Below are 243,793 nucleotides of genomic sequence, written 5' to 3'. Positions count from 1 at the left end.
CACAGGTGTCGGGCAATTTCCCCTGAGCCGCCAGTAATCAGAAGTCGTATAGACATACAGTGCGAAACCAGGCCCTTGCCCAACCTCCTCCTACAGCTAATACCCTCCAATCCAGGCAACATCATGGTAAACCACTTCTGCACTTTTTCAAATCCTCCACATCCTTCCCGATTCAAGACTCCGGACAAACTTGATTGTTTTCTCTGGAGCCTGGAAGGTTGAGCGGAGGCCTCATACAAGTATATAATATTATGAGAGGCATAGATAGGGTAGACAGTCAGAAGCTTTTCCCCAAAGTTTTTGGCCTTCCATCACAGCAATGTGATGGATGTTTATGTAAATTATGTTGTGTCTTGGGTCTATTTGTTTGTAATGTATGGCTGCAGAAACGGCATTTCGTTTGGACCTCAAGGGGTCCAAATGACAATAAATTGAATTGTATTGTATAATTGTATTGTATTGGATGGAAATGCTAGAGAGAACAACCTTAAGGTCGAAGGAGAGGGACAAAGTTTAAAGGAGATGTGAGGGGTAAGTTTTCTTACACAGAGACTGGTGGGTGCCTGGAAAGCACTGCCAGGGTTGGTAGTGGAGGCAGATACAGAAGTGGTGTTTAACAGGCTTTTAGATAGGCACATGGAAATGGAGGCTATGGAGGTGATATGGATCACATGGAGGATGAAGAGATTATCCAACTAGGCCACATGCCTGGCACAGATCCTGTGGGCCGAAGGGCTTGTTGCTGTGGATTGTTCTATGCTGTAACAGTAGGGTATGCTTCTGGTTCCACGGGGACTGTTCCACAGCGGCTGCAGTGTGGGCTGCCCTACATTCTGTCGAACCAGAGGCACTGGGAGCCATTTTAGGATTAGCCCAGCACACAAGCATGTATCGCCATGGGAACGACTTCATCAGGAGTGATCACTGGCTCTGAGGACTACTCCGCGTAAAATCGAAGTTCACACAGCAAGTGTCCGAAGCAAGAGGCCTGTACTTCTGCAAGCAAGTTCAGCTGATGCCAGGTACAAACTAACACAAAAGCACAAGCAATCTTCTCATGGTTTTATTTTGAGCCACACCATGGTTTAGGATTGTTCAAAACAAGAATAGAAATCATTAAAAAAATTAAAAGACATTGGAAATTCACTAACCCATTATTTAGGGGTGATTAAAATACAAAGATTTGTTTTGGATCGACATATTTGGAATCATAGACACCCTCCAATGTCTCAATTGCAGGCAAATGGATTAAATGATTCTTCAGGATTGTTACTGAAGTCATAGGTAAACTCAGAGCCCAGTCACACACACAGAGCATAGTGATCCTCAAAGGTTCGAAGGGGACTACAGAGTGTGGTAGACACGACCTGGTCCATCACAGGTGCTGATCTCTCCACAATCAAAGGGATTTACTGGAAGGCAGTGCCGCATAAAGGCAGCCAATATCATCAAAGACCCACACACCACCTAGGCCACGCTCTCATCTCACCACTACCATCGGGAAGAAGGTACAGGAGCCTGAAAACCGTGACCTCCAGGCTCAAGAACAGCTTCTTCTCAGCAACCATCAGGTTGTTGACCACTGCACAACACTCAGAAACTATGATCTTCTGTGGACTGTCATCGGTTGCACTACAGACTTCGGATTTGCACCATTAAGGTTGCCAAATATTACGGTTCTTAATTTTTTTGTATTATTGATCATTTCATATTTATCTGCGCGGAATTGCTTTGACGGGCCTGTTAAGCTGGTGCAAGTAAGAGTTTCATTGTTCCATTGCCGGTACATATGACATTAAACGCTCTTCACCCTTGCGGCTGTGGGATCGTCCAGGAGCAGTTCAGCCCAAACTCCCATTGGGTTTGAACGGAGGCAGATTTGGAGGGGTCTCGGAGATAACTACGGGGGTATCAGCACCAGGCTCACTCTGCCCACCCAACCCCACTGCGTTGCACAGTCAACAAAGCCTTTTCCAACCAGAGAAGATTAGATGGGCGTATTTTTGATCAAACACTGCTGGGATTTGCCACTGAGTGACCTTCTGGATCAATGGAGATTTACTACATTTGCCTAAATGGATTACAGACCACCTACATAATCCCACTGACCCTACATCACAGAATAGCCACTGCTAATACAGCCTCACATGTGCCAAGGCAGGAACGATATCACTTTGTTCCGTCTCCACGGGACAAACATAACAAGTATATCCATCTCCTGAATGCCTATTTACACGTACAAAATATATCACTATTCCGACCTCCATCGCCGCGACCGTACCTAAAACCCACGCCAGCTCCAATCAAAGATGAACAGAGACAACCCTTCTTCCCAGAGACCTGAGACACAATAAATAGAGCAGATGCTTAAAGAAGCTACACTGGGAGTGGGTGAGGAACGCTCTTCATGTGGAATTCATCTTCCTTAAGATGTTTGAGATAGTCCACTTTTGTCCGCTGCATTTCTGGAGTAAAAGCTGGTATCCATAGACACTTTCACTATTCTCCTCAATCTCCAAGCACTTCTTTGATATTCGATTCCGCACTGAGCCGCCCTGAAAGAGATAATGGGAAATTCTAAACATCAATGGACGGAAATTCCGTGGTATTAAATCAGGTCTGAGCATCTGAGACAACAACTGAGACACATGGAACTGCAGGTGCTGGTTGTGCAAAACATACAGAGTGCTGGAGGAACTTTGAGGGTGACGCAGTGGCGCAGCCATTGGAGCTGATGACCTGGCAAATTATACTGTACATGAGCACAATCAGGCCGCACACAAGTACATCAGGTAGTGCGAGGAGAAGAATACTACAGCCCAGAACACCCTCGTAAATCTTTTCTGCCTCTTTCCAGCTTATTGGCATCATTGCTACAGCAACGTGACCAAAACTGAACACCATGCTCGAAACGCAGCCTCACCAACGTCTTGTACATCTGTAACTTAATGTCCCAACGTAAATACTCAATACCCTGACTGTACCAAAAGCCTCATGACCATCCTACCTACCTGTGATATCACTTTCAGCAAACTATGTACCTGTATTCAATGTGAAGGTTTAGTTTAGAGATATAGCGCGGAAACAGGCTCTTCGGCCCACCGGGTCTGCGCCGTCCAGCGATCCCCCCACATTAACACTATCCTACACCCACTGGGGACAGGTCCTGCCCTGGTTTGACTTCCCAAAATACAACACCTCGCACTTATCTGCTTTAAACTCCATTTCACATTCCTCGTTCCACTTGCCCAGCTGATCCAAGATCTGGCTGCAAATCTTGATAATCACCGTCTCCGACACCACCGAATATGCACAAAGATGGGGCTGATTACGTGTAATTGGGCTAGCCCAGGCAAAAAGGGCAGAAGGGCGTCCTTCTACCCTGTACACGCCTGTGATTCAGGGCGAGTTAGCCGAAAGTGCTGAGAGTGCTGGTTGTGGGTGTGTCTCTGCCCCTGTGGGTGGTGCGTGGGGAGGTCCCGCTGAGGTACTGACCTGCGTGAACTGCCAATGCAGCCGCATCTGGTTGCTCTCGGCGTAGCCGCACTCGATCAGCCGAGGCCGGCCGTTCACCTCCACCAGGCACCTGTTGTCCACGGCATCCAGGGTGGGGCTCAGCACCCCCACGTGTAGCTGCTGGCTGCTCGTGTAGTACACTGCCTGGAGGAGGAAGGTCGACAGTGGTCATTCCACATGGACATACAAAGAGGGGCCCGGCTTGGGGGGGGGGGGGGGGGACGCCAAGAACAGAGGGGGACCCGGCATGGGGTGGGGGGCCTCCGAGAACAAAGAGGGGCCATCGTGGACTAATGAATACTTGGTGTATGTGTAAATAGTCCCTAGTGTGTATAGGATAGTGTTAATGTGTGGGGATCGCTGGTCAGCTCGGGCTTGGTGGGCCGAAGGGCCTGTTTCAGCGCTGTAACTTTAACTAAACTAAACCTTTCCGCAGGGTTGTGAATCGAGAACTAGATTCAAGATTCAAGATCAAGAGGGCATACGTTTAAGGTGAGAGGGGAAAGTGTTACATAGAGGGTGATGAACCTGTGGAATTTCCTCTCCCTTTGTGATTGATGGGCCTCTGCACCAGGGAATCAAGGAGACGGGGTTGGGGTGGAAAAGAGGCATGGGATCAGCCATGATAGAGCAGGCTCGAGGGCTTCCCTGGCTCCAGTTCCTGATGCTCATTTATGTTTATGTTCCCAAGATCCCACCGTGGTCAGTGCACATGCCGAGACCCGGAACGCCGACATACCTGTGGTGTCATCCCGTGACACATGTACACGATGGGAATGTTGTCCGACTGCGGACCCTGGTCGAGGCACAGGTCACTCCTCAGAGCGTTCCTCAGCTGTAACACACAGGTAGACAAGCGATGTGGATCAGGTAACTCCTTCCTCATCCACCCCCGGACTGCCAGCCCAGCTCCCGCTCACCCGGGGAAGGATCACGTCCATCACCCTGAATCACAAGGCCATTTCCTCCCTCGCTGCTTTCTTTCTCTCTCCTGTACCTCACTCGTCTCTTCACTTCTGAAGGCTAGAGCCCTGCAGAGTGTTGTAGAACAGAGAGATCTGGGGGCACAGGTGCACGGTTCCTGAAAGAGGTGGGTCGGGTGAACAGTGTGGGGCAAAGCAGCGTTTGCCACTCCTGCCTTCATTGGGAAGGGTATTGAGGTACAAACGTTGGGACATCATGATGCAGCTGTACAAGTTGTTGGTGAGACCACACTTGGAGTATTGTGTGTAGTTCTGGTCACACCGGCTATAGGATGGATGTCATTAAGTTGGAAAGGGTGCAGAAGAGATTCACCGGGATGTTAGCTGGGCTTGCAGGCTTGAGTTATAGGGAGGCTGAGTCGGAAGCTGAGGGATGGACCAAGTGAATGCTCACAGTCATTTCCCCAGGGTAGAGGATTCCAAAACAAGAGGGCATAGGATTAACTTGAGAGGGGAGAAATTTAAGGAGGACCTCAGGGGCTACTTTTTCACTCTCTGCCTGTGCCTACCATGCCGTAGGCCAACGTGTCCGTGTACTTCTTCATCTGCGTGTAGACGTTGTTCAGGTACCATCTGAAGCTCCTGCACTGCAACCTGTGTCTCAGCGCCTTGCGCTCCGAAATGTCTCCAATGTCAATCCCGGAGTTCTGGGGAGTCGGGGAAGAGGGAAAACAGTGCTCGTGAAGTGTAGAGACGTTGATGTCGGCTCTAAACGCCACAGAGAACACAATCGCAGGTACGGTGCAACCGCGGGTCATCAGGGGGACCTCAGTCCCCTGCTCTACCCTCTCTGTACCCATCACTGTGTAGCCAGGCACAGCTACAATGCCATCTATACATTTGCTGACCACATCACCGCTGTTGGATCAATAATGTCCCACAGCTTTACAACAAAGCTGGAGAGGACTGGGAGTGTCTGGCCAAGACTGTTGTCAATACACACGTGTGGTCTCACCAACCATCTATATTGTTTGAGCAATACTGAGGCCCATAAACTCATGGAGCACAGCAACGGGCCCTTCTGCCCAACTCGCCCAAGTTAACCAATATCCCCTATCTAAGCTAGTCCCGTTTACCCACTTTTGGTGTCTAAACCTCCAAACCTGCCATCTGCGTGCCTGCCCAAATGTCTTTTAGATGCTGTTATTACACCTGCCTTAACAATTTCATCCAGTAGCTCATTCCACATACCCACTACCCACAAGGTTGCTGTTCAGTTTCCTATTAAATCTTCCCCCCCTCACCTTAAATCTATGCTCTCTGGTTCTTGATACCCCTATCGTGGGAAAAGGACTCTGTGCCTTTAACCAATTTATTCCCCTTAGGACTTTAAATCACTCTTCAGCCTCCTGCTCTCCAAGGAATAACCTGGCCAACCTCACCCTATAGCTCAGGCCCTCGAATCCTGTCAACATCCTTGTAAATCCGCTCTGCATCCTTTCCCGCTTAATGGCACCGTTCCTATAGTAGGATGGCTAAAACTGAACACAATGCTCCAAGTGCAGCCTAGTCAACATCTTGTACAACTGTAGCATAACGTCCCAACTTCCCGGACTGACGGCCAGCGTACCGAAGGCCGCCTTCTTCACCCCATCCACCTGTCGGGGAAGGTTGCTTCTCCTCCCTGTTTCTATTCCGTGTCCTTTCATTGTCGTGCCTCTCTGCTGTCACACCAGGCTGAGGGTGACTCCACACCAGAGGCCTCCGCCTCGTTCCCCCTGCTCACCTCTCTGGGGATGTTCCAGGCCATGTAGACGTGATCTTTGAACTCGTCCATCCAGACCTCGGCCACCCTGAGTGCGTTCCTGCGGACGTGTGCGGTCAGGTCCTCCGTGTAGGGTTTGTGAGCCCTCTCGATGTGGGCCAGCCTGGAGCAGGGCAGGACCTCCACACTACCTCCACACTGCCAGACCTGGGGAGACAACGCTGGCATCAAATCTTGCATGTCTGCAAACTTACCAACCAACCCATCTACATACACCTCCAAGTCGTTTATATATATATTTTGCAAACAACTGATCCCTGTAGAACTCCACTGGTCACAGATCTCCAGTCAGAAGAACACCCTTCCGCCTCAACCCTCTTTTTAGTTTAGAGATACAATGCAGAAACAGGCCCTTCGGATCACCGGGTTCGCGCTAACCAGTGATCACCCCCACGCTAACACTATCCTACACACTAGGGACAATTTACAATCCTTACTGAAGACAATTGAACAACAAACCTGTCGGCTTTGGAGTGTGGGAGGAAACCCGGAGCACCCGGAGAAAACCCACGCGGTTATGGGGGGAACGGACAAACTCTGTACAGACATCACCTGTGGTCAGGATTAAACCCAGGTCTCTGGCACTGTAAGGCAGGAACTCTATTGCTGCGCCACCATGCCGTCCTCTGTCTTCTATGGGTCAGCCAGTTATAAATCACAACAACCAAGTCACCACTAATCCCATGCATCGTAATCTTCTGGACCAACCTACCTTGAGGGACTTCCCACAATCCATGTAGATAACATTCACTGCCCCACCCTCATCAATGACCTTCATCACCTCCTCAAAAGACTCAACCATGTTTGCAAGACATGACCTACCCTGCACTAAACTATACTCACTGACTCTAATTAGCCCATTCTCTTCCAAATGCGAGCAAATCCAACCCTTGTGAATCCTCTCCAATAGCTTCTCTGCAACTGTTGTGAGGCCCACCAGCCTCTAACTACCTAGATATTCTCTACTTCCCTTCTTAAACAAAGGAACAATGTTGGCTACTCTCCAGCCTTCTGGGACCTTGCCTGTGGCTAGAGAAGATGCCAGATCTTCATTCTATTTATTTATTTATTTATTTATTTATTTATTTATTCCGAACAAGTAAAGACATTAAAGACATTAATAGTAACAAAATCGAAATTATCAAACAATTGGACATTACAATCAATATTTACAAAGCAATGAAAAGAACAAAAGCAAAGTTCCAATGTCCAACTCTGTCTGTACAAGCTCGAAAAGGAGTGAGAAGAATAACTTATTAAATCTCACCCCTTTTCCCCAACACTTCTACCATATTTAAAAATCAATTAATTAATAATAATAATACTACCCTAGGCAATTTCCCATAATACCTACAGACATATATATACATACAACTATTATGCACATACAAACTTCATATCTGAAGTACCCAAACATAAGTAAACAATAGTAAAGCAATAGATAAACATCAACCACCACTTGTCAACCATCCCCTCCATCCCTGTACCCCTTGAAAATTATTTTTTTATATATCATTTTAAAATGATTCATGTTTGTGCATTGCTTTAATTCCCCGTTCAATTTATTCCACACTCCTACTCCACACACCGAAATACAAAAGGTTTTTCTAGTCGTACGGACTCTTTGTTTCTTAAAGTTATTATTTCTTAAATTTCTTAAACTTAAAGTTCATCAAGGCAAGATCACCTTTCTTGTCTCTCTCAATAATCTGGGATAGATCCCATCACGTCCTAGTAATTTATCCACTTTAATGCACTTCAAGAACCACAATACCACCGCCTATTTAATTTCAAACTGCCCTAGTATTCTCCACACTGATCTCACTGTCCTCCATGTCCTTTTCATTGATGAATACTGGTACAAAGTTCTAATTTAGTGCCTTGCGTACATCCCTAGATTCCAAGTATAAATTCTCTCCTTTATCCTTGAGCAGTCCTTCGTTCTCCCAAGTTAGAGTCATAGAGTGATGATAAGTGTGGAAATAGGCCCTTCGGCCCAATTTACCCACACCGGCCAACATGTCCCAGCTATACTGGTTCCATGTGGCCCGTATCCCTCCAAACCTGTCCTATCCATGTAAACACAATGTTACACAATGCCACACGATCACTCGCCCAGGCTACTCCAACAGCACCTCCCAAACCCACCGCCTCAGCGACCCAGAAGGGGATCTCATTGAAACATATAAGATTGTTAAGGGCTTGGACACACTAGAGGCAGGAAACATGTTCCCAATGTTGGGGGAGTCTAGAACCAGGGGCCACAGTTTAAGAATAAGGGGTAAACCATTGAGAACGGAGACGAGGAAACACTTTTTCTCACAGAGAGTTGTGAGTCTGTGGAATTCTCTGCCTCAGAGGGCGGTGGAGGCAGGTTCTCTGGATGCTTTTAAGAGAGAGCTAGATAGGGCTCTTAAAAATAGCAGTCAGGGGATATGGGGAGAAGGCAGGAACGGGGTACTGATTGGGGATGATCAGCCATGATCACATTGAATGGCGGTGCTGGCTCGAAGGGCCGAATGGCCTACTCCTGCACCTATTGTCTATTGTCTATTGACAGGGGCAACAGGCACAGGGGAACTCCATCACCCACCGATTCCACATCCAAGTCGTGCACTGGTCCGGCCCACCCCTTTTTCTTCCCCCAACCCCATCCCCTTCCACCCATATCCCTTCCTCCAGCTTTACATTTCACTCCCCTTGTCTCCTTCTCCGACTCCCTTTTGTCTCTTTTTCATCTCTAGCCTTTGTCTTCACCCACCAACCATTCAAACCCCCCCCCCCCCCCCCCCCCCCCCTTCACACATATCCACCCCTCATTTGCCAGACTTTGTCCCATCCCCACCTCTCCACAAGCTTCCTCCCTGCTACTCCATCAGTCTGAGGAAGGGTCCCAACCAGAATGGTCATCTGTCCATTCCTTCCACACAAGCTGCCTGACCCGTTGTGATTTGCTTGGAAATGTATCGCCATTGGATCTAAATCCCAAGAACTCCCTCCCCACCTTCAACAGAAGAAGGGCAGTGGTTCATGAGGCAGGCTCACCCCCCCACCTTCCGAAGGGCAATTAGGGATTAAGGATAAATGCTGGCCTTGTCCATGACAGCCTCATGCTGAGAATATTTTATGGCAGGCTTCACATCAAGTACTAAATCTCCCCGATTTTATTGGCTGCATAAATACTTGGTTACCATGGTGATCTATTATCCTTGCGAGGGAAAGGCTTCCCTGGCCTTGCTATTGATTACTGGCTGGAGAATCCTGTAAAAACGAACGTCCGCTGCCTGCCTCAAGAAAGTGGCGTTGGAGGAATTCACACGTTTAAAACTCTCCTTCCACCGGGCAACCTACTGCAGCCCCGTTGACATTTCTCACATATTTATTGCAAAAATAATGCCACCCAATTTAAAGAAAGCCCCACTCCACAAGAAAGTCTGGAGGGCTAAGTCAGTGCTTAAGGTCCTTGCTTATAAACTAGGAGCTGTGGAAAGCCTGAATCTGAATTACTCCGTTTGAGAGGACACAGTCCCCTCAAGAAAGTGGCAGAATGTGTGTGTGTATCCATGAGTGTGTGTACCTGTCCGTGGGGGCATTTGTGCGTGCGTCTATATGAGTGTGTGAGGGAGAAGAGAGACAGGCAGAGAAAGAGAAAGAGAGAGAGAGAGAGAGAGAGAGAGAGAGAGACAAGAGAGGTACAGACAGAGAGATAGAAAGAGCGACAGAGAGAGACAGAAAGAGAGACAGAGGCAGAGAGAGAGGCAGAGAGAGAGGCAGAGAGAGGCAGAGAGAGAGCAGAGACAGACACAGACACAGACACAGAGACAGTCATACAACGTGGAAACAGGCCCTACAGCCCAATATGTACATGCCGACCAACATGCCCCATCTACACTACTCCCATTTGCCTGTGTTTGACACATATCCCTCTAAACCTATCCGATCCATTTATCTGTCTAAATGTTTTTTAAAAATTGTGTTAACAGCTGCCACAACTACCTCCTCTGGCAGCTCATTCCCTATGCCTACCATCCTTTGTGTGAAAGAGTTGCCCCTCAGGATGTCTACCCAAGTTAGTCCGGTTTTCCTGCATTGGCCCATATCCCTCAAGTACCTGCCCAAATGTTGTTTAAACATTGTGATTTTACCCACCTCTCAACTTCCTCTGGTCGCTTGTTCCATTTACACACCGGCGTCTGTGTGAAAACGTTGCCCTATGGGTCCCGTCACTGGAGAGTTCACCGCACAAACCAAACCCAACCTTTGACATAACTGGAGCAGGAATGGGGCAGGACTGGGGATAGGGGAGAGGGGGCAATGTGTGCGCCACTTACCCGGATACTCAGCTCCACATTCTCGCCTCCGTACACCTCCATTCCCTCATCCAGCAACCCAATCTCTTCAAAGAACTGGCGGTCCACCACAAAGCAGCCAATCAGAGAAGGACTTCTGCAAACCAACATAGAAAAATACTTCAGCGAAGGTTCCTGAGATTCCAGAAGCGATTCGGATATTAGATTAGTTCTGTGACCAGTTCAACTTAACCCAGAATTTTTTTGAAGTTGAAGCAGACTCTGGATTTCATTTCCCTCATGGTTTGTCCATTCCCTCCACAGATGCTGCCTGACTGGCTGAGTTCACCCAGCAGTTTGTGTTTTGCTCACGATTCCAGCATCTGCAGTTTGTGAGTTTCCAGTTCTCTGTCTTTCATGGGCGATCTCTAAGGTTTAGACAGCGACCACTAGTTGCAGACTCTCCCACAAGAGGAACACCTAACCCGTCACGAGCCTCAGCATCTTCCAGCAAAGTCATCTCTTGTTGCACTCCGTTGTTCTACGCCAGGCTACCTTGAGCACTGGTCCACACACAAGGAATGCCACAAGGAAATTAGGCCCTTCAGCCCATTGAGACGGTGCCGTTCCATTCCAGTATTAGCTGTGAGGAGGATGCTAGGAGGCTGCAAGGTGACTTGGATAGGCTGGGTGAGTGGGCAAATGCATGGCAGATGCAGTATAATGTGGATAAATGTGAGGTTATCCACTTTGATGGCAAAAACAGGAAAGTAGACTATTATCTGAATGGCGGTCGATTAGGAAAAGGGGAGATGCAACGAGACCTGGGTGTCATGGTACACCAGTCATTGAAAGTAGGCATGCAGGTGCAGCAGGCAGTGAAGAAAGCGAATGGTATGTTAGCATTCATAGCAAAAGGATGCAGGAAGCATGATGTGAAAAGGGTGAGGTGAGATGGCCAGATGTGGACACAAGGTAAAGTGAATGACCAGATGTGCTCACAGGGTAACATGAGATGCCCAGAGGTGGACAGGGGGAGATGAGATGGTCAAACGTGAACAACAGGGAGACATGAGATGGCCAGATGTGGATGACAGTGTGAAATGAGGTGGCCAGAGGTGGACACAGGCGAGGTAAGATAGCCAGATGTGGACAACAAAGTGAGGCCAGTCTCCCATGTGGAACTTGTCAAAGGTCTTCCAGAAGAGGGATCGAGGAGTAGAAGTACGCAGTTCCCCGAAATTGGTGTCGCGGATAGACAGGATGGTGAAGAAGGCCTCTTGCGACTAGTCTTCATCAGTCAGCGAATTGGGTACAGAAATTGGGACATTGTGTTACAGTTGGACGTGACATTGGAGAGGCCACACTTGGAGTATTATGTTGAGTTTGGGTCACCCTGCTGTTGGAAAGATGACATTAAGCTGATGTGGGCACGGGGTGAGGTGAGATGGCCAGACATGAGCAGCTGAGCGACAGTGAGATGAGGGGGGGGGGGGGGGCAACTCGTGTTGGTTACCTGATTGGGGCAGTTGCATTTTCCAAAGCCCACCATTCCCTGGGAGGGTTGAGGTAACGACACCACAGTTCCCAGTCAAACCCTTGGGCTGAAAGGGAATACTCCTGGACCTCAAAGTTGTCGTACTTGATGTTGTCAAAGGATGGAGATATGATGCGCCTTCGGTCTTCCTTTATCCGCGACAGGATTGGCTCCACCCTGGAGAGGAATGGACAGACATTCAGTGGGTAGGCCCAAAATGCTGGAGTAACTCAGCGGGTCAGGCAGCAGCATCTCTGGAGAGAAGGAATGGGAGACCCTTGGGTCTCGACCCGAAACGTCGCCCATTCCTTCCCTCCAGAGATGCTGCCTGACCCGCTGAGTTACTCCAGCATTTTGTGTCTACCTTCGATTTAAACCAGTTCTTTCTTAGACATTCAGTGGGTCTGAGGCAGCGGGACCCCAGACTGACTGAGGGCAGTTGCTCCCACGAACACACAATCGCCACAGTGTCATTACAACTGTGTTGTTCTATCTTCTCCCTGGCTTTCCCTTCCCCACTCTTCATCTCACCATCCCATCACCAACAGCACACAGACCCTTTTCTCTCCAAGTCCCATTATCTCTCTTTCTCTCAGTGACGGAGCTGCACAACACAAAAACAGGCCCCTTCGGCCCACCTTGTCCATGCCAACCAAGATGGCGTACTGGGCCAGTCCCATTTGCCTGAATTTGGCTCTATCCTTCTAAACCCTTCCCAACCATACATCTGACCAAATGTCTTTTAAAAGTCATTATTGTGTCCACTTCTGTCTCATCATCTGACTGACAGCTCATTCCCCTGACTGACTTCTGAGTGAAAAAGTTGCCTCTGAGGTCTCTCTTAAATGTCTCCTCTCTCACCTTAAGTCTGTGCCCTCTAATTTTAGAATCCTCCACCCTGGGAAAAAGACTGTGAGTGTCCACATTATGCATGCCACCTCCTGATCTTGTACACCGTGATAAGATCACCTCTCAGCCTTCTACGATCCAAAGCAAAAATAAAATGGCCTCTTACTTGCCTCTGTATGTCTCTGATTCTTTCTGCCTCCCACTATCCTCTCCAACATGCACACACATGGACTCTGGCTCCCCTGATGGGTGTGGATAAACGTTTAGAAGCAGAGTACACAATGCAGAGGGCTTATACACTACATTGTGTACAGTTTTAGTCTTCTAATTTGAGGAAGGACATCCTTGTTATTGAAGCAGTGCAGCGTAGGTTCACGAGATTGATCCCTGGGATGGCGGGACTGTCATATGAGGAAAGATTGAAAAGACTAGGCTTGTACTGGAGTTTAGAAGGATGAGGGGTTTTCTTTTTTTTTTTTTTTTTTGTCTAACTGTAGTCTTGTAGGTCTGTGTCCAAGATGGCTGCCGTGAAGGGAGAGTGGACGCTGGCACGAATTGGTTGCCGCTGCTCTCTCTTCACACTGTGTTTTTGATTTTCTGTTTTTGGATTGAATTCTGTTTTTAATTTGTGTCATTGTGATGTCTTTAATTACTTGTTTTACTCCGATTATATGTTTTTATTCCGATTACTATGTAAGGTGTCCTTGAGATTTTGTATGAAAGACGCCCATTAAATATAAAATTTATTATTTATTATTATAGAAACATATAAAATTATAAAAGGACTGGACAAGCTAGATGCAGGAAATATGTTCCCAATGTTAGGCGAGTCCAGAACCAGGGGCCACAGTCTTAGAATAAAGGGGAGATCATTTAAGACTGAGGAGAAAACACTTTTTCACCCAGAGCGTTGTGAATTTATGGAATTCCCTGCCCCAGTGGAGGCCAAGTCACTGGATGAATTTTAGAGAGAGTTAGATAGAGCTCTGTGGGCTAGTGGAGTCAAGGGATATGGGGAGAAGGCAGGCACGGGTTATTGATAGGGGATGATCAGCCATGATCACAATGAATGGCGATGCTGGCTCGAAGGGCTGAATGGCCTCCTCCTGCACCTATTTTCTATGTTTCTATGTTTCTATTGGAGTGAAATACTGCGGTCACGCTGCACACTGACAGTCAACAAATGTAAAAGGTTGTATTATCAAAAACATTCCAAAAATTCAGTGGATTCTTGAAACGTGTAAAGAACTTCCAAGGAATTAGAGTCACATGGCAGGGAAACAAGACCTTCAGTGCAAGTCGCCCATTCCAATCAAGGTGCCCCATCTTAGCTAGTCCCATTTGCCTGCGTTTGGGCCATATCCCTCAAAATTCTCCTTATCCGTGAACCCATCCAAATGTCTTTTAAATGTTGTTATTTACCTACCTCAACTACTTCCTCTGGCAGCTCATTCCATATCCCACCACCCTCTGTGCAGAAAACGTTGCCCGTCAGGGTCATATTCTCACTTTCCATTCTCATCTTAAACCTTGTTCTTGACTCCGCTATCCTGGGAAAAAGACTCTGTGCATTCACCCTATTTATTCCCCTCGTGTTTTTATACCACTCTATAAGGTCATCCCTCAGGCTCCTGCGTTCCAAGGACTAAGGTCCCCCAGTCTTTCCAACCTCTCACTGTAGCTCAGGTTATGGAGTCTTGGCAACAGCCGAGTAAAAATCTTCTCTGCATTCTTTCCAGCTTAATGTCATCTTTCCTATAGCTAGAGTGACCAAAGCTGAACACAATGCTCCAAGCTGCGCCTCGCCAGCATGTCGTACAATTGAATTGGTGGAAAGAAGAATAACATATGAGTGTCAAGCACTAAGTAATGCAAACAGATTGTAAAGCTTCTGAAGATACCTGACAGTAAATGTGGGTCTCTCAGCGGCAGTGACAGGAAAATTATAAACCAAGACAAAAATAGCAGGAAAAATAAGTACATGCTTTCTATCATCTGTCATCACACTAAAAGACAGTAAAATCTTTGGGAATCAACGGTGTGGGGGGGGGGGTGTGGAACGATCTGTTCACATTAAAAAGCATTTAGAAATCACAGACTCAAGGAACTGCAGATACTGGAATCTTAAGCAAAAAACAAACCACACCACCAGGGTCAGGAATAGCTACTTTCCTGCAACCATCAGTTCTGGAACCGACCTGTACAACCTCAATCCAGCCTAGGCAACAGACCTTCAGGTCGAGACCTTCGTGGGTCTGAAGAAGGGTCTCGACCCGAAACCTCATCTGTTCCTTTCCTCCCCAGGTGCTGCCCGACCCGCTGAGTTTTCTGGCTATCTTCGGTGTAAACCACCATCTGCAGTTCCTTCTTACACACTGCAGATCGCCTCTTGCTCGACCATAGACCTGTTTTCTAATTGTGTTTTGCACTTTAGTTTATGTTTTTGCACCTTTTCTTATCACCCTCTTCTAGGGCCGAAAGGGCCTGTTTCCACGTTGCATCTCTGAACAAAACAACATAACAGACCCATAACAGATAGCGTGGGACGGCGGTGCATGGATAGCGTTGTTGCCTTACAGCGCCGGAGACCCGGGTTCGATCCCAACTACGGGTGCTGTCTGTACGAAGTTTGTACGTTCTCCCCTTGACCGAGTGGATTTTCTCCGAGATCTTCGGTTTCCTCCCACACTACAAAGACGTACAGGTATGTGGCTAAATTGGCTTGGTGTAAAATGTTAAATTGTCCCTGGTGTGTGTTGGGTAGTGTTAATGTGTGTGGGGATCGCTGGTCGGTGCGGACTCAGTGGGCCTGAGGCCCCGTTTCCTCTCTGTAAACTAAACCTGTAAACACAATACATAGATAATATATAATAAATACAAATTCAATATTCTTGGAGAAGGAGGGTGGGGGTGGGGGTGGGGGAGTGAGCGATTGAACCTACCACTGATCACTGAACTCAACATGTGCGTCGAACAGGGCAACGACGGGGGCAGAGGCCGCTCTCCAGCCGCTGATTCGGGAGCGGATCAGCCCCTCCTGTTTGGTGTGGCGGACTACCTGAATGAAGCCCGGCTGCTGGGCGTTCACCTCCTGCACGTACGCTCCCAGCTCCTGCCGCAGCTCATCTGCAATCGAGGACACGGCTGCCGTTAGAAACAGCACCTACCTCAAAGGAGACCATCATTGACCAGACTTTATCTTGCACTAAACGTTATTCACATTATCCCCCTCACCCTGTATCTGTACACTGTGGATGGCTCGATTGGAATCATGCATTGTCTTTCCACTGCCTGGTTAGCACGCAGCAGGGGATGACTTAATCCAGCAAAGAGTGTGAGGAAGGGTCTCGATGCAAAAGTCACCTATCCATGTTCTTCAGTGATGCTGCCTGACCCGCTGAGTTACTCCAACACTTTGTGACCTTTTGAGTAAACCAGCATCTGCAGTTCCTTGTTTCTACAGAGGTGGGGCAAGAGACAAAGCATGGCGAGTGATAGGTGGATACATGAGACTGGCTGGTGGGCAGACAAAGGCGAGAGATGAAAAGGATGTGAGATACAGAGTGAAGTGGAGTGAAATATACAGCCAGACAGAATGATATCAACGAAAGGGGAAGGAGGGATGGAGGGAAGGAGGGAGGGAGGGAAGGAGGGGTGGGGAAGGGGACTGGATAGTGGTAGAAATGGATGCACATCAGGGTGGAGGGGCACCAGAAAGAGAGGGAGGAAGGGGAGAGTGTTTTCTGAAATTGGAAAATTCAATGGTCATACTGTAGCGTTGTAAGCTACTCAAGCCGAATGTGAAGTGCTGTTCCCCCAGTTTGCATGTGGCCTCACTCTGGCAGTGGAGGAGGCCCAGGACAGGAAAGCCAATGTGGGAATGGGAAGGGGAGTTAAAGTGGTGAGCGATCGGGAGATCGAACAGGCGTTGGCGGACCGAGCGCAGGCGATCAGTGGAATATTCTCCTCGTCTCGCCAATGTAGAGAGGGCCACATCATGTACACTGAATGCTGCAGATGAACTTAAAGGAGGTGCATGGGAACCTCTGCCTCAAAGGGAAAGGCTGCAGACAGGTCCATGGATGGATATGAGGGATGAGGTATATATACGAGCTGTATACAGAGGTGTAGTCAACGACTTTGTTGAGTGGTGTGGGCTGAATCACCTGCAGCTCAACACTGACAAGACTAAGGAAATGGTGGTGGACCTTAGGAGGAGAGGAACCCCCCTGCTCTAAAATCGCCACTCAGCCTACTGCCCTCCAAGGAAGTACTAGTCTGCCTAACCTAGTCTTCACATTGTGTTTTTTTTAATTTTTTTAATTTTTTTATTTTGTGTCTTTGGAGCGATTTCTATCTTTAATTTGTGTATTGATGATGTCATTATTTATTTTTCTCCGACTATATGTTTTTTTTTTCTCTTCCTTTTAATCTTTGTAAGGTGACCTTGAGATTTGAAAGGCGCCCGAAAATAAAATGTATTATTATTATTATTAACATTTCCTTATCGCTTAGGCCCTCGAGTCCCAGTAATATTCTCTGCACTCTTTCCAGCTTCATGGCATCTTTCCTGTAGCAGGTTGAACAAAACTGAACACAATCCCTCATGCACGGCCTCACCAAACAAACCAAGCCGTTCCATAATGCAGTTGGAGAAACTCGCTGAACGGTCAAGGTACACTCACCACATGCACACGTGCTCACACGCACATGAACACACATGCATGCATCTTACGCAGAGATACACAAGCACATACATACACAAGTACTCACTCATGCGTACACACACACACACACACAAGTACTCACTCATGCACACACACACGTCCAAACACACACAAGTACTCACTCATGCGTACACACACACACACACACACAAGTACTCACTCATGCAGACACACATCCAAACGCACACGCACGCACACATGCAGGCTGTGTTCGGCAGAATGTTCGCAACCTTGTAAAACTGAGTGCACTGTAATCGGGCAAATGATGCATCGCTCAGTAATTCCGTTTGGAACATTACGAGGGAAGACTGGAACAGGGATTCAGAGTTGAGCAGGTGAGTTTTGCAGGCAGGCGTGCATAGAGGGAAGAGGAATTGTCCAACTCTCCGCGCAGGGTACAAGGTTACAAGGTACAACCGATGTTACAGAGATGCTGCACACCCCAGAGACGCGCCAACTTGCCCACCATTGTTGCTGTTGTCATCGATCAGCACGATCTCCTTGAGCAGGTGGGCCGGGGTTTTGGACATCACCGAGTGCATCGAGCGCAGGATGACCGAGGAGGCCTCGTTCATGAAGATGAAGACCACACTGATCTGGGGCAGGTTGGTTGGGTAGCTGAGGTTCCTGCAGCTGCAGTAAGACAAGCAGAAACAGCAACGTGACTTCACCACTCGATCCCTGGATGGGGGCTTCAGGGGCCATGCCTGAAACACCTTCCCTCAGAGGTTTGAGGAAGTTCGTTGAATACTCTATCAAACCTCTACAGGTGCATGGTAAAGAGCACACTGACTGGTTGCATCACGGCCAGGTTTGGCAACTCAAACACTCAGGAACAAAGACTGCTAGACACTGCCCGGCCCTCACAGGTAGGGGGCAGCACAGTGGTGCAGCAGTAGAGTTGCTGCCTCACAGCGCCAGAGACTCGGGTTCGATCCTGACTACGGGTGCTGTCTGTACGGAGGTTGTACGTTTTCCCTGTGACTACATGGGGTCTCTCCGGGTGCTCGGACTTCCTCCCACACTCCAAAATATGTGCAATCGTACGTTAATTTGCTTCGGTGAAGTTGTAAATTGTCCCAAGTGTGCAGGATACTGTTAGTGTATGGGGTGATCTTGGTCGGCATGGACTTGGTGGGCTGAAGGGCCTGTTTCCACGCTGTATCTCTAAAGACTAAAGGCGCTTCAGTTCAAAGAAGGGTCCAGACTTGAAATGTCGTCTGTCCATTCCCTCCACAGATGCCACCTGACCCGCTGAGTTCCTCAAGCACTTTTCTCATTCCTACCCATGTACCGGTTGTGTAAGTGTTGTAACTGTACTCCCTCGACCACTCCCTCGGGCAGCTCATTCATTCCCAGTCCTCTGTTTAAAGCAGCACAAAAAAAGGAAACATGAAACTTTGAGATCAATTGATCATCGTCGGAGAGAATGGCTTCAGAAACACAAAGGATGGATTAGTGTTTCTATCGCATCTTTCCCCTTGTCAGAGGCTGGCCCCCCGGTGAAATACGGCTTCTGCTTTAGAACAATCAACCTCGTGTTCAACTCCCTCGGCACTCCCACCCCTCTGGAGCTCAGTAACACCGTCCACTCCCTATAACCCCCTCCACTGCCGTAACCCCCTCCACTCCTGTAACCCCCTCTGGTCCCTACACCTCTCCCTTCCTCTGTAACCTCCCCGCAGCCTATTCATCTCTCTCTATGTACCCCCCACGCCAGCCCCTATACACTTCTCTAACTCTATAACCCTCTCCGTAACCCACATTGGCCATTATATCCTTCCCTGTCTCTGTGACCCCCCCTCCAGCTCCTACACCAACCCCTAACCCCCTCAACAACTTCCCTACACAACTCGCTGCAACACCCCCTACCTCTCAAACCCCCTTTGGCCCCTAAATCCTCTCCCCCCCCCCCCCCTCCCAGTCTCTGTATACGCATGCAGCCCCGACATCCTTGTCTCTATAGTCCCCTCCAGACCTTACTGCCTTCCGCATCTCCATGCCCCCCTCCAGTCCCTACACCCCTCTCTATCTCTATATCCCCCTCCAGCCACCTATATTTGGGTTTCGGCCTGAAACGTTGCCTATTTCCTTCGCTCCATAGAAGCTGCCGCACCCGCTGAGTTTCTCCAGCAATTCAGTCTACCTATATTTCTCCCTGTGTAGCCAGATATCGTATCAACTTTTCTGAGGCATTTAACCAGATTCATGAACAGGCTTGGGATCGAGGGATATGGATGCAATCAAGACAAGGACTCTATGGAGAAGAGAGAGAAGGTGATAATGTGTCAGGGGGGATGGACGCTGTGTCAGACAGGGCTTCGTGAGGAGACGCTAGTTTCCATTTGCTTGCACGTGGACCATCTTTCTCTGAACCCTTTCTATCCATACAACAATCCATCCAAACAATAAAATATACCTGCTAGCACCAGTGGGTCAAGCAATTCTGCATCTTAACGAATCTATGACTTGAAGGTACCAGATCAGAGTGATGCAAGTGACAAAACTAATGAACCTCACACCAAAGCCATCTATATTTAGACGACTGGAAGAATTAAAGGTTCCACTCAGCAACACTGCCAGTTAATTGAGAATAAATTCTTCGCTGTGTTTGAGTCCATTTAAGCTTCAGAAAGCTACTGAAAATATCAAAAGTAATTAATTTCCAAATCTGCAGTCATGAGAGTCACTGAGACATCCACACCGAATGGGTCGAGGTGAATAAGCCACACTCACAACCCCAGGCAGGGGGAGCTGCAGGCTGTTTATGGTCACTAATTAATGGCGACGTTGATTGCCTGGACAACTGCCTTTACCGTTAGGATCATGGACTCCTTTAACACCTCGTCTGGCCCTCGGGTGGGTGGGAGTGGCCTGGACCATGGGACTCAGTGTTCAAAGTGACACTCAGTCAAGGAGATATTGATGTTGTACTGCACAGAAACAGGCCCTTCGGCCCATCTGGTCCATTCTGGCCCACAAGTTGAATGTGGTTGTGAGCGCTTCAGCCCTTTCTTTTGTGCTCACAGGCTGGGTCCCGCTGTCTTTGTGAATGGGCAGGATTTGAGTATAGGAGCAGGGAGGTTCTACTGCAGTTGTACAGGGTCTTGGTGAGACCACACCTGGAGTATTGCGTACAGATTTGGTCTCCTAATCTGAGAAAAGACATTCTTGCCATAGAGGGAATACAGAGAGGGTTCACCAGACTGATTCCTGGGATGTCAGGACTTTCATATGAAGAAAGACTGGATAGACTCGGCTTGTACTCGCTAGAATTTAGAAGACTGAGGGGGGATCTTATAGAAACTTACAAAATTCTTAAGGGGTTGGACAGGCTAGATGCAGTAAGATTGTTCCCTGATGTTGGGGAAGTCCAGAACAAGGGGTCACAGTTTAGGATAAGGGGGAAATCTTTTAGGACCGAGATGAGGAAAACATTTTTCACACAGAGAGTGGTGAATCTGTGGAATTCTCAGCCACAGAAGGTAGTTGAGGCCAGTTCATTGGCTATATTTAAGAGGGAGTTAGATGTAGCCCTTGTGGCTAAAGGGATCAGGGGGTATGGAGAGAAGGCAGGTACAGGATACTGAGTTGGATGATCAGCCATGATCATATTGAATGGTGGTGCAGGCTCGAAGGGCTGAATGGCCTACTCCTGCACCTAATTTCTATGTCTATGTTTCTATGTTTAGTTTAGTGTAGTTGAGTTTAGAGATACAGCCCCTTCAGCCCACCGAGTCTGCACCGACCAGCGATCCCTGTACACTAACGCTATCCTACACACCAGGGACAATTTACAATTTTTACCAAAGCCAATTAACCTGCAAACCGGTACATCTTCGGAGTGCGGGAGAAAACCGAAGCACCCGGATGGAGAAAGCCCGCGGTTATGAGGAAAATGTGGAAACCCCTTACAGACAGCACCCGTAATCAGGATCGAACCCGGGTCTCTCGCGCTGTAAGGCAGTGGCTCCACAGCTGCAACTCCGTGCCGTTCTTGGGGGGAATGTGAGGGGAAAGTTTTCCCCACACACACAGAGAGCTGTTGTGGAGAAGGTGGTGGAATCAGGCACAATCACTGCATTTAAGTTGAATTTCAACAGGAAGGGCTCAGCAGATCAGGTAACAATTGCTTTGTGTTCCGGATCCCAGCATCCGCAGGCCCGTTTGCCTTCACATTTTAGTGACATTTAGACACACACTTAAACAGCCAAGGCACAGAATAAATATGATCCTAATAGGAGCAAATGGGGCAACTATTTCACGCAGAGAGTAGACTTGGGAATTGCTCTGCCAAGGACAAGAAGGCTCTGCAGAGAGTAGTGCGTTAGGCCGAACGCACTATGGGAACTTCACTCGCCCCCCTGCAGGAACTATACAACAGGAGGTGCAACTCCAGAGCAAAAAAATCATGGGAGACCCCTTCCACCCCTGTAACGGACTGTTCCAGTTGCTACGGTCAGGCAAACGCCTCCGTTGCCATGCGGTGAGAACGGAGAGGTTGAGAAGGAGTTTCTTCCCAGAGGCCATTCGGACTGTAAATGCCTATCTCACCAGGGACTAACTCTACTGAACGTTCTTCCCTTCATTATTTATTATGTAAAAGAATATGTGTGTTATGATTGTGTCTATAATTTGTTTGGTTGTTTGGTTGTTTGTCTTTTGCACAAAAGTCCGCGAGCATTTCCGCTTTCATTTCACTGCACATCTCGTATGTGTATGTGACAAATAAACTTGACTTGACTTGACTTGACTTGACTGTATCTGGAATGAGCTGCCAGAGGAAGCTATAGAAGCGGAAACAATTACAACTTTTAAAATACATTTGGACAGGTATATAGATTTGAAGGGTTTAGAGGGGCAATGGACCAAATGCAGGTGTGTGGGACCAGCCCAAAGTGCCACCTTGGTCAGGGGCATGGACAAGGGCCCCAAAGGGCCTGTTTCTGTGCTGTACAGCTTTATGATTCCAGTGTAGATGGCAAAATGAGCAGCATGGACATGGTGGGCTGAAGGGCCTGTTTCCGTGATGTACAACTCAAGACTCTGGACGAGTCCTCTCACAAATACATGTCCCGAAGTCAGGGACATTGCCAGCATCCCAGCTCCTTCCTCACTCTGTCTGCTGAGCTTCCAACCTACCCGTCGGGCCTGAAGTCAGGAATGGGCCTGTCGAGAGGGAGCTGGTCGCTGAGGTAGCTGTTGTAGCCGTAGTACTGGAACTTCTTCCACGCAATCCGCCGCGTGTCGGGGGGCAGGTCGTGCCCCCAGTGCGCGAAGAGCGGGGAGTCCGAGACCGCCTCGCCTTCCTCATCATCCTCCTGCCTCGGTGGAGACTCTGAAGCACAAACAGAGAGAGTACGTCAATAACCAAACACAGGGTGGCACTCTCACATAGGACACTGCAGCCTCGCTGACCCTCTCCATCGCCCGCTTAGTGTCCTTGCATAAGATGGAACACAAAAGTGCTGGAGTATCTCAGTGGGTCAGGCAGCACTGGAGAAAAAGAATAGGTGACGTTTCGGGTTGGAAGTCTGAGGAAAGGTTTTTTGTTGAGTTACTCCTGCTGAGTTTTGGGGTGGTTAACGCACCAATGCAAGATCTTTGTAAAATCTTCCAAGGAAGTACAAACAATCAAAAAAACGTACGCCTTCTTCCCGGCCTAGTATCAAGGCCAGAGTTATACTAATTTAGCTCTGCTGATCTGACTAATACATTTGCATAGACACCAAATGTTGGAGTAACTCAGCAGTTCAGGCAGCGTCTCTGGAGAAAAAGAATGCCTGACCTTTCAGGTCAGAGGAAAGGTTCTGGCTCGAAACGTCACCTATTCTTTTTCTCCAGAGAGGCTGCCTGACCTGCTGAGTTACTCCAGCATTTTGTGTCTATCCTCTGTATAACTCAGCATCTGCAGTTCCTTCCTCCATGCAGTGTCCTTGTGTGTTTGACTCTGGGTCGAAGTTGCTACTGCAGGGACAATAGGTTCATGCAGCTGAACTGATCCTGACTTGTAATGTGCGATGTACAGAACAGGCTCTTCATCCCACCTCCTCCATGCCAACCAAGTTGGACTGTATTGGGCTGCTGCCATTTGCCTGCATGCGGCACATACCCCTCTGAACACATTGGCTCCATTATCTGTCCAAATGTCTTTTAACATTCGCGATTGTATCTGCTTTTGTAGCTTCCTCTGGCAGCATGTTACAGATTTTTGACCCGATGGCCTTTATCGGTCAGGGCACGGAGCACAGAAGTTGGGACATAATGTTATAGTTCTTCAAGACGTTTGTAAAGCTGCATTTGGAGTATTCTGTTCTATTTCGGTCAGTCACCAAGTGAGGACAGATGCCATTAAGTTGAAGAGAGCGCAGAGAAGATTTACAATGCTGCTGCCAGGACCCGAGAGCCTGAGCTCTAGACAGAGGTTGGGCAGCTCGGACATTATTCCTTGGAGCACAGGAGGCTGAGGGGCAATCTTATAGAGGTGTATAAGAGCAGTCTGATAGCCACCACTGTGGTATGTAAGGTGTCCTTGAGATGTCTGAAAGGCGCCCATTAAATAAAATTTATTATTATTATTATTACCTCAGTCAATGAAACAGCAGCAAATACTGCATGATAGGAATTTCAGTACAGTTCAGAAACAGGCGCTCCCTCAGTACTGCCCCTCCCACAGTGCGGCGCTCCCTCAGTACTCCCCCTCCCACAGGTCCCATGCAACCCGTTTCTCTCGCGGTTCACAGACTCGCCAACCGCCTGCCACTTTTGCGGGCTGGAAGAGTCTGTGTTCCACATGTATGTGGAGTGTGTGAGGCTGCAGCCCATGTTCCAATACCTAAAGGGGCTGCTCCTTGCCTTCTGGCTGCACTTCACACCCACCATCCTCATCTTTGGACATCCTGTGCGTGGGGGAGAGGGTAGGGGTGAAGATGTCCTGGTTGGATTGCTCCTGGGCCTGGCCAAGCTGGCCATCCGTGAGTCACGGCGCCAGGTGGAAGAGGGCTCTTCCCAAGCCGGCTGCCTGCTCCTTTTCCGGGGTTACGTCCGCGCCCGGGTGCTACTAGAGAGGGACTACACGCTGTCCACGGGCACCCTGGGGGATTTCCGGGAACGCTGGGCACCGCGGGAGGTGGAAATGCATCCTCAATAAGGATGGTGATAGAGTTGTACAGTAGTCTATTTGGTATATTTGTTTGATGTATTATACTGGTGGGTTCTGATTTAACTTATTTCGTACAGTAAATATTATTGTAAATAATTGATTCAATTATTTCTGGTTAAAAACAAAACAGTGCAGCGCTCCCTCAGTACTGCCCCTCCCACAGTGATGCACCTCCCACCCTTCTGGGAATGTTCTGAATTCACATCGAGTAGAAACTTCAACAAGTAACATTGAGATCACCAGTGGAACTCTGCTTCCAAAGGGAGCCTGTAGATGGGCGGAGTTGCTGAAGCCTTGGGGAGGCTGCGTGGGAGAATTCCTGGAAATTCCCCGGAACAAGGCGGGAGGATTTTGGGAATGCTCTCCCCGTTGAAGGCTGGTGGAGTGCGGAACGGTAAATAGGGATCCAAGATCACGAGATAATTGACAGCGATCGGTACACAGAGGATGCAAATTTAAGATAACTCTCAACATAGCTGGAAGGGAACAATGTCTCTCTGCATGGTCTGATGATAGAAGCAGATTCAACAGGAGCTCCCTGACAGAGTGCAGTACCTTGCTGAAAGGAATGAACAGTGCAGGGATGTGGGGGTTGGGACTGATGGATAATCCTTTCAACGTGATGAATCGCTGCCTGTGCATCACTGATTCTCCAAGCCCGCTCTCTGCCATCTGAGTGCCCACCCCCTGGGTTCCAGACATCTCCTATTGTTGGGAGAAAGATGCATAGTTCTGCTCCGTGTCCCCGCCATGCATTATCTCTGGGGAATGTGCTCAAGGAGAAAGAGAGACAGAGAGAGAGAGGCACAAGCTGGTCAGATGGCGTGGCTGAGGGTCAGGGCAAGTCTACAAGCGGCTGACCGATCTTGCCTGTCTCCGCTGATGTAAAGGATTGCCACTGATAACGAGGTGGTGTGTCCAACACAACACAGCAGTTACTAAGTGTAGGAAGGAACTGCAGATGCTGGTTTAAACTGAATACAGACACAAAAAAGCTGGGCTAACTCAGTGGGTCAGGTAGTACCTCTGGAGAAAAGGAATATGGAGCGAAGGAAATAGGCAACGTTTCGGGCCGAAACCCTTCTTCAGACCAGCAGTCTGAATGTTGATTTCTCTAATTTTAAGTAACCCCTGTATTCCCTCTCTCCCTTCCCCCCACCCCCACCCCCACCCCCCTACCGTTATTGTCCTACTAGTTCCACTGTTCACGTCCCTATCTCCATTATCACCTTTTCCCCAGCCAACAATGGGCCATTGTGGGCTCCACCCTTCCTTGGTCCCTGCTTTGTTCTGGCCTTTTCCTACTTCCGTTTCCCTCCCCTCTACTTTCAGTCTGAAGAAGGGTTCCGACCCAAAACGTCACCCATCCTTTATCTCCACAGATGCAGATTCTGATTGGAAGCAGACTGGCCTCCTTTTGCAAAGGTAAATAAGGAATCTAAATTAGATCTATCACGGGACAACAAATTGTCTGATCCCTGTGACTTAAGTGGAATCTTCAAACTCCACAGAGAGGCACATGGATAGTGTAAGAAAGAACTGCAGATGCTGGTTTAAAGCGAAGATAGACACAAAAAGCAGGAGTAACTCAGCGGGACGGGCATCATCTCTGGAGAGAAGGAATGGGTGACGTTTTGGGTCGAGTTACCCCAGCTTTAAGTAATTAAGTAAGTAAGTAAGTTTATTGGCCAAGTATTGACATACAAGGAATTTGCCTTGGTGCTCCGCCCACAAGTAACAACATGACATACAGTGATAGTTACGAATGACAGTGACAGTTACGAACGTTTCAGGACCAAACGCAGTCAAGTTGGGACTAGTGTAGGTGGGACATGTTGGCCGGTGTGGGCAAGTTGGGCCGATAGGCCTGTTTCCACACTATGACCCTAAGAGCCTGATTAATTATGCTTTATCACTTTCTTAATCTGCATTGACCATGTGGCATTAAAGTCAGAGTCATACAGTCCAGAAACAGGCCCTTTTGTGTACCATGTCCATGCTGACCAGCAAATTCTGCAGTAATTTCCCACTACTCATTTCTTCTCCCTTTTCTAATTGCTCTCTCTCTCTCTCTCTCTCTCTCTCTCTCTCTCTCTCTCAACCCCCGCTCCTCTATTACTGTCCGAGCAAAACAATGTTCACAACTAAAAGACTTTTGATAGATATTTGGACCGAAATACAGATAGGAGTGGTTGAGAGGAATATGGGCCAGATGCAGGCAAATGGGACTAACACAGTATGTCAACTTGGTCAGTATGGATAAGGGCCAAAGGGTCTCTTTCTGTGCTAAGACTAATTTTCCCACACATCTCCTTTAAACTTTCCACCTCTGATTTTAACATTTCCAGCAAGCTTTGAATACCATTTAATTTATTGAAAACTCTTGCACGTAAACTTAAGGAAAGCCTCTTTCTTCACTCCCTAAACACGACAAGCAATGGTTCTGGGTCAGGAACTGCAGGATTGTAGAGGAGGGAGGTCAGGCCAGCTGTGCCGCACAGCTGTCTCTGGGCTTTATTGTTTTGTTGCAAGATGTGGAGAGAAGGCTCACAGCCTGTCGATGAAAGAGCCTCCTGAGCCAGGGCTGATGAAACATTGACCATTTTATCCCCAGTCTGTCGCTAGCCCAGTCTCTCTGGGTTACACCAGGGCAATGAGAGGCAAGAAATGCTGCAGGAATGGGATGATTCAGCTGGATGGGGTTCTGGAAAGATTGACGAGGAGTGGAAGGCATAAGTTGCAAGGAGAGATCGGAGAGGCTGGATTTGTGTTCTCTTGAGCGTAGAAGGCTGAGAGTTGCTGAGATACGAGGGCCACATCTAGGGTAGGTAGCCAGGGGTTGGATCAAGAAGCACATGGGGAACATGGCAAAGGAACCTCAAGAGTCAAGAGTGTTTTATTGTCATATGTTACAAAACGGAGATTCTAACTTGCAGCAACACACAGATGTAAACATAGAGGCAGCACGGTGGTGCAGCGGCAGAGTTGCTGCCTTACAGCACCAGAGAAACGGCTTCAATCCTGACTACAGTTGCTGTCTGAACGGAGTTTGTGTGTTCTCCTTGTGACCGCGTGTACTTTCCCCGGAAGCTGGAGAAGTGCTTAGAAATGTGACTTTTAAAAGGCATTTGGTCAAATATATGGATATGAAGGGTTTTGAGGGCTGTGGGCCAAATGCTTGGACTAACCTAACATGCCAATGTGGTTGGCATGGACAAGACGTAGAGCATGGAAACAACAAGGACTTGTTTCCAGGCTGCGTAGCTCTGAGGCTCTGTGGCTCTGTGGCTCTGTGGCTCTGTGACTCTGTGACTCGAAGAAAGCAGCCCACCCAGCCCTTCTCAAGGGTGATGAAGGGTGGTTAGTAATGGGTGGGCTCTCCAGCATTGCCCAGAGTGTGGGAATAAAATGAATATGGAGCATTGAACAGCACAGCACAGAACAGGCCCTTCGGCCCATAATGTCTGTGCTGAACCTAATTCCAAGACTGGAAGCTCAGAGGGTTTAATGTGGTTTCTGGATACACCTTCAGCCACGTTGCAGAAACAGGAAACCTCAATCCCCAGCCCACTTGTCTTTCACCCTGCAATGTGCTGCAGTTGAAAACAAGAAAATGTTTCCTCAGACATGCATACAATGACTGACACCAACCCCAAAAAAAAAACGCCTCACCCCCTTCTCCAGTTGTCCATAAGACCCCAGAGTATCGAGAGTGTTTAATTGTTATAAATACCAGTAACAGAATAATAAAATTCTTACTTGCTGCAGCTTAACGGGCCCTTAAATGCGATAACACACAGATAAATATATAATAATTAATACGTTAACTTAATAACAGTAATACCAAGTAACTGCAAAAGTGCAAAGCCGGAATCCGTAGAGTAACTAGAAACACAGAACATTGAAGTGTCTGATTTCAGGTACAATACAAGAAAAGCAGGTGCTGGAATCTGGAGCAAGGAACAGACTGTTGGAGGAAATACTGTCAGGCATAACTTTGGAAGTAAATGTGCGAGGTCTAGAAGGTACTGGTTGAAGAAGGGTCCTGACCCAAAATGTCATTTGTCCATTCCCTCCACAGATGCTGTCTGACCCACTGAGTTCCTCCAGCACTTTGTGTTTTTGTGGGTCGAGCTGAGTGGAAGATCAACAGTCGAGATGAACACTTGGCATCAGTGAGCCGACCTTTGGCACTGGTTCAGGTTGGTGTTGAACTGCTCCGGTCTTTCCCAGCCTCTGTGTTCTGTGAGATTCTCGGGGGTGGTGGGAAGTGGTGGGGGTGTGACGATTTCTGGCTGGACGTCAGAAACAACAGACTCTCCACAACCAAGCAGTTTGCTCATTCACACACGGGGGGGGGGGGGGGGGGGGGGGGGGATAGATGTTTCTGAGAATCTCGTCCCCAGGGTCAGCTCTGTAGAGGAATCCTGTCTGTGGACCTGCCCCCTCTTCCCCCGCCCTCACTAGCTCTCTTGTCCCAGCCAGGGGTGTGGACCTTCGAACCAGCCCATAAAAACTCCTCACCGCCCTCCCCCCCCCTGCCCTAAACCTCATGGACCTGATCACTCAAATTTAGTTTATTGTCATGTGTACCGGGGTACAGTGAAAATTAAATTTTAAATTAAATTTCTTTATTTATATAGCACATTTTTAGTCAACTTGCATTGACCCCAAAGTGCTTCACACAATTACAACCACACAGACAGGCAAAGGTGGGTGAAGTGTCTTGCCCAAGGACACAACGACAGTATGCACTCCAAGCGGGATTCGAACCAGCTGCCTTCCGGTTGCCAGCCAAACACTTAGCCCATTGCGCCACCTGTCGTCCACTGTGGTGGGGGTATGACGATTTCTGGCTGGACGTCAGAAACAACAGACTCTCCACAACCAAGCAGTTTGCTCATTCACAAACTAAAAAAGATTTAGTTGCATGCTAACCCCAGTCAGCGGAAAGACCATACATGAGTACAATCGAGCCATCCATGCTGCACGGATACACGATGAAGAGAATAACATGAATAATGTTTAGTGCAAGCTAAAGTCCAGTAAAGACCGACCGAAGATAGTCCGAGGGTCTCCAATGAGATGGATCGCAGCTCAGGTCTGCTCTCTGGTTCTTGGGAACGACTCACTCCACACTCCTCCGGTACATCCAGCGTGGCAAGCCTGGGTGAACGCATCTCTCCGGAGCTTGGGCGAGGTAACCGCACAGATGCCAGCCCAGGGCCATTTGGCCCGTCAGCTCTGTGATGCTGTTCCTGGCCCCGCAAGCCGCTCCCACCTCTCCGTGCTTGGCCGGTCGGCCACTCCCTTTCTCAACCATGAACCACAAAGCCCACAACATTGTTCGCGTGGCTGTGCCAGTACCCAGGGAGATCTCAATCCAGCGCTGGGCCACAGGCTTGCAACACTGATGTAGCTCGAGAGTCAGAGCAGGGACGCAGTGATGCATGTACTGTGGGTTTGGACATGAACCAACAGTTTGAAGGTCAAGTTCACCGATGAGCAACTGAGAGCGAATGAGTCTTCTCTGTAGTTACAGTGTATCACCCCACGCTCCGCAGTACCCTCACCCGCATTCCCCTCCCCTCCCCTCATCCTGCTGTCCTCTCCCCTACACTCCTCACCTCCCCTGAGCTCCCATCTCCCCTGCTTTCCCCCCCTCCCCGCACTCCCTTTCTCCAGGCTCTCCCCTCCCCCGCCCTGCCCCCCCCTTGCACTACACCCTCCCCCGCGCTTACACACCCTGCACTCCACTCCCCATTTACCCCCCAAAACCACTCACCTCCAACTCCCCTCCCTCCAAACCCCCTACACTCCCCTCCCCTCTGTACTCTGCCCCGCATGCCCCTCCCATGCTCTCCCTTCCCCCCAACATTCCCCTCCCCCTCCTCCACACTCCCCTCCCCCAACCTGCATTCCCCTCCCCCAACCATGAACGCACCACTCACTGATCCTCACAACTTATTAACTTGGGCTCAGGTTCTGTGGGCAGTCTCGAGAGTCCAGTTCAAAGCACAGCGAGTCGAACCTGCTCCTAGCATCGAGCTCTGGTTCCTCTTCCTCTCCCTCTCTACCTATAAATAAGCTCACACGCGCACACACATATGAATATCTCTCTATCTATCTATCTATATCTCTCCCCCTCTGAAACCATCTGAGCTAAGCAGTGCCAGAAATGGAGAATTGTTGTCACATCACACGCTGCTCCTTCAATTCCTCAAATCCAAGCCTTCAGCTAAAGCAACTCCGTCAACTCCGTCAAAGAGTGGCATTGCAGGTAGACACAAGGAACTGCAGATGCTAGTTTACACAAAAGTACACAAAAAGTGCTGGAATAACTCAGCGGGCCGGGCAGCATCTCTGGAGAAAATGGATAGGTGATGTTTCGTGTCAGGACCATTGTGGGCAGACAGGGTGGTGAAGGCGGCTGTTGGCATACAGGGTGGGTATATGGAACAAGCTGCCAGTTGAGGCAGGTGAACAACAGCGTTTGAAGACATTTAGACAGTACATGGATATGAAAGGTTTGGAGGGAAATGGGGAAAACATGGGTACGTTGGACTAGCTTAAATGGGGCATCTTGGTCGGCGTGGATGAGTTGGACTTTGGTGTTTGGTTTCTGCATCACACCAAGAGGCAGGATCCACAACCAATGAATACTTCGACAAAAGGAAACACAATTGGCAACAAATTCAGACTGATGGGGTAGGGGGTTAAAATTAGTAGATAGAGGTGAGGGGAAGGGGTGAGACAACTGCCGGCACCCGTCATAGGTCGTTGCAGGTTGCCGAAAATTTTCAACATGTTGAAAATTCAGCAGTGACCAGAAAGACGCTACGACTCTTTGGGCGACTGAGGAGACGACACGAGCATACAGGCGCCACCCTGGCGACATGTCGCTGGGTGAAGCCTGTATGGTCGTGAGTAGTCGCCCATAGGGTAATACCTTGTTCTAGTCACCGCTGGATTTGTTGAACATTTTCGGCGACCTGCTGCGATTATGATGGGTGCCGGCAAGTCGCCGAAAAAAAATCGCGTAAGTGGGACAGGCCCTTAAGTGTGCAGGGATCACTGGTCGGCACGGACTCAGTGGGCCGAAGGGCCTGTTTCACCGCACTGCATTTCTAACCGCAAAAGAGCTGGCAAGTGCTAGATGGATCCAGGTGAGGAGGTGGTTGATTGGTGGATGGGTCAGGTGAGGGATAAAAGGGTGGAGAGAGTAACTGGGGCTGCGGGTGATAAGTGGAGAAGACAAAAGGGTTCAACTGATGAAACGCGGTGCTGCCCCGAAGGGCCGAATGGCCTCCTCCTGCACCTATTTTCTATGGAACCTGATAAGAGAGAAAAGCAGGAGAGTGAAATGTAGATTCAGAGGGAGGGATTGTGGGTGGAAGGGAACCGGAGGGGGGGGGGGGGGGTTACAAAGGGTGGACCCAGAGTCGGGAGGAGTGGGAGATGAGCGGATAGAGGAAGTGTATGGTATGAGTAGGAAAACCTATGATGAGTGTTTGTCGGCACTGGGCCTGTACTCGCTGGAGTTTAGAAGAATGAGGGGGAACCTCATTGAAACAATACAGAACAGTGAGAGGCTTGTGTAGAGTGGATGCGGAGAGGATGTTTGAATTGAATTGTCAGCCATGATTGAATGGCGGAGTAGACTTGATGGGCCAAATGGCCTGATTCTACTCCTATCACTTATAACCTTAAGTGGCAAAGGGAAAAGTAACAGGGTAACAAGGGCAGGGGGAGTGGAACGAAGTGTGTGTGTGTGTGTGTGTAGGGAGGGGAACTGGATACACCTGAAATTGGAGAATTCAATGTTCATACTGTTGGGTTGTAAGGTGTGGTGTCGTACTTCCAGCTTGAGTGCCTCGCTTTGGCAGTGGAGGAAGCCAAGGATGGACAGGTCGGTACGGGAATGGGTAGGGGAGATAGAATGGCCAGCAACTTGGAGTTCCAGCTTCAGAAGCTCAGTCGGTTTGGTGGCGTCGACCAGCGCCGAACATGTGGCCACGTTTGCCCAGATGTGAAGCTTGTGACTCCAGATGTGAAGGCAATTACTCACGATGGACACTAACCAGACGCCCTACTTCAAAAGCAACAAGTGCAGGAACTCATTAAGGACAGGCAGGTTAACCTAAAACATGCCGTGTTTCACCTGTTCTTGCAGCAATCAGTTGCAGCATTATAAGCACAGTTTGGCTGTTTTCTACATCTGAATGAACTCTAGTCGTTCAATTTAACAGAACGTGATTCCTGCGTGGTCTTGATTCCACAGAAACTTGAACAGCAACTATAACCGTGACTAGTGGTGTGCCTCAGGATTCGGTGCTAGGCCCGTTACTGTTTGTCATCTACATCAATGATTTGGATGAGAACGTACAGGGCAAGATTAGCAAGTTTGCTGATGATACAAAAGTGGGTGGTTTTGCAGATAGTGAAGATGTCTGTGAAAAATTGCAGCAGGATCTTGATCGATCGGCCAGGTGGGCTGAGGAATGGTTGATGGAATTTAATACAGAGAAATGTGAGGTGTTGCATTTTAGGAAGTCTAACATTGGCAGGACCTACACAGTAAATGGTAGGCCTCTGGGGAGTGTTGCAGAGCAGAGGGATCTAGAAGTGCAAGTGCATGGTTCCTTGTAGGTGGAGTCGCAGGTAGACAGGGTGGTCAAAAAGGCACATTGGCACATTGGTCTTCATCAGTCAGAGTATTGAGTATAGAAGTTGGGAGATCATAAGTATAGACGTTGTATATGCAGTTGTATAAGACGTTGGTGAGGCTACATTTAGCGTATTGTGTTCAGTTCTGGGTACCATGTTATAGGAAAGATGTTATTCAGCTGGAAAGGGTACAGAAAAGATTTATGAGAATATTGCCAGGACTAGAAGGTCTGAGCTATAGGGAGAGGTTGAGTAAGCTGAGACTCTATTCCTTGGAGCGCAGGAGGATGAGGAGTGATCTAATAGAGGTGTATAAAATCATCAGAGGAATAGATCAGGTAGATGCACAGAGTCTCTTGCCTAGTGTAGGTCAATCAGGAACCAGAGTACATAGGTTGAAATGAAGGGGAAAAGATTTAATAGGAATCTGAGGGGTAACCTTTTCACACAAAGGGTGGTGGGTGTATCGAACAAGCTGTGAGAGGATGTCGTTGAGGCTGGGACTATCCCAACATTTAAGAAACAGACGGGTACATGGATAGGACAGATTTGGAAGGATATGGACCAAACGTGGGTAGGTGGGTCTAGTGTAGCTACGACATGATGGCCGGTGTGGGCAAGTTGGGCCGAAGGGCCTGTTTCAACACTCTTAGACTCTCTCTGACTCTAACAATCTTTCACTTCGCAATCCAAGAGATTTTCATTCATCTCGCTGGCCAACAAGGAATCAGCAGGAGTGTGGCAGTATTTACAGGGGAAGCCGAGGATTGTGTTCGCATTTACAGGCGGTCTCAGGGAGTAGATCAGCGTTTACTGAGGGTGGCTGGGGGTGTTTCAGTATTCACAGGGGTTCACCGGGAACGTGTGAGTATTTACAGGGGGTCCAGAGGATTATATTCGTATATAGGGGGTCCTGGGGATCTGTGTCATTATTCATTATTCATAATGGGTCTATGAGACTGTGGCGGCATTTGTAGTGGGTTCCTGGGAGTGTGCCTGTATGTACAGGGAATCCTGGAGAGTGTGCCTGTATGTACAGGGAATCCTGGAGAGTGTGTCTGTATTTACAGTGGTCCCTGCGTGTGTGTTGATATTTACAGGGTCCTGGCATTTTCAGGAGGTTAGATGATTAGGAGCATTCACACCTGCATTACGCCTTATGGCCATGCCTTGCAATACTATTAATGACCATTACTGTAGCTGGTGTCGAGATTGTAGCAACAAAAAACATATAGAAATACAACTTTTAGAAAAAAAATGTCCCTGCATTGGAATTGAATTTACAGCGTCAGGTTTATGCCAGTATTTACAAGGGGTCCCGTGGAGTGTGTCTGTATTAACATGGGCCCCGGGGAATGCGTCAGTATTTAATCGGGAATTAAGTCATTATTTACAAGGTTTCCTGGGAAGTGGATAAACAATCTCAGGCGATACCCAGTTATGTCTTAACAGCTGCATCACTGTGCATCTCTCTGCACGAACTACTGCATTACTGTGCATCTCTCTGATTTAACAGCTGCATCACTGCACAAACAGCTGCAACACTGTGCGTCACTGCACTAACGGCTGCATTGCTGCGCCTCTCTCTGCACTAACTCTGCACTAAACTGCTACATCACTGTACGACCACATCTGATAGAAAGTCCACCTTTCTTGTCATGCACCACCTGATGCCCTGGTGGTTTATGAAATCATTTCAAGGATGCATTTTTGTACATGTATGTATGTACAATTTTTTTGTGGCCATACATGAACAAGCAGATCATACACCAGTAAATGACAATAAATGACCAGTAAAAGAGTCTGCAGAAGGGTCCCGTCCCGAAACGTCACCCATTCCTTCTCGCCAGAGATGCTGCCTGTCCCATTGAGTTACTCCAGCATTTTGTGTCTATCAAGTAAATGACATGTGGCCACATATTTCTACGTGCACAGTCGTGCTCACACGCATACTCTAGCATTGCCAGTAAATCATGCATACATGGAGTGTGTCGTGTGTGAGTTTGCAGCCTCTGTTCCAATATCTAAAGGAGCTGCTCCTTGCCTTCTGGCTGCACTTCACACCCACCATCCTCATCTTTGGACACCCTGTGCATAGGGGAGAGGGTAGAGCCGAGGATGTCCTGGTTGGGTTATTCCTAGACCTGGCCAAGCTGGCCATCCACGAGTCACGGTGCCAGGTGGAAGAGGGCTCTGCCTGAGCTGGTTGTCTGCGCCCGGGTGGTTTTAGAGAGGGTCTACGCGGTGTCCATGGCACCCTGGGGGGGGGGGGGTCTTGGAACGCTGGGCACTCCGGGGGGGGGGGGGGGGGGGGGGGGGGGTGGGAGGGGTGGGGGTGGAATGTATCCTTAACAAGGATATAACTATCTAATGTGTAGGAAGGAACTGGAGATGCTGGTTTAAATCGAAGATGGACACAAAAAGCTGGAGTAACTCAGCGGGACAGGCAGCATCTTTGGAGGAAGGACTCGATCCAAAATGTCACCCATTCCTTCTCTCCAGAGATGCTACCTGTCCCGCTGAGTTACTCCAACTTTTTGTGTCTATCTATAGTTATCTAATATTCCGTTTTTCAGAATATTTGGTTTACTCTGAATGATGGTGTTGGGTTTGTTTGTATTTTTTTGTATTGTACATATTATTGTTTTGTTTAGTTTAGTGTAGTTTAGAGATACCGCGCGGAAACAGGCCCTTCGGCCCACCGTGTCCGCGCCGACCAGCGATCCCTGCATATCACCGCTATCCTACACCCACTAGGGACAACTTTTCATTTACCAAGCCAATTAACCTACAAACCTGCACGTCTTTGGAGTGTGGGAGGAAACTAAAGATCTCGGAGAAAACCCACGCAGGTCACGGGCAGAACGTACAAACTCCGTACAGACAGCACCCGTAGTCGGGATCGAACCCGGGTCTCCGGCGTCTGCATTCGCTGTAAGGCAGCAACTCTACCGCTGTGCCACCGTACCAATTATTGTAAATAATTGATCAAATTTATTTTTGTAAAATAAAACCATGTAAAGCTAAGCTAGGCCGCGGACATTTGCTAGTCTGATGCACGGCTCCTCAGCGACCCAGGATGACAGCAGGAACCCTGCGGCAGCACTAATGTGGGGGTAATCAGGGCCACATTCCACAGGCTCAGCCTTCTCCCTGCGTATCCCTGCACAACCTGGCAGAGAGCTGGCTCGCATTCCTCGCCGATACACTGAAAAGAAGGAGCAACAGAGCTTTTAATCCTCTAATGAATGAGAAGAGCAGGCTGTGTGAACATGTCGAGGCACACCAGACTTCAGAGCAGTTGGCCGACATTTTGTTTTGCAATTCTGAATGAAAGAACCAGAGGTCAAATATCTTTAGGGAAATGAAAGGACATTATAGTCATAAAGTCATGGAGCACGGAAACAGGCCCTTCGGCCCAACTTGTCCATGCCAACCAAGGTGTCCCATCTGGGCTTGTCCTATTTACCTGCATTTGGCTCATTTCCCTCTAAACCTTTCCTCTCCATCTACCCTTTCAAATGTCTAATGGTAGGTGAGGCCACTACTGAATTCAAAAGCATTTCATGGTTAGACTCTGCAATGAGTCTTGCATGGATTTTGTTTTGTTAGTATTTTGCATTCTGAATAAAGTTTAATTTTGAATTACTATATACAAAATATTTTAAATGTTGTCATTGCACCTGCCTCAACTACCTCATCTAGCTGCTCGTTCCTTACACCCACCCCCACCCGAGTGAAAAGGTTCCTCCTCGGGTTCCTATTAAATCTTTTCTCTTTCACTTTAAACCCATGCCACGGAGTTCTTGATTCCCCTATCCAGCATTCACTCTGTCTGTCACCATCATGATTTTCTACACCTCTGTAAGATCACCCCTTCGTTTCTGGAGCTCCAACAAATAAAGTCCTAACCAGCCCAACCGAAAGCTGAGAACCTAGAGTTCTGGCAACATTCCTCATAAATCCTCTTTGCATGCTTTTCAAACTTCATCGCGCCTATACTGGAGCAAGGTGACTAAAATGGAACACAATACTCCAGGCGTGGCCCCATCTATGACTTGTACCACTGTCACACACATCCAAATGCTATGTTCAGTTCCCAGACTGATGAATAGCAGCAGGCCAGACACCATCTTCACCACCCCTTCTACCTGTGATTGTACTTGTACTCCCTAGGTGCCACTGTTCTACCATGCTCCCCAGGATCTTATGCCCCTGTCCCACTTAGGAAACCTGAACGGAAACATCTGGAGACTTTGCGCCCCACCCAAGATTTCCGTGCGGTTCCCGGAGGTTGCAGGTGGTTGCCGGAGGTTGCAGGTAGTGGAAGCAGATAGGGAGACTGACAAAAACCTCCGGGAACCGCACAGAAACCTTGAGTGGGGCGCAAAGTCTCCAGAGGTTTCCGTTCAAGTTTCCTAAGTGGGACAGGGGCCTTACTGTTCACTGTGAATTTCCTGCTTAGTTTTACTTCCCGGACTGAAACATCGCACTACCCTGACATCTCGATGTAGCAGATTAAACCTGATCATGATGACGTCGGCCGCAATGACAGTAACTCACTCTGTATAAAATGTAGCAACTCCAAACGCAAAATGATTTCCCTTCATCAAAACCCAGCAAACTCAATGTCATTCGAGAGTACAAGAGATTGGAGATGTTGGCATCGTGAGCAAACAACAAACTCTGGAAGGACTCAGCGGGTCAGGCACCATCTGCGAAGGGAAAGGACAGGTGACGTTTCGGGTCGGGACCCTTTCTTCGGACTGACGGAGTAGGGGGCAGAATGCTGGAAAGAAGGTTTTAATCCCTGGTATTTCTATCATGAACTTTACTCAACCCCTCTCTTCCCCCTACCTGACCCCTTCCCAATGCAACGCACGTCTCCCACCATCTTCCAGAACCTCAGCCAACCCGTTCCTTCCTTCTCCATTCTACATGCACCTCCTGTCCCCAAGTCCTTCAATTCCCTTTTATCCCCCTCTTTCTCCGCTTCACTCTCCCCTTCCACCCACACACCTCCGCCCGGCTTTACATTTCACTTCTCCTCCTCATCATCTGACACTCTTTCCCCCCTTTTTCACCTTTAGCCTTTCTCACTGGCCACACCCATCAGCCTATCACCCACCCTCCGCCCCCACACCTCACCTGTATCCACCTATCACTCGCCAGGCTTTGTCCCATCATCTCCTCTCTTTTCTAGCTTTCTCCCCTAAAGAGCCTAAAGAGGTGATCCAATCCAAAACACCACCTGTCCACAGATGCTGCCTGACCTTGCTGAGATCTTCCACCACATTGTATTTTGCTCATGTTAACTTCATGCTCGTGGCAAAGATACAAAAGGGGGTTAAGGAAAGGACGAAGGCAACAGGCAGGCTCGACACCAACACACAGCCAACGGCAATACCTTACCCAGCCCTTCCTGGGTTACATTGGTGTGGTGGGCTTGCAGAATCGGAGGACCACCTCTCTGTATCTTCACGCCTCCGGCAAGCGTGAACCACTGCAAGACCAAACGCGCTTCACCCCGCGTTCCTCCCAGCAGCACGAGCAGCAGACACACCCTCAGCACCTGCCTTTCATCTCCATCCACAAGCGGAAACATGACCTGCTGCCCCTCCTCCTGCATTTCCACCCTATATGTTACAACCCGTTCAGGAACGCTGGGGGGAATCCAGGCCGGCACGGTGGAGCAAGGGTGGAACCGCTGCCTCACAACCTCCAGCTTCGATCCCGACCTCCAGATCTTTCTTTTTTTTAATATAATTTTATTTATTAGAAGTACAGTACATTACAATAGTACAAGCCAAATACATCTTGTTACATTTATTGTGCCACTTCATTTTTTAAGCTTTAAAAAGAGAGAGAAATAAAGAAAGCAAAGAAAGTGAGAGAAAGTCGTGATATTGTGAAAGAGTGATCAAAAAGAAAGACCCATTGAGCAAAGAGTTAGGGAAAAAATTTAAGAAATAGGCCATAGAAAAGAAGAAAAAGAAAAAGGAACAAAAGCTCTATTATGAAGACCGCGCATAAAGGGATATACCAACTTCGTATTTTTCATCCCCCCTTACCAGATCCTGACACCATTTATTTTTAAAGTACTGTTGCACCTTATACTTGTCCAGATCTTTCTGAAGAGTATAAAATCATGAAGGGAATAGATAGGGTAGAAGATGCACAGAGTCTGTTTCCCAGGGCAGGGGAAACCAGACATAAGATTTAATATGAAGCCAAGGGGCAACATTTGGGTACATGGATCGATCTGTCAGAGGCATGGTGACACTAGAAATGGGACCTGCTTGGTCAGCATGGACAAGTTGGGCCAAAGGGCCTGTTGGCATAAAGTGTGACTATGATTCTAATTCCCAGCTGTGCGTCGTGAATTCTAGATCAATGGGATCTGCTGGTTACAATCATAATAAAAGTGTTTTATGCAGCAATTGAGAGGTTCCAGGGACTCTCCCTCACCACCCATCGCCCCACACCCTGCATCACGTTCGGAAGGCTGGTGAAACATTCCGGCATTAATTAATTCTCTTCACATTCCTCCAGGTTTTCATAAATCCCAAGAGAATTTATTTCAGCCAAGATGTTAGAGATTGCAACGTTGATAGTCTCCATCCTGATTTATGCCTGGGGAGCTACAGCCATCTGTGTAGACCCTGTGTGAGTGTTTCCCTGCTCGACAAAGCTCCACTGTGAAGCGGAGCGCGTACAACTGCAACAGGGAGGGAAACACTCAATAGTTTGAATAAAGACCTTACTCAACGGCGCACCTGGATCACACGCTCTCCCATTGCCCACGTCCCCATCGCTCCTGCAGTTTGCAGAGCTGATGGGCCAAATTGTCCTGATCCTGCTGAGAGCCACAGTGGTTTAACATAGGAGGAGGTCGCTCAGCCCACAAAGCCCATCCTAGCTCTGTGAAAGAGAACTCTCCAAACCACCCCACTCCCTGCCTCTCTCCCTACAGGCCCGACCATTTTTACCTTCGGGGACTGATGCCAACAGAAGCAGCTTAGAGAGGGCTGGAAGCCAAGACATGTGGGTTCAGCTCACCAGGAAGGCTTGTGCTTGTCCCCAAATGTGGGAGAGGACCTGAATAAAACAAATATCATTCTGAACGGCGTTGAGTGAATGGACGGGGAAAGAGGATGTTTCCTAAAGTGAGAGGATCTAGAACTAGGGTCACTGCTAAAAAAATAAGGAGTTTGACTTTCGAGATACAGTGCTGAAACAGTCCCTTTGGCTCACTGAGTCCTTACTGACCAGCAATCACAGCCCGTACACATACTGACCAGCAATCACAGCCCGTACACATACTGACCAGCAATCACAGCCCGTACACAAGCACTATTCTACACACTCAGGACAATTTACAATTTTTACCAAAGCCAATTAACCTAAACCTGTACGTCTTCGGAGTGTGGGAGGTATCTGGAGTACCCGGAAAAAACCCACGTGGTCACAGGGAGATAGGCTCAAACCCGCGTCTCTGGTGCTACACGGCACAACTCTACCGTTGCACTACTGTGCCGCCCCAGTTATCCATCTAGATTCAGAACGTGAGACAATGCTGGGAGCTGATAGATTCCCCTTCATAGCACCTCGCTTTGTTGGACAATATTCTAACTTCCTCTGGTCACTTTGTCCCCCTTGCTGACAAGATTAAAACATTCTGAAATATTTGTCAGGGAAAATAGTTAAGAGCTTCACCTTCCTGGCAGTAAATATCACCAATGATCCATCCTGGACCAACCACATCTAAGCTATAGCGAAGAAAGTGGACCGACATCTCTACTTCCTCAGAAGACAAATGAAGTTCGACATGACTCCAACAACTATTACCATCTCCTACAGATACACCATGGCAAGCATTATTTCGGGATGCATGACAGTATGATTTGGGAACAGCTCTGCCAAAGACTCTAAGAAATTGCAGAGAGTTGTGGACATAGCCCAGCTCATCACACAGACCAGACTCCTCGCCATCGACTCCACCTACACTTCACACTGTCTTGGCAAAGCAGCCAACATAATCAACGACCACTCACAACCCGGTTATTTTCCCTTTGGGCAGAAGATACAAAAGCATGTCAGTATGTATTACCAGATTCAGTAACAGCCTCTTCCCCGCTGCTATCAGACGACTGAATGGTCCTCTCATAAGCTAGTGTGTACTCCTGATACACCAACCTACCTCATTGTGGCTTTTGCACTTTTTTTTATCTGCACTTTCTCTGTAACCAGAATATCGTAATGCTGTAACACTATATTCTGCACTCTAGTATTTTACTCTTTGCACTGTCTGTTGTACTTGCGCATGGATTAATTGTACCCGTGTTTGGTACAATTTGACCGGGCAGCATGCAACATTTTTCGCTGTGTCCTGGTAAACGTGACAATGATAAACCAATACCAATATCAGCGGGGAACATGGAGAGCTCTGGGCTGTAGATTCATCGTGTGGGAGTGAGAACTCTAGGGAGACACACAGCAGATAAACAGGCTCTTGGGCACACCAGTGTCTGGCAACCGTCAATTATTCACACAATGACCACTTTTAATCTCCCCACACTCCCATCAACCTCTCTAAGATTCTGCCCAACCCCCACATGGTAGGGGCACCCTACAGTGGACAATTACCCCACCGACCGGCGCATCTATAGAAGAAACTGTAGCACCTGGGGGGAAACTCACGCGATCACAGGGAGAACGTGCAAACTCCACACAAGCAGCGCCGGGGGATTGGGAGCAGTGAGGCGGTGCTGCCGCCGGCATTAGTGGCTGCACCAGAACCTGGGCCACGTCCACGAGTCAACGAGTCGGGTGGAGGGAACAGGTTTAACAGGGACAATGGGCTAGCAGGAACTAGGGCGGATGAACGGCTAGCGCCATAGAGCTGCACAGCATTATGTACATACTTTGTCCAGGTCAAACAGTTGGCATCCTAGGCTAATCCCAATTGCCTGCATTAAGCCCATATCCCTCTAATCCCTTCTTAATCCATATACCTAGCCAAATGTATTTTAAAACAATGTATCCAGTTCTATAGATTCCTCTGGCAGCTCATTCCAGATACAGCCTACTCTCTGAATGAAAAAGATGACCTGAGGTCCCTCTGAAATCTCACCCCTCTCATCTTAATCCTGTGCTCTCTAGTTTTAGAGTCCTCTGCCCTGGGGGAAAAGATAGTGAGTGTTCACTTTATCCATGCCCCTCGTGGTCTGTACACTTCAACAAGGTCAACACGCAGCCTCCCAGGCTGAAAAGAAAACAGTCTCAGGAAAAAGTCCACTGGACCTTATTCACGTCATTCCCTTGATCATGTATCTCTACACTGTGGAGATGGCTCGATTGTAATCATGTTTTGTCTTTCCACTGACCGGTTAACACACATCAAAAGCTTTTCACCATACCATGGTACACGTGACTACATACTAAACTCACCTCAACTCTCCCTGTAAGTCAAGCCCATACATCCCAGTACTCAGAGGCAAATAGATCTCCCCCACCCCATCACCCTGCTACATTTGGGAACATAAGATAGTGCAGTCACAACACTGTAATATGGAGCACCCCATAACATGATAAAGTGGGGCGGAATAGAGTTAAGGATTCCTCAAAGCCTCCTTGAATAAAATACGACATTCTCACTGACTGCTGGCAATTCACTGGACCAGAATGTTTGATTGTCATACCTACCGACAACAGGACCATGAAATTCTTAATTGCTGCAGCTCAACAAGCTCATAAATGCAATAACACGCACCGATAATACATAATAATCAATTATATCATAAATTAATAACAGTTTAACGAGGTAACTATAATAGTGCAAAACCCAATCCCTGCTCCATGACCGCTCAATGTGGAGACAGAGCACGAGAGATGGAATTGAGAAGCTTGAGTCACAAGCCTATAAGTAGGAGAACATAGAACACAGAACAGGACTGAAGAGAGTCTTGGACAACAGACAAAAGGTGCAGGAGTGGGCCATTCAGCCCTTCGAGCCAGCACCGCCATTCAATATGATCATGGCTGATCATCCACAATCAGTACCCCGTTCCTGCCTTCTTGCCATTTCCCCGACTCCGCTATCTTTAAGAGATCTAAATAACTTAAGAAGGATCCCAACCGGGAACGTCATCTATCCATTTTTTCCAGAAGCTGGCTGGCCCGCTGATTTACTCCGGAATTTTGTGTCTATCTTTGGTATAAACCAGCATCTGCGGTTCATTTTTATTACATTATAAAACAGGAACAGGCTCTTTGGCTCACAGTGCCTGTGTCAAGCATGATGCCAAGTTCACCAGATCATTTCTGCCGACACGTGATCCATATCCCTCCTTTTGTTGCATATTCATGAGCCTATCTAAAAGCCTCTGAAACACTACCGTATTTGCCTACAACCACCGTAACCGACAGCACATTCCAGGCACCCACCATGTGGAAAACTTACCCCGCACATCTCCTTTAAACTTAGCCCTCTCACTTTAAATCTGTCCTCTCTAGTCCTTTAGATTCCCAACCTGGGAAAAAGGCTCAGATCGCCTATCCCATCTATGTCTCCCGTTATTGTACATAGTTCTATCAAGTCTCCCATCAACCTTTGACTTCCACAGAAAACAATCCAAGTTGTGAGCACTCAGAGGCCCATATGTAACAGAGCATGTCCCCTAACAACCACTCACCATCCATCCCTGTACTCTCTGCTTCCCTTCAGCCAACATTATAGTCACAGATACTGCACAGATCCAAGTCCACGTCAACCATTCTCCCCAATCCTACTTTCCTTTTATTTACTGTGTCCCAGACCATCGCAACTCCCACCTCTTCCCTCTGGCTCATTGCCCACCCCCTTCATTCCTCTTGTACAGATATACAGCACAGAGAGAGAGACCCTTCAGCCCAACTCATCCATGCCTAGCACAGTGCCATCCTCAGTTAGTTCCATTTACCTGCATTTGGCCCATATCCATCTAAACCTTTCCTATCCAAGTACCTGTCCAAATGTCTTTTAAATGTTGTTATTGTACCTGCCTCAATTACTTACTCTGGCAGTTTGTTCTATATAATCATCACCTTCTGCATGAAATAGTTGCCACAAAGATAGTGGAGTCGGGGAAATGGGGAGAAGGCAGGAACGGGGCACTGATTGGGGATGATCAGCAATGATCACATTGAATAGCGGTGCTGGCTCAAAGGGCCGAATGGCCTACTTCTGCACCTATTGTCTAATCTTATTAAAACGTTCCCCTCTCTCCTTAAATCTAGAAATCCTCTAGTTCTTGATCCCCCAGTTTTGGGAAAAATATGGTGATCATCCACTTTACCTACACCCTACATTATTTTATAAATATCCATAAGGTCATCCCTCAGCCTCCTGTGGTCCAGGGAAAACAACCCCAACATATCCAACCTCTCCTCATAACTTGAACCCTCCAGTCCTGGGAAATATTCTCACTCACTCCATACATATCCTCCCTGGGTTTATGCAGGGCTTACTTTAGAGTGTCTGAAGTTGCAGAGAGACCTGAAAGATCCATATAAAATTAAGTGAGGCATAGATAGGGGAGGCAGTCAGAACCATTTTTTTTTTCAACACACGATTGCTACGTTTAGGATCACATTCACAATGTTACTGTCACAATAAATGTCAATTCTAGGGTCAAGGGGTTACTGGGGGCTTTAGTGTTAAGGGGGTATTACGGTCAGAGAGATGGGGTATTAGGAGAGTTGGATTAACACTGCTTTCCATCATCGGGGCAAAAGATGACCTGTCCCTAATCTGAGGTCTGGTACCAGAGGTTGAAGACTCACTTCTCTTTGGGGCTAAAGGTGACCCATCTGTAGTCTGAGGTTTGGGATGAGAGGTTGAAGACTCACATCTCATTGGGGCAAAAGGTGACCTGTCCGTAGTCCGAGGTCTGGCCCCAGAGTCAGAGACTCACATCTCTGGGGCAAAAGGTGACCCGCCTCTGGTCCGAGGTCAGGAGCCCCAGATCTTACCTTCCAAGTGGTGCCTGACGAGAGTCTCCAGACGCTCTAGCCTCTGCTCCAGCCGGCGGCTGTCCGGCTCTGGGGGTAGCTCGGCCGGCGGGGGCTGCACCTTGAGGTAGTTGACCAGCCAGGCGATGTAGAGCAGGGTGAGGAGGTTGACGGCGGCGCCGAGGATCAGACAGGAGCCCTTCCTGCAGCGGTGCAGCATGCCGGCCGGATCGGATCACATCGGCTCGCCGCGCTCCCCCTCCAGCGCTCCCGGGCATGGAGCCGAGCCGTGCCGGCACCGGGCTCAGTCCGCGGCAGCGGCCGGTTAACGGGCTCCATCTGCGGGCGGAATCAGCTACTTCCCCGGCCGCAGCAGCGTTTGCACAGCGCCCGTCCCGTCCCGTCCCCCTGGCGTAGCTGGAGAGGGAGCGCCGCAATATTGGGGGGGGGTGGCAGTACTGAGGGAGCGCCGCACTGTGGGAGGGGCAGTACTGAGGGAGCGCCGCACTGTGGGAGGGGCAGTACTGAGGGAGCGCCGCACTGTGGGAGGGGCATGACTGAGGGAGCGCCGCACTGTGGGGGGGGGGGGGGGGCAGTACTGAGGGAGCGCCGCACTGTGGGAGGGGCATGCCTGAGGGAGCGCCGCACTGTGTGGGGGGGGGGGGGGGGGGCAGTACTGAGGGAGCGCCGCACTGTGGGAGGGGCAGGTCTGAGGGAGCGCCGCATTGTGGGAGGGGCAGTACTGAGGGAGCGCCGCAGACAGGCAGGATGCACTAATGAGGCAACCTGCTTCTGTGCTGTGGGGCTTCAGGAAGTTTTATGGATCTACTTTGAGCACCAACACTAAATATCACACGAAGACTATGTTTTGTTCCAAGTTTTTCCCCTTTAAATTAAAATGTAACTCTGGCCAATTAGGTAAAAACATCTGGGTGCTTGTGGACAGTTTAAGAGTGGTTTTCAATCTATGCTGTGGAGTTCCAGAAATGTTTGACCATCATAATTATCACTCTCACATGTTAATTCACAACAGGTCCACCCCGAGAGAGACCAACAATATTCTGAGCCACCATCTGATTCAGAACCTGGTTTCAGAGGTTGGACCAATTGTCATGTTGCTTCATGTTTGCATCGTGGCTGGTACAGTAATTCCAACGCACAGGAATACGAGAGGCTGCAGAGAGTGGTGGGCTCAGCCCAGACCATCATGGGCACAACCTTACCCATCATCTAAAGCATCTACATGAGGCTGTCTCGGGCAGATGGCATCTTTCATCAAGAATCCTGGCCATATGGCCAAGCCCTCTTCTCGTTGCTACCATCAGGCAGGAGGAAGTACAGAAGCCTGAAGTCCCACACCAACAGGTTCAGGAACAGCTAGCTACCTCACTACAACCATCAGGTTCTTGAACCGACCTGCACAACCCTAATCCCAGCTCGGCAACAGAACACTACAGGCCACATCTTGCACAAGCATGGACTTGTTTTTTTTTTCTAGTTATGTCAATGTACAAATGTCCTTAGGGATGGCGTTTTCGGGGTGAGACCCTTCCTCGGTCTGTCTGTCTGTTCCCTCCACAAACCTGCTGAGTTAGTCCAGCACTTTGTTTCTCGCTCAGATTCCAGCATTTGTCTCCAGTAGGTACGAGTGGTTGGATGTCAAAATGTTTCTGCTCATGGGGAAGATTAAAACTGTCATCAAAATGAATCTAAAAAGTATTGCTTCGGAGACCGGAATAACTTCTTTCTTGTAACGGAACGAATCTCTGGTGCATGTTGAGGTTCCCAATGCAGGAAGGACGTGGTACGGCTGTGAAGAGGGTTAAGAAGAGGTTCAGTAGAATGGTGTCTGGATTAGAGGATATTAACCATAAGGAGAGGTTGGACAAACTAATGTGTAGGGAAGGAACTGCAGATGCTGGTTTAAATCGAAGACGGGCACAAAAGGCTGGGGTAACTTAGTGGGTCAGGCAGCAGCTCTGGAGAAAAGGAATAGGTGACATTTCAGGTCGAGACCCTTCTTCAGACTGAGAATCATAACTAGGGTGAGAGAGGGAGAGAGGATGCAAGAGAGAGAGAGAGGAGGCACGGTGGCGCAGCGGTAGAGTTGCTGCCTTGCGCCGGAGACCCGGGTTCGATCCCGATGACGGGTGCTGTCAGTTTTACGTTCTCCCCGTGAGGTTTTTTCCGAGATCTTCGGTTTCCTCCCACACGCCAAAGTCGAACAGGTATGTAGATTAATTGGCTTTGGTAAGAAATCTAAATTGTATCCTAGTGTGTAGGATGGCGTTAATCGCTGGTCGGCGCGGACTCGGTGGGCCGAAAGGCCTGTTTCTGCGCAGTAAACTAAACTAAACTAATCCTGCTCCAAACCTGTAACCCGGTGAATTGCATTTGTGCAAGTTTCATTGAGTGGGCTAATCAGTGCAGGATTGACTCACCACGGGCCGCCAGGAAGTTTGCTAGTAACTGCTCTGCAAGACACGGGATCAGTAGGACATGTCTCACTCTCCCGCGACTGTATGTTGGACATGGGTCCCAGTCCAGGTGTGTTGGGAGGAACTGTAGGTGTTGGTTTAAACAGAAACTGTAGTATCTCAGCGGGTCAAGCAGCATCTCTGGAGAAAAGGAATAGGCGACGTTTCGGGTCCGAAGAAGTCACCTATTCCTTTACTCCAGAGATGCTGCCGGACCCGCTGAGTTACTCCAGCATTTTGTGTCTGTCCCAGCCCAGTGCGAGACTCAGGCCTGCAGCGCCATCTACTGCTGTTTCCTCCATCGACATTAGCAACTTTCTTTTGTACAGCACCCACAATGTTTTCAAAATCTGATCAAATAAAACAGCCCAGGTGTCATAAAGCTCGGTCAAAGAGGGAGCTTTAAAGGGAATTCCAGGGGTCAGGGCCCAAGTGCAACAATTATGATTCAGAGTTTACCAAACCTTCAGCACTCAACAGCCCGAAACATCAAACACTGATTTGCTGCTCCATATGCCTTCATTCCTATAATAACTCGAAATCTACTGAGCTTTGAACATCAATGACTGCAGATGCTGTAAATGTGAAAGTGGCATCGCCAGCTGACAGGGTGATGGCAAAAACCTTTAGCTCGCTGGTCTTCATCAGCCAGGGAATAGAGTACAGAAGATAGACACAAAATGCTGGAGTAACTCAGCAGGTCAGGCAGCATCTCAGGGGAGAAAGAATAGGTGACGTTTCAGTTCGGAGCCCTTCTTCAGACTGAAAGATAGAGAAGGCCCGATCAAAACATGGTTGGCAACAGATGACATCAGGAAGGGTGGAGTCCAATAATGGTCCAATGTTGGTTGGGGAAGATGTGACAGGGATACAAGTGTGAGATATATGGTTTGTGCTCACAATCACTACTCAGAGACTAAATCGTGGAAACAAGAAATGCTTTATTTGCGAGTCTGCAGAATCGGGTGCCTCTCCAAGTTGAGACACACCGAGCAAAGGAAAAACGTCTATTTTTATACAATTCAGTATACAGTCTTTATTGATCGGACGCCTCCCCTTCTGACCCCTTCCAATCAGGGTACCGAGGTTCACAATCATCCAACCCTCCCCTCCGTGCGTCATCAATCATTCCCTCTCCTCCCACATCATACATCGCATGCACATTTAAATTAGGTTCTTTGTCATGAGGGGCGTAAAGTTAATATTCATTTATGTTATTAAGCATGCTCAGTAGCTGTTGGCCTAACCTACTTAATTGCCTTTGACCTAAAGAATAGCTTCTGTGTTGTCAGCTACATTCCTTACCTCATCTTGTTATTCTACAATGTTATCAACAGCTCTGAAGGTCTGACTGTTTGTTCGAATCACAAGGTTGGTGATTCCAACTTCTCGGCCCATCACAAGGTCGGTGACTACAATCACTCGGCCCCTCACAATGATGGTGGTTTAATCATCTTATCCCTCACAATCCTCCCTTTTTCTTTTGCTACGCATCCTGTATTAAACCCCATTCCTAGACTTCCTGCTGTTCCAAAGCTAATAACATTTTTTTATCTCTCTTTCCTCTGGGTCCTCTCTCGGCCTCATTATCATTATCTTCTGGACGCCCCCTTTCTCCCCCATGGGGACTACAACTGCCTGCATTTGGCTTATACTTCTAGTTATAAGAACCCTGAGACATGGTATACAACAGGGGATAATGATCAATGCAGCTAATGCCCATAAAATCACCAGTCCCACCACTTTCCACCAGGCTCCTCCTAAGATGTAATCCCACCATCCTGCTCCCATGATTGTGTTCCATCTCTGTACCGGGACATGTGCTATTTTTCTGATTCCTTCTGATATATCCATTACTGCTTGCCCGTTGTCATCTATGTTTAGGCAGCAATTAGAGAGGTTGAATTTTCCGCATACTCCTCCCTCTCCGGCTAGTAAGTAGTCTAAGGCCAAACGGTTTTGGTATATCGCTGTTCTCATCTGTGTCTGCTGCTTCGCCAACATCTCTAGTGCAGATGCAGTCTGGTTAGTAATTACTTCCAGCACTGCCTGTAGTCTTATGATCCGATTTAACATATACACTGGGGTCCGGTAGCCCCAGGATCCGTCCTGTGCCCAAGTGGCTGGTCCATAATATGAGATGATTCTTGCAGGTGGCCACTCATCATTTTCCCATTTTCCGATGTCCATTCTTCTCTTCGTTCCGTGTAGATCGTCAAAGATGGGTGTTCCTATCGACCGCCCCTCCTCAGTGGTCAACAAAAAAAACCCTGGTTGTACCAGTCCAATTAAACAAGTACCACTCCATTTTTCTGGCAATACCGAGTATGCCTTGTGTCCGCATATCTATAGCAGTCCTTCATCCAGATAGTACAGTTTCCTTCATCCTTTACAGTGGGATACCATTGAGGTTCCTCTGGCCACCACACTCGGGATTGATTTGGCCACTGGGTGATGATGCGCTGGCAGGGGCTGCTGCCTACTAGGATGGCATCCTTTGCCCAGGGCCTGGCGATACACTCAGTTCCAACCGGGGTGTGTGTCAGGACCCATTCCTGGGGACTTTGATCTCTTCCCACCGTCAAATTCCACTTTATCAGGTTCCATACCTCAATGATAGATCCTCTCCATGGCCAGCGTGAGCTCATCAGCGGTCCTCCACAAACCCAACAGTTAGTCACATTCAGGGTTCTGGCTATCCGGAGGGCCAAGTCCACAAACAGGTTTCTCCCCACTTCCGGGATCTCAATCTGCTGCTTTATTTCATCATACATAGTCTGGTGCAGTTGAGGCTGGGAAGGTGGGGGAGGTTTGTTGACTACTGCTTCTGCTAACTTCCCTATCACTACCTCCTTAATTTTGTCTAATGTTTCCTCCCTGGCTCGGGAAGGGATGCCTAACTGTCCTCTCTTGGTCATGCAGACCCATTTCTCCCCTTTTGGGCAGGTAATGTGCCCAAAACTTCCTACATGTCCCTTATTTTCTACTACATAATACCCCCTCCCCCGTCCTGACAAACAGCTCTAGTCCTTAGGTCGTAGCAATCATCACTTACATGGGAATGATAGGTAAATGATCTGGTTGTTCGCCCTCCATATCTGATAGGATGGTAGCACTTATCACAGTTATTAACACTTCTTATAATGGTTACATACATAGTTAGTAATACTACAACTGCTCCTTTCATGCTGTTAGTTTCATACACTTATTTCTTACTGAAAGTTAATGCCAGGGGCTTATTCCCTGGTTTTACCGTCCACTGATCGTCTTTCTCAGGAACTGACGGCAGGTCAACGGGTCCTTTAACCCAGGTCGCAAGTGTCCACCCTTTTTCTTTTATTCGTACTGCTGTCTCCGTTGTCAGCAATGCCAGGTATGGGCCAGTCCACCGGGGCTGCAGTTTCTCCTCCTTCCAACTTTTAATCAGTACCCAGTCACCGGCCTTTATAGCGTGTATTGGAAAGTCGAGTGGTGGACTTTGTGCCAACAGTCCTTTTATTTTTAATTCTGCAAGGGAACGAGACACTGCCAGTAAATAGTTCCTCAGGAACACATCGCTGCCTTCGAAGGTCGGTGTGCCCTCTACCTTTCCAAGATAGGGCAGCCCAAACAACATTTCGTAGGGAGACACCGCAATATCTTTACGGGGTGCCGTTCGTATTCTTAATAATGCAATTGGTAAACACTTAGTCCAGGGTAGTCTGGTTTCCTCCATTAACTTAGTTATCTGTGTTTTAAGGGTTGCATTCATCCTTTCCACTCGCCCAGAACTCTGGGGGTGCCAGGGTGTATGCAATTTCCAATTTATTCCCAAGGTACTGCAAACCAACAGGTGAACCTTAGAGGCAAAATGTGTTCCTCGGTCGGAATCTATGGATTTGATGACCCCGTATCGGGGAATGATTTGTTCTAATAATATCCGGGTTACTGCCTGAGCGGTGGCATTTATCGTGGGAAATGCTTCCACCCACCTGGTGAAATGGTCTACAACTACTAGGAGGTACTTCCACCTTTGTATTCTTGGAAGTTCTGTAAAATCTACCTGTATTCTCTGGAAGGGTCTTATAGCTAATTGTTGTCCTCCACCAGGGACAGCTCTCATTACCTTCTTGTTAACCCTCTGACATAACACACAACCGGAGACTGTCTGCTTAGCCAAAGTATAGATACCTCGGCAAGCGTAGGTCCGTAGTAGTGTGTCACACAGGGCCTGCGCTCCCCAATGTGACTGGGAGTGCAGTTGTGTCATCAAATCCCGAGTTAATCCTTTGGTTAACATTTGTTTCCTATCCGGCGTCCACCACCTCCCGTCAGTGGAACGCCGAGCCCCTAACTCATTCATTTTATCCTCCTCCTCCTGTGAGAATACAGGTATCTTTCCTACTCCTTCCCTTAATGGTATTAAAGACAACATCCTCACTGTTCCTTCTGTCGCTGCTTTTTTGGCGGCTCCGTCTGCCGCTTCATTTCCCCTTGCTTCTAATGAGTTCCCCTTTTGGTGTCCCGCCACATGGACCACCGCTATCCTTTCTGGCAAATGTAATGCTTCCAGCACCTTCTCAATTAATTGCTCATGTGCCAATTCCTTTCCTCTTGCTGTAATCATCCCCCTTTCTTTCCATATTCTCCCAAACGTGTGCACTACTCCAAATGCATATTTGGAGTCGGTGTACACCGTTCCTTCCTTCCCCTCCAACAATTCTAACGCCCGTATTAAGGCATACAATTCACATGACTGAGCCGACCAACTACCTGGCAACCTGCCTGCCTCCACTCCTTCAAATCCTTCTCCTCCTATTATGGCATACCCACTATATCTTTTTCCATTTATACAGCGGGAAGAACCGTCTATAAACTACCTTTCTCCCTCTACCAGAGGCTGCTCCTCCAAATCCTCCCTGCTCTTGGTCTGTAGTTCTATAATTTCGCTACAGTAGTGTTCTGGTCTCTGCCCTTCCTGCTCATCGTCCGCCGAGTATAAAAACTGGGAAGGGTTTAAATTCTTATTGGTCAGAATGGTCAAATCGTCTTTTTCCATAAGTATCACTTCGTACTTTAGGATCCTGGAGTCAGTCAACCACCGGTTGGACTTCTGAGTTAGTATTGTCTGGACCGTGTGGGGAGTAGATACTACCAGGTCACCTCCAAATGTCAATTTTCTACTTTCTTCCACTAATATTGCTGTTGCTGCGACCGCTTGAATACATACAGGCCACCCTCGTGATACCGGATCCAAGAGTTTAGAAAGGTATGCGACTGGCTGTCGCTTCCCTCCTCTCTTTTGTGTCAGTACCCCCAACGCAATTCCATTCTCCGCATTAACAAAGAGATGGAATGGTTGATCGATGGACGGGAGGGTCAGTACCGGTGCGGTGATCAGGCTATTCTTTATTTCTCCAAATCTCTGTTCGTCCTCAGAATCCCATTGTACTTTATCAGTCTCCTCACACAATTTATCATACAAGAACTTGACTTGTCGGGTGTAATTGTCTATCCATAATCTACAGTATCCAATTAACCCGAGAAACTTCCTGATTTCTTTTTTGTTCCTTGGCATCGGCAGCCCGGTGATCCCAGCTATTCTTTCGGGGTTTATTCTCCTTTTCCCGTCACTAATCAGGTGTCCTAGATATTTAACCTCCTGTTCTACAAATTGTAGTTTATTTTTGGACACTCTCAATCCCTTTTCCCCTAAAATGTTTAAGAGGGTTATGGTTGCATCCCTTACTGGCTCTTCTTCTCCGCCTGAGCGTAACAAATCATCTACGTACTGCAATAATTGTGTCCCATAGGTCCTGGGAACATCCTCTAATACTTGTTCTAATATTTGCCCAAACAGGTTCGGGGATTCAGTAAATCCCTGATGGAGCACAGTCCATCGATACTGTTGCTTCCTCAGTGTGTCTGGGTTTTCCCACTCGAATGCAAAGAGGTCTCTACTTTCCTCAGCCAGGGGGCAGCTCCAAAAGGCGTCTTTCAGATCTACCACACTGAACCACCCGTGGTTAGGGGGTATACGTCCCATTATGGTATAAGGATTTGGGACTACCGGGTGTCGAGCCCTAACTACCCTATTCAATTCTCTTAGGTCCTGGACCAGTCGGAACGTTCCGTCAGTCTTTCTTACAGGGAGTATTGGCGTGTTGTAGGGGGACATACAACTCTCCAATACTCCATCCTTCAGTAAGTTTTCTATAATTGGCTGCAGCCCTTTCCTTCCTTCAATTGAAATCGGATACTGTCTTACTTGTACTACTTCACTTCCTTCTCGCAAGGCTATCCTCAGAGGTGGTATTCTTAGCCCTCCCCTATTTCCCTCTCTTGCCCACACCTGTGAGACTATTCTTTCTTCATCTTCGGTCGTCAATTTATATAGTTGTACTATAATCTGTCCACCTACGGGAGCTGTGCCCATTCCTAATTGAACTTGTAAGTCCCTTCCCATCAGATTTATTCCTGCCTGGGGCACCAGGATTAAGTCTTCCATGGCCTCTCGATTTTCATATCTTACCATTACTCCTTCTATCTCGGGAGCTGTCATTACCTTTCCCCCTACTCCAGAGAGTTTGACTTGCTTTTCCCCTAATCCCATTCCCTCCGGTATCCTGGTTACACTTGATCTTTCCGCCCCTGAGTCCACCATAAATACCGTGTCTTCTCCTTGGGGACCTAATTTTAAGTTTACCAAGGGTTCCCGTGTACGTCCTACACACCCCAAGGAGGGGAACCCCTGACCCCCCTATTCCTCCATCAGTGTGTACGATTGTACTTCATGCCTTATCTTTGGACATTCTCTTTTAAAGTGTCCTTCTTTGTGACAATGATAACACCGGGATGGCCCGGTGCGCCATCCCCCTGATCCTTGTTCTTTATTTCCCGGGGGACCCCAACCTTGGTCCCTCCATTCACCCCTTTCTCTTCCTCGTCCTCTACCTCTACCTCGTTCTTGGTCACCATAAGTGCCCAGCCTTCTGTCACCTTTGTTGTTCTTTCTTATTTACGAATATTTTCAAGGCCTGTTTTACCCAATCCTCATTGGATCCCAACCTTGGCCACCACACCGAACTCCCTTTTATGGGTTCCTTTGGCCATTCAAAGTAACAATACTTTATCATGACTTTCTTACTTTTACCCTGAGTCCCCCCCTCACCCCATCCGTGCAACATCCGCCCCAATGGACTATCAGGCGGAATGTGCGGCTCTTCACCAGTTTGAGCCTTTTTCCCCGGGCCCTTACTTTGCCCGTTCCGGTTACCCATCCCTGTCAGACTTTTTCCCGTCCAACAGAACCCAATCGCCCGAGTAATACTTAATAGTCAATATTCTTACCCGAGTCCTGTGCACAGGAATTGCTCGATTGATTGATCCCTTTCACCGGATTCCCTCTTGTTTCCAGAGTCTCTTGTCCGAATATCACTCGCTCAAACCACTGACGGCAAGCAAGGAGATCAGAGACTGCTGAAATCAGCAGGGTGCACCTTCCCTTCCTTTCGTGCCTCCGTCAAGCGGCTGGAGTGGCGATCGCGGACGAGCCCCCAACTTGTGAGATATATGGTTTGTGCTCACAATCACTACTCAGAGACTAAATCGTGGAAACAAGAAATGCTTTATTTGCCAGTCTGCAGAATCGGGTGCCTCTCCAAGTTGAGACACACCGAGCAAAGGAAAAACGTCTATTTTTATACAATTCAGTATACAGTCTTTATTGGTCGGACGCCTCCCCTTCTGACCCCTTCCAATCAGGGTACCGAGGTTCACAATCATCCAACCCTCCCCTCCGTGCGTCATCAATCATTCCCTCTCCTCCCACATCATACATCGCATGTACATTTAAATTAGGTTCTTTGTCATGAGGGGCGTAAAGTTAATATTCATTTATGTTATTAAGCATGCTCAGTAGCTGTTGGCCTAACCTACTTAATTGCCTTTGACCTAAAGAATAGCTTCTGTGTTGTCAGCTACATTCCTTACCTCATCTTGTTATTCTACAATGTTATCAACAGCTCTGAAGGTCTGACTGTTTGTTCGAATCACAAGGTTGGTGATTCCAACTTCTCGGCCCATCACAAGGTCGGTGACTTCAATCACTCGGCCCCTCACAATGATGGTGGTTTAATCATCTTATCCCTCACACAAGGATGCGAGTGGAACTAGTAGGATGCTTAGGGTGGGGGAGGGAGAGAGAGAGAGGGGAGGGGGGAGAGAGAGAGAGAGGAGAGCGAGAGAGAGGGGAGAGAGAGGGGGGGGGGAGAGAGAGAAGGGGGAGAGAGAGAGGGGGAGAATGGGGGAGGGGGAGGAGCGAGAGGGGGGGAGGGAGAGGGGGAAAGAGGGTGGGCGGAGGGAGAGAGGGTGGGGGAGGGAGAGAGGATGGGGAGGGAGAGGTGGTGGGGGGAGGGAGAGGGGGGGTGGGGGAGAGAGAGGGGGTGCGGGGATTGCAGGAGCCTATCCATCTTTAGTATAAACTGGCATCTGCAGTTCCTTCCTACACAACAGGGTATAGAAGTTGGGATTTTACCTTGCAGTTTAGAGATACAGTGCGCGGAAACAGGCCCTTCGGCCAACTGAGTTCACTCTGACCAGGGTTCCCCGCACACTAATACTATCCTACACTAGGGACAATTTACACACTTATACCAAGCCAATTAACCTACAAACCTGTAAGCCTTTGGAGTGTGGGAGAAAACCAAGGATCTCGGGGAGAGCGTACAAACTCCGGACAGACAGCGCCCATAGTCAGGATCGAACCCGGATCTCTGGCGCTGCAAGCTCTGTAAGGTACCAGCTCTATCGCTGCGCCACTGTGTAGCAAGTTCTACAAGACATTGGTGAAACCACACTGGAATAATTTAAGAAAGAGCTGCAGATGCTGGAAAAATCGAAGGTAGACAAAAATGCTGGAGAAACTCAGCGTGTCGGGGCAGCATCTATGGAGCGAAGGAATAGGTGACGTTTCGTGTCTCCATAGATGCTGCCTCACCCGCTGAGTTTCTCCAGCATTTTTGTCTAACTTGGAATAATTTGTTCAGTTTTGGTTACCCTGGTTTAGGAAAGGTGTCATTACGCTGGAAAAAGTGCATAGAAGATTTACAAGGATATTATCTGGACTTAAGGGTCTGAGCTGTAGGGAGAGGTTATGCAGGCTAGGACGTTATTCCATGGAAGGCAGGAGGCTAAGGGATGATCCGTACAGAGGAGTATTAAATTATGTGCGGAATAGAAAGGGTGAATGCACAGATACTTTTTCAAGGGTTGAGGAATCAAGAACTAGAGGGTATAGATAGAACCTTTTCCACAGAGAGTGGTGGGTAAATGGAGTGAGCTGCCAGAGGAAATGGTTGAAGCAGGTACAATAACATCGAGAAGATATTTGGACAGGTAAATGTAGAGGAAAGATGGATGGATATGGGCCAAACACAGGCTTATGGGACTAGCTTGGATGGAACATCCTGTGGGAGAGATACATATTTAACAATATAGCTCATCTTTTTTTTTAAGTGGGGAGTCTAGAACTGAACCCAATTCACCAGCTATGCTCCTTGTATAGCTGAAGTCAAATATCTTTAAACTTCTGGAGATATAAGAGAATAAGAGATGCAGGAATTTTGAGCAAAATACAATTTGCCTGGATTTCCTCCATTTCTGCCAGTCTTCTCGTGATAACAAAAATAACATACAGTTAGTTACAGGCTCAGCCATGCTCTGGTGGCCTGGTAGTATGGGTTGAAGGGGCTGAATAGCCTGTGGAATGGGCTGCAGAACCTGAATGTCCTGACGGGATGGACTGGAGGGGTTGAATGACCTGGCGGGACAGGCTGGAGGGGCTGAATGGACTAGAGGGGCTGGATGGAGGGGCTGAATGGCCTTGCACAATGGGCTAGGGGGCTGAGGGCCTGATGGGATGGTCTAGGGTGGTTGAATAGCCTGGCGGGATAGGCTGGATGGCCTGGAGGGTCGGAATGGGCTAGAGAAACTGAATGGCCTGGCAGGTTGGGCTTGAGAGTCTGACGGGCGGGGGGAGGGGGGGGGGGGTTCGTGGAGGGACGGAATGGCCTGGCTGGATGCACTGGAGGGGCTGACTGGCGTGGTACCGGTAGAGGGGCTGAATGGCTGGCGGGACGGTCTAGAGGGGCTGAATGGCCTGGGGGACGATCCAGCGTGGCTGAATGGCCTACGGGACAGACTAGAGGGATTGTATCATACAATGTATGCATGTGGAATGGGCTAGAGGGGTTGAATGGCCTGGAGGGATGATCCAGAGGGGCTGAATGGCCTGAGGGACGATCTAGAGGGGCTGAATGGCCTGGAAGGACGGTCTCGAGGGGTTGAGTGGCCTGGCGGGACAGTCTAGAGGGATTGAATGCATGTGGGACGGGCTAAATGGTCTGGAGAGGCTCGGCTAGACGGGCTGAGCGGCCTGTGGGGGGCGGTGGCGGAGGTTGGCGCTTTGACGGCGCTGGGCGGAGGCGGAAAGGGGCGGCGCGGCCGGCTGGGCGGGCGGTGAGTTGAGTTGAGTTGAGTAGCGGCGCGATGCTGAGGGCCGCAATGATGGCGCTGGCGCGGTTCAGGCCCGCAGCTGCAGCGGGCAACCGCCGGGGGATCCACCGCAGTCCCCGCCGGCACAGCACCGGACCCGAGACCGCCGGGCCCGCACCAGCGCCAGACCCCGAGCTCCTGGCCTACCTGGTCTGCCCGCTCTCCCGGCGGCGCCTGAGGTCGGTGCGGCTGCGGGGAGGCTGCGGCCACCGGCGGGTTAGGTTAAGGTCAAGAGGGAGGAGAGGGGCAGAGTGTGGGCTCAGCACAAGGCCATGGTTATTGGGGTGAATGATGAAGGCCATGGATATTGGGATCCGTGGTGAATGTCGTTGTTATTGTGGTCCCTCGTGAAGGTCATAGTTATTGGGGTCACAGGCCAGTTTGAGGTCAATAGTGAAGACCATGGTTATAGGGAGGCTGCACGTAAGGTCATCAGGGGAGGAACTGCAGATGCTGGAAAATTGAAGGTAGACAAAAATGCTGGAGAAACTCAATGGGTGAGGCAGCATCTATGGAGCGAAGGAAATAGGTAACTTGTCGGGTCAAGACCCTTCTTCAGGGAGGAGGTCTTTTGGCCCAACTTGTCCAGGCCAACCTAGATACCTTACCTGAGCTGGTCCCATTTACATAGATACATAGAAAATAGTTGCAGGAGTAGGCCATTTGGCCCTTCGAGCCTGCACCGCCATTCAATATGATCATGGCTGATCATCCAACTCAGTATCCCTCCCGTACCTGCCTTCTCTCCATACCCCCTGATCCCTTGAGCCACAAAGGCTACATCTAACTCCCTCTTAAATATAGCCAATGAACTGGCCTCAACTACCTTCTGTGGCAGAAAGTTCCAGAGATTCACCCCCTTTTCCATTTGCCTGCATGTTGCCCATATCCCTATATCTATGTCTTTTAAATGCTGTTATTGTACCTGCCTCAACTACTTTATCTGACAGCTCATTCCATACCCACCACCCTCTGGAAAAACCTTCCCCTCTGGTCCCCTTTAAATCTCATAAATCTGTGCCCTTCCAATCTTGGCTCCCCCTACCCTGTGGAATATCCTTAGAAAAGATTGACCATGTGATCCATGCCCCTCGTCATATTATAAACCTCCTTCAGTATACCTCACACCCCCCCCCTATGCTCCAGGGCAAAGTGTACTAAGTTTACCTGCCTCTCATAACTCAAGCACTCGAGTCCCAGTCACATTCTTGTGGATAATTTCTGCACCCTTTCCATCTTAATCACACCCTTCCTATCGCTGGACAACCAGAACTGCACACAGTACTCTGTGTAGTCTCACCAATAACTTGTACAATGGTTTATTTTACACTCAAAAGATTGAAGCATTTCTATCTGTTCCAACTCAGCTCTTTACTCTTCAAACCTGCGTCTGTGCATCTGTAGGTACGAGGAATCCACCAACCAGCTGATCAACGACGAGCTTGGAATAGCCTATCCGATCATCGACGGTATTCCCAACATGATCCCGCAGGAGGCCCAACGAATCCAGAAAAGTGAAGAGGGCAGCAAGGAGGAAGAAAGCTCCCAGCAGTGAGGGGGGTGGCTCCTGGGATACGGGAGGGGTTCGTAGAGACGGAGATTTGTGTGTTTGAACCACTCCGCCAGCTGTACCATGATGTCAGTGCACCTCTCGACTCTCACAGTGCTGGTTCCTCTGCTGTCTCTCGGCGGCTTGCTGTATTCGGCGATGTTCGACAAGGATTTCCCCCGGGGCTGCACCAGTGCCGCCAGTGTGTGCTTCTACAGCCTCTTGCTCCCCATCACCATCCCCGTCTACGTGTTCTTCCACCTGTGGAACTGGATGGGAATCAAACTCTTCAGGCACAACTAGTCCCGTCTTAAAAACACTCATCTGTTCCAGGGCGGCAGCCCTGAGTTTACGGTCAAGAACTTTACCATTGGTTAGTCGTGTTTAACCCCTTGTGTGCGTGTTCCTGGTGGTGGGGATCGAAGATGTCCTTGAGACAAGGACCTGCAGATGGGCTGGAACCTTGAGTGCTGGAGTAACTCAGTGGGTCAGGCAGCATCCGTGGAGGGAATGGACAGATGATGTTTCAGGTTGAGACCATTCTTCAGACAGACTGAGACATTGCTCATTCCCTCAGATGCTGCGTGTCCTGCCGAGTTCCTCAAGCACGTTGTGCTTTAACGATGTCCTTGGTTGACTCGGTTCTCGATGTTGTGCGGTGTTTGTTTTCCGTCTTTCCCCATGTTCCCTAGTATTGTTGTCAGTCGAAGTCAGGGCATCTCATGGCCCTGTAAATCTTACTCTTGGTCAGATGACCATGTGTTGGACCCCGCAACCCTAGTCTGCGTTTCCACTTGCCCTCTGCTCAATGACGATTCGTATTCAGCCTGAATCAAAAGATTGTGGATTCTTGCCCCTTAATTTCAGCTGCCACTTCTAGTCCATAACCGAGGGGGTACTCAGTGATTTTGTCTGAAATCTCTGCGTCCTCTTACAGTAGAGAGATGCGAAGCCCCCTACTTTGAAGAGCAGCAGAGTTGTTGCCGCCCTGCCCCCAGGTCGAATATTTAACACTCAACAAAAACATCACCAGAACTTACGATCAGATTTCTATTGCGTTACATTTTGTGGGATCCTGCTCTGCACTGTTGCCAGCCAGGTCTTCATTTCGGTGCCAGTAGAGCAGGTTGGCATGTCCGGAGGGGCAATCCCTGGGGAGGTTCCCTCACTGTGGGCATGCGAAGGGACATTGATCGTCGTGGGAGGCCTTGGGCTCATTTCCTTGCAGCAGATTGTCACAAAAACCATCAAGCAGTCAACCATTCTAATATTCCTGTAGACATCACAATCACACTTGTTCCTGCTTGCAGTGTTCACCGTTAAATAAAAAGCAGTTTGACGCAATAATCTCTGAATTTATTTCAAAGGTTTGACTGTTTTATGATTGTTCTTTCCATGGGAGAGGGCTGGGGTGTGGAGATAACATCTGAGGTTTTATGCTGTACGCTTATACTGGAGATAAAAATGCTCCTGATTTGACGAAGAGCCAAGCTGCTGAGCGAGGGTAGCCAGGACAACGAGAGACTCTGCAGATTTTGGGGAGAGAGTTCCTCTGGCATCACGTGGGGGATATCCGAGAGGCACCATAAATATTTAGCTAAGTTGGGAGATAGTTTAGAGATACAGCGAGGAAACAGGCCCTTCAGCCCACCGAGTCTGCGCCGACCAGCGATCATCCCATAGACTAGCACTGGGGACAATTAACAATTTTTACTGAAGCCAATTAACCTACAAACCTATACGTCTTTGGAGTGTGGGAGGAAACCAGAGCATCCAGAGAAAACCCACACAGTCATGGGAGAAATACAAACTCTGTATAGACAGCAGCCGTAGTCAGGATTGAACCCGAGTCTCTGGCTTGCAAGGCAGCTTCTCTACAGCTGTGCCACCATGTCACCCCTCAAGGCCTCTAAATTTCAATCATCCTTTTTCAGAAGTACTTTCTTCCTATACCCAAACGATGTTTGAAAGTCCGTGCCTCATTCCCCGATAGTATTGGTTTATTGTTGCCACATGTACTGAGACAATACTAAAATCTTTGTGTGCTATCCAGTCCGGTTATACTATGCATGAATACATCAAGTAGTGCAAAGACAAAATATTCAGTGTACAGAATATAGTGTTGCAGCTATAGAGAAAGCACAAATAAAAAATAAAATGTAAGGGCCGCTGTGATGTAGATATGGACATCGGGAATTCAATCTTAGCTTATGAGAGGGTACACAAAATTGCTGGGGAAACTCAGCGGGTGCAGCAGCATCTATGGAGCGAAGGAAATAGGCGACGTTTCGGGCCGAAACCCTTCTTCAGACTCAAGCTTATGAGAGGTCTGCTCAAAAGTCTGATAACAGAGGGGAAGAAGCGGTACCTGAATCTGGTGGTAAGTGCTTCCTAGACTTTCAGGGGAGTGGGACCAACGGACTAACCAGCTAACGCTAGCCTTTGCATCCATGTCATTCTCTGACATTACTGTCACCAGTTGCTTTTTCCCAGCTCCATCCCTTTCTGCCTTCCGCAGAGGGTGCTCTCTCCACAACTCCTTGGTTCACTCATTCCATCTCACCCGAACCACCTCCTCCATGGGTACTTTCCCCTGCAACCGCAGGAGATGTAACACCTGTCCCAATACCTCCTCCCTTGCCTCAATCCAGGGACCCCAGCAGTCCTTCCAGGTGAGAGATGTTTACGTACAGCTCCTCTAACCTCGTCTACTGCATCTGGTGTTCCCAAAGTGAGCTTTACTTTGGCGAGGCCAAGCATTGATTCAGCGACTGTTTCGCTGAACACGTGCATTCGGTCCACTAAGGCTGTTTGGATCTCCCAGTTGCTAACCACTTTAACTTATTCCAATTCCAACACTGACCTTTCTGTCCAGGGCCTCCTCCGTTGCTGGAGTAAGGCCAAATGCAAACTGGAGGTACAGCACATCAAATTCCGCTTGGGCAGCATAAAACCCAACAGTATGAACATGGAATTTTTCGATTTCCTCCAACTAATCCCCCCACACTCCCCCACCCCCACCACCTATCTCTCCTGCCCCCGTTCGCCATCTGGACTCCCATCTGCATCACCTTTCCCCCTGCTACTTGCCTTCATCTGGCTTCCCAATGCCCAAATATTCAACCCCATCGCACACCCCTGCTTTTATCTTTGCCCTTTGTTCCAACCATCTGCCTAGCAAACGCCCTCCTTGCCTGCGTCCATCTACCTGTTCCCTGCCACGCTTTGTTCTGCCTCTCCCCTCTGAATCAGTCTGAAGAAGGTCACCACCTGAAACATCACCTGAACGAAGCGAACCTTTGAGTTACTTTCGTATTTTGTATCCTTTTGTGTATTAACCACCATCTGCACAGCACCTTGTTTCAAACAAAGGTGATTCTGCACACTGAAATGGCGTGGCCCCACACCTACACTCTACAAAGGGTCACCGCCATCCTCTCACAGTCAACGGGGTGGGTAGTGAGTGGTGCCTCTGCACCGACACTCCCCGCCAGCCCCATCCCAAGTGTAAACCGCCTCAAAGCTGATTTTGACCTTTGTGAGCAGCCAAGTTTTGTTCTTTACATACCTCAACATCTTGCTTTAGAACCCACTGTGTCAGGTTGAGGAGGAGGCTCAGTGGGAGCGCTCTCATCCGTTCGAGGTTCGAATCCCGCTCCCAGGATGTGGGTCAACATTCCTGCTGCAGTACTGGGAGAACCTCCCACAGCGGGTGCTTGCTTGCACGTCCCATCCTGGACCAGATTCCACATGCAGTCACACATACCTGGGCTCAGGGCCTGGCAGACATTGATGCAGAGACGACAACCTGGCTGCTCAACACCCAGCTTGAGATCTAACTATTTCTTTGGTTTGTCTTTCATTCACAAGAAGAAGGGCCCGATCCAGCTGTGCTGCATCTGCAAACTGGCCACAATCCATCTGTGCTCCGTCAACACACCTAGCCCAGAGCCAGCTGTGCCCGATCCTTATCCCCGTACCCGAACCAGCTGTGCTCCATCTTCAATCTATCTCCGATCCAGCTGTGCTCTACCCGCACACTGGGCCCAATCCAGCAGTGTTATGTTTGCACACTTGGCCCCAATCCCAGCTGTGCTCAATCCATAAGCCTATTCCTGCTCTGCTGCGTACCAGACTCCAGCTCCCAATCCCAGCCTAGCATCTGTCACCAATCCTATCGTATTCCGACAATTTGGGATGAACACCATGAATCCGAGCATTGGGAGCACCCGGTGGGGACCAGGGAAGGAGCTCCCTCAACTCCTGGTCCAACTATTTTCCAACACCTCAGCCCTGTCTAACAAAGAGTCTGTGGACCCAACATCGGCCTTGTCAGATCCCAGAGAACCGTGGTAGAGGCAAGTCACCGCTGATCCCAAGGGAATACCAGAGAACTGTAAGCATATCATTACGTTGGAAAGAGTGCTGAAGAGATTCACCAGGATTCAGTCTGAAGAAGGGTTTCGGCCCGAAACGTCGCCTATTTCCTTCGCTCCATAGATGCTGCTGCACCCGCTGAGTTTCCCCAGCAATTTTGTGTACCCTCGATATTCCAGCATCTGCAGTTCCCTTTTGAACACTTCACCAGGATGTTACCTGGATGTGCGGGGTTGAGTTATGGGGAGAGGTTGGACTTCTTTCTTTGGAGCGTAGGAAGCTAAGGGGTGACCTTATTGAGATGTACAAGATCGTGAGGAGCATGGATAAAATGTACACTCATGGTCTCGTTTCCATAGGGTAGGGGATTCTAAAACTAGAAGGCATAGTCTTCTTGTGAGAGGACATGAGATTTAAGAGGGACTTCAGGGGAAACTCTCAGTCTGTATCTGGAAAAATGCTGCCAGCGGAAGCTACATAACTGGATACATTATGACTTTTAAAAGACATTCGGACAGATGTGGAGAGAGAGGAAGAGTTTAAAGTGATATGGGCCAAATGCAGGCAATTAGGACTAACCCAATATTCCAACTTTGATGGGCCAAATGGCCTGTTTTCATGCTGTACCGCTCTGAGACAAAAGAGCAGAATGTGGATAGTGTGCTCCAGTGCTGGAGAGTCCAAGCAAGGTGTTAAGATGCTGCACGGTTGCTTTTGATGCACAGGTTCTTCATGGTGTGCTGAAGTCATGAAATAGTTTCATAAATGTAAGCCTTTAAATGTGGAGACATTTAGCTGCTTAATCTGCCCTCGGCAGTAGCAGATTAAAGACCAAAGTTATTTTTACAGTTCAGCTTCATTATCAACTGTTGTACACGAGAGGTGATTGAATGGCCAGTTGATTGGGGAGCTGATGACGTTATTGGCAAGATCACATTACGTTTCAGGTTTCCTACTCACTGAAATTATCTGCACGCATTTAGAATCCAGTCAGTTTGTGGTATCGTGACTGGCAGAAATACTTAATGAGTGAAACACTTTTATATTTAACTTGTTGGAGCCATAGTCATACATCACGGAAACAGGGCGTTCAGCCCAACTTTCCCATGCCAACTAAGTTGCCTCATCTACGCTAGTCCCATGTGCCTGCATTTGGCTCATACTCCTCCAAATCTTTCCCATCCATGTATCTGTCCAAATGTCTTTTAAATGTTGTTATACTGTGGCACTGCCTCAATGATCTCCTCCATATTCCCACCACCCTCTGTGCAAAAGAGCTAACCCCCAGGTTCCTATTAAATGTTTCCCATCACCCTAAACTTATGAACTCTCATTCTTGATTCTCATACTCCGAGTACAAGACTGCATTCGCCCTATTTATTCCTCTCATGAAGCCCCTCTATAAGATCTCCCATCAGCCTCCTCTCGACCCAAAAAATATTTTTTACCGTACCTTAGTACATGTGACAAATCAACTACCATTTAAACATTGTCAAAAACACGGAGATAGGCTCTTTGGCCCAACTTGTCCATGCCGATCACGTTGCCTAATTGACTTCGTCCCTCTTGCCTTTATTTGGCCCGTATCTCTGCAAATCTTCCCTCTCCAATGTACTTGTCCAGGTACTTTTCTATCCTTTACAATTTGCTGCCGGTGAAGGATTTCCAGGATTTAGACCCCGTGATGATGAAGGAATGGCGATGCATTTCTAATTCAGGATGGCGCGTGACTTAGAGGGCAACCTGTACGTGGTGGAGTTCCCCTGCGCCTGCTGCCCTCGAACGTCCTGATGGTAAAGTTAATCGGTTTGGGAGTGCTGTCAGAATACCCTGGGCGGGGAACCGCTGTGCATTTTGCAGAAGGTGCACAGTGCAGACACTGCTCGACCCAGGCTCTGAGCTGTACTGGTCATCTCTCAGTGCCAAAATTTGGAGCCAGCCACAATGAGGGAATGACAATATTTGTGATGATGTGTGCCCCGGAGGGGAACCTCAGTCTGAAGATGGACCTGACCCGAAATGTAATTTATCCATTCCCTCCAAAGATGCTGCCTGCCTGAGTTCCACCAGCACTTTGTGTTTTGCTTAAGATTCCAGTTTCTGCGGTTTCTTGTGCCTCAAAGTTTCCCTGAGTCTGCTGCTCTTGTTGTGAGTCTTGCTCTGAGTCTGCTATTTAAGGCCACGGGTTTAGATACTACAGTGACAGAAGCTTGGTGTTTTGAAGTTGATCTTTTAAACGTTTCACACTGCAGCGATAGTGTGCCTGATCAAGCAAGCTGCTTTGTTTTGAGGAAAAAAGACACAAAATGCTGGAGTAATAATAATAATAATAATGGATGGGATTTATATAGCACCTTTCTAATACTCAAGGCGCTTTACATCGCATTATTCATTCACTCCTCAGTCACACTCGGTGGTGGTAAGCTACTTCTGTAGCCACAGCTGCCCTGGGGCAGACTGACGGAAGCGTGGCTGCCAATCTGCGCCTACGGCCCCTCTGACCGCCACCAATCACTCACACACATTCACACACAGGCAAAGGTGGGTGAAGTGTCTTGCCCAAGGACACAACGACAGTATGCACTCCAAGCGGGATTCGAACCGGCTACCTTCCGGTTGCCAGCCGAACACTTAGCCCATTGTGCCATCTGTCGTCCCGGAGTAACTCAGCGGATCAGGCAGCATCGCTGGAGAAAAGGAATGTAATGTTTTGGGTCAAGACCCTTCTTCAGACTGAGAATCGGGGAGAGGGGTAGTAGAGGTATGAAAAGATACAAAGAGCAAATTAATAAAATATATGCAAAAGGACAAATCAAAGCCGGTGACGACGATCAAGCTGGAGCCCACAATGGTCCATTGTTGCCTGAGGAGAAGGTGATGACGAGTGAAACTAAACAGGACGACAGTGAAACTAGAAGGACAACTAGGATGGGGGAGGGATGGAGAAAGAGGGGATGCATGGGTTACTTGAAGTTAGAGAAATCAATACTCATACCGTTGGGCTGTAAGCTGCCCAAGCGAAATAGCAGGTGCTGTTCCTCCAATTTACGCTTGGCTTCACTGACAGTGGTGGTGGCCTAGGGCAGAAGGGTCAGTCTGTGTTGAGTTTTGAGAGTTGTTGGAGCTGCCTTCACCCAGGCAAGAGCAGGAAGTTTCATTGCTGTCTATGCGGTATGATTCCTGACATGATGGTGGAATGGCTATGGGGGGTCGGAAGGCGAGTCACTCACTGCACGATCCCCAGCCTGTGTTGTGATGTGCCTGAGATCAGAGACTGGAGATGCTGTGAGACTTCAATGGGAGAGGAATTCCAAAAGGTCACGGAACAGAGACCAAATTCACTCCTGCTGTTTCCTGAATTCTTTCATCAAACGGCCTTTTAGACGATCACATCAGTGAATCTTGGGGAGGAGTTCAGGGTGCAAGAGTGGTCATTGTTCCAGTGGTGTGACTGACTTTGTAGCATTGTAAATGACAGGGTGCAGAGAAGAGTGCGGTGGAACAGAGGGAACTTGGGGTATAAAGACATGGTTCCCTGGGTACAGGGCAGACAAGGTGGTGAAGAACTACTTGCATCGGTAGGGCGGACTTCAAAATGATGAATGCTTGCCTTCATTGGATGGAACGTGGAGTACAGATGTTGGATGTCATGTTACAGCCGTATAGGATATTGGTTGGACTATATATGAAATATTGTGTGCAGTACTCGTTGTATTACTATAGGAAGGAAGTCATTAAACTAGAGAGGGTGCAGAAAACCGGAGTCACCTTATTGATGCATATTGTTGTAACTGGGGCCACCCTACAGATGAAAGTTGTTGTCGTAACCCAGGCCGCCCTTCAGTTGCAAGTTGTTGTAGCATGTTGTTGTTCAGACTGCAGAAGGGTCTCGACCTGCAACGTCAGCCATTCCTTCTCTCCACAGATGCTGCCAGTCCCGCTAAATTACTCCAGCATTTTGTGCCTATCTTTGGTTAACACTCCAGTAGATATCTTTAAAGGGAGAGAGGGGGGAGGGAGTCACAGTCATAGAATTGTATAGCACGGTTTGTTCGCTCGTGTGTCAGACACCGCATTGCTCGCTATTAGCTTCCGTCGTCGTCAAACATGTTGACAGAATTGGTCGCTCGATGCGTCACTGAGTGCATCGTGTCGTCGTTTCCGGGGATCACCATGAGGAGGCTTCTGTCATGATCCCCTACAGCATGGTAATAGGCTCTTTGCCCACCTGACCAAGTTAGCCTGCATTGGGTTCATAGCTCCCTAAACCATGATATTCATATACCCGCCCAAATGGAAGCTCATTCCAGATATGGACTACCCTCCTTGTGAAAATAAATGCTCATGAGATCCCTCTAAATCCTCTCCCATGTCAGCTTAGCCTATGTCCTCTAGTTTTAGAATCCTCTACCCTGGAAAAAAAGACTGAGCGTTCACTTTATCCATCCCTCTCATGATCACCCCTCAGCTGCCTATGCTTCAAAGAAAAAGAGTCCCAGCCTATCCAATCTCTCCCCATAATAAAACACAAAGTGCTGGAGAAACATAGAGGGCCCGGCAGCATCTTTGGAGGGAATGGAGAGACGACGTATCAGATCCAGACCCTTCAGACTGATTGTAGTAGTGAGGGAGAAAGGTGGAAAAGAGAGCTGGGGGTGAAACAAAGCCTGGCAAGTAATAGGTGGAAGGTAGACACAAAATGCTGGAGTAACTCAGTGGGACAGGCAGCATCTCTGGAGAGAAGGAATGTAATCTAAGTATATAAGATAAGTATGTAATATAAGAATATAAGTAATAGGTGGATACAGGTGAGGGGAGGGGGTGATTGACCGATGGGTAGAGTAAGTGACAAAGACTAGAGATGAAAAGGAGACTTGAACCCATAACCTTCTGATTCAGAACATACTAAGCTGAAAATACACAGAATGGAAACAGTCCCAAAATGTTAATGACAACCATCAACACCCACATATCTACTTAGACTAACCCTAGCTCAATCCCACATTCTCGTCCATTCTGCCTGCCCACCTAGATTCTACCACTCAGCAATTTACGGTGGCCAATTATCCTATGAGCCTGCACGTTTTGGGGATTTGGGTGAGGAAACTGGAGCATCTGAATGAAAGGATGTGCGAACTCCACACAGGCACCACCCAAGGTTGTTATTTATCCTCGTCTCTAGCGTTGTGAGACAGCAGCTCTACCAGCTGCACCACTGTGCGTAGCTATTGTATTACTTGATCATCTTATATATTTGAACATAGTAAAGATAAAGAAGGGGTTAAATTAGGAAATAAATAAACTAAGTGTCGATGTGGTGGTCAATGGTGAGTAGCTTAGATGGGACATCTTGGTCTGCGTGGATAGGTTGTGCCAAATGGCTGTATAACTCTATAATAGATGAGATGTTAAAAATGTATTTTGGGGTTGAATGTACTTCACCAAATGTCACAAACAATGTCCCTGTGGTCAGCACGTAAACTTTATTTCCCAAACATAAAACTAGGAAAAGATTCCCTGCTGGTGAAGTGGACATCTTGGTGATTTCCAAATCGGTTTCATCGGAGAACCGGCTGCAACTAACACATCTTCTCGCAAATCTGTAAATTCCTGTAAACATTGACCACAGTCAGGAGCTACATTGTTGGTCTGTCAGATCAAGGTTACGCGTCACTCTGGGCGACACTGTGCACTTCACTGTTTCATTTTGAAACCTGAGGGAAAGCTGATAATGTGGATGTCATCTGTGATTTACTGGGCCACCCTTGTGCTTCTGAATCAGAATAGAATATGCCTATATCAGGAGGGGTGTGTGGCTTGGTGTGGAGCCTGCAGGTGGTGGTATATCCATGCACCCTCTCTGTCTCTCTTCATTTTGTGCAAGAGGTCATAAGTTTGGGAGGTGCTATCGCAGTAGCCTAATCATGCAACATCAGTGCCATAAGCAGATTGTGCCTTTTTATTTTGACTTTTTTGCAGTATCACAGTCCAGTTGCTCTGCAAAAACTGATAATTTATTGTATATTTATTGTTATTTTGCCTGTAAAACACATTAAATGAGAATTTAAACATTCTGCTTCATATCCAGTACATGTGACAAATAAGAACTTTGGACACTGCAGCCACTGCATGCTGGTGTTGGATGGAGTGAAGGAAGATGCATTGCAATGGTTCATGAGTGCTGGGAACAGAATTAGGCCATTCGGCCCATCTAGTCTACTCCACAGTTCAATCATGGCTGATCTATCTTTCCTTCTCAACCCCATTCTTCTGCCTTCTCCCCATCTCTGACACCCTTACTAATTAAGTGGTGCTAAGCTGTATGAGTGCTGTATGAGCAGCGTTCATCTAGATATTGGAGTGTGTTCCATTACACTCTTGACTTGTGCCTTGTAGAGGGTGGAAAGGTTTTGGGGTGATGGAAGGGAGGAACTCACTATTGGACTCTCAGCCTCCCGGCAAGACAATGTATCGATGTGGCTGATCCAGTGTTGGTATGAACATTGATGGAGGGGGACGCATGATCATGCTGTCATAGAGCAAGACGGCATGGAAAAAAGCCCTTCGGCCCATCTTGTCAATGTCGACCAAGTTGTCATTCTGGGCGAGCCATTTGCCTGCATTTGGCCCATATCCCTCTACATCCTTCCTATCCATATATCTGTCCAAATATCTCGTAATAGTCAGAATTGTATATGCATGCTATCCTCTGGCAGCTTTCCAAATATGGACTACCCTCTGAGTGTAAATGGTCCAAATTAAACCTCTCCAGTTTCACTATGTACACCTCACTAAGTTATCCCTCAGCCTCCTACGCCCCAAAGAAAAAAGGTACCGGCATCTCCAACATCTCCCAATAACTCAAGTCCAGGTAACATCCTGGTTAATCTCTTTTGCACTCTTTCCAGCTTATTCATAATGCCATTGAATATCAAATGTAGGTATTTTGATATTTTTGTAGGAAATGATTGCTGCCAGACATGTTCCACTGATCAGACATCAATTGAATATTATCAGTCTGGTCTCAACCCACTGTCCCACTGAGTTCCTTCAACACTTTGCATTTTGCTCAGCATTCCAGATTCTGCAATTTCTTGTATCTCCGAATGTTATCTATGATTTGCTGCATGGACTGCCTTGTCTGATGGGCAAGGGCTGATTATGGATAGTCAGCATGATTTTGTCTGTGGGAGATTGTGTTTCATAAATCTGATTGAGTTTTTTGAAGATGTGTCCAAAAAGGTGGATGAGGGCAGAGATGAAGATGTACAGTGTTCAAAAGGGAACTGCAGATGCTGGAATATCGAAGGTACACAAAATTGCTGGGGAAACTCAGCGGGTGCAGCAGCATCTATGGAGCGAAGGAAATAGGCGACGTTTCGGGCCGAAACCCTTCTTCAGACTGATGGGGGGTGGGGGGGGAGAAAGAAGGAAAAGGGGAGGAGGAGGAGGAGCCCAAGGGCGGGCGGATGGGAGGGTGGGAGGAGACAGCTAGAGGGTTAAGGAAGGGGAGGAGACAGCAAGGGCTAGCAAAATTGGGAGAATTCAATGTTAATGCCATACGGACGCAAGGTCCCCAGACGGAATATGAGGTGCTGTTCCTCCAATTTCCGCTGTTGCTCACTCTGGCAATGGAGGGGACCCAGGACAGAGAGGTCGGATTGGGAATGGGAGGGGGAGTTGAAGTGCTGAGCCACCGGGAGTTCAGGTAGGTTATTGCGGACTGAGCGGAGGTGTTCGGCGAAACGATCGCCCAACCTACGTTTGGTCTCCCCGATGTAAATCAGCTGACATCTAGAGCAGCGGATGCAGTAGATGAGGTTGGAGGAGATACAGGTGAACCTTTGTCGCACCTGGAACGACTGCTTGGGTCCTTGAATGGAGTCGAGGGGGGAGGTGAAGGGACAGGTGTTGCATTTCTTGCGGTTGCAACGGAAAGTGCCCGGGGAGGGGGTGGTGCGGGAGGGAAGGGAAGAATTGACGAGGGAGTTGCGGAGGGAGCGGTCTTTGCGGAAGGCAGACATGGGGGGAGATGGGAAGATGTGGCGAGTGGTGGGGTCACGTTGGAGGTGGCGGAAATGGCGGAGGATTATGTGTTGTATTTGCCGGCTGGTGGGGTGAAAGGTGAGGACCAGAGGGACTCTGCCCTTGTTGCGAGTGCGGGGATGGGGAGAGAGAGCAGTGTTACGGGGTGTGGATGAGACCCTGGTGTGAGCCTCATTTATGGTGGCGGAGGGGAATCCCCGTTCCCTGAAGAACGAGGACATTTCCGATGCCCTGGTATGGAATGTACATATGGATTTCAGCAAGACATTTGACAAGGTTCCGCATGGTAGGTTGCTCTGGAAGGTTAGATCACCTGGGATCCAATGAGAGTTAGCTTAATGGAAGGAAGCAGAGGGTGATGGAGGTAGGTTGATTTCTGGACTGGAGACCTGTGAATGGCAGTGTGCCTCAAGGTTCACTGATGAAACCATTGCTGTTTGTCATCTATATCAATGATTTAGATGAAAATGGGACTGAACCCTCCTATCACCAATTAGAGAGTGGTCCTGTCCACTTTTTTTCTCATTTATTAAATTGATTACAGTGTACGTTTACATATTCTGTCGTACACAAAGAGACTTTGACTCTTGACCTACCATCTAATTCATCGGAGACCCTCGGACTATTGTTAATTGACCTTTTCTGAACTTCATCTTGCACTAAATATTATTCTCTTCATCCTGTATCTGTACACTGTGGGCGACTTGATCGTAATCATGTATAGCCTTTCCGCTGACTGGATAGCACGCAACAAAAAAAGCTTTTCAATGTACCTCAGTACAGTAAACTATACCAAACTAAACACAGTTTGCAAATGACACTAAAGTGGGTGGTATTGTAGATAGTTTAAATGGTTGTCAAAAATTGGAGCAGGGTCTTGATCGATTGGGCAGGTGGGCTGAGGGATGTTTGATGGCGTTTAATACAGAGAGGTGCGAGATGTTGCACTTTGGGAAGCCTATCTGTGGCAGGACCTACAGAGTGAATGACAGGGATCTGGCTCGTGTTACAGAGCAGATGGATCTAAGATTGCTGGTACATAGTTCCTTGCAAGTGGCATCACAAGTAGATAGGGTGGTTAAGAAGGCTTTTGGCACATTGACCTTCATCGTTGAGTATTGAGTGTAGAAGTTGGGAGGTCGTGTTACAGTTGTACAGGATATTGGTGAGGCCACATTTGAAGGATTGTGTTCAGTTTTGGTCACCCATTATAAGAAAGATGTTGTTGAGCTGGAAAGGGTGTAGAGCAGATTTACACGAATGTTGCCAGCACTCGCGGGCCTGAGCTATAGGGAGAGTTTGAGCAGGCTAGGACTTTATTCCTTGAAGCACAGGAGGATGAGGGCTGATCTTATAGAGGTGTATAAGATCATGAGAAGATTAGATAGGGTAAATAAAGACTCTTTTACTCGGAATAGGAGAATCAAGAACCAGAGGACAAAGGTTTAAAGTGAGGGGGAAAAGATGTTAGGAATCTGAGGGGCAATCTTTTTACACAAAGTGTGGCAGGCATATGAACGGGCTCCCAGAGGAGGAAGTTGAGGCAAATACTATCACACCGTTTAAGAAATATTAGGACAAGTGCATGGATAGGAAAGGTTAGAAGGGATTATGGGACAAACCCAGCTAGGTACTAGTGTAGATTGGACATGTGGTGGCAAGTTGGGCCGAAGGGTCTGTTTCCATGTTGTATGATGTTTTCCAGAGAGAATTAGATATAGCTCTTAAGGCTAATGGAATCAAGGGATATGGGGAGAAAGCAGGAATGGGGTACTGATTTAGGATGATCAGCCATGGTCACATTGAATAGCAGTGTTGGCTCAAAGAATCGAATGGCCTACTCCTGCATCTATTTTTTAATGTTTCTATGACTATGAGATTCAACAATGTGCTCTGGTCCCCATGACCTTATAATGAAAGGAAGGTCATTGTTGAAGCAGCTGAAGATGGTTGTATCTAGGACGTTGCCTTGGAGATATGCAGGGGCTGGGATGAGATGAGAGTCCTCCAACACCTATTTTCCTTTGCACAAGTTGGGACGACTGCTTTTCATTCCTTTTCCCCAAGTTGTACCTTGTACCTTGAGGCCGAACATGCGCAATGGGGTGACCACGACAGTTCTCTTGCGTAGGAGGGCGGGGCGCAACGCGGTGACGTCGGCGATGCCCCCGCGGATGACGCAGCGCGCCACCGCGGGGGCCGCCATTTTGGTTGTTGCCCAGGCGCCCGGACCGAGTGGTCGTCCCATCAGCGGCGCCGGCTTATCTTTGTTTTGATTCTCTTTTGAGTTTATTTCGGCCTCGGGGTACATCGTCTGGAACATGTGTCAGCCCTGAGAAGTTCGCCGCCTCAGTACCCGGACTGGCGTTCCGCCCCGACCCCCGAGACATGGTGCCCAGTGAAGAGAACCAGCTGCTACCCCGGGAGGTGAGGCCGCTAGTGGGCGGAGAGGGGGATATGGGGAGAGGGGCGGGTCGAGGGACACGAGGGGGATAGAGGAACATGAGAGGGGCGGGTAGAGGAAAGGAGGGGGGAGAGGGACAAGGGGGGGGGGTTGAGGCACATGAGGGGGGGGGGGGGGGCTGGGAGAGAGGTATAGGTGGATGAAGGAAGGGGGCAGGAAGGGTATAAGGGCGGGTAGGTATAGTGGTAGGACTGGAGTTATAAGAGAGGGGTTCAGGAGGATGAGGGGACAGGAGGGGGTGAGGGGTGCCAGAGGTTGGAGGGTATAGGTAGGGAAGGAGAAGTGCAGAGTGTACAAGAGGAGGAGAAGTGGGTGTAGCAGTGCAGTAAGATGGGCATTGTTGTGGGAAGAGAAAGGGGTGGAGGAAGATGGGTGATGTGAGTTGAAGAGGAACAGATATAGGGGACGGTATGGTGTAGTCTATGTGGGGGAAGTATATGGAGTATACAGAAGATGGGGGAGAGGGCAAAGGGGGAACTTGGTATATGCGTGTTGGTTTGAGTGGACAAATGGGGAAGGAGGTGGCAGAGCTGAGAGATGGGGAAGTGAGTTAGATGTCAAAAGCCAAAAATTGGATGTGCTAGGGAAGAAGTGGTTTTGTGGGTCTTGGTATAGGAATGCTGTGACATTATCCCTCTTTCCCACTACTTCCCAGCTTGAAGACTAACTTTAAGATATTGGGATTAATTTTTTGTTTTTCATGTTGTCCTTGATTAAATGAGGGGAGCTATGCTGTTCCTTTCTGGGATGGGGAGGTTGTGAGCTGTGCTGCTCTGATTTAAGGTGTGATTTTAGTGATCTTCCTCTGTACCCAGAACTTGAGGATTATTACAAATGTGGCCATGTCTATTTATCTTTGGACCTATTTATGTTGGGGTATATGTTAAAAAAAAGAACACAGTCCAGAGCTTGTAGTTGATTGATTGCGTGAGCTGTGTTGCTGGCACGCCCTTTGCTCTGCACTTTGTTCTTTGAGGTGGTGGGGAGGCACAGGCTCTGTCATGCGGAGAAGCCCTTGGGTCGGATACAGTTTCATTCTGCCAGGAGTCATCAACATGTCTGCCTGAAATGTGTCTTGTTTTTATCAATGTATTGGATTATTGTCACATGCACTGAAATAGAGTGGAGAAACTTTATTTTGCATGCTATCTAGGCAACTCATACACATCATGAGTACATGCGACAATGTAAAAAGAGAAAATAAACAGAGTTCAGGATATGATGTTACAGTCACAAGGAAAAGCAGATTAAAACATGCCGAGGCCTGTCGCGAGAGGCAGGGAGATAGGGAATTAATCGTTACCGTACCAGTGGCCCATTCAAGAGTCTGATAACAGCGGTGAAGAAATTGTTCCAGATTTTTCTGCTACGTGGTTTCAAGCTTGAGACTAGTTTGTGTGGTGGACTGGACTGTGTTCATTTCTTGAAGTCTTGGGCAGAGTGGTTGCCTGCCGAGTTAAGAGTTTATTGTCAGATGTGCAATTATGGTGAGGTACAGGCAAAATGAAAAACTTACTGCATGACACAAAAATGGATTACATGTAAATTATACATAAATTACACAAATTCTACAAGGCAGTGAAAAAAAACATTTGTGCAAAGTAATTAGAAAATAAGTTCATGGTAGTGCAAAAGGTGGTCTACTTTTCTGTAGTCATGTTCTGTTGCTGAGGTAGGATTGGGGTTGTATTGTCCAAGATCCCATTGATTAGTATGGGTGTCAAGGGTTCAAGTCAAGTCAGATTTATTCGTCACGTGCACATAAAATGCAGTGAAATGAACTTGTCAGCAGCGGTACAATTAAAAAAAAGAACACACAATACACAATAAAAAATTTAACACAAACGTCCACCACAGCATTCATCACTGTGGTGGAAGGCACAAAATTTGGTCAGTCCTCCTCCATTTTCCCCTGTGGTCGGAACCACAACCCTCCGCAGTCGCAACTGCGGGCCGCCAGATGTTCAGACAAGGTACGTCCTGAATCGGTGCTTCCCTACCGTGGCTTCAAGATGGTGTAGGGCGCAGGCTGGCGGTCGAAGATCTAAAGTCCCCTCCGCGCCTCAGGGCCGGAGGTCACAGCTGTTCTCCAGGGATCCCCGGCGAGGGATCCCGCTCCGGGTGGTAAGTCCCCGTCGCGCCCGCAGTTAGAAGCAGGCCGCGGGCCGGCGGTCGGAGCTCTTCCCCGGGGTCCCCAACGAGGGATCCCAGGCTCCGTACGCCTGCCAGCTGGAAGCAACGCAGTCTGCGGCTTCTAGATGATGTAGTCCGCGGACCGGTGGTCGGAGCTCTTCTTCTCCGGGGTCCCGAACGAGGGATCCCAGGCTCCAGACGCCGCGCCAGCTGTAGCTCCGCAGACTGCGGCTTCAGGCTGCCGCGGGCCTGCGAACGGAGTGCTCCCTTACGGCGACCCCCGGCGAGGGCTCGCCCGCTCCGCGGTGAAAGAGGCTCCGCGGTGAAAGAGGCTGAAGCCCCGGGCGCGTCTCCGGGAAAGACTGCACCAATCCTTAGTGTTAGGCCGCGAGGGAGGCGACATGGAAAAAGTCGCCTCTCCATGGAGGAGGCGACCGAAGCGGTTTCCCCCTTACCCCCCTACAATGCCCCCACACAAGATACACAGAGAAACATTAAAAACACACATTGGGACATACTAAAAAAAACAAAACAAGTAGAAAAAACTCTTATCTATATCTCTTATGAAAGCTGGCACGTTGTCTTCTCGCATCCCCTTTCTGTAACCAGCAGTTAGATCCCTGGGTTCTGGGGAGAAGGCAGGAGAATGGGGTTAGATCAGCCATGATTGAATGTCGGAGTAGACTTGATGGGCCGAGTGGCCTAATTCTGCTCCTATCACATGAACATACGAACTAATCTGTAGGAAAGTAGCTGTTTCTGAACCTAATGATGTGCGACTTCAGGCTTTTATACCTCCTGCTTGGTGGAAACAGTGAGAGGAGGACATGACCTGGATCATGCCACCTCGAGGCACTGCGTTATGTAGATGCTCTCGGTGATGATAAGGGCTGTACTCCGATGGCTGAGTCCACCACTCTACACCCCCCTTGCATTCCTGTGTGTTGCAATCGCCATGCCAGGCCATGATGCCACCTGATATGACACTCTGTACATTGCTTGTATAGAAGTTTATTAGAGTATTCTGGGACACGCTGATTCTCTTTAAACTTCGAAGAAAGTCGAGGCACTGAAATGTTGCCTTTGTTAATAGAGCTATGCGGTGGGCCCAGGCTAAGTCATTCGATATATAAGTCCAGGAATTTGAACTGCAAATTCTCTCCACTACCAATGAAAGCTGGCACATTGACTTCTTGCATCCCCTTTCTGAAATCAGCAATTAGATCCCTGGCTTGTTGTCGTTGAGTGAGATTGTTATTGCGGCACAACTTAACCTGGTATCCTGTCTCTCTCCAGTTCACTGACTTGGCCAACAACAGTGGTGTCGTCATCTAATTTATAGACGGTAGTGGAGCTGTGCGGGATGTATGTGCTCTTGTCATTGAGATGGTCCAGATCAGAGCAGGGAGCCAGTGAGATAGGTTCTGCTGTTGACCTGTTGCGGCGATAGGCGAATTGAAGCGATCCAGGTCATTTCTGAAGCAGCAGTTAATTTGCTCCACAACACACCTCTCAAAACATTTTGTTGTTATGGCTGTAAGTGTTGCCGTATGATAGTCATTGAGGCAAGTTGCCATGCTTTTCTTGGGAGCAGTGGTACAATAGATGTCCTTTTGAAGCAGACAGGAACATCAAACAGCAGAAGTGAAAGTTTGAAGATATCCTTGCATACTCCAGCCCATGGTGTGTACAGGTCTTTAGCATTCGGCCATGTACGTTGTCTGGCTGGATGCTTTACACAGAACACTCTGACGTTGGCCTCAGAGACTGAGAGCACTGGGTAGTTGTGGGCTGTTCTGGCCCATATAGGCATGTCATCATTCATCCTTTCAAAGCATGCATAAAAGGCATTGAGCCGGAAGTGATGCATTGTTGCCACTGAAGACCATGCTCATAAGACATAGGAGCAAAATCCGGCCATTCAGCCCATCGAATCTGCTCCGTCAATAGATAATGTCTGATCTATTTCACACAAACTCTTTCTCCTGCCTTCTCCCCGTAACCTTTGAAGCCCTTACTAATCAAGAACCAATCTTTGCTTTAAAAATACGCAAAGACTTGGCCTGTTCCATTGTCTGTGGCAATTAATTTCACAGATTCACCACCCTCTGGCTAAAGAAATTTCCCCATATCCCCATTCTGAAGTGCGTCCTGTTATTCTGAGGCTGTGCTGTCTGGTCCCAGACTCTTTCACAACTGAAAATATCACTCTATCCAGGCCTTGTGCTACCAGGTTTCGTCTTGTACAAGGTGAAGGCATGCAAGCTGCACTACAGCTATAAAGCATTTGGATAGGATACTTTCTATAGGTTATCTTCAGAAATTGGTAGGAGTCACTGGAGACACGCTTATTCCCTCAGCCTTCTGAAGAAGTAGAGGCATTAGAAGTAGAGTACTTTCTTAGTCGTAGCCAGTGTGGTTGGACCAGAACAAATTGTCAGTAATATTTACACCCAGGTACTTGAAGCTCTTGACCATCTCCACTTCAGCACCGTAGATACAGATGCAGCAGAGCGTGCACATACTGAAGTTTTGATGACTTTGAGGAGAGATCGTTGTCATGACACCATGTTATTAAGCTCTTCATCTTCGTCCTGTACTGTCTTGTCATTGTTTGAGATTTGGTCTTTTACGGTGGTGTCATGTGCAAACTTGTAAATTGATTTCGAGCAGAATTTGCCCACACAGTCATGAGTGTATGGGGAATATAGTAAGGGGCTAAAAATGTGTATTAGAGAGGATATTTTGTCTGTCTTTACTTTCTGTTCAAAACAAACACAGAATGCATTGAGCTCATTGTACAGGGATGTGTTAGTGCCAGTGATTCTGGCCAACTTATCTTTGTAACCTGTTACAGTATGCAAGCCTTGCCACAATTGATTGATGTCTATGCGGTTAGTCTGGGACGCTAGCTTGGTCTGAAATTGCTTGTGGAAGTCGTAAATAGATTTCCTGTACAGGTGGGGATCACCCAACTTGAACACCTCAGACTTTGATCTCTACTGCAGAGTGGATTCTCACAGTTCATCCATAATTTCTGGTTGAGGAATGCTCTGATTTACTTTAATACACAAACCTCTACATACTTACTGATGAAGTTTGTGATTCATTTAGGCTGGCCGCTGAGTCCTTGAATTTGGACCAGTCCCCAGACTCAAAGCAATCTTGTCTGTTTCCACGGGTCAACACGGTATGGCTTTCTGTACCGATCCTCACACTTCAGTTTCTGCTAGTAAGTAGGGTGTAGGAGTGCAACCAGATGGCCAGATTTTCAAAATAAGGGCAGGGGATATAGTGGTAGACATCTTTGATTGTGTGGTTAAGGTGTTTGGGTCTCTGGAGGGATGGGGGAAGTGCTGATGTGTTTTGGTAACATGCTCTTGAGGTTAGCCTGGTTGAAGCTATGATGAACAAGACCATGGGTTATTGGTAGCGGTGTAAAATGCACCCAGTGTAACTTTCACATCCGCATGGGGTGGGATGTGAACTGCAGTTAGATAGCCAAAGGGAATTCCCTTGGCAGATAGTAGGGAACGCACTTCTCTGTTAGATGTTCCAGGTCCTAGGAGCAGGCGCTCGCTAGGACCACTACGTCTAACCACCATGAGGAGTTGATTTGGAAGCAGACACCTCTTCACCTAACCTTGGCCTAGGATGCCATAATATCGATCTGATGAAGTAAAAGGCCCTCAGATTGTATGCACCGTTAGGTGAAGCTGGGGTGAACCATGTCTCTGTAAAGCAGAGCAAACAGCAGTCCTCATGATTAGGTGTCCAAGTTCATCAGCTGGATGTTTTCCAGCAATATGGTGGAACTTGAAACCATGCTGTTTCAGTCTTGTGTGCAGCCCAGTGTGTCTCCTTGCTTCCTGGGTAAGTGGCAGGAAGTCAGTGTGTGGAATTGGCCATTCCAGGAGATAGGTGGGTGGCTGGTCTGAGTTGGCTCATGGTGTTTGGTGCTCTGCGAGGTCACATTCTTAGCCTGGGTCAAGTTGTGAGGTCGGCCCCTCTCGATGATCAGAGTGCTTGTCTAGGTTGGTCTTTCAAAAGGTCAGTAGGTTGCCCACACCTGCAGTGCTGTTCCAGGATCAGCAATCAGGTCTTATTGGTACCCGGTTGGGAGGCTGGGCCTCTGTCAGGTCCAGTGATCTGAATGAGATGTCTACTGCTTTGTGTGGCATATTCTCTTTCTGAGTGGACACGTTGGGCCGGTAGGCTGCAGGACTCGTTGGTTGGAGTGGGCCTTTTTCTTAGTTTTGCCAATTGGATACGGGTGTTGGCTTGGGGAGTCAGTTGTTCCTTGTGGACGGAAGGTCACAGGACCCAAAAATAGTTTGTGTGTCTGTGCGCATTTAGCATTGTAATGGATTAATTGCCTCTTTGGACCAGCTACAAATCCATGGTGATTTACTTTACTTTTCCAGGGTGCGTTGAAACCAGGAATTAATTGTGTACAATGACCGCATTTTTGAATTCAGTGTTTTTATTCTGACGTTGACTATGTTTTCTTATGTTTTCTTCCCACTTCTACCACAGCTGTCTGTTCCTTAAGTTAAAGCTCCATATTTGAGGCTTGATGATCGGATGCCCATCCTAGATAATGTCCAAAAGACAATCCAACACACTATTCACTGTATCTCAGATAAACCATGAAAATAGAGGCTGGTTTTCATAGAACCAAGTAAATCCATGTGATCTTAACAAAGTACCTGAGTTTGGCACTTAATTTTCCTTTAAAATGTTGTTGGTGTGTAAAACTATTTTGCTGTTTCAGTAGAGTATGTGGAATATGTACATCACTGAATTTTATATCTGCTTTTAAATACTGAATTTGGTTAGTCTGTTTGCACATATCACACTTATTGTATTTTCTCCACATCTGGGAACGCTGCATCATTTGGTTTGTTGTTAACTAAGCTAACCAGGTTTCCTTTATATTTTGAATGCCGTTCATTCTCTTGTATTTAAAATCATACAAGATCTAACTTATGAGAGAAAGGTTTAGACTGATAAAATTTGAGGGACGTGGTAGGGGGTTGAGATTTAGTGTATCCAAAAATTTATAATAGGATGAAACTTGCACTGTCATAATTTGTGTGTCTTTGTAAGTAGATAAACACTATACTTTTCTTTTCAACTCGTGTTTTTCAACCTGCGCAGAAGCCACGACTTCGTGTTACTGACTGCTTTTCAGGATTACCATCCATGACATGAGGGTCAGCTATTGTAGCAATATTGTACCAGCATATAGAATTGTACAGCATGTATAAAAAGTTGAGGGGAGCAGAGCAAGAACTAGCCAGCAATAAGTGGATCCAAGTGAGAAATGGTGGATTGGTAAATGGGACCGGGTGGAGGAGGGAGGGGTGGAGATAGTGATATTTCACTTCCCATCCCCATTCCCACAATGACTCATTCACTCTTTCAGGCTAGAGGAAGGGTCTCAACATAAAACATTGATTGCCCATTTTTGCTTCACAAATGCTGCCTGCCATGTTGTGTTCCTCCAGTAATTTTTTTGCACTTGATGTATTGGGACTGTGAACGAAGCATTAAAGTGGTACAAATACTCTTTGCAGAGTTGTGAAAAGATGGTCATTGAAATGTACCATGATAAAATGAGGTGCGAAAATATTGTCTTGTGTAACTGAAAGTGTTGTAGATTTTAAAAGTAAGACAGCATATGTTACTTTGGAAGTTTTGTTGCAAAGAGTGATAGAAAAGAGCTGGAAGTGGAATGTCCTTGTACACTGATATTCTTGTTTTAATGTGTGATGTACTAAAATAACAACTGTACGAAATTAGTTTTGTTTACAAGGCATTTTTGTCTGTCTTCTATAATTATCAAATTACAGACAGTCCCCAGTTATAATAGTTCTGTTCCTGAGAACTGTTTGTGACAATAAACACATTCAGTGCAGCACAGCAGGGTGGTGTTTGATTGCAGTGCAAAATCCGAGTATTGTAAAAGAATATTAAAGTAGAATAATGGAATCACTGAATGAGGTAGAGTTAAGAGTGGGAGTACGTGGCAGCACCTCTAGAGTTGGATAGCAGTGGGGAAGAGGCTGTTCTTAAGTCTGGCTTCCGGGCTTTCAAACCCTTATCTTCTCCCAGAAGGGAGAAATGATAAAAGGGCTTAGGAAGGAACTGCAGATGCTGGTTTAAGCCGAAGAAAGACACAAAAAGCTGGAGTAACTCAGCGGGTCAGACAACATCTCTGGAGAAAAGGAATAGGTGACATTTCAACATGTTCAAGGACAGGATCAAACACGGATCTCTGGCGTGTGAGGCAGCAAGTCTACCAGCTGTGCCACTATATTTTGTTTGCCTACACTATACTATTTTTGCTTAAGTCCAAGTCAAGAGTCAAGAGTTTTATTGTCATATGTCCCAGATATGACAATGAAATTATTGCTTGCTGCAGCACAACAGAATATGTAAACATAATACAGAACAGGGGATAAAGGTTCAGTGTGTCTATATACCATAGACCATATATATACACAATAAATAAACAGAAAAAGTGCAATATGCTGTTATTGTTCAGAGTTTGGAGTTTGGTGGTGGACCATCCACCTCCTCCAGTTTAAATTCCATCTGGAATATTTTTGGAGGACCAGGAAACCAAGAAGCAAGAGTTACTCCAGAGAGTTTCTCCAGCTCCGGGGAATGATTCTGTGTTGGGTTTCAGCGTTTGTGGCGAGGTGGCGACTGGCCAGCAATGGCGGCCAGATATTCCACAATGCAAAGGGAGGGAGAAAGTGCCCGGCGCCGACCAGTTGCCATGGCAGTGCGCATGTGTGGGGCGGCCGATGATGTGCTGGCCGTGGTTGTGCGCATGTGCAGGGGGGGGTATGTGCAGGTTGTGGCAGTGCGCATGTGCAAGGCGGCTGGCCGTGCCGGCGGATAAGGAGCGGCCAGAGAGCGGAGACCTAGCGGCCCGGAGGCCGGAACACGGATGGCGGGCGGAGACGGAGAGAGATAGAGAGGGGGGCCCGCTCAGAGTTGAACGGCAGGTGTCCCGGGTGCTTGCTAAGCCGGACAAAATGGCACGTCTTTTAGGTTGCCCGACTGGACTTTAGGTGGTCATTGGCACCCGGGCAACCGTTAATTTCGAGCCCTGTAGAGAGATACTGGCCGGGTTGACAGGCATCCGGGGCGATACTTCCAGCTGCCGTAATGCAACATATATGAAGATGACTGGATAGAAGGAAGTAACAAACCTATGTTGGACTGGGCTGTGTTCAACACCCTGCAAGTTCAGAGCATTTGCCATAACAGAATGAGATGCATCTCATCAAAATACTTTGCAGAGCATCTGTAGAAGGTCGAGAGAATCCTCATGGATGTGCCTGAGAAAGTAATAAAACTGACACACTTTGTTTGATCACCACGTCAGTATGGAGGGACTGAGTTAGTTTGCTAGTGAAATGGATGCCGGAGAACTTGAATCTACCTCTGCAGCAGTTCTGTTGATGACGACAGTGGTAACATCTGTGAACATGAAGATTGAGTTGGCATTGGGCCGCACAATCACGAGCATACATGGAGTAGAGCAAGGGATTGAGCACACGACTCGGAGAAGCACCAGGGTGGAGGAAGTGTTATGACCAATTCTAAATGACTGACGTCTGCCGATCTAGAGTCCAGAAACCAGTTTTACAGGTGGAGATCTGAAGGCCAAGGTTGAGAAGTATAGGCATGAGCTTATTCAGTATTATGGTGTTGAAGACAGCTATAGTTAATGAAAGCATTCTGATTTGGATGATCTTGTTGCCATGGTGATCTAATTGCCAAGATGATGAATGTAATTAGTTTTTCACAAACAATTTAATATTTTTGAAGTATTTTTTATTTTGACTGCAATAGTGTTGCGGTTAAGCCACTCTTGGTTTATTGTGTGGAGTTTTGGTCACCAAGGAAATGATAGCAGTGGGTACAATTATAATGTTTAAAAGACATTTAGACAGGTACATGGATAGGTAAGGTTTGTAGGGATATAGGCCAAACACACAAAAGGGACTATCTCAGGTGAACACTTTGGTCGGCATGGATGAGCTGGGCCAAAGAACCAGTTTCTGTGCTGTTTAAGAGGGAACAGCAGATGCTGGAAAATCGAAGGTAGACAAAAATGCTGGATAAACTCAGAGGGTGAGGCAGCATCTGTGCTGTATAACTCAAACTCTAAAATACTGGTGCTGAACTAAGTCATTTATCCCTTCAATGACGGAAACATATTCCACAATAGTTTAAATAGTGTGCAGCAGAAATGTCTCTGTTCCAGCTAATATTTAACTGTTCCTTTAAAAAGAGATTATCTGGTCATCACCACATTGTTTATGGGAGCTTGTTGAGTACAAGTTGTCTACCTCTTTTCCCATATTACGGGATGTAAATGGGGGAAATGCATAAAGCTGCAAAAGAAGAGAACTGATGGGGTGATGGACAGATTGGTCAACCAGATGTGTTTTGAAATGCTGCTTTAATAATGACAAGCAGAATTTGCCTCTAATTCAGAGGAGACCACAGTGTAAACAGCGGATGTTGCGCAGAAAGTTGGAAGAAGTGTTGGTGAATCACAGCAAGAGCTGGAAGAACTTGGATTGTGAGAATGGAAGCGGTGAAAGGACAGGTGTTATACCTTCTATTTGACAGTCTCTCATGACAGTTTCCAATATATTAAAGCAAGAGCAATCAATGTTGATTCAATATGTTGGAACTATTTCCACTGATCCAAGGCAATTAAATGTATAGGGCTTTGGTGATAATCTCTTTTTAAAGGAAGATAGATTTATTTTCTTTTAGGACTAAGGAGGATGGAGAGGAGCATTCCAGTTTAACACTGACTCTACTTAAAAGAAATCACTGTAGATCCTGGAAATGGTAAATGAATAAATGACATTTTGGACATTTTACTGTATTGAGAGAGGAACAGTGTGCTTTTAGCTTTTGTGAGATCCATATTTATGATATGCTAAACATGCATGTTCATCACCTTTCTGCCAACTCCACACTGTCCATGACTGCGGTTCCATTTCATTCTTCACATCTGATGCCTTGAAGTGATTTGTGAATTCTGTATTGGTGAGTTTCTGTAACCTGAACAATCACACTGCGGGGAGTGCTTGTGGTTACTACCGGTAATTGTGAAGGTTGTTCCTGCCGTAGAATAGTGGTGGTGGCGCATGTTAACTTTCCCTTAAATATGGTGTCCAATATTTTATGTTGCTACCATATGACAAATTACAGTATAAGCTACTGCAAAAAAATACCCATAATGATTTATCTGATAATTGTTGCAATTTTTCTTTACTTCATATTCTGGGTTTTAGAGATTGATCCTTCCTTTTCTTTGTGGATTGTTTTATTCCAACATCTCTTTCGGATTCAGTATTTTGTAATGTTTTGATGTAACTGCCAAGATAGTAATTCATTACTGAGGATTATTTCTCAAAGTCAGGAATTCTCTCCACAATCACATTAATGCAGTCTCACTAATTGAAGTTCTGATCTAGATTTTCTCAGTTTCACCAACATTCTGCATAGTGTGCAAATTGTACTGACCACGCACTGGTCCTGTGTGTCTCAGTTGCTGTGTAGATCCTTTTCAGTGGGGTCAGAGTACTTGTTTTGCTAATATGCAAGCTTTTCGGGTAGAAAGAAAGAACTCTTTACTGTTTATAAGAGTTGTTAATTTCCCCTTGTGTCTTGACCAATGATTAACTTGCCTAACAACAAAACTTTATTGTTATCTTGTTTCTGAAGATCTTCAACATGGCCAAAACACTACATTAATAAATGTATTTTCCAAGTGTTTTCTTGGTACCTCGTTTACCTGTTGAAGATGCACATTCCTGAATGGTATTATGGACAAAATGAGGTTAAGATCTGAAGAAGGGTCTCGATCAAAAACATCACCTATTCCTTCTATCCAGAGATGCTACCTGACCTACTAATTTACTCCAGCATTTTCTATCTATCTTTGGTGTAAACCAGCATCTGCAGTTCCTTCCTACCTATCTTTGGTCTAAACCAGCATCTGCAGTTCCTTCCTACACAACTTTCTTGCCAAGTTCACTGCAGTTTTTAACAATGAGTGAAGTGATTAAAGGTTTGGACAGTTCACTGGGAAGGCCACCTGCTAGTAGCTATCAACATTTTTAACAGTTGTGAAGAATTCTACTTATTGGACGTGGTGTACATGTAAGTTAAAAATAGTCCCATAGAGTGTTAATTATGTTAAGGTTAATGAGTGGTAGTGTTAATTAGATTAAAGTTTAAGATTAGCTTAAAATTCAATCTTTTAGTCAGAAAAAGAGTGGGCAAATATTTTATGTATGACCTAGATTTCTCAATCATCTTTAATAATTAACCTGACTATTGATATCATACTTTTTCAACCTGTAGTTAAGCTCTTTGAATTTTTGACTGATGTTTTTTGGCATGATTCCTTGTCGTCTCCACTGTTTACCTAAATCATCCTGGCATTTTGACAGTGGACCTCTACGATTGGAGCATGCAGTAATTGTCAAAAATGTCAGTAGACAATAGGTACAGGAGTAGGCTATTCGGCCTTTAGAGCCAGTGCCGCCATTCACTGATCATGGCTGATTATCCACAATCAGTACCCCGTTCCTGAATTCTCCCCATATCCCCTGACTCTGCAATCGTTAAGAGATCTATCTAACTCTCTTGAAAGCCTCCAGAGAATTGGCCTTCACTGCCTTCTGAGGCAGAGAATTCCACAGATTCACAACTCTCTGTGTGGAAACGTTTTTCCTCATCTCCATTCTAAATGGCTTGCCCCTTATTCTTAAACTGTGGCCCCTGGTTCTGGACTCGCCCAACATGGGGAACATGTTTCCTGCCTCTAGCGTGTCCAAGCCCTTAATAATATTATGTTTCAATAAGATGCCCTCTCATCCTAAATTCCAGAGTAGACAAGCCCAGCCGCTCCATTCTATCAACATATGACAGTCCCGCCATCCCGGGAATTAACCTCGCAAACCTACGCTGCACTCCCTCAATAGCAAGAATGTCCTTCCTCAAATTAGGGGACAAAACTGCACACAATACTCCAGGTGTGGTCTCACTAAGGCTCTGTATAACTGCAGAAGGACCTCTTTGCTCCAATATTTGATTCCTCTTGTTATAAAGGCCAACATGCCATTCGCTTTCTTCACTGCCTACTGTACCTGCATGCTTACTTTCATAGACTGATGAACAAGGACCCCCAGATCCCGTTGTACTTCCCCTTTTCCCAACTTGACACCATTTATATAATAATCTGCTTTCCTGTTTTTGCTACCAAAGTGGATAACCTCACATTTATCCGCATTATACTTCATCTGCCATGCATCTGCCCACTCCCCCAACCTGTCCAAGTCACCCTGCATTCTCATAGCATCCTCCTCACAGTTCACACTGCCACCCAGCTTTGTGCCATCTGCAAATTTGCTAATGTTACTTTGAATCTCTTCATCCAAATCATTGATGTATAATTGTAAATAGCTGCGGTCCTAGCACAGAGCCTTGCGGTACCCCACTAGTCACTGCCTGCCATTCTGAAAGGGACCCGTTAATCCCTACTCTATTTCCTGTCTGCCAACCACTTCTCTATCCATGTCAGCACTCTATCCCCAATACCATGTGCCCTAATTTTGCCCACTAATCTCCTATGTGGAACCTTATCAAATGCTTTCTGAAAGGGGCCCCATCACTCCAGCCTCGCTAGCCAGCGCGCTGACAATGTTGTTAGCAAGAGAGCTAAGAGAGTTGTTGCCCGCCTCAAATCGTGCATAAAAAGAGTTCAGCTCATTAGCTAAAGAGGTGCCGGCACTCCCGGTTGAGGGGGGGGGGGTTGCTCTGGTAATTAGTTATAGTCCCTAGCCCCTGCCATAGGCGTCTGGTGTCACGCTGCTCCAACTGTGACTCCATCCTGTCCCTGTACCTCATAGTCTATAGGACTCTGCCTTGTGGTCATCCATGTTGCCGGATGCCAGGCCGGAGTTGTAAGCAGCAGTGCGAGCATTCAAAGCAATGCGAATGGACCTGTCCACCCAGGGTTTTTGATTAGGAAAGACGCTAACCCTAAACGTGGGGGCGATGTTGTCGGCTATTGTTGCTATGAAGCCCGTGACAGCTTCTGCAAGCTCACTGACGTCTCTGGAACTTGATTGGAACATATTCCAGTCGACATCATTCAGTGCATCCTGTAGCATGGCCTCTGAATGGTCAGACCACTGCTTTACGTCCCTCGCCACTGCCGCTTCCCATACTATCCGTTGTTTATACTCCGGCAGCAGGAAAATGGTGGCATGTTCAAATTTTCCAAAGATGTTTTACAGTGTTACAGATGTTGAATAAATGCAAGTCAGTGCAAATCACTTCTATAGAAGTTATATTCTATAACTTTTGCTGTGTAATTTGGCATTCCTTTTATTGCCGTGGTGTGATGATGTTGCTTTTACAAGCACTTGTACATCTATTTTAAATTAAGTCCTATTTCTAAAATATTTTGCAAATATTTTCTGATACAATATTTTGCATGAGTCCATATTTCATCTATCTGATACATTATGTTACATATTTTGTCCTTTCTGTCTAGTTTAAATCTAAAATTTATCACCACCCCTCTTCCTCAACTTTGTGCGTCAGCTAGAGCTCACTGAGGAACATTGCAGAGTTGTGAATTCAAATCTGTCTCTAGAAAGTCCCAAAACATTACAAGTGTCTACACCATTAAAGCTGCTCATCTGTTTCAGGTGAGTGGTTCAGCCAAGACCTTATTTGCACACAGGAGCAGAATTAGGCCATTTGGCCCATTGTGTCTACTCTGCCATTCAATCATCGCTGATCTATTTTTCCTTCTCAACCTCACTCTCCTCCCTTCTCCACATAACCTTTGATGTCCTTACTAATCAAGTATCGAATATTATCACCTTGCCGTTTGCAGGAGCTTGGTGAGAACATATTGACTGAAATTTCCTGCACAGGATCATTGTTTATTCTCCCTTGGGATGACTTGTCCAAAATGTTGGAACTCATGGGATTTGGGCAAATTAACAAATGCCATATATTACCTTTGCAGTTTGTTTTATGCATCAACTAATTGGTTCTGCATGAGCGAGGTATGATTAGCAAGTTTAAGGATGACTAAAAGTTGATGTTACTGGACTATTAAACATTATTGATGACTTGATAAGATGGTTAGAGTAATAGAAGATGGAATTTATTCCTGTAAAAGTGTGGGAGTGTATTTTTAGAGAACAAATAAGAGAGGGATCTTTAAATATCTGCACCTCAGTACTTCCTATGATCCTATCATTCAAGGATCCCTGAAATGGCATCGCAAGTGAATAAGGTGGTTAGGATGACATAGGGTTTATATCCCTCATTGGCAGGGGAATGGGATACAAGAGCAGGGGCACAACTGTATTGGTGAACAACATAGGAGCAGTATGCGTTTCTTGTTCCACATTGCAGGAATCTGCACTAAAGAGGTTACAGAGGAGATTCATCAGGAGGTTTGTTGCCTGAGATTCAGCATTTCAATAAAGTGTCATTGGAGAGTTGGGGTTGTTTTTAGAACGGAGCAGAGTAGGTTGAGAAGTTACCTGATAGGGGCTAAGATAAAATAGATAATGTGCTTCCCTATAGCACAGTTGTCTATAACCAGATGGGGCATTGGTTTCTTGTTAATGGTGGGAGAAAGGAAGAAATTGTGTCATTTGGTTGAAATCTAGAACTCACTGCCTGAAGGCATGTTTGGGGAAGGTACTCCCATTTAAGTATCTAGTTGCCAAGGCATAGATGAACTAATTGCATTAAGCCCTGAGTTTGGCAAGAGTGAAAACATTGTGTATTAGGTCAGCAGTTAGGTGCTGATTCCAAATTTTTTTGCCATCTTTATTTTATCTTCCCTCTTAAAACCAGGCCCTTGTATTAGTTAATAAATTATATTGGTGCAGTATGACATAATTTCCAATTTTTGTGATCATGTTTATGTAATATTTCTTTCTATCAAGCCCTTTGTTTAGGAATGATTCATAAAATACCAACTTCTGATAAATAGGCTAATTATTAACCTAAATAACAATATAGTAACAATAGTTTTTAATGAAATAAAAGAGTGGGTCATTGAGGGAAATGTAGTTGATTTGATGCATAAGGACATTCAAAGGGCATGCGATATGGTACTACATAATAAACAAGATTAAAGCGCATGGAAAGAAAACATTAGTAGCATTGATAGAAAATTAAAGCAATGGGAAACAAAATAGTCGAGAGCTTGTTACGTTGGAGAAACTAAACACTGGGTGGTCATTTTGTGGAGCATTTGCCTCCAACATGCAGGAGGGAACTTTAGCTTCCTTTCATTCCACTCCCAGTCTGACCACAGTGCTCTGTGACACTGGACCTCATGGTAACAATGGGAATTGTCATCTTTGTGTCTTTCATCTGGCATGTTGCAACCTCCTGGACTCAATATTAACTTCTCCAACTTTGGGTAGGTCGCTCTTTTTGCCTGTATCAGAGCTGGTAATTTTTGTCTGTCACCATTCAATTTTATTTACTCTTAATACAGTCCTGCCTGTTCAGTATGTTGCACAGTATGTTGCTATTTGTTTACTATTGTCTCGTCTATCAAGATATTATCATAGATACATAGACAATAGGTGCAGGAGTAGACCATTTGGCCCTTCGAGCCAGCACCACCATTCAATGTGATCATGGCTGATCATCCACAATCAGTACCCCGTTGCTGCCTTCTCCCAATACCCCTTGATTCCACGTTGTTGAAAAGCGTTGTTTTGCATACCGTCGAGGGGGATCATACCGTAAACAAGAACATCAGTGCAAAAAGAAAACAATCAGTGCAGAGAGAGAGTGCAGATAATACAAGGGCTGCAACAAGGTAGATTGGAAGGTTGGGAATTCATCTCCAGCATATGGGAGAGATCTATCATGTCCCCATCTATAACATATTTCAGTGCTGGTCTGGTCTCTATTCTGTTAGTTATTCTGTTCTATCGACCTCTTCACATTCTCCGACTCCTAAAACTAAAGTATAGTGCTTTCCTAGATCTGTTGAAGGGTCCCTGACCTGAAATATTAACTGTTTCTCAGATTGAGTGTTTCGAGCATTTTCTATCTTTATTTTTATTCCAAGGGCGATGATTCAAAAGTAATTCATTGACTATGAACGTTGACAGAGAATCCGATTCTCTTCCCCTACATTTGGTAGGATGAAAACTTTTGAGTCAAGTGTACTGGTGCGATGGTATTAGTATAATCATTAGGTATTGTGCTTGTGTCCTTTCGAAGGGAAGTCCAATTGGTGCAACATTTATCCCTTTCTGTATTTACTCATTTCCCTTTTTGATAGTTCCCATTGAAATTTCTGCCATTGTACTTTTGGGGAGATTAGAAGTGGCTGTGTATGAAGACATTTAGAACATAGACCATAGAATAGCGCGGCACAAGAACAAGTTCTTTAACCCATGATGTTTTACTGGCCATGATTCTAAAATAAATTAATCCCATCCACCTGCACATGATCTATGTTCTTCCATCCCCAGCCTATTCAAGTGACTGTCTAAAGGGCTCTTAAATGGTGTTATCATCTGTTTCCACTACTTTCCCTGACCATCTTGCCTCAAATCTCCTTTAAGCTTTCCTCTTCTCACCTTAAAGCTATGCCCTGTAGTAATTGACATTTCTAACCCATGACATAGGCTCTGGTTATCTAATCTTATCAGTTCCTCTTTTGTATAATTTTATATGGTTCTAAGAGGTTGCCCTTCACCTCCAAAGCTCCAGAGAAAACAATCCAAGTTTGTCAACCTCTCCTTGTAGCTAATACTCTTTAATCTTGGCAATATCTTGGTGAAACTTATCTGCACCCTTTCCCAAGCCTGCAAATCCATCCTGTAATGCTGCAACCAGAACTGGGCTCAGTGCTCCAAACGGCAGCCCAACATTTCAAGCAGCTACCACATGATTTGCTAACTATTGTGCATGACAGTTCTTCATATTCATTGATGCAGCAGGAGCCTCGAGCAAGTCAGATGGGTATTTACTGAATGACAAATTTTGTATCTCCACATTCTAGTCCAGAGTTTGAACATCTGCTGACCTTGGTTTTAAAATAGTTGTGATGTTCCCCAAAAGTTTGTGTTTAAAGTATGAGGTTTCATGCTGTAGTCTGTTTCAAGCCTCTAGTCTAAGCTTAATTGCTATTCTTTGTGTAGAGTGAATTACAAGTATGTATATCCGTAACAGCCATTGCACATACTATTACTAAAAGTCTCATCTTGACCACTTCCGGCCTACGTTGTAAATACATTTTAGCAAAAACGCTACCCTATATTGCTATGATTTTTTTGTCATCTTACTCACCGTCCTCCTCTCCTCCATGCGCCTCAAGATTTTTTCTGATCGGTGAAATAATAGAAAAGTTATGAATGTTTTAAAAATCGTGAGATCAGCAGATTGGTCTTCTTGCCTGTCAGTCACCATGATGAAGGTAACGCCCCTTCCAGGGGCCAGGAAAATAAAGCCCCGGAGGCCGGACGCGAGTCAGTCACCCCAGAAGAGTGAAAGTTGAGTGTAGAACTGTGAGTCTACGCCATGAGTGAACTTAACTTGAGTCTGCGCCGTGCTGATTGAACTGAACTGTGAGTCTGCGCCGTGCTGAGTCCAGAAGCCGCACACAGACCGGAAGTCCCGCTCAGTCCGGAAGTCCCGCTCAGTCCGGAAGTCCCGCTCAGTCCGGAAGTCCCGCTCAGTCCGGAAGTCCCGCTCAGTCCGGAAGTCCCGCTCAGTCCGGAAGTCCCGCTCAGTCCGGAAGTCCCGCTCAGTCCGGAAGTCCCGCTCAGTCCGGAAGTCCCGCTCAGTCCGGAAGTCCCGCTCAGTCCGGAAGTCCCGCTCAGTCCGGAAGTCCCGCTCAGTCCGGAAGTCCCGCTCAGTCCGGAAGTCCCGCTCAGTCCGGAAGTCCCGCTCAGTCCGGAAGTCCCGCTCAGTCCGGAAGTCCCGCTCAGTCCGGAAGTCCCGCTCAGTCCGGAAGTCCCGCTCAGTCCGGAAGCCCCGCTCAGTCCGGAAGCCCCGCTCAGTCCGGAAGCCCCGCTCAGTCCGGAAGCCCCGCTCAGTCCGGAAGCCCCGCTCAGTCCGGAAGTCCCGCTCAGTCCGGGAGGCCGCACTCAGTCGCGTGAGTAAATTCAAAAGAGTTTTACTGTCATGTATATGTTGTGTGTGATGGTGAGTGTGAATGTGTGATGGAGGGTTTGTGTGTGTGTGATATGGAGGTTGTGTGTGTGCGTGATGGAGGGTTTGTGTGTGTGAGATGGAAGGTGTGGGTGTGTGTGCGTGTGAGATGGAGGGTGTGAGAGATGGGTGAGTGTGGGTGTGAGCGTGTGTGTGATGGAGTGTGTGTGTGTGGGTGTGAGTGTGATGGAGTGTGTGGGTGTGAGTGTGAGATGGGGGTGTGAGTGTGTGTGATGGAGGGTGTGTCTGTGTGTGATGGAGGGTGTGTGTGTGAGCCCACCAGCCGTGAGTGAGTGAACTGCCAGCCCAGCAGCCGTGAGTGAGTGAACTGCCAGCCCACCAGCCGTGAGTGACTGAACAGCCAGCCAACAAGCCATGAGTGAGTGAACTGCCAGCCCCCCAGCCGTGACTGACTGAACTGTGAGTCCAAGAATCCATTCGGCCCACAATGTCCATACTATCCCTCTGGAAACCAGTCCTTTCGGCCCACAACACCCATACTAGTGCCCCAGAAAGCACCCCCCCCCCCCCTCCCCCCACTGGCCACCAATATTGGAACTGGTGGAGAGGTGGAATATTGCATTGGGGAGACCAGCCCTCCCGTGTGAACATGGTTCCCACTTGGTCAAGTAGCCAATAAATCTGTCCTTCTCCATATTTTAGCAACTGTAAAAGAATCCTGGCATTTCTTGTCTTCATTGTCTTCTCTCCCGCCCTCACCATCTTCACACACAAATTATACGGGGGAAACGCAGTGCCCTGTTATTTAGGACACACTTATGTTTTCTAAAATGTGTCCTTGACAGGATGAAGGTCAGTGCACTCTAGTCAGCTGATTTGTGATGACATCCTCATGGAAACATGACGTTGGTAATGTGACCATTATTTGCATTGTGTTTCAGGATAGACTTAATGCTATATATTTATTCTGCACCAGAAATTGGATGCAGTGCTAACAAGTGCACAAATAATGTAGTGATTGCATTGTAAAAGATTTTAATTCGTTATATTTGAAATTAGAATGAATAGAAGGAAAACAGCGTATTCAGCAGGTTTCATGCCTTTGATGTCCTAAAACATCACAGTCAATGAAAGATTCAAGTGTAGCCACCCACTGTTATACAGCCAAACACATCATGCATGTTTTCAGAACGATCTTATGGTAACACGACATATAAGTTTTAAGAATGCTGAATGAGCATTCAGTTAGATTGTGGTTACTTAAGCGACTCTTCTCCTTGAACCATTCCCCTCGATGCCCGAACCTGATGGGAATCTAGCCATCCAACTCTTCTCCGTTCCATTTGTCCAATCAGCTGGAATCTTTTGGGCAAAACTGATTTCAAATTTTCACTTTCTGTCAAGAAAGTGGATCCTAATTTCCCTTTCAACCAGCCTAACTAATGTTAGAAATCATTCGTTTTGCTTAGAATCATACCAAGGGAACTTTGGTTCATCTGACCAGGCGGACAGCCATGGTTCACTATCTCATCATTTAGAATTGCCATGTCGTGTCTGCCAATATTATCTGATGCTGGTATAAGAGTGCAATTACTGACCTTTGTTGTTATCACACACCCTGTATGTGTTTTACTCTGCAACCAAAGTTGTTGCTTATTTCCGTGTTTCACAAATAACAGTTTAACTGCAGCGAGCCAACGCTAATACTGAAGGAACTGAGGTTTCCATTTGATTGGTGATATGCAAATAAAAGAAAATTCTATTGGCCTGTGAGGCAGGAAGTGGCCAGAAAAAAACAATCTGGTTTGAAACAAGGAAGTAGCACTGTGTATTTAATTTCGTAAGGTGAACCAGTCCTGGCAGCTGCTTCAACTTTCTGTTTTATTTTCTTAGAAATCTCTAGTATTGCTTCATTTAATGATCCTGCTGAAGGAATATGAATGTAAATAAGGTTTCGTGAAATGTTTATCCATTTTTTTTGTTAATGCTGTTGCTGAAACCTGCTACAGATGCCATCCAACCGTGGAGACTATTGTGACCTTCAACTTAATTCAAGCCTCTATTGCACAATAGACTTCGTGGTCATAATTTCTCTTGAATTGGAAAGCTGGGAATCCAAACGGAATCTCGCTCTGTGGACTACAGATGTTCAAGATTTTTGGGGATGTTTTATTGTCGTTCAAAATCAAAGGAAAGAAAGGTCGTGTAGTGGAATCTGTGGTAAGTCTATGGGTTGGGAAAATTGAAGTGCAAGTTGCTGAGTTGGTCTTGTTTCCCAGTTTTTTGTCAGTTTCATTTTCTGTTAATACTCTCCGTAGGAAAAGATAAAACCTCTTTTGGCCACTTGGAAACTTCTAGACCTAGTTGGATTTGTAAACTTCTACGAGATTCCTTGCAAATATGATTGGAATTATGAAATGTTAATTAAGATAGAACGAGAATTTTCACAGATCTGAACTGGGTATTGGTTTTCTATTGCCATGCAGTGAACAATTTGTTTTGTAGGCTGCTTGTGAAAGTAGAGCAAAAGAAAAGATAAAAGAATATGGTAAAAAAAGATTTAAAAAAATGCAAAAGCCCCAATGAGGATGATTGGGAAATCGGGAATGTAGCCTTGCAATATGAGAGGTCCACTCAAAAGTCTGATAACAGTAGGAATGAAACTGTTCTTGAATCGGTGGTACATGATTTCAAGCTTGTGTATCTTTTGCCTGAGGGGATAAGAGAGAAAGAGGAAAGTGAGTGTTCCTTGGTTATGTTGACTGCTTCCCCAAGGCATCGTGAAGTGTAGTTACGGCGCGATGGACTGCGCTTCGTCCACAACTCTGTAATTTCTTGGGGCCTTTGGCAGAGCAATTGCAAAACCAAGCTTTCCTTCCCATTCTATGAAAGTTATGGTTAAAGAATACACGTGTGGAGATATCTTCCGATGGAAGGCAAGAATGTTGCAGTATTTGCCATGATGTTTCTTAAACCCTCCAACTTATCTTCCTAAATAATACTGAATGGGTTGTGGACCACTGAAAATTTCAATACTCTTTAGTAGATTTTTTTTTGTCACGCCAGGTTAAATGATTGATTCAAAATGTAAAGTGGATTTGAAATGCATATCAGGCTTGTTCGAATTGAATGGCAGAATAGGCTGGAGGAGTTGAATGACTTCCTGGTTGTGCTCCTGATTGTAGACCATGCCACTGCTGTACTTGCAATAGGGGTAATTGAACTTGTTTTAAGATGTTATTTGAGATATTTTCCACACGGATGAAGAGATAATAGTGTTAGGAATTTATCACTATGAAATGCAGTGTTTTGCAAAATCATTAAATTAAGTTGTCCTAAAAAGTCAACTAATTTATTCTCCCCATGGATGCTGCCTCACCTTCAAGTACAACATTCTCCACATTGCATTGATGCTATGGTTAACTATGCTTGCTCTCACAATACAGTTCTACTTTCATTCAGTGTAGTGAGTTCCTTTTCGAGTTGCAAATTGCAATAAAGGGTAGTTCCCTTTTCACCAGGCTTCAAGTGCTTCCTTAATTTGCACCGGTCCATGGATAGAAAAGGTTTAGAAGAATATGCATTCCTGTGCATTGGAATTGCCGTATCAGCCCATGGTGCAACCAGTTAGGATACTTTGAAATCTTTTAAACTTTTCAAAATGAAGGCTCTGACATGCCTCTCATAATTGGATCTGTGCTGAACCCAGGACAGGTCATCTGAGATGTTAATGCTAACTTTCTTCATCACTGACCCACTAATAATAAGAGTGGTTCCCTGATTTCTCCTTTCTGAAATCCTTGGTTTTGTAATGGTAAGCGAGAGGTGGTTGTTGTGGCACCACTCAACCAGGTGTTCGATCTTCCTCGTATACACTAACTTGTTTCACGTTGATTGCTTTATTTTATTGAAAGGTTATTGACCTAATCAATTAATGACACAACGTGCCATTAACTCAGCAATTCAAGCAGTATTTCTGGAGAACATAGGTACTGTTTCAGGTTGGGGCCTTTCTTCAGACCGGGTCAGGCAGCTTTTCCAAAGATGCCTGACCTACTGAATTGTTCCAGCACTCTGTGTCTTTTTTTTTGTAAGCAGCATCTGCAGTTCCATGTTTCTACATTCAATCAAATCAATTAACCGTTTCTCTGTCCATAGATGCTGCATTGTAATTCCACTGTTTTCTGTTTCTATTTAATCTTTTTTGTATTTGTAATATCTTCTGACTTTCTGTGCCTCTCTTCTGAAGTCCTACTCTCACTTGAGTCTTATCTATGTATTCTAGCAATGGCATCCATCTCCAACTTTCAATTCCTCTTTGGATTGCCTTTGGCCACCACATCTACCCATGTCTACAAACACATGATCAGCTTGGATGTACTAAGCCGTTTCTCCTTGTTGACAAGACCTACCATACTTCAAAATGTAACATTTCCTTAGTCTTGTTACCTCATCAATGCTAGCTCTGACTTTTTGTTTCCTTGGACTTAATCTCTGGAAATTCCTCCCTAAATTGGTCCCCATTCCATGTCCTTTAAAATCGTATATGTGAGCTCTGATAAAGTATTTGGTTAATCTTCAATTCTGAAGAATCAGTTTTGTGATTGTATTTGGTTAGTGATCAGTCCAAATCAGAGCTAGCATGTTAGAGTCACTCAGCGGGTCAGGCAGCATCTCTGTAGAAAACGTATAGGCGAACGTTCGGGTCGGGACCCTTCTTCAGACTGATTATAGCTCTCTGCACTGTTCTCACTTTTACTGAAATCCCAGGAAGGCACTTTGGATACATTTATGTGTTTGCTCCCACTCACGAACAATGATAACTGTCCACTTTGGATGTACAGCCTCGGTCATCTTCATGGTTTGGTCCTAATACAAGACCTGAAAGCAGAATTTATAGGTGCAATTTGAGTTCTAAAAATAATTCTTGCTTCTGTTTTGCCAATTATTTTACCCCTCTATTCGTTCTTTATTTGACACTTATGAAATTAGAAATGCCTTTTCTTAATTTGAACACCGCTTGAAATGTATTTCTTTAAGGAGATCAATACCAGCTTCTGTTTCAGGCATTGTTACATTTTTGGAGATGCAAGAAACCGCACGCTGTGGAGAAGCTCAGAAGATCAGACTGAAGAAGGGTCTTGATGCCAAATGTGGCCTGTCCATTTCCCTTCACAGATGCTGCCTGACCCATTGAGTTCCTCCAGAATTTTGTGCATTGTTACTTTTTTTTATTGGGTGAGAGTAAATAACTAAGATGGATGGTGACCAAATATCCCTTGTTTTACTTTTAACCACCATAACAACTTGTTCTACTACTTTCAGAGTCATGCTGGTTGGAAACAGTAAACAACAACTTTTGAAATGGAAAAAAATAATGAAATGCTGGTATATGTTATTAATTGTCAACGGTGTGAATGTGGTTAGGATGAGCAGAACAAAATTCTGCACTCATTCAGCTTTGCATCATGTTATTTATTATATAAACATTTTAGTTTAGGTAATCACGGTCTGATCCTACGGCTTAATTATGGAAATTCTGATGATTTTGAGCTAGTCACAATGAAGGTTGTTAGTGCTTGGGATATGTAATACGTCCACCTGTATACTAAGTAACATACAATACAATACAATACAATACAATACAATTCAATTTATTGTCATTTGGACCCCTTGAGGTCCAAACGAAATGCTGTTTCTGCAGCCATACATTACAAACAAATAGACCCAAGACACAACATAATTTACATAAACATCCATCACATTGCTGTGATGGAAGGCCAAAAAAACTTTTCTCTCCCCTCCACACCCCCCCCCCCCCCGAGGTCAGAGTCAAAGTCAAAGCCCCCGGCGGGCGATGGCGAATTGTCCCGTGGTCATTAAAGCCACGCCGGGTGATGCAAGGTCGCACACCGGGTCTTGGTGTTAGAGCCCCCGGCGCGCGCTCGCAATCCCGCGACCATTCCAAGCCGCGCGGGGCGGTGCTGTAAGGCCCCGCTCCAGGAGCTCTTCAACCCCGCAACTCGGGCGGGAGAAGTCGCCGTCGCGGGAGCCCGGAAAAGCGGTCTCCCTCCAGGGACCCGCGGGCTCCCGGTGTCACTGTCCGCCAAACCCGCAGTTGCAGCCACCGAATCTCCGGGGGTCGGGTCGCAGCAGCGTCCACCACAGCTCCACCCGCTCTGGACTCGGCCAGCTCCGCGACGGTGAGGTGAGTAGTCGGCACCACAGCCCCCGGTCTTCCTGTTGGAGGCCGCTCCTCGTTGCAGCCCCAACGACAACGGAGACCCGACAAAGAAAAGGTCGGGTCTCCCGTGCAGGGAGAGATTTAAAAGTTACCCCCTCCCCCCCCCCCCACACCCCCACACACATACCCCAACAAAAAATAACAAAAACTACATAAAAACATAGACATAAAATAATAAAAACGCAGACGGACTGCAGAGGCCGCTGCTGACGAGAGTCGCGCCGCCTACCGGAATCACACTCCTGTGCTAATGGAGGTCAGGAATGTATCTTGTGGATGAAGACAAACTTGGTTACTGCTGAAGGATATATGAAAAGTTGCTGTTTTCGTATATTTGGTGAAGGTACTGTTGAAGAGTTTTAATCATTGATGCAAAAGAACGGGTTAATTTATTTTTTTTAAATAAAAAAATTCCAAAGTCAAGTGCAACTCTGAGTGTGATTGGTTAATGGGACCTTTTTGCAAGTCGGGATATTGACAGCAAGATATTTAAATCAACAGGGTGGAAGATTAATCAGGAGATCATAGTAACATCTGGGAAATGATATCCAAATGGCCAATAGTTTTATTTGTATATAGCAAATGCATCAGTGATGGTTTTGGATATGATATAGCTATATCATTTTCTGCTGTATGGCACGTTTTAAATTAGGTTTAACAGCTCACCAAACCTCATTGATTTCATTTGAGAAGACATTTTGCTTTGGATTTGTTGGCCAATCACTTGGTTTAATTATGTTCCCAAGCTTTCCACCTTTTTCAAAAAAAGCCAATTCTTTATTTCATGGCCTATGCTTACTGCTCTTGACTTTACTGACTCTTGCTTTTCCTTTATCTCTGTCCACTCATAGTCAGTATAATTAATCAGTGAGGACAGAGACAGGTCTTTTGGCCTACCTTGTCCATGTTGACCCAGTTGACATTCAGTCCATCCATCTTCTCCCCATAACACAAGTCTGCAATTCCAGATAGCATCTTGGTGCTGCACACTTTCCAACTTAATGAAGTCCTTACAATAGCGGGGTGACTAGAACTGTATGCACTACTCCAAGTGTCATCTTACCAATCACTTGCACAGCTGCACGTAATGAGAGCATGAAGGCCAATCCCTTTAAAAATATGGATGAAAGGATTTAATAAAAAGGAATAATGTGGAGAACTTAATTTTTTTTGTGTTTTATTAGTATTTGTCAATTTTAGTTGTTAAACGTATTTAGCGGAGTTTATGTTATGTTAGGAATCTTTACAACCAGCATTACTAGAAAGAAGGGGTTGTCACCTATCCTTTTTTTCTCCAGAGATGCTGCATGACCTCTTGTTTCTCAGTCTCATAATGGCTTCTTTGACTTTAATTGGCACAACTTTGGTCCTCATGTTGATAGACAGCTATACAAGTTTCCAAAGGTGATGGAAAGACTAGGCGCTGGGAGCTCTCTTATACCTGCATTAAGGAGGCAATTAAACACACCTGAGCAATTACAATTGCCTGTGAAGCCATGTGTTCCAAACATTATGGTGCCCTGAAATGGGGGGACTGTATAAACACTGCTGTAATTTCTACATGGTGAAACTAAAATGTATAAAATGGCCTTTAATAAAATCTAACAATGCGATTTTTTTGCTATCACAAATCTCAAATTGTGGAGTACCGAGGCAAATAAATAAATGACGGATCTTTGTCCCAAACATTATGGAGGGCACTGTATTTATATTTGGTACAAACCAGCATCTGCAGTTCTTCGTTTCTACATCTTTACAGTCTAGTTCAGCTTTCGCATTGTTTGGCAGGTTACTTTTCACATCATACCTTTTTCACCCATACTCTGAGGTTTTAACAGCATCAGTGCAACCCTTGGCCAAAAGTGATCAGTCATAAATCTAAATGCATGTTTTGAAAGCCATTTGCGGCATTTAGAAAGTTAAGTGTAAAATGTGAATTTTATCAACGGGTAAAACATTTCGATGGAGACATTTAGGATGTTTTATCTCCTTTTTTAAGTTAAAACTGAAAAATTCATAGTCTGACATACTGCTTCAAATTTGACGGTAAATTGGCCCTGCTTTTCAGGATTAAAGCATGCTGCCCAGTAATTGTACTTCAACTTGAGAATTAATACACTCAATTCTGTACCTTGTATGTACTTTCATGGTAGATGTACAAATATTGTTCACATCATTTGGCTAACTTTGGTTCATCAAAGTTGTTGCTGTTGAAGATGTGAAGGACATTGGGAACGTCTACTAAACCCGAGACGGACATCGTCCATTCAGCCCAACAAATCTCAGCTGCACGTTGTGCTCCATGTGAGGCTCCTATTTTATCTCATCTCGGCCTCTGCATTCCCCCACCCCCATTTAAATTTAAATCCCTTTTGAAAGCATCAGCACAAATTAACTATTTTCTTTGTGGTGCAAATTCCAAACTACACTGAGTATTAAATAACTATTCAAGTTGATATATGTAAAGGATATCTCCTGTCAGGATCAGTATGTGGTCAACTGAAGTGAGCTGGTGTTAATTCGTAGCAGTAATGGGAAATAATGCCTCGGATTTTCGTGATTGAATTCTGGCAGTTTTATGTACACTAGATAAAACATGGGATTTTGCGCATGTGTGCAATAGCATGCCATCTAAACTTTTGAAGTAGTTGGTAATGTTTTTCACTAAACTTTGTCATTGGAGCCCATGGCAAAATGTCAACTTCCTCCAATTCCTTAGCAGCTCTGCCAGAAAGTTTGCCTGCCTTCTGAACTTGCAGTTGGAGCAGTTATATTCATAGAATTGTCACATCATAGAGATGGTTGTTGACCCATGAAGATAGTTATGAATAGTTAAGCAAATCCATCAACCCAACTCCTCCTCATTCCAGTGGAAGGGAATGGCTGAGAAAGAAGAAATAGCTTCACATCCTTTACAAATATTTGATTAGAATTAATTTAAAAGTATTGTTTCTTACTATTTTAATATTCAATGTTCTGTATTTTTATTTGTGTTCTTTAATAGTGTAATTGCTTTTTAATTATATGCAAGTTATAGCACCCATTGAGTCTGTTGATAGGTTCTTGTGGATTTTATGATCAAGATCTTTTATTTGTTGCAGGGCTTTGCTGATCAGGTTGTAGTAATTTCACTGAAGTAGCTGAAACACTTATTGGAGATTTCTTGTGTCTATGATCCCTTCCTTTGGATACACCATTTCTGTGTGAAGGTAGAAATTGCAGAAGGTAGCGGGCTATTTTGCCAGTTGGTTAGTGAATGAGTGACATTTAAAGAGACTCGGACAAATTAAACTGCTGAGTCAAAGAATGGGAGATTAGTGCAAACGCACCACAAGTAATCTTCATGATATGAGAGTAAGCTTTCTTTCTGAGCAGAGGTGGAAAAGATTTAAATGTGATTAATCACTGAAAATGACTGAAGGTTAAATATTATCTTTTCCCAGCAGTTGTGTGGTACAAATGTTACTTGCCACCAAGCAGCTCAGGTTGGATATAGTCCAGGCCTTCTTGCATTTTCATGTTGGCTTATTATTATGATGTGTATCAAGATACAGTGGAAAAACTGTGCGACCCAGTCGGGTCCTGACCCGAAACATCTCGCATTCCTTTTCTCCAGAAATGCTGCCTGACCCATTAAGTTACTCCAGCTTTTTGTGTCTATATTCGGTGTAAATCAACATCTGCACTTCCTTCCTACACAAATTGTACCATACCTCAGCACCGGTAACAATGGAGCAGAAGCATTTGGATGTTGGCTGCTTCATTTTCAGAGTTGCAAATGGTCTTTAGCATTGTACAGTTATCATAGAAAAGTCGTATTTCTGACCGTGTGATTGGAAGGTTGTTGAAACAGCAGTGGGTAGTTGGGCCCTACGACACTACCCTAATAATGGTATAATTATATTTCCGCAATTGGAAGTGCATTTAAGAATTTATCCTGGAGGTTAGAATTCCTGTCAGCAAACAGATAATTTATGTTGTGTCCACTTCAGTAATACATAACCATTATCTCTTGTTTAAAAATATACCTAAGCTGATAATACAGCTAGATTCCCATGGAGCGCATTAAAGCTCAAAGCTGAAATATTGTGTATAATACTTCATTATTTTTAGAACGTTCTCTGCCCAATATCTCAGACGGTTCACACTTTTTTTGTTTGGTAATGTTTCAGTGAATTTCTTTGCTATTTTAAAGATGCTAAAGGTTATAACCACCAGTTGTGCTCTTTTATTTTTCTGCAGGTCATGAAGGGTTTAATCCATGTTATTAGTGTTTTCCCCCCCTGATTGAGCTAGAAAAAAAATTCAAAATTAGTTATCCACTTTCCTTCGGGCAGTTGAACGGCGAAACCTTCAGATGTCGGTAAGAGATTGGGAAGGGCAAGAGCACGGAGGGATTGTAAAGCAAGGAAGATAACCTTCTTAGTTTAGTTTAGAGATACAGGATGGAAACAGGCCTTCGGCCCACCGAGTTCGCACCAACCAGTTTTTTTTACAAAGATAGAAGGGTTCTTTGCCAGTTGGATAGTGTATGAGTGATGAGTGACATTCAAAGAGACTCGGACAATTTAAATGGTTGAGTCAAAGAATGGGAGATTAGTACAAATGCATGACAAGTAATTTCATGAGATGTAAGTAATCTTTGTTGCTGACAAAGGTGGAAAACATTTAATTTAAATGTTAAATATTCACTGAAAATTTAGGAGGTTTGAATCTGTCAACAACATGCTGAATGTGTACTGGCATGTGTTCTGAAGATATATAATTAGAAGTTTGAAGCAGGTTGTACATTGATCGGACCAATGTAAAGCACAGTATAGTTTTGCTGTCTGAGTAACAAACCTCTTATGCATCAGAACGGAACAAAAATGATTTATTCTGATTGGATAAATTATATGAATTGCTCAACTTTTTGCAAGAGATGTAGATAAAATGTGGTCAGTTGGCTATTCAACTTGTCTGATGGAATTAACAAACAAACAATGAACTGCAAATGCTGGTTTTCAAAAAAGACAAAATGCTGGAGTAACTGTGCTGGGTGACTCAGTGGATCATGCAGCATCTCTAGAAAATATGATATTTTGCCTGTTTAGGGGTAAGAATCAATATTTAATTGTCATATGTACTAGTAATGAAACAATGAAATTCTTATTTGTAGCAGCTGAGCAGGCCTCTAAACCCAATAGCATGCAGATAAATATATAATACCCAATAGTACAATAATTTAATAACCATAACACTCGGCAACCATGTGCAAAACCAAAGTCCACAATGCAGCCAAAGATACCGTAGAAGATCGTATTTGCTGAGGTTAGTGTTGTGCATTGCTGCAGCTGTGTCAGGCTGTGCAAAGAATAGAGCAGGGGACTGCTTGGACAGCACCGTATTACGCGATGTTGCCTCAAAATCAAGGAAATCTTAATTCTTGAAATAAATTACACCACATGGATAATCAATATTTCACAGGGATGTTCTGGGTCCTGTAAAGGTATGTTTGATTGATAAAAAAGGACATTTTTGAAGAACCCGATTTCTCATCCACTCAAAAATAAAGGTCCGCAAAATGGTGTTTGATGCAAGTGGGGGTGTGGAGTAAGAACCGTGTGGCATCATTTTGTTGCCTGTAAAAAGAACGCAATTACCAATGATACTTGTGTAAAGATCGCAGCTACTGGCCAACTGAAGCTTTGTCTTTGTTACATACACCTTGTAGATCGTATCAATTCTGTCTACAAATCGATAAGCAGCTTGTAGTGTATATATTTATCAAAGAGAGCTTGAAAATTAATTGCATTGCATATTTCATTTACCCTATGTAATTGGGCCCTCGGTTTCCACATCGCAGATCACAATCAGTCTAATTTGGTGATATCTCAATAACGTTGCACACAGGAGCACCTCAGCAATGTGCTCAGTCTCCTGCTCTTTAACAAAACGCCTGGGTAAGCCACCAAACTGAATACTCCATTGGAGAAAGTATCCCTTTATCATCCTGTGCTACTTAGTGCTTAAACATTTTATTGTGGCACAGTGAACCCTTTTTCACCTGCACCATTGCTATGTTTAATGGTCAGTCTGTGCTGGGAAATATTTGGATATGAAAAGTCTGGGTTATATTCGCATACAAAAGGATTTGGAGATGGCAATGATGTGAAGAGCACTTGTATTGAATACTTCTTCAGGAAAGCAGCTTGGTTGGGTTCTTTTTCATGCGTGGTTTTGCTGGTGGAGCGCCTGTATGCCAGAATCAGCAGTTTTTATAGCCATCTGTGTGGTTACAAGGACAAACATTCTCCTGTGATTTAAAGTGTTGTCCCGTTGAAGCCTGAGTGGCAACGATTTCCTTCTCTTTCAATTTCCTATCTTTAGAAATTTACAATTTTCTTTTGAATTGTACGTAACCATCTGGTCTCTGTCCACTCTTAAGCATCTTGATTCCTATATTCTAATGCTACCCTGTTTGGTTATTTTTCATCAGATTAAAATGTACAATTTTATTTTTGTATATCTTAGGGGATGTTTTGGAGTTGCAGACAAAGTATCTTTGATGAAATGAAGAAGAAATTCTCTCAGGTAGCATTGGTGTTGCATTGATTGGAAAATATTAACCGCCTGTGAACAATTGATTGGCATGTGACTCAGATGGTTTGACAATAACAAAGCTTGGCCTGGTTTGACATTTGCTGCAGTAATCGTAAGCAGGACTAACAAAATGGCAAATGTAGTTGGAGTGTCAGGAGGACAAAGGAGCTAGTTATCAATTTCAGGAAACGTGCTAGAGTGTATGCCCCAATCGGCATCAACGTTGCCAAAGTGGAAATAGTTGAGGATTGCACGTCTTTCCCCCATTATGGCTCTGGATCTGGTGCAGTGAAGTGGTGAGAACTATATTCTGCACTCTGTATCTTTCCATTTAATCTTCCTATTGTGCTTGGGTTGGGGTGATTATATTTATGTATAGTATTATCTGATTTGATTGGAGGGCATGCAAAACACAACATTTTACTATATCTAGGTGTATATGTTGCAATAACAAACCTAAACCTTGTCTTTCCTGTTAAAGTTGTGTTATCTGCCATATTGTGGTTATGTTTTCAGTTAATTTGTAACTAAGAATCTCTGTGCTCATCATTTAAAAGAAAAGAATAGTGGCTAGTGACAACTCTTGCTCCTGTCTTGTAGAATTACTTGCTATGAATTTTGCGCATCTACACAATAACACCTGGTGCTCCTCCACTTGTGGACCATTCTCTTCTCAGCATGTTGATACTTAGCTCTCTAGTGGTAGATGTTTGTGCTATATCTTAAAAAGAAACTTGCAGTGCTCTTAATTTTCTCTCTCTCACTATTACGTGGTGGCTTTTGTGGTTTTGAATACTCTGTTTGCTTTCTCATCTCTTCGATATTGCGGGAGCCATTTTGAACATGCAGTAGAACCTTTATTTAAATATATTCTATCCTTATCCAGGACAAGAAAACCCCCCAGAGCCAGTTAGAATGTGGTGTTGGGATGCTGTAGTTCTTAAATGCACATGCTGTGCATGCTGTGCATTTCAGATACATCAAGATGAATTTCCAACATCTACACGTTGCCCATCAACAAGTCACTACACTAAGCAGATTCATACATCTTGCATGCAAGTTGATGTTCCCTACAGCATTTACCTTTTAGGATGAGGTAACAGAGAATTTAAGCATGATGTATCTTGGTCGAATAAACTGAATTACTTTTGTTAGAAGCAGTGGAAGTTTTTAGAGACTTGTGGAATTTTGGGGGCTGTGATCTTTGCATGTAACCCATTAAAATTCCATGGTAAGGATAAACAATTAAACCAGATTAAAAGTGGAAAGAAAATGCTAGAAATACTCATCAGGTTAGGTAGCATCTGAGGTAGAAACGAAACAGTTAGATTTTGGTTGAAGACTTTCAACTTGACTTCAACCTGAAGCATTAACTTTGTTTATCTTTCCACAAGTGCTGCATTACGTGTTGTGTTTACTGTAGTTTAGATTTCCACACCAAGGCAAGAGATCGTACAAGATTGCAACGTGAAACAGCTGGGTAAAGCCATGATTTAGATCTTGAAAGGAATACAGAAAGCAGATCTGGGTGCCCCACCTCAGGATGGATATACTGGCCTTGGTGGGAATGAAGTGTGATTTTACCACCGTATTGGCTCCACCATTGGGACACAAACTACATACTTTGTATCAGAATCTAGCTGTTCTGACATTTGTTTGCTGGTACATCAATCAGCCAATGAAGTGGCTATGCAGGAGTTTAATTTCTTTAGTATGGATGCCAGGAGATATTGGTGGTTGATTAAATATCTTCAAAGCTGTTTGGTAACTACATTGGAGGTTAATGGATGAACAGTGCAAAGGATCTGTCCCTGCACCTATTGAGGATATTGAGTTCAGTTTAATGCTATGAACTACTTATTTCATGGCCGCTTCCTGATTTTGTGTCCAGCTCGAATTTCCAAGCACACTGTTATTTAAAACAATACATTTCCCTCATACACCCAAATAAAATTACCTGAAAGAATATGTTGCAATGTACTGGTCAAAATATCTTGCCTCCCTTGATTGTAACTAGTCGATAAGCTAGTCCTTTATAGACAATAGACAATAGGTGCAGGAGTAGGCCATTTGGCCCTTTGAGCCAGTACCGCCATTCAATGTGAGCATGGCTGATCATCCCCAATCAGTACCCCGTTCCTGCCTTCTCCCCATATCCCCTTTACTATTGTGTTGTCAGCTGCATATAACATTTTCAGCATATGGATTTGATAGTTCCTTTTAAAATATACAGCACAGCATCAGGCTCTTTTGGCCCTATTTGTCAATGTTCTCTATATGCCAACGACTCCCACTTTTCTCTCCTTTTTGATATAGTCCTATCTTGCAATTATGAAGTTTCCTCTTTAATGCTCCTCTGCTTTGCATCTCAATTATCTCAAATCCTGACTAGTGACTACCTTTGTGCTAGTAGAATATGTTCTACGATGAATCTGGGTGTCTAGTGATGTGTTGACGTGCTTGGTGTTTAGACCTTTGGTTTGAGTGTTATTTTCAGGTTTGGGAACCTCATGCTTGCTATTCCTAAAATATGGGTATATTGTGTGATGGAGAGAAAGTATTTTTTGTCATCTGCAACTCAGAGTAATGGGCAGAGTGTAATTCCAAATACTTGAAGCTGGTAAATTATCATTTATTACATTTGTCAGTTAGTGGAAATTGAATTTGAACTTGTTTTATTGAATGTGCTTTTACCATAGCACAAAAGTATGTGGATACTCATTGTTTCTTGAAATATTGAAAAATATATTTCCCAACTGGCATACACAAAGGAGCAGGTTGTACGTACACAGGGGCCTTGCCTTTCATATATATAATCTGTGTTTGGAAGCCTAGTCTGTTGTGCACACAAGTGGCAGCCAATGTACACAGAGGAGCCTCCCATAAACAGCAATGACATGGGTGTTCTTTGTGATGGTGGTAGAAGGCAGTGGCACGAATGGTGTGAAGCCTTCATGCATCTCTTCAGATCATATGGGACTGTTGACATCCACCTGAACAGGAATGCTGTTTTACATTTCCCAAGCTTTTCAGACGTGCAGCTGTCCAACATGATCAAAGATGATGTGATGTAGCTTGAACTTGTTTTGACATAAACAAGCACGAGGCCATCAAACCCAGTTGGCTGAAGTAAAAATAAATCATCTTGCATTCCTAGGCTAGGTTGGCTGCTTTCTTTTTCCTATTTTGTGTCAGTTTTGTTGCACTACCTATTCTTCAAAAACAGCACTGCATGAGTCATCTGGAGTTGCATGCTTGGACAGAAATTTTGACAGCACCTGCTTCACTGTCACTTGATTCACTGTTGACCAGTGTTATTTAACAAATATATTCATGTTTTACAGTGTTTTTCATGGTTTAACAAGCTGGCTGTTTGACTAGCTAAACTAAATGGATTCATGCCAATTAAATGGGTATTACTTGCCTTCATAAATTGTATATTTTCCCAGTGTAAAAAGGGGATGTACACTGTAGTAATTACTTTCAGAGCAGATTTCAAGTGAACTATAGGTGTCAGTAATATTTATTTTACGAGAACAATTCAATTTACTGGTAAATATGTTGGCAAGGTCATAAGTGATAGGAGCAGAATTAGGCTATTCAGTCCAACGCTGTGAAGAATGTCTGGCATGTTGGAAAGACGACCTGTGTCTTGATTCAGGGTGGGAATACTTGGACCATGGATATAACCCAATATCTTCACAACCCTGTGTGGCATACTCTTAAGTTTGCACTCAGCATTATCCAGGGTAGCCAGGTTCTTGTGCTTTTGCAATACTGCATTCAGAATAAAATAATTACAATTCCGAGATATTGTGTTAAATCTTTCTCTTTTTCCCCAGTAGTAACAAAGCTTTTCACGGTATCTCATGACACGTAATAAACCCAATATCACTCACAATATTTTAGAGATGTATCCATGGTAAAAATGTTTGAAGCTTCACTCACTTATTGTCCGGTTAGGAGAATATTCAAAAAGAGTAATGGGTGGTACAGCGGTATAGTTGCTGATGTATGATGCCATAGGCCCAGGTTCGATCCTGACTATGGGTGCTGTCTGTATGGAGTTTGTACTTTCTCCCTTTGATCACGCGGGTTTTCTCCGGGTGCTTCAGTTTCCTCCCACATTCCAAAGACGTGGGTTTGTAGGTTTTTGCTTCTGTAAATTGTCCCTAGTGTATAGGATAAGGTATGGGTGATCATTGGTCAGCATGGACTCGGTGGGCCGAAGGGCCTGTTTCCACGCTGTATATAAATTAAAGTAATGTTATTTGGATGCTCTAGTTAATTTTAGATTATTTTGAATAAAACCATGTCCATTTATTACTTAGTATGGAATGATTGTTGTATTAGATGTGAATAATGAACTAGGTACAGACAAGCTATTCTACAAAGCCAAGAATTTAGTAGCTGCAATGGAGTTATTCACTTTGATAGATTGAATACATTGAAGAGGATATGTGGAAGTGCATTTGGTGCAAATTCTGCTGGTTAGGCCTGGCCAGTTTCCAGGGTTGCCTAGACTAGTCCTTAATCTCCATATGGAGCTGTGCTTTCTGTCAGGGTTCAGCTATAAACGAACCCATCTGACTGCTGCAGCTGTTCAGTTTTCCATGCCAATAATATGAGAGAGTGCCAATGTGACTGTTACGTTCTCATTGAAAATAGACTGTGACACAGAACATGAGAGTGGGAGATATGGTGGGGGGGGGGGGAGTAAAGGAAAAGTTGCCATATTTTGTGGTGGAAGGGGAACTGCTCTCAAGTTGTGGGTTAATATGTTGAATTGTTTAGGAAGGGTTGAAAGAGAAAGATGTGTTGTGGCACTGAAGTGAAAATGGGGGCTTGCATAGTGAACGGGGAAGAAAGAATGAGCTTAATGTGCTGGGTGAGGACATGAAATAGTTTGCACAATTATGGCTAATAACCATTCTTAGGCACTCCGGGTCAAGGGTGACTTCAAACATGCTTTGGGATCACTGTCAATGTGGGAAGTGCAGACTCTTCCACCGATGGGTTAGTACAGGCCTTGCACGGCAGGCTGATGCATAGCGTGAGAGGTGTTGTACGTCAGTCGTTTACATTTAGACCCTTTGTGCTCTCAGTGCATTGGCTCAAGGCTCACAATTCCATCCTAAATGCTTCTGCAGTTTATGCCATCATGTTTCAGAGCTTGTCAGGAATCGGCCGGGATGTTGCAGTTCATCAAGGAAGCTTTAAGCACATCCTTGAATCCCATCACCTGTTTCCCTGGTAATGACTTCCTGCTCCAGAGCTCTGAATAGAGTGTCTGCCTGTTTCAGGACACACTGTGTCAGACACACAAATGATGCAGCCCGCCTAACATAGTCAGCGGAATGTCAATGCTGGGAATGTTGGGCTGGAGAGTGTTGTAGAAACAGCAATGGACCCTGTGATTACGTGACTATTTAAAAAAACAAATCATTGTTCGCTCATGATAATCTCTGATCCATTAAAACCTTTTTTAAAGTGTAGAGTGTAACTCCATCTGAATTGTATTTCAAAACAATTGTTATATAACTTCAAGTGAAAATCCTTCACATTCTTGTACAATTTTATTTCTTGTCTTTGTGTTATTTAATCTTACCATTGATTTTCCCATATCACTGTCCTGTGAATTCTTCAGTCTGAATGGCTGGGCAACCTGTTGGACACTCCAGAAGATTTCAAAGTGAAACTCGTATTGCCACGAAGCAAAGGCGTGATGTTGGAGCCACTAAATCCTTTTCAGTCTGCCACTGACCTAAAGATCCGAGCCACAATGTTGAGGTTTTTTCTGAAGGATTTATTTCTCTCCCAATTATGCACTTTAGACAGGAAAAAAACACCCTGTGGCAAGGAATTAGAGACCATATGAATTTCAAATAATGTGTGGTAAATGTGGTGACAGAAGGATAAATCATCAGTGTTATAAGATGGGTTGAAAGGCTTGCATGACATGATCTTCTCGTCCTCCCTACCAAATTTAAGACCATGTTTCTCAACATTAAATTTATTTTGCTACCTCTGAGTCCATTCCTCCAGCTTGTCTAAAAGCAGTGATCCTCGTACCAACCCTGTAACTCCACTGCAGATGTTCCTTCAGTATGTGGAGCTGGCCTTCCACATTCTGGTAATGTGGACTCCATGGATTTAAAGATCTGCATCTTTTACACAGTTTCTGATGTGGGCAAATGATTTCCGTTAACCTCTGTTGTTTGTTCTGGATTTCTGTTTCTATTCTCGTCAGTAACAGTCTTGGGCGACAAATACAAGTTATGTTATTTCTGCTTTATTATAACTGGTGGAGTAACTGGCAGAGGCACAAGTCTGGTGCAGTCATATTGAATGCGTGGTGAACTTTTGTTCTATTATCGCTGCTGCTCAATTAAAACAAAAACCCGTATCTTTGCAGTCAGAGACGGCAGCGGATGAACCACGGGTGCTGTGTATCATACAGGACACCACTAATGCCAAGGTGGTCACTCAGCGGCTCACTCTTAACCTTCCTGCATCAACTCCACTCAAACAGCTGTTCGAGGACGTCTCGGCTAAAGCAGGCTACATCAATGCCACCTTCGAGTTAGTCTGGAGTAATGGTCTGAACAACCCTGACCAGGTAATTTTAAGAATTAACACTTCCTCCTTGGAGACTCATCGCGTGCTTAGTTTGACTTCCAGCAACAACAATCAAGGAAATGAGAAGGAAATAAAGTGCAAATGGAATCTCCCTGCAAGCTAATAGCCAAGCCGCAGAATCGATACTTTCTTAGCTTTACAAGGTTTCTAATTGTGGGGTGGTGGTGGAGGCACATATAATATTGGCATTGAAGAGGCTTTTAGATAGGCACATGGATATGCAGGGGGTGGAGGAATATGGAGCACGTGTTGGTGGAGGAGATTATTTAACTTGGCATCATGTTTGGCAACCCACTGCAGGCCACGGTCTGCCTGGGTCATGTTCAGCCTCGGGGGTGGGGGGGTCTGTGGGTCTTGAACATCCCGGTTTTTAAGGTCCCATACTACCTTCCTGATGGTAATAGTGAAATGACAGCATGGCTAGGGTGCTGAGGGTCTTTGATATTGGCTGCCTCTGCAAGGCAGTGCCTCCTCTGGGGAAGTCAGTACTTGTGATGGACCGGGCAATGTCTAACTTTCAATGTAGTCTCTTTGTTCCTGTGCTCTTTTAAAAATATATACTATTTTAGTTTGTGTTGTGTAAATGTAAATCTTTCTGTTCCAGGGCCCCCTGGATTACACCAGTGAAAAATCTCTCACTGAATCTGGATTTGAACCAGGAAAGAAAAACTTCCTTCAACTTACAGATAAAGATGGAGAGCAGCCCCAATTTGCATCGGTAGGTGGCCTTGCCCTCGACAAGGGGTTGATTGTCATCGTAGCTGAATAATATTTAGAATTGATTCGCTTTCTGGTTCGTGTAGGTCCCACTTCAGTGAATTTTGAGACTCCTCTGCAAATATGAACAAGTAAGCTTTACAGCCACTTCAGAATGTTTGTTGTGTGTGTGTGACACATTGGGTGCTGGAGAGATCTTGAGGTAATAGGCAAAATGCTTAGCAGGTCATTCAGCATCTGCAACACTGATGTTGCTAATATCAATCAAACCAAGGGGATTTTTTTTGAGGTAGGTCAAGAATATCATTAAAGTTCGAGTGTGGCGGCAGGAAAGATGGAAAAATAGAAAATAGTTTTGTTTTTTTACGTTGTGCATCCATGTCCTAGGGGGAATAAACCCACCACACAAAAATCATGGCTCTTAGCCTGAGGCACTCCATTAATAAGCAGCAGTTTATCCAATTGATTGATCAATTAATATTAGTACTGACTGGAAGATCAGAGACGTAAGATAGGAACCACTGAATTACGGCATTCTCGAGTAATAGAAATTTTTTGATTGCAAAAAAATGACCTCATCAAATTTTCAATTATGGTCCTAGTTTATTAATAGTACTTTAGTTATTTTCTAAGGCCCCCTTCAAACATCTCTAATCATCTGTAGGCCAGGAGGATGTGACACTTGTGTTTGCAATATCTTCACAGGATGAATCTGGTACAGCAGAAAGCAGTGGACAGGAGGACAGCACGCAGAAGAGGATCATTGGCCCTCAGCTGAGGGAAAGCTCTGTGGGCTGTGGAGATTACAGTAATCACAGCTACTCGTACTCTCCCATCCTGGGGAAGTCAGAAACCGGTGAGTGAGCAGTGCACAGTCGATGTCTTCTGCCCCAGAGCCATACCTTTGTAATATGTCTTCATTTCATTCACTGCTGTGCATTTTGAGAAGTTATTTTGTACATGTGTATGATATGATTTAATTGGATAGCTTGTAATGATAAACTTTTTAGTGTATCTTGGTACACTTGACAATAATGCACCAATACCATTAACATGGTTTACCATTTAACACCAGAGTTTAATACCATTCATTAAAGTTAGGGCTATTCATAATACCCGCTATTCATAATATCCCTGCACTAATTCCATACTTTATTTCCTTAATATCTAAAAGTTTATCAATCTCAAACTTGTATGTATCCTGACTAAGTTGCTACAGCCCATGTGATGAATTCCAGCGAATTGCTGCCCCCTAAGTGGAGAAATTTCTCCTCATCTATGTCCTGACTGGCTGACCCCTTATTGTTAATACTGTGGACCCTGGTTCTAGACACCCGAGCAAATGGGAACATCAGCTCTACAAGCAAAGACCAGTAAGAATTTTGTTCGTTTTATGAAATCACGTTGCGTTTGTCTTAAATTGGGAGTATAGGCTGAGTCTACTCAATCTCGCTTGATAAACAAGCTCCATCTCAGAAATCTGGAAAGTCTTTGCATTGGCCCTATCTATTCCCGTCCTGATTTTATAAACATCTGAGATCGTCCCTCCACCTCCTGCACTACAAATAATTAATTCCTGGCCTGCCCAGACGCTCCATAAATAGAATTCCATTGGAATTATAAAGGAATCCTTCACTGATTTGAAAATATTTATGAATCCAATTTAAATATGACCGGGTTAGCACCTGTCCCGGCTATTAATGGATGATGCATCATATGAATTTCTATTTTGTTTTAGTCCAAGAACTCAAAGGTCCGAGTAGCTGACCTCCCCTTGCAACACTGTCTAAAATTAAACACTCATAAAAACCTCCACGCAGTACTGGCACTATTTTTAATTATTAACTTATTATTTTTAACTTATTATTATAAAGTGAGAGCATCATCTGGTGGTGGCAATGGTTTTATAACATATTTTAAATAAGTATAGATCTTGAATATCAGCTATTTTAGCTTTAGAGATACAGCGTGAAAATGTGCCCTTCGGCCCACCACAAAGGCTTAAGGAAAATGTTTGAAACTGATGAGAGGCAACTTTTTCACACAAAAGGTAGTGTGTACATGGAACAACCTGCCTCTGGAACTAGCAAAGAGAGTTTGAGATCTGTACAGCACAGAAGTTGGCATGCTGCGCTCGTACCATTTGGCCCACATTTCTCTGAATCCTTCCTATTCATATATCTGTACAGATGTCTTTAAAAGTTGTAATTTTATGCACTTCGATAACTTCCTATGACAACTCATTCAAGATCTTGACGACCCTCTGGGTACAAAAAGTTGTCCCTGAGGTCCATCTTAAATCCTCACCTTAAAATTCTATGCCATATGAGTTTTAAAATTCACTACCCCGCGGAAAAGACTGACACTCTGAATTTCCAGGAATGAGCAAAGACGGCACTTTTCACAACCACTGGATAATACATTAAGATGTTTTGAGGAGTAATCACCATTGCAATATAGAATATACCTCATCCATTTATTATAGGTTTCCACAAGCCATGACAAATAACTGCTTGATTAAACAAAAGCTTATTTTGCATAGCTTAGTAAGCTTGTTCTTGTCTGAAACAAAATATTTTAAAGTTTTCTTCTTCCTGCAGGATATGTGGGATTGGTAAATCAAGCCATGACCTGCTATCTGAACAGCTTGCTGCAGACGCTCTTCATGACTCCAGAGTTTAGGAATGCACTATACAGGTAATGTCCAATTTAAAGTTAGTATTTCCAAAATGAAATATCGGACATGTTGAAACGAGCGTGCTGTTTTGGTGGAAAACAAAAATTAAAACGCCCATCTGTAATTCAAGCTTCATTTAAATTTGCTCCTGCATTTTCATTGAAATAGTCCTGAAACTTTCATGATCCCAGGCCCTTTGGGCACGTGCTATGGATTCTCAGGAACTCCATGCATTGTTGTTAAATTAGTCTCTGCAGTGTTCATCACAAGTGCAGTACCAGTTATGATCTATAAGATTTATCCATGGAGTCAAGAATCTGTCCTTTAAACTTCCAGTTCTACAGAGCTCCACATGACAATAGAATAGGTTACTTTGGCCTTCTAGGTGATCATATTTATAGATTCTGGGGTAAAGATAGAACGTGGAACATTCCAGCACAGGAACAGGCACTTTGGCCCACTGTGTCCGTGCCAAACATTATACCAAATTTAATTAATCTCCTCTTCCTGCATGTGACCAATCTCCATCCATTCCCTGTCCCTCATCCATGTCCCTCATCCATAGCCATGTCCCTCATCCAAAGGCTCTTGAATGCCTCCAACATATCTGCCTCCACCACCAGCCACTCTTGGCAGCGTGTTCCAGATACCCACCCACCATCTTTTGTGTTTTTTGAAAAGAAAACCTGCACTGCACATCTCCTTTGAACTTTGCCTCTGTCACTTTACAGTTATGCTGTTTAATCTGATATATTGCTAGCTGGGCATTAAGGTTCTGTCTACCCTGTCTATGTTTCTCATAATTTTTATATACTTTTATCATGTCTCTTTTGATGCTGCAGAGAAAATAATCCAAGATTATCCAACCTCTCCTGACTAATACCCTCTAATCCAGGCATCATTCTAGTAAACCTTTTTTGTACCCTCTGCATACCATCTATGTCCTTCCTGTAATTAGAGGGAGGAGGGAAGGAAGGTGGGAGGGGACCAGAACTGCACACAATATTCCTAATGTGGCCGAACCAAAGTCTTACAAAGCTGCAATTTGCATGGAGGCGTGTGGAGCCACAGTGCTTCATCAACTGCGGTTTGAATATCTAGCTTGAGCACTTGTGTCCGGGAGCGGAATAATATGAAGAAAGCCAATTGGGAAAACATCAGTCTTCACTCACTTTCATTCTGCTATTTGCTGAGCATAAATAAGAATGAAATTTTAACATTGCAAGCCGACAACATGTAATTATTATTTTTTTTAATTAAAAATTAAAAAGTTTTTGAGGGTAGTAAGCTCTGTATTACCTCCAGTGCCTCATGATAGTAAGAGAAGAGTGAAAAAAAGAAGAATGCATGGCTGAGGAGCTGGTGCAGGGATCCATGATTTAGGGTCTAGGCTAAAGATGACCTGTATAAGATGGGTGGGCTGCACCTGAACTGGAGGGAGAATCAATATCCTGTCCGGGGGATGTGTTAGAACTACACAGGTGAGTTTACATTCGTCTTGCAGGGGGTGACCCAAAGCAGTAGTGAGGCAGATGAGAAGGTTGAGGCAATTAATGAAGTTTAGAGAACAAGTTCAGTGGACAGGGAGGGACATAGCAGGGATTGAGTGCAGCCTGCAGTGGCACAGAACTGCCGAGCAACAGTGAAGACATTGACGGATCACCAGGCCAGGCCAACCCCTGTAACCCAGTGCTGTCTCCAGGGCAATGGCCTTTTAAGGCCAAGATAAGTGTACCTTAAAAATCTTTAAAACTTGAAGGGCCCAGGATGACCCTTGAAAAGTGGCAACTCTCTGTGTACTGCTTCAGTGGTCTACTATTCTTATACTACAATCGTTACACTCTTGTGCTTATGTTTGTTTATGCTTTTAAAAATAATCAAAAACTAATAGAATTACGATGATTGCTCCCAAAGTGCTCCCCCACTAACACTTCAGTAACCTTATCCTGCCTTATTTCCCACGAGGAGGCTGAGCTTTGCTCCTCTCAAAGGGCCATCGACATATTGATTAAGAAAACGTTCATGAACACACTTAAATTCTACCCGATCGAAAATCATAGCACTGTGATAGTCCCAGTCAATATTTGGAAAGTTATAGTCCCCCACTATTCCAACGCATTATTCTTCATTTTATTATCCAAATATAGTGAAACTCTGTAATTGACTAGCCTGACTATAATGTTGTAAACTTGTTATTTGTATCATCGAATTAAGAATAAAATGTTTTATTAATCAGCATTTATCTTTAGTCAATAATCCAGTATGTGATACAATGAAGGATGATGTCTTCCCAGACTGTAACTTCCTCTTGGGAGTTGTTTAGCCATTCTCTCATTTGCTGTCAAACTCTGAGCTCTGAATCTTGTGACCTAATGTTTTTTAACGGTTACTGGCAATAATTTTATGGGGCTGGTATATCTTCAACTAATTTAGGCTCATGTGGATGTGTTCACAGGTGGGAGTTTGAAGAATGTGAGGAAGATCCGGTGACCAACATTCCGTACCAACTCCAAAGACTCTTTGTTTTGTTGCAAACGAGTAAAAAAAGAGCAGTGGAAACAACAGATGTGACCCGGAGCTTTGGTTGGGATAGCAGTGAAGGTTAGCTACACACTGTGAGCAGTATGGGGGAATGTGTTCCCAATGTTTTAATGGTTTGTTCTTCAGGTGCTTTATTAAGGCCTAATTAAGATCATATTCCTCTTGTTAGCCTGGCAGCAGCATGACGTTCAAGAACTGTGCAGAGTCATGTTTGATGCACTCGAGCAAAAATGGAAGCAAACGGAACAGGTAATTAATATTACAGTCTCATTGCTCGGATGAAAATGATATCCCTCCTGCCTTTCATCATATACCACTCTACAGATATCAGTATATTGCTGCCTTGGAGAGGAACCTATTATGTGGCTTTTTGACATCCAAGTATACAACATTCTTTGTACCTTTTCATACCTCAAGTTTCCCTCTCCCCTGGCCCTCAGTCTGAAGGTCTCGACCTGAAACGTCACCTATTTTCTCCAGAGATGTTGTCTGACCCACTGAGTTACTCCAGCATTTTATATCTACAGTGTAAACCAGCAACTGAAGTTCCTTCCAACACATTAATTAGTTCCCCCTTTGTCCATGTTAGTTATATCCCACTTATTCAAGAAATACAGTAAATCCTCGTTATAACGGACCACAGTGGGTGTGGGTGGGAATGGTTTCCTTTGTTGGGGGGGGGGGGGGGGGGACTAGTTGCACAGCTAGAGAAAAACACCAGAGTACAGAATATAGTGTTGCAGCTTTGTCGTGTTGTGGTTACAGAGAAAGAGGTTGCATTGAGGTAGGTTGGGAGGACTCAGTAGTCTGACAACTGAAGAAGTTGTTCCTGAATCTGGTGGTATGTGTTTTCAAGCTTTTGTACCTTTTGTTGAAGGGCCAGAGCTGATGATTATCCTGAAGCAAAGTGTCATCTTAAGATCAAAATTTGATTTAAAACACTCATTGTTGGGTTCAATGGACGACGTGTTACATGCATCTTTGCTTTGTAATTTGGTGTGGTGGTATTGGTCATACTGCGTACTGCTTTGTTGCTCATTTGAATGAATCTATTACCTGTTCTTTCAGGCTGACCTCATTAACCAGCTGTACCAAGGAAAATTGAAGGATTACGTCAGGTGTCTTGAGTGTTGCTACGAGAGCTGGAGAATCGATACGTACCTCGATATCCCACTGGTGATCAGACCTTATGGTTCTAGCCTGGCGTTTAACAGTGTGGTAGGTATTCATCACTAAAGGTCATGCAATATAGGTGGACAGTGGAAATTATTTGGATTTGCTAATGCTATTTTGATCGCAAGCATAACTTCACTGAAGTAACTTGTTGATCATTATGACACAAGGTCATTCAGATAATTGAGTCCACGATTGCTTCCAGCGCAGCAATCTCATCATTCTCCTCTCTTTACTTCTTTGCCTCCTTCCAACATATTCTCTCTTGCATGCCCCTCAGTCCTTTGATTCTTTTGCCATTTATCTACACTAGAGACCAATTTACTGCAGCAAGTTATTTTAGGCTATATGAGGGGATGGGAGCACCTTTACCTTGTTACTGGGAAAACCCTGCCCAAATAACGGCTGATGTCAGGATTGAACTCTAGTTCCCTGGAACTCTGAGGCAGCAGCGCTAACTGCTATGCTGCGCTGATATTTTTAGTCCTCACTATTGTTGGTGTTTGACAAGGGTCAGAGACAAACACATGGCAAGATCCTGAACAGCATCGCGTTAAAGATCTGAATTATTATGGCAATGTTAGTTGATGGGTAAATGTTAGCTGGATGTCATGAGATCGCTCCTCTTCAAATAATACGTAATCCAAGGCAAAATATGTCATGCGCATCTTTGGGTTAGAATTTACTGTCAAGTTGCTGAACAACCAGACATATCCTTGGATCCAAAGAAAGAGGCAATTCAGAGAAGGCAGTGTTTCAACAGTTCGGTACTGTAGTGACTGCTTAGCTCATATTTTATTGCAGTCAAGCCGGAGCTGCAATCATTTAATTACACACTTGTTATCTGAGCCAAGATGACAATTTTGTGGTTAATAGTTCGCTTGAAGCAGGGTTAGAGATTCTGCAGTTATCCTGCCAAGAATCAAAATTCAGCATACATGCTAATCTTTCATGTCTGGTACTGTGGATTGATCTAGCTGAACAATTAGATGTGTGAAGCCGATCTTCTGCTTCATCCAACCTGAAGTTCTTGATGTGTTAGCATATATATACACACCACTCCATCTCAACCAAAAGCAGGCGACCAAAACTGACCCAAGATATTCCTGACCCTGAAGTACATAGCTTTTGTAACAGTGGGCAGCACAGTGGCACAGCGGTAGAGTTGCTGCCTTACACTGCTTGCAGCGCTAGAGACCCGGGTTCGATCCCGACTACGGGTGCTATCTTTACGGAGCTTGTATGTTCTCCCGAGACAGCTTAGGTTTTCTCCAAGATATTTGGTTTCCTCCCACATTCCAAAGACTTGCAGGTCTGCAGGTTACTTGGCTTGGTTTAAGTGTAAAATTGTCCCTAGTCTGTATAGGATAGTGTTAAGTAGTGCAGGGATCGTTGGTCGGTGCGGACTCGGTGGGCAGAAGGCCTGTTTCCACGCAGTAGCTCCAAACAAAACTAAGTTGATGTCTATCCTCGTCAGAAAGGTCGTGGATCTGAGTCTGTGGCATGGGATGACAGCCTGTTGCTGAGAGATCCACCATGGCCAAGAGTTGAGCAGTCCTGGCATTGTAACCACCTGACTCCAAATAAATTACAACTGGAGCAGCTGCTTCTGAATAATATAATTGAAACCTTGCATTACATTCATTTCCGTTCCTCATAATCCTATAAATCTAAAGTTGTTGTGTGAAAGGATGTGTGATTGGAGTACTGTTGGTGTGCAGAGGTGTTATTTTGTTCTTGTTCCCACACCCAGGAAGAAGCTTTGCAAGCATTTGTCCAGCCTGAGACTCTGCATGGACCCAACCAATATTTCTGTGAACGCTGCAAGAAAAAATGTGATGCACGCAAGGTAAATTGTTCAGGGTGATGGAAATTTGTTGGTGTTTTTAATTGTACAAAATCTGAATTGTTTTGTTTTTGATTCTTTGTAGGGACTGAAGTTCCTGCATTTCCCATACCTACTGACACTGCAACTTAAGCGGTTTGATTTTGACTACACCACCATGCACCGAATAAAGCTGAATGATCGGATGACGTTTCCTGCCGAGCTGGACATGAGTCCTTTCATGGATGTGGAAGATGAAGTAAGCTCAATTCTGCTTAAGATCCACATGAGCTATACTTTAGATCCACTTAATCCACGAATGAGGCAGAACTGATTTCCAGTTCTTGGTTCAGCTACCAGTTGCAGAAGTGGCAGGAGAGTTAGAATAAAGGCAGTAAAGATAAACGGGGCTTTTATTTATTTTAAATATCCAAGCTGCATGATATCTGGGAGCAATTTGTTATACGACACATCAACGAGGCTACACTTAGAGCTCAGTTTTTTTTCCCACCCTGCTATAGGAAAGATGTCATGAAGCTGGAAAGAGTGCAAAGAAGATTTGCAAGGATGTTGCCAGATCTTGAGAGCCTAAGATATAGGGAAAGGTTGAGCGGCCTAGAACTTTATTCCTTGGAGCCCAGGAGGCTATGATCTTATAGAGGTGTGTAAATCATGAGGTGAATAGAAAGGGTGAATGCACAGTCTTTATCCCCAGGGTAGGGGAAGCAAAAACTCAAGGTTTAAGGTGAGAGTGGAAAGATTTTATAAGAACCTGAGGGGCAACTTTTTCATAATGTGCTGGTATGTGGAACGAGCAGCCTGAGTAAGTGTCTGAAGAAGGGTCTCGACCCAAAACGTCACCCATTCCTTCTATCCAAAGATGCTGCCTGTCCCGTCAGATACTTCTTCAGTCGACACCTGCACAACAAGTTCACACAAACATAATGCGACAGTCACTGGATGTTGGATGAATAATTTAAAGCTTCTATAAAATATAAATGGAGCATTTAGATCCCTAATCTTGTAATCATTCAGACCATTACGAGAAATGTGTTATGATGCTAAATGTTGTGTCGTCCTTTAACCCATCCAAAGGCTTTTGAAAAGAAGTGCAACAGTGGTGCACATAATAGAGCTGTTGCCTCATGGCTCCGGTTACCTGGGGTTGAACCTGACCTCGGTACTGTCTGTGCAGTGTGCATGTTCACCCTGTGACCGTGTGGGTGTTAATTTGGATGCCCTTCCACCTCCAACCTCCCAAAGATCTGGAGATAATTGGGCAGAGGTAAATTGTCTCCTGTGTATAGATGATTGGTAGAATCTGAAAGGTGTTGAAGGATATATGATAGAAGATAAAATGGGTTAGGTCGGATTAATGTAAAAGTGGATGCTCGATGGGCTGCCCTCTTTACTCTATCTACTCTAATGCATTTCGTTGTCTCTGTACTGTACACTGACAATGACAATTAAAATTGAATCTGAATCTGAATCTGAATCTATCTCTCTCTAACACTGCAAGCACAGAGGATGGTGTTTGCATCTACTTTGGAATTGAGATAAGCCAAAAGGCAAAAACAAATAAACTCAAGCTAAATTGAGTTCATAAATGGATCGCGTCTAGATGTTAGATATATGATAGGTGTTGGATTTCTTCTTCTTCAACAAAATTGTAAGACATGCCACCAAATGTAAGCTTCTAGAAGCAAACAGCATGGATTCATTTAGAGACAGTTATAAAGCACAGAAACACCTCCTATGGCCCAACTCGTCATTGTCGAAGTAGATGTTTATCTGAGCTAGTCCCATCTTCCTGAGTTTTGTCCAAATCCCTCTCTATTACCCATGTACCTGTTTAAATGTATTTTAAACATTGTAATTGTACTGCCTCAACTACTTCCTCTGACAGCTTGTTCCATATATCAACCCCTCTGTGGAAAAGGAATCCTCTCAGCTCTGAGTTATAGAGACTCGTGGCTTTCTTTTAAATCTTTTCTCTCTTACAAATCTGTGCCCTCTAGTTTTAGCCTTCCCTGCCCTGGGAAAATGATTATGACCATTTGTCTTATCTATGATTTTATTTAGTTCCAAAGGCCACTCCTCAGCCTTCAGAAATTTCCTTCAGTTTAAAAAAAGACACAACCTATTGTTGTAACTCCCAACTTTCTGCCCAGTATCATCCTTATTAATCTTTTCTGCACCATTTCCTGTTTAATAATACCCTTCATCCATTTAGCTGACCAGAAATATGCACTGTGTTCCCAAGTGTGGACTTGCCAACAAATTGTAAGTTACAACATAATATCCCAACTCTGGCAAGCCAAATGCTGCCTTCACTTCCATGTACACCTGAGTTGGCTACTTTGATGGAACTGTGTACCAACACCCCAAGTATTAATAAGCTAGAGCTTAAGCGAGAAAGGAATGAAAGATAAATCAAAACGCTGCAGGTGCTGTAAATCTGAAAAAGAAGCAATCTGCTGGAAACTTTCAGCATGCCAGGCAGAATGTGTGGAGTTGGGATGTTACGTTGCAACTGTACAATCCTTTAAGTCCACACTTGGAGTACAGTGCACATATCTGTTCGCCCAACTGTAGGAAGGATGTTATTAAACGGAAAAAGGTGCAGAAAAAATGAACAAAGATGATATCAGGATGGAAGGTGTGAGTTACGACAGGCTGGGTCTTTTTTACATGAAGGATTGGAGGTTGAGGGGTGGCATTTGGAGCTCTATAAAATCACAGGTAAGGGGGATGGTCACAATCACAACTTCATTCCCACCTCCTTGCGTATAAGCTATTCGAACCCCTCCAATCTGGCTTTCGCCCCCTCCATAGCACAGAAACTGCTCCCCTCAAAGTCCTTAACGACCTCCTCACCTCTGCTGACACTGGTTCCCTCAACATCCTCATCCTCCTCGACCTGAGTGCAGCCTTCGATACAGTGAACCATAACATCCTGCTTACCAGACTTGGGGACCTTGGCATTGATGGTTCTGCACTCAGCTGGCTCTGTTCCTACCTTTCCAACAGATCCCACTTCATCTCTCTCCATAACCACACCTCTGCTACAGCCACAGTCACTCAAGGCATTCCCCAAGGCTCCGTACTCGGCCCCCTCCTCTTCATCATCTACATCCTCCCCCTTGGTCAGATACTCCGCCACTTCAACCTGGACTTCCACTTTTACGCCGATGACACCCAGATCTACCTCGGCACCAAATCCCCCCACAACCCCCCCCCCCCCCCCCCCCTCCCATATCAACTCCTGTTTGTCAGCTATAAAAACCTGGATGCAACATAACTTCCTCAAACTCAACAGCGATAAAACAGAATTCCTCCTCATAGGCTCCAAATCCACACTCAGCAAAATCAATAACCCCACTCTCACCATCGACGGCACCACTGTCTCCCCATCTCCCCAGGCCCGCAACCTTGGCGTGATCTTTGATTCCACCCTCTCCCTTGAGCCTCACATCCGCCATGTCATTAAAACCTTCTTTCACCTCCGCAACATCGCCAAAATCAGTCCCTCTCTCACACCTCCCACTGCTGAAAGACTCATCCATGCCTTCATCTCCTCCCGACTGGACTACTGCAACTCACTTCTCCTTGGCATCAGCTCCACCTACATCAACCGACTCCAACTGGTCCAGAACGCAGCCGCCCGACTCATCACCCACACCAAATCCTGGCATCACATCACTCCAGTCCTCAAACAACTTCACTGGCTTCCCATCTCCCACCGGATCACCTACAAAATCCTGGTCCTCACCTACAAAGCCATCCACCATCTGGCCCCCCCATATCTCACTGACCTCCTTTCCCCCTACCAACCCTCACGGTCCCTCAGATCCATATCAGCCGGTCTCCTCTCCATCCACAAATCCAACCTCCGCAGTTTTGGGGACAGAGCCTTCTCCAGGGCAGCTCCCAGGCTCTGGAACTCCCTCCCCCAACTGATCTGCAATTCCGTGTCCCTCACCATCTTCCAGTCCCACCTCAAGACCCATCTCTTCACCTCTGCCTATCCTTAGCCCCACGTCCCCCTCCCTTTTCATCTGTGCTTGAATTGCCTCATATTGTGTTTTGAATTGAATTCTGTCTTTACTTTGTGTACTAGTCATGTCTCTACTATTTATTTCATTCCACTTACATGTTTTTCCTCTACTTGCTAAATTTTTGTAAGGTGTCCTTGAGACTCTTGAAAGGCATCCAAAAATAAAATTTATTATTATTATTAATCTTTTTCCAAGGGTAGGAAAACCTGAAACTAGAGTGCACAGAGTTGTGAGATAGGAAAGATTTAAAAGAGAGCTGAGGGATTATATTTTAGGTTCAGATCAGGTGAAAGATGAGTCTTTGATGTGAAAGTTTTGACTGATATGCTGTGTATTTGTACTGTTTCTGTAAGGAACTGAAAAAAATTGTTGATGGTGTGATAAGGCGAATGGGAGAAGTTCTAAGAGGAGCAATAGCACCAAGGTGGACATCTCAGTTGATTTTGTGTTTACAATTCTATGTATTGAATGCACAAAAATATTGCCCTTTTTCTGGCACATAACTGGAAATTAGCAAATTCCCAGGACTCTCCAAACTTCTCGCGTTCAGCAACAATCAACTTTGGCTGAGGGGGTTATATTTGAAGATCTGATCATTTCCAACTATTGCACATCCCTGCAGAGAATAGCTGCGCAACCAGTGTTAAGGGACCTGCCACCACAACTGGTGCTGAAACACTCAGCAGGCCAGAAATCATCTTGAAGAGAGAGAGTTAATGCCTCAGATTGATGTCCTTCAATCAGAATTATTGTTGGTCCGAAACGTTAGCTCTGATTCACTCTGCGCTTGGTCTTGCTGCTTTTCGATGGTGATTTGATGTTTTCTTTTGCCTGAGGATCTAGTTTAATTCTACTGCACTTAATGTTTTGAGAAAATTGTGTAAATGAGAGAACAGAGCCAGCCCAATTAAATTGGAATAATGGAAGTGCTTTAAAATGTATTTCAGCTAGTCTAGGTAAATTTCATGAAAGGGAATGGTGGGGAAATTAATGCCACATCTCTGCGGGTAAATAATAGTGAGATTCTTTCCTGGACTCAAAGGAAGTTTCCTGTGGAGAGTCCCAGAAATTGGTATTAAGACTACTGTTTTAATATGCACCAGTAATTTAGTTGTGGATATGCAGAGCACAATTTCACAACCCACAGATGACTTCCTTGTATCCTTAGTGAATTGATGTAATAATGGGTGTAAAGATGATAATGGCGATGGAGTGGGAAGATAGGGTGCAGTTGTGTTCTGAGAAACATAGTGGGATGTTATGATGACAAGAGTGGGAAGTGATTGTAGAAAATAGAGGGGGAAGAAGAACAGTTGGTAGCGCTCGTTGAGAAATTGATTACAAACAAACATGTGGATCCTAAACCCCATAAATATTAATTGAATACAAGGCCTCATAAATGGCCAGAAAATACAAAAGCACAGGAGCTGCGATGAATCATTTTGTAAATGCTGGATAGGCCACAAGCGGACGATTGTGTTCAGTTCTGGGTGTTGGACTTTAGGAAATCTTTAGAGGGTGTAGATAAAAATTTCCAATGCTTTCAGGGATGTGTACTTGGGCAATGTAGTAAATGAGGGAATCTGATATTCTTTTTGAAACAAAGGGGGGTTAGAAGAAGACTTGATAGAGGTCAGAAGGGTGGCACATTGGTGCAGCTGTAGAGTGGCTGCCTTACAGTGCCAGAGACCCAGATTCGATCCTGACTACGAGTGCTGTCTGCACGGAGTTTGTACGTTCTCCCTGTGGCCACATGGGTTTTCTCCAGGTTCTCTGGTTTCCTCTTACATTCGAAAGATGTACAGGATTGTAGGTTAATTGGCTTTTGTAAAAATTGTCCCTCGTGTGTAGGATGGAACCAGTGTATGGGTGATTGCTGGTCAGCATGGACTTGGTGGGCCAAAGAGCCTGTTTCCTCGCTTTCAACAGGTATTTAAAATCACGAAGGGTATAGACAAAGAAATTGTCAAAGAGATCAAGAAATACGGAAAGTAGAATGAAAGAGAGTGTCAAAAGAGCCACGTGAAATTGCATATTAAATCAAGATGTATAGACTGACAAACAATGGGCAGTAGGAGTTAAGGATAGGTGAAGAGGGGATTTCTAGACCACACACCTAAGAGAGGAAGCGAATTGAAGGGAAAGTTGGAAGGAGGGAGTGGGGATGATGTACATATTATCATCAGGCCTATTCTGATCATATCTGTATTGATAATTTATACTTTGGGCAAGGATGGCCAGCACTTCCTTTACCTACGTCAGGCGAATTCTGTGATTGACCCAGGACATTTTTGGTTTTACAGAAATCTCCTCAGACCGAGAGCTGCACGGACAGCGGTGCTGAAAATGAAGGGAGCTGTCACAGTGACCAGTTGAGCAATGACTTCTCAAACGATGATGTTGTGGATGAAGGGATCTGCCTGGACAGCAACAGTACCAGTGATAAGACATCAAAGGCAGGGAACGTAAAGGTACATGGTATGATCAGCAACATTGCTCTGGGGTTTATTACAATGGGAATTAAATATTGGTTCTTTCTAAATATGTTTGTGCAATGGGCTGAGAAACAGCAGATGGAGTTTATTCAAGATACAGTGCCCTCCATAATGTTTAGGACAAAGACCCATCATTTATTTATTTGCCTCTACTCCACAATTTGAGATTTGTAATAGAAACAAATCACATGTGGTTAAAGTGCGCATTGTCAGATTTTAATAAAGACCATTTTTATACATTTTGTTTTCACCATGTAGAAATTACAGCAGTGTTTATACATAGTCACCGCATTTCAGGGCACCATAATATTTGGGACACAGCAATGTCATGTAAATGAAAGTAGTCATGTTTAGTATTTTGTTGCATATCCTTTGAATGCAATGACTACTTGATGACTGCAATTCATGGACATCACCAGTTGCCGGGTGTCTTCTCTGGTGATGCTCTGCCAGGCCTGTATTGCAGCCATCTTTAGCTTATGCTTGTTTTGGGGGATAGTACCCTTCAGTTTTCTCTTCAGCATATAAAAGGCATGCTCAATTGGGTTCAGAGCGGGTGATTGACTCGGCCACTCAAGAATTTACCATTTTTTAGCTTTGAAAAACTCCTTTGTTGCTTCAGCAGTATGTTTAGGATCATTGTCTTGCTGCAGAATGAACCACCGGCCAATGGGTTTTGAGGCATTTGTTTGAACTTGAGCAGATAGGATGTGTCTATACACTTCAGAATTCATTATGCTACTGCCATCAGCAGTTGTATCATCAATGAAGATAAGTGAGCCAGTACCTTCAGCAGCCATACATACCCAGGCCATAACACCCCCACCACTGTGTTTCACAGATGAGGTGGTATGCTTTGGATCTTGGGCAGTTCCTTCTCACCTCCATACTTTGCTCTTTCCATCACTGATATAAGTTAATCTTTGTCTCATCTGTCCACAAGATCTTTTTTCCAGAACTGTGGTTACTCTTTTAAGTACTTCTTGGCAAACTGTAACCCAGCCATCCTATTTTTGCGGCTAACCAGTGGTTTGCAGCGTAGCCTCTGTATTTCTGTTCATGAAGTCTTTTGCAGACAGTGGTCATTGACAAATCCACACCTGACTCCTGAAGAATGTTTCTGATCTGTCGGACCAGGTGTTTGCGGATTTTTCTTTATTATAGAGAGAATTATTCTGTCATCAGCCGTGGAGGTCTTCCTTGGCCTGCCAGTCCCTGTTTTCATCTGCATTGTTTGCGATTCCTTTATTGGCAGATTTGGATAAGCGTCTTTCCATTTCTTCTCCAAATATTCAGAATTATTACCAGGGTGCAAAGAAATGTTCACAGGGACATCTGAGCAAACAGTATGCAAACAGCAATGATAAATACGGCAATAAATACAATGACGTGCAAAACAGCGAATGATGCAAGATTATAGTGCAATCTGAGGTAGTGCAAAACAATAAAATCAATGTACAATAACAGGATAACTGAAAGGGGTAAAGTTAAGTATGAAACTGCACCTCTGCGATGATGGTGTAAGACAGGTGATTAGTTCAGAAGTCTCATAGCAGTGTGGAAGAACCTATTGAGTCTGGCCATCTGAGCTTTCAAGATCCTTATCTTCTCCCAGAAAGTAGAAGAGAAAAGGGAGCAGTCAGGTTGGCAGGCATCTTTGACTATATATCAGGCATTCCTGATACAACGCTCCAAAGATGGAATAAAATGACGAGCCTGTGATGGACTGAGCTGTGTTCACCACTTTGCAGATTCAGGCAGACAATTGCACTGCATCACTGTGAAGGCAACAACTTTGGGTTGCCAGTGATGTCGATGCATTAAAGTGCATCTGTAGAGTAAGGTGGAACTGGTATTAGTTTCAGAAAAGTTTGGTAACTAGGAGAGAGATTTTAGCTGTTTGGTGATAGTACCAGAGGGTGGGGAGAATTCTGCTGGGTACTGCGATTTAGAATGTGTTGCCTGAAGGTGACATGGGGTTAATGCCTGCCTCGTGCTGTTGTCTCACTCCTTAATTCTGTGAAAGGCAATTATATTGCCAAATTAGTTATTTAAGATAATTCCCTGCTCTATTTTTTGCCATTGTTATACTTTCAGAATGGTTGGATCTACGAACTCTTCTCGGTAATGGTTCATTCAGGGAGCGCTGCTGGTGGACATTACTACGCCTGTATAAAATCTTTCGGTGACGGACAGTGGTATAGTTTCAATGATCAACATGTGAGCAGGGTAAGCAACTCATTGTGTTGTTTTGGACTGCCTTACATATTGTTCCAATTATGCACAAATTAAGCATTGCTCCTCGGTCTGATTTCCAAGTCCCTCTTGCTTTTACTGACTGCATTGCTGATCTTTCACTCCGACACCATTTGCACTAACCCTTCAAGGTCTGACTGTCTATTGAAATAACGTTGAACAAAAATTTCAATGGATTTCTGAAAAACAAACCATGCGCAGTGCCCTCCGTAATGTTTGGGACAAAGACTCGACATTTATTTATTTGAATCTGTACACCACAATTTGAGATTTGTGATGGAAAAAATCACATGTGGCTAAAGTGCACATTGTCAGATTGTAATAAAGGCCATTTTAATATATTTTGGTTTCACCATGTAGAAATTACAGCAGTGTTTATACATAGTCCCCCATTTCAGGGCACCATAATGTTTGGGACACATGGCATCACAGGTTTTTGTAATTACTCTTTTTTTAATTGCCTCTTAAATGCAGATATAAGAGAGCTCTCAGCACCTAATCTTTCCTCCAGTCTTTCCATCATCTTTGGAAAATTTTATTGTTGTTTATCAACATGTTTATCAAAGTTGTGCCAATGAAAGTCAAAGAAGCCATTATGAGACTGAGGAACAAGAATAAAATTGTTAGAGACATCAGTCAAACCTTAGGCTCACCAAAATCAACTTACATCATCATTAAGAAGAAAGAGTGCACTGATGAGCTTACTAATGGCAAAGGGACTGGCAGGCCAAGGAAGACCTCCACAGCTGATGACAGAAGAATTATCTCTATAATAAAGAAAACACCCAAACACCTGTCAAACAGATCAGAAACACTCTTCAGGAGTCAGGTGTGGATTTGTCAATGTCCACTGTCCGCAAAAGACTTCATGAACAGAAATACAGAGGCTACACTGCAAGATGTAAACCACTGGTTAGCCGCAAAAATAGGATGGCCAGGTTACAGTTTGCCAAGAAGTACTTAAAAGAGTAACCACAGTTCTGGAAAAAAGATCTTGTGGACAGATGAGGCTATGTATAAACACTGCTGTAAATTTTACATGTGTATAAGAATGGCCTTTATTAAAATCTGACAATGTGCACTTTTAACCACATGCAATTTTTCTCTATTACAAATCTCAAATTGTGGAATACAGAGGCAAATAAATAAATGATAGGTCTTTGTCCCAAACATTATGGAGAGCACTGTATAAAAAAAGTTCCCAAATTCAAGCAACTTCCAGATGCGACAATTCGCCTTGGATAGCCAGATTTTCTGGTTACTTTAATTGATTGTAATAACGAAACTTGTTATCTTTCAGATTACTCAAGATGATATTCGGAAAACCTACGGCGGCTCTCCAGTGGCCAGAGGCTATTACTCCAGTGCCTTTGCTAGGTGACTATATGGCATACACTAAACATGATTCACTGATGACCTTTGGGACTGTTGGATGCAAATATTAACATTGGCAGATTCTGTTGTGGTAAATTATTGCCCTGGTTTCTGTTTTCAAGAACCGTAAGATCAACAGGAATTTCTGAACACCATTTAGCCGTGATTATTTATATCCTTCCCGATCAATACTTAGACTCAGCATTTTCAGTTCCTCCCTGCCTTTTGGGAAACAATTTTTAAATTCAATCTGCCTCTTTCACTGCCTTTCCTCAATATTTAGAAAACAATACAAATTCACCATGGTTTCATTGTTTCACTTTTTCCTTGTCAGTAATACAAACCTACAATGTGAATCTGAAGCTCTTTCAGTTCCAGCCCTCGACCATTCCTGAATATTATCAGGCCATCATCGGCAGCCATGCCATTAACCACCTTAGCTTTAGCGTCCGGAGTTTCCTCCCTCAGCCTTGTTGCCGACTTTCCCATTTATTAAAACTGTTTTCGCCCCGTGCCCCATGTTTTTACGCACTCAGTACCAAACTTTGAAATGTGTGGGGCTGTAGAGGTTGTAATTTTGATTTGGTTCCAATCCTGATTTCCAGGTCTTGACCCAAGATATCAACCTCTGCCTCCACAGATGCTGCTTGATCTGCTGAGTTTCACCAGCAGTCTTTTTTTTTTTTTTTTACCTCATTGTCAAATCGTGTTTGGCACTTCTTTGGGCTGTGTTAATTGTGCTACCTGCACACACTGCTGTTGTAATAGAAACATCAAAGTGAAGATTTTGAGGTTTAATTTAAAAATCAAGTTATTTATTAGAAAACTCAATATTTTAGTCTTTAGACTTTTGTTTAGACATTGATCATTTTGTTAGAATGAATGTTTTTACTCTTGTGCCATCTTCTACCGAGCTGTATTCATTGCATGTGAACAGAGATGCATTTTCTTAAGCAGAGATTTTCTCTTCCTTGTTTTTATTTTAGATTTCTGAGTGCATTTGTAAGGAATTCAAAATGTGCCGAAAGCAAATGTGCATCTAATGTGCGTGCACAGACATTTAGTAAGGGATAAAGCTGGAACGATATCTGCTAGTGAATGTGGGAAATTCTGAGCTAGGAATAAATTGTGCTAACAGCTGACTTTCTCTCTCACCAGCTCAACCAACGCGTACATGTTAATTTACAGACAAAAGGAGTCGACGAAGAATGCAAGTGAGTGAGTTTATTTTATGCAGGTGAAAAGTTAATGCAGCCCAGAGTCACTTTTGGTGTTTACAACAAGGATGTTCTTAAGTATTTTCCCATTGTTTGTTGGAAGGTTTAATCTCTGCACACGGATGGTTCCCCATGTTTGCACTGACCTTGATGAGAGAAGCACAATTCCTAGCCTCCTTCATTCAGTCATCAGTCAATCTCAGAGAATGGAAATGTAAATTATTGGACAGCCTGAACTATTGGAGTAATAAAGCCAAACAGAACAGCAACGGGCCCTTCAGCACACCTTGGCCATACCGACCAAGTTGACATTCTGGGCTCGTCCATCTGCTTGCATTTGGCTCAGAGCCCTCTAAATCTTCCCTATCCCCTCTATAACCTGTACCCTGGGGGGAAAAGACTGTTCACTTTATCCATGTACTTTATGATCTGGTATACCTCAGTAAGGTCAGTCCAGAGTCGACTATGCTCCAAAGGAGAACAGTCCCAGCCTATCCAACCTTTCCCTATGAATTCAAGTCTGCAAACCTCAGGTAACATCCTGGTGAATCTCTTCTGAACCGTTTCCAATTTAATGACATTCCTAGCAGGGCAACCGGAATATGCACTCAAAGTATGATCTCGCCGACAACTTGTACAGCTGCATCATGATGTTCCAACCTTTGTACTTAATGTTCTTCCCAAAAAAGGCAAGCGTGGCTGAACTGGCCAGATATCTGATTGAATTATGCTGCGAGGGAAGCTATTTCAAATGCGGTAGTAAACTGAGGCCTGCCTTTTTCGTGGGCACAAATGATCCCATACAATTATTTTGAGTCGTGCAGGGGAATAGTTTGGTGTTGGAACATAGAACAGCACAGCACAGAAACGGGCCCACAATGTCTCTGTCAAACACGGTACCAAGACCAACTCCCATCTGCCTGAACATACTCCTCCATTCCTTGGGTATCCACGTGCCTATCCAAAAGTCTCTTAAATGCCACTGTCGTGTTTGCTTCCACTGCCACTCCTGGCAGTGTGTTCCTGGCACTCACCACCCTCTGTTTAAAAAAAAAAAAAAAACCTGCCCAGCACATTTCCGTTTAAATTTACCTCTCTCGACAAAGCAGCACCCTCTAATATTTGATATTTCCACCCTGCGGGGGAAAAGGTTCTGACTATCTATTGTATCCAGCATCGCATAATAAAATAAAACGTTTATCAGGTCTTCCCTCAAGCTCTGGTGTTGCAGAGAAAATAAATGAAGTTTGTCCCACCTCTCCTTGCAGCTGATACCTGCTAGTCCAGGCATCATTCTGGTAAACCTCCTCTGCAACCTTTCCAAAGCATCCACATCCTTCCTATAATGAGACAACCGGAACTGCATGCAGTACTCCAAATGCAGCCTAACCAAAGTCCGATGGAGCTGCATCATGACTGCCTGACTCTTTACTCAATGCCCTGACTCATGAAGGCAGACATACCATTAGACAGCTTGACCACTCTCCCTACTTGTATTACCACTTTCTGGGAGTTATGGATTGGATCCCAAGATCCCTCTGTACATCAATGCTGTTTAGGGTCTTGCCATTAATTGTATATTTTCCCCTTGCATTTGACCTCCCATAATTCAGACTAATATTTGTCATTGACCAAGTGCAAACGTGGTGATCACTAACAGAGCTTGCTGTTTGCAGATAATCACTAACAGAACTTCCTGCTTTACAAACAGTCATTGCATTTTCAGAAGGTGCATTTCAGAGGTTGGTTAGGCTGGGATATTTTCCATGGCACCATTAGAGGGTGCGAGGTTACCTTATTGAAGTGTGCAGAATTATGAGGTGCGTGGATAAAGTGAAAGCTCAGTCTTTTTCTCAGGGTAGACCATTCTTAAAACTAAAGGGCATTAGCTTAAAATGAAAGTGGAGAGAAATGAAAGAGACACTAAATAATATAGATATTTTGAAGTACAAGGGCTGCTACAAGGTAGTTTGGAAATTTGGGGATATATCGAGGGATTGAGTTTCCCGTTCAGCGAGACATCGCAAGGCCCACTTCGTGCTGCTCTACATTCCCTTGTTTGCTGCAAATAATCTTTTAAAAACTTAATTTTTGTTGCAAGGTGACTAGTACATCTTGAATGTTTAGCCATTGTTGTGTTTGGGATGTAGAGATTAATTTTTCTCTCTGGTAGAGTTCTTGGAGGTGCATGATTTTCCAAAGCATATTCATCACCTGGTCCAAAAGGAGAAGGAATCAGAAGAGCAAGAAAAAAGGCAGAAAGAAATTGAACGCAATACATGCAAGGTATTATACAAGTCACATTAAACTTAACATCTTGGCTGTTTCAACTTAAAGAAATCATTTTTTTGCTAATCTTTCAATTAAGGCAGATGACCTCAGGACATTGATTTAGGTACATGGGACTGAGATATTATAGCTAATACAGAAACATGGTGGAGGGCTGAGTCCAACTGGCAGCTCAATGCTCTGTTGTATGGGTGCTACAAGCATGTTAGGGCTGAAGGTAAGAGTGCAGGGAGTGTTGTGTTATTGATTGGAGAGAATATCACAGCAGTACATAATATATTGCTTGTGGGAAGCACTGATGCAAGTGTGGTTTTAAAAATATCAAACTACGCAAAAAACTTCAGTAAATAACCAAAAGACCGATCATAAGTAGATTTTAATATGATGGAGGCGCAAGGGGGGAGCTCTGTACAGTGCAGGCAGCAGAAGATATGGATGCAGGTGGGGGAATGGAAGGAAGTGAGGGGCAACCTTTTCACACAGATGGTAGTGTGTACATGGAAGGAACTGCCAGAGGAAATGGTGGAGACGAGTACAATTAATGGGTACATGTGTGGGAAAGGTTTGGAGCAATGATGGATCATGCAAGACAAGTGAGACTAGTTTGGTTAGGTCACTTGGACCTCATGGATGAGTATGGGCTAAAGGACCTGCTTCAGTGCTGTATACCTCCATGACTATAACTGTTGATTGTACAAGCAATTTGAAACAGGAGATCTCAAGAAGGTCATAGGATGGAGGAAGTTTAAGCTTTGGCAATACCAATCACAGCAAACATTACTGAATCCCCTGTTCCATGTGCACTGTATTCCAGTTTAAATACTTCTACGTTGACTCTAGAGTCAAAGAACTATACTGCACGGAAACGGGCCATTTGCCCCACCTTGTCCCTGTCAACTATGTTGGCATTCTGGGCTCGTCCCATTTCCCTGCATTTCGCCCATAGCCTTCCCTATCATTATTTGTGCAAATATCTTTAAAAAGTCATTATTGTATTTGTTTTTATAGCTTGCTTTGGCAGCTCATTCAAGGTATAGACGACCTTCCGAGTGCAAACGTTGCCTCTGATGTCCCTCTTAAATCTTTCCCCTCTCACCTCCAGCCTAGGCCCTCAAGTTTAACAATCCTCTCCCATGGGGGAAAAACACTGAGCATTAATTTTATCCATGCCCCTTGTGATCTTATACACCTCAATAGGGTCATCCCTTGGCCTCCTACGTGCCAAAGAAAACCTCCCAACCTGTCTAACCTCACCTAACCTATAACCTAAGCCAATCCCTTGCAGTCAATAACTATAACCAGCCTCTTTATAATGCCTCCACTTCATCCCTGTTCTTAAATGTGTAACTGCAGTTTTCTAAATATTTGATTACTGGTTGCAGGTGTTGCTGACAAAACTGTTTTTTTGCCCATCCGATTTGGCTTTGCTTTTGTACACCTGAGTAGCTATTTAAACACGCTGATGAATAATTGAAAGTGAAACCGTGCTAGTGTGAATCTAGAGGCTCAGGTGGCTACACTATCCTGTTGGTGCTGAACAGTGTTTCAGTAATTAAGACCTTCATATTTGGTATTGGTGTTGTTTTACTACTGTCACATGTACCGAGAAGCGCAAAGAAAATCATCTTACTGTTATCCAGTCAAATCATATCACATGAGTTCAATCAAGCCCTGCACAATAGACAATAGGTGCAGGAGTAGGCCATTCGGCCCTTCGAGCCAGCACCGCCATTCAATGTGATCATGGCTGATCATCCCCAATCAGTACCCCGTTCCTGCCTTCTCCCCATATCCCCTGACTCCGCTATCTTTAAGAGCCCTATCTAGACTCTCCTGAAAGTATCCAGAGAACCGGCCTCCACTGCCTTCTTCTTGCGTATGGCGTGCACAGCCTAAAGTTGTAGGACAACTTGCTCTATTTGATCTTACTTGATTGTGCACGCCAGATTGATTGCATTCGTCGAAACAGGGCGGACCACGTGATGGTTGCAATCTCCCACCCCCACCGCCCTCTGAGGCAGAGAATTCACAGACTCACAACTCTCTGTGAGAAAAAGTGTTTCCTCGTCTCCGTTCTAAATGGCTCACCCCTTATTCTTAAACTGTGGCCCCTGGTTCTGAACTCCCCCACCATCGGGAATATGTTTCCTGCCTCTAGCGTGTCCAAACCCTTAACAATCAATAAGATACCCTCTCATCCTTCTAAACTCCAGAGTGTACAAGCCCAGCCGCTCCATTCTCTCAGCATATGACAGTCCTGCCATCCCGGGAATTAACCTTGTAAACCTACGCTGCACTCCCTCAATAGCAAGAATGTTCTTCTCAAATCACTTCCTCACAAGTGCAACATATTGTGCCAAAAGAAAATGCCAGTGGGCAAAATAGAGCGAGAGATACGGCATTGTAGCATTACAGTTAGAGTGAAAAAGTTCAACATTGAATAGGAGATAGATTAGCAGATCAGGACTGCATCCGAGCTTATGGATGTTATTTGTCATTAGTGTTGAGTTGTACATAATGAAATATAAGCTTGTCACAGAGATGATTAGTAACTGAATTTTCACCCTGAGTGACAAAATATTTGGGCTGTTGACTAAAAGCTAGGACAAAGGGCGAGATGTTAAGTGCCTTTGAGGAACGCGAGGTAGGGAAGGAATTTGAGCTTGCGTCGAATGCTAAAAACATAGCCATGAGTGGCCTGGATTCATTTAAGATAATCAGGAGGCCAGAACTGGAAGAATGCATGGTTTTGCAGGACAAGGGGATTGGAGGAGTTGGGAGTGGAATGACAGAGCTGGCAAGTAGTACGGATTTTCCGTTTTTTTGTACGGAAATGCAATTAGAATACTGATGTACGATTTTGTGTTATGGAATACGTATTTAAAATACGGCGTTCAGTTCAGTCTGAAGAAGGGTCTCGACCAGAAACGTTACCCATTCCTTCTCTCCAGTCGCTGCCTGTCCCGCTCTAGGTTTAAACAGAGCGCTGTCAGTTTAGCGCATGGGAATTTAAATGAAGCGCTGTGGGTTCTAAATATATTGCTACCGGCTGGAATGCTATGGGCTTTAAACATAGCGCTTTGGGCATTACACAATGCGCTATGGCCACAGCACTATGGGTCACAGACGGCTCAGGAAATTTCTCGTATAACAATGAGTCTTTGGAATTCTTTCTCAGTGGAAGTTGAGCCTTTGATTATTTTTCAGGCAGTGGTAGAATTCTGGTTAAGCCTACTGGTGAAAGGTTACCAGTGGGATTGCAGTTACATTGGGATTGGCCTTGATTTTACAGAACAGTGGGTGGGCTCAAGGGGGAGAGAGGGAGAGAAAGGGAGAATAAGAGAGGGAGGCAGGGAATAAAAGAGAGAGGAAAAGTGGGAAAGTTGGAAGGAAAGGGGGAGGAAGAGAAAGGGGGAGGGATGGAGGGAGGGATGGGAGGGGAGGGGGAGATGGAATGGAGAGAGGAAGGAGGGAGATAGAGAGAGGGAGAGGGAGGCTTCCAAAATGGCTTCTACATCATCATCTGGTGCTAAAAGCTGGAAGCAGCCGTTCAAACAGCAGTATACAAAGAGATGGCAATGAATGCACTGTCAAGTAAGGTGCGTAGAAGACATGCCAATTGGTAGCAACGTTATGTATTCTTGTACTCTTACATGGGTATGACTGCACATAAAAAAACATTTTTTTTCAACAATATGGCACCGTGTAAAAATACTGATTTCCTCAGCAAAATACTGATTTTCAGGTACTAGAATACTGAAATGCTCTAACAAAAATAATGTATAATAAAGGGGACTTTCAAATTTGTGGTGTTGGGAGCCTGTGGTATGAGATGAGTTTACATAATATAAATCCCATCCATTATTATTATTATTATAAATGGAAACCTGTGAAGAATGTTCCCCTGCAGTACTTGAGTAGGGTTTTTGAGAAGGTCGGGACCCATCTGAAGAAGCGTCCTGACCTGAAAGGTCATCTGTCCATTCCCTCCCTTGATACTGTTTGACCTACGTTACTCCAGCACTTACTGTTTTTCTTTTAATAGCAGCCTCATCTTACATTAAGCAGCATTTTCTGTTGGCCAATGCTGATCTAAGATCCTCAAAAACACAGAACATTTGTCAATCCTCTCATGGTTCATGTAATTTTTCTGTTACAGATCAAGATTTTCTGCATTCACCCCATGAGACAGACAATGATGGAGAACAAACTGGAGGTCCACAAGGACAAAACGTTACGGGAAGCTGTGGAGATAGCGTACAAGGTATGAAGATGAGGAAAGAGCTTAAACTAACCAGCCAGAGCTAATAACTAAATTCATTTTCCGTTTGGGGAAACTTTCTCTATTTCTTACCTCAAACACCGCTGGGCTGTTCAGGAATCAAGAGTAACCGGGGTATTGCCTCCAGCACCTTCCAGATCGGCTGCAGGAGGCACCCCAAAGGTGAGGAGAGGGATGTCAGTTTGCCAGTCAAGGGCGACAGAAGAGGCCCTGCAACAGCCTGGGACTTACCTGGGTCGGGACCCGGACCAGACTTTGGACTTGCAAATGGCGCTAAAATATGGTGACGTGTGTGATGTATGCAAAAATAATTTAATTGCATTTGACAATAAAGCACCATTGAACCATGAATTAGATATGTGCCTGGAGCAGAACAATTACATTCTTACTTGTGGTGCCTTTACAGGTACATTAATGCAGCAACACAACAAATACTTTATTGTATCATTCTTTATTGTATATTTATCAGTAATATTCAGTAAACTGACCATAATGAAGTCGAAGTAGTGCTACCTAAACAAAGTCCATAGTAATTTAGAGCAGAGATAGGCTTGTACAGTGTGGTTCAAGAGCTTAATGGTTGATGGGAAGAAGCTGTTCTTGAACCTGGGGGTAATGGTTTTCAAGCTCCTGTACCTTCTTCCCAATGGGAGCAGTGAGTTGAGACCGTAGCCAGTATGGTCTTTGACGTTAGCTGCCGCCTTGAGGCAAAACTTCCTCTAAATCCCTTTATAGTGAGGAGGTCAGGGTATTGTCCACCACTCTCTGCAGCCTCCTTCATTCTTGGGTGTTTGAATTACAAAACCAGACTGTGATGCAACCAGTCAGTGTGCTTTCCACTGTATACCCGTAGAGGTTTAATGCAGTATTTGGTGATGTGCATGAAGAAGGTTACACCATAGTTAATAGTGCATTAACAGTGAATAACAACTTCTGTTCCTCTGCCTTTTCTTGAAGCTGATGGAACTAGAAGGTGTGCTTCCGCTCGACTGCTGCCGGCTGGTCAAGTACGACGAATTTCACGATTACCTGGAGCGTTCATACGAGGGAGAAGAGGAGACCCCCATGGGGATGCTGCTGGGTGGAGTCAAGTCATCGTACATGTTTGACTTGCTGCTGGAGACGAGGCGACAGGAGCAGAACTTTCAACCATACAAGTCGGGAGGTACGTTTCTTGTGTTGGCTTTATGAAAGTGAAAACAATGTTATCATTTCAAAATACTTGTAGAAAAATAACGTATTAAAATTCAATTTTAATTTTAGCATGACCTGCTGATAAATTGCTTAGAAATGTAGCTTCTGCAGTAGATAAGCACTCGAGTCCAGGCCTGAAGTAACGGCCTATCCAAAACACCTTGTGAAGGTTTCTCACCAACATTGGAGGCGATTCAACAATAACTTTCAAAGTCCTTTTCAACCAGTGGATCCAGGTCGTCACCTGTAATATTTTTCTTATGCTGCCTCTGTTTTTTGCCAGGCATCTTAATCCATTCTACATAGAACAGTACAGCACAGGAACGGGCCCACGATATATTTGTGCCGAATATGATGCCCAGCTGAACTACTCTCATCTGCCTGAAAGTGATTCATATCCCTCCATTCCCTGAAAATCCAGATGCCTAACTAAAAGCTTCTTAAACACCACTATCATATCTGCCTCCAAGACCACCCCTGGCAATGCGTTCCAGGTCCCCACCACCCTTTGTTTAAAAATAAACTTGCCCCGCACATCTCGATTATATTTTTCTCCTCTCACCATGTAGCTCTGCCCTCTAGTGTTGGACTCTTCCACCCTGGGGAGAAAAAAAAAACTGACTGTCCTATCTAGCTCTCTCATCATTTTATAAACTTCCAGCAAGTCTCCCCTCAACCTCCGATGTTACAGAGAAAGCAATCCAAGTCTATCCAACCACTCCCTGTAGCTGAAACCCTCTACTCCAGGCAGCATTCTGGTAAACCACCTCTGCACCATCTCTAAATCTTCCACATCTTTCCTATAATGGAATGACCAGAACTGCGCACAATTCTCCAAATACAGCCAAACCAAAGTTCTATATAGATGCATCAAGACTTCCTGATTCTCAGATTCAATGTCCCTAGCAATGAATCCAAGCATGCCATATGCCTTCTTTACCACCCTATCTGCTTGTGCTGCCACCTGTAGTGAGCTATGAACCTGGGCTCCAAGATTGCTCTGCACATCAATGCTGTTAAGTTTCCCCTCAAACCATGCACTTGTATATTGCTAGTCTTTCACCACTGTCTAAATTCCAGATGTTAATCCCCCACAGCACTGTGTGAACGCTTTCACCAAAAGAACTGCAGAGAACTGTTCCTACCTCAGTCTCAAAGGCAAATATGGGATGTATGATTATGTTGGATTCACCAAGATCCCAAACAGTTTTCTTGAACAAATTTAAAAAAAAATTAAGTTCGGTACAATAGGTTATATAGATTGCATTCAGTAGGTCTGAAATCTTATCCAGATCTTGGATAAACATCACCGGGGCAACTTCTGGTTCTCCAAAAGATGATCTAAAACCGGAAATGGAAAAAAAAAAGCTGCTTGATTTATCACACGTTACGTTTAGAGGGTTAAGGGCCAAATGCAGAGCGTGTCACTTAGTTCATGTGCAATCAATCTTTGCTTGGACATTGACGTGAGCTGAGACTTTATTCTGCAGACGATTGAGCCCGTATCAGGCAAATGTGCTGAGATTGGAATCTTTTGTTGTATACCATGAGAAAATCGGAGGGTGACCTTGCTTGAAAAATACTGGTCAGAGTGGTATGGCATGTTTCCAGGTCATCTGGTTTCAATGTAATTCCATCCACTTCATGAAAATCATTGTGTACATTCCTTGCATCCCTGAGCATTCCTTGCATCCCTGAGCATTCCTTGCATCCAGAAACCTGATGTCCCAACACCTCACCGTATCGACATGGTCTGTCAGAAATAAGTTGCCAATCAAAGTTAGAAGGAAAGTTTTACCTGGTTCTTAGTTGGGCCCAGTTTGAAGTAGAGATTCTTATTGATATCCAGAAACTGATACTTCAGAGGTCATGGAGTCATAGAACTGGACAGCATGGAAATTAATGCTTCAACCCACTTAGTTCATACTGATCAAGTTAGCATATTCGGCTAGTCCTATTTTCCTGCATTTGGCCCGTAACCCTTTAAACGCTTCCTATCCATACATCTGTCCATATGTCTTAAAAGTCACAATTGTATCCGCTTTTATAGCTTTATTTGCAGCTTGTTCCTGATATGGACGATGCTCTGAGTCGAAGAGTTGCCCCTGAGATCTTTCCCCTCTCACTGTAAGCCTATACGCTTGAGTTTTAGAATCCTCTACCATGGGGAAAAAGGACTGAGCATTCACTTTATCCATGGCCTCGTGATCTTGTGCCCCCCCACAATGTCGCCCCTCAGAATGCTGTGCTCCAAAGAAACCAATCCCAGCCTATCCCACTTCTCACAATAACTCATGCCTGCAAGCCAGGTACATCCGGATGAAATCCATCCTGAAAGTTTTTTAAAAAATGCCTGTGCTTTTTTAGAGGCTCGAGTTTGTAAATGTATTGTATGTTATAAGTACCGGTAACTGAAGGAAGCAGAGCAAAAATAATGCCCCATGTTACCTTGCGCCATGTGTCACTTAGTGACTTATAGTTAAGCAGTTTCAGAGCACAATGTCTTTGAGGTAAAGTGACACTCAAACATTCTGGCAGTGAGTAATGTTTCACCCTTTCCTGTGGCTTCCTTGCTATGTTTATCTATTCTTCCTGTGACTGCAAGCACCGTAATCACAATGCCGTAAACAGCAGAGACTGCACGAGGAAGCCTTGGGGTTGGTTGTAGTAAAACTATTTTCCACGCTCCAGCTCTCAGCTCGGGATCTCACACTCGTGTAAGAGTAAATGTTTTGGTGTGGAGTTGCTTATTTTTTTGCAAATAAGGGGAACAAATAGGATTTGGAATCCTACAGATCTCCATACGTACCTCATGTTGCTGTGTCCATTTAGACAGGTGGAGACTGTGTAATCCCTGAGCAGCAGTGGTGGAAGTTTAAGATATGTACCTGTCATTTAAAATGGACATGCATCAGTTGAATTTCTCTGGGTAATTCCAAAAAATATTGCTCGCTTGTCTTTGAAGTTAAAATTGCAGATTACAAGGTGGAAAGACCAGCACAATTCTAGCCTTGTGAATGCTGATGAAGTTGTGTGTTTTAGAGGCATTGTATATTCAGCAGTCTGCATAAGTTAAGGATATTTATCAAAAAATATTGAACTTTTGCCACTGAAGATATCATTTTGTTTTGCTTGATTTTGTAGCTAAAACATAGCCATTAGAGGCCATAAAATGGTATTAGCAAAGGCCAGTGGCAGAACAAACATGTCATTGTCATCTTTGCCCATCTCATGTTCACCCATTACTGTTTTGTTCAGAAGTGATGGTGAAGGTGCACGTGGTTGACCTGAAGACAGAAACCCTGGCTCCACCCGTCAATGTTCGGGCCTACCTCAACCAAACTGTGGCCGAGTTCAAACAGATCATTTCCCAGGTAAGAGTTGTGTCCCGTTTGGTTCTGCAGTTTGTTTTTCTATTTGTATTGGATCTACAGAGTCCCACAACACATTGTTGTCACGCTAGACTGAATGTCAACCTGCAAGCAATGTTTGCTCAAGGCACAAAACAGAGAATATGTTTCTATATGATTAGCAGTAGACAGATGTGTTTCAAATGTGACCCAGCACTCAGTGTTAACAATGAGTACATTGATCATACTCGTGTATAAATATGATTTCGATGGATAGCATGCAAATAAAGTTTTTCACTCTGTACAAGTGACAATAATAAACCAACACCAAATACCATTTAGTTGCCATCTGACCTATGTAGCTCTAACAGAAAAAGATAGGTATGAGATATTTATTGTCAGGCATTGTAGAGGTAATAAGGATTTTTAAGGGAGAAGGGCAAGCAGTAAGTATAAAATAGTCAAACAAGGAACTGCGGATCTAGAATCTTGAGCAAAACACACAATATTGGAGTAAATGGATAGATGATGTTTCGGGGCACGATCCTAGTCCAAAGTCAAAGTCGATTTTATTCGTCACATGCACCCGAAGGTGCAGTGAAATGAATTTGTCAGCAGCAATACACTGAATAAGAACACACAATACACAATAAGATTTAACACAAACATCCACCACATCTTCACTGTGGTGGAAGGCAAGAAAGTTCAGCCAGTCCTCCTTTGTTCACCCGTGGTCGCCAATACGGACGGCCCAATGTACAGACCCACTTGTTGGGATGATCAAAACTCTGATGTCAGGACGGTCAAACACACTCCGCGGTTTGGAGACCCTGAATCGGCACTTTCCTACCGGAGACCGCGGCTTCAGGATGTTTTAGGCTGCACGCCGGCGGTCGGAGCTCTTCTCTAGCGATCCCCGGCAAGGGATCCCAGACTCCAGATGGTAAGTCCACGCCACGCCCGCGGCTAGAAGCTCCGCAGACCACAGCCCCATGATGCCAAAGTCACCAGAACAGCGATCGGAGCATTCCTCTCTGGCGACCCCCGGCAAGTCCGGGCTGCATCTGCTGTTGATGCTCCGGGCCCGATTCCGGGAAAGGCCGCTCCAATCCATGCTGTTAGGCCGCGAGGGAGGCAACATGGAAAAAGTCGACTCTCCGTCGAGGAGACAACCGAAAGCGGTTCCCCCCCCTTTCCCTCCCAATCCCCCCCCCCCCCCCCACCCTCCACATAAGAGACACCTAAACTAACATTAGACACACCAAAAAAAAATCAAAAAAGTCGAAATAACGAACAAGTTGCTGGCAGGGCAGCCGACTCGCCGCACCCACACCGACCAAATTTGCACTCGAGAAGGGTCCTGACCTGAAAAAACGCCTGTCCAGGTCCTCAAGATGCTGTCCAACTCGCTGAGTTACTCCAGCTTTTTTGCTCAAGTATGAAATGATATTGATACTCATTTATTGTTGTCATGTGTACAGAGATACAATGAAAAGCTTTTGTTTGCGTGCTATCCAATTAAATCAGATAAGACCATACGTGACTACAAATCAAACCACGCACATGTAGAGCAAAGAGAAAATAATGGCAGAGTGCAGAATATGGTTTTCAGCATTGTAGTGATACAGTTGTGGAGAAAAAGTCCAATGTCTGCAGAGAGGCAGGTTGGAAGTTTGGGACTACACTCTTAAGGGAAAAGTGGCAGGGCAATTATAAAATATTAATTTGATTGGTTGAGGAAGAGACACAGCTGGCAACTAAAGGAAGGGAAGGTGCACAAATGTTGGGAGATTTTTTTTATCTTCAAAAATTGAGGAGAGAGTTGGTGAGACGTTTTTGAGAGAAAACATTTTTGAAATATCAACGGGACAGTTAAATGAAAAGCAGGTATTCATTAAAAATAAGCTTTTTTTCGAGGGAATGCAGGACATTTAAAAAGCAGGTATTTGGCTGAGGAACCGATACACAACCGATAAAAAGAAAGGGACTATTAGCGGAATGGCCTGTTGGGAGAAATTCTGTGTGGAGGTGGTGGTGTGTTGAGGGTAAGTGCAGCACTGAGGTGGACAAATCCCCAGGATCTGATGGGATTTATGAGGGTAGGGTCGACATGGAATTTAGTAAGGCATTTGTTAGTCCCTCATGGTGGGCAGATGCAAAAGATTAAAATGCATGGGATTAACAGTGACTTGGTCGTATAGGTTCAGAACTGGCTTACTGATAGAAGACTGATGGATGAAGAAGTTTGTGGTGAACAATATTCAGGCTGGAGGTCTGTGACAATTGTAGTTGCGCAGCAACCTGTGCTGGGACCTCTGCTGTCGGTGATATATATAAATGACTTGGACGTAAATGGGTCAAGTTGGTTAATACGTTTGCTGACGACACCAACATCTCTGGGGTTGCAGGTTGAGGAAGGGATCTAGATCTGCTGCAGAAATGGGTGGCGAAATGGCAGATGTAGTTTAATCTGAGCAAGTGTGAGGTGTTGCACTTTGGGCGGTCAATTGTAAGGGGAAAATATACAATTCATGCATGACTCTCAACAGCATTGATGTACAGGTGGATCATAGAGTTCAAGTTCATAACTCCCTGAACGTGGCAATACAGGTAGGTAGAGTGGTAAAGAAGGCATATGGTATGCTTAGTTTCATGTGTTGGGGCATTGAGCATGAGAGTCAAGGAAGTCATGATGCAACTTTATACGACTTTGGTTAGGTTGTATTGGGAGTATAGGCTGCAGTTTTGTTCACCAGGATGGATGTGGAGGCTTTGGAAAAGGTGCAGAGGAGGTTTACCAGAATAAAGCCTGGATTAGGGAGTGTTAGCTACAGGAAGAGGTTGAACAGACGTGGATTGTCTTTTCTGGAATTCCGGAGGTTGCGGGGAGACCTAATGGAAATGTGTAAAAGTATGAGGGGTAGATAGGATAGACAATCAGAACCTTTTTCCCAGGATAGAAAATTAAAAAAAACTAGAGAGCATAGCTTTAAGGTATCAGAGGCAAATGTTAAGGATGATGTGCGTGGCAATTCATTTTACATGGAGGGTGGTATGTGCATAGAATGTGCTGCCGTGATGATAATTGCAGTTAAGAGTCTTTTGGATAGGCATATGGATTTGAAAGGATAGAGATAATGTGGTTCTTTGTACCCCCACCCATATCTAGTTGACCATTTACACCCTAAAACCCCATGATTTCCCTTTCAATCATTCATTTTGACTTTTCTTTAATCCTGTTGACATTTTCCAAGAGTCCTGTAATCGCAAACTTTACGCTATATATTAATGTTTGAATTGAAAGGTAATACAAATTACCTTGTTTCAATGATATTCAAAACTAGCTGGAAAAGAGCTCTACAGAGGATGTTAAGAGTTTGCGATTGATTGTAAACAGGTGAATGGTGGAGAAGACAGATGGAGGACTTTGTGGGAAAATATGTGTTTATGGTTTGGTACAAAGAATAGGAAAAAGAAATGGTGAGAAACTAGTGTTTTGTGTACAGAATCTTCGTAAGTACTGGTTCATGAGACATAGAAAATAAACATGCAGGCAAGCAATCAATTAGGATGGCAATTGTTTATTGTGAGGTGTTTGGAGTGATGTGAACAAAATAACATTGTACTCTGCTACAGTATTGTGACTAGCTTGGGTATCTGAACTGAAAGGGCATTTAAAAGACATTTGGACACCTCTGACCTCTGACTCGAACGACATACTTGGATTCAGTGCAGTGTAGATTGACTCGATTAATTTCTGCCGTGAAAGTGTTGTCTTCAGGAGAAACTTGAAAATTGACGAGATCTGTTTCTTGTGCAATCTGTAATCATAAATACTGGAAATGGGCAATGCTGTTCGGAAAGACGGTAAGACTTCTGGAAAGAAAACACAAGAAAAACCTGCAGACGTTGGAAATCTGAAATGGAAATCAAAAAAATACTGGAACTGCAGGTCAGGTCAGGCAGCATCCGACGAAAGAATCTTGTCAAAACTTCATCTGAAACAGCAGCTAAATTTCTGTAACCTTGTCTGGAAATAGAGTATTTGATCACCGGTGTCCATGGATTAAATGTGTGTGGAGTTGTTCAACAGAGAAGAAAACCTAATTAATTGGCGACACCACACAAATGATCAATAGGATAAAATGGGTTGCAGAAATCCCCACTTGAGAGAATAAAGGAACCTAAATTTTGGTTCAGGAGCCCGGAAAAGATCCAAGTGCTGCAAACTTGACAGACGTCAGGGAAGATTAATATTGGGCCATTTACGCTGACCAATGATGACAGTTTTGTAATTCCAATGCCCCTTCATGCTATGCATGTGTGTGAGTTGATTTCATCTGTTTTCAGTTCTGACCGAGGTGGATGATTGCAATGTTACTGTCTTTCCCTTACGTAGCTGCTGAGTGAGTGATTTGTAAATCAAGGGACCTGAAATTAAGACACAAAGTTATAAGCATTAGACTAGTTGCTGGAGTAACTCAGCGGTTCAGGCAGCGTCTGTGGAAGAAATGGACAGGCGACATTTCGGTTTGGAACCCTTCGTCAGACAGATTCATAGGCAGTACTCGATCGGCACATGTATTTTAAGCACAAGTTTGCTTTTATGCTCACCTCTTCCTTCCCCCCCCCCCCCCCCTCCCATTAATAGTTAGTACCACATAGAACTTATCAAGTTTCTGAATTAATCACAATGGAGGTAAAACTGAGCTGCAGATATGGTTGCCGCACTGGTGACAGGAGATTCACCAGGATGCTACCTGGGATTCAAAACACAAAAGTGCTTGGGGAATTGTGCAGGTCTGGCAGCATCTTTGAAGGGAAATTGATGGACAGCAATGAACAAAATGGAATTGAGGTCATGATTGGACCAGCGGGACAGATTCTGTTTCGTAAGGTCTTGTGCCCCGACCAAGTGTCAACTACACATGACCCATACATAACGCTTCTCTTCACACCACCCACCCACAATCATATACGGCCAGCTACAGCTAAATTTCTCCCACCTTTGTCTTGCTCTCTATTCCCACCCACTCTTCAATCCAGTTACCCTCACGATCATGTGTAGGAAGAAAGAAGGGTCTCGACCCGAAATGTCGCCCATTCCCTTTCTCTCGAGCTGCTGCCGGTCCCGCTGTGTTGCTCAAGCAATTTGTGTCTGCCCTTACTATCGCTGTCTACATGCTGTGCCAGATCCTATCTCCCAGTGAAAAATGCAAAAGACTTGTTCTATTTCCAGATAATCTCTCTCCCAGGTTTCTGCCACACCTTGTTGCCTCTTAGTTATCAAATTTCACGGCAAACTTTCATGTGTTGGTTCCTTTCGATTTGTTTATATGTATGTGAGAGTGTTATTTGGCCACTCGGAGCAGTATTCACCAGTGCTAACTTCATGTTGAATCCGTGTTTGTCCACAGTGTGGAGCTCTCGGCTCTAACATCAATAAATGCATCATTCAGTGCTTTAGTGGTCATGTGCTTGGACACTTTGGCGTGTCCCACATGTTGCTGCAACTGATAAAGATTATCGAGGCAAGCTAACTCATAAATCTGCAGTTTATCTATCTTATACTTATTAGTGTTGTAATGTTATTCTGAGAACATGTCGAAAATTTTTCAGAAGCAGGAATGTTTAGTCTCCTGGTAGCACTTTCTGGCAGTAAACATTTCTGAGAACATTTGGGCTGAACTTACTGATTGTGACAGTGCGCAAGGGCGGCACAATGGCGCAGCGGTAGAGCTGCTGCCTTACAGTGCCAGTGACCCTGGTTCAAACCTGACCTTAGGTGCTGTCTGTACAGTGTTTGCGTGGGGTTTCTCCGGGTGCTCTGGCTTCGACCCATATTCCAAAGACCTTGCAGGTTTGCAGGTTAATAGGCTTCTGTAAATAGTATGTAGGATAGAACTAGTGTACGGGTGATCGTTGGTTGTTGAGGACTCGGTGAGCCCAAGTGTCTGTTTCCAAGCTGTATCTCTAAACTAAACTAAATCTTGTCCATACCGACCAAGTTGGCCCACTGAGCTCATCCCATTTCCTTGCATTTGGCCCATATCCCTCTAAATCCTTCGTATACATTTACCTGTCCAAATGTCCTAAACATCATAATTGTATCCGTTTCACCAACTTTCTCTAGCAGCTCATTCAAGATGCGTACTGCCCTCAAAATGAAAAAGGTGCTCATTAGATCCCTCTATAATCTCTCCTCATCTTAAGCCTATGCTCGCTAGATTTGGAATCCTCTATCCTCTGAAAAAGACTGAGCGTTCACTTTTCCGTAGGCTATAGCATTAATCCTATATGAATCCTGTTTTTATAGTTTCACATTCTCAACACCCCCAGAACCTACCACTGCCTAACAACATCGGCTGCAGGTATCTGAGATGGGAGGGGCGGTCAGTACCTGTGATAGACCGGGCACTATCTCCCACTCGCTGTGATCGTCTTTGTTCCTGGGTGTTCGAGTTGCAACATATGAACAAATGAGCTGAGGAAAGGGCTCAGTCAAATGTTGTCGGGAAGGTGGAAATAAACAAACAAAAAAAACTACTTAAGATCAAATAGGATGCCAAATGCAGTGGTTCAGTTTAGATAGAGAGAATGAATTGAGGAGAGGGGTTGTGGCTCTTTAGTAAAGATGTTTATTTTTAAATAGCGTTTACATTGAATTGCTTGTTTTTGAAAAGCTGTTCCCTAATGGACACCATTTGCCACTTTTTTTGAATTGCAGGCAACAGGACTCTCTGCTGAACACATGCGCATCGTACTGGAGCGCTGTTGCAATGATCTGCGGCTGCTCCATGTGCCCAGCAAAACACTGAAGGCTGAAGGATTCTTCAGGAGTAACAAGGTGAGCGTACAAGATTAATTTTATAAAAGGATTACATTATATTTTTAGAGAAGACCCGAGGGAACTGAATGGCTGGTGATGTATGATTTAATAACAGTGAAGCAAGTAGTGTTAAAACCTTTTGGTGTTAAAAAGCTATATGAGCTGATTAAATACAGATTATAAGATACCATTTTGTTGAAGGGAAATTATTGTCCTTATGATTCAGGCCACTTCACCCATTGAGTCAATGCTGGCTCTCAGAGCAATAACCCAATTATTTCTCAGTAACCTGTTCTCCCATGTGCTCATTAATTCCTGTTGATATTTTGGCCTATGCTAAAGACAATTTAAAGTAACCAACCAACCCAGCTCTTTGGGACATGGGATGAAACAAGGGCATCCAGGGGAAGGCCAGGCAGTCAATGGAAGAACGCACAAACTCCCTCACTGGAGCTGTACTATACTTGCATAGATAGATAGACAATAGGTGCAGGAGTAGGCTATTCAGCCCTTCGAGCCATTTAATGTGATCATGGTTGATCATCCACAATCAGTACCCCATTCCTGCCTTCTCCCCATACCCCTTGATTCCACTAGCCCAAAGAGCTCTATCTAACTCTCTTTTGAATGCATCCAGTGAATCGGCCTAAACTGCCTTCTGAGGCAGAGAATTCCACCAATTCACAATTCTCTGTGGAAAAAGTCTTTCCTCATCTCAGTTGTGTAGCTAATTGTGAGATCAAAGAACTCCAGATGCAGGAATCTTGCGCAAAATTTGCTGGAAGCTCTCAGTGGTCAGGCCGCAACTGTGGAGGGAATGGACAGGTGATGTTTTGGTTTGGGTTCAGTCTGAAGAAGGGTCCCGGCATGAAAAGTCACCTGTCCATTCCTTCCACCGATGCTGCCTGACCCGCTGAAATCCTCTAATAATTGTGAGATTAATTGGGTATTATATATGAAGGACACTTGCTTGTGTGTGTGTGTGTGTGTGTGTGCGCTTGCTTGAATGTGCGTGCACTCGTGTGTAAGTGACGTGCATATAAGAACATGTTCCCAGTAGAATGTACGGCATTATTCTTTAGTCCGTGTAATATGATATTGCAGTTTAAATAATTAATTTCCTTTGGGGAACCAATTGATTAAGCCTTTATACTTCAAATAACCTGTGTATTTTGATGTATTTTGAAGATCAAGAAATCATTAATTCCAAATCATTAATGCATTCAGAATTTTACTACATGCAATGATCCAAATCATTAATAATAGGCAACGACAGATTTGCAATCCTACTGAGATTTGATAATAGCAAGAAGCTTTTCAGACAATGTAATTATTTTGAATTAACAGATGTGGCACATAATTTGTGCACTGCAAACTGGCTTCGGCAACGTTTTAAATTGGCCCTAGTGTGTAGGATAGTGGACAGTGGGCCAAAGGGCCTGTTTCGTGCTGTACCTCAAAAGTCTAAAGTAATATTCATGCCATAAGTGTGCACCCCATCCATCCCCATCAAGCTGTTTCTACAGGATGCTCCACCTGCAAAATAAATTGCACGATTATTTGACTGTTATTATCGGCTCGCAAACCTGTAATCTCTTATCACCAACACAGCAGGTCATGGGAACACCACTTTTTCGTAGATTCTACTCCAAGTTGCACACTGTCCTGACTTGGAAATGTATCTCAATTCATTCATTGTTGTTGGATCATCTTGGAGTACCTTCCTCAACAGCTTTGGGAGAGTACCATCATCCGACTATCTGGGGTGATTCAAGAAAGCCGGAGACAGCAAAGTGCTGAAACTTTGAAATAACAAAATGCTGAAATTGCTCAGCAGACTGGGCAGCATCTGTGGAGCGAAATCTGCTGTCAACAACTGCAAAATTAGCTGTGTTTCTCTCTCTACCGATAATGGTTCGTGATAAAATTATCAAAAAAAATAGCATTGCTACCAGTATTCCTTTAGTGAATTCGTGAAAAACCCATAACTATAGATTCGTGAGAGTGCTCAACGCACCTTACAGAGCCAGAGACCTGGATTCAATCCTGACTACGGGTGCTGTCTAGTTTCTGGCCTAAATCATAAGGAGTTTGTGTGTTCTCCCCATGAGCACGTGGGTTTACTCCGGGTGCTCCGGTTTCCACACTCCAAAGACTTAGAGATTTTAGATTAATTGGCTGTTAAATTTGTAAATAGTGCATGCTTGCGTCTGTCTGTGTGTGTGTCTGTGTCTGGTTGGCATGAACTCGGTGGGCCGAAGGGCCAGTTTCTGTGCTGTATCTCTAAATTAACTAAACTAAACCAACCTGGGTCATCTTATGTTCCAGATATTTGTTGAAAGCTTGGACATGCAGGATAATCAGGCACCGTTCACCGAATCACAGCTCTGGCATCTACTGGACCAGCATGCCAACACCATTCGGCTTTACGTGTCGTTGCCAGAACAATCACCAGGGTCCCAAGGGCTGCATCAAAAAGCTGCCGGAGACCCAGTCAATCAAGAAGGCAGCTGTGAGTCTGCAGGAACGTCTTCTGCTTGCAGGAAGCCCGTGGAAGCCATTTTGGAGGAGAGCACAGAGAGACTGAAGAACCTTTCACTGTTGCAGCACCAGCAACAGTTGTCCTGCACTTTGGGAGGGAATGGTGATGGGATGAAAAGTGCTGAAGGCAGTGACTTTGAGACCATCGAGTCCCCGTCGCAAGAGACTGAATTGTCGGCCTCTGTGGACAACAGGGAATTGGAAAACCGGATTCCCTCCTCCGATGCCGAGGTCCCGCTGCAGTCTGAGGAGAGGTCCGACTCGGACGTAAACAACGACAGGAGCACCAGCTCCGTGGATAGCGATATCCTCAGCTCCAGCCACAGCAGCGACACTTTGTGCAACGCAGACACGGCCCCCGTTTCCCTGAGCAACGGCCTGGACTCTCACAGCATCACGTACAGCCGCCGCTCGAAGGCTAGCGAAGGGAAGAAGGAGACCTGGGACACGGCGGAGGAGGACTCGGGAACGGACAGCGAGTACGACGAGAATGGGAAGTGCCGAGGATTAGCGCGGTACATTTACTTCAGAGCAGAGCACTTCACATCTGAAGATGGATCAGGTGATGGACAGAAAAGTATGTTGCATCCTGTGTTAAGTGCTTATAAAAGGAACTTTTATGTTGTCTGCTGGTAGAATTATGTGTCCTCTAACGCCACCAACCTGCTAAATAATCAATAATTTAAATCCAAAATGCAGTGAAACTCCTCCCTTCCCTTGTAGCATTGTGCTATTACTTGTTCCAGAAAGAAAATTTGTATTTGCATTTTTATGATTATTACCTCTCATCACATTCACTTCTTGAGACATAGGTGTTACTGAGCTAGTATTTATCGCCGTCCAAATTGTGCTTGGTAGTGAGCCGCCTGAAACCTAAGAGTACTTTTTGAAGAAAGTCTGACAATAGTATTAAGAAGAGTCATAGAGCTGTACAGCATGGAAATAGGCCCTTCAGCTCACATTGTCTATGTTAACCATTCTGGGTTTGTCACACTTGGCCCTCATTTGGTTCATAACCTTCTAAACCCTTCCTATCCATATACCGGTTCAAAAGCCTTTTGAATTTTGTAATTGTCTCTGCTTGTACAGCTTCCTCTTGCACCAAAATGCAGAGCCTGTGGTATCTCTTAAATCTCTCCCTCACCTTGAGTCTATGTCCTCCTGTTTTAGAATCCTCTAGTGAGTGTTCTTTTTATCCATGTTCCTCATGATCTTGTACACTTCAATAAGTCAACACTCGGTCTCCTCCCCTCCAAATGTCCCATCCTCTCCCCACAACTCAAGCCCACAAGCCTAGGTAACATCCTGGTAAATCCCTTCTGCACTCATCTCAATTTAATGACATAATTCCTATAGCTGGGCAATCAGAACTGCACACGGTACTCTGAATGTGGTCTTTGCCAACTTTTACGATTTAGACCCAGCAATGATAAAAAGACTGGCATCGTTGTAGGTGGCAAAGGAGGGAACGTACAGGTGGTGGTGCTGTACGTCCCTGGTGCCCTTCAAAATAAGGAAATGGTCCGAGGCACTTTATGACCCCAGACATTTCACAGCAGTGATAGTTAGCAAGCAAAATTTGACCCTGCACCATATAAGGAGATATTAGAGCAGTCAAACTTAATGAAAGTTGAAATATTTAAGCTTCTTAAAAGAGGAGAAAGGCAGAAAACAGTTTGAAGAGGTTGATTGCAGATGTGCTAACATTGAATTAACGGAGTGGAGTGAACTGGGATTATTGCAGGAAAGTGACACCAGGCTGTAAGATTGGCTGTGATGGCTTTGATTAGTACGGGTGTCAGGGGTTATGGGGAGAAGGCAGGGGAATGGAGTTGGGAGGGAGAGATAGATCAGCCATGATTGAATGGTGAAGCAGACGATGGGCCAAATGGCCTAATTCTGCTCCTATCTTATGATATTAACAATGGGGCAGATCTCAAGGGGCCAAATAGGCTGCCTTTCCTCCCTATCTTGTAACAATAGGAACTGGCCCTTCAGCTCACTGTGTCAATCATGATGCAGATCTATTTAATCCCATCTGCCTGCACGTGGTCCGTATCTCTCCATTGCCTGTCTGATTATAAACCCGTCTAAACGTCCCATAAACATTGCTATCATAACTGCTTCTACCACATCACCCTTTAGCAAATTGCTTGCAGCTGCTCCTTCATCTGCTGCTCCCTGCTCACTCCATCCTCCTCCACAAAGTTGCCTCTTTATACCCCTCCCCCGCCCCGCAGCATTATTTACTCCCATTATTATGTAGTTCAGACAAGGAAATTGGAAACCCACTAATATTGGAGCTAAGATTATGTTTAAAGCCTGTTCTTTCTGATGTCAGTATAAGCAATCATTCTGCTCTTCGTAATGTGGATGCTAAAAAAATGAATGAAAAATGGTAATTTCCTGTAGCTTTTTGATGTTGGCACGGATACTTAAAGCAGTTGCTAACCTGTGGAGAAAATTCTCCTGACAGAACAAATGAACCTCATATGTACATCTTAGCAACGGACAACCGATCACCCACATTACACATCTTGGCAGTAGAATAATAAAATTGTACATTTGGTAATCCTGCTTACGTAAAATTTGCCATGAGTAATGCCACAGGAATTGTGCTGGTTTATTTAAAAATGCCAGAATTACTGAGTAAGTGGATTAAGAAGGATGCTGTATTCAATTCTGCCGTTACTGTGCTGTTTAAATGGTTCTACTGTTTAAAAATTGAAGTCCAAAGACTTTTTCCTAAAGATAATCTGCTCACTCAGTAGAGATGTGATAACTGCCAACAATCTTTACGCCACTGTCTTCCCTCCTGACCTTCAAGTTAGAGCTGCAATTGGTTTTGGTTTATTATTGTCACATGTACTGAGATACAGAGGCAGTACTGAGATACAGTGGCAAAACGTTGTTTGTGTGCTATCCAGGCAAATCATGCCATTACATGAGTGCTATCATCCCTTACTTGAGTACAATGGGTAGTGCCAAAAGAGAAAATAAACAGAACGCAGAATGTGGTGTTGCAGCTATAAAGTCCAGATATTAATTGGCCATAAACTCTTCCCATATGAAGTGTCCATTCAAGAGTCTGATAACAACAGAGAAACAGTTCTTTAGTCTGGTGGGATGTGGTTCAAGCTTTTTCTTTTTTCTGCCTGATGGGAGAGGGGAGAAAACCAAGGTGGCTGATCCTTGATAATGTTGGCTGTTTTCATCAGTCAGCGTGAAGTGTAGATGGAGAGAGGCTGATTTGCACGATGGACTGGGCTGTGTTCACTACTCTGCAATTTTTTTTGTGCTCCTGGGCAGAGCTGTAACAAACTGCGGTGCGTCCTGTTTGGATTTTTTTTAATGGTCATCTGTAGAAATCTGTAGGAGTCACTGTAGAATTTCATGAGCCTTCCGAGGAAGCAGAGGCTTTGGTGTGGTTTCATGGCTATACCGTCAATGTGGTTGGACCAGGACAAATAGCTGGTAATGCTTTCACCCAGGAACCTGAACCATTTCCACCATTGGTACAGACTGTGGTGTGCACCCCAACCCTGCTTCCTGAAGTTAATGACCAGTTCCTTTGTCTTGCTGACATTGGGAGAGACGTTATGTTGAAAACGTGTTACTAAGTACTCTATCTCTTTCCTGTACTCCGTCTTGTCATTGTTCAAGATCCGGTGGTGACGTCTGCAAAGTTGTAAATAGAGTTAGAACAGAATTTGGCCGCACAGTTGTGAGTGTGTGGGGGATGTAGTAAGAGGCTGAGAATGCAACCTTGGACGGCTAAAAAATATCCAGGAGGATTCTTGGTTGCCTTTCCTTAGTGACTGCAGTCTATATGGCAGGATATCAGGTATCCAGTTGCAGAGAGGTGTGCTGAGTCCTGCATCCAGGAGTTTAGTTGGAGTTATTGTGTTGATGGCAGAACTGGAGCCAAGAAATTACAAATGTGACCGTGGTGTTTTTGCTACCCAGATGATACTCGGTTCTTGTGTGGTTGGTGATGAGAATATTGAAGTTAGAAGTGATCCTGTAGGGTAATATGTGGTTGGAGAGCCAAGGCAACAACTGAAGGCATATTGTTTGCGACAGATATAGGCTGACGCTGGAGTATGATTTTGGGATGATAGGTGTGGTTGCAGCAAGTTCAGAGGCAGGTGGCAATCCCACAGTTTCTTCAATACCAATGAGGGAAATTCAGACTCAAAACGCTGTAAATGGGCAGTACAGTGGCACAGCTGGTAAAGCTGCCTTCTCTCAGCACCAGAGACCCAGGTTCGGTCCTGACTTTGTAGTGTTTACACTTTCTTCCTGTGACCGCCTGGGTTTTCTCCAGGTGTTTCGGTTTCCTACCGCATCCCAAAGACGTGTGGGTTTGTAGGTTAACTGGTCTCTTTAAAATTGCCCCTAATGTGTAGGTTAAGTGGGACAACATAGAATCAGTGTGAACGGGAAATCAATGGTTGGCGTGGACTCGGTGAGTGATGGTCCTGTGTATCTACTTGTAAGCGCCTTGAGTATTAGAAAGGCGCTATATAAATCCCATCCATTATTATTATTATTATTATCCATTATTATTATTATTATTTACACTGAAATAAAGATATTTACCGTGGAATGCAGGTATAAAAACTATAAAAATATCAGTATCACAACAGATCAGGCAGCACCCGTGGATAGAAAAACAGTTTTTATATTTTATTTTATATTCATGCCATTTAATTTTTTTTTTAAACCTCAAAACTGTTTTTGTTCTTCAAAGCATCAATAGTTATTATGGAAATCGTTCAAAATACTTTTGATGCATTAAACAAACTGTGTGGGCCACAGACGTTTAGACTGCAAGGGACAAATACGCCTTCACTTCTTAGAATTTGCTTTTGTGGTCAGACTGCTTTAAGGTGCTGTCCAAGCATAATCACTCCCTGAATTGCACTTCAGCATCAGCAGGTATTCATTTTTATGGCTGGCTTGGACACAAATAGGTTATTGAGAATCAAGCTTTCAAAGTAATTTAATTAATTACCTCCACTTTTCTGCATTAGTTATTTTTCTAAGAGACTGTTCTATAAGCTGAATCCGCACACAGTATTTATAACAGAAATGCCTTCAACTGGTTAGGCACTAATTCTGGAATTCTCCCACCTTAACAATGTTCTTGACATTTTTGCTGACTAATCCTTGTGTGTCAATTTACATTTAATAACCACCTCTGAAGCTTTGGAAAAGACCACTTAGGGGTTTGAAGAAAGGTCTTTGGCCAGAATTGTTATTTGTTCTTCTTCCCTCAGATTCTGCCTGACCAGCTGAATATTTCCAACATTTTCTGTTTTTACTTCAGGCAATGTAACTCATTGTGCTTTTGCAGAATTTATCACCAACCTTAGACATTTCTCCACGTAATTGCCTTTACCCTAAATCCCTTAATAACATTTTGTTAATTTCAGCTTCAGAATTAATAATTAGCCCAGCATTTTCAGCAATTTGCAGAGGAGAATTCTAGATTTCTCCCAATTTGTGTAGAAGTGTTTCCTGCCATCAAGTGTCAGACTGTGTCCATCATACCCTAGATAGACACAAAATGCTGGAGTAACTCAGGTTGCATCACTGGATAAAATGAATGGGTGACGTTTCGGGTTGTGACCCTTCTTCAGATTCGGGAGAGGGAGACACAGAGATAAAGAAGTATCCGACTCTACTCCATACGCTACTCTGCCAGCAAAATCAGTTTCTGTCACTCTATCAGTTCTCCTTGATGTCTTGAATGCTTTGATCACATCACACTTTCATCTTCTAACTCGGTCTTTGTATTTTAATCTTTGGGTTGAGCAACATTCTGAAAGATATGCACTGCTTTCCATCCTGGGTCAGTATACCCTTCCTAAAATGTGTTGCCCACGACTAAAAACAAATGTTAAGGAGGTGTTATCTAATCCTAACGCCACAACATTGTGTTCTGATTGTGTCCAGCATTCTTTAAGCCTTTTTAATAGTTCCTGCACCTATCTGTGACATATTAGTGATCCACGTACAATTAAGACTTTCTGAATGTCAACACTTTTTAGTTTCTCATGATTTGAAAATTATTCTAGACTGCTATATTTTTTCCATGATAAATGACCTCAAACTTATCTGTCTAAGTGACTAAATGTGTCAGAAGGAATTGCAGATACTGCTTTAAACCGAAGATAGACTCAAAATGCTGGAGTGACTCAGCAGGACAGGCAGCATCTCTGGAGAGAAGGAATGGGTGAAGTTTCGGGCTGAGACCCTTCTTCAGACTGAAGAAAGGTTTCGACCCGAAACCCAACCCATTCCTTCCCTCCAGAGATGTTGCCAGTTGCCAGACAGCATTTTGTGTCTTCTGTGTATGTGACTGATCTTGTAAGGACTGGCAAAGACATGATGGGCCAAATGGTGTCCTGTACTGTAACAGTTCGTTATGTCCATTTGTCATAATTATGACCATTCAGAGTTCCATAGGGTATAGGACAGTACAGAAACAGTCCCTTCGGCCACTGGGTCCACGCTGACCACAATGCCAGTTTAAACTCATCCCACCTGCCTGCACATGGTCTGTATCGCTGCATTCCCTCATGTGCCTGTATAAATGCCTTTTAAATATCACTTGACGGTATGTTTCCAGTACCTACCACTCTCAGTGCTCATAAATCGTTCAACCTTTCCTCTCTATCTTTAAAGCTATGCCTGTAGTAGTTGCAAAGAGATGTGGCAGTTACTGCAGTCTCGCTTTGCGTCATACATAAATAAATGACTTCTGATGCCATCATCCAACTAGTTTTTTTTTTTAAAAGACGCTTGAGCATATACTCTACTTTGACCCCCTTTGAACCAGATTAATAAAACTTTTGTTCTCCAAGCACAAACTTCAGCTGATGCTCTCTAATGAGATGTGATATTATGCCTTCTCCAATTCTTATCAATAATGTCAGTTAGAGATTCCTCTGTTCATTACTGTGGTCAACTTAAATTAAATATATATGGTTCGGAATAACAATCTGTGCGCAAATTCATGCAGACTCCCCCTGTCCACTCAAAATACAATACAATACAATACAATACAATACCATTTATTTGTCATTTGAACCTCACATGAGGTTCAAACGAAATTTGGTTTCTGCAGTCATACAAGAAAAGAACCAAGACACACACCAACACAATTTACACAAACATCCATCACAGTGAATCTCCTCCTCACTGTGATGGAAGGCAAAGTCTTGTCTCTCCCCTGCTCTCCATTCTTCTCCCGATGTCAAAATCAAAGCCAAAGCCAAAAGTATTCATTCTTCCTGAATTACAGACGCATGTACTTTTATGTCTACATGATACTCGTCTATAGTTGCTGAGCTTTTTCATTGACCCAATACTCCTCTAAGTAGAGTAGTGTTAGCGGCACTTACTATACTAAAGGAACAGTTATTGGATCAAAGGGATACAGGGAGGTTCCAACCTTTCATGGTCTGGGTTGGAACAGTCTGATCTTTGTTATTTGTTCATTCTACACTCCATTTTGGAACAGAATCTATCAGAATAAAATTATTTTATAAAGTAAAGAGGATTAAATGTCATTGAAATGTCATGGAAAGGTGTCGAGCATTTCTTAAAGGCTAGTGGAATGCTGGCATTTCTTAAAGGCTAGTGGAATGCTGGCTTTTAGAGAACTCTCATACACTGAGTTATGGGCCTGTCCCACAGAGGTGATTTTTCAGGCGACTGTCACGCACACACAGATGCACACACAGACACACACACAGACACACCCACAGACACACCCACAGATACACACAGATATCGCTTCCTTCACCAGCCCGTTATTCAGGCGGCGGACAGGGCAAGCGGGGGGAGCGCTGTCTGAGTGAAATTCACACAGTGCAAAGCCAATGTGATACAGATACACACTGCGATGAACAGAAAGGTTGGCGCTGTAATTAAGACGGTGAAAGCACAGTGTACGGGAAGGTGAACGTAAGTCCTTTAAAGGGGGGGGAGAAGGAGTGGAGGCAACTTTTAAGAAGCCAGAGATACACGGTTGTGAAGCTCGGCGAACATTAACATTACCTGTCGGTTATCCTTGGTTCTGAAAACTACTGCTTATGTTTTTTTCTCCCAATGAGCCAATGAAATTCACCGGTCAGCACCGGCTACAATCTACGAGAACCTACGACAACCTTCGACCTCCTTGCGACACACCTACTGCACGGGAATTCTCGCTACTCTCCATGGCGGCTTAATTCTGGTCGCCGCTAATTATTCAACACGTTGAAAAATTTGCGGCGACCATAATGAGGCAGCAACTAGTTCCCAGAATGCAGGAACTCGTCACGACCATGAAGGCGACTCCCCAGCAACCACCCGCGAACATGTGGCGGCCATGTGGTGACCGCATAGTCTCTTGCAGTCGCCTAAGTGGGACAGGCCCATTAGACTGCAGCTGTACAAAGTTGTGGTTAGACAATAGCTGGAGACTTGAGAGGACTTCTGAGCTCCACATGATCGATTTTCTGGGAAACGTGCAAACTCCAAATTAGATTATGGGAAGAAATTACGCAAACTGTAAATTACTAAGTAATGTGATTAAAGGTTTTAAGATAGCAGGGGAAACTGAATAGGGATCTCTTTCATCATGAAAGAGGAATCCAGATTGGAGCCAGCTTTCTCTAGAGACAGTGGTGGAAATCTTGAAGTACAGTACTTCAATAGATAAATGTTGATTCGCGGTGAACCAGTTTAAAATCAGCGGATTCTGGATATTGCTCTGCTCCTGTTTTAGTGTTTTTAATGTTTTTTTTTAATTGTTTTTACTCTCTCTTTTAATGTTTTTATTATCGTGTAATAATTTTTTGTCCATGATTAGTCATGTACAGCACTTTGTTGCAACAGTGGTTGTTTTTAAAGTGCTCTATAAATAAAGTTATTATTATTATTAAGAGGGCTGATCCGTGGGTGGATGCTGCTGGGACGCAAGTCGGGGCTTGATCAACCCCGGCTGGGTCGCCTACGCGAGGGTGTCTTATGTTGTGGGACCCGAAACACCCGATGACCCCAGGTCACATCACAGGATGCATCCCAGCGCATCTAGAAGATGTATCTTTCACACTGCTCAACACAATTCCTCCTACAATAAGTTTGCATACAAAATAAATATTTAGTCTGTTCCATCTAATCCTTTTTTAAATTTAAATCGTCATGTCCATGTGTTTGTTTTCTATCTCCTAGGATCTGTGCAATTATTCGTACTGCATTTTATTTCAGTGTAATATTGCCAGTTACAGAGTCAGCAGACCATGGATATTTCAGTTAGGCACATTGCATTCTTGAACTTTTGACAATCTCTGTGCTCCTCCCCCTCCTCTATCATTCTGCGAAGTCATTCTTTTTAAACGCTTTAAGTCACTGCTTTATTTTCCAGGTCAAAACACTGGTGTGAATTAATTCTTATTATTTAATGTCGGCTTGGAGGTGTTTTATCACTGCAATGGCTTGAAGTGCAGTTCATCACTTGTACTAAACACTGTGATAGACGCCCATTATATGCCCACTTTATTGTGCTTATTTTCAATCTAATGTATCATTGCTTTTAACTAGGTCTTTGAGCTTGTGGATCTTTGTCAGGAAGTAAAAGATAACATTGATTGATAAGTAAATGATGAGATAAGTCCTCATTACATGGGTAAATGTTGATTGGCAGCTGTACTATGTTTTATCTTTAAGGACTATAATAATCAGTCGGCATTTCCCAATAATACTCCCTGTTGATTCTAGCTATTTCCAAATGTTTTCAACACAATCCAAGTTTATTTAGATTTTTCTAACACTCAATTGAAAATTCGCCATAATTCCTGGCTAGAACATTATAATTCAGCTGCCTGAACATACTAATCTCTGCCAACACGAGATCCACATCCCTTTATTCCCTGCATATCCATATGCCTATCAAAAAGCCTCTTAAATGCTACTATCGTATCGGCCCCCACCACCACCACCCTTGGCAGTGCACTCCAGGCACCCACCACTCTGTGTACATTTTTTAATGCTCCACGTGTGTCTCTGTTAAACTTTCTCCTCTGACCATAAAGCTATGTCCTCTAGTCTTTGATATTTCTACTCTGGAGGAAAAGGTCCTGACTGTGTACCCTATCTATGTCTCTCATACTTTTATACACTTCTATCAGATCTTCCCTCAACCTCTGATACAGTAGACGAGGTTCACCGGCCACACACATTGCATAAGGATCTGCCCTCTAAGAATTCTGCTATGAAACTAACATTGTAGAATCACAGATGCTGCAAACTATTCTGAATGAATACAATTGAAAAATATTTTAAGAATCCCGGGTTCTGGATGTTAATCACTCTAAACCTGTTGCAAATAAAAACATAATAAATACTGTCCAGTGAAATAGAACAATCATTAGACAAGAAGCATTTAACAGGAAACAAACCAGGGTAAAATTGGAAGACTATTTCCTGATTGCTCATCCATAGAAAATCACATGGATATTCTATCCCTCATTCCTGGACCTGGTATTTGCTGGCACTACTACTTTTCTGCCCTTTCTCCAAGCACTCGGAAGTCTTTTCCTATTTGAAACTTGTTGAGGAATCTACTCCTAACGCTCTTTCGGGCTTTCAAGGCCATGACTATAACAAAATAACTGCCCTCATCTTTGACGTTTGCTAAATGGCCATTAATCTGCATCCTCTGATTACCAATCCTCCTGTTGCTGGAGATTTCACCAAAGCTGTACAATATCCTCCTTTAACCATCTCTGTCATAAGGAGATTAATATCAATATCTACATTTTTTCTTGAATGGAACCATTTCAAAATCACTTTGCAAAGGCCCTGGTATCCACCCCTGAGTGTTGTCCAGAATTATTTAAGGTAGTTTTCTTGCCTTTATATTATATCCATTCTAAGAAGGCCAAGTGCCACACTGTATTTTAAAAATCTCTATAATACTATGGACGCACAGTGGCGCAGCAGTAGAGTTATTGCCTTACCCGCCAGAGACCCGGGTTCAATCCTGACTACGGGTGCTGTCTGGAGTTTGTTCATTCTCCCCATGACCGTGTGGGTTTTCTCCGGGTGCCTGTGTTTTCTCCCACACTCCAAAGGCGTACAGATTTGTAGGTTAATTGACTTTGGTAAAAATTACTCCTCGTGTGTAGGATAGTGCTAGTGTGTGGGGATTGCTGATCGGCCTGGACTCGGTGGGCTGAAGGATCTGTTTCCACGCTGAAAAATATTACTATGCTGAGCAATTCGTCAGACTCCCTCACATACAATGTTGTCTTTATCTTAAAAAGGGATGATTGTAAGTGGCAGTTCAAAAGAAGCTTTAAATTACTTTATGGTTTTTAAATCTGAATTATTTTCTGACCATGGAGTCTTGAGCTGAACCCAATGTCACACATTTCTGGTCGCTGACCAAATGTACAGTAAACAATTCCAGTCACAGCAATGAAAGCTCCCTTTCATCTCCAGTGCGGCTGCCAGCCCTTAATTACATCTGGAGTTTATTACACCATACTGTGGAAACCTTGAAGTAAAATAACAAGTCCATTGTTCGAGGATGCTAACTTGGAGCTGGACCTGTCAGACATGAACCCACACAAGGCAGCTGACCACAACCAGAAGCCATAAATATAAGCGTAACATAAATATAAATACAGCAAGGGAAAGCCTCTCTTTCTTGTGAACGGTAAACACGTGGTTGAGGCGAATAGCAGAGATGGATTTAAGCAGATGTCTGGAAGAGTGGACAGGGAAGGAGAGGGTGTGGTGATAGCTCGGAGGAAGCTTGTGTAGTATGTAAACAGAAGCACATTTTGGGCTGAATGGCCTGTGACAAAATCCATAAATTTCATTCCTGTCTTGTGTATTTATTGGCCATGTTACCCACTTTGCCAGATTGAATTAATGAGAGGTGTGGTTAGTGATCTTAGAGATGAAAATGTTCATTGCTTTATTATTGTATGTTAGAAGTATAATACTAGAATGTTTTTTTCTCTGGGTTGCACATTTTCACCATATCCACATTTAACACACCAATAGAATGTGAAAGTTTAAAATAAACTGATGGATTAACACTCTTAACTTCCTTACAGTCTAATTAAATGGAATAAGTCCATGGGAGAAATACCAATCAAAACATTGTCTTGTTGCTTCTGGCAGATTTTCAGAATGACTTCTCCCTACATTTTGGCTCAGTTCATTTTGTGACTGTTAGTCTCCCAAGTCAAGCATTAAGAAAAAAACTCAGCAGGGTGTGTGCTGGAGAGAAGTTAGTGAACTTGCTTCAACCTCAAGCTACTTACAAAACTGCCTATCCCTGTGATAGAATCTCACTGCAGATGATGTGCATTGGAGACGGGACTTGAGTCAGTTACATCACCCTTAATGTGGTCAACAATTAATCAAGATGATGGCTGTTTTTGTTTTTACCCCCTCCATTCTTGCACTATTCCTCTATCCTTAGATAGTCACATTTCTGGTAATTAAGGAAATCTGTTTCAGAACAAAACTCAATGACTGAGCCTCTCTGGTTATCTGGTATACACCTTCCAAAGATAGAAACAAAATGCTGGAGTAACTCAGCGGGTCAGGCAGCATCTCTGGACAAAAGGAATAGGTGACATTTTGAGTCGAGACCCTTCAGATTGAAAGTCAGGGGATTCAACCACATTCCTCTAGGGTAGAGAGTTCTAACCATTCACCACCCTCTTAGGGTAGAATTCTCACCTCGGTCCTGAAATTATTCAGATTGGATACCTCAGATGGGAATCATGCTGCATTTGTTTTGCAAAGTCTGAAAAGAATTTTGTAATTTCAGTGAGCTCTGTCTCTCTCTGCACGTTTTGAACTTCTTTTCTAACTGATTTATTTCATCCAAGCTTTCCACCATCATTAATTCTCCTTCATCAAGATGATGGTGTAGGAAGGAACTGCAGATGCTGGTTTCAATCGAAGATAGACACAAAATGCTGGAGTAATTCAGCAGGACAGGCAGCATCTCTGGAGATAAGGGATGGTGACGTTTTGGGTCGAGACCCTTCCTCAGACTGATCAGTCTGAAGAAGGGTTTTGACCCGAAACGTCACCCATTCCTTCTCTCCAGAGATGCTGCCTGACCCGCTGAGTTACTCCAGCATTTTGTGATAGTCCATTGGTCTGGATAATGCTTTTTTTGGGATGGTATACACCAATGGCTGCATCTCTAAAAAGTTATAAACCAGATTTTTAGAATTCGTATACTATTACAAAAAATATTCCTAACGTTTTTAAAGAATTTATATTAATTTAGGTGGTCAGGCTCTTAAGCAGGTTAAGCAGCTTTGTCGGCCGATGATCCGCCATAGACAGTAGCAGCAAGGAATGATATGTGTACAGTTCACCATTTTGTCTGTAAAAAAAGCTCTGGATGGAGATCTTCACAGAACCAGATGCCTGACACCCCTGCACCATAATCAGCACGGTGCAGACCAAAGCATTTTCATGTTGAAGGGTGAGGGATGCATTCTGCCCAACCCTGATCACCAAATCTGAGTCGATCGGTTCTTTTAATCAGTATTTTCCAATTTAACATTTGTCTCAGTGTTGACACGACTTAGTGAAGTCAGTAGATAGAGCAATACAACAGGCTTTAAAATCCTTCATGATGAAGGACGATGGCAGTGAGCATCTAATATTCTGTTCTGCGACTTCTTGTCGCTTGTACAGAAAAGCTCAATGTGCAAATGAACGCAGAAGTTTCAATCTAATGAGTGTAAATAGAATTACTGTTTGGATGTCACGTTTTTTAATACTGATTTTCTTCTTGCAGATTTGTTGGTGTTTGTTGACAAGCGTATCACACTGGCTGCATTCAAGCAACAGTTAGAACCGTACATTGGAGTTCCATCATCCCAGTTTAAGATATTCCGAGTCTATGCTAATAGCCAGGAGTTTGAAAGTGTCCGATTAAATGAAACACTTTCGTCATTCTCCGACGACAACAAGGTGAGAAATTGAATTAATTTTGATTTCTGTGGAGCCAAGATTTTTTGAGTTGTTGCATTTAGCTGTTTTACCTCTGACAAATTAAGTCATCACAAAGAGATGTTCCAAGACTTTCAGGTAGACAAAAATGCTGGAAAAACTCAGCAGGTGAGGCAGCATCTATGGAGCAAAGGAAATAGGCAACGTTTCGGATCGAGACCCTTCTTCAGACTTCGAGATCCTTCCAAGACTCTCGAGTGACTTGTCCTCTAGTGTTGCATCCATCTTGTTTAGAAGCAGCGTATGCTGTGTGACAGTGAGGGAAAGAAGAACAACTACTGGCAACATTTGTGGAGAGATAATTAATGCTTAGAGTTGGTTGCTGACCTTGCATCGAAACTGGAGCTCTTAAAAGTTTTAAGATCCCAGCTTTATAAACATTTGCAGCACCGGCCCATTATTTCCAAACCATTTCGATTCCCAGCTTTTTGTCTGTGCTCATTCGAGTAACCCAGACCATAAAAATAGATGAAATGGACGTGGTAACAGGGTGCTAAAGCCTCTTGAAATTTCCCTGTCATTCACAGAGTTAGTTACACAGCAGGGAAGAGGGGCCTTCATCCCAACATGTCCATGACCAAGTTGACGACTTGAGTTTGTTCCATTCACCTGCATTTAGACTATATATCCCTATAGACTATTTCTGTCCATTAACAATGTGTGCACCCCCGACAGAAGTACAGCCCATACATAGGAGTGATGTTTGGGAGACGGCTGGGATGAATTTGCTGGCTGCCGTGAGAACTGCAGGCATCTTCTGCATATGGGTACTCTGCTCACGGCCACGTATCTGACCTGTAAACTGTTCAGGTTACAAACAGTTCTCGGGAACGGAACTCAGTTGTAACATGGGAATGATCTGAGTCATCCCCAGGTTACAGCCTGTATAAATGTATTTTTTATATGTTGTAATTGCTCTCGTCTTTGCTATTTTTCTGGCAACTTGTTGCATGTACCCACCTTGAAACTGTACGAATAATTTCCCTTCATGTCCCCCCTAAAGTCTTAAACCTATGCCCTCTACTTTTATACTCCCCTGCCCTGGGGAAAAAACTGTGGCTATACCTTATCCATGCTCCTCATGATCTTATACATCTGTCTAAGGTCACCACCCCCTTGGTCTCTTGCGCTCTAGGGAAAAAAATTATTCCGGCTATCCAGTCTTTCCTGATAACTAAAACCTTCCAGACAGGACTAGCTATAAGAACCAGAAGCTGGATATTCTTTTCTTCCACGGCCTTTTGAGGAAGAGCATTCCAAAGATCCAAGTAAAAAAAACAATTGCCTCTGTCTTAAATAGGTCAGGCCTTGCCTTTCCCCTTGCCGGGATGAGTGGAGCTATGGTAGAGCTGATCCTGCTGAATATCATCCAGGTTAAAGCAGCTGCTAATTGGTAACCAAGCCCCCTCCCGTAATGTTCCATCACACTGCACTGTGATTGTAATGTGCATTGGATGTGGCCTATTCCAACTGCACTTTCCAAATTCTCAACCTGTACCACAGGAAGGTCAAAGACAGCTGATGCATGGAGGCTCACTGCCCGCAGGTTCCCCTCCAAGTTGCACATTGTCCTGATGCAATGTTGGTGTGGGAGCAGGAGCGCCTTCCTCATATGTTAACTAAGGTGACACAGCACAGCTTTCTAAAGGCCATTTAATTCTGTCCTTGCAAATGGACATTTCTGTCCTTTTTACACAGAGAGTGGTGAATCTGTGGAATTCTCTGCCACAGAAGGTAGTTGAGGCCAGTTCATTGGCTATATTTAAGAGGGAGTTAGATGTGGCCCTTGTGGCTAAAGGGATCAGGGGGTATGGAGAGAAGGCAGGGATGGGATATTGAGTTGGATGATCAGCCATGATCATATCGAATGGCGGTGCAGGCTCGAAGGGCCGAATGGCCTACTCCTGCACCTATTTTCTATGTTTCTATGTGGCACCAGTATCCTATGAATTAATTAAAGGCACATTCATTCAGACTATGGATTCCAGAACCCCATGGGCTTCCAATTATTGTCAGCCAATTTATGCTGAAGTTGGAGATGCAAGAAAGTGTTGATGCGGGAATCTTGAGCTAAGCATAATACTGGAGGAACTCAACATCTTCACCCTGACGAAAGTTCCTAACTAAAAATATCATCTGTCCATTCCCCCCACAGATGCAGTCTAACCTGTTGAGTTCCTCCAGCACTTTGCGGAATGCAGACATTGGTAGCGTCTAATTTTAAATTATGGTGTAAAAATCCATTTTTTTGTTTCAAACAAACCTACAGATAACCATTCGACTTGGGCGAGCTCTACGGAAAGGAGAATATCGTGTTAAAGTGTTCCAACTCCTGGTGAATGAACCGGAGGTAAGGCCTGCTCCTTCTCCTGCCTCTAACCTCGGTCACAAGCCTGAGCAAACCCCTGAATTACCAGAATCCAATTTCATGCTCGAGTCTCTGATGTTGCCACAGAACAAGAAAGGGGGGGGGGGCAGCTTGGTACTGAACATTACTAACACTGTAATTAAATTTGGCTGGATTAATTTTCTGTACATATGCTGAAGCAGATTTAATTACTTCTGCTACGATCTTAATTGACCATATAAAATTTGAAAAGGTTGTGATTTCTGGGTTATGTCTTGGTACTTTTGGCTGTACTTGGTGGTCTTATAAGCACCTCATAAACTATGTTTTGAAACGCACTGATATTTAACTTGTGGGACCTATTACATCTGTGTGTCAGAAGCTTGTGAATGCAACCTTGGCCGGTTCATTTTAAAATTCCCTCGGGGGTAGTTAAAATTGAGTCAAGGTAAATTTCTGTGCAAATACATAAAGTATTTTCCCTGGAAGGAGTGGGAGAGTTTTTCACAAGTTTATTTTTCAATGACCATTTGGGAGCCGCACTGTCCCAGGTTAAATCACAATCCAGTGTCACTGGCGAGTGCTGTCAAATATTGTCCGTTCAAGATGCAACTTGTGACTGCACTGGAAACCTTGCGGATCATGGCTGTCCTCGAGAGCTCCATCTATCTCACCAGGCACTGATGGGCGTTGGTTGTTGGCATGCAGTCGGGCGGGGAGTGGAAGAGCTGCGAGAGTAACAAAGGGGGCAAACTACCCCAGCCTCGCTACGGGTAATTCACTGAACAATCTGTATGCAGGCGAGAGAACCTGTGTGCAAGTGAATGATGCCGCCCCACGACAGCTACTCAATAATTTTGGTCTTGAATGAGCAGCAAGTTTGAATCCCCGAGTAAACCAAGCATATTGTGAAATGATAAACAGCATTTGGATAGTTGCATTTTCTATAAAAGCCTTGGGTTCACTAATGTAAAGGGGATCTTTGGCTATACAGTGGCTTGCAAAAGTATTCATACCCCTTGAACTTTTCCACATTTTGTCACGTTACAACCACAAACGTAAATTTATTTTATTGGGATTTTATGTGATAGACCAACACAAAGTGGCGCATAATTGTGAAGTGGAAGGAAAATGATGCATGGTTTTCAAATTTTTTTACAAATTAAAAACTGAAAAGTGTGGCGTGCAAAAGTATTCAGCCCCCCTGAGTCAATACTTTGTAGAACCACCTTTCGCTGCAATTACAGCTGCAAGTCTTTTGGGGTATGTCTCTACCAGCTTTGCACATCTAGAGACTGAAATTTTTGCCCATTCTTCTTTGCAAAATAGCTCAAGCTCAGTCAGATTGGATGGAGAGCGTCTGTGAACAGCGATTTTCAAGTCTTGCCAGAGATTCTCAATTGGATTTAGGTCTGGACTTTGACTGGGCCATTCTAACACATGAATATGCTTTGATCTAAACCATTCCATTGTAGCTCTGGCTGTATGTTTAGGGTCGTTGTCCTGCTGGAAGGTGAACCTCCACCCCAGTCTCAAGTCTTTTGCAGACTCTAACAGGTTTTCTTCCAAGATTGCCCTGTATTTGGCTCCATCCATCTTCCCATCAACTCTGACCAGCTTCCCTGTCCCTGCTGAAGAAAAGCATCCCCACAGCATGATGCTGCCACCACCATGTTTCACAGTGGGGATGGTGTGTTCAGGGTGATGTGCAGTGTTAGTTTTCCGCCACATATAGCGTTTTGCATTTAGGCCAAAAACTTCAATTTTGTTCTCATCTGACCAGAGCACCTTCCTCCACATGTTTGCTGTGTCCCCCACATGGCTTGTGGCAAACTGCAAACGGGACTTCTTATGGCTTTTTTTCAACAATGGCTTTCTTCTTGCCACTCTTCCATAAAGGCTCGATTTGTGGAGTGCACTACTAATAGTTGTCCTGTGTACAGATTCTCCCACCTGAGCTGTGGATCTCTGCAGCTCCTCCAGAGTTACCATGGGCCTCTTGGCTGCTTCTCTGATCAATGCTCTCCTTGCCTGGCCTGTCAGTTTAGGTGGACGGCCATGTCTTAATAGGTTTGCAGTTGTGCCATACTCTTTCCATTTTCGGATGATGGATTGAACAGTGCTCCGTGAGATGTTCAAAGCTTGGGATATTTTTTTATAACCTAACCCTGCTTTAAACTTCTCCACAACTTTATCCCTGACCTGTCTGGTGTGTTCCTTGGGCTTCATGATGCTGTTTGTTCACTAATGTTCTCTAACAAACCTCTGAGGCCTTCACAGAACAGCTGTATTTATACTGAGATTAGATCACACACAAGTGGACTCTATTTACTAATTAGGTGACTTCTGAAGGCAATTGGTTGCACTGGATTTTATTTAGGGGTATCAGAGTAAAGGGGGCTGAATACTTTTGCACGCCACACTTTTCAGTTTTTTATTTGTAAAAAAAATTGAAAACCATGTATCATTTTCCTTCCACTTCACAATTATGCGCCACTTTGTGTTGGTCTATCACATAAAATCCCAATAAAATACATTTACGTTTGTGGTTGTAACGTGACAAAATGTGGAAAAGTTCAAGGGGTATGAATACTTTTGCAAGCCACTGTATTTACCTTCCATTCTACTTTGTGAAGTAACACCTCTGGACAACATGGGATGGGCAGCACATACTTGCACTCCTTTCTGCTTGAACAAATACACTTCAAAGATCTGATTCCTCTGGACATTGGGACAGTACTTGGATGTATGTACCTCCATGATGTCAAGAATCAAGGGTGTTTCATTGTCATATGTACTGGCAACAGAACAATTAAATTCTTACTTGCTGCAGCTTAAGCAGCTCAGTGACACAATTGAACAGATAAATAAACAATGTTCAATTGAAGAAGGGTCCCGACCTGAAATGTCACCCATTCCTTCTATCCAGAGATGCTGCCTGTCCCGCTGAGTTACTCCAACATTTTGTATCTATCTTCGGTGTAAATCAGCATCTGCAGTTCCTTCCTACACAATAAATTAATAACCGTAATACAAGGTAAACACCATAACAAGGCAAAACTGAAATTTGTAATGCAAGCAAAGATGCATTCCATAGAGATCACTGTTCCTGAGATTAATGTTGTATTCTATTCAAGAGCCTGATGGTCCCAGTTGCTTTGTAAATATTTCTTGATAACCTAAAGTTTAGTCTGGAAATGCATGTTTGAATGTTCTTTGGTCGTTATTGAACTTAACACCAGAATCATACTTGTGTAAAAGATTGTTGTGCCTATACTGTACTCTGCTCTTGTATTGCAGCCTTGTAAATTTCTCCTCGATGCTGTGTTTGCTAAAGGCATGACAGTGCGTCAGTCAAAGGAGGAGCTGCTGCCCCAGCTGAGAGAGCAATGTGGGCTGGATCTCAGCATAGACAGGTACGGTTGGCATGAAACACATTAAAGCAGCGTGCCAATTTCTAAACCATTTAGCACATTGTCATCTGGTCCATTTTGTTTTCTCCCGTCTGTAATTCTTTTGCTAATCTGCCAGATTTACATCCATATCCCCGACTTAGAATTTTGCAATGAGTGATATGACAAGACCGTCATTGGCGAGACAACACTTGGAATACTGTGTGAAGTTCTGGTTGCCCATCTCGAGGAGGAATGTCATTAAGTTGGGAAGGATGCAAAAGACGTTCACCAGGATGTTACCTGGGTGTGGGTTTGAGTTATAGGAAGAGGTCGGATAGGCTGGGAATTTTTCCTTTGCCATGTAGGAGGCTGAGGGGTGACCTCAACACTGCACAAGGAGTGCAATCTGGAAACTATGCCAGCGGACCTGAACACAATGTGCCAACACAAGACATCACGTACTTCATGTGAACCAGAGCCACAATCTTGCCCCAATGAACGATTGCAACGTGGTCATGTCATTGTCTGAAAAGGACTGTATCCCAGTGCTAGTAAGTCTAGTTCAGGAGTCGTTGGATGAATAGAGAGTGTAGACCTGAAGAGATTGCAGCACAATGTAATTAATCTGATTAATTACAATTAATTATTAAGTGGACTTATTACTGTCCTGCATCATCCCTGAGTACACTGGCTGACCATCTATCATCATATGTTTGACAGGTTTAGACTGAGGAAGAAAACCTGGAAGAATCCTGGAACAATCTTTCTGGACTATCACGTCTATGAGAACGACATCAACATCTCCAGCAACTGGGAAGTTTTCCTTGAAGCACTTAATGGTGAGCTTGCTTGGGGAAGGAGATTCCAGGTTTGAGCTCTGAGGCAGCTGAAGGCTGGTCCTCCATACAGGGGGCCGTGGACAAGAAGCTGCAGAATTGGAGAGTTGTTGGGAAGAGTTTCAGGCCGGGGAGTTGTGAGACTAAGGATTTTAATTTGACACGTGAGGGGCATGAAGGTCTGTGTGGAGAAACATGACAACGCAGGGTAGGAAACTTGGGCAGTAATTCTGTGGGCCATTGACTCTCTGCTAAAGTGTGTGTAGAATCAAGTATTTCTGCCAAAGTATTTGTAGAATCAAGTATGTTCAATGGCCCTTTGGTATTATGTTTGCCTTACACTTGGTATAGAGTGGAATAACTCTACATCGCTACAGAAAATATGCCATTAAGCTGGAACGAGTGCAGCGAAGATCCCTTGTGCAGGAGGCTGAGGGGTGATCTTATAGAGGTGTGTAAAGTAGGAACCCGAAAGGAAACTTTTTACACAGACGGTGGTGGGTATATGGAATGAGCTGCCAGAAGTAGTAATTTAGGCAGGTACAATAATGTTTAAAACATATTTGCACACGCACATGGATAGGAAAGGTTTAGAGGAAGAGGAACAAATGGGACTAGCCTAGGTGGGGCATTTTGGTCAGCAGGGATGTGTTGGGCCGAAAGGCCTGTTTCCCGGAAGAATCACGTGGCCTTCTCTTACCGTCCTATATGGCAGCGGCTGTAGGACAGAGGCGACAGTAAGCCAGTAACACAGGTGAGAATGGGGTGGATCAGTAAACTGAAGGGAAGCTTGCCCTCACTTCACCAGTGAGTGACCACAAATGCAGCACCACTGAGCGGTTTCTACACCGCAGGAAATAATTGCCACTTCACTATTTGTTCTAACTCTGTCGGTCTTCCTCGCAGAAGCTGAGAAGATGAAATCCCTGTCCCAGCTGGCAGTGCTGACCAGACGATGGAAGCCGTCGCAGATGAAGCTCGACCCTTTCCAAGAGGTTGTCCTGGAAAGCAGCAGCGTTGAGGAGCTGAAGGAGAAGGTCGGTCACTTGCTTTTACATCCCTGACGCTGCATTCTGGTAAATCTTTCACTGCGCAGCCCCTGCGATTGGGTGAACCACTCTGTTGTTCTAACAACCAAGAGTAGGGAACTCAAGAAGCAGAGGCCATCGTTTTAAGGTGTGAGGGGAAAGATTTAGCAGGAATCTGGGACAATTTCTTCACAGAGGGGTAGTGAGTATATGGAACGACCTGCCAGCGAAAGTGGTTGAGGCAGATACTATAACAATGGATTAAGGGGAGAAGGTAGGAGAATTGGGTTGAGAGGGAAAGATAGACCAGCCACGACTGAATGGCAGAGTAGACTTGTTGGGTCAAATGGCCTAATTCTGCTCCTATAAATGATGAACATGAGCAACAATTAAAAGGACAGGTACATGGATGGGACAGGTTTAGAGGGTTATGAGCCAAATGGAACTAGCTTAAAACAGGGCATTTTGGTCAGCATGGACGTTTGTGTCCAGCGGGTTTGTTTCCGTGCTGTATGACTACGTAATGTGTAGACAGGACTTTAAGCTCCGCTTGATGTTGTGGCCCACGAGTGTTCAGCATCCACAGGTCGGTCTATGCTACTTCACACTGGTCATCTCAGATTCACACAATTGGCATCTCACTTGGCTCACTATTTTTTGGATTTGGATATTAATTTACAGATGAAGCTGGAGCTTAAAATGATCACTGTTGGATCTTACAACCCACTGCCTATTGGGGTGATGGGAAAAAGTAATCACTTTCAGAAGAGAATTGGATTGGCACTGGGAAGAATAACTAGAGGACTTGAGGAAAATTGTCTATTGCCTATTGGCATATATGAGACATGGCATAAATGTAATATGGCATAGAAGGTGGTCATTCAACCCGTTGGGTGTATGCCAGCTTCCTACAGAGCAATGCCATAAATCACTTTCACTGCTTCCTTATTTTCCTTTCGTTTGCAACACATTCCCTCTCATCACCGAGCAATTCACCTATTGGCTGTTTAGATGCAGGTAAATGGGATATGCCCAAGATGCCAACTTGGTTGGCATGGACAAGGTGGGCCGAAGGGCCTTTTCTCATGCTGTGTAGCCCTATGACTGTGACTCTGAGGGGCTCACTGCAGAATAATCAAGGTAGGTGGTTAAAGCAGAGTAGTCTCGTGCATGGTGTGGTTCTGATGTAATGTGCCCGGTTCTGCTTGAATGATGATCCATTTGTTCTGTCTCCCACAGTTACACGCAATAAGTGAGATTCCCATGGAAAATATAGAATTTGCCAAGGTGAGTGTTCTTTAAAACATATCAAAAGTGCTGGAAAACCTAATTAAAAGCATGCTGAAAATACACAGCATTTCAGGTTATCTCTGTTAATGCTTTTATATTAAATCAAACATTAACCAAGGCAGAAACCGTGATCTTCTACGGACTTTGATTTTGCAATATTATGGTTGCCCAGTGTTAAGTTTACTCATTTATTGTACTATTGAATATTATACATTTATCTGTGTTACTGCGTTTGTGGGCTTGTTAAGCTGCTGCAATTAAGAATTTCATTGTTTCATTTGCTGGCACATATGACAAACACGCTTGACTTGGCACGGTGGTGCAGCGGTAGAGTTGCTGCCTCACAGCGCCAGAGACCCTGCTTCGATCCTGACCACAGGTGCTGTCTACACACAGCTTGTATCTTCTCCCTGTGACCTGCTTGGGTTTTCTCCGGGTGCTCCGGTTTCCTCCCACGCTCCAAAGATGTACAGGTTTGTAGGCTAATTGGTTTGGTAAAATTGTAAATTGTCCCTAGTGTGTGTAGGATGGTGTTAGTGTTCAGGGATCACTGGTCAGCGTGGACTCGGTGGGCCGAAGGGCCTGCTTCTGCACTGGTTCTCTAAACTAAATGAAGACTAAAATTGTTTGATTTTTGTTTTTGGTAATTGTGGGATATGATGTCACCATTGAATTGCACAAGAAACTGAAGAGGTGCACAACCATGGTAAATGCTAAATTACCTGTAGGAATTATCTACTCCAACTCCCTCTGCTGCAGATTCATCCACAGCAGGCTTCTCTCATGAATAGGCAGCGAGTTGTTGTGAAGCGATGTGTTTAATTAAATTAATTAACAGGCATTGTTGATAATTATTAATGGTGCTCTATCTTGTGTTGCGCAGGGCAGGGGAACATTTCCCTGTGACATTTCAGTGCTGGAGGTTCACCAGGATTTGGACTGGAATCCCAAAGTGACGACCCTGAATGTCTGGCCACTTTACATCTGTGACGACGGAGCAGTCATCTTCTACAGGTACCTGGGTTCAGTGAGTGGTGCAGGATGATGCAGCACCCCACACTGTTACATCTATCCTCTCAACACCTCTTGCCCACAATATACAATGAACACTGTCGGTGCTGGACAGCAGGCACCTCTCTGTAAGAGCCTGACTTTGTCCAATAGCTTTCTATGTTTTCTCAAGCTCACTTGATACGACTATACTGTAGTGAGTGTACCTCCCTCCACCACCCCTCCAGGCAGTGTTGGTGATCTGGACCGAACCCCAATGTTGATGTGCCACCCAGTTTCACATCTTGATTTCGCTGATGCCAAGTTGAAAGGTTTTTTAGTTTATAGAGTGAGCACATGGGAACAAATCACTGTAAAAACTATGTGCAAAGTATTAATAAAAATGTATTTCAGTTTGCAAGGTTATTACACAACAGCAGTTTGTATCTGCATTTGCTGTCAGGCTAGTTTCTTCTTCTCAGGCAGTGTCTCGGGATCGAGGGTGACTTGCATCCGGTCTGGTTCTGTGGGTTGGGAGATGAGGCCAGTGTGGAGACTGCAGACTCTTCCACAGGCAGAGCAGGGGGTGGCTGAAGGGTGGAAAGCCCCCCTACATTGCAATTCTTCACGGAAGCCCTTGAACTTTATCTGCCTGGTGATCATTTCATACTACAGAACTCAGACTGGAGAGTATTTCAGGTGTGACAATGCAGGTTTTGAGAGTAAGTGGGAACAAAGGTAACTGGTAACAAGAGCAGTGTTTGACACTGGTTTGTAAGACCATGCGTTCAACTGCTTAATTAAAAGAGGTAGTTTTAATTAAAGAGAAGTCATCTTGGTCAACATAAACAAGTCCTAACTTTTCCCTGTTGTGTTTCAAAGCGTGCTCTCCACACCTCTGACTATCCCCTGTCCCTCCCCAGGGACAAGACGGAGCAGCTGATGGACCTGACAGAAGAGCAACGCAGCGGGCTACTGAAGAAAGAGAGCAGCCGCCTGCAGAAGTTGGGCCACCGGGTCAACTACTCTCCCCGCAAGGAGAAAGCACTGAAGATCTATTTGGACAGCGGCCCCAGTAAAGACTCCAGCCAGGACTGACGCCCTGCCTGGCTTGGCCCAGCTCAGCCCTGCTGATCAAACGGAACCGATTCACCACTGCTGCGTAGAACTTCTGTGGCTGCCCCCTTCTTTATTAGGTCTACCTAATGACACCAGCACTGAATGGCACAATGCCCATCAATCACAAGCCCAATGGGGAAGACTGGCGCTGAATCATGTTGTGCACTATACTGGGCTGTAAACTTCAAAAGGGTATGCAAACCACAAGGAAGAGATTGAATATAACCTGGGCTATGCACACACTCGCTGGAAAAGCTAGACCCCCTTCGCAAAAGGGATTTTGTAGCTGAATAAAAGCTGTGCAGTCCGAAGAATTTGTCATTTATTTTATTCACGTCTGAGCACGTTTCTCATTGATGAATTATAAAATAAGACGTACTATATATGGGATAGGGAGGGAGTGTCATTAGAACTGGAGGCAAGAGCATGGTTCGGAACCAAATGAATGAGTGTTCTCCGCGACTTTTGCTTGGCTTGGAGTTCCGTACTTGTGGTTTTTAAGAACCTGTGCCCTTGTGTGCTGTCAGAGACGTGATTGTAACTTATTTCATTGGTCCCCGGTTTTGGTTTTGAGGATCCGGCACTGGGTATCGCCTGGCCGATGTTGAGTTGCAGCTTGGCGGATAAGGTCAGGGTGGAGATGTCCCACCCTGTCTGCCTCAGGTACACACACCATGCTACACCCCGCCTGTGGTGCACTCCTACAGGGCTGCTCACTACTGTGTTTTTTCGGGTTTTCTTTCTTGTCTGTTTGGTTGATATTTGGACACTGATGACTTTTCTGCCTTTGTTAATTACCTTGGTTTTAATCGTCTCCTAAATCCACTTTGGGTTTCAATTATGTATGCTGAACCTCTTGTGACCCAGCGTCAAATGGTTTCATTGGTTTGTGAATCTTATTCCACGAGGAAACGTAGATTGATTATAATTTTATGCTGTATTTAATTCACTTGACAGAATAGGGAAGTTCGTTCTCTTTAAGTGTGAATTTATTTCAATCAGCTCAAAGAAAAGGAAGCAGTTGAAACAATGCTCATGTTGAAAGGTTGGAATCGGGTCAAACACTCTTCAGGGAAGTGGAACCTCCACCCATGCAAACCCTCCACCGCTGTTTTCCTTTGAACTTCGCAGGAGTTCCCAGTTTTTAATGAGGCAAATGGATCATCAAAAATGCATTTTGGTGAATATTTTTTCATACCCGATGCTGTTCATAAATGAGTAACATGCCAATAAAACATTTATTCATTCTATTTTCATTCTCAAGTTTGCATTTTATGGCCATAGAATCAAGCTGTGTGGTGATATTAATAGCTGGTATTGCCTGTTGTGAAAAGCCACGGTCGTCTATTCAAGTCTATATTTTATGTGTAAACTTCCACGTTGTGAGGTTATCGAGTCATAGAGGGACACCACATTGAAACAGGCCCTTCGGCCCAACTCGTCTATGCCTACAAAGTTGCCGAAGTTTAAAATATAATTGTACTCTCTTCCATCACTTCCTCTGCCAGCTCGTTCCACATACCAACCACTCTTGTGTGGAATAAAACTATCCTCTCAGCTTAAACATATGGCCTCTGGATTTAGACTGCGACTGTGGGGAAAAGACCTGTTATTCATCTTTTCCATGCCCCTTATGATTTTATAAATCTCCATAACGTCACCCCTCTGCCTCTTATGCTCCAGGGATAAATAACTCAACACATCCAACCTCTTGTAACTCAACCTCCAGACCCACTAACATCAATCTTTTTTTTTTGCCCCCCTCCAGTTTAATAACATCCTACCGAGAGCAGGCACAGAACTGTACTCCGATTGTGACATGTCCAATATATAGTACGGCTGTAATATTAAAGTCCGAACTCCCTCACCTGTATTCCCCTACTGGATTTTGTCCTGCCCCCAACTCTTTTCCAGTTTTCTCCCTCCTACTCCAACCAGTCTGAAGAAGGATACTGGCTTGAAACATTGTCTGGCCATTCCCTGCACAAATGCTGCCTGACCAACTGAGTTCCTCCAGGACTTTGTGTTTTGTCCCAACTCCTATACTCAATATCCTGATGCAGAAGACCAGCATCATGGTTCCACTTGACAAATGAAACATTTTAGTGGGTTAGAATTGTTTGTGCCTTAATTCAGCACCATAATGGTGTCCGATTCTGGGTCTGTGCTGTGGGGATAATTGTCAGTACTTTGGAATGGAGGAGATTTACAGGTGAGAGACCAGAAAGGTTCATTGAAGCTTATATTTTCTCATCTGATCCTGTGTCCAGTATTTTGTAGTGCTGGGAAGTTGTCTATGGTCATGATGTATTTTTTCTGAGTGGTTTTTAGACCATAGTCTCCATTCAAACCCAGAATCAAACAAGAAGTGTCTGGAGACACAATAAACTGCAGATGCTGGAAACTACTGAACCAAGCTGCAAACTTCAGACAGAAGGGTCCTGACCTGAAATATCATCTGTCCATTTCCCTCCACAGATGCTGCCTAAACTACTGAATTCCCCAGCAGATTTTACTCATAATGAATGTGGATTTGGTTTACATTTCAGACTGAGTGAGAGCAGATTAGTTCTGGAGAACGCTAATGTTTAATGTTCATACTGGAAAATGTGTGCATTGAATGTGCAGGGGCCAGGAATGACAGTGACTGGAGTAACATTGAGTTCAGCCCCGACAATGGTTGGGTACTGGAGTAGTTGGAAGGTGCCCCTTGGGGATAGATTGCACTGGGTACAGCAGGACATTCACTCCTAGTGCTAAACACCCAGAACCACAATGATGCCTGGCACTACAGTACACCGCAGGTGTGGCTGTTACTGTGCTTTATAGCATGTTCCAGTTCAAATCAGGCAAGGCAGCAGCAGACTTTGAAGGATTTGAATGCCATTTTATCGGCCACAGTGAGAAAGCAAGTTTAGTATTGGCCTCTTTTTGTATGGGGATGGAGAAAGGTTAACACTAGCTTTAGTTTAGTGTGCTGTGAGACAATAAAATTCTGCATATGTTGTGCACAGAACAGTACAGCATGGGGATAGACCCTTTGGCCCATCATGTCCATGCTATCTTCAACTGCACATCTCCCTTCCCATGGTCAAACCCCTCCATTCTGTGCATGATTATCTAAATGCCTTGTAAATGTTGCTATCTTATCTGCTTGCACTGCCTCTCTGGCAGCTTGTTCTGGGCATCCACCATTGTAAAACAAACTCCTTGTAAATCTCCTTTAAACTTTCCCTCTCTCACCTTTGCGTAGACCATCTTGGATCACTAACTGAGCTCTCTCTGTAATTCAGGAAGAGCAACTCCTGGGGAGATTGGCTGTGGGAGAAATAGCAGGAATTTAGACTTTCACCGAGACAGGCCCTTCGGCCCACCGAGTCCGCGGCAACCAGCGATCGACCCGCACACTAGTACTATCCTACACAAGGGACAATTTACAATCTTTATCAAAGCCAATTAACCTACAGCCTGTAGTCTTTGGACTGTTGGAAGAAACTGGAGCACCCGGAGAAAACCCACGCAGTCAACGTGCAAAGAGAACCCGTAGTCAGGATCAAACCTGGGTCTCTGGTGCTGTAAGTCTGCAGCTTTACCACTGTGTCACCCTAAGGAGTGGACTAAAGGTGGAAAAACACATAGAATAGAGGAATAGGTGGTAGTGTTGTTGCCTTGGCCCTTGGGACCTCCTTTGATCTTATCCTGATGCTTCCCCTTGTTTTCTCCAAGACCAGGTGCTCCACATCCCAAAGATGCGCTGGGAAATGAGGAGCGTGCCGGGCACTCGTAGCATTGCTCTCCTGGGAGTAGAGAAAAATAACGGGACAAATGGCTGCTTCTGGTGTCCCTGAGAAGTTAATAAGCAGCAGCTGAGATAATGGGCTGAGCACCCCATTCTGGGCTGTATAGTTTGCAGAAGTATGAATGACGCAAGGTCTCACTGCGACCTCCGGATGATGTTCTTTTTATTGATGACAGATATGTTACACAAAATATGTTTTAGAAAAAGCAACAGGCTGCTGCCAATGGGCTAAGCACATACTTGGAGCCCATTGAAGTAGACTGTGTGGTTAGAGCAGATGAAGCAGCATATTGCTCCCTATGTCTCACTGGAATGCAGCAAGAATCAAACAGCCCGCTTTTGATGCTCCAAATCCATCACCAGCGACCCAATCTTATGTCAAAGAATTTGAACTGGTGCCGAATTTAGTGGCTGTTACCAGAGCACTAACCGACTAAAGATGTTCCTAAAAATAACAAGGAATCTACATGTTTTTCAAGCGATTGCTAAAGTAACAGCTTCTCTGTGGAACACAGCCTCTATGTGCTTCTTGCTTTCTCTACTGTGCAGCAAGGGTTCAAAGAGCCAGTTTGGACGGAAGGGCAAGTTTAGCTGTGACTATCAGCTCCTGTTTCCCTCACCTCCGCTAGCTCTGTCACCTGTTCAACTTCATATTCTTCACTTCCTTCTGGATTCTCCCACTCGTGGCGTTCCCTGATAGAACCCAACATGGCACTCACTGCAGTCCTGAGCTCGGCTTCCTCGTCTTTATCTGCCGCCGTGTGGTGATGTTCTCTGTCATTGGGGTCCTCCCGTGCTGAGAGACGGAGGTCTTCCATTTCCGCCTTGTCGGAGAGATCTTTAGTGACCGCTGCTTGCTTGCGGTCCTTGCACACGGACATCAAGGTGTCCCTGAGAATGAGGGGTAGGAAAAGATTTCAGCAATTGCCGTTTAATACAATAGACACTAGGTGCAGGAGTAGGCCATTCGGCCCTTCGAGCCAGCGCTGCCATTTACTGTGATCATGGCTGATTATCCACAATCAGTACCCCGTTCCTGCCTTCTCACCATATCCCCTGACTCCGCTATCTTTAAGAGCTTTATCTAACTCTCTTGAAAGCATCTAGAAAATGGGCAGAGAATTCCACAGATTCACACCTCTCTGGGTAAAAATGTGTTTCCTCATCTCTGTTCTTAATGGCCTACCCCTTATTCTTCATCTGTGGCCCCTGGTTCTGGACTCCCCCAACATCTAGAACATGTTTCCTTCCTCTAGTGTGTCCAATCCCTTAATAATCTTATGTTTCAATAAAACCCCCTCACATACTTCTAAATTCCAGAGTATACAAGCCCAGCCGCTCCATTCTATCAACATATGACAGTCCCGCCATCCCTAATTAACCTAGTGAACCTACGCTGCACTCCCTCAATAGCAAGAACGTCCTTCCTCAAATTTGGTGACCAAAACTGCACACAATACTCCAGGTATGGTCTCACTAAGGCCCTGTATAATTGCAGAAGAACCTCTTTGCTCATATACTCAACTCCTCCTGTTATGAAGGCCAACATGCCACTAGCTTTCTTGGCTGCCTGCCGTACCTGCATGCTTACTTTCAGTGAATGATGAACAAGGACCCCCCAGATCTCTGTGTACTTCCCCTTTTCCCAACTTGACACCATTCAGATAATAATATGCCTTCCTGTTTTTCCCACCAAAGTGGATAACCTCACATTTATCCACGGACTGTCTTCACAAAAATAAAGCACATCACTGCTGCTCAGCCCTTACACCCGCAAGCAAGGTGAGGGGAGAGATTCAAGAGGGACCTCGGGCAACTTTTACATTCAGAAGGTAGTTGTATTCTGAATGAGATGCCAGAGGAAGTTGTAGATGTGGACACAGCTACAATGTTTAAAAGGCATTTGGAACAATATGGTTTTGAGGGATCTGGGTCAAATGCAGGCAAATGGGACTAGCCTAGAATGCTTGAATGTGATTGAGTCTGAAGGGTCCTGATCTGAAATGTCACCCATCCATTTTCTCCACAGATGCTGCTAGACCCACTGAGTTACTCCAGCATGTTGTCTATCCCAGAATGCCATCTTGGTTGGACAAGTTGGGCTGAAGGGCCTGTTTCTGTGTGTAGGAAAGAACTGCAGATGCTGGTTTAAATCAAAGGTAGACACAATGCTGTAGTAACTTTGCGGGACAGGCAGCATCTCTGGAGAGAAGGAACGGGTGACCTTTTTGGGTCGAGACCCTTCTTCAGACTGATGGGCCTGTTTCTGTGCTGCACAACTCCATGACTCCATCCTAAAGATGTGCCTGTGGGGTAATTGGCTGCTGTGTACTGTGAGTGAGTGATACAATCTGGGGGTGTTGATGTTGGGGGGAAATGATGATGGTAGAAATAGCATAAATAGGCGGATAGTGGCTAGCATGCACCCGGTGGGCTGATGGGCCTGTTTCCATGCTGAATCTATCTAAAATGTCGCTGGCCAGAGATGATGTGTTGGACCACATTGAGGGATATAGTGCAGTGCAGCTGCCCCCAGGTTAATGCCATGCCTTGAGTTGGCACTGGGTCAGGGTTTCAGTGTGTTTTGAAGCCAGGGGTCACTAAGTTAGAAGCTGTGACCCGTTGATGGGTTCTTCTTCTCTGCGCTCAGTCTCAGGGATAGAAACATAGAAAATAGGTGCAGGAGTAGGCCATTCGGCCCTTCGAGCCTGCACCGCCATTCAATATGATCATGGCTGATCATCCAACTCAGTATCCTGTACCTGCCTTCTCTCCATACCCCCTGAACCCTTTAGCCACAAGGGCCACATCTAACTTCCTCTTAAATATAGCCAATGAACTGGCCTCAACTACCCTCTGTGGCAGAGAATTCCAGAGATTCACCACTCTCTGTGTGAAAAATGTTTTCCTCATCTCGGTCCTAAAAGATTTCCCCCTTATCCTTCAACTGTGACCCCTTGTTCTGGACCCACCAAGTCCGTGTTGACCTTCAGCCACCCATTTTATTCTCTCCACTGGAATCTCCCGCCCCCAGATTCTACCACTCGCCCACCTGCACATCTTAGGGACCGGGAGGAAATCGGAGCACCCAGGGACACAGTGGACAATGTACAAACTCCCCACAGACAGCACCAGTGGACAGGATCAAACCTGGGTGCCCAGCACTGTGAGGCAGCAGCTCTACCCGCTGTGCCACAGTGCTGACCTGGCAACAGGCAAAGCCTCCTACCCTTCTGGCAGACACAGCAGTCCTCTGGCACAGGGGCAGCGGTCAAACGCCCTGTCCGGATCCATCTCCCAGGTGATGAGGTCCAACAGCTGGTGGGCAGGGTCGTGACATGGCCGCTCTCTCTCCGCCAGTGGGGTGCAGACAGGAAACAAGAGGTCTGAGCAAAAAGCAATAGTGTGAGACCCTGCCGGCAATGCAGCGTCACAGACAATCAGTTAGCACTTGCGCACCAGGTGACCATAATTAGTGATGTTTTAATTAATAAATAATATTCATTGTCATACAGCACTAAAACATGCTCTTCAGCCTTGTCCATGCCAACCATGAGGGCAACACGGTGGCACAGCAGTAACGTTGCTCCCTTACTGTGCCAGAGACCCAGGTTCGATCCTGACTGTGGGTGCTGTCTGTATGGAGTTTGTACGTTCTTCCTGTGACTGCCTGGGTTTTCTTCAGGTGCTCTGGTTTCTTCCCACACTCTAAAGACGTACAGACTTGTAGGGTAATTGGCTTTGGTAAAATTGTAGGACAGTGCTAGTGTACGGGATGAACACAGACTCGGTGGGCCGAAGGGCCTGTTTCCATGCCGTATCTCTAAAGTAACTAAATAAACCAAGTTGGCACACTGGGCCAGCCTTATTTACCTGCATTTGACCTACAGCCCTAAACCCTTCCTATCAACATCTGTCCAAATGTCCTTTATAAGTGGCAATCGTATCCATTTCTGTAGTTTCCTCTGGCACCTCATTCCAGATACAGACTACCCTCTCATTGAAAAGATTGCCCCCAAGGTCCTTCGTAAATCTCTCCCCTCTCATCTTCAGCCTCTACCCTCCAGTTGTAGAATCCTCTACCCTGGGGAAAAATAGACTGAGCATTCACTTTAGGTCTTGTACACCTCAATAAAGCCTCCTACGCGCAAAAGCGGGAAGTCTCAGCCTATCCAACCTGTCCCTATATCTCAAGCCGGCAAGTCAAGGCAGCATCCCGGTGAGTCTCTTCTGTACCCTTTCCAACTTAATGACTATGAATTATCATTATCAATGAAGAGATCTAAATTAGTGCTTCTGACTGTCCAGGTATGCCACTTGGGCAATAAACCATTCAACATGAGTCGTTTATTATGAGTTTCCTTGTTCCTGTAATTATAACGGCCTGAGGCTCATGAGAGTTTGTCTTTTTGAGATGAAAACAGTCATCAAATTAAAATGTATTCACATCTGAAATATTTGTTTCAGTTAAATCTGACACCCTTGTCTCCTTTTCACCCCCAGAATAGGCTCAAATGCCCCCCCCCCCCCCTCCTTCCTCCCGTCCCATATTTTCCTGTTATTTCCCCCTCTTCTCGTTCCCCCCCCCGCCACCCTGGCCACTTCCACCCATAGCCCTCCGAGGTGACATCAAGCCAATTCATGTTCTGTGCCGATAGCTACACATTCCCACTGCAGCAAGACTTTGTGCATCTGGTGCACAGAGGACTAGCTGATCGTTCAGTCTATCAGGTGGCTTCTTATGAACACTCCAATGCACCTCTAATTCACCTTTTGAAATATCACACAGTAACAAACACTTCAGCAAACCTGGTGGGTTTAAAAGGATGGCAGGGAACGGGATCCCACAAAGTTTAAAAGGAATCAGGTGAATGGGGCCCCAGTGCATTTAAAGGGGATCCCGGCGAGTTTGAAGTGAATACGGGATATAGGGCCCCAAGGAGTTTAGAGAGAGTTTGGGAAATGGGGCCTGAGAGGTTTAAAGGGAGTGTGAGAAACGGGGGCCTTGAGGAGTTTTAAAGCAGCACAGGATACAGGGACTGGATGACAGGAAAGTGCAACACCAATGGGATTTTGGAATGGTCAGGGAGCAGATTATTGAAGCTTTGCCTTTTTTGAACGACAAGCTTGGCGTGCGATAGACGTGTGGTCCATTGTGGGGTCATGTCTGTGGACGATGGAGTTAGCTGAGTCCCGTCTGCGTGTGGGGAACTCACCAATGTGGAAGGCACAGCACAGGTGTGGACCACACTGTGGTTGTTGCTCACAGATGGAGCCCAGTTGCCCCCTCACTGCGTTCGCTCGGCACTCTCCCCAGATGCACAAGTGACCCCGGGTACACTGGCCGTCACGGGTACAATTCTGGGAAAATTCAAAACCAAATGTTAACCCACAGGCAAAATCTCTTATTTAAAAACCATGACAAATTAAACAGTTCAAACTTTGAATTGTTGGGAAGATGTTGGCCAGGTTCCAGAATCCCAAGAGAAAACGAGATGAACTTCTATAGATAGAGCTCTAGGGGCTAGTGGAATCAAGGGCTATGAGGAGAAGGCAGGCACGGGTTATTGATTGGGGACGATCAGCCATGATCGCAATGAATGGCGGTGCTGGCTCGAAGGGCCGAATGACCTCCTCCTGCACCTATTTTCTATGTTTCTATGATGAAGGGAAGAAACATACTGGAGGCTGAGACGAGGCAGGTGAACTGGAGATGCTTGGGACTAGATCAATGGTTTACTTGTGCTGAATATTCAATAGTCAAGTGTTTAATAGTCCAATGTACCAATGAAATTCTTACAGAGGTCACGGCCTCCGAGAGGAGTCGAACAGTACAGGAATGCTCCGTCTTGGCTGCTAGGGAGCTGAGATACCAGCCCACAAATTTGTCGGTTATGGGAACGGATCTGCTGGGTCGGATTTCCAGAGCCCCGGCCGCAGGTGGCGCTGATAGGAATTTTGGTGGCAGAAGTCAGCTGTGGGAATGGATGTGCCGGCTCCAGCCAGGTTGGAGTTCCAGAGCCCCGGCTACAGGGTGCAAATTCAACCCGCAGGTTGTCCCAATGAGGTCAAGATCTGCCGCCTCACTCAGTCATGACACTGCATTTTATTGTGGGTGGGGGGCGGAACTACTGAGGGGGATTTCAAGTACACTCTTGTAATTTTGTCCGGATTAAAGGAGGTGCTGGTACACTATTTACACAATATACATACACAGGAGCTGGTACACCACATAATAGTGTAACACTGAAGTCTGTTGTGCAACTGAACGCACAGTCCATAGAAGATCATATTTGTTAAGGTCAGTGTTGTGCAGAGCTCAAGGGCCTAATGGTTGGTGGGAAGAAGCTGTTCTTGAACCTGGTCAGGTTCATAAAGGTATAATAATATTACGAGGGGCATAGCTGGGATCAATAGCCTTTTCCCCAGGGCAGAGGATTCTAGAAATTGAGGGCACATGTTTAAGGTAGGAAGAGAGAAACTTACAGGAGATCTGAGGGGTACGTTTTCCACAGAAGGTGGTGAATATACGGAACAAGCTGCCCGAGGAGGTGGCGGAGGCCAAACCTGCTGTAGTATTTAAACGGCATTTTGGTGGGTGTGTGGAGAGGAAAGGAGTAGAGGGATATGGGACTAGCCTGGATGGACTTTGCTGTTGGCATGAATGAGGCGGGCCGAAGGGCCTCTCCATGTGCTGTAGTGGTTTATGGAAGATTACATGGAACCGCACCACATGTTAAGGCTGTTCCACCCATCATAGGCTGGAACTGATCCCACTGTCTGAATACTTCATTTCTTATTTTGTCCTGTTTAACGTTCCCTTGAATGTTAGTTGTTCCATCCCTCTCCCTGGGCATCAGCCGATCCCACCAACCTGTTCGCTTCCTCTGCGCGGAAGGCACTTGGGCTCCAGCGGGTTGGTCTCACAGAACTGGTCATCCCTGCAGTCCTCATCCACGATACATTCCTGCAGAGGGACAGAGAGATCCATCAATGCTGGCATCAAGGGCGGAACAGTGGTGCCAGAGACCCGAGTTCAATCCTGACTATGGGTGCTGTCTGTGCGGAGTTTTAACGTTCCTCCTGTAACAGCGTGTTTTCTCCGGGTGCTCCGGTTTCCTCCCGCACTCCAAAGACGTGCAGGTTTGTAGGTTAATTGACTTTGGTAAAAATTGTAAATTGTCCCCAGCATGTAGGATAGCGTTGGTGTGTAGGGATCAGTGGTCAACGTGGCCACGGTGGGCTGAAGGGATTGTGTCCATGCTTTATCTCCAAACTAAACTGGGGACAGATCCAAATGGCTCCAGATCTACCTAGATCCCTGCACATGAGGTTGTGATGGAAACAGGAATCACCCATGTAGTGGGAAGCACAGTATGGGTGGGACCACAAGTGTATAACGTGTACAGAGGTTTTCATGTAAAAGCTGACTGGAGCCAATGCCCAGAAGGTCAGTTTGAGAGGTGAACTGAGCCTGGTCCATAACATCCACTGCCCTCCCCATTATCAAAAGCACCATGATGTTTGAGACAAAGACCCATCATTTATTTATTTCCCTCTTTACTGCACAATTTGAGTTTAAAAAAATCACATTAGAAAAAAAAATCACGTGGTTAAAGTGCACATTGTCGGATTTTAATAAAGGCCATTTTTATACATTCTGGTTTCACCATGTAGAAATTACAGCAGTGTTTATACATATCCCCCCTTCCCCGCTTGAAGTCTGCAATTCATGGACATCACCAGTTGCTGGGTGTCTTCACTGGTGATGCTCTGCTTGTTTTGGGGGCTAGTCCCCTTCAGTTTTCTCTTCAGCATATAAAAGACATGCTCAATTGGGTGATTGACTTGGCCACTTAAAAATTGACAATTTTTTAGCTTTGAGAAACTCTTTTGTTGCTTTAGCAGTATGTTTGGGATCATTGTCTTGCTGTAGAATGAACCGCCGGACAATGTTTTGAGCCATTTGTTTGAACTTGAGCAGATACTCTTCAGAATTCATTATGCTACTGCCATCAGCGGTTGTATCATCAATGAAGATAAGTGAGCCAGTACCTTCAGCAGCCGTACATGCCCAGCCCATAACACCCCCACCACTGTTTCACAGATGAGGTGGTATGCTTTGGATCTTGGGCAGTTCCTTCTCTCCTCCATACTTTGCTCTTGCCATCACTTTGATACAAGTTAATCTTTATCTTATCTGTCCACAAGACCTTTTTCCAGAACTGTGGTTGCTCTTTTTAGTACTTATTGGCAAACCAGTGGTTTGCATCTTGCAGTGTAGGCTCTGTATTTCTGTTCATGAAGTCTTCTGCGGACAGTGGCCATTGACAAATCCACACCTGACTCCTGAAGAATGTTTCTGATCTGTCGGACAGGTGTTTGGGGATTTTTCTTCATTATAGAGAGAATGCTTCTGTCATCAGCTGTGGAGGTCTTCCTTGGACTGCCAGTCCCTTTGCGAATGTGCACTGTGTCTATGTGTATACCTGAATGACAATTAAAGTTAATCTATCTAATCTATCTATCTATTCGCAAGCTCACCAGTGCTCTCTTTCTTCTTAATGATATTCTAAACAGTTGATTTTGATAAGCCTAAGGTTCGGCTGATGTCCCTAACAGTTTTATTCTTGTTTCTTAGTCATAATGGCTTCTTTGACGGGTGATTGAGTTTGTAGTTTGTTTGGTTGTTTGTTTGTTTGTCTTTTTGCACAAAGTCCACGAGCATTGCCACTTTTCATTTCACTGCACATCTCGTATGTGTATGTGACAAATATACTTGACTTGACTTGACTTTCATTGGCACAACTTTGGTCCTCATGTAGATAAACAGCAATACAAGTTTCCAAAGGTGATGGTAAGACTGGAGGAAAGACTAGGCGCTGAGAGCTCTCTTATACCTGCATGAAGGAGGCAATTAAACACACCTGAGCAATTACAAACACATGTGAAGCCATGTGTCCCAAACGTTATGGTGCCCTGAAATGGGGGGGACTATGTATAAACACAGCTGTAATTTCTACATGGTGGAACCAAAATGTAGAAAAATATCCTTTAATAAAATTGGACAATGTGCACTTTAACCACGAGATTTTTTTCTATTACAAATCTCAAAATTGTGGAGTACAGAGGCAAATAAATAAATGATGGGTCTTTGTCCCAAACATTATGGAGGGCACTGCATGGATGGGAATGTTTTACAGTGACGTGTCAAATGCAGGCTAATGGGACTTGCCCTATATGCCAACATAGTTGGCGTGGAGGGGGTGGGCTGATGGGCCTGCTCTGCGCTGCTGAGTTGGTGGGGGATTGTAGAGAAGCCTCTCTCACATTACTGGTCTAGGGATGGCTCGGTTTCATCATTCCTGTGGCTTTCCTGCCTGCAGAATGCTGCTGTTATTATTGGAAGGAAACCACAGAGATGTGAATCACATTTTCCACCCCTCGGCAGCCAGTAGTCAAGGCGCTACTCACAGCTGCCGGAAGCTTGGAGATGATGGATGGTAGTCCCGCTAGACGAACAGTGAGCTGTTTGAACCGCAGCAGGGACCCTCATTGGAAGGTTGAAGGGAGACTTGATATCAGTATATAAAATTATGAATGGCATTGAAGATAAGACACAAAATGCTGGAGTAACTCAGCAGGACAGGCGGCATCTCTGGAGAGAAAGAATGGGCACCATTTTGGGTCAAGAACCATCTTCAGACAAAGACATAGATTGGGTAGAGACTCAGGACCTTTTTCCTCAGGGTGGAAATGTCAAGGATGAGAGGACATAGCTCTAAGTTGTGAGGTGCAAAGTTCAAAGGAGATGTGCAGGGCAGGTTTTTCTTACACATACACACACAGAGCGTTGGTGAGTGCCTGGAACACATTGCCAGGGATGGTGGTGGAAGCAGATACGATAGTGGCGTCTAAGACATTTTTGGACAGGCACATGGATATGCAGGGAATGGCGGAATATGGATTGTGTGCTTGTAGATGAGATTAGTTTAACTCGGCATCGTGTTCGGCACAGACATTGTGTACCAAGAGGCCTGTTCCTCTGCTGTATGTGTGGGGGCACATTTTATTTTAGAGTAAGACACCTGGAGTAAGTTGGCGGGGAGAGAGAGAGAGGGGGGGGGGGGGTGGCGGAGGCAGATACTAAGGGTCCTTTAAGAGGGTTTTAAATTTCTACATGGAACTGCAGGAAATGGAGTGATATGGATCAAGTTCAAGTCAAGTGAATTTATTATCACATGCAGGCAGAGATTAGTTTAACTTGGCAGTAGGCTCAGCACGGACATTGTGGGCCATAGGGAGTATTCTGGTGCAGTACCCTGTTCTCTGTTCTAAAATCCACCCCTTCTTCTCACAACGTTCCAGCGAGTGTGTCTGAACCACAGGTAGCGATGGCCCATTTGTTGTAAACAGGCTCCTCAAACAGGGACGAGAGGATGACTCAGAGCTGTTTCATGGATGTGGGTAAAGGAGCAGGTTCTGTATATTCACTAGAGAGGGACTGCTCCCAGTGTCTCAATGGTTGTGCAGGACTAGCTAAGAAGCTGAAGGAACCTCCAAAAGTGCAGACCCCCTCTTTACCACTGCACTCTTTTAGTGCCAGTTCTCACCCCCCCCCCCCCTCACCCCCCAGAGCTAGGTCAACCCTAGCTCTGACCCCTCTGCTGAACGCGCTCCCTCACCACCTCCCCTCCCGCAGCATCTCTGTTAGAGGACCAGTCATCATTAGTTGCTGGAGTATCTGGGGCAGGACTGATAAACCCTGACCCTGGGAAGGAGCAGGAACACCAGTATTGGTACTGCAGGGGTTGCCCCACTGGAAGGACGAGGGTGACTGGGAGCAGGGAATGAGCCAGAGGGGAGTGTTCCCCAGCACAGGTGGCAGCTGGCCGTACAGCTCTTCAGATGGGCTGAATGGCCTGCTTCTGTCTGAGGCAACAACCACCCCACACCGCATCTGCACAGCAAGTCACCCCCGCAGGCTGCCGACTCCGGCCCCCCGGGCAGTGCCCTCCCTGGGGTGGTCAGGGTTGGGTTCGGGTCGGGTCCTACCTTGCCGGCTTCCCGCTGAGCCCATGCGGATGGGTCTCCAATTCCCAGGAGGGAGATGGGTTCATCGCGATGTTCCTTGGGCACCGACTCCTGGTCCCAGGGCAGCCTCTTGGGCATCAGGTCCATCTGTGGCCGCGGCCAGAAGACAAGGCCCCTTATCAGGTCAGAGTAACCAGACCATCCACCCCACTCCCAAACCCAACCTCAACCCCACATCTTCCGCACCAAAGTTACAAGTCCCAGCCACTCCAACATCATCAATCCAGCACCCAGCCACTCAAACCCCACACACCACCGACCCACCCACATTTGCTCACAGTATTCCCAATGCAACCTTACCAGCGCCTTATAGAGCCTCAACAATACATCTCTGTAGCTGGGTGACGGGCACTGTGAACGGTCTCCCACGTCCACCATCATACCCTTCACCCGCACACCATCCGGCACAACCCCACCGCTCTAGCCGCACCCTAGACTACCCCCACCCACCCATTCACACAACCCTCAACACACCCCAACCCTCCACCGTCTGCACCCACACACCCATCCATTGCACCCCACACATGCCTGCACACCCTCCAGCCAGACTCCAACCCCGTCATCCTCTCCTACATGTCCCCACCACTCCACCACCGTTCCACCCACGTTGGCACCCTGTCTCACCTGCACCCATCCCTCCAGCCACATCTTACACCCCCTGCCCTCTCCTGGGTGCCCCACACATCCCCACCTCTTTCTGCACCCTTCCCTACAGAGCACCCCCTGCCAGCACAACCTTGCCACCTGCTCACATCCCTTGGTTCTCACACCCGTCCTTCCGCCCTTTATTCTCCCACATGCACCCCCCCCCTCCCCCTCTCCTCCGCACCCACCCTCTCTCTCCTGCTCGCACCCACTCTCTCGCACCCATCCCTCTCCCGCACCCACTCCCACCCCTCTCCCGCACAGCTGCTAACACCTGCCCCGCCCCGGCTCCGCTCGCACCTCCCGGGCGGCTCCCTGCAGTTTGCGCTGCGTGTCCTCGGTCAGCTCGCCCACCTCCCGCAGCATCTCCCGCAGCCCGGCCTCCGGGGCCAGGACCAGGGCCCGGGAATGACCCACAAGCAGCATCAGGATGAGCAGCGGGAGCGGCGGCGGCGGCCCGGAGCCCGACATGTTGCAGCCGGAGCCGGGAACAGTAGCGCATCCCCGGGACCCGCGCCGCTACCACCCAGCCCCGCCCACTGGCCCCGCCCACCGGCCGCTCCGCCAATCACCGCCCCGCCCAGCCTCCGGTCGCCGCCAATCACAGCGCCACCGCCGGCCTCCGCCAATCACAGTCCCGGCCGCTGCCGATATCCGCCAATCAGCCACTGGCCCGGCGCCGGCCGTTCCGCCAATCAGCTGCGCTGCCGCCAGAGCCCGGAGCGCCGCGTGCGGGGATTCAAGGAGAGACAGAGAGAGGAGCAAAGATACTGGAGGAGACGTGGGTTTACGACAAAGAACAGAGTGCTGGAATAACTCAGCGGGTCCGGTTGAATTTCTGGAGAACATGGATAGGTGGCGTTTCGGGTCCTAAATAGACACCAAATGCTGGAGTAACTCAGCGGGACAGGCAGCACCTCTGGAGAGAAGGAATGGGTGATGTTTCGGGTCGAGACCCTTCTTCAGACCTGTAACGTCACCCATTCTCTCCAGAGATGCTGCCTGTCCCGCTGAGTTACTCCAGCATTTTGTGTCTATCTTCAACTTAAACCAGCATCTGCAGTTCTTTCCTATACTTCTCCCCCCTGTTCCCAAACTCCAGTAAGTCGTACACCTTAACGACAAGGGTGCAGAATTGTATTGTATTGAATTGTATTGAAACAGCGCTCGAATAGTGGAAGACTAGAGTCATTGAGCTCAATAACCCTTCAGCCGTGTCCATGTCAAGGCATCCCAGAGCCTAGTCCCATTTGTCTGCATTTGGTTCATATCCCTGTAACATCTTCCGGTCCATATATCTGTCCAAATGTCTTAAAAGTGGTAATTGAATCAATTTCTATAGATTCCTCTCACAGCCAAATGCAGACTACCCTCTGAATGGACTGTGGTTTGTACTGTGCACTGAGGTACTGGGGAAGGCTTGGTGACAGGGTCAGTACATGCTGTCTCAGCACAGGCCAGGGACTGGAGAATGAGCTGATCTCACTGACAGGTGCAAGGCCAAGGGGCTTGTCCTGGAGGGATATAGATCAGCAGAGATTAGTTTTAACTTGTCATCAAGTGCAGCACAGATATTGTGGGCCGAAGGGCCTGTTCCTGTGTTGCAGTTCTGACGACCCTCATTCCATTCCAATTCCCTCTCTGCCAAACATGTTGCTAAGTTCAACTGATCTCTTCTGCCTGCATTTGATCCATATCCCTCCATTCCCTGTATTTCCATCTGCCCATCTAAAAGCCTCTTAAATACCACTAATGTAAGTGCCTCTACCACCACCCCTGGCAGTTCACTCCAAGCACCCCCCACTCTCTTGTGTGAAAAACATTTGCCCTGCACATCTCCTTTAAACTGTGCTTCTCCCACCTTAAAGCTGTGCCCTGTAGTTTAGTAGAACCACACCGACCTGCGATCCCCGCGCATTGACACTATCCTACGCACACTGGGGACAATTTTACATTTATACCAAGCCAATTAACCTACAAACTTGTACGCCTTTGGAGGGTGGGAGGAAACCGAAGAGCTTGGAGAAAACCCACGCAGGTCACGGGGAGAACGTACATCTCTGTACAGACATTACCCAAAGTCACAATCGAACCTGGGTCTCGGACGCTGTAAGGCAGCAACTCTACCGCTGCACCACCGTGCCACCCCTCTTTGACATTTCCACCAAAAGGTTCTAACTATCTACCCTATCTACTGTCTCTCATAACTTTATAAACATAACAGGTCTCACCTCAGTCTCCGAAGCTCAAGAGAAAATAATCCAAGTTTGTTGAACCTCTCCTTATAGCTAGAAACAAAGAACTGCAGATGCTGGTTTACAAAAGAGGACAAAATGCTGGAGGAACTCTGAGGGTCAAACAGCATATCTGGAGAACATGGATTGTTGACAAAAAAGCACCTATCCATGTTCTCCAGAAATACTGCCTGACCTACTGAGTTACTCCAGCACCTTGTGTCTTCTCTCCTTATAGCTAACCTGGTGAAACTCTTCTGTGGTCATTGCATTGAAATAGTCACACTTCAGCTCATCAGTCTCAGCGTGTTCATTAATCTGCCCCTGTCTCATGCTTACTGGGCATAACCTCCACCTTCCCGTCAATTCTACCACCTGCTGATCTGAGGTATGAAGTCCTTGGGAAGTATTGGTGATCTTATAGAGTTGTACAAAATCATGAGGGGAATAGATTGGGCAAACACACAGAGTCTCTTGAGCGGAGTGGGGGAATCAAGAACCAGACATAGGTTTGAGGTGGGGTGGGAGGGGGTAGGAAAGATTTAATAGGTACCTGAGGGGTAACCTTTTCACACAAAGGGTGGTGGGTGTATAGAACGAGCTGCCAGAGGAAGTAGTTGAGGCAGGTATTATCGCAATGTTTAAGAAACATTTGGACAGGTACATGGATAGGATAGGTTTGGCCTTCATCAGTCAGAGTATTTGAGTATAGAGGTTGGGAGGTCATGTTGCAGTTGTATAAGACATTGGTGAGACCGTATTTAGAATATTGTGTTCAGTTCTGGGCACCACATTATTGGAAAGATATTGTCAAGCTTGGAAGGGTTCAGAAAAGATTTATGAGGATGTTGCCAGGACTAGAGGGTGTGAGCTATAGGGAGAGGTTGAGTAGGCTGGGTCTCTATTCCATGGAGCACAGGAGGATGAGGGGAGTTTTTATAGAGGTATACAAAATTGTGAGAGGAATAGATCGAGTACGTGCATAGAGTCTGTTGCCCAGAGTAGGGGAATTGAGGACCAGAGGACATAGGTTCAAGGTGAAGGGGAAAAGATTTAATAGGAATCCGAGGGGTAACTTTTTCACACAAAGGGTGGTGGGTGTATGGAACAAGCTGCCAGAGGAGGGAGTTGAGGCTGGAACTATCCCATTATTTAAGAAACAGTTAGACAGGTACATGGATCGGACAGGTTTGGAGGGATATGGACCAAGCGCAGGCAAGTGGGACTAGTGAAGCTGGGACATTGTTGGCCGGTGTGGGCGAGTTGGGCCAAAGGGCCTGTCTCCACACTGTATCACTCTATGACTAGAGGGATATTGGCCAAGCGCAGGCAGGTGGGACTAGTGTAGATGGGATATGTTGGTCGGTAAGGGCAAGTTGGGCCGAAGGGCCTATTTCCACATTGTATGACTATGACTATTCCCAGGCTTTAGATGCAGGGGTACGGAGAGAAGGCTAAAGTATTTCCACAAGGAACCTGCAGGTGGTGGTGTTACCATGCACCTGCTGGGCTCAGGGCAAGTTCCTCCGGTATCCTTCAAGCAATGGAAGATTTATATTCAGCTGGACAGCATCAAATTAAAGACTGATCAGGACACAACACTTCACTCCCTCTGCACAATCCGTTAATTTTACACAATTACACACCTTCTCTCGGGGCAGCACAGTGGCACAGCTATAGAATTGCTGCCTGATGCCCCTGTCCCACTTAGGAAACCTGAACGGAAACCTCTGGAGACTTTGCGCCCCACCCAAGATTAGATTAGATTAGATTCGTTTATTGTCATTCAGACCTTTCGGTCTGAACGAAATTTCGTTTCCCTGCAGTCATACATATAATAAAAAATGACAAAAACACACAATCAACAGAAATTTAACATCCACCACAGTGAGTTCACCAAACATCTCCTCACTGTGGTGGAAGGCAAAATCCTAAAGTCTCTGTCTCTCCCTCTATTGTTCTCCCTCTGCGCCGAGGTGATCCAGGCTCCAGATGTTGTGACCTCACCGGGTGATGGTAAATCCCGCGGCTCAACCGTGCTCCGCGAACGGGCCGGTTCAAACTCCGCGGGTGGTCGCTGCCGCCGCTGCCGCCACAGCACCGAGGCCGAGTTGGGTCTCCGCTGCCGCCGCCACGGTTCCGGGGCCGAGTTGGGTCTCCGCTGCCGCCGCCACGGTTCCGGGGCCGAGTCGGGTCGCCGTTGCTGCTGCCGCCGCCGCCGCCACAGCTCTGAGGCAGAGTCGGGTCTCCGCTGCCGCTGCCTCCGCCACAGGTTTCCAAGGTTTCCGTGCGGTTCCCGGAGGTTTTTGTCAGTCTCCCTACCTGCTTCCACTACCTGCAACCTCCAGCAACCACCGGGAACCTCACGGAAACCTTGGGTGGGGCGCAAAGTCTCCAGAGGTTTCCGTTCAGGTTTCCTAAGTGGGACAGGGGCATATTACAGCGTCAGAGACCCGGGTTCGATCCTGTCTATGATTGCTGTCTGTACAGAGTTTGCACTTTCTTCCTGTTGCCACGTGGGTTTTCACCGGGTGCTCCGGTCTCTTCACACACTCCAAAGACGTGCAGGTTTGTAGATTAATTGACGTCTGTAAATTGTGAATTGTCCCTAGTGTGTAGGATAGAACTAGTGTACAGGACGATCGTTGGTCGGCGCAGACGCGCTGGCCCGAAGGCACCTGTTTCCACGCTGTATCTCCAAACAAGTCCCAGGAGCAAGATTTGAACCGAAGCAGACACAGAGTGTTGGTGCGGCTCAGCAGGTCGGGCAACATCTCAGAAGAACACGGATAGGTGACGTCTCAGGTCGGGACCTTTCTTCAGACTGATCCCGAAATATCCATGTATTCTTGAGATGCTGCTAGACCTGCTCAGCTCCTCCAGCACTCCAGTGTCTTTTTTGTAAACAAACATCTACAGTTTCTTACACAAAAATGCTGGAGAAACTCAGCGGGTGCAGCAGCATCTATGGAGCGAAGGAAATAGGCAACGTTTCGGCACGAAACGTTGCCTATTTCCTTCGCTCCATAGATGCTGCTGCACCCGCTGAGTTTCTCCAGCATTTTTGTGTACCTTCGATTTTCCAGCATCTGCAGTTCCTTCTTAAACACATCTGCAGTTTCTGGTTTCTGCAAGATTTGAACGCACGGCTTCCAATTCGGAGACTTCCAAAGGAGAACCAGAGTGTCTGGCTTACCAACGAAAGACACAAAAAGCTGGAGTAACTCAGAAGGGTCAGGCAGCATCCCTGGAGAACAAGGGTTGGTGATGAGTCAGGTCGAGACCTTTCTTCTGAACTGAAGCATGTTCCCCAGGGATGATGTGTGATGAGTCACCGGCACTTTGTGTCTTTTCGACAGTCCACTATGTTTCTTCAACTAGAGATGGGAGCAGGGGCTGTTTAGTTGAGCTAAATGATTCTCTGGGAAGAAATGTTTGTCTCGTCTTACTTTTTCATGTCCTTGAAGCTGCACGATTTGCTCGTCGTCTAAGTAGCAATATTATTTTTCAAAGCACCCAATTGTCTTCCTCAGGTTTGCTTGGGGGGCTGCCAGCAAACAGCTTTATTTGAAATACAACTTATGTTTTAACCCTTGCATTACACCCATATCTCCTGATTCCTCTAACGTTAAAAAAAAATTGTCGCCTTAAACTCACGCAAGCAATGGGTGTGAGAACTCGCAGCCATGAGAATTCCCGAGATTCAACACGTCTTCTGAAGAGATTTCCTCTCCTCTCCGCCCAGGATGACCCCTGACTTTGAACCGCTAACATTCTCTCCTGGGATGCTGTCCGACCCGCTGAGTTCCTCAGGATTCCAGCATCTGCTGGGAACGGAGGGATATGGGCCACATGGAGAGGCAGAGATGAGATTTTTAGGGAGATGTAGCATGGGAACGTGCCCTTCGGCCCACCGAGTCTATGTCGACCATCGATCACTTGTTCACACGGGTTCCATGTTATCACATTTTCCTTATCATCCAGCATCAGCCATTCTCTACAAACCAATGGCAATTTTACATCGGTCATTGAACTTACAAACCTGCGTGTCTTTGGGATGTGGGAGGAAACTGGAACGCCCACACAATTGAAATTAGTTTATCTTGGCAACTTGTACAGGACATTGTGGACTGACGGGCCCGTTCCTGTGCTGTACTGTTCTATGTTGTTGTGTACAGCATGGAAATAGGCCCTTCGGCCCTCTGTGTCTATACTGACACCATTGGGTCTATCTACACCAATCTCATTTACCTACATTAATCTCCTCTCGCTCTGTTCATTCAAGTACCTGCTGGACAGATGCCTGGTAAACGATGTTATTGTTGCTGCCTCCACCTCCTCCTCTGGCAGCTCGATGCAGATAGCAAGCCAGGGATAACAACCTCCACATGCTCCCACTTGTAAGTCCTGTAAGGATTGTGTTTGCTTCAATGAGATCACCTCTCGTGGGGACAGACGCAGACTGCGATTTCCACCCCCTGTGTCAGTGATCTGCACTCTGGGAGTCTAACCTCAGACGCGTGACATCAACAAGTTATATCCCTGTGTGGAGAAAATGTCCCAAAACCAAGTACTGAGTGAAAGGGGGAGGGTTTTGTCAGGCCTGAGGAAGGAAGGCCTTCACATCTCCCGTCCCCATCCACACTGTACCACTGCTGCTCTGCATTTCCCCACTCCTTCAGCCAAAACACTGAGCTGAAGAACATTTTTAGACTTTAGAGATACAGCGCGGCAACAGGCCCTTTGGCCCGACAAGTCCACGCCGACCAGCGATCACCCTGTACAATCGAACTTTCCTACACACACACACACTAGGGATGATTTACAATTTTACTGAAGCCAATTAACCCACAATCTTTGGAGTGTGGGAGGAAATCGGAGCACAGGGAGAACTTGCAAACTCCGTACAGACAGCACCCGTAGTCCGGATCGAACCCGGGTCTCTGGCGCTGTGAGGCAGCGACTCTACTGCTGTGCCGCCCAGGGATGTCCCGGATCTGTGTCAATTGACCTCCAATAACCACAGCCCTCCTCCTCCATGCAACATAGAACAGTACCGCAGAAGAACAGGCCCTTCGGCCCACAACGTCTGCTCTGTCCCTCAATCAGTGCCTGGCACGCAGCCCCTCTTCACCAGAGACTACGATCTGCCTGACGAACAACCTCCCTGGGGTGGTCTCAGTGATGTCTGACAGATAAAACAACTACTCATTCTGAAGGCTCATCTTCCAAACATGTGTTTATATGCTGATGATACCTCAAATGATCCATCTTCATACTGAGCCAGGATTTGCATTTCTTGGTGAGCTAGTTCCTGGCTCATCAGATATAACCTCTCTTCATCATCAGCTTGCTCGGAGATTTCTCATTAGATTCTGCAGCACATTGTGACCGGCTACAGGGAGCTGAAAATCTTCGTCACGTTCAGAAGTTTTCATTTAATTTAAGAGACATTGTGTAACATCTTCCAACCTCTGCAGGGAGTCTCAAAGAACTTACGGCCAACAAAGTATTTCAGAGGTGAAGTCAGCGTGGCAATTTGGGAAAAACTTCAGCCCGAGGGGGGGGGGGTGTGTGTGTGTGTGTGTGTGTGTGTGTGTGTGTGTGTGTGTGTGTGTGCATGTGAATGCGTGTGTGTGTGTGTGTGTGTGCATGTGTGTGTGTGTGAGTGCATGTGAATGCGTGTGAGTGTGTGAATGTGTGTGAATGTGTGTGTGTGTGTGAGTGCGTGTGTGTGAGTGTGTGTGAGTGCGTATGTGTGTGTGAGTGTGTGTGAGTGCGTGTGTGTGCATGTGTGTGTGTGAGTGCGTATGTGTGTGTGAGTGTGTGTGTGTGAGTGCGTGTGTGTGCATTTGTGTGTGTGAGTTCGTGTGTGAGTGCGTGTGTGTGTGTGAGTGCGTATGTGTGTGTGAGTACGTGTGTGTGTGAGTGCGTGTGTGTGTGCGTGCGTGTGTGTGTGTGTGTGAGTTTGTGTGTATGCGCGTGTGCGTGTGCCAAGATTCTGTATTAGAGTCGTAGCGAGATTCCTCAAGGAGGTCAGTGCGACCACACTTGGAGTATTGTGAACACCCGTCTATAAGCTGCAAAGAGTGCAGAAGAGATACACCAGATATTCGAAAAAGGGTCTCGACCTGAAACGTAACCCATTCCTTCTCTCCAGATGTGCTGCCTGACCCTCTAGAGTTACTCCAGCATTTTGTGTCTATCTTTGGTTTAAACCAGCATCTGCAGTTCCTTTCTACGCCAGATATTACCCAAGTTTGCGGGCTTGAGTTATAGGGAGAGGTTGGGTAGGCTGGCATTTTTTTCTCCAGAGCCTGGAAGACTGAGGGGTGACCTCATTGAGGTCTACAAGATCATGAGGTGCATGGATAACGTGAACACGTTTACCAAGGGTACCAAGGGTAGAGGATTCTAAAACTAAAAGGCATAGGCTTAAGGTGAGAGGGGAGAGATTTAAGAGGGACCACAGAGGAGAGTCCATATCTGGAATGAGCTGCCAGAGGAAGCTGGAGAAGAGGATACCTTTATGACTTTAAAAATACATTTGAGGGGACATATGGATAGGAAGGGTTTAGAGGGCCAAATGCAGGCAAATGGAATCAGCCTCGTATGCCAACTTGGTCGACATGGACAAGGTGGGCCAGAGGGTCTTTTCTCTGCTGTACAGCTCTATGTCTTTCTTGCAGACTAACAACAATTGGTTTTAGTTTTGCTTGAGAATTGTTAGATGAGGCAATGGCTCCTTCCGGTATCCCAGTTATGGATGAAAGACCCATTGTTATTATATGAAGCTGTTTAAGATCTCCACTGAACATGGGTCAATATTTATGCCTTGGTTGAGTAACTGTAGAACCGACAACTTGGTCATTACTTTGAAATGTTTGCAAACTACTTGCTGAAGTTTCCTCCTTCAGGACAAGATAGGTGATTGACTGGAAACTGCTCTGAGTTGGTTTGAAGTCACGAAGGCTTTAAGGGGGCATGGTGGCGCAGAGGTACAGTTGCTGCCTTACAGTGTCCGAGAAACGGGTTAGATACTGACCACAGGTGCTGTCTGTATGGAGTTTCTACGTTTTCCCCTTTGACCCGTGTGGTTTTTCTCCGGATGCTCTGGTTTCCTCCCACGCTCCAATGACGTACAGGTTTGTAGGCTAATTGGCTTGGTCAAATTTTAAATTGTCACTGTGTGTAGGTTAGTGCTAGTGTACGGGGTGATCGCTGGTTGACGTGGACTTGTTGGGCCGAAGGGCCTGTTTCCGCACTGTATCTCTAAAATCTAAAGCATAAAGTAGAAAAAAAATCAAGAATACAATAAATTAATAACCATAATATTAGGTGCCCATAACAAAGTGAAACTAAAGCTTCTGGTACAACCCAAGATAGTCCACAGAAGATCTTAGTTGCTGAGATTAGCGTTGTGCAGTGTTCAAGAGCCTGAAGTTGTTGGGAAGAAGCTGCTCTTGAACCTGTAACTCACAGACTTCAGGCTCCTGTACCTTCTTCCCGGTGATAGCAGCACGATGAGAGCGTGGCCAGGGTGGTGTGAACTTTTGATGATATTGGAATGTCAGGCGAGTCCCTGACTGAGGGATACCCGACCTCTGACCCACAGGGTCTGGATCCCTGATCCGATCGAGTTTCTGGCTGGCGATGACCTCCAGGACATTGATGGTGGGAATCCCGGCTATGGGACTAAGGGAGGGTTGGTTGGTGGTCAGACTATCATATTGAAGGTAGACATTGCCAGGGACTCATGTGGAGCATACATTACCTGCGGCCCATCAGCCTGATTCTTGTGTCCTTTCCCTATGGGAGCGTCGCCCACTCCATTTCTCCATAGATGCTGCCTCACCCGCTGAGTTTCTCCAGCATTTTTTGTCTACATTTGATTTTTCCAGCATTTGCAGTTCCTTCTTAATGACTGAGGATTGAGGAAGTCCCTTCCCTTTAGCCCGCTACTTCCTCCTAAGCCAACTGAATCAAATCTCCAATAAATCTCTTACCTTCTGATGGCAGTGGATTAAAGCAGCATGTTCTACATCTTGAGCATGAAACAAAGTGCTGGAAGAACTCAGAGGGTCATCGGCATCTGTGGAAGGAATGGGCAGATGACCCTTTGGGTCTTCAGACTGATTTGAGAAGGGGAGAGAAAGCTGGAGGAGAGAGGTGGGGGCATGACAAAGCCTGCCAAGTGATCGGTGGAGGGTGATTGTCAGATGGGTGGACATTCTTGGCCTTGGTACGTAGCTCCAGTCACCTGTTTGAGCGGTAAACACCAGCTGCGTACATTCGCTTTAACTTCTGAGAACTGCTGGTACGTTCCTCTTCCCGCCTCAGATTGACTTTGCAAAGCTGGAGAAGGTCAAAGCATCGTCTCAATGGCAACAGCGCGAATCTGAGTGTTACATTAGCAGATAAAACCGAAAATAGAGACGGGCAATCAAAGAGGTGATGGCACGGAAGAATCTTGAGTATGCAGGCCAGAAATTCCTGTTCTTGAACAGTATCCCAAGTGCTAGAAATATCAACCTTGTTTATCGAGCTTTGTAAATGCAGAACTTACTTATGTGACGTGCAGCAGTGAAGGTTAAGAGGATACTTGATAGAGACATTGACAACCAAGGGGGAATTTGATCGATGAAGTAAAAGACAACGTGTTTGCAGAAACTGGAGTGTTGGTAACCAGAGAGATTGGCAAAAGGGCCAGAGGGCTTGGAAATAAAGCAAGTTAGAGCTTAGCTTAGAGATACACCATGGAAAAGGACCTCCTGCCCACTGAGTCCTCACCGACCATCAATCGCCCATACTCTAGTTCTATGTCCTACACACTAGGGGCAATTTACAGAAGCCAATTAACCTACACACCTGCACGTCTTTGGACTGTCGGAGCATCCGGAGAACGTGCATACAGACAGCACCCTTGGTCAGGACCGAACCCGGGTCTCTGCCGCTGTGAAGCAGAAAACTCTACCGCTGCGCCACCGTGCCGCCCTCTGTTGCGGTGATTGTGGACGAGCTGCCTGCAAGGGTGGTGGAGGCAGGTTCAACACAAGCTTTCCAAAGGGAATTATTGTCATAGGGTCATACAACACTGAAACACGCCCTTTGGTCTAACTTGTCCACGACCACCAAGATGCCCAGTCGAAGTCAGTCCCATTTGCCCACGTTTGGCCCATACCCCTTTATCTTTTCCTATCCACGTACCTGTCCAAAGGCCTTTGAATTGTTTTTGTACTTGACTCACCTATTTCCTCTGGCAGCTTTTTCCATAAACACACTGCCCTCTTAGTGAAAAAGTTGGGGGTTATGGGAGGGTGAGTGGAAGGTGGGGGTTATGGGAGGGTGGGGGAGGGGGGGTTATGGGAGGGTGAAGGGGGAGGGGGGTTATGGGAGGGGGGGTTATGGGAGGGTGAGGGGAGGGGGGGTTATGGGAGGGGGGGTTATGGGAGGGTGGGGGGAGGGGGGGTTATGGGAGGGTGAGGGGTGGTTGTTTATTTATTTATTTTAAAATAGACTATTCAGGTAATAAATATATACAATTCATGAACCGTGCAAAAAAATTAATCCGACATTTTCGGAGGCTATACAAATTATTCAATACAGTCTACATACATTGCTCAAATTTCACAAATTTATCCCCCACCCTTGCCACTCATTTGGCCTACTGGCGTGGGATCCCTTCCCTTATTTTGAGGGTGGGGGGTCTCCACCACACCCCGGGGGTTATGGGGAAGGTGCGGGGAGGGTGGGGGTTTAAATGACTGGTGGGTTGCCAAAGATGAGAATGTACAGCACGGCCTCACCTCTATGTCAGAACGTGATATTAAGAAGCAAAGTCTTTGATCTGCTTTATTCCACCTGTGCTTATTTTAATGTTTTGAAAATTCTCTTGGAATTTATTGACAAAGAAAGCTGTACAGTCAGCTGGCCACCTGCTGAGCCAGTCTCACTAGGCAAGCTACAAATCTCAGCCACTTTCTAGTCATTATAGTCTCAGCATTTCTGAGAATTTAGCCTCTTAATCTGATTATTCCACCAACAACATTTCTTTGCCGTTGCCACGAGATAGACATTTAAAAAACAAACCTGCGTGTTTATTCTAAAGATATTACGTATTGTTGTATAAATAGATCGTTTGGAGACTATTTTGCCACTTGTGGGTGAATCACTGACAATTCTACATAGTTCACACCTTCTATTGTGTCCTGTTACTGCCTAACATCAAGAGTCAGGAGTGTTTAATTGTCATACTGTATGTACAGGCAGCAAACAGGGGTAATTATATATTATATATACCTCTATACGTTCACCCCTCAGCCTCCGGCACTCCAAAGAATAAAGTCCTAGCCTGCCCAACCTCTCCCCGTAGCTCAGGCCATCGAGTCATGGCCACATCCTCGTAAATCTTCTCCGCACCTTTTCCAGCTTGATGGCATCTTTCCTACTGCAGGGCGGCCAACTTTGAACACAATACTCCACGTCGAGCCTCTCCAATGCCATGTACAACAATAACACAACATCCAAACTCCCAGACTCAGTTCCCTGACTGATGAAGGCCAGCGTGCCAACACTCTTCTTCATCCAACCTGCCAACAAGTGACACCACTTTCAGGGAACGGTGAACGTATATTCCTGGTTCTCTCTCTGCCCTCCGACACTCCCCGAGGTCTTGCCATGAAGTTCTACTCTGGGGTACACAAAAATGGTGGAGAAACTCAGCGGGTGCAGCAGCATCTATGGAGTGAAGGAAATAGGCAATGTTTCGGCACGAAACATTGCCTATTTCCTTCGCTCCATAGATGCTGCTGCACCCGCTGAGTTTCTCCAGCATTTTTGTGTACCTTTGATTTTCCAGCATCTGCAGTTCCTTCTTAAACAAGTTCCTACTCTGGTTTAACGTTCCAAAATATATTCATTGCAATTAAGCTTCATTTGCCATTCCTCGGCCCACTTGCCCAGCTGATCAAGATCCTGTTGCAATTCTTGATGACCATCTTCACTGTTGACGATAAGTGTGATCTTACTAACCCAGCCTCGACACAGATGACAAACAGCAATGAGCCCAGCACCGATCTCTGAGACACATCACTAGTCACAAGCTGTGTAGGAAGGAACTGCAGATGCTGGTTTAAACCAAAGATAGACACAAAAAGCTGGAGTAACTCACCGGGACAGGCAGCATCTCTGGAGAGAAGGAATGGGTGACATTTCGGGTTGAGACCCTTCTTCAGATGCTGAAAAACGGCCTTCCACCTCCACCCTCTGCTTCCGACCAAAACAGGCCATGGGACATCCAATTATTTGGCTCTGGATCCCATGTTATCCAACCTTCCAGAGCAGCGGACATGCAGAACCTTGTCAGTCGAGCTGGGAAATCATCCCCTTCTCCTCCCATTGATTTCTCCAGTACTGATATGTCACTGATGCTAATTCTCTTGAGCGCACATTCACTCCACTCCATTACTTCCAGGAGTTAATCTGTGTCTTCCTCCATGGAGATATACATGTACTATGTTGAATTGCTCCCTGTTTGTTGGCCATGGTCGACGCAGTGCTGTAGTACCAGAGTTTATCCACAGGGGCAGTCTGGAGGAGGAGTAATATGAAGATGGCCACACTCAGTAGAACATCACATACCTCTAGAGACAGAAGAAACTGCAGACGCTGGAACCTTGAGCAAAACACAAAGTGCTGGAGGAACTCAGTCGGTCAGGATCCTTCTTCTGCAATACAACATCCGCACTTCTCCACTCCATGCCCTCACTGATGAAGGCCAGCGTGCCAAAAGTCTTCTTCACCACCTTCAGTGAGCGATGTACTCGTCTTGCTGGGTGCCACTGCTGCACAACACTTCCCAGGCCCCTCCCATTCACTAAAAGTCATGTCAGTCAAGTGAGGAAGGGTCCCGGACCAAAACATTGTCCATTTCCCTCCACAGATGCTGCCTGAACTGCCGAGTTTCTCCAGTAATTTGTTGTCAGCACTGTACGATCCTCCCTGAATCATTATAAGTGAGGCAAAAGTAATATCAGTACATATTGTCATATGTATCGACAACATAATAATGAACTTTACTTTCCTTTACTTTAGACTTAGAGTTACAGTGCGAAACAGGCCTTTTGGCCCATCGAGTCCATACTGACCAGCGATCGGTCACCCCTTACACTAGCACTACATTGGGGACAATTTACAATTTGACCCAAGCCAATTAACCTACAAACCTGTATGTCTTTGGAATGTGGGAGGAAACCGGAGAACTCAGAGAAAACCCACGCGTTCACAGGGAGAGTGTAGAAACTCCGTACAGACAACACCCATAGTCAGGATTGAACCTGTGTCTCTGGCACCGTTAGGCAACAGCTCTACCCTTGCGCAACTGTGTCGCACAATCAGGTGCTGAAATTCCTACAAATTCTTACTTGCCACAGCTTAACAGGCCCGTAAACACAGTAACCAACAGATAAATGTATAATCATCAATAATACTAAAAATTAATAACCATGATACTGGATAACCATAATAATGCAAAAATTAATGTCTGTAGTGCAACCAAAGACACAGTCCATGGAAGATCATGGTTGCTGAGGTTAGTGTTGTTCAGTGGTCAAGACACCAATGGTTGCTGGGCAGAAGCTATTCTTCAACCTGGAGGTCACAGTTTTCAGTTCCTGTATGTTCTTCCCGAGATGAGAGTGTGGCCAGGATGGTGTGGGCCTTTGATGATATTGGCTGCTTTTTTGTGGCAGCACTTCCTGTAGATCCCTTCGATGGTGGAGAGGTCAGTAATTGTGGTGTCTTTCATCTTCAATTTATATATGGACAGCAAAGGGTTTAGATGGTCATGGGCCAAATGCAGGCAAGTGGGACTAGCCCAGAATGTCAACTTGGTCAGCATGGACAAGTTGGGCCGAAAGGCCTGTTTCCGTGCGGAGGAGCTCCATGACTCACTGGCTGCAGCTCTGGTGGTGCTAATGTGTTCTGACGGGGAAGGTGTGGCTCATGATCCAGGCCTGGGGCAAGTTGCTGAGGGAGCTCCGCACTGCAGGACTCTGACTAACTCAAGCATCGTCAAACCAAACTCTTGCCTAGTTTAGTTTATGTTTAGTTTAGACATACAGCGTGGAAACGGGCTCTTCGGCCCACCGAGTCCGTGTCGACCAGTGATCCCCGTAAACTAGCATTGTCCTACACACTAGCGACAATTTACAATTTGTACCGAAGACAATCGACCTGCAATGATCAGCCATGATCACATAGAATGGTGGTGTTGGCTCGAAGGGCCGAAGGGCCTACTCCTGCACCTATTGTCTATAGTCTATACAACCTGTACGTTTTTGGAGTGTGGGAAGAAACCGGAGCATCCGGAGAAAACCCACGTGGTCACGGGGAAAACGTACAAACTCCGTACAGACAGCAGCTGTAGACAATAGACACTAGACAATAGGTGCAGAGAGAGCTAGATAGGGCTCTTAAAAATAGCGGAGTCAGGGGATATGGGGAGAAGGCAGGAATGGGGTACTGATTGGGGATGATCAGCCATGTTCACATTGAATGGCGGTGCTGGCTCCACCGCCCTCTGAGGCAGAGAATTCCACAGATAAGTGTATGGAGATCGAACCCAGTCAGGATCGAACCCGTGTCTCTGACGCTGGAAGGCGGCAACTCTAGCGCTGCGCCACTGCTCCCGTCCTTCAGGTGAATCTTCGGGGGGGGGGGGGGGGGGGGGAGGAACATTCTCACTAATGTATTCCTTTCCCTCGGCGATCATAAACAGATGTGCTCATTATAAATGACTGTTTGTGGGAAGCCTGTTGTGTCAAACCTGCTCCTGTGTTTCCTGCAGTAACGCAGAGATACGCCTTAAAGGAGCACCTCCAACCACTCCTCCCCCCCCCCCCCCCACGTTCTTATGTTCCAAGACAGGATGAATGCACAGTCTTTTCCCAGGATGAGGGCTATACTCCTTGGAGCGTTGGAGGCTGAAGGATGATCTTATAGAGGTGTATAAAATCATGAGGGGCACAATTAAGGTGAAGGCATTGAATCTTTATCCCAGTGTAAGAGAATCACAAACTAGAGGGTAAAGGTTTAAGGTGATAGTGGAAGGATTTAACAGGAATCGGAGGGGCAACATTTTCACTCAGAAAGGGGTGGGTATATGGAACGAGCTGCTGGAGGAAGTAGTTGAGGCAGTTCGGGAACAGTATATAAAGGACAGATACATGGATGGAGAGGATAGATTTAGAGGGATGGGGCCAAAAGCCGGCAAATGAGACTGTCTTAGATGGGGCATCTTAGTTAGCATGCACGAGTTGGGCTGAAGGGCCTGTTTCCCTGCTGTATGTGTGTTCTATGATCAGCTGCATGAGCGGCGTGCACCTTACTGAAGTGGTGGTGGGGAACGACTGAAATAGCTTCAGTACAGCATCACCTGTGTTGACGAGTGACACTGAGAGTGCCTCTTGCACTGCCAGGTACATGTTCCCTCGTTGTGTTTCGCACTCATGTTTTGCCTGCAGTTATTTTCTTTTCACTTGCTCATTTTATGTATAATTTATGTTTTTGTGTGCTTGCCTGAATCTAAGCATCTGTGATGCAAGCTGGTGCAAGCAAGGGATTCCATTCCACCTGGACCTCATTGTACTTGTGCATATGGTAATAAAGTCCATTTGACATCTTTGGAGTAAGTGCCCGACAGTGAGAAGCTTGGGTGAATTCCTTCCCCCTCAATGTGGCCGTTCTTGCTCCCTGTACAACTGGTACAGGCCAGGACATGGGAAAACTTAAATACAAGGCTTTAGACTTTAGAGATACAGCATGGAAACAGGCCCTTCAGCCCACTGAGTCCGCACCAACCAGTGTACACTAGCACTATCCTACACAGTAAGTACAATTTACCATTTTACCAAAGCCAATTAACCTGCAAACCTGTACATCTTTGGAGTGTGGGAGGAAACCAGAGCACCTGGAGAAAACCCATGTGGTCACAGGGAGAATGTACAAATTTGGACAGACCGCACCCGTAGTCAGGATCGAACCCGGGTCTCTAGCGCTGCCCAAACTGAGGGATTTCTTTCCCCAAAGTCACTGAGTCATAGAGCTGTACAGCACGAAAACAGGTCCTTTGGCCCATCTTGTAGACGCTGACCAAGTTGATTGGTCCAATTTGCTGGGCTAGTCCCACTTGCCTGAATTTAGCCCACAGCCCTTCAAAGCCTATTTGAATATATTTTACATTATATCTGCATCTATAGCTTCTTCTGGCAGCTCATTCTAGATACGGACTCCCCTCAAAATGCTGGAGTAACTCAGCGGGACAAACTTGGATTGTTTTCACTGGAAATTCGGAGGTTGAGGGGAGACCTGATAGAAGAACATACATTATGAGAGACATAATGTCTTCACAAACGTCGCCTATTTCCTTCGCTCCATAGATGCTGCCTCACCCACTGAGTTTCTCCAGCATTTTACCTTATGAGAGACATAGATGTGGTAGACAATCAGAACCTTTTTTGCCAGGATGTAAAGACTAGATGTCAAAGCCTAGAGGGCATATCTTTAAGGGGCGAGGGGAAAGTTTCTTTTACACAGAGAGCGGTGGGTGCCTCGATCAGGCAGTCAGGGGTGGTGGTGGTGGGTGCAAATATTAGTGGCATTTAAGAGGCTTTTAGAGTGGCACATAGATATGCAGGGATTTGGATTACGTGCAGGCAGAGGAGATTAGTTTAATGGAGACGGGAGAGACTGCAGATGCTGGAATCCTGAGCAAAAAAACAAGTGCTGGAGGAACTCAGCAGGCCAGGCCGGGCCGGGCTAGCCCAGGCAGCATCCGTGGGGGGATTGGACTGACAACAGTTCGCGTCGGGACTTGTTCAGACTGGGGATTCGTCTGAGCCGGAGGTTGGTTTCACTCGGCACAGACGCTGTGGGCCGAAGGGCCTGTTCCTGTGTTGTACTGTTCTGCATACGAGAGACTTCCCACCTTGTGACTGCTCTCAGCCCAACCCGAAAGTGCACAGCTGGGAGGGAGGAACTTGTTTGTGTGTGTGTGAGAGAGAGAGGGCAGGAGACAGTGCCTCTCCATATCACTGTGCTGTCCGCAGTTACACACTTCAACGTGCTAACTCAGTCGCAGCGAATACTCTTTATCAGGGACTCCAGCCTTTGCGAGGAGCGGCGGCTGACAAGCAACTCAGTAAGTACAAACCAACAAGCTCCCTGACTTGTGTACTCTCAACAAGTGGCAGGCAGGCAGGCGGGCGCTGTCTGTTCATTCCAGATTGATTGCAGTTGCTTTAATGTTTTATTTGTAGTTGCAGCCGGCATAAGGCAGATAGTTTCCGGATCCCTCGGCTCCATGGGGCTGGGTTTGTACCAAGTGCCGCTGTTTAATAATTAACCCTCTCAGGAACAAACAGCTCAGCAAGAACTATTTCTGATGCCGGCTATTAATAAAGCGACGCCGCGGGAGATTTTCCAGGAGTTTGTGTGTGTGGGGTGTTGGAGGCGACAGTGGCTGCGACTGACATTGGAAATTTTTTTTTTTAAACACTACCAAGACGAAACTTGGATTTCCATAGCGCCGCTCTCATCCCTCCCTTTCAGATACCCCGAGCCCTTTGCGCCCCATACGTGTCCAGCAAGTGAGAGCGATTGACAATTGTAGCCTGTGATGTCAGTGGGATACTGGGGAGCACCTTATATTGTAGAGGAATGTTGGCCTGTGGAATGCTGGAAATAACTTGGGATGGAAGGAACAAGGATCTGCAGGTGCTGGTTTACCAAGGAAAGATGAAAACATGCTGGAGTAACCTACAGAGTCTCATGCCCAGCCTAGGAGAACCGAGAACCGGAGGACATAGGTTTAAGGTGGAGGGGAAAAAGGTTTAATAGGAACCTGAGGGGTAACTTTTTCACACATAGGGTGGTGGATGTATGGAACAAGTTGCTGGAGGAGGTAGTTGAGGCAGGGACAGTTGCAATGTTAAAGAAACAATTAGACACAATTAGTCTACACTAGGCCAAATGTAGACAGGTGGGACTAGTGTAGATGGGACATGTTGGTTGGTGTGGGCAAATTGGATCAAAGGGCCTGTTTCCACGCTGTATGACTGACTGGAATCTGAAGGGTCCTGACTCGAAACGTCTGTCACCTGTTCATGTTCTGCAAGATGCTGCCTGACCTGCTGAGTTACTCCAGCACTCTGTGTCATTCCTTGGGTATAAGGACGTTGTCCTAACCTATGGGGAGATGTTGGGCAAGCCAGGATGTTATTCCTGGGAGCACAGGAGGCTGAGAGGTTGACCTTCTAGCGGTGTATACAACCATGAAAGGAACAGATAGGGTGAATGCACAGAACCTTTTTGCCAGGGTAGGGGAATCAGGAACCAAATAGCATAGTTGTAAGGTGAGAGGGGAAAGATATAATACAAACCGGAGGGGCAACTTTTTCATTCAGAAGGTGATGCACACAGAATATGGAACGTGGTGCCAGATTATTTAGTTGAGGCAGTTTCAATAACAACATTTACAAGGCATTAGAGCAGGCAAATAGAAAGGAAAGGTTTAGATGGAGTATCTCAACTGCCAAGAATGAATTGGGCCAAAGGGCCTATTTCTGCACTATATAACTCATGGATAATCTTTAGACTTTAGAGATACAGTGGGGAACCAGGGCCCTTCGGCCCACCGAGTCCATGCCGACCATCGATCACTTGTACACTAGCCATATCCTACACACTGGAGAGAATATACAATTTTTGCCGAAGCCAATTAACCTACATGTCTTTGGAGTATGGAAGGAAACCGGTCACGGGGAGAACGTGCAAACTGTACAGTCAGGGTCTCTGGTGCTGTAAGGCATCAACTCTACCACAGTGCCACCCTGTGTGGTTTATAACCCAGGGGAGGTTGGCTGGGTGTGGAGGAACTCCCTGCTGCCAGTACACAGTTGGACAATGTTATTGAAGAGGCATACAACAGCAGCATCTATTAACTGCACCCTCGTTGTACCTGTCCACTAGGAGTGATCGCAGCGTCCCAGCAGTCCAAGAGCAGCTTCTGCCCAGCAACCATCAGGCTCCTGAACACTGCACAACACAAACCTAGGCAACTCTGATCCTCCATGGACTGTGTCTTTGTTTGCCCTAGTATGGTTGCCTAGTATCACTGAATACTAGGGAATCAAGGACATAGGTTCAAGGTGAGGAGAGGGGAGAAAGATTTAGTAGAAATCCAAGAGATAACTTTTTTACACAAAGGGTGGTGGGAGTATGGAACAAGCTGCCAGAGGAGGTAGTAGAGGCAGGTAATATCGCACTGTTTAAGAAACATTTGGACAGGTACATGAACAGGATAGGTTTAGATGGATATGGGCCAAATGCATGCAGGTGGGATTAGTGTAGATGGGACAAGTTGCTCAGTGTGGGCAAGTTGGGCCAAAGGGCCTGTTTCCAAGCTCTATGACTCTATTAAGGTTATCAACATTGTATTATTGATTGTTATATACTTATCTGTGTGTTCTTGAGTTTACGGGACTTTTAGGCTGCAGTCTAAAAGAATGTCATTGTTCAGTTGTGCGTACATATGACAATTAAACACTCTTGGACCCCCCCCCCCCCCTCCCCCCCCCTCGACACCAGACCTCCTCGTACAAGGACGGGGCATCAAAAGAAGGTCAGCAGATGTTTTAAGAAGTTTTTTAAATTAGGAAGGTGAGATTTAGGGCTGATACCCTGAATGCAGTCTTGGGTAGCTCTTGGCATGCAGACAGGGATGATGAAGAGGTCTTGAGTGGAGATAGGGAAGGGCTTAGTGGTGGGAGGGGGTTCCAGAGATAGGGAGGGGTGTAGGAGCAGGGAGTGGGATACAGTGAGGAGGGGTGGGTGGTCTAGCGAGTGGGTGCAGTGAGGTGCTCTCTCTTCTCAGCCGTTACGCCCCAGGTGTTCCAGCTGCCCTTGCCTGTGTCCTGGCCACTCATTCATTGCCTGACCCGCTGAGTTACTCCAGCACTTTGAGTCTGTCTTCACTAATTACCTCCCTTGCCGCCTGTGTAATCTCCCCAGCAAACCTGATCTCCACCAGCCCTGCACCACAGCCTGTGTGGCAGGGTGCATTTATGGAGCGTGAGCTATTTCTGACCAGAGAAAGGACTCTCAGCATCTATTCCCAGGGGAATGTGTTTCCAGACCACCTCTCCTCTCAGCTGAGGCTACAGCTAGGCTCTGTGGGGAGGGGGCTCTGACAATGAGGAGGGGCTAGTTTCTGCTGGTGCCACGGTGGCTCAGCGGTAGAGTTGCTGCCTCACAGCGCCAGAGTCCCGGGTCCGATCCTGTTGACGGGTGCTGTCTGTATGAAGTTTGTACATTCTCCCCGTGACCGCGTGGCTTTTCTCCGGGTGCTCCAGCTTCCTCCCACACTACAAAGCCGTAGAGGTTTGTAGGTTAATTGGCTTGGTAAAATGATGAAATTGTCCCTGGTGTGTAGTATAGTGCTAGTGTACGGGGTGATCACTGGTCGGCATGGACTCGGTGGGCTGAAGGGCCTGTTCTGCACTGTACCTCTCTAAACTATACTAAACTGTCTGGGAAACTGTGTAGGGCCTGTGTGCGGGCGTGGTTTAGGCCGTGCGGTAGCCATGGTGACCAACCACTTCTCCCTGCTGGCCTGGCTTGGGTTTGTCCAGCTGTTGCTGATGGGGCTTGTGTGGAAGAGAGGGAGCTTGCATTTCTGTAGCCTCCTTCCTCTTCCTCCCACTGCTCCTCGAAGGCCTTGCCACCTACTGAAGCCTCACCACCTTCGTCAGAAATACAGCAGCGACTGTACGCAGAGGTTTTAGACCACAGAGGGCCGGGGCCTCAGAAGTTTCGAGGGGATGTGAGGAGGAATTGAGGAAGTTTGGATCTGTAACACATTCTGGGGGGTGGGGTGGAAGATGAAGGCAGGAACTCTTAACAACATTTGAGAATCATCTAGACGGAGTCTTTGATCGGCCCACACGTGGACAGCTATGGATCAAGTGTGATTAGTGTTGATGAGTACTTGATGATTGTCTGGAATGATGGGCCGAAGGGCCAGTTTCCATGCTGGATCTCTCAATGACTTTAACGTGTTTCTATGCTGAATGACTCAAGGACTCTGGTTGCACAAGATGTTGGTAAGAACTCGCATGTCTCAAAATATCACCTCGTTTAGTTTATTGTCATGTGTACCGAGGTACAGTGAAAAGCCATTTTGTTGCATGTTGTCCAGTCTGTGAAAAGACAATACATGATTACAATCAAGCTGTCCACAGTGTACAGATACAGGATAAAGGAAATAATGTTTAGCGCAAGATAAATTCCAGTGAAGTCCGTTAAAAGATAGTCTGGGGTTCTCCAATGAGGTAGATGGTAGGTCAGGACCACTCTGGTGATAGGAAGCATTAGTTGCCTGATAACAGCTGGGAAGGAACTGTCCCTGAATCTGGAGGTGTGCGTTTTCACTTCTGTACCTCTTGCCTGATGTGGGAGGGGAGAAGAGTGAGACTTGCCCTTGATTATGCTGGTGGCCTTGCTGGTGGTGTAGATGGAGTCAATGATGGAGGCGAACCCATTCCACGTTCCCCAGAGATGTTGCCTGACCTGCTGAGTTACTCCAGCACGTTGTGTCCTGTCCTAATAGAGTAATGTGTTCACAACTGTGTTTGACAGATTGGATGCTGATAATGGTTTATTATTGTCACGTGTACCGAGATCCAGTGAAAGGCTCTTGTTTGTGCTGCACAGTCAAATCGTATCATGCATGAGTAAATCCCACAGACATAAACTTGCTCGAGGTCTTTTGAGAATGCATGAGCAGCGTGGATTAAGGTGAGCTCATAGATGAATATATTTGCATTTCTAGAAGGCATACAGCAAGGTGCCACATTGAAGGTTACTCCACAAAATTGCGTAGAATTGGGGCTATTAGAGTGGCATAGACAAGGGATCAGTGAACTAACAAACTGCGCAAAGGAAAACGAGTCGTTTAGGTCAGAGATACAACGTGAAAACAGGCCCTTCGGCCCAGAGTCCAGCGATCATCCCATGCACTAATATTATCCCACATACTACAATTTACCGAAGCCAATTAACCTACAAACCTACACATCTTTGGGATGTGGGAGGAATCCGGAGCACCCGGAGAAAACCCACGCGGTGGCAGAGAGAATGTATAAACTCCTTACAGACAGCATCCGTAGTCAGGATTGAACCTGGGTCTCTGGCACTGTAAAGGATTTGTTTATATTGGTAATGAGTAACTAGCCACAGGGCTCGAGTCTACAGTCTAATTTCATCAAAGTCAATGACTTGGATGAAAGAAAGGAGCGTATGGAAACGGATGCTGCAATCTTGAGCAAAACACAAAGTGCCTGAGGAGTTCAGCGGGTCAGGCAGCATCTATGCAGGGAAATCCAACTAGCATTTTAGGTCGGCACCCTTCTTCAGGCTGCAGTGAGTCTGGGTCAGGACATGGTCGGAGAGCAGGAGAGGAAGGCGTTTGTTACATTTTTCTTCATGGAATCACAGAGGGGGGGGGGGGGGGACGGTGAGAGAGGGCCTTACAGGACCCCTCATCAGAGAGAGGAGGAGAACTTTTTCAAAGTAGGATTACATTGAGGATATTTCACAGTGGAACAGCAAAATGTTGGCACGATGCTGAAAGCTCCAGCAGAACAAAGAGCTGAAGGACCTCAACAGGTCAGACAATGTCTGTGGCGGGAATGGACTGACTATGTTTTAGGTTGGGACCCTTCTTCAGACTGAAGTATATCCTCAGGGTGAGACAAACACAAAGTGTTGGAGTAACTCAGCAGGTCAGGCAGCATCCTTGGAGAAAATAGATGGGTGACGTTTTTGGTCGGGTTCCTTCTTCAGATGAAAGAATCTGAAATTTCTAGACAGAAGAAGGGCCCTGACCCAAAACATTACCTATCCATGTTCTGACATATCCTGATCCGTGGAGTTATTCCAGCATTTTGTGCCTATCTTTGGAGTAAACCAGCCAATGAACCTGCAATGGATGTAGGTTTGCATCCATGTGGCAGAGGAAGTGCAATGTGTGTGGGGGGGGGAAGTTGTCCACTTTATAACAAGTGATATACAGAACTGTGTCTACATGGGGAGAGATGCAGAATGTCCAGTGCAGAGAGAACAGTCGCTGAAACAGAAGGTCAGTGATTAGGAGCCATGTGTGACGGGGAAAGAATGTGGACTGTGGTCACTATTGAATAGAGTAAAGATAAGGCAGACTTGTTGCAACTGTTGTAGGAGGGAACTGCAGATGCCGGGTTAAACCAAAGATAGACACAAAATGCTGGAGTAACTCAGCGGGATGGGCTGCATCTCTGGATAATGTTCTACCGCTGCACCACAGAGAGCATACTAACGTATGGCATCTCTGTGTGGTATCTCAGCTGCACGGAGGCGGAGAGGAGAGCTCTTCAGCGCGTCGTCAACAGAGCGCAGAGGATCATCGGGACAGAGCTACCAGCCTTGGAGGGCATCTACCATACGCGGTGCCTCAGGAAGGCCCTCAGCATCCATAAGGACTCATCACACCCCTGCCACGGTCTGTTTCAACTACTTCCCTCCGGCAGACGTTACAAGGCCTTCTACGCCCGAACCTCCAGACTCAGGAACAGTTTCATCCCAAGAGCTATAGCGGCTCTGAACCGGCCCTAATGAGTGCCCCCCCACCCACCCCCTTTGGACAGTCTCCCTCAGATGGTCACGTCAATCAATTCAGCTTGTTTATTTATGTATTGTATTTATTTACCTTTCTTGTACATCAGTGGAGCTGCACACTAAATCTCGTTGCACTGACGTGCAATGACAATAAAAGATATATTATTATTATTATTATATTATTATTAATGGGTAAGCCATTCAGAACGGAGATGAGGAAAAACACTTTTTCACACAGAGAGTTGTGAGTGTGGAATTCTCTGCCTCAGAGGGCGGTGGAGTCCAGTTCTCTGGATACTTTCAAGAGAGAGCTAGATAGGGTTCTTAAAGATAGCGGAGTCAGGGGATATGGGGAGAAGGCAGGAACAGGGTACTGATTGTGGATGATCAGCCATGATCACATTGAATGGCGGTGCTGGCTCGAAGGGCCTAAAAGCCTACTCCTGCACTTATTGTGTATTGTATATTGATAGAAGGAATGGGTGATGTTTCGGCTCGAGTGCCTTCTTCAGACAGACAGGGATTGGACAGGTTAGATGCAGGAAAAATGTTCCCGATGTTGGGGAAGTCCAGAACCAGGAGTCGTAGTGTAGGAATAATGGGTAGGCCACTTAGGATTGAGATGAGGAAAAACTTTTTCACCCAGCGAGTTGTGAATCTGTGGAATTCACTGCCACAGAAGGCAGTGGGAGCCAATTCACTGGATGCTTTCAAGAGGGAGTTAGATTTTGCTTTTAGGGCTAACGGAATCAAGGGATATGGGGCAAAAACAGGTACGGGTTACTGATTGTGGATGATCAGCCATGATCATATTGAATGGCGGGGCTGGCTCAAAGGGCCGAATGGCCTACTCCTGCACCTATTTTCTACGTTTCTATCCAAAGATGCTGCCTGTCCCGCTGAGTTTCTCCAGCATTTTGTGTCCATCTTGCTGCAACCGTACTGGAAATGGCCCGACCATAAGCGGTAGTGGTGTTGGTATTGGTTTACAATAGTCACGTGTATCGCGATACAGTGAAAGATGTTGTGTGCTATCAATGCACAGCTTTCCCTCCTGTATTTATAGGTTCCACTCTCGTCCGAGGCACTTCAGAGAATGATCAAGAGGCACATTTCTCGTATAATGGGTTGAGCAGATGCTGGGTCGGTGAAGTGAGTGGTGAGGAGGGCCTTTGGCTTGCTTGCAGTCACGGCTCGGGCCACTGGCTACAGGAGACGGCTCGTCCTATTGAGCGTTTGTTTAGTATGGCAGCCAGGGGTAATGAGGTGAATGCAAGAGAATGGGGTTGAGAGGGAAAGATTGATCAGCCATGATTGAATTGTGGAGTAGACTTATAACCATATAACAATTACAGCACGGAAACAGGCCATCCCGGCCCTACAAGTCCGTGCCGAACACGTTTCTCCCCTAGTCCCATCTACCTGCACTCAGACCATAACCCTCCATTCCTTTCCCGTCCATATACCTATCCAATTTATTTTTAAATGATAAAATCGAACCTGCCTCCACCACTTCCACTGGAAGCTCATTCCACACAGTTACCACTCTCTGAGTAAAGAAGTTCCCCCTCATGTTACCCCTAAACTTCTGTCCCTTAATTCTGAAGTCATGTCCTCTTGTTTGAATCTTCCCTACTCTCAATGGGAAAAGCTTGTCCACGTCAATTCTGTCTATCCCTTGATGGGCTCAATGGCCTTATTCTGCTCCTAGAATTTAAGAACATGAAACTATTGGTGAGACCGCACTTGGGGTATCTTGTTCATTTCTGGTCAGCACAGTACAGGAAGGTGGCCATGAAGCTGGAAAGGGTGTGGAGAGGCCTGTCAAGATGGTGGTCGGGACTGGAGGGCTTGAGTTATAAGGGCGAGACTGGACAGGCTGGAACTGTTTTCCCTGGGGTGAAGGAGGCTGAGGGGTGACATTTAAGAGGTTTAATAAATCAAGAGGGACATTGAGAGTTGACAGTCACAGGCTTCCCCCCCCCCCCCCCCCCCCCCCCCCAAACGTAGGAGAGTCTAAAACTAGAGGGCACGGGTTTAAGTTGAGAGGGGACAGATGGAAAGATTTAAAGGGGACTCGCGGTGCAGGTTCTCACAGAGGCTGGCCGCTGGTGTTTAAAGGGAACAAGCTGCCCGAAGAAGTGTTGGGCGCTTATTCCCTCCCCACTCTCTCCCCGCTCCACTTCCCACACAACCTATATTCTCATTCCCTTCATCCCCATCACCCAGTTCTTTACCCCTCCCTCACCTGATATCTTCCACTGCTCCCCACTCTGCACCCACCATTTGTCAGCTTCTCCTCCCTTCCCCGGGGTTCCCTTCCACCCACCGTCCCTCCATCTGGCTCGACATTTCTCTCCTCACTTCCCTCCCTCATCAGCTTCCACCATCTGCACCCTTTTGTCATCTTCACTTATCAACTCCAGCCCCAGTTACTCTGTCTCCGCCCTTCCTCCCCCACCTGACTCATCTTCCAATCAACCCCTCCTCGCCTGTATCTACCGGTCACTTGCCATCTCTTGCCCCACCCCTTCTCCTCGCCTCCCTCCGCCACCTATCTCTCCGCTACTCCATCAGTCTGAAGAAGGGCCCAACCTGAAATGTCGCCTGTTCATTTCCCTCCACAGATGCTGCCTGACCCGCTGAGTTCCTCCAGCACTTTGTTTTAAAAAAAAAAAACTCCTACTCCAAGACATAACTTCCCTTGATTCATTTAATCTCGCAGATTACAGGGAGCTATGTCACATTTCAAAACACAATCAGGTCTGCAGTCTTTATCTCTGATGGTGGTTTGAGAACATGCCCACGTGTTCCAGGTTTGTTAACATTTGTCGAGACAGATGTTTAACCATTTCATGTCTGTGCAGAATCTACTGCAGGATCAGGCCTCTGAATTCAGCAATAAGGCAAAACTCCGCCACACCTAATAACCCTCTTTCTGAAAATCCCAGCTACAGGAAGGATGTCATTAGGTTGGAAAGGATGCAGAGGAAATTATCCAGGATACACAAAAATGCTGGAGAAACTCAGCGGGTGCAGCAGCATCTATGGAGCGAAGGAAATAGGCAACGTTTCGGGCCGAAACCCTTCGCTCCATAGATGCTGCTGCACCCGCTGAGTTTCTCCAGCATTTTTGTGTACCTTCGATTTTCCAGCATCTGCAGTTCCTTCTTAAACAAATTATCCAGGATGTTTTGCGGGTTTGAGTTATAGGGGGACGTTGGATAGGCTGGGACCTCTTTCTTTGGAGTGTAGGAGGCTGAGGGGTGACTTTACTGAGGTGTACAAGATCACAAGGGTCATGGATAAAGTGAACGCTCACAGTCTTTTTTCCAGGATAGAGGATTCTAAAACTGGAGGGCACAGGCTTAACATGAGAGGAGCGAGATTTCAGAATGACCCCGGGGGCAATTTTTCAGAGGGTAGTTTGTATCTGGAATGAACTACCAGAGGAAGGAAGAAAAGTGGGTACAATTATGACTTTTAAAGACATTTGGATAGATCAACGGATAGGAAGTGTCTAGAAAGTTATAACCAAACGTAGCCAAGACTAGCCCAAAATGGCAACTTGGCCAGCATGGGTAAGGTGGGCTGAAGGGCCTGCTTCTGTCCTGTGCAGCTCTACACTCTAAAGGTTTTCTGATGTGGATGTTTTGTCCGTAGCAGAGTTATAATTCACCCGATAGTATCAAAAATATAGTTGAATTGTGAGGCAACTGGGTGTGACAGATACTGGTTCTCTTGCGGCTGACTCTTTCTGAGTTATGCTTAGAAAGGTGTCCAAATGCTGCTGGTTGATGCTGATTTAAGAGTTTGAATTACGTCCAAAACTCTTTTGGAAGCTCAAAACAGATTTTGAATAAAACAACATTGAGTTCTCGTATCCATCAGCAAGAGTGAGTGAGCAAAGTTTCCTGGCACCCCCGCCTCGACCGTAACCTCAGAACAACAAGTCTTGACTCTTAAATACAGACGAAAAAAGTGGTCGAAACACTCGGCAAGTGAGGCAGCGTCTGTGGAAGGAGAAACGGTTTGTGTTCCAGGTCTGCCTCGTTTGTCAGAGCAGGAAGAGAGAGAGAGAGAGAGAAATAGAGAGATAAGTAGGTTTTCAGTGGAAGTGAAGGTGGGGGTGGGTTGTGTAGACAAAGGTTCTGGCAGTTAAAACAAAGCGCCCTGGTGTGTTAAACTTGCTTCACACAGTCGCAGAAGCGGTTTGTAACGATCTTATCAGTTCAGGGAAACGTCTCTTGAAGCACCTGGAAATTAATAAAATATCGCAGTTAAACGAGGACAGCAGAGTTGACGCGTGTACTGTGAGAGTGCTCTCTGGTGTGTAGAGAGAGAGAGAGAGAGAGTGTGTGTGTATATATATATATGTGTCTATGTGTATAAATGCGTGTGCGTGTGTGTGTGTTATCATTGGTGACTTTAATCTACATATAGATTGGGCCAACCGAATTGTTAGCAGTGCTGAGAAGGAGGATTTCCTGGAATGTATACGGGATGGTTTTTTAAACCAATATGTAAAAGAACCGACTCGAGGACAGGCCATCCTAGACTGGATATTGTGTAATGAGGAAGGATTAGTTAGCGATCTTGTTGTGCAATGGCCCCTTTGGGCCACAGTGACCATAATATGGTGGAATTCTGCATTAGGATGGAGAGTGACATGGTTAATTCAGAGACTAGGGCCCCGAACTTGAATAAAGGAGACTTTGAAAGTATGCAACGGGAATTGGCTTGGATAGACTGGCAAATTACACTTCAAGGGTTGACAGTGGAGATGCAATGGCAAAGATTTAAAGACCACATGGACGAACTCCAAAAATTGTTCATCCCTGTCTGGCGAAAAAATAAAACGTGGTTAAGGAGGGAAATCAAAGATAGCCTTAAATCCAAGGAAGAGGCATTATCAATTGGCCAGAGGAAGCAGCAAACCAGAGGACTGGGAGAAATTTAGAACTCAACAGAGGAGGACAAAGGGGTTAATTAAGAGGGGGGTAAAAAAAGCATGAAAGAAAGCTCGTGGGGAATATAAAATCTGACTCTAAAAGCTTCTTTGGATATGTAAAAAAGGAAAAGATTAGTGAAGACAAATTTAGGTCCCTTACAATCGAAGCAGGTGAATTTATAATGGGAAACAAAGAAATGGCAGAACAGTTAAACAAGTACTTTGGTTCTGCCTTCAATAAGGAAGACACAAATAATCTCCCATAAATACTAGGGGGCCGAGGATTTAGTGGGAGGGAGGAACTGAAGGGAATCCACATTAGTCAGGAAATGGTGTTGGGTAAACTGTTGGGACTGAAGGCCGATAAATCCCCGGGGCCTGATGGTCTGCATCTCAGAGTACTCAAGGAGGTGGCCCGAGAAATCGTGGATGCATTGGTGATCATTTTCCAATGATCTCTCGATTCTGGATCAGTTCTTGTGGACTGGAGGGTAGCCAATGTAACTCCACTTTTTAAGAAAGGAGGGAGAGAGAAAATGGGGAATTATGGACCAGTTAGCCTTACATCGGTAGTGGAGAAGATGCTTGAGTCGATTGTTAAAGATGTTATAGCAGCGCATTTGGAAAGCAGTGACAGGATCGGTCAAAGCCAGCATAGATTTATGAAGGGGAAATGATACTCGACTAATCTTCTGGATTTTTTTGAGGATGTAACAAGTAGAATGGATAAGGGCGAGTCAGTGGATGTGGTGTATCTTGACTTTCAAAAAGCCTTTGACAAGGTCCCACACAAGAGATTAGTGTGCAAAATTAGAGCACATGGTATTGGGGGTTGAGTATTGACATGGATAGAGAACTGGTTGGCAGACAGGAAGCAAAGAGTAGGAATTAACGGGTCGTTGTCAGAATGGCAGGCAGTGACTAGTGGGGTGCCGCAAGGCACAGTGCTGGGACCCCAGTTATTTACAATATATATTAATGGTTTAGACGAGGGAATTAAATGTAACATCTCCAAGTTTGCAGATGATACGAAGCTGGGTGTCAGTGTGAGCTGTGAGGAGGATGCTATGAGGCTTCAGGGTAACTTGGATAGGTTGGGTGAGTGGGCAGATGCAGTATATTGTGGATAAATGTGAGGTAAGAACAGGAAGGCAGATTATTATATGAATGTTGTCAGATTAGGAAAAGGGGAGATGCAACGAGACCTGGGTGTGCTTGTGTATCAGTCACTGAAAGTAAGCGTGCAGGCACAGCAGGCAGTGAAGAAAGCCTTCATTGCGAGAGGATTTGAGTTTAGGAGCAAAGAGGTCCTACTGTAATTGTACAGGGCCCAGGTGAGACCGCACCTGGAGTATTGTGTGCAATTTTGGTCTCCAAATTTGAGGAAGGACATTATTGCTATTGAGGGAGTGCAGCGTAGGTTCACCAGGTTAATTCCCGGGATGGCGGGATTGCCATATGAAGTTCAAGTTCAAGTGAGTTTATTGTCATGTGTCCCTGTATAGGACAATGAAATTCTTGCTTTGCTTCAGCACACAGAACATAGTAGGCATTTACTACAAAACAGATCAGTGTGTCCATATACCATAATATAAATATATACACACATGAATAAATAAATTAATAAAGTGCAAATAACAGAAAGTGGTTATTAATAATCAGAGTTTTGTCCGAGCCAGGTTTAATAGCCTGATGGCTGAGGGGAAGTAGCTATTCCTGAACCTGGTTGTTGCAGTATTCAGGCTCCTGTATCTTCTACCTGAAGGTAGCAGGGAGATGAGTGTGTGGCCAGGATGGTGTGGGTCTTTGATGATACTGCCAGCCTTTTTGAGGCAGCGACTGCGATAAATCCCCTCGATGGAAGGAAGGTCAGAGCCGATGATGAAAGAATGGGTCGACTGGGCTTGTATTCACTGGAATTTAGAAGGATGAGAGGGTATCTTATAGAAACATATAACATTCTTGAAGAATTGGACAGGCTAGATGCAGGAAAAATGTTCCCGATGTTGGGGGAGTCCAGAACCAGGGGTCACATTTTAAGAATAAGGGGTAGGCTATTTAGGCTCTGAGATGATGAAAAATTTCTTCACCCAGAGAGTTGTGAATCTGTGCAATTCTTTGCCACAGAAGGCAGTGGCGGCCAATTCGCTGGATGTTTTCAAGAGAGTTACATTTAGCTCTTAGGGTTAAAGGAATCAGGGATATTGGGGGAAAAAGCTGGAACAGGGTACTGATTTTAGATGTTCAGCCAGGATCATTTTGAATGGGACCGAGTGGCCTACACCTGCACCTATTTTTCGCTGTTTCTATGTACATGTCTGTGTGTGTATATATATGTGTGTGCGTGCGTGTTTGCATATGTGTAATCATGTCTGTGTATATATATGTGCGTGTATGTTTGCGTATGTGTGAGTGTATATATGTCTGTGTGTGTATGTATGTGTGCTTGTGTGCATATATTTACACACCAGTGTGTGTGGGTGTGTGTCTCTGTGTGGTGCCTTCCACAGTGACAGCATTAAGTTCATTAACTTGAAAAGAATTCCTGTAGTGTTGCTACTGGCATTGAGGGTGATTTCTAATTGATGAATTGGTGTCAGTCTCCCAGTATCGTGTTACTGTAACTAATGTGAGGAAATGAAAGATAAACTACTTAGCGAGAATTTAAGCAGCAAAGCGGTTTTAATAAACTTTCAGGAAATTGATTGGTTTCCTTTTGAAACGTTTGAGTCGAGTCTAGAAATGATTTATCAGCCAGATAGGATTCTGCTAGAGACACAAACGAGGACAGGAACCAGACCTTTGGCTCAATGGCCAAGAGCATGGACCTTGGCTATGGATAGTTCTAAGCCCTGTCCCTCCAGATGCCCCACACACCATCTGACTTAAGAGGCAAGAGAGCGTCTAGAGTGTTTAATTGTCTTGTATAATGACTACGGAAGCAGCACAGCAGGTCTGTAACCACAATACACACAAATAAGATATGATAAACCAAAAATTCAATAAAATAACAACCACAATACAAGTATTTAAATAAAACCCAAAGTCCTTAGTGCAACCAAAGGCAGTCCACAGATCGTAACTGAGGTTAGTGTCGTGCAGTGTTCAAGGGCCTGACGGTGTAAATTGCTCGTTCTAAGCTTCCCCCCCAGTCTAGCTTCAGTCAAAAACACTGAATCAAGCACTTGAACAACTAATCTTTATTTTAACAAAACACAATTACAGTTCAACCACTGTTCCTATCCCACTGCGGGTTCGATCCTCGTATCGGCCCGATCAAGCACTCTAGGCCTCGCTCAGACAGAGACACTACAGAAGGTCACGCAGTCCCAAGCGCTCTCCCAGAAGATCGACGCTGGACCTTGTGGCAGCGGAGTCTTATAGGTCTTGGGACCTCGAGGGGCCGAACCACATGGGGGTGGTCTCTTAATAATCCAATTACAGATATCGATTAACCCCATGCATAACAGACATTTCCCTAACCCAATAATACAGCAGCTCAATACATTGTATTCAAACTGGACTTCTCAAGGAAGCCAACTTAGAAACATTTACCCTGATCTGCAAGAAACCCAGACAAGGCTCAATACCTCATCCAATCAACACTCGGCAAAGTAGAACTCTGCAACATTATTTACAATTATTTACAAGGTGTATGTCTGGTTTGCAGCCATCCAATCCTTTTGATGCATTTTGCACCTAATTGACAAGGTCTGCAGATGTTCTTATTCTTTTGTTGCAACAGATAATCTAGATACACTGGCACCACTCCGCAGCTTGTCCCAGTTCTGCAGAGAGCAATTCCAAATTGACCAAATCTCCCAGCAGCCCTGAAGCTTTTACCCCATTTTAAACTCCTAGCCTCTGTAGTTTGGCCAGGATTAACAACGGTTGTTGGGAAGAAGCTGTTCCTGAACCTGCTGGTCATGGTTTTCAAACACCTGTACCTCCTTCCTGTTGGTGGGAGTGAAATGAGATGTGGGTAATGTGGGTCTTTGATATTGGCTGCCTGAGGCATAGAGGCTGCAGCATGGAAGCAGGTCCTTCAGTAGGAAAGAACTGCAGAGACTGGTTTAAACTTCAGCCTAACTTGTCCATGCCGACCTTGATGCCCCATTTAGGCTTGTTGCGTTTGCCCACCTTTGGCCTTTCCTATGAAAGTCTTTGAAATGTTGTTATTCTAAATCTAACACTGTTGCCTCAACATCACTGGGTCTTGATCCTGGACCCCTCCCCAACAGCATTGGGGCACCTTCACCAGAAGGGCTGTAGCTGTTCAAGAGAACAGCTCACCCCCACCTTCTTTGGGGAGAAAGGCGATGGGCAAGCTTAAGGTGTGGTTCTGACCTTCCAACCTACCTCATTATGGACATTGGACTTTTTCTTTAGATTAGTTTAGTTTAGATATACAGCGCGGAAACAGGCCCTTCGGCCCACCAAGCCCGCACTGACCAAAGATCCCCGCACACTAGCACTATCCTACACGAGCGGTGCTGGCTCGAAGGGCCGAATGGCCTCCTCTGGCACCTATTGTCTATTGTCTACACACTAGGGACAAATTACAATCTTTACCAAAACTAAATAACATCCAAACCTGCACGTCTTTGGAGTGTGTGTGGAAACCGGAATACCCGTGGCAAGCCCACGGGGAGAGTGTAGAAACTCCGTACGGCAGCACCCGGAGTCGGGATCGAACCCGTGTCTATGGTGCTGTAAGGCAGCAACTCTACCGCTGCACCACCGTGCAGCCCATAACTGACTTTTTCTCTTTGACTGGTATAGTACATTGTTGTAAACTATATTCTGCACAGTAGCATCTTTCTCGTTGCACTACCCGTTGTATTTGCCTATGTCACGATTTGACTGGGTAGCATGCAATGTTTTTCACCGCATCCTGTTACATACTATGACAATAAGTGGTTCAGAGAGTTGATTTATTTTCCTCATTGTTCATTACATTTTCAATTCCACGTCATTTACACATTTGCTGAATATGATTTATCTCTGCACTTGCTTGGAGTATTCACATGATGTCAACATGATATCAATCCATCATTCACAACATACCATCAGTGGTAAGTCAGAGAGATTTACACAGGGCCGGGGCCCTCCGTATCCAATGGCAGTAGGACCCTAGACTGTGGTCCTTCCCCAAAGAGCTGTCGTGTCTCCTCATCGCATCCCCCGGCACATACTCCTAACCCCCGGAATGTGGCAGCCGTCACCATTCCCTTACGGGAAGCTCCGGCACCTGGAAAACCACCAGACTACTGTCTGTGTCGAAATATGATGCCAGTTTAAACTAAGCTCCTCTGCCTGCACGTGATCCATATCCCTTCATATCCACCTGCCCGTCTAATAGCCTCGTGAAACCGCTGCCTTTCCAACTCTGAGAAACCTCCGTGATGGAATTGAAAGCTGATGTTATCATCTCAGAGCGTGACAGCACTGTTATGGAGTCATAGACATGAAAACCTTGGAAATGTGCCATTCGGCCCACCTTGCCCATGCTGACCATGTTGATACGCTGGGATAGTCACATTTGCCTGTATTTGCATAACCTTCTCAGTCCTTCCCATCCATATATCTGTTCAAATACCTTTTAAAAGTCAAAATCGTATCCGCCTCCATAGCTTCCTCGGGAAGCTCATTCCAGATACGGACTACCTTCTGAGTGAAAAGTTGCCTTGAGGTCCCTCTTAAATCCTTCCTCTCTCATTTTAGGCATGTGCCCTCTAGTTTTAAATCCTCTACCCTGGGAGATGGACAGTAGGCGTTCACTTTATCTGCTCCCCTCATGATCTTGTCACCTCTGAGCTTCCTACACTCCTGAACTATCCAACCTCTCCCTATAACTCCAGCTATATCTCCAACTATCCAACTTAAAATTACATCCATCCTATAGTTAGGTGACCGGAACTGCACACTGTCACTCCAAGTGTGGTCCTAATAAAGACAGCTACAGTATGATGTCCTAACTTCTGTACTCGATACCCTTCCCAGTGAAGGCCCTTGCTGTTAGGTACACCATTCTCAGAACTGCCATTTAATGGACTTTGCTGACCTCGATACGTTTCATTGACTTATTGTTGTGTCGACTTTTCTTTGATCGTATCCGGAGTTTCACTCTGGGAATGAAGTCCTAATATTTCTCTGGAGCAAGTCTCGATATGACAAGCCTTCGTGAAGTTGGCAAGCTCGGCCTGTTTCTTCAGTCTCACTTTCATCGGTGGCAGCTGTTCAGACCAGTTTCATCGCATTTCTATCGCTTGCAGACAGGATGAGCTGGTAAAACAGCAAGCTGAACATTTGGGGCTCAGAGAGCTGCTTCAGGAGGAGGCAAGGGCTGGAGGTGCAGAGAGAGAGAGAGAGAGACAGAGTTCTAGAGCTCTGGATCACCAAGGGTGGAGCCATTATTATAACCCAGTGGCCGATATAGGAGAAGTGCAGAGATCTTGGTAAAAGTTATTAGGCCAAGTTGAGTCACGACAGGAGTTTGACGTCAGTTGACAATAAGGATATAAATGTTTAGGTATTTTCACACTGTAAGTGGAAGGCTGGAGGGTGGGTGTAGTTATATATTGATGTCAAGACTCAAGTCAAGTGTGTTTCATTTTCAAATGTGTTGGCAACAAAAGAATACATTTTTACTTGCTGAAGCTTAACCGGCTTGTTATGACAATAACACACAGATAAATATATAATAATTTATAATACAATAAATTTATACGTGTAATATTAGGTAACCATATTACAACCCAAGACACAGTCCATAGAAGATCACGGTTGCTGAGGTTAGTGTTGTGCAGTGTTCAAGAGCCTGATGGTTGCTGGAAAGAAGCTGTTCTTCAACCTGGCGTCACGGTTTTCAAGCTCCTGTACCATCTTCCTGATGGAAGTATCGAAATGGGAGCGTGGCCAGGGTAGTGTGGGTCTTTGATGATATCCGCTGCCTTTCTGAAGCAGTGCCTTCTATAGCTACCTTTGATGGTGGGCAGTTCAATACCTGTGATGGACCAGGCAGTGTCTGCCACTCTCTGATAGTTTGAGTTGCTGAACCAGGCTGTGATGCAACCAGTCGGTATGCTCCTGACCTACCCCTGTGGAAGTTCGATAGAGTATTCAGCAACATTCTGAATCTCCTCAATCTTCTAAGGATGTCGAGGCGTTGTTGAGCTTTCTTTGTGATCTTCAGAGATTTGCACATCTCGGAACTTGAAGCTGTTTGACTCATTCTCTCCACCGCCGAGCCAAAGGATCGACGAGGACAGGTTTATGGATCCCTGGCTTCCCCATTCAGTTCCAGCGTCATGCTGATGCTGAGAGGAAGATTGTTGTGGCACCAATCAGCCAGATTATCAATAAATCTCCCAGCAGCAAATGACAATCTTAGAGTCATAGAGTCTGGCAGCGTGGAAACAGGCCCTTCGGCCCAACTTGCCCACACCGGCCAACATGCCCCGTCTACACGAGTCGCACCTGCCTGCGTTTGACTCTTATCCCTCCAAGCCTGTTCTAGCCAAGTACCTATCTAAATGTTTCATAAACATTGTACTAGTACCTGCCTCAACTACCTCCTTTGGCAGCTTGTTCCATACACCCACCACCCTTTGTGAAATAAAAAAAGTTACCCCTCTGGTACCTATTAAATCTTTCCCCCTTCACCTTAAACCTCAAAACTTAGCTTTCTTAAGGGCCTGTCCCACTGTACGAGGTAATTCAAGAGCTCTCCCGAGTAAAAAAAATAAAAAATCAAACTCGTAAGCACCTAGAATGTACGTAGCGGGTACCTTGGAGCTCGGGACGTCGTTTAGCGGCTCGTAACGCTAACGGCAGATACTCGGGAAACGCGGTAAGCTCGTGAAGACTTGTGAAGATATTTCAACATGTTGAAAAATGTCCACAAGAGCCCCGAGTACCTACGAGCGGCCATTACCGTAATTCTCCGAGTTCGAATCAGGGGAAACTCGGGAGAACTCTTGAAATAGCTCGTACAGTGGGACAACCCCTTTACTTGCCTGTTACTCCTGTACCCTAGCCTTTGGTGAATCATTGACTAGAGAGCCCAGATCTCATCTCATCTGCCCTTTGATCATTGAGTCACTGAGCTACTGGTAACCTTTGCTTCTCTCATTTACTCTATCATCACCTTTCATTCATTACAAATGTAAAGCTTACTTCCTGAGTGTGGTGTTTACCATCCGCTGTGCTGTATGTTGAGGTAACAACACTTCCTTGTTGTTGATCGTTGGCAGATGGTAGGTGTGAGTTGCCATGGTTTCTCGGCCCAGGGGTAAAGGTTGAGGGGGAATTGGCCACTCGCCTGAAACTCCTTCTCCAAACTAAGCTCGCGTTGCCCGGACTCTCGATGTTGCAGGGAGGGGGAATGTTTATCGAGGTGCCCCTCCCCCCTCTCCCCATCCCCTCCAGATGGGTCTTTGGTTTGTGCTGTGTCAGCAAAAAAAAAAAGGAAAGCTGCTGGAGGTACCCAGCAGGTCAGGCAGCATCCGTGGAGGGAAGTGGACAATCAACGCTTCAGGTTGGGACCCTTCAATGATGCAAATACAAAACTTGGGGTCCATGACCATAGCTCCCTGAAAGTGGCCACACAAATAGATATGGTGGTAAGGAAGGCACATGGAGGTAAGGAAGGCACATGGAATGCTTTCTGTTATCAATTGGGGCATTGATTTAGGAAGGAACGTTGCAGATTCACAAAGCTATGCTTAGGCTTCATTTGGAGTATTGTGTGCCGTTCTGGTCGCCCCATTACAGTAAGGCGGTGGAAGTTCTGCTAATGATGATAAGATCTCATCATTAGCAGTAAGATTCAGTCAGTTGGTTACGTTGATCTGAGGGTTGAGTACTGGGCATGTAATAATAATAATAATAAATTTTATTTAATGGGCGCCTTTCAGACATCTCAAGGACATGTAAGGACATAGTAATCGGAATAACATATAATCGGAATAATCGGAATATAACAAGTAATAAAGACATCACAGAGACACAAATTAAAAACAGAATTCAATCCAAAAACAGAAAATCAAAACCACAGTGTGAAGAGGGAGCAGCGGCAGCCAAAGCGCGCCAGCGTCCACTCTCTCTTCATGGCAGCCATCTTGGACACAGACCTACAGGACTACAATTAGACAAAAAAATCATCCCCCCACAGTGGATAGCACTGTGGAGGAAGGCACAATGTCCAGTCCCCACCCCATGTTCACCCCAATGTCAGGCCTATTGAGGCCACCGCAATTGCCTCTACGGAGGCCCGATGTCCCTGGCCGTTCTCATCGGGTGGTCTTGCCCCGGCGTCGGGAGAGTCCTCTCGGCGGCTGGGCCACCTGGAACGGCCGCATCCTGGTTGTAGCCCGCGGCTGCCGAAGCCGACAAGGCCGCGCCGGTTTGGAGCTCCCAGGCTCCCGATGAAAAAGTCGGCGCCGCCTCTCCGCACTGCCGCCTCTCCGCACTGCCGCCTCTCCGCTAGTAGCTGACAGGGTGGGGGTTTTGACAACCCTCCACCCTTTACCCTTCCGACTCGGCCCTGGGCTTGAGATGGCTGTGGTGCCGGCGAACTGTGTCTGCACGGGTGCCCTGCTCCTCGAGATCCCAAGAGAGAGGCCTCTGGAGAACGGCAGGTCACCCTCATGACTGTGCAGGAACAATGCACATTTGTCTGTAAATCTCCGTCGTGCCCTGCCAACCCGACAGGTTTAGCAGCAGCCGGGGGACCTGCGTTCAGTCACGTCTAGCACCGGCTGCTGGAGGGGGCGGGGAAGTCGGCATTTTTTTTTTTCCTTTAAGAGGATCAAGGTCTCGATCTACAGACCATCGCTAAACACTTTGCTGCTCGATGGCCTGACCTATTGAACCCTCAAACACACCAGGAACTGCAGATGCTGGAATCTTCAGCAAAAGATGGGAGAGTCTAGGACCAGAGACCACAGCCTCAGAATAAAAGGACGTACCTTTAGCAAGGAGATGAGGAGGAATTCCTTTAGCCAGAGGGTGGTGAATCTATGGAATTCATTGCCACAGAATGCTGTGGAGGCCATCAATGGATATTTTTATGGCGGAGATTGACAAATTCTTGATTAGTAAAGGTGTCAATAGGCAATAGGTGCAGGTGAAGGGCCATTCAGCCCATTCGAGCCAGCACTGCCATTCACTATGATCATGGCTGATCATCCCCAATCAGTACCCTGTTCCTGCCCTCTCCCCATATCCCCTGACTCTGCTATATTTAAGAGCCCTATCTAGCTCTCTCTTGAAAGTATCCAGAGAACCGGCCTCCACCGCCCTCTGAGTCAGAGAATTCCACAGACTCACAACTCTCTGTGTGGAAAAAGTTTATGAGGAAAAGGCAGGAGAATGGGGTTAGGAGGGAGAGATCGATCAGCCATGATTGAATGCTGGAGTAGACTTGATGGGCTGAATGGCCTAATTCTGCTCCTATAACTGGTGAAAAGCGCAAAGTCCTGGAGTGGGTCAGCCAGCATCTGTAGAGGGAGGAAGTTGGCTTGGGGAGTCCATAACCTAGTGATGTGGACAATGAGTTCTCTAATTTTAAATACTCGACTCTCTGACTCCCTCGGCTTTCTCCCACCCACCCACCAAGATTCCTCTCCCCATCCCAGTGCACACACATTTCTCCCATTGCTACCACCACCTGCCCACCAACCTCCTTTCCTATCCTCCATCCACATATCTCCCATCTCATATTTCTCCTCATCTTCCATCTTTCTCCTTGCACCCATATCCCTCCTCTCAGGCTTTGCACTTCACTCTTCTCTCCTTATCTGTCACCCTTTTGCCTCTCCCTTTCACCTTCACCCTTCATCACTTACTCCACCCACCTCCATTGCCTGTATCCACCTATCACTTGTCATGCTTTGTCCTGCCCCCATATTCTCTATTCCAGCCGTCTGCCCCCCCCCCCCCTCCCCGAACTCCACCAGCCTGAGGAAGGGTCCCGACCCACAATGTCTTCCGTCCATTCCCCTCCACCAATACTGCCGGACCTGTTGAGTTCCTCCAGCACTTTGTGTTTACCTCAAGATTTCAGCATCTGTGGCTCCTTGCATCATCATCAAACACGTTCTGATCTATGAGCCGACCTGTTGAGCTCCACCCTGACTTACCATCAATAAAGCTCTTTCTAACTTTGAAGACTGACGAGTCAGCTAGTGTACAGTCTTTGAGCGTGGCAACCATTTTCAGTGAGAGTCAAAGAGCTTTCTAGTAAAGAAACAAGACCTTTGTCCCACCTTGGCCATGCTGACCAAGTTAGCTTACTAGGCTTAGTCCCATTTGCCTGTACTTGGCCTATATCCCTCTAAACACTTCCTGCCCATATATCTGTCCAAATGTCTCCATAAAGTTGTAATTGTATTCCTTTCTATAGGTTCCTCTTGTAACTCATGCCAGATACGGATTCCACTGAAAAAAATGTCCCTGAGGTCCCTCTTAAATCTCTTCCCTCTCATCTTGAGCTTATGCTCATTAGTTTTGGAATCCTCTACCTCGGGGAAAAAGACTGAGCATGTGCTTTATCCATGCCCCTCGTGATCTTGTACACCTCCATAAGGTCACCCGCCAGCCTCCAAAGGGGAAAAGTCCCAGACTACACAACCTCTTCCTATAACTCGGCACTCGAGCCGAGGTAACATCCTTGTGAATCTCTTCTGCACCATTTCCAACTGAATGACATTGTTCCTGTAGCTGGGTGAACAGAACTGCACAGGTATGGTCTCACCTGGAGAAAAGGAATAGGCGACGTTTCAGGTGGAGACTCTTCTTCAGACTGAGAGTCAGGGGAGATGGAAACTAGAGGCATGAAACGGTATAGAACAAATCGGTGCTGACACCGTTGAGGAAAGATGGAGCCCACAATGGTCCATTGTTGGCTGTGGAAGGTGATAACGAAGGGATACAAAGGGTGAAACAGGCAGGATGACCATGGTGTGGAAGGAGCAAAGAGAGAGGGAATGCAAGGGTAACTTGAAGTTGGAGAAATCAATATGCCACTGGGCTGTAAGCTGCCCAAGCGGAATATGAGATGTTGTTCCTCCAATTTGCGATTGGCCTCACTGTGACAGTGGAGGAGACCCATGACAGAAAGGTCAGTGCGGGAATGTGAAGTGGAGGTAAAATGTTTGTCAACCGGGAGATCGCGCAGGCCAAGGTGGACCAAGCGAAGGTGTTCAGCAAAACGATCGGCCAGTGTGCTTGGCACAGAATCTCATTGTTCCATCGTCTGAACATACAATACAATACAATTCAATTTATTGTCATTTGGACCCCTTGAGGTCCAAACGAAATGCCGTTTCTGCAGCCATACATTACAAACAAATAGACCCAAGACACAACATAATTTACATAAACATCCATCACATTGCTGTGATGGAAGGCCAAAAAAACTTTTATCTCCACTGCACTCCCCCCCCCCCCCCCCCCCCCCCCCCGATGTCAGAGTCAAAGTCAAAGCCCCCGGCGGGCGATGGCGAATTGTCCCGTGGCCATTAAAGCCACGCCGGGTGATGCAAGGTCGCACACCGGGTCTTGGTGTTAGAGCCCCCGGCGCGCGCTCGCAGTCCCGCGACCATTCCAAGCCGCGCGGGGCGGTGATGTAGGCCCCGCTCCAGGAGCTCTTCAACCCCGCAACTCGGGCGGGAGAAGTCGCCGTTGCGGGAGCCCGGAAAAGCGGTCTCCCTCCAGGGACCCGCGGGCTCCCGGTGCCGCCCGCCAAACCCGCAGTTGCAGCCACCGAATCTCCGGGGGTCGGGTCGCAGCAGCAGCCATATGACAATGACATGCTCTTGACCTCTTGGGCACGCTGCACCTATACTCCCAGACCTCTCGTGCTGCAACTCTCCAGGGCTCTACCATTTACTGTGTGTGAATACAGGCACCTCACCTCACCTCACCTCTGCCTGTCCTCGCCCACAAGCTCAAGGTCTCTGGGTTCCAAGCTAGCCATTGTATAATCTCAGGCGGGCACTATTTTGACTTAAATCATGTAAATTGTCCCTGGTGTGTGAGACAAGTGTTCCCGTCAAGGTTACTAACACAGCTCTCCCTGTTGATATCACAAGCATGTTATGGGAACCTTCCCGCCAAACCATGCAAACATCTTAATGGATGGGAAAGGACAGTGAAAAGTCCTGAGCTCATGAATGGGGCAGTCAGTGTGTTAGTCCCTGTTACTTTACAGTGTTCTTCCTCCCTCAGTACTGCCTTGTTCATCAGTCTATGAAAGCAAGCATGCAGGTACAGCAGGCAGTGAAGAAAGCGAATGGCATGTTGGCCTTCATAACAAGAGGAGTTGAGTATAGGAGCAAAGAGGTCCTTCTGTAGTTGTATGGGGCCCTAGTGAGACCACACCTGGAGTATTGTATGCAGTTTTGCCCCCCTAATTTGAGGAAGGACATTACCGCTATTGAGGGAGTGCAGCGTAGGTTTACAAGATTAATTTCCGGGATGGAGGGACTGTCATATGCTGAGAGAATGGAGCAGCTGGGCTTGTACACTCTGGAATTTAGGAGGATGAGAGAATCTTATTGAAACATGTAAGATTGTTAAGGGTTTGGACACGCTAGAGGCAGGAAACATGTTCCTGGTGTTGGGGAAGTCCAGAACCAGGGGCCACTGTTTAAGAATAAGGGGTAAGCCATTTAGAATGGAAATGAGGAAACACTTTTTCACACAGAGAGTTGTGAGTGTGTGGAATTCTCTGCCTCAGAGGGCGGTGGACCCCAGTTCTCTGGATACTTTCAAGAGAGAGCTAGATAGGGCTCTTAACGATAACAGAGTCAGGGGATATGGGGAGAAGGCAGGAACTGGGTACTGATTGTGGATGATCAGCCATGATCACAGTGAATGGCGGTGCTGGCTCGAAGGGCCGAATGGCCGAATGGCCTACTCCTCCTATTGCCCCTCCCTCAGTGCGGCACCCCCTCAGGACTGCCCCTCCTGCGTAATACCAGTTTACCATACTACAATAGTGCAAACCAAAATACATGGTGCAATCTAAACAGAGTCCATAGCAGATCATTGCTGGAGCAGGGTTGTGGTTAGGGTTGTGCAGTATGGTTTGAGAGCCAGATGGTTGAAGGGAAGAAGCTGTTCTTGAACCTGGAGGTTATGGTTTTTAGGCCGCTGTATGCTAGCAGTGAGAAGAGAGTGTGGCCAGGGTTTGATATCAGCTGCCTTGTTGAGGCAGCACCTCCAGTCGATCACTTCCATGACAGGATGTTCGGCACAGCTCACCCCGCCCACGGAAGGACGGGAAACATCTGCCACAACATTAGTGAGCCTCTGGCAAAAACATTACAGAGCTCGCAGCGCTGCAAGCCACGGGAGCTTCCTGTTTGGAGGAAGAGGATGTAGCAGCTTTCTGGTGTACAGTAATACAGCAGCCTCACAGCTCCAGCTACACAGCTTCCATCCAGAGCAACCTACCCCTGTTCTTCCATCACAGGAGCAGAGTTAGGCCATTCAGCCCATCGAGTCTATTCCATCATGGCTGATCTACCTGTCCTCCTCAACCCCTTTCTTCTGCCTCCTCCCTGTGACCACTGCCTCCACGTCTGTGAACAATGGTGGGACCGCTGTTATCGGTAACGTATCAATCAATTTATTGAACGAAACAGCATGGTAACTGGCCCTTCGACCCATCGAGTCCATGCCAACCAGCGATCATCTTTTCACTCTAGTTCCATGTAAACTACCCTCCTACACACTCTGGGTAATTTACAGAGGACAATTAACCTACGAACATCGCACATCTTTGGTCACCTAATTTGAGGAAGGACACCTTGCTATTGACGGAGTGCAGAGTAGGTTCACCAGGTTAATTCCCACGATGGTGGGACTGACATATGATGAAAGAATGGATCGACTGGGCTTATATTCACTGGAATTTAGGATGAGAGGGGATCTTATATAAACATGCCTGTATACAATTCTTAAGGGATTGGACAGGCTAGCTACAAGAAAAATATTCCCGATTTATTCCCGTTTATTCCCGAAATATTCCCGATTATTCTTAAACTGTGACCAAGGGTCACAGTTTAAGAATAAGGGGTAGGCCACTTAGGACTGAGATGAGGGAAAACTTTTTCACCCAGAGAGTTGTGAATCTGTGGAATTCTCTGCCACAGAAGGCAGCGGAGGCCAATTCACTGGAGATATTCAAGAGAGAGTTAGATTTGGCTCTTGGGGCTAATGGAATCAAGGGATATGGGGGGAAAGCAGGAACAGGGTACTGATTTTGGATGATCCGCCATGATCATATTGAATGGCAGTGCTGGCTCAATAGGCCGAATAGTCTACTCCTGCACATATTTTGTATGTTTCTATGAAACGAGAGCACCCAGATGAAACGCACAGATTCTCTTGGCAAGAGTAGGGGGAAATCAAGAACCAGGTTTAAGATGAGGGGGGAAAGTTTTATTAGGAACCTGAGAGGTAACTTTTTCACAAAAAGGGTGGTGGGTATATGGAACAAGCTGCCAGATGAGGTCGTTGAGGCAGGTACTATTGTAATGTTTAAGAAACATTTGGACAGGTACATGGATAGGACAGATTTAGAGGGATATGGGCCAAACATAGGCAGGTGGGACTAGTGTAGTTGAGACAGGTTGGCCGGTGCAGGCAAGTTGGGCCAAAGGGCCAGTTTCCATGCTGTAAGACTCTATGACTATTACACAGAGAGAACATGCAGACTCCACACAGGCAGCATCTGAGGCCAGGATCAAAGCTGGGTCTCTGGCGTCGTGAGGCAGCAGCTCCACCCGCTGCACCACTGAGCCACCTGATTGGTGGCGGGTGTCAGAGGTTATGGGGGAGAAGGCGGGGGAATGGGGTCAGGAGGTAGAGATGAATCAGCCATGATTGAATGGTGGAGTAGACTTGGCCTAATTCTGCTCCTGTCACTTATAATTGTTTGGACAAAAATGTAGGTGGGGTCTGATTAGTAAATTTGTCGATGACATGGAAATTGATGAATAGCAGGAAGGTTGAGTCTAAACCAAATGTAACTCGCAGGTGATGATCTTCCTGCAATTACCTGGGTGTGCCTCCGTTGCGCAATAGATAATCTCTTTCAGAATAGATCGTCAGGTAGTTAATGATGCATGACCTTTTAAAAACTTTTAAAATATCTGCTCATTCTTATTTTAAATTCCCGTTCAACCAAGGTATGACGCACTCGAGACACATCAGAGTATCCTCTATGGGATCTGGGGTTAGATTAGTTTAGAGATGCAGCATGCAAACAGGCCCATTGGCCCACCCAGTCCACGCTGACCATCCATCACCTATTCACATTGGTTCTATGTTATCCCACATTCTCATCCACTCCCTGCACATCAGGGGCAATTTTACAGTGGACCAATTAACCCCCAAATCCTCACTGATGTGGGATGTGGGAGGTAACGGAAGCACCTGTCACAGGTGGGTAGGGTGGCCAAGAAGGCTTTCTTCAGTCAGAGTCTTGAGTATTGAGAGGTCACGTTACGGTTATATAAGACGTTGGTGAGGCTACATGTAGAGTATTGTGTTCAGTTCTGGGCACCATGTTATAGGAAAGATGTTGTCAAGCTTGAAAGGGTTCAGAGACGATTTACCAAGATATTGCCAGGACTGAGCTGTAGGGAGGGGTAGAGCAGGTTCCGCCTTTATTCCTTAGAGCGCAGGAGGATGAGGGGTGGGAATGACTGGAGTGAAAAAGGCCCTCGATTATGTTGGTTGCTTTCTTGAGGCAGTGCGAAGTAGTAGATGGAGTTGATGGTGGGAAGTCCGGTCTGTGTAATGGACTGAGCCACGTCCACAGCTCTCTGTGCAATTTCTTGCGGTCTTGGGGCAGAGCTGAAGCTGCGATGAGCCCTGATGCGGTGCTTTCTGCTGTGCACCTACAGAAGTTGTTCAGAGTCCTCGGAGACTTGCCGAAACTTTCTTTGTCTCATGAGGAAGCCAAGGCTTCGGTGCGTCTTGCAGTTGCTGCCTGTGCGGTAAGGTCACTAAGTTTAGGGCAGATCCCTGAAGCTTGCCTGGTGCCGGGAGGGTGAGGTGGGGTTGGCTGCACGCTTCCCGAGAGGGAGCGTCTCCACACTCCTATTGGACGGGATATGTAGACGGCACACGGATGGTGTGGTGAGAGGTTGCAATACCCCCGGGAGGAAGGGCGAGACTGACTTCAGGATGGCAACGTGAGGGGAAATCCTGCCTCGTTCCTGCATCCAAACGCATGGGAGTTGAGGAAGGAACATTTGAGCAGACTGTCTAAACCATATTGTTTGTTTTGTTTTTTGTTTTTGTCTTTTGGTTTTACCTAGTTTGGGATGTGTTTACCTTGTGTGGGACTAAAGATGGAAATTAGCTACTGGCTACAATCTTGCATATTACATGCAAATGTTTATTAATATGCACTGTCCCTAATAAAATCAATTCAATTCAAAAATTCAACTCAATTGTCACTGCCGGAGAGCAATACCTGGTGGGATCAAGTGAAAGGCTTGGATAGGGTGGAGAGGATGTTTCCACTAGTGGGAGAGTATAGGGCTAGAGGTTATAGCCTCAGAATTGAAGGACGTTCCTTTGGGAGGGAGATGGGAAAGAATTTCTTTAACTTCTTTAGTTAAATTTTTAGTGAAAGGCCGTTGAATGAAAACTATCTCTACTACTTCAGAAATACTGTTTTCGGCAAGCAGCATTCATTTCCATTCCTCTTGCAATAAATTTCCAGGGCAAGGTGCTACAAACAATTAATTGACTCCAATGGATTCAGAGTCATGAGACACTTCAAAAAGTTTGATGTTGCAGGGAAATAGGGGAAGGGAAAGACACGGAGTGCTGGAGTAACTCAACGGGCCAGGCAGCATCTCTGGAGAACATGGATAGGTGACGTTTTGGGTCGAGACTTCTTCAGATGAAGGGAAGGTCTACTAAAAGCCATGAGAGAGGGTGGCAAAGGCTTGAGACTTGGAACATAGAGCAGACATGCACACCCTTCATCCCGTGACATCTGTGGCAAACTTGTCGCCAAGTTAAACTAATCTCCTCCACCTGAAAATGATCTATATCTCTCCGTCCCCGGTATATCCATGTGCCGATCTAAAAGCCTTCTGAATGCCACCATCATATCTGCCTTTGCCACAACCCCAGACAGAGTCTCAGGCTCACCACCATCTCGAAACAAATCAAGCAAGCCTGTAAGGAAGGCATGTTCCAGACTTGTTGCTGTTATCAGGCAACTGAACCACCCTACCAACAACTAGAGAACAGTCCTGAGCTACTATCTACCTCGTTGGAGAACCTCAGACTATCTTTGACTGGACTTTATCGTGCACTAAACATTATTCCAGTTATCTGTCCACTGTCCACTGTGAAAGGCTTGATTGTAATCATCTATAGTCTTTCCGCTGACTGGTTAGCAGGCAACAAATGGTTTTCACTGTACCTTGGTACACGTGGCAATAAAGTCATCTCAACTAAATAAACAAAACTAAACAAACCCATACTTCGAAATGCGAGCAAACCCCGAAGAATCCTCTCCTACCACTGACGTGAGGATTACTGGCCTATATTTTCCTGGATTATCCCCACAAAGCAACTCCAGTCCTCCAGAAATTGCCTGCGGCTAGCGAAGGTGCAAAGATCTTAATCAAAGCCCCTGTAATCTCCTCTCTTTCCTTTCCCTATAACCTAAGGGCGGCACGGTGG

The 243,793-nt window shown here is 45.7% G+C and overlaps 6 protein-coding genes across 12 annotated transcripts in view; 4 read left to right on the top strand and 2 right to left on the bottom strand.

Moving 5' to 3' along the window:
- Positions 1-1,047: 1,047 nt before the first annotated feature.
- On the bottom strand, positions 1,048-45,890 carry galnt18 (polypeptide N-acetylgalactosaminyltransferase 18). 2 transcript variants are annotated; one of them, XM_033038845.1, is made up of 11 exons: positions 45,508-45,890; positions 22,809-23,004; positions 18,133-18,299; positions 15,882-16,065; positions 12,070-12,267; positions 10,596-10,710; positions 6,226-6,411; positions 5,009-5,146; positions 4,256-4,351; positions 3,496-3,660; positions 1,048-2,555 (listed from the first exon to the last, which is right to left on the bottom strand). In XM_033038845.1, the coding sequence occupies exons 1-11, from the start codon at positions 45,704-45,706 to the stop codon at positions 2,406-2,408; spliced, it is 1,794 nt and encodes a 597-aa protein (XP_032894736.1). In that variant the 5' UTR covers positions 45,707-45,890; the 3' UTR covers positions 1,048-2,405. The 2 variants fall into 2 exon arrangements, with proteins under 2 accessions (XP_032894736.1, XP_032894735.1); XM_033038844.1 differs by lacking the exon at positions 45,508-45,890 and adding an exon at positions 38,908-39,139.
- A 12,513-nt stretch (positions 45,891-58,403) lies between these two features.
- On the top strand, positions 58,404-61,389 carry pigy (phosphatidylinositol glycan anchor biosynthesis class Y). Its single transcript, XM_033038860.1, has 2 exons — positions 58,404-58,460; positions 59,901-61,389. The coding sequence occupies exon 2, from the start codon at positions 60,130-60,132 to the stop codon at positions 60,346-60,348; it is 219 nt and encodes a 72-aa protein (XP_032894751.1). The 5' UTR covers positions 58,404-58,460; positions 59,901-60,129; the 3' UTR covers positions 60,349-61,389.
- pyurf (PIGY upstream open reading frame) lies at positions 58,453-61,389 on the top strand. Its single transcript, XM_033038859.1, has 2 exons — positions 58,453-58,675; positions 59,901-61,389. Exons 1-2 carry the CDS (start codon positions 58,491-58,493, stop codon positions 60,049-60,051), a joined length of 336 nt encoding a protein of 111 aa, XP_032894750.1. The 5' UTR covers positions 58,453-58,490; the 3' UTR covers positions 60,052-61,389.
- A 13,244-nt stretch (positions 61,390-74,633) lies between these two features.
- On the top strand, positions 74,634-180,884 carry usp47 (ubiquitin specific peptidase 47). Of its 6 annotated transcripts, none has more exons than XM_033038839.1 (29): positions 74,667-74,895; positions 107,052-107,111; positions 113,536-113,739; positions 114,364-114,477; positions 115,182-115,332; positions 117,077-117,173; positions 119,609-119,754; positions 119,864-119,943; positions 120,763-120,912; positions 122,621-122,716; positions 122,799-122,951; positions 129,054-129,221; positions 131,343-131,474; positions 132,802-132,878; positions 134,034-134,089; positions 136,266-136,378; positions 140,541-140,645; positions 141,621-141,828; positions 145,116-145,231; positions 151,935-152,054; positions 154,365-155,139; positions 168,415-168,590; positions 170,899-170,979; positions 174,277-174,392; positions 175,092-175,210; positions 176,114-176,244; positions 177,475-177,522; positions 178,409-178,539; positions 179,439-180,884. In XM_033038839.1, exons 1-29 carry the CDS (start codon positions 74,857-74,859, stop codon positions 179,611-179,613), a joined length of 4,137 nt encoding a protein of 1,378 aa, XP_032894730.1. In that variant the 5' UTR covers positions 74,667-74,856; the 3' UTR covers positions 179,614-180,884. The 6 variants fall into 6 exon arrangements, with proteins under 6 accessions (XP_032894733.1, XP_032894732.1, XP_032894730.1 ...); XM_033038838.1 differs by having other exon boundaries at positions 154,365-155,154; XM_033038842.1 differs by lacking the exon at positions 107,052-107,111 and having other exon boundaries at positions 74,634-74,895; positions 179,439-179,945.
- A 2,691-nt stretch (positions 180,885-183,575) lies between these two features.
- dkk3 (dickkopf WNT signaling pathway inhibitor 3) lies at positions 183,576-195,697 on the bottom strand. Its single transcript, XM_033038858.1, has 6 exons — positions 195,473-195,697; positions 194,489-194,614; positions 190,308-190,400; positions 188,650-188,794; positions 186,663-186,819; positions 183,576-184,324 (listed from the first exon to the last, which is right to left on the bottom strand). Exons 1-6 carry the CDS (start codon positions 195,641-195,643, stop codon positions 184,021-184,023), a joined length of 996 nt encoding a protein of 331 aa, XP_032894749.1. The 5' UTR covers positions 195,644-195,697; the 3' UTR covers positions 183,576-184,020.
- Positions 195,698-213,290: 17,593 nt separating this feature from the next.
- The window catches only part of LOC116984601 (F-actin-monooxygenase MICAL2-like), a 172,120-nt gene continuing 141,617 nt past the window's right edge, over positions 213,291-243,793 (top strand). The window contains exon 1 of the mRNA XM_033038833.1: positions 213,291-213,604. The gene's annotated coding sequence lies outside the window, so the exon portion shown is untranslated. The remainder of the gene's footprint in view (positions 213,605-243,793) is intronic.

This window comes from Amblyraja radiata, chromosome 20 (genome assembly GCF_010909765.2).
Source record: "Amblyraja radiata isolate CabotCenter1 chromosome 20, sAmbRad1.1.pri, whole genome shotgun sequence".
In the NCBI taxonomy this organism is placed as follows: domain Eukaryota; kingdom Metazoa; phylum Chordata; class Chondrichthyes; order Rajiformes; family Rajidae; genus Amblyraja; species Amblyraja radiata.
Note: the sequence above shows the minus strand (reverse complement) of the source record. Positions and strands in the feature narration are given on the sequence as shown.

Coding starts and splice junctions, on each gene's coding strand:
- galnt18 (XM_033038844.1), bottom strand. CDS start 39,124: ATGCAGGAGGAGGGGCAGCAGGTCATGTTTCCGCTTGTGGATGGAGAT. Junction 5,147..6,225: donor CCTGGAACATCCCCAGAGAG/GTGAGCAGGGGG, acceptor CCGACTCCCCAG/AACTCCGGGATTGACATTGG. Junction 2,556..3,495: donor TGCATTGGCAGTTCACGCAG/GTCAGTACCTCA, acceptor TATCTCTTTCAG/GGCGGCTCAGTGCGGAATCG.
- pyurf (XM_033038859.1), top strand. CDS start 58,491: ATGCTGAGGGCCGCAATGATGGCGCTGGCGCGGTTCAGGCCCGCAGCT. Junction 58,676..59,900: donor CTCTCCCGGCGGCGCCTGAG/GTCGGTGCGGCT, acceptor GTGCATCTGTAG/GTACGAGGAATCCACCAACC.
- pigy (XM_033038860.1), top strand. CDS start 60,130: ATGATGTCAGTGCACCTCTCGACTCTCACAGTGCTGGTTCCTCTGCTG.
- usp47 (XM_033038838.1), top strand. CDS start 74,857: ATGGTGCCCAGTGAAGAGAACCAGCTGCTACCCCGGGAG. Junction 117,174..119,608: donor TTTAGGAATGCACTATACAG/GTAATGTCCAAT, acceptor ATGTGTTCACAG/GTGGGAGTTTGAAGAATGTG. Junction 119,755..119,863: donor TGGTTGGGATAGCAGTGAAG/GTTAGCTACACA, acceptor TCCTCTTGTTAG/CCTGGCAGCAGCATGACGTT.
- dkk3 (XM_033038858.1), bottom strand. CDS start 195,643: ATGTCGGGCTCCGGGCCGCCGCCGCCGCTCCCGCTGCTCATCCTGATG. Junction 194,615..195,472: donor TGCAGGGAGCCGCCCGGGAG/GTGCGAGCGGAG, acceptor CCGCGGCCACAG/ATGGACCTGATGCCCAAGAG. Junction 184,325..186,662: donor CTGCTGTGTCTGCCAGAAGG/GTAGGAGGCTTT, acceptor CCTCATTCTCAG/GGACACCTTGATGTCCGTGT.